The 288,358-nt window shown below is 34.7% G+C and overlaps 7 long non-coding RNA genes across 14 annotated transcripts; 2 read left to right on the top strand and 5 right to left on the bottom strand.

Moving 5' to 3' along the window:
* The first annotated feature begins 14,870 nt into the window (after positions 1-14,870).
* LOC149788843 (uncharacterized) lies at positions 14,871-47,667 on the top strand. Of its 2 annotated transcripts, XR_016424447.1 has the most exons (5): positions 14,871-15,058; positions 15,437-15,555; positions 22,189-22,279; positions 31,745-31,857; positions 47,197-47,667. It is a non-coding gene; the product is annotated as an uncharacterized LOC149788843 (long non-coding RNA). The 2 variants fall into 2 exon arrangements; XR_016424446.1 differs by lacking the exons at positions 22,189-22,279; positions 31,745-31,857 and having other exon boundaries at positions 14,915-15,058.
* LOC149788844 (uncharacterized) lies at positions 38,230-43,026 on the bottom strand. The gene is made up of 2 exons (XR_016424445.1): positions 42,325-43,026; positions 38,230-38,507 (listed from the first exon to the last, which is right to left on the bottom strand). It is a non-coding gene; the product is annotated as an uncharacterized LOC149788844 (long non-coding RNA).
* Positions 47,668-79,356: 31,689 nt separating the features above from the next.
* LOC149788845 (uncharacterized) lies at positions 79,357-227,355 on the top strand. Of its 7 annotated transcripts, none has more exons than XR_016424262.1 (7): positions 79,357-79,551; positions 79,930-80,048; positions 86,681-86,771; positions 96,271-96,383; positions 130,558-130,676; positions 137,595-137,685; positions 226,885-227,355. It is a non-coding gene; the product is annotated as an uncharacterized LOC149788845 (long non-coding RNA). The 7 variants fall into 7 exon arrangements; XR_016424261.1 differs by lacking the exon at positions 226,885-227,355 and adding an exon at positions 178,003-178,473; XR_016424259.1 differs by lacking the exon at positions 226,885-227,355 and adding an exon at positions 146,954-149,515.
* On the bottom strand, positions 102,727-106,945 carry LOC149788846 (uncharacterized). The gene is made up of 2 exons (XR_016424448.1): positions 106,820-106,945; positions 102,727-103,004 (listed from the first exon to the last, which is right to left on the bottom strand). It is a non-coding gene; the product is annotated as an uncharacterized LOC149788846 (long non-coding RNA).
* LOC149788847 (uncharacterized) lies at positions 169,032-173,241 on the bottom strand. Its single transcript, XR_016424449.1, has 2 exons — positions 173,112-173,241; positions 169,032-169,309 (listed from the first exon to the last, which is right to left on the bottom strand). It is a non-coding gene; the product is annotated as an uncharacterized LOC149788847 (long non-coding RNA).
* Positions 217,909-222,129, bottom strand: LOC149788848 (uncharacterized). Its single transcript, XR_016424450.1, has 2 exons — positions 222,000-222,129; positions 217,909-218,186 (listed from the first exon to the last, which is right to left on the bottom strand). It is a non-coding gene; the product is annotated as an uncharacterized LOC149788848 (long non-coding RNA).
* Positions 227,356-276,808: 49,453 nt separating the features above from the next.
* LOC149788849 (uncharacterized) lies at positions 276,809-281,020 on the bottom strand. Its single transcript, XR_016424451.1, has 2 exons — positions 280,895-281,020; positions 276,809-277,082 (listed from the first exon to the last, which is right to left on the bottom strand). It is a non-coding gene; the product is annotated as an uncharacterized LOC149788849 (long non-coding RNA).
* Positions 281,021-288,358: the final 7,338 nt, after the last annotated feature.

The following is a 288,358-nucleotide window of genomic DNA, read 5'->3' on the forward strand; positions in this document are numbered from 1 at the left end:
ATATCTCTAAAACGTCTCCTACACAACAAATATTTGACATAAATCCACTGAAAATATATTTTGAATATATGTACTGATATTATTGTAGTAAGTGGTCTAAATGAATAAAACCCCGATGTTATACCCTTAAAATCTGCAATATCAAAAATGATACTTGATTTGTTTCTCATAGCCTTTATATTCTTGTATTTTCACTTGGACATAGTGCATCCTTACAGTTCACGTTTCAATGCAAGTTTCCCATCATGTCACGCGACGCTTTATCTTATTGGTCTACATAATTGATGCTTTCAGCAAGAAAGTGTGTATATCTCTCACAATATTCCCCTGTAGCAAAGTGTCACAGTTCTGAAGAATATCGTGGAGAAGGAGCAGCAAAATAAAAGGGGCGCATTAGGCGGTACAGGTCATGAAAAACACGTAAATGTTAATAAACAAAATAAACAGTTTGTGCTCATGGAACCCTTACTTAGAGGTTTTGAATTCAACGCTTCTTATACATTTCTAACAACAGAAACACTTGATTGATAAATTATTTTATTTAAACTATTTAACTTATCAAACGCATCGTCTGTTATGCAATCTACATATTTAACAAGGGAATTTTTTTCCAAAAAAAATTTATAAAATATATATCAGGTATATATAGTTCATTTATTTTGTTCCAGCCAAAACCAGTCTGATCTTTAATCTACTAAATCTGATAAATATCAGTCTAAAAATGTATTTAATACATGTTAAAGATGTGATATGTATTTTATGTAGTTAATGTTTATTATTGAGTGAAATACAGTCATCAGTAGCAGCAGGGGGGGGCGAATCCGACATTTTGTCCAATCGTTATTTTGCTTAATTAGTACTTTCTGCACTCAGCGGATCTGGTGTCGTCAGCGCCTGGTAAAAAAAAAAACGACGTCGTCGTCGAGGGGATCGTCCGGACGTCATTTGGTTTAATTAATGCCTTCTGCGCGCCGATCCCAGCGTCGTCAGCGTCCGGTAAGCACATCGACGACCGCGTCGATGTCATCGCCCCCCCTGCTGCTATGATCTTACAAACAGAGTGATCACTAACTCCTCCTCTTGTAGGTCAATTAGGTTATTTGACTGATCGGTAAGTCTGAAATTAATTCTCGTTAAAAACCGATTATGGCATCGCATATAGACCGGATTAATCGGACTCTCAATGATCAAAAATCCCGGAGGGGCTGTTGGTGAAAATGAATAAAGGATATATCCCTGTTGAGCTTGATTTGATTGCTTGGTATCCACCTGGTAACTCCCTTCGATAACATCACACACTAGATTGATCGCTATCACTGATGCGATATTTACGTTGTACGGGGCAATATGCCTACCACCATCTCCGTTATCGTGTTTGAGGATATAAGTTGATGGACCGAGAAAATCATTAAGAGACTTTCTTAGTTCTGGCGCGTTGTATCCTGGAAACTTGAAATCGGGTAAATCGGCTTCTGTGATATTATACTCGGTTAGGAATTTTTGTTTACTACCATCGCTGTTATCGGATATCATTTTAACGACTCGTTCATTGATATATTCCATGTCTGATATAAGTTGATTTAACACCTCAACGTGTTTTCGTTCTTTTGTTTCCCGTAGATGTTCTAGTTGTAATTGGTAATAATAATCAATCTCGGCAAATATATCAGTGATATCACTTAAAATAAATGTTAATATGGCGACCGATTCAGTAGTTTCCTTATACTGAAAATACCACTGCATGATATTCCTGTCTTGAAATAAAAACCAACTGGGTGATAACGTGCTTTTTATAGTAGATAATTTATCTAGATACCGGGGGGTAATTTCATGATACGATTTCGCATTCGTGTGCAAGTCCTCGGGTGGATTCTTAGGCCATCCTAGTATGGTTCTTATTGAACTGTTATAAATATCAACCATATACCCCGGTGTGCTTATTTCAATCGTCGACGATAACGTCGGTTCATGAACCGTAATAGCGATTTTTGATTCTTTTCCTGTGATCGATTTTATCCTGCGCTGAAATTCTCCATTGATTTGTTCCATTTGGTATGACCCAGTTGGTATTGTAACCTCATTCCAGTCTGGGGTCCCATCGGGCTTATTTGTCCACGCAAAAACCAGCGAGTTATTAGGTTGTTGTCCGTTAAATGCGTCCGCTCGAATATTAGGCCAACTGTGATATACTCGCAATTTTGCCAGCGCTATTTCCTTCACTGGAACCGGCGACGGGAAGTTCACACTGAATTCTGGCTTCGTTGACGTTATCGATATCATACTTGTTTGTACCGGAGTGGTGTTCTCCGCGATCCGCTGAAGTAATTGAGACCCTTCGGGGTTCAGCGACATTATTATTATTCGTTGTTTTTAGTGTCTAATTTCAACAACCAGGTGGTTCCGGCTTCCAGTTGAAAATCCTCGATTTTTGACATCGCGGAGCTATACAACTGGACCATCGTGGAGAATTCAACATCGGATACGAACAAATTATCAATTGACAACGAGATCAACCCGGATAATTTCGAGTACGCGTCGGATACTATTTGATGTTTTACTGTATACTCGTCGAGTTTTTTCTGAAAACACGATGATATCTTTTTAGTGATTGCGTTGGCGACTCCAGCAATTGTTGTCATCGCGGAGATAGCGATTGGAACAGCGATCGGGGCTATCGTGGTTACCGTGGATAAAACGACGCCGGTACCGGCCACTATACCCGACACCGAGTACACGACCGCGTCGATGGTGGTTATTTTTCTGCGGTATATTTATTATTTTTACGCGGTATTGTTCGGAAAGCGTTTTCAAATTCGCGGAGAATTCTTTTGCGGTATCGAATCGATATTGATGTGACGTCGGTGATACCTCTGATTCAATTACCCTGGTGGTCATTTTTATTTTAAAAGAGCTAGTGTTTTTAATTACTTAGATCCGCTACAAATTCCACATACCATGTGATGTTTGTCCTAAATAGACTGCTATCAACGGCCTTAATTACAAACCGTTCAAATGTATCCTTGTCAATGATTGTTGACACTGTATTGTTAAACCCGGATGAACTCGACGATGATATACTACACTGCATCGCCGAAATCAATGTCAATCGATAAATGCCCTTAACAGTTGCGGTGATATCTATTGTATTCTGTGTAGGAGTCCAATCGAATGATCCATGCCGAATTGTGCATACTATGTTGATGATGTTCTCATGATGGATTTTTATTTTTTCGAATCGCTCTGCTACTCTCGGTAGTCCGTCTTTAATCGCTTCAACATCAGTTCTGATTGTTCCTATTTCCTGTGTATGCCCGTCTATACTTTTTTTGTTCGCTGCAACATTAGTTTTGATCGTTTCTATTTCCTGTGTATGCTCGTCGATATTTTTTTTGTTCACTTCAGTATTAACAGCGAGTGTATTTATTTTCCTTACCCACCTGTCTATATTCCCTCTGTTCGCTTCAACCTCGATTTTGAGCGTTATTATTTCCTGTGCATGCTCGTCTATATTCCCTCTGTTCGCTTCAACCTCGGTTCTGAGCGTTGCTATTTCCCCTTCATGCACGTTTATACTCCCTGTGCTCATTTCAACATCAGTTTTGATTGTTTTTATTTCCCGTCCATACGCAGTGATATCATTTATAGTTGTTGTAATCTCATCCAGCTTGACATTTTTTTTACCAAAGAATTTATCAAAGTTGTTATCGATCCTGTTAAAATTTTTTCGTAACGTGTAAAATTGACCCGACAGCGTTGTAAAACCGTCTCGGATTAATGTTACCGCCGATATATGTTCACCCGGTTTGAGTCGTCCGTCGCTGATATACAACGCGATAGTGTCTTCGGCGGCGTCACGCTGTCGTGTTAAAACGTCATCCAGCGACACATTACTGGATTTCAATTTACCCTGGCGGTCTTCAAATACAACTATTTCACCTGGGTCAACACTGGTTAAATTCAACGTATCAGCGATTTCATCCTCGATTAGTTTTTTTATGTCATCGGTGGCGGGCGTTTTCAGCGCCGAAACCGGTCGTCCCCAAATATCAATCATCGTTATTGTAAAAATAAACGGCGTTTCTAATTAACCCGCCGAGCCTCTACGACCCCACTAGTGTATTCGTTTAAAACCACATGAGGTGGTTTCCGCGATGATGAAATCGCCGCGAGTACGTTCAATACTTCACGGCCGCATATCGGCGGGTCGCTTAACTCCTGTGTTGGCAACGTGGAATAAAAAACCCGGGCTGAACACGCCCGGGCTGAACACGCCCGGATATACCGCATAAACTCTTTTGGCGGAGCTAACCCGTATGAATCAAAATAGACGATTGCACGCGGATCAATCGCGTACGCAACCCAATGAGTTCCCGCTCCGGAGGACCCATCGAGGTTAATTATGCCGGTTTCAATATTTCTTGGTGCCGCCGGTAATTGATCCCTCATAAAAACACCTCTGAAGTTTTTTATCGCTAACGCGTTTGCGGCGTCTATTAAATCAAAATTAGACATAGGAGTCATTGACCCAGGAGTCATTGACTCCCGAGTCAATAAACGGTTCCCGGTAGTCTTAGACCCTTTCCCGAGTTGTATATCCTCAGATGGTTCCTGCTGGCCGTTTATTCTCAGCGAGACGTCAGTAACGCCTAATCGATCAAATATCATATGGCTGGATAATTGATCATCAACTCTCGTCATATCCTGCAACGCAACAAATATATGACGCGGAGCCGAAATACCTTGTTGTGATGCCAGGTTCCATGTGAATATACCATTGATATTTGATTGCTTAGTATCTGTTGTTGTTGTTAGCCAACTTAGTAATGATTTTCCTCCCTGCTCCATGAAGGATAGCAATCGTGCCTCTGTGGTAATGGATGGAGTCAACACCGGCATCCACAATGACATTTTAGTTAAAACGACTTTACCAGGGTCATTATTTGGATTTGCAGTATCCGCTGGAATTCTCCAAATTGCATTTCTATCATCACCTTTTCGCACAAGTACCACGGTATGCTTTGCTCCGTAGATAACTTTTCGCACGTTCCTACAAAATCCAAATATATGATGCAGTGGAATCGCGCATGAGAAAGATCTAGGCGGCCCTGTTAACATTGATATGCGTGTTGCAGCTCCGATGTTAAAATTAGGATCGCTGTTTATAATCATATTCTCAACATCAGCATCAGCGTCACCAGCATTTTTTTTTTGGTCGTCTTACCACAAATTGCAAGTTTCCGGCAGTGTTTCTAGTATCCTTTGCAAACATCATAGATGGACCCGCTGATCTTGTGTAATCGTCGGAATATCTTGCTGGCCCGATTATTGTTGTAGCAACATCAACATCGCGTTCTATAGACTCGATCTCTCGCCCGTCAATGAGATATTTTGCGCTCTCAAACAGCGCCATTACGCCGTTATTGACTAAGCCAACTTTGGTACCATCTGGATACGGTGCTGGTACAGCAGGAGTATCGGCCTCTGTTACAAGTTCTCCTTCGATTTCAATAAACGCTTCACACGGTAAAAAGTATTTACTGGTATCATGGACTTGAAGTTCAATTCGCGATCGTATGTCGGGTTGTACTGCATAATAGGAATAAAATTGATATTTACGGACAGAATCATCCTTGTGCACTGGTGCGTCCATATCAAACGCCGGGTCAGCTGTTCGTTTAAACATTTTATTTAATAATACGCTGATGCATCTAAATCATCGTCGTCGTTTTAAACCACTCCCCGCTATTATGTTTGCGGCGTCATCTTGATTACTGTTTACCAACGACTCTAGTTTTTCTTCCACGGCGTTATTTATTACTTTACTGACATTTGCAGGCATCACTGTCGTTGATGGCATCACCGGTGGTTTTTGCTTTTTTCTCCTCACCAACGACATTAGTTTGTCCTTTGCAGCAGAAAGCGCCTTTCCGGCAACATCTCCAATAGCACTAATACCCTTATCACGAATAACATCAATAGCCTTCATTCCTAATTGTTTGGCTAACGGCGCTACTTTTGGAGCCATTCTTGTAAATAACCCCGCAATGGTGCTACCGAGACCATCTCCATAGTACGCGCGGTAAACAGGCAATCGCGAGTTTACCACGTAGACGAGTACTGGTTTATCGTGGTTGTAGTGTATGATCATCTTATTATAAAAACACCGGTTTTTCAATTAGTGATTGTGATCATCACCCTCCCCACCGCCGTGTGGAAAACCGGAATAAATTTTATCAAAATTTCCTGGGGTTTTTGCCCTCGATAAAAATCCGGTTTTTTTCCGGTTTTTTCCTGATTTCTAGTCATTTTTGGTCGTTTTTTGTTGCCTATAGTCGTTTTTTTTCGATTTTTCAGCAAAAACATCGATTTTCTCTAAATGATTTCCTGGGGTTTTTGCCCTCAAAAAACGGTCAAAAAATGGCAAAAAACGACCAAAAACGGTCAAAAAACGACCAAAAACGGTCAAAAAACGACCAAAAACGGTCAAAAAACGACCAAAAACGACCAAAAACGGCCAGAATTAACAAAAACGATAATTTTTTTAATCATCCACGAGTTCGTCTATGAGCGTTCGATACGCACTAACGTCCATGATACCGCCCGTAAATAACCGCTTGCAAATATCAGCGGCCTCATTGATTATTTCCGGAGAGTTATTTCCGGCTCGTTTTCCTCCGATTAGTACCTCTAGCCGTGATATATCACTGAGAACACTGTTAGGACAGGTAACGCCGTAGCATTCTTTGCCAACAGAGTATCCTTTTCCTTTTTTTAGTTTTACCCTTTCTTCAACTTCCTTGTGGAATGCGTCGTAATCGGGACCATGACCACGTAGTAATGCGTCTTTATGTTCACTCGCTAAATACACCATTCTTGTCCAATCCTTTAACGACTTTATATTTTTCTCGTAACCGCTATTGATATGCTCCTTATCTCGTATGCTCTTAGCAAAATTGGAGATAGTAAAATCAATTAATTCCTCCCTCCTGTCCCTGATGTCTCTAATTTGATCCCTTGTGCTCTTCTTGAGTATATTACTGGGTATATTCCTCCCTTTCTCTTTTTCTTCCGGTGTTTCTTCCGGTGTTTCTTCCGGTATTTCTTCTTCTGGTTCTCTTGCGGTAGCACCTAGTTCTTCTTCGTCGGCCATTGTAACATAAGGTTCTTGTGGTTCGGTTATAGCAAGTGGCGGTGGCCTCCGTGTTGTAGCAGCCGCTAGTGTTTCTAAAGACCTTTTTGTTTGTTCGGTCTGAGCCGCTATCTTTTCAAGCGCATCGAGGACGGGTACAGTTGCCGCCGTAACGTCTTTGGTCGCTTTAGTTACCGGGGCAAAGAGTTGTTCGCTTCCAACAGTAAAATCGGTTTGTAGTTGCTGCCGCATTTGAAGTTGCTCTCGGACCCTGTCTCGTAACGGTATGAACTTTTTAAGCGCTGCTAGCCGCTCTCTGGCTAGCCGAGTAGTAAGTGATTCGCCTACCATTATTGCAATTGCGAAGCAATTTCTAATTTCCCGCCGGAGTTTTCGTCTATAATCCTTCTAATGTTTTTGATCTTACTAGAAATCTCCCGGCGTCGTTCATAAACACGTCCGAGTTTTTTTCGTATTATCTCAACGGCAGTGAATAGTCCAATGAATGCATTTGCGTCATTGTGGTACAAGTTTTCATTGATCGTATGTTGTAATCGTTTTATGAAAAAGTACTCGCGGGCCAGGGTAAAACGCCCCCGTTTCGATTGTTCGTTAATAATCTCATAATCGGATAATATTTTTTCACTGTCGAGACCATCAGATAATTCAATTCCTTGATTTTTTAATTTTGAAATCTCGGCTAATATATTATTGATGTCTTCGATATTCATTATTCCTATAAAACATCTTGTTTTTAAATAAAAAAAAAATGAAACCCCGTGTATCGATCCCGAGGTGTTCAACAATACTGAATACTTTGTTTTCTTCCGGAATGGACAATTTATTGTCATGGCGACTTCGTCAGCGCCATGGGCGCCGGTGACTTCGTATCTATATATGAAAATCGAATTCTATGCCCGGTCTTTTTTGAGATTGCTGTTTGATATACTCGTTCTGCTACTTTTCGTATTGAGGCGATACAAATGCCAAAGTATCTACTGGCTTCATTCATCGACTGAAATATTTTTTCCTCGTGAGTTGTTGTATCAAATGACTTTACGGGTTTTGCTTTCTTTGGGTATTTACCGGTTTGGCCTTTTTTGGTATTTTGACTCTGCGAGACAGCTTGCAAGTTTATAAGAGAATTATCAGTCTTATTATTATTAATATGATCAATCACAAGTCCATTTTCGATTAATCCGTTGAATACCTCAAATACCGCCCTATGAACATGGTACTTCTTCTTTCCGGCACCAAACATCAGATACCCCTGATTACTTACGGTACCAACCGGCTTCTTCAGTTTGCGGTTTCTAACAATGCCGTCGCGAGATGCCTCGTAATTGACGAGCACAGGATGCGGCTGAAATTCTTGGTCCATTTGTATAATAATACTATTTGTCTAATTTATTATTTGGTTTAATTATAAATCTTTCAACGTAGTCTTGGGAGGTTTTGATGACGAAGTCGGCGGTGGGGTCAATGACGGCGTTTTTAATTCGCTTGTCATAATAGCGTTTTAGTTCCCTGTATCGTTTTTCGCCACAATTGATACACAACTGCGATTTTCCTCTTACACCGACGTGGCAAACCAAGCACGGGAGGGGGCCAAGAGAACCATTACGAACGCTTTGTAAATGATACCCGCATAATTCACCTCTACATGATTTATTGCACGGGGTTATCGACCCAATCATCAACCATTTGCATTTATTCATTATACTGTATTCTTTTATTTAAATACTTGTTTTAATTATATGGATGAGTTCGAGAGATTAGCAGTAATTAAGCCCTGGAAAAATATTAAATTCAATCTTGATAGAGTCCTCAAGAACGCACCAAAAGCGTTAATAAACGATAGAACCCTGTTGAGTAAAATACGCGATTGTATCGATGAATTCAAGCGTGATGGTGCGTCTCATAGTTGGTCAACATTTCGAATCGATGGCGTTGTTGATGCTACCATGAACGACAACCGCGCCGCAACGATAATATCACAACTTGACGGTAAAAAGTATTTCTTCAGAGTAAAATTCATTGTCCGGGTGGAATCAGGTGATTGGATCATACGTGATAAATCTGAACCAGTTCTCAGCGACAAGAAAACAGTCATTGTTAGCCGCGACTCCAAGCCGGGGTTGTTAACCGGAATTGACAGACCATACTATGAACGAGCGTATCCTGAAACAGCAGTTGTTTATGGAATATACCCGTTAAATAAGAAACCTGATATCGGAAAACTAGCGCCGATGAAACAGTCAACGGGGATAAATTGTGTAGCAGAACGAATAATAGAGCATTTTACAAATGCATGTCGAGGAAACAAATTGACTGATTTACGACGTAGCAAAATCAACCGGTGGGAGGAGACAGTGCGCGAGCGTGGAGCAACCATCAGCGACATAGCGAGATTAGAAACGTCGTTGAGATTTCCAATAACCGTTACAACGATAACCGGTGAAGTATTATACGAATCGAAGTACAAATCAAATGGATCCCCAATCAAAATTATTGATCATAACGAACACGCGTGGACGCCCGCGATCACAGTGTTTCCACGGGATAGAACGGTAAAGTATATCCCGGGGGAATTCCTGGAAGAGAACGGGTTTCTCGCGGAGAGGAAACTATTTGATGCTATCGCTTATTTGTGTAAAAACGACCCTGTATCAGTGTGGTTACTTCGCAGCGCTGATACCTTTGATCAGTTTGTAAGACCAAACGGCGAATTATATCGCACTGAAGCGTTTCACAACAAGATGAAAAAAACCGCCATAGAATTTGAAGAGCATGATGAACAACTGCTAACAAATTGTTTTACGATTCCATCGGTTGCGACTCATGTTGCAGCGAGGAAAAATGCGTGGAGTCCAACACGCAAGGAATTTCTACCGGATGTACAATCCAGTTGTTTGGAATACTATCACGGTGGACTATGGAACACTGAATACAACCGCGACGCTATGATTTCCGTTGATATGGTTGCCTGTTATCCAGCGAGTTTTCTCGGGTATGGATCCGCCGCTGAGTATTTCAAACGATTTGGACACCCCAGACATGAAATGACTCGTGTTGCTATTAATGGACCACTGCCTGATTTTGATTTAACCGGATTCGCTCGCATAGTATCATTTGAGTTCGCGGCAGGACTTCATCGCTGTTGCTATATTTGGATCGGTAGACACATGGCTGAAAAGAAGTGGTTGCCAATAGCGCTGCTACGGTACATGATTGATTGTAGCATGCTTGTATCGTTGATTGTCAGTGACGCGATTATATCATACCGAGCGCAGACTGAAGTCTGGTTACCAGAACCGGAGCGTCTAGATAGCATAATTGACGAGTCCAAAAAACACATCGATGCCGACGAGGAATATATCATCGAATGGTCCAGGAGGATATTCAACCAACGAAACCGCGAGGCAAAAGATCTCGGTAGAAGAATAATTGGTACGTTCACACAAGGTGGAAAAAACTGCGATTACAAACGATATTGCTCACGGCTGATTATAGATGACGCAGAATATGATTTCGTAATCAAGGACGCAGTGGCGAAAAATAGATACGTGAACTGCGAAACAGCTTTCTTGTCCAATGGAACAAGGTTGGGTACAGTTGTTACCTACAGCGACGGAGACAGCCCGGCATACCCGCATTTGAGGGCGTCTATGCTGGGTTACGCCGCTATCAATTTATTCTCGATGATAAATAGATTCCCCGATACCGCGGTTAGAGTAGCCGTTGATTCGTTTTATGTTGACGTAGCGTATAAGGAAAACGTAGCCGGGTTTACTAGTCCGGACGAGAGTTGGGGTACATGGAGAATTAAAAATGAAATACGACGCGATTATTCCCCGTCAGCAGATGTCACCGTTGAAAACAACTACTTACGAGGTGATAAATTGTCAGAATGGTCTAATGCACCATCGTGTTCTGATCCAATTTGTAGACACAAGACGGTTTATTTAAGCGGCTGTGGCGGGTCAGGAAAGACGACTCGGGCAATTGAATTATTTCGAACGCGGGCAAGTATAATCGTGCTTACACCGACCCATAGACTAGCGCGAGAGATAAAACAACGAAATGTTGACGCCGTTACTTATCACAGCTTTTTTCGATACAGCGGTGGCGAGTGGACTCCTGATCGAATGGGTGAAAAATTTATTCCTGAAGTTATCATCTGGGATGAGATATGTACTGTTTCGTTAGATGTTTTACAAATGTTTCTTGAGTGGTTGCTGCGCGCGAATACAGCGGTGATCATGTGTGGCGACCATGGCCAACCACCACCATTTGTCGGCGAGGGTCCACATGATTGGTTAAGGGGTTTTGTGGACTATTATGAAGAAACCGATACTGATTACCGAGCACTTGATGAACAACTGCGCGGGGTTAAAAAATTAATCAGATTACAGCCGGATAGAATTCAATGTGAAATAATTCGCGAGGTGATTCCGGAAACGCCGTTAAATGAATTCTGGGAAACATGGAGACCAAACGATTTGATTGTAGCGAGTAGAAAGATAGTCAGAGACACACTTCAGCGGAAGTTGTTTGCGTTGCATAAAGAAAAGTTTCCAACGCGTCCAGTGCCGTTATGTTATAGACCCGCGGACACACGGCGGCAGAACATTGAAGTTGAAATCCCGGCCCCGACAGCGTCAGGGACAAAAAAACAAATTCTTGTGCTGAATGATATTGTGCTCGTTGATATCAGCGTCGTCGAGGACGCGCTACGTGCTAATAAATCCCCGTGGACGCTAGGATACGCAACAACAATACATTCCTCGCAGGGACTAACCATCACGGACACAATTGTTTGGATGGTTGATAATCGCATCGAATGGTCAAATCTAGTCTATCTTGCAGTGTCCAGAGTACGGAGGATAAATCAGCTTCGAAGAATTGTTATTGACGAAGCCACCGACGAAGCCGGCGACAAAGTCACCATCGATGCAAGCGTCATTGATAGAAAACTCTCTGGTTACCGCCAACAGGATAAAAAAAAAACAGCGGCGTTTTGATATTGATGCCGAATTAATAATTGCGTTACGACAACAACAGAATAATCACTGCGCGAGTTGCAATTGTGTAATGCGCTGGCGTTATTCGGATAAAGACGCTCGCCAATTTACCGTGGATAGGATCGATAACAGTCTCGGTCATGTCAAAACCAATGTGAGGTTGACATGTCTTGAGTGCAACAGACGCAACGGCGCTAGTTAAGACCACGCGGGGGTAATTGAGTATCGTCAGGTATCACTTGTAGTTGCTCGCGTGTAAATCCGCGCTGAGGAGCAGTTGAATCCAGTCTATAGATCGGTGGTCTACCAGTTGATCGTGTTATCGTTGATATGTTCTGTGTGGTAACACTCCAGATAGGATCAGTAGCTTTTTTTTTACCGCCTTCAAGCTCTCCTGGTTCATACAGATATCTCACGGTGACATCGCCGAGAATCGGCTTGGAAACGCTATCTATTTTTGATCTTCCGGGTATATACTTTTCTTTAATCGCGTCGCTGGGCTTCATGTTGATTGCTCGGGTAATCTCGTTATTTAACGCGGCAATTACGCCTGGCAACCTTTTGACCCATTCACGAGATCGTTTTTCTTGGATGAATTCCTTCGCGTATTGATATCCAGATAACCGTTCAGCAACAGTCCGATTGAATCGTTCAACAATTGCCTGATCACGATGTAGCGCAGTATGACCTCGTCGTATCGCGACGCTATGATGTTTCAGCGTTGATAGAACAGCGCCGCGAAATTCACTACCGGGATCAACTTGTAATAGATTTGGCCAGCGCAGAGGACCTCTTCGATAAATTCTTTCAAACGCATCGGCTACTTCAGTTGCTGACTTTGTTTTTAACGGCTCCGCTTGTTTGTATCGACTCGCAACATCAACTACGGTTAGCGCGTATTTGTAACCGTTGTCATGCGGCAGAAATAATATGTCAGCCTGATGAACTTCATTAGGTACGCTGACATCAAAGCGCGAAAAGTTGATTTGTTTAGGCGGTGGTAGATAAATTTGCCATATAGCCTGTTTGGATAACCAATTAGCCGCAGTGGCCCTCGTTACTTTTGCAGCGCTTGCAAGCTTACCAATTGCGGCCTTCCCCTTCCAGTATCCTCTCGGAGAATAATAGATGGATTTCATGTTGTTATTAATTACCAGCGCCCATCATTAATTTACCTTTCATAGCCGATTTTACCAACCATGAGGCCAATTTTTCTTTGACGGATTTATCAGGAATAGCATTTAATGCGTGAATTAATTTTACATCCGCGATATGACGCTGTTGCAGATCGCTACTTTTGTAAGCAACATCATGAGCATGACACGCCTTATCGATAGCGTTTATTGGATACTCACCGGGTTTGGGCTGATTTTGATCATCGAGTCTGATATCTAATCGTGTTCCGGGGCCACAGTAGCTATGTCCTGGAAGGTGCTTTTCTCCTGGATACTTTGCCCACGGTGTTCCGGGGAGTTTTGATAACTTGGCTGCAATATCACCTCCTCGCTTTTTTTTAAAACATCCCCGGGTTTAATAGAAATAAATCTAAATTTCTTTATACCGCATTGTACACACTTACCAGTAAGCGCCGATCTGTTATTTCTTGTTGTAACGGTTGTCATATCATTTGCGCCAGTACGCACTCTACACTTCACACAATATAGATCCATAATTTATGTATAGAGACATGAATATAATTGACTTTTCAGCGACTAAAACAAGAGAACCAGTTAAGCATGTTGCAGCGTTACCAAACTCGATCCGGATGATTATCATCGGACCATCTGGATCCGGCAAGACGCAATTGTTACTCAATTTAATAATGAGATGGATGAAGTGGGATAAGTTGTATTTGGTTGCACCTAGCGTAGATGATCAACGATGCTACGAGGTGTTGAAAGATTTCAACGAGAATGCATCAGCGATCGCTAAAAAAAATGTTATTGAGTTTATTACAGATATCAGTGATGCACCAGGTATTGATGATATTGATGGCGACGTTAACAATCTAGTCGTGTACGATGATGTTATGTTAGACAATCAAAAAAACCCAGCTAGGATATTTTCCAGAGGCAGGCATAAAAACACTGACGTGATATATGTCACTCAACGATACACTCAGATTCCAAAAGTAATCAGAGACAACTGTAATATTCTTGCTGTATTCAACGGCGTTGATACACACACGCTACGAAATATTTGGCAGACATGGTGCGGCGGTGACATGGACTTTAATGGTTTTCGAAACTTTTTTAGTCATGCTCAGTCGACCCCACATGGATTTGTAACGATAAATTTACATGATCCTCGGACACGATATCGTATCGGACTTGACCAAATATTCGGTTAAATTGTAACTAATTTTCATTGTAAATAACCACTTAGCAGCAGGGGGGGCGATGACATCGACGCGGTCGTCGATGTGCTTACCGGACGCTGACGACGCTGGGATCGGCGCGCAGAAGGTATTAATTAAACCAAATGACGTCCGGACGATCCCCTCGACGACGACGTCGTTTTTTTTTTACCAGGCGCTGACGACACCGGATCCGCTGAGTGCAGAAAGTAATAATTAAGCCAAATGACGTTTGGACAAAATGTCGGATTCGCCACCCCTGCTGCTTCAGTTGCAATTAGTGTGTTGTTCTCAGTTAACATATATTTAGCCATTTAGGTAACCTTGAACCAGGATTACCTGTTAAGAGTTTTGTTCACTGAGCAATGCAACTACCCTGATTGCTGGTCATGCTAGGTTGTTCTATTGTATGACAAGTGGTAAACAACTTTTTGATTGGTTAGTTTGCTACTTGTCTGGATAAACAACATAGTATGAACAGCATATTAGTGGTCAGTCCATTTCTTGTGCTTGCAAGGATGTAAATTGGCCTTTGTCCCATATGATAAGGTAAATATTTTTATAATATGATTAATGTAATAGTTTATTTTATATGTACTCTGCATATTTCTCGGGAACGCATGTTGCTGTATTTTATTACATTTTAATAGGTTATCAATCTGCATTTTATTATTATTTTATCGTTCTGTCCATACCTTGTTTGTCTGTCTGTCTGTCTGTTCCTACTTTTGCTCTAAACACTGACTGTTGTTTAGGTTTAGTTGATCCACTTTCTCTCTAGTTGGATAATTAATAAATATATGGAGTTGTAAGTTATTCGTATTGAATGTACTGTAAAGAGAATCAAAGTAAACATACAGAACAATAATGCACTGATGACGATAATATTTATTATTATAATAAATGTAGTTTTTATTGTATTTGTAGGGTTTATGTTACAAAGCAAGGAGAAATGTCTCAATCTCCACCTATGAACCCAATAAGGCATAATAAATCCAATACTGAACAAAACACTGGACTTGTATTTTCTCACCAATGAGTAGAAGGCAAGTGCGGTAACATATATATATATATATTTCATCTATCTATCTATCTATATAATTATATATATTTATTAATTAATTTATTTATTTATTTTTCTATATGTTTATGTATTTATTTGTTTATCTATTACTAACTGTTGCGTGAGATATTTACGTTCTGCATAATATGCAGTTGGAACAATAGTTATGTTTTGTTGGGGATGTTATGTATTAGCACAATGGTGAACATTCTTTAGATTTACTTATAGTTTACATATTATCTTGCTGATTGTGAGGTTGTTTAATGTGAAAATTAGGAAACATGCAATTGGAGACTAAACTTTACTCTTATTGTAATGTATTTTATTAGACAAAATAAAAGTTACTGACTGGAACCTAATAGGAATGCTTTTAATATGAAAATTTACTGTTAAAAAGTTTCATTTTAAAACCAATTTGGAACTTTTTCTGTTACATATGATGCACTAAACTAGGTCGAATCATAAATGTTATTTTGTGATTTGGCTGAAAGCCTATCGGATTATCCACAGAAGACGTGGAGCATCATTGTTTTGAACTGTTCTACCTTTCCGTCATTAGTACATTAATCTATGCAACCTTTCAATCATTGTTACATGTGCTTTGCAACATTTCATTAATTATTACATGGAACTTTGTCTTGTTTCAATAAGTATTACATCGAACTGTGTTACCTTTCATTGTTCCAGGCAGCCAAGTGACTATTCAGTAATTATTCCATGGAACTGTGCAACATTTTAGTCATTTAGCTACGAAACTGTGCTACAGTTGAGTCATCATTCTATGGAACCGTGATACTTTTCAGGTTTTATTCCATTTAACTGTTATTTTGTAGCCATCATTCTATGGCAAAGTGCTAATTTTCAGCTCAGAAGAACACTTTTAAATACAGATTAAATTACAAGAGAAATATGAGAAATAATAAAAACTGACAACATTGCCACACTGTTTAATCCATAACTTTTATAATATTTGGCAATTCCCTGTAACTTCCTTATCAATGTTTCACACGTTTGGCTTGTTACATTCCTATGGAAATTTTCAAATTTCAGAGGTTTTATTTATACAGTGTCTCCACTTAGAATTTACAGTATTTCTTCTCATTCTTGTGTTTGTCTACCATTATTAATTGGATGACTCATTCTAAGACAAAGTGGAACTATGTAAATTTTAACTGTTCCCCATTCCTACGAACAAAAAAGAAATATCTCATGCTTATTGAAATTGCTCCAATGTTTTATAAAACAATATGAACAGTAAATGCACATTGTAACAGTTTCCCAATTCTGTTACAGGTTTAGTAATAGCGCATTCGGATTGGAACGTTTCCCCTAGTTTTATTACAATAAAAAGAATATGAACTAATGTGTCATGGTCTGCATATATTAGTCATAGTGAATCTCTATTATCAAGTCGGCACACGTGCCTAAACTGTTTACCATCAATAAATTCTACATGACATATGCATAAGTGGTGTTTTTTTTATTTCTTCCAAAGATTAATAAAAATTGTGTTTTTCTAAGCATGGTCATGTCAGGTGCTGTGCAATAAAATATTTTTTTTGCATGATATAATGTGTTATGGCAGGTATAAAAATGTTATTTGGACATCTGCATATCTAGCAGGTTTGCACTTAAGTTACCTAAATCTGTCCAATCTATCAGATTAAAAATAATTCGGTAGCCTCTTTTCAGGTCTGACTGATATTTTGAACAAGGCAGAAGAGTTTGCTTAGCTTGGATGCTTTCCAAAACTTAATTGGTGATACAGTATCCTCATATTTCATATCAAATTTACCAGGATGTGTTCCTTCTACCAGATTAATGTATATTACCTCATAAACGTATCTGAAATCTTCCATGAAATAGATCAACAACACTGGTTAGTATTGCAAAGTCTCCATGAAGCTTTATTTTCCTATTTACCTTTTATTGTTATTGACATTGAAATACTATTTCTTAAAATCATTTATCATGGTCCAGGTCAATCCTATTAGAAATTGATATTATTATATATACTAACAATTGGTTGAGGAATGGATAAGCATTTGTCGTTGTTACTTTAGTGCTTCCACCTGTATACATTCAAATCTGTATCATACTAATTTGTCTTTTTTATTATGTGTACAACTGTATACGTTTAAATCTGGAACATTGCTCTTGTCTTTGTTTTTTTTATAGTGTGTACACCTGTATGCATTGAAATCTGTAACATAAGGACTTGTTTTTTATGTGCAAAATCTGGAACATAGGTCTTGTCATTGATTTTTATAGCGTATAACCTGTATGCATTGAAATCTGGAAAATAGCAAGTCATTATTTTTGTAGTGTATCCACACGATTACATTCAAATCTGTAAGATAGCACGTGTCATATTTTTTGTAGTCTGTAGACCCGTACGCATTTAAACAAGAATAATACAAGTTGTCTCAAAAATCACTGTGATCTATCACGCTTCACTACCCCTGGACAAATTATTATAGGCTGCATTGACCAAAACCACCACTCCCAAATATCAATTATAAGTCAACTTTATTTTAAAATTTATCAGCTTCTTGCCGTTTGGAAATATAAAAAATGCACCTTACTGGACATAAACATAACACATTATTATTGTTGTTAAACCTTTTTACAGTTGTCGCACATTATTACAGTTGTAACTTTATTAGAGCCATCACACGTCCTTGCATTTGTAACACTATCTTACATTTGTTACACTTTTAAGTGTTCACTTTCTTACAGTTTTCACACTTTCTTACAGTTTTCACACTTGAAATACATTTCTAACTTTCTTAGCGTTTTCACACTTAATTACAGTTGTCACACTATCATATAGTTTTCACACTTGCTTACTGTTGTCACAATTTCTTACTGTTGCTGCATGTCACAAAAGTCAATAAGATTTCAGTAGAGTTGAAATATGTGTGACATGCTAATATAATTGTTTTACTAATATAGGCTATTAATAAGTTGGCCTGATAAGACCTGGTTGCAATTAACATTTAATTGTTAGTTCCCATGTGTGAAGTCTAAGTTTATTGTTAGAATATTTTTCCTCTTTTATTTAATAATAATCCTTCACTTCAATCGAGTTAATTTTAGTATATATACAAGAAATTGTTTGTTCTTTAGAGCATGATCACTGTGGTTTGTTTGCATGTAGGTATTTTGGCAACAACACACGGTAATCTCGCGTTGAAGAATATTCCGAAGTAAAATGAAGTCCATATTATTTTACTTTCAGTTTAATCTATAAAGCAAAATGTATGTTAATCTGTGATAAGAACTTAATTCACTTACATGAACATATGATCTATTAGGATTTCAACAAAGTGAACAGTTTACAACTGACAAACTAATGTACCCACTATATAGGGAAATATAATTTGCCCTAGTTCAACTGGTCATTGTATATATCACCTGTAAATCCTTGGATCAGTTCTGAGTTAGGATAATTTTGTTTTAAAAGTAGTGTTAACATTTGAATATAAATCAATATATTATTTTCATGACGTGTTATATGTTTGCATGAATGTGTCAGTATACAGCTGAAATACAAGATATTGTTGAAATTGGAAATTACTCGGTAGTCTAAAATCAAATCAGAGGTGTTGAAATGCAGATATGGTCTCTAAGCTTATTTTAGGTTTTGTAAAGAACATGTAATTCAATTAAGTTGAATGGTTATTAGAGAAAGCAATTGTTAAATATACACATCTTATACTTTCTGTCTCATGGTTTGCATAACTCATCACTTTATCAGGTGATCCGACATCAGGGCTCTTTTCTCGTTATAAAACTTTGTTGATAGCTTAAGGGTTACATAAAAGGGGCAGTGGCACCTGAACAATACCCTTGTTCCGATTAGGGACCCAGGAGTTGCTTGTCGAAAACTTGACCAATTCAAACTTGTTGACTTAGTAGCATGTAGGGTATTTGGCAAAATCAAACATTTCTCATTTTCATTTTTCTTATTTCTAACGTTCACCTTATTTTTGAATACCAAGGTAGCTAATATTTATAGAAGGAAAAGTTATATATGGATTTATATTCGAACTGTATTGCTTCTAAGGCTTATAAGATATAGCATTACAGACAGCATAAGATTAAGGGTATATCACCAAATTTAGCTGGGAGTTTTGGCACTTGTGTAATGTTTCTTCCGTGTTGTAACAAGAGATCAACATAAATAAATAAATACAGCCAGAGCAGGTCAGGAGAACACATTGGTCTAATAAATTCATTTGAAATGCTGGTTCATGTTATTTCGTCAAGATCTAACCTTTTATGATCATTATCCTCCCCGATGTTTCAATCTTTCGAACCTTTTATAATTTGTTTCCCAAACCAAAATTACAAACACATTTTATCACTTTTAATTCATTTAATATGCCCTAGTCTTACACCCAGTCGTGCGAGTAATGATACAAGGAAGATATCTGCAATAAGCTGTGTACAACATCCATTGTCCTGTAGCTCTGTATTTCCCAGTCATTAGGGGTTGGTATCAATATTGATATATCCTATACATTACCCAATAATACTTTAATTCCGCATTTAACATTTTAATTAATCATATTATATTTTAATTGATCATATCTTTGTAATATGCATCAATTTTCAAAACTCCAAAATGAAAACTAATCATTAATGTTTGGAAATTAGGTTTTATAAGTAGTTAGGACATCTATCTTATCTTTGTAGACCATTATCAAGATGACACTTATGTTAGGTTACTAACTGAAATTTCATAATTGTGTCATTTAATCACGAAAGCAGAATAATTGGAAAATGTATGTGAGGTTCAAAATAGGGTAGGTCATCATAACAAATGCAAGCAGATGACTGTTTCAGAAGATATAAAACGAAGAGAAGAATGAAGGGAATGAAGATCAAATATATACATTGTATCACTTATATACATATATATATTTCAAACGTTGTAAACTAATACAGGTGAACACGAGACAACCATAATTAAAAACTGATAAAAACATTTTTGGTTTCGGTATTTGGAAGGACGAAACCTACTGGTTCCTTTTATGATCACAAATCACTGTATACTTGATATGTCTCCCTCATTATGCTTTCTTTATATTTTTTTGTTAATTATTCTTCAGACTTAAATTCCATACACATATCATGCTTCTCATGTTTAAAGTGCTCTGAGCAGTCCTTCATATATGATTAGTTTCGGGATTTGGAAGGACAAAACCTACTGGCGCCTTTTATGCTCATAAATCATTGAAGTATTTTATCTCCCAGTGATAATGTTTTGCTGACAGTACAAAGGTCAGATAAGATTGCGCAATTCATTCCATGGATGTCTGTGTTTGCATTTAAACCTCCAGGTTACTGTTGGTTTGAACCAGATCGTGCAAACATGGAATAGCGAGGACCTACTGAATGTATAACACATGTTAGGCAGATTTTGGACTGTTTGTTAGGAATTTGGCATCCTCAGATTTCTTAATCCAAGCTTCAACTTATTCGTTAAAGTCCAGAATAGCCCATATTTATGTAATCAAAAGTAACATATTGGCCTAAATCCAAAATGTATTGCTTTAAAGAGGATAATATACCATAATTATGTTTTTATAAAACGATAGGTTTAGCATATTGCAAATCACCATCTCATGTTCAGCCTTGGGTCTCTTAGCCACTCATGTTTTCTTTCTTCCTAGTCATATCAAAAGACGGGTTCAGTTGGATGAAACAATTGTGGATGTTTACCCCTGCCCTATACAAGGAAATGTTGATCCAAATATAAAAAATGTGAATACCCATAATTATGAAAAGAGTAATTTATGATAAATTATAAAGTTCACAAATCATCTATCAAAATATTAACTTACTTTAAATTATGTTATTGGAATTTGAACCTGTCATAAAGTATTTGGTGGTAAGTAATTGTGAGTATGGTTAATCACATGCCTGGCCATCCCATATCGACATATCTTGACACCGTCTTTTTGCATACATTTTTATCTATAATACGTCGAATTTAAAAAATGCCATGATATTCAAATCTGTCTGTGCTCATGCATTATCAATAGAACACATTACGAAATGCAATAAAACCTGGTTTGTGGTTTTTAAATGTTAAAAATAAAAGAATTAATGAATAAATAAATAGCGATAGAGCTGGTCCTTAGAATAATAAAATCAGAGCAGGTCACAAGATTATATGATTACAAGACATTTCAAGTGCCAGAATTCACTTTCTGAATTTATATTTGTTTTACCATTTATAATTTGCCAAGTGATTAGAGCGACCGCCTCGTATGCGGGATGTCGCGGGTTCAAAACCTGGTCAAGTCATACCAAAATGGTACTAGCAACTTCTTCGATTGGCTCTTGGCATTAAAAGGTGAGTGTTAGAACTTGCCGTCAGGGTGACAGGATAATGTGACTGGGTGGGACATGATGCTATTTATATGTGGCGACATGATGCCCCAGTGCTAGACATAACTATAGACTGTTCCACCGCTGATATCAAACCAATACGACTAAAAAAGTGCTAAAGCTACATTAAAAATCAAACACACACACCCCATTCATAATTTATCTCTCTCCCCCATCTTGCTATCTTAACAACTTTTCATTATTTATTCTTCAGACTTAAATTCCAGACACATCATATCAAGCTTCGCATGTTTAAAGTGTCCTGATCTGTCCCTCATTATCATGAGTACACTGCATCACACAAGGTATGACATGTATCATCATTAACTGGGTATAAATGAGTGTTGTCAGTATTAATATATCATATGCATTAACAAGTAACACTTTAGTTTTGTTTTTCACAATTTAATGGATCATATATTTAAAAAAATGTTGGTTATATATGTCGATAATTTTCAAAATATTGAAATACATTATTGCCCTCATAAAACACGTTTTAATCACACTGGTTAGGTAAAAGAAGATAATTTATTCCCAGGTTGTCAGATTTTAAATAGCCTAGTTTATGTCGAAGATCAGCCACTTGCAATATTTATCTTACTCACTATTCAGCCATATTGCAGTTTGAACCGAACAAAAACACCTCAAGTTTGTAAAGAATTAGAATTATTTTATAACAAGATAAATTAATTAGATAAACTGGTTAGTCATGTCTGACCGATTTCCATCTCATACGGACAAATTGTAATCCCAATGTCTTGCAGACGTTTTGACCTGTAATGAAACGTGCAATTATTACTAAAACAAACCTAATATATTTTAACTAACTACAAGTCCATCCAATCGTTTTATAAAGATTGTATATGAAAATAGCTAAGGTATTCAAGTTTTTCTGTGTTGTCACATGTCAGTATAATACATTATGGTATGTTATAAAACTTTGTTTGGAAATAAACTAAAACATATTTAAACGTAATAACCGATGAATAAATATAGAAAAGATCCAAGAACACATGGATCCAATAAATTCATCAAATACACCAGTTAACTTTCATTTTAAGACTCTTTTATACCTTTATCTTTCATCTTGCACCCGCATTCCTTGTTTTTTATTCATTTGAAATGTTTGTCTTATTCATTAGAATTTAATCACAGACACGTTTTCTTACATCTGACATATTTAAAAATGTCCTAACTTGACCCTCTTCTTGTGAGTCACGAAACCAATGACGATAAAGTTAACTGCTGAAATCTGTGTGAAAAATGCATCGTCATATAGGTTAACCTTTCCAGGGGCTTAAGGGGTAATATCAATATTAATATATCCAATATATTACAACTAACACTTTAATTCTATATTTCACCTTTTAATTGATTGTATTTTTGAAACCAGACTTTTTGTAACATGTACCACTTTTCATGTCTCCAAAATCAAGATCAATCAATAATTTTGGAAATAAGGTTTAATTAGTAAACCCCAATCTTGCTGATCTCTGTAGACCACTGCTAATACCACACTTAAATTTCATTACAAAAGTTTTCTCGCGTTGTAATTTATTCTGTAAATAGAATGCTTAGAAAACTTAGAGAGGCTAAAATAGGTTAGGTCATTAAAGTACACACCTGCACATGACGGTTTCTCAAGGTAGAAACTTTAGGAAAGAAAATAGTGAAAGAAAACTAAAAATATATATTCACTCAACTGGTTTTCTACATTCCTCAACTGTTACCAACTGTTATAGGTTAACATAAGATACTTTTAATTTAACATTGATATGCATTATAATTGTTTCTTATGTTGCATGATAAAATATTCCAGTGCCTTTTATACGCTTTAAACACTGAAGTACTGCATCTCCCTCAGAGAACGCTTTGTTGACATTAGTATAGTAAGGTAAGAGGGTTCAATTGATCAAACAGATGCCTATGTCATTTCTAACTAGCCAGTTTATTCTCAATTTAATCTTTAGGCACAGTCATTCATGTATTTGTTTTTCTATTTCATAACAAAACTCATGCTGATTTGGACGAGATACTATTGTATTTTACCCCTTTTTAAAACAATGTTTTGACCCAAATATTAAAATATATCAGCCCAACGTTATAACAAGAATAAGGTATGATGGAAATGAAAATCAAAACTCAGCTATTTGCAATATTTTTCGTACTATAAAGTATGCTATGTTGCAATTTAAACATAGCGTTAGCAAAGGATTCCAAGTATGTTATATCATGAAAGATCATTAGATCGATAGACAGAATGATTAATAATCTTCTGACCTTATAAAATCATTTCCATAGCATACCCACATACTCGTCTCCAGTTTCTACCATATGTTACAGACTTTTATGGAAAGAATAGTTAGTGCTGAAAATACTAAGTCTTTAACCATCTTCTCTATTGTAGATTGGATTTTAAATTTTAATACATTAATGAGCGAGTAAATAAATGAAACTAGTATAGTACAAGATAACTCAATGAGTAATAATTTCATTCAAAATGCTAGCTCATTTTCACCATTTTTATCTCTCTTTATCTTCAATTTCAAAACCCCAGCAATTATTTCCATCCATCTTGCACTTGTTCTTCAGAATTTAAATCCTTCACATATTGTAACATCTCTCTCAACTGTTAAGGTGATCTGAACTTACCTTCATGAGCATGGGACATGATACTTACTAATATATTTGCATTATATTAGGCACAACATGCAAATAATGGGTAAACAAGGTATACTAATCACAATCATGCACCTTGATGATTAAGCTCGTCATTGTCATCTAGATTGATTAGTGAACTAGGTTTTGTAATCAGTCATGTCGTTTGATATTAGACTTGGCATAACATTCATATTAATCAAGATTAATGGACAAACTAGGCGTAGTAATCATAGGCATGTAGCTGGATGCTTAGACTTGGCAAAGCATGCATAGTCATCTAGTTTGATGGGTAAACTAGTCGTAGTAATCGTAGTAATGTGGCTTGATAGTTAGACTGTGCACATCAGTCATACTGTTCTAGCTTGATGGGTAAACTAGGCGTAGTAATAGTGTTGTAGTTTGATGCGTATACATGTATAAGCATTCATACTTATCTAGCTTGATGGGTAAACTAGGCGTGGTAAATCGTAGTCGTCCGGATTGATGGTTAGACTTGCAACAGCATTAATAGTTCTCTAACTTGATGGGTAAACTAGGCGTAGCAATCATAGTCATGTAGCGTGATGTTTAGACTTTGGACAGCATTAGGAGTCATCTAGTTTGATGGGTAATCTGGGTGTAGTACTCATAGTCCTATAGCGTGATAGTTAGATGTGCACAGCATTCGTCCTCTTCACGCTTGATGGGTAATCTAGGCGTTGTAATCGTAGTCATATAGCATGACGCTTAGACTTGGAACAATATGCATAGTCATCTAGCTTGATGTATAAACTAGGTACATTACTCGTAGTCATGTAGCGTGATTGTTAAATGCAGTCATGTAGCTTGACTTTTAGACTTGGCACAGCTAGCATAGTAATGTACCTGGACTGTTGGACTTGGCACAGCATGTATTGTCATATAGCTTGATTACATATAAATATTATGTAATGGCCCTTTTCTGTGTTTCTTATTTTCTTTGGTCTTTATTTTATTGAAATCCTGCATCAAAACGAGACATTTAAAATATGATTTGTTTGTGATTGTATTCCCAACAATTCTCTATGAGACTACAATTTCAAATATACATTATTTACTTTAATGCAGTGGCAAATATATGTAATGTCAGTCGACTTCCAAGTCACTTAATACATGAGATGTCATGTCATGAGGCTTCAAGGCTTTGACACATGATATGCAATGTCATTTGCCTCCCAGGCACTTGAAACATACTCTGCCATGTTGTCATACTTCCAAGGCACTTGACAATTATATTTCATGTTATCAGGATTCAAGGTATTTGACACTTACATGTCATGTCACTGAATTTCCAGGCATATGGCATGTCATGTTATTGAATTTCCAGGCACATGATACACATCATTTCAGGTCATTGGGTTTCCAGGCAGTTGACACATAGCATGTCAAGTCACTGGGTTTCCAGGCACTTGATACATATCATTTCAGGTACTTGGGTTTCCAGGCACTTCATACATATCATGCCATGTCACCAGGCTTCCTAGGAATTGACTCACGATATATCATGTAATGGGCCTTTCTGTCACCTGGCACATACCATATCATGTCAAAGTTCTTTAGACACATGGCTATTCAGTATATATCTAACCTTAACAATATCTTTACCATTTTGGAAAGAATAATCAAAACAGACTTCGGGATAATTTTGATACTGGTAGGTTTATTGTGTAGGTTTATTTCAAACAAACATTTCTAAAAATCTATCAAATTTTCAGAAAATATTTTATTTTATATCGATAGTTTTTTATGGTGCTTTTAATATTCTTGTTTGGAATAAGAATAAAGAAACTAATATTGACAAAATCACACCACCTACTTTCCACTTCGAAATCCTACTTTCATATGATAACCTGACAGGAAAATTACTCTAGAAAATAGGTACCCTTTGGTTCATTGGTGATATTTTGATCTCAGGTGTTGAAACATTGACTGGAGGCCTTGTTTGCATGTTTATAAGGAATCACACATAGGGTTTGAAAAAAAGCTTATGTATAAAATATCAGTGTATTTATAAGCCTGAATTTCCTCCAATAAACTATAGATCCAAGTTGTCAAATGTCAGAATAATGGGCCCTGGATATGATTACACCTCTTATATATGGCTTCCTAGGTACATATTTATTAGAAAACATTTACTGGTATGTTAAATCAATCTACTGTTCATTTTTACATCAGTTGAATTGAATTCTTGCCCTGCAAGGTAGCTGGAAAAAAACTATCTGCTGCTCTGGAAGAGCTTTCTCATGCGCACAGACTTCTGTGTGAGTGTTTAAGAGATGCTCTAGATTTGTTGATTTATCTCACTTTTTATTACAGTATGAATCTAGATTATTTGGCTATGGTCAAAATGTGATTCCTGCAAAGAGTGATGATTAGTTTTATAGAATGACATTGATATTCCTACATATATGGATGATGAGTTTTGCTGACTGCTTCTCATATCCAAACCCAATTTTGAAGCCTGCGTCAACTATCGTTAACACTGTCCTGAATTTCATTTTGAGAGAACTGGTTAAAATAAGACCATCTCAGTTTAAACACAATTGCATATTACATGAAGTTATCTTGGGGGCATTGATAACTTCAAGAAGAGAGTTGACGTGCTTGGGCATTAGTATTCGGAGATATTGTGCCAGTCTCAAACAATCAAGACAGTTTTAAATAATCTCAGATATTATTGGCTTATCCAGAGGATTATGAAATGTAAGATACCATCAACATGTTTATAGAAAGATACAGCTTCCTAGGAATGAGTTGTTTTCCTGTTAGTACCCACATTAGCATACGTTTCCTGGGAATACATGGTGCCCAGGATGGTACCCACATTAACATACGTCTCATATTTATTATGAGTTCCCTGCTTCGTACCCACATTAGCATAAGCTACCTGCAAATAATTGGTGTCATATTACCTTAAGCTTCATGGAAATGTTGAGTGCCCTGCTTTGTACACATGCTAAAGTAAGAGTACCCAAGCATTTTACACAAACATGTCTGAACAGGAAGGCATGTCATTACATATGGTTGCAAGCTTTTTGCGATGCTAATATCGTTTTTACACATCATTTTTAGGTGTATCTCTTAGTTCCCATGAAGCTTTGAAAACCACTTAAGGGTAAATTTAGACGACTCAAAACTTTTGAAGCAATGTTAGTAAATACTGCCTTTATCATAATAATGCTATGTTGTGTGTAACATAATGTGTTTCTGATGCCTCATGAATAACACTTTAATATGTTGTGTGTAACATAATGTGTTTCTGATGCCTCATGAATAACACTTTAGTTCTTAATATTTTGTGTTAGAGAATAAATGGTAGAAGTTAAAAATGTCCCTTATTTAGTTGTCATTTTTTAATTATGGCCGTGGCCCAGAAGGACAGAAATCTAGATTTTTTTAATTTAATACTTATTGATCATATTAATAAGAAATGTAGGGAGCAAATTTATTAAAAATCATATTATTTTCAAAACTCTAAAGATCAACGCATAATACAGTTTTATCTGTCATTGGATTTTGACAAATGTTTGATGCAACTAATATAAAGAGAAATAGGGAGGAGAGGTCACTGCGACTCATCAAGGAAGTATTCAGTATTCTGTAAGTTGCTTCCGTGGAATGAGATGGGGGTTCATACACTCTTTCTGACGAGTATATTGTATTTGACTTTTACCACCTAATAAAGATTTTCCAACTAAAATGATGTCTTCAATACTGTCTTCCTTTCTGGAAATCAGAGCAAAATAATTTTGTTTCAAGCTTTTTTCTGCTGGAATATTAAAAAAGATTCATAGAACAAATAACATATTGTATTAAATGTCTGGACCATAATGCAATACTGAAATAGTTAGTCAGTGCTGCGCATGCCATGAATTAATATTAATGAAATAGAACATCGTGAAATTAGGCATCATCCAAGTAAGTGGATAGTGAGCCTCTTAGACATGATGTCTCCATACAGTTAATTCGTCTTCATTTAGCAGTATCGTTTATGTAGTTTATCACCTTTTAATGTTTTTCCAACTAAAATTATGTCTTCAATAATGTTTTTTCTGCAAATCTGAGCAAGATTATTTTGTTGCAAACTTGTTTTGTGCTTTAATATTAAAAAAGAATCCTGGAACAAGCATACTCCTTTGTATTAAATTTTTGAACATTGATGTAATACTGCACTATTTAATATTAATCAAATAGATCCTTGCAGGATTATGCATCATTCAAGTAAGTGGATGGTGGGTCTCTGAAACACGATGTCTCCATACAATTAATGCATCTTCATTTATGAATCAAGCTCTTTATGATTTAATTCTAACGTTAGTCCAAAATTGCCTGGGACTAGGAAATGTTACTAAACGTTTTAAAGGTAGCTCTCTAAAAATATAATGCAATAGTCAGGGGTGAGGACTGAATAGGCAAAGATAAAAAGGTTTGAAAAGACATCACTGACTATAATACAGTTTAATTTGCTATGAAAAGGCCACCCATTCTCTCAGCAAAGATATGGTCTCTCAGACCAGGTAATCTAACTGTAGAAGGTCATTATCAACATGACCGATTAATATGTGTATATAAAATATGGTATTTGATGGTAGTACTGTCAAGGGAGGTTTTACAGCATTGTGAGAACCAGAATATTTAATCTGTTTTGTGTGAGACAAGGATGATATACTCAATATAAACATTTTTTAAAAAAAAAAAAAACATTTCTGGATTGTATTTTGAATGATAAAATCAATCAAAACAAAAATATAAAAGTAACCTGCACATAAAAGAAAGGTCTTGCAAAAATGTAAAGTAGGTTATTATGCATTGCAGTTTTCTTCTGCTGATCTATAAGTGCTGACTGAAAATAGTAAACTTTTTATATTCTCCCTATCTTATTACATAATCGTACATACTGCAGATCAAACCATTTAAAAACACAAATATTCAGGTAATGCCAAACCTAGCATGAATAGTATATACTCTCTTCATCCTATCATAGATGCAAATAATACCATTAATATTCAGGCAATAAAACCCCAGTATGAATAGTATCTACCAGTAAATAACATTTAGTATAAAGGACAGTCACTGCACACAAAGCATGCAATCAAATATCCACAATCCAAAAAGACACATTTTCCAAATGTCCCATCTTTATAAAAATTCACGTTTCTGAAAAAACCCACTAATTTATAATAATAAATTAAGAATATGAAATTGTCTTGAAATTTAAATACATTAATGAGCAAGTAAATATAATACAATAGAAAAGATGGTTAAAGACTTTTAGTGTTATTAATTTTGAACTCAGATATACTTGACCAGATGGTTAAAAGTACTTTTGAAATGCATCCTGGGGAAGAATTTATTAGTTTTCAATACAATGAAAGAAATTTAATTTGGCAATTTTCAAACTTTTCAAATGTCAAAAAAACAAATGAAATGTTTCTTAAGCTATTACAAAACACATCAACATATTAGAAAGATATAGCTTGCAGAAAAGGCAAATAAGCATTCATTGTTTCTTACTTAGACTTGTATTTTGTTTTGTACATAACATATTTTACAAGACTAATGATGACTAAAATTTCTCCCTATGGATCCTCTATCTTTTATGTGCTTCGGATGCCTCTCTAGTATTTTGCTTTTCAGTGTTATTTATTATGAAGTCCTATGAGATCTTGAAGCATTTTCTAAAAAAAAAGATTTGGACATTTCACTGTAGTTGTTGTTTTCCTGAGTTCCTTCATGTTCAACAAACCTTGAACTTGTTAAAGACCTATCTGTGATTTTTTGACATTAGACATGGATCATTTTTAAAAATGTTATCAAGCTCTCCTTTATGTTTGTATGGAATTATATTTACACAGGCTATTTTGTTCTTTTTCATTTCTGCAGCATTAATTAGCACATTCCATATCCCAGAAACTTGATCAGTATTATAACTGTACGCATTGACCTTCATGGTGAATGTAATCTTTTCGGAATTATTGTTTGCTTCAAGATGCCCAATTTAAAAGTCTGCTTTACACTTGTTTGAGGACCGATTCTTCCTTATTCCAATAACCTGGCTCTGAAATATATTACTGTTTTCATATCTGTCACACTAGACTTTTTAAATAAAAAAAATATAATACACTGAGCATACCCTTTTAGAAAGTTAGTATTACAAACATATTGAATATGTGGTTTGGTTTATGATTGATTGCTGTGCTCTGCCTTAGAGATTTTAGAGGGTATTTTACTTTCAAAGGTGTATGTGATTTCTTGAACATTGTGTAGCTGTGGTATTTGTTCTAGGTAAGCTGTATATAAAGTCATGTCTTTGAGATTCACTTAATATGCATTACATTTAGTTTGCCTTGACTAAATGAGATAAAAAAGTCATGTGAACAAATATTCATAACAAATGCCGAAGAGAAAGAAATTCAAAAGCTAACTTTGTCGAAATTATGTTGTGATATATATATATATATATATATATATATATATTTATATATATATATATATATATATATATATATATATATATATATATATATATATATATATATATATATATATATATATATAGTGCAGCGTGAAAAAATATCCTTTAGATTAAATTATCTTTCTTTATTTCTTTTGTCCTCATTTGCACTCATCTTGACTAAGAAGAACAGTCTAGTATGTCCTAAGTGAAAATGTTGCTGATCAGACATCCGATATGGCAGGCATGGCATCCATCTTGAAAGTATTATTATCTATACCCCCATGAAATGGATGTTCATGTTAACGTGTTGTTTTCGCTTGAAGCCTTTACATATATATCTGCTGTCCTAAATACGAATTGTCAATGCTAATCACAGATTATAAGATCATATCCCTAGGAAAGAGTGCGCCGAAAAAAAGCAAGAAACCGAGAGAAAGAGAGAGGGAGAGAGACAGAGACAGAGCCAGAGCGATAGAGGGATGGGGGAGACGAGGAATTTATTCACTGGAAACGAAATATGGTTCTTCACTGCAAAAAGTAAGATTTATTGCATGTTTGTACCTGATGTTAAGGACAGATCAATGTACAAAAAGCTAAGCATCCTGATGCAATGGCAGAACGTTTCTTTTCCCAGAGACACACCGCTTTCGATGAAGGAAGAATTCGAACCTGCGACGCATAAACAGCACGTGCGGCCGACAAGTCAGAGACTCTTGTAACAAATGTGATTTAACAAGAAAGAACATGGTAAATGAAGGGTACAAATATCGATTAAATTAGCAATAATCAAAACATAATTATGTACTGTTTAAAATAAAATCTAGTTTGCTACTACCATTTCGATATTCCAATGTCTGAATGACTTCCATATATTGAACCCTAACCCCATCCATAATCACATCGCTTTGTAAGTAGTATCAGCTTACGGTCAGATATTTTTTAAAGTTGTTTCATCTGTCGTCAACGTTGTAGCACGACACTACTTTTGCAGCCAAGTTTACAGACATGGTTTTAATGATAAAGTTAATTTATGTGTTTAACTAACATGTACAGCAGTCGATAAAATAGGTTTTGCTAGAAATGTGTTTGAATATATTTATCGATTAAAACATGTTATTCTATGGAGCTCCTCAGTTAACTGATTGAGCACTAACGTAGATAAACAGTGCAAAGAAACATAACTTTTAACGATGAAATATGAAAAAAGAGTCATGGATTGCCAAAAATCTAGTCAATAAAAAAGCCCATCACATTAATGGCTGAATAATTTGATTATTTTCACACCAGTTACGTTTAAAGGTTACTAATATTCCCTGATTTTCCATACTGATTATACAGGATATTTATAAAAAGGCCTGATACATGTTAAGCATTGTCAAAAATACTCTTACATTCCCTTTAGTTTGTGTCTGATTGATGGATATAAGTTGAATGACAGTTGAATTATAGCAGAGTATACATTTTAGTCTTACTGGCGATGTGCAACTATAGACAAGAAAAAACCTGCTAGATCCGCCTGATAATTTTAACTCTATGGATTTGAAAAGTAAGCTCAGCAGCAGAGGGGGTGAATAGACCAAAAATTTAGAATATAATAAAGCTTCCTACGAAGAGAGAGCGAACAGACCAAGTTTTTATACCAAAATGTTTACTCCCTGGATTTGAATAATAAATTATTTTAATACTAGTCCGTACATTGTTTCAACTCTACATGTATGCACTTTGAGATGATGATACTACTGTTGCAAAGGATGAAGCCCATCAAGGTTGCTTCACCAACTATTCGTGTCTTTACATTCGGGATATTTATACAATCACCCCTAAGACATGTTTTTTAAAAAAGAGATTTAAACATTTTGAAAGCTAAGGTTCTTACATTATTACTGTGACGAGGAATGCAGCTAGGTGCTATGATGACATTAATTTGAATGGGTGATATCTACAGTTCGTCTATGCTGATCTGAGGTCACGCACCCACAATACATGGCTAAATGTTCAAAGTATGGAGATACAATTTAGAACAAAATGCTAATGAACAGTCAATTACAAGTAGTCAGGTTCCATGCATTTTGCTGAAAAACATAAGAAAGCAATGAAAATAAACTCTCCTTGATCTTGAATGTCGAATGTAAACTTGCACGCCATCAATTGATAAAACTAACACATGACTGGTCCGCCTGTTTCTTTATATGTATTCCTGCTTTATATGTATTCCTGTAATTGTGAAGTAGAATTGAATATTATCGTTTCAACTAAAAAAGAACAATGCACTTACGTTTCAATGCATCACTAAACATAATGACTCAGCTATTTCTTACTATGATCTCTTTATGGCCGCATGTAAACAAAACGATTAAAATTATCTGATTATTTTTTTTTTTGGCGAGTAGCTACTATTAAAAAAATTGCAAATGATCTGTACTTCAAAGTAACATGAAAGTTTAAACAAATATAAAGTATTCAATTCGAATGGTTATATTTTCGTTAATGCAATATAACTTATGTTGACCTTTTTCATTATATGTGTCCTGGCTACTGCCAAGTATAGTCTTCGTGAATTTTAAAACTTAGCAAATACAATGGAGTTTATGCAAATGCAAAACAATAAAACTGTTACGTAACGTGGTGTACATATATACCAATGTAAATTTAATTCCGCAAAAATGTCAGTAATTAAGTCATCATCAATCATTACATGGCCTGTTCTATGGATATATATTGAATTGGTTTAGTTACTGCAATAAATGAGTTAACCACCCTACCCCTCCCCCCCTCAACTAGTGAGAGAAGTTTATTTTATCACAAAGAAAAGAGAACCTTTCACAATTGCTCTTTTCGGGCCTTAGTATTTTTTCGGACCTGACACGGGTTGTCATTTCTAACCCCAGGCTAGCACCCATATCTGACAATTCTCGAGTGCTCATTTCAGACAGCATTTGATGATACACTTGGTCTATAGTTTCCAAGCAGTGTGGAGTTTACGCTACGCCTAATAACGTTTATCGTAGCATAGCGTCCAAGCTCCACTCATTGAACAATTAGATGTGGTTATAGTCATATTCAAATATCATTTACAGATTTGCTTAAATAATGAAATTGGCATCATTCTTTATGATCGTTCTGTCCAAATCTAAGATGTAGACTTACGTTTCGTTTCACACTATTGCTGTCACAGTTTTCAACAATGTCGATAATATCATATTTGGTAATTGCTCATTAAAGGAAGTGCCGCCTTTCGTCGTGATTGAACATTTTAGTTAATTGTATTATATGCAGTTGTTGTATTTTTGTAATACAAATATGTATTATATCAATAAAGATTATCCTCTCTGTGTCGGAATTGTAAAATCCCTCTCACACAATAATTCATTTCTTCCTATATTCGAACTCGGCAAATTTACATTCAGTAGCATTATAATATAAGGTGTGTCCAGCAAGCAAATCCAGTTCTTCTGACGCTTTTGACTTAAAGTTCATTTGTTTCATGGAAAAAGCTGTTGCAGCAAATTTTCATGTAATGACGTATACAATCCCAGAGAACAGATAATGTGAATCTTTGCGTTCTGGTGGAAGCTAAAGTGCACAAACAGCAGCCATGAAATGAACCAACTTCAAAACAAATGTCCGAATTGGGTCTCGGGGTTTAATGGAAAGGTAAAGCTGCTATGAACAAACTTGCGGATAAAGCGTTTGTCAGACATAACGTTGCCGCAGATTGGTTGGACCTTACAATCATTTTAAACGTACTTGCTGCGAATAAAACAAAATATCAATATGCTAATGAAATAATGAATCAATGCAAGATCATTTTTATTTGTAAAGATGAAAAAAAAGAAGTTGAACGACCACTTATTCCGTCCCTTTTTCTGAACTAATTTGCAAACTTTACAATATTCTCGTCATGCCGTTGATGTGTATAGAAATAACTGAACCAATTTCAAACTGCTGACGTCTATAGACATATTTTTTTTTCTTTCTATGAATACAGACATAACTGAAACTCATTCATGATGTTGGGTAATAAAGACGTAATTGAATCACATTCACACTGTACTAGAAACTTGCACCGCATTTGAAACTTAAACATTGTTTACATTTTTATTCGAAACGGATTTGACGACCAATCATTGATTAATGTGGCTTAACTATTTCTAAAAGTAAAATTGGTTAAAATGAAAAGGAAATTGGACAAACGCTTGTACTGCTCAGACTGCTCATAATGGTAATACATTCATCTGAGACATGCTCATGTCTGTAAATAATTGGACACATGGATATTGCTGTAAATATATTTTTCAGAATTGTCTCCCTATACATTCACTTCATACTGTCCAAATCTAAGATGGAGTCGTCAGTTTTGCGTCACACTATTGCTGTCACTATTTGCAACTATATCGATAGTATCATATTTGGTAATAGATCGTCAACGGTAGTGCCACCTTTTGTCATGATTGAATGTTTTAGTTAATTGTACTAAAAGCAATTGTTTTATTCTTGTAATACATATATGTATTATCTCAAAATAGAATATTGTCCTTTTCGTGTAGGTATTGTAAAATGCCTCTCATACAATAACTCATTTCTTCCTATATTCTAACTCGTCAAATTTACATTCAGCAGCATAATAATATAAGGTGTGTCCAACAAGCAAATGCAATGGTTCTGACGTTATTAACTTAAAGGTCATGTATTTCATGAAAAAGAGGTTGCAGCAAATTTTCATGTAATGACGTATAAAATTCCAGAGAACCGATTCTTGAAAGTTTATGAATCTTTACGTTCTGGTGGAAGTATAAGAGCACAAACATAAGTCTTGAAATGAACAAGCTTCAAAACACATGTCAGAATTGGGTATCGAGGGTTAATGGAGAAGTAAAGCCGCTATCAACAAACGTTCGGATAAATCGTTTGTCAGACCTTACGTTGCCGCTGACTGGTTGGACATTACAATGTTTTCAATCATACTTGCTGGGAATAAAACACCAAGATATCAATCTGTTACAGAAAAGGATGCAAGATAATTTTAGAGTTATTGTGAAGAGGCACCAAAAATGTTGAACGATCACGTGTTCCGTCCCTTTTTCTGAACTAACTTGCAAACAATATTCTCATCATACCGTTGATGCATAGAAATAACTAAACATTTTCAGACTGCTGAGATTTATAGACATAATTTAAAACTATAAATGCTATGAATAAAGACATAACTGAAACACTTCCATGCTGTTGGAGAATAAAGACGTAACTGATCCAATTTCGTACTGTACTTGACATGTGCACCGCACCTGAAAATTAAAAAGTTTGTCATTTTTATCCCGTTCTTTTCTAAGACACGGATCTGTGGAATAATCATTTTTTAATGTGGCATAGCTCTTTCTAAAAGTGACATACTCCAAGGAAAATGGTTAAAGTGAAGAAGACCTTAGCGAAAAGCGTGTCTAGCTCAGACTGCAATTAATAGTAATAAATTCATTTGACACATTTGCATGTCTGTAAATATCATTGACAGAAGGATATTGCTGTAAATACCATTAACATAATGGTCATCCTATACATTCATTCGACTGATCGGCCTATCTGTAAATATATTTGACAGATGAGGGTATCTATGTAAATACATTCGTCAGGTGGATATCTCTGTAAAATTATCGTGAAAGTAGTTTATCTTCAGAAATAAAATTGCCAGATGCATGTGTCTATAAAAACACTTGATATGTGTGTTATCTGTATTTAATTTGAGTTTTTTTTTTGTGAAGTAGTTCGTTTATTTCATTATATGCTGCTGGTAATGGAAAATTGAACATAACTAATGACCTTGTCCAAGATCAGTGACAGTTTTGTAAACAAAACTGGATAACAATAAGGATTAACAAGTTATGGTGAGTCAAGGACATTATAATATCTTCACGCAGCCAGACCTTGTGTACATGCTCTATTGTAACAAACCAACTATATTTTCTAGATTAATGCTCTTTTGACCCTTATCTTGACTTCTCTTTCAAATATAATAAAAAACGTTTCTAGTATATTATAAATATTGTTGACTTGTAAATTAGTCATCTGAGGAGAATCGATTGGGCAGTATATTTGATTTGGGTGAAGTTAATGTAATCAGATAGTTCATAAGTGTACAGAAAAGGTCTCAGAAATAAAGCTCTTAACCATAGTGATTTTGAAATATAGTGAATATAACCTGGGGAATCTTGGATTATTTAATTTCAATTCAACTAAAGACTGGTGGCACAATTTAAGCCATTGATATATTATTAGATTTAAGACTACTGGCCACTACAGGTACATTTCAATCTTCAGCTCGGAGATTATTTTGAATAGCACTTTCGATTATGCAGAACTTTGCTCACTACAAATTGTGTTTGCAATAGGAAGACTATTTGGTATTTAATTCGCAATGCCGTAGGTTATTCTGACATTATCACATGTCACCTATGCGTATACATTATTTGTTGAATTTAACAAAGCATGCTGCTTATAACTCTTTTCTGACACATAGATTTAGAACATAGGGTCTTTAAAAATGATCTTTATACAAAAACGTTTGTCGGATGCATCGTTCTGTAAATACATTTCTCAGACATTCCGCTATGTTAATATATTTGACAGACACGTCTTTTCTCTCAATACATTTGACAATTGGATCTCCCTGTCGAATTTGTAAATAATTCATATCTGAAAATGGAAAGGATTTGATTTAAACCCTGAAACCTTTTGACATGGAAAATGTTGTAGAGATAATAATCTAGTCAGAAAATATAATCCTATATATGCCACCATTCTTCGTAAATCATAACGTATGTTTAATTTAGTCTTAAGGAAGTAATTTTAAATTTATGAAATGGTATACCGATGATTTACCCCCATGATGTTCTCATCACACAACATAATATATATATATATATATATATATATATATATATATATATATATATATATATATATATATATATATATATATATATATATATATATATATATATATATATTATTTATCAGCGTATTTTAAAAGTCATCTTGACCGTTTGCAGATTGATTTGTTTTTCAGATTGTCTCTGTTTGGAGAGAGAGAGAGAGAGAGTGACGCTGAGGTTGACATACACGAAAGAGACTTGCATCAACGTTTATTAAGAAATACATTAATCATTTGAAGTACATGTCCAATATGACAGTTCTGACTTGATCATAATGTAGTATATTTTAATTAGTAACAAATGTTCGTAAGAAACATGTTTTATCTCTTCATTTTCACTTTCCATAGAGGATCGGTAAGATACGCCCCTGTCTGGTACAATGACGTTTGTCCCCGCTCAATGTATAACCCATCATGCAGGCATCACACGAGTACCATGCAGTGCAGCTTGTACATTTAATCACTCCACACGCTGTAATAATAATAATGATAATAATAACAATAATAATAATAATAATAAAGTGCTAATAATGACAATAATAAAAATAGGGCCGAAGAAGTCGTAGAAAAAGACGAAGAAGAGGAAACAAACAGCTTCATACCAGGAACATATCAACGATAAAATGTACACAAGATGTAACAATATCATTTTAATAAAGCTGCCGAGCACGAAGTACTACTACTGTAACTACTACTACTACTAATAATAATACAGATTACTTGCAACAAAACTTTTCGCCGATGCGGAAGTTTAGGATAATGCACACAGACATAAACTCAAATATACGGTCTACACACCTGAACACATGTTGGTCAGCCCTCAAAAATTGAACTCCCCCGACGGACAGATGGGAGGACCCATAATTTATATATTTGTTACATTATAAATATATAAATACTAATGACACACTACCAGCCTAGCGAGGTTAAAATGTAAAAGTATCTATTTTGTTATTTTCAATATTAACTAAGTACACGTTGATTATTGTCCCCAGAAATTCCATTTAGGGCATACGCCATTTTAGAACACTAACATCTAACTGCCGTTCGCGGTGGTGCTAGTCTTAAATTCTGCCTTCAATTGTATGCGAGAGCAGTTGCAGCTTCTCGTGGGTCAGTGATTCTTCTCGGAGTTTTCCTAGGTTCTTTCTCCACCAGATTTACTGGCCAACTTGAATAGAATATCATGAGCTGACAAATGGCATAACTCATTTAACAACAGCAACAGCATACGAATTACAAGGAACATAATAGAAGTGTTTGGATCATTCATTCCTTATTTTACTAGCATTGGACTCTATAGGTCGAATCGAATCAAATTAGCAACAGCATTTGCAAAATGTCGATAGTGACAGTATTAGTTCTAAATATCGTTGCTACAGTAGTAGCAGTCGAAGCAGCAGCATTAGTAGTAGTAGTAGTAGAAAATCGGCTATAACAGTAGGAGTAGTGGTACTTAGGGGTAATTCTACTGAAACGGTAGTCACAAAAGTGGTAATAATAGTAGGAGTAGCAGTAACAGTAGCAAAATAATTCCTAATGAGAGTAGACGTGGCAAGAAAAGTAGCAAAATGCGTCCTAATAACACTTCAGTTAGCAGTAACAGTAGTAAAACGAGTCATAATAACAGTACAAGTATAATAATATCCTCAAAGGATCTATCCCATTCGCATCTGCGCGAGACCATCACTCCAAGAGGTATACAGTTGGACATGTTTTCATACCATCCAACATGTTTATCGATGGTACGACACAATAAAATGGGGCCCCGAGTTGCCGAGTGGCCTAGAGGACTGCACGTTACGGATCACTGCCATATCACCTCTGTCTGCTTGAGACAGAGTATCTCGTTCAGCTAATGTGATTATGCGAGTTAGCTTGTCGGTATCTTCTCTTCGATCCGTGATTCTTTCCTGGGTTTTCCAGGGTTCTTCCTCCACCATTTATACTGTCCTCCATGTATTGCCTATCTTGTACTGAAAAATGGCGTTAAACCCTACAAGAACAACAGCAACACAATAATCTTGGAAATATTGGCAGATAATATGACATGCGATTGTATAAAACTATAATGGTGGATATGTTTCATTAAAAATGGCAAGACGTCGCAAGATAATATAATGTTGGACATGTTGTCATTCAATAAGTCAAGCGATGGGACGTTAGTATAATGTATATTTCGTTGACATTCCAAATGACAAGCAATGGTACGACACTAACTAGAATTGAAAGTTTTTTTGTCAGAAATAAAATAATGACTCAAATACCAAAATCTTTTCAAGAAGAAAATGCGGAGAGATAGAGTGCAGTTATCGTTAGACAGCTAATGTGTCCAGTCTGATTATCACACAATGTATTTGGTCCCTATGTCGTAATAGGCCGTTTCATTATGACGCCATTTCTTTCGGCTGTATGGCTTTATATACATAATTTCGTTATTACACCATGTATTTTGCAATATGGCTATATATACCGAGTTTATTTTTATACTCCGTATATGGGTCGAATGGTTTATTAGCACAGGAAAAACCTATGCAATTTAGCTAAAATGGGCCGCATGTCTTTACCTACAGAATTTCTTTACTAACCATGACAATGAACCGTATGTTTTTATAACCGATTTTCAATATTACACCATGTGTGTTTGCCGTTCGGCTTTATATGCCGAGTTTATTTTTATACTATGTATATGGGCCGTATGGCTTGATATACTGAATTTTTTATACTAAGTATATGGGTCTTATGGCTTAATATGAGCACAGGAAAACCTATGATATTTAGCACCTACTACCAAACACGAATTTCTAGATTATTTTTGGCCATAGCTATTACGTCAAAACAAACAATCTGGCAATAGGAAAACGAATTTAGCTTTTTAAAATCTCTAAATTTTTCAAAGATAACACTGTCCAAAATATTTAAAAGTTTTTTTTAAACAAGACTTGCAAAATGTATATGGGAGCAAATGCAGATGTATCTCAACAGCATAATGGCATGCATTCGAAATATATTCTGATGTTGTGGGGGTAGATTAAATTTTGTAACTATCTCTATTCAAATTACACTCTGACATTTTGGATGAGTGATCAGAACATTATTGCTTCGATGTATTCAAAACTAATATTTCTGTTGTGGGGAAGTGACCTCAGCATTGTAACTACGAACTGCCTCTTAAATAGACTGATTCCTAACTAAATGTAACTCGTTCGGACATGATCAACGTTATGTAGTATTTAAGAACTAAACAAACTTGAAAGCATCTTTTCTAGTGATGATTTATTAAATATGTTGTACGTCACTGCAAGTACCATTATTTAATGCACATTAGACAGTGGAAAACATTCAATTAGAGTAAGAATTAGGTCAAATAATAAGGAGCTTAATTTAAATGATTTTTTTGTACTGTACAATAAAGAATAAAATGATAATGTATTTAAGCATGCACATATAGTTGAAATGATACATACAGTTTTTATTTTTTCTGATTATAAATGTATGCGTCTTCGCACTCCCTTGGATTTATAATTTATATTTTAATAATCCATGAAGACAAACATTTACTCTAGCTACATTTTACATGCAATGTAACAAAGGACATGCCTAATGGCTGGTCAATGCACACTTAAGTATTCCATCCAATCTCTAGCCAGTATATACATTGTTTCCGAAGTTAATACAGTGAAGTTAATTTACGCGAATAGAACATATTGTACTTTACATGATGCGTTCAATTTATTGGTAATGCAAATATCTAGTATATAAATCTCTTACACACCTTTTACATCTCCAACAAATTAATATGCAAAGACAAGACTATGCAGAAGATAGAAAATTGGATACACATAGATGATAAGTCCTAAGATATCAGACGCATAAGCTAATACATTTTTATCCATAATGGAGGAATTTCTACCCAATACCACGTGTAATGGATGAAAGCCAACCGTTAGGGCAACAAACTGCTACAAAGATAAAGGCAAGATTAGAAGTTAATAGGTCAAATATGAAGCTCATTATGGTAACAGCATCAGCGTTTCAGAAAGTTACATGCCCAGACTTTGCAAAATAACCTCTCACGTTTTTAAGAGTGATTTAAAATGTTAAAATATGAGGTTGATAGTACATTAGTTGGAGAGAAATCGATCTAGGAGTGATGTTGATATTAATTTGAATGTATTGGGTATATACAGTTTTACTCTGCTGACGTGAATTCACACAGCGAAAAAACAAGTTAGAATGATCAATGTATGAATAAAACATTTAAATAAAATTAAATAAAATATACTTACGAACAGTGAATTGGCCGTATGCAGGTTTCATGCATGTTGCTGCGAAACATAATAAAAAGAAAGAAAGAAAAATTTCTTTCATCGTGAATGTCGAATATCAACTCGCTTGCCTTCCGCTGATAGAATGAACGTACGACTGGGCCGACTACTCATTTATATACTCACCTGTAATTGTGCAGCGTAACTGGGAACGATAGTTGCACATAAAACTGCGTATCACTTAATTTAAATTTAGTGCTAGGCGTAATGAATCATATTTCTTACAATGTTTTCTTCAAGGTCGAACGTAAACAAAATTATTACATTTATCAGATTATTTTTCTGGCGAATAGCTACCCTTTGAAAATTTCAACTTGTAAGCAGTGGAAAGCAACAATAAAGTCTAACGAAAATACACAGCATTCATTCGAATAGATATATTTATATAGTCTGCAATATAACTCATTTGGAACTTTCTCTTAAGCTGTGTGCAGGTTAATGCGTATTACAGTCTTGATGACATTTAATGCAATGGATTTCATGCAAATGCTAAACAATACAAAATATTTTACTAACTGAGTGATTTTGTACCGTATTGTAAATATTTAAGTTACAAGCAATGACTTCATGTCCTGTTCTGTAGATATAGATTCGATTTTTTTAGTTATATTTAACTACAAAGAAAATAGAAAGTGCTTCTTTTGGGCCTGAGATCGGTGCTCATATCGAACTTTTCACAAATGATTATTTCGGTACGTTCTCGAGTGTTCATTCCAGACCGCCTTTGAGAAACACTTATTTATATTTCTTTAAAGCCGAGTAGAGGTTGAGTAATGATTGTAAACGTTAATCGTAGTATAGTTTGAAAAATCCACTAATTCAAACAATTACGCGTGGCTATGTTAATCAAATATAATTGAGTGATTTGCTTGAATAATGAAAATGGCATCATTCCTGGTGACTATCCTTTCAAATCTAAAACCTTACTCATAATTTTGTCTTGACACTATTACGGATGCACTTTTCAACAATCTCGATGGTATAATATTTGACAATTCTTCATTAAAGGATATGCCTCCTTGTGCCATGATTGCAAAACAAATATGTATTATTTCAATACAATTGTGTTTTAATGTGGGAGTTGTAAAATCCATCGCATTCAAAAGCGCATTTCTTCTAATATTCCAAGTCAGCGAATTTAGACTCAGTAACATTAATAATCACATGAAAAAGCCAAGAGAACATACAGTCGAAATTTTGTGAATACTTGAGTTCTGGCGGAAGTTAAGGAGCAGTAGAGAGAGTGCAGGGACACGTTTGTCACTGATAATCCAAGTACCGTCTACTTCACCCTGAACAAATATCTTTTTTTCTCTTCTGATAATTAATAATCGTCGTATCATCGACACCATCGGTGTTGCGTACCATCTCCATCTATGCGAAATTAATTTTTAACATTACAAATACTTTTAATAAGATATGACATCAAACAGAGCTGGTCTTGGTGGGTCAAGTGTCCTTCTAACAAGATCAAACCTATATTCAGGCATACACTTAATCTTTGATAATAACTCTTGTATATTATAATTAAGAGAAATATATATATATATATATATATATATATATATATATATATATATATATATATATAGATAGATAGATAGATAGATAGATAGATAGATATCATTGTTCAAACAAATAATAAATGCAAATTTTTTATGATAGGCTCTACAACTCATTGTTACGAAGCTTGCGTAAACTGTTAGGATTTTACTTACAATGTGTACGGAGAGGGAGTTTAGGACCTAAACCGTGTTTGAAATGTGGTGTTGTGGTTAGAGGAAAAACACAGCTGTGTGTGCAGTGTTTTGGTAAAAATCACAGAGAGCTGAACAGATATTATGATGCAAAATGTAATACTGATAATAATGACAAGGTCATACGAAATGCAGAAGATAATATCGCTAGATTTTCAAAATAATTATATAGACAAATGATCATTGAGACAAATAATATTATATATAAATGGGGAATTTGTGAAACATTTCATCATCAACATGTCAATAATACTGGTTATCTTATATTCATTACCGTGGGAAATAAAATGTATCTTTGCCATACATTTATTTACGACTGTGTTCGGGGGGTAATCGAAGACGGTCTTGTGTCCGATCATATTAATGGGCTCAAACTCAATAGTTCATTACAAAATTTACGAGGACTTAAACTGATTGAGAATTGTAAATTTGGTAAGACTGTAATGATAATTAAGCCAAAGTAGTTGTAACTACAAATGTAGTGACAGGCGAAAAAATAGATATTCAATCGACATATGCAGCTGGCAAATATTTAGATATTTGCTGGTATTCAGTATACATTGTCGCAAATAATATAACCAAATCAGCATATTCGAAGAAGTATAGACAGAAAATAATACTTCATTATATCCCATTCTGTTTGCGGCAAACTCTCCAGATGAAGAGAGATACCTCTGTCGAGAAAAGCTCTCTCTGGTGATATTGCAATTTCTGCCGAAGTTATATGATCAATACGTGTTGGATTAAAATAGTCAATTTCTGATACAACTTGATTTTTTAAAATGTTATATAGTTTCAATGATTTTTATTTTTGATCATCATTAATATACTCCAGATTAAAATTTTTAAATAGATTTACTAATGGTGCAGATATGTTATAATTTTGTTTTTCATTTGTGAGGAACTTAAGTTTGGTTCTGCTGGTTTTTATGTTCTGAAGAAACCTCAGGCCAACCTTAAACAGATCGGATCGAAGATTTATAAGTATCTGCAACATAATCTCATAAAGTTGGTTATCAATTTAATTATGTGCTGGAATTCATCATTGACTTGTTCGATTTGATATGTACCTGTGGCAATTCCAAAAATTTGCTAATCGGGAGTTTCATCATTTTTATAATTATTTGCAAATACAAGCGAATTAGTTGCTGGCAATCCACCGAATAATTTTAATAACATATTTGACCAGCTCGTAATTATTCTAGCGATCTTTCTTGCGCTGGAATTGCAGTTGCTAAGTTAACGTTAAGTTCAGTGTTTTTGGAGCTTGCTGATATCATAATTGTTTTTGACGGGGCTGTATTAATTACAATTTGCTTGAGTAATTCGTTCGGCGTTGACATTATTATTATTATTATTATTATTATTAGTATTATTAAAACCAGATGTAGATTCTATCAAAGTCATTGCTTCCTTGTAGATTTTAACCATCTCTGTGAACTCAAAATCTGATATTTATTTTATCACAAAGGATAATATCGAATAATTTGGAGCAAGCTAGTATCGCTGTACGTAATTGTATTATATAAGCATGCAATTTATTGCTTGGAAATGTGCATATTATGTGCGATGATATTAAGAAGGCCAGCAATTGTTCATGCATCTGAAACACAAGTTGTTACAACTGCTGATGCCATCACTAGTGATAGTGTAATTGTTGATAATAATTCACCAGTTCCAGCAATAACAGCAGACACTAAATAAACAAATGTCAGCAACAATTACACGTTTGCTATATTGTTTTTACTTTTACTGTATTATGTTCAAAGATATTTTTTTAGTTTTGTTTACCATTCTCATGCTTGATTATATAATCAATTTTGAGCTGCACGTTGAACGTTGATGGGAATGTTCCTTATATTTTAATTATTTGGCGACTAATTCAGGACACCAATAATAAATTAAGCCGAATCTCTTTTTTTCGGGCTCCACAGTAAATATTTTGTCGTTTTACTCCAACATCAGTAACAAATATCCAGGAGGTACAACTGACGCAGTCAGTGGAAAACGAAGTTTGAAATTTTTAATGGAATTATTGACTGGTGATCGTAATGCTTGTCCAGATGCAACTTTATATACTACACTGTGGGTAATTCTTTTATTTTAGAGTGTTATTTATCGACGTCTTGAGGTGTTTCCCTAAAACAATCAACAATGCCATTTATTCTTTTTCGAAAACCGGAAACAGTTTTTACATGATTAGTATAATTTGTTCTTAATGAAAGCATTTCATTATTAACTAAAACTAAAGTGTTATTGGTAGGGTGCATGTTTTCGTTACAGCGTCATTATCTGATTCTGGTTCTCCAAGACCAGCAATTTTATTTTTAGACATATTGAGAGAACTAGTGATTTCATCACCGGATACTTGCACTCCATCACGAATGCTCACTAATATCGTTGACATAATAACACCGGGTTTAATTTTTACATTACCATCAAACATATCTATGTTATTTTCAGTTGCTTTGCCATTAATTTTAACGATATCTTTGAATGCAAGATTGCTTGTTTTTAGTTTTCCTTGCTAATCGTGAAATACAACCACTTCGTTTGGATGTACAATTGCAAGCTTGAATAATTCAGATATTTCATCACTAATCTGTTTTCTTATATATTCATACGTTATTCCATCGGATTTTTTGTTGTTGTTGTTTAGATGAACATAGTCCGTAAATATGAACCATTGGTAATGTTGAAAACCAGACTGGAGTTTTTATTTTGTTTACGTAATTTAAAAACTCTTTTGGTGGCGCCAGTCCATACCAATCAAAATAAATAATTTTACGTGGACCAATCGTGTTTGACACCAAATGAGTACCGGAACGTGTATCGATATTAATGACTCCAGTTTCAATATTGTTTTATTTCTTGAAATTAGTCACGAATGAAAATACCTCTGAAAGGTTTGTTATGTTTAAATTTTTAGCAGCATGAAGTATATCAAAATTTGACATTGTAAATATCAACGAAGTGTTCCCGGAAGTCTCAGTCCTCTGCCGTATCGATGAGGAGTTTCTCCTATCCTTAGACACCCTCCCCTGTTTTAAATCCTTGTCATGTTGCTTTCTTTAAGGCAATCCCGTGAGGAGTTCAAACAGCACCGAGTGCAGCTGCTTCTGCAACAGCTGGGACCGCAACGGCTATTGACACTGGTAGAGCTGTAAGAAGTGGAAATATAATGCCTCTTTTAATTGAGTCTGTTACTGCATCAGCAAAAATATTGAGTGTAACGCCTGTGTTTGATTGTTTCCTGATTTGGCGTTCAGGTAGTGATAATATATTTTGACCACCTGTGCTCTGATCTTCTTTTGTGATATTTGTATTAAACAGTCTTTTGTAGAATTTGATTAAAGTCTTTTCAATATGACCAGAGATCAGACTGACACTAACATGATGATATGAAATAAATATCGTGAGGAATTTAATTACATGTTTTCTATCGGTATATCAACAGCACGCATTCGCCCGAAAGTGCCTTCAATTATCATTGATTTATCGCTGTGTAAAACTTCATTTGCTTTATGATTAGGAATATCTACATCAACTTGTGTTTCTTGACTTTCATTCAGGTTTTGTTTAAGAGCATCACGAACAGGAAGATATCTTCTAAATGCTTCTAATCTTTCTTGAGCTAGTCTACTAGTGTAAGACTCCATTTATTGATATAATAACGATTTAATTACAGCAGCAGAGAGGGTGCGACCTCAAATAAGTGTCGCGACAGGTAAATAAACTTTGAAAAACACAAACGATAGAGAAAAAGTAACCTATTTAGAGGAAATCTCATTAAGTTTTAGGCTTGAGTTTGACGTTATTGACCTTATTTATTTGTTTTTTTTTTCGTATGAGGTTTTATGTTTATAAATGGACTTTTTAACAAGTGGTATGTTTACCCTCTCAGCTGCTTAGAGTGCACTATCAGCAATTATAAGATGGAAAAGCATCAAAACACATGTTCTTATTTGGTCTCGATAATATATCCCAAATCGCTTATAAGCGATACTCGGCTTTGTGCAAATCAGTTCGTTCATAAGAACTAAAGCCACGCCTTACTTGCAGTAGATTTCATACCTCACGTTCATCCTTCCCCAACGATGTATGTCCACAGCGATAAGAATGTCACCTCATCTTAGGGACAATACACACTCACACTTTCTCTAACCATGCATGAAAAACAAAACGTACTCCAACAAATATTATTCTACATCTCTTGGATTTGATTTGGCTTGGTTTCTTCAACGGATATCCGATCACGTTTGATGCATTTGTTGACTCGAGTCTGGCGAGTGGAACGTGGAAGGAGTACGGAGTGGAAACACAGAATCGTGGGTAAAATGCGGAATCGAACATGTGTCACAAATATCTTTTTTAGAATACCTTTTGAATAAAAACAAGTCATGATAACACGTGATTAATAGTGTTTTATCTGCATATATCCGAACCAAACTTGCACCAGTTTTTCTTACCCTTTATGGAAGTGTATTGATACCAAATTTTCACAACGTACCCAACCATAAACCTTACAAATCGTTGTTGTTTTTGATGATGGTGATGATGAGGGTTCCAACGGTTACAGGAGAAGGTTTTATTCATCTCGGAAGATTATTTTTATCACCTGATCACCGTTATCAGCTGCTTACAATGTCGACATCACTTACTCGTGGTTGCTTCCTTTCTGAAGTTTTAATGGTAGGTTACTGCGTGGTAAGAATGCGTCTATTGATTTCTGTCTGGATACACATTGCCATACGTGCAGTAAATATAAGGTAACTCGAATTTTGAGGTGCAAATTATCTGAGCGACTATTCGTATGAACTATTGGTATAATTTAGTATTATCTAATTGTTTTGTCAGTGCACATTGTTCATTAGTATTATCTAATTGTTTTGACAGTACACATTGTTCATTCGAATAAATAACATTTTTATAAAAGTTTGAGAACATACAATTTGTACTCTACGTAGATTCTCATATCGCATTGCCTGAAACATGTCAGCACCATCTCCTATGCTATCTAGAAGACGCAGGCATGAACAAAAGGATATTACAGATTCGGTGGTATCACCGACAGCACGTTGCAGACACATCTGCCTGTTGGCTTAGTAATTAGTTCTCATATGTACACTGTTTATAAATATATTTAATAATTGACTCTAATATATTCCAAATCTGAAATGAGCAGAAGGCTTAATACTCGATGTCATGTCCATCAACTCACCTTAATGCATTACATTTTATACTCACATTTACCAACTTAAATTTGCCACCGACTGTAGCTAGATCAAGTTCACTAGAATTAAATGTACATGATCCCAAATAATCCAATCCATATTTTAAAAACTGTATCCGAATTCTGATAACGCCATAAAAATAGAAATCACTGCTTAACATACAACTTTGGCAGATACAGCCACACTGGATAGTCTTATTAGCAACCTATGTTTGGAACTTCATGCCGTTTGACATACACAATTATAACTGAGTTTCTGAATTTTCACTTGCATGAAACACCTGCTGTCGGTACGTAAGATACCTCTACCCTACAACTGCGTTCAAATTGAAACACGGTAAAGTTGCATACAAGAACACTGAGCAGAAGTCACGTGATTCGCTTGAGCAGGTTTAAACCGGACCGTTCTATCAGCAACAACAACAGCAACATCAACAACAATAATAATACTAATCCTAATAATAAAAATAATAAAAAACTAATAACAATACTAATAATAATACTTCATACTGTCATTTGAAAAACAAAATTATAATAGAGTTAGCGAAATTTTAAGTCCATTGTCGAATGACAAAAGCTGCTGTCGGAACGTAATTTACCTCTAGAAGATGACAGTGCTCAAATAGAAACACGGTATAGCTGCATATAAGAACTCTGCGAATACGATACGTTTTGACTAGGTTTAAACCGTACCGTCGTATGATAAACAACACCAACAATGCGTTGCTACTACTACTACTGCTACTACTACTATTATTACTAATACTAATAATAATACTAATACTACTGATAATGATAATGTGGATTTCGTACAGGGTCTAAACTTTAGAAGCTCCAACAGTTTTACAATATTAGATAACATATCAGAAACATATACAACATCGAGATTGCTAAACCAAACACCACGAAATTACCAAACAGAAACATGTTGACAATACTGAAGTAAATTAACATTAATAAGACTTTAGGTCACCTTTTGTTGCATCAAGATTGGAGTTTTATGAGCACTCTTGAATCATAACACGATTTGATTGTATATAAAATAGGTGAGCAATTCGCTCCACGTAGATTGGCCCTGGTAAGCAAAAATATTATTTTCCTTATGCCTTAGTTTTGCCATTTGGAATAATGTGATTGCAAGTTTATAGATGGAGTTTACACATAGGTGAGGTAAGATATTTATATCGAAAATGGACCCAGCTAATGAAATCTAGCATAGTGAACTGATGTTGTGCTTGATTCTGGATCGATTGGGTAGCCACAAATGGTTACAGAGGAGGGGTAGATGTGCTCAGCGTTTTTGTACTCTAATGATCAACCGAGCAGTCGTGTTTTGTATTTTCTAAAGTATCAGTAATATATACTGAGACAAACCAGACCAAGGATAACCATCTTTGTCCAGTCTCGCAAAAACTAAGGTGACACAAGTGTTTTAGTGGCATCAACGTAAAGAAAATTGTTAGTGGGGATGATGTGTCACAGTTCCAGATATATAACATTGTTAATGTTCATTACATGTTGGTGTAATGTGACCGTACTGTCTACAGTGATATATAGATATCGTAGTGAGTAAATGTTATGTCGATTTTGCTGATACGTATCGTTTGTGTTAAAGGACGTGAATGAGAAAGTCTGTGCGTGGTCATCAGGATGCCTCAGTTTCATCATCATTCATCAACTGCATGTTTTATGTCATCCGTTTACTTCATATCGGAAATGGATATATCGATGTCTTGATGGTTATCTCAACTTCTGTTGAGCGGCCAGATGTGTATATTTGTCATCCACGTACATTGGTGAGAACTTAATGTCTATCTATCATGCTTGAGAACGACTGATATTTTATAAGGAAGGAAAGGTGGCCATGAACATAACCTTGTCGAACACCAAAACATAGATCAGCTTGGTTGGATTGTTGTCCATTTAAATACACTTTTTGTGTCATGTTGACCATGTTGATCTTTAACCATAGCCAGGTTGCATCTTGAATACCAAATACATCATGGAGAGAGTAAATTGGTATATAAAGGTATATTTTGCCAAATACCGCACAGAAAGAAGTTGAGAGCTATACTATTTTGACTATCCAAAGGTAATGGAAGGTCTCTATCTACTCTGTGAAGCGCTGTTTCAGTACATTGGCGAGGGTGATATGCAAATAATAGATTGCTGAAAAGGTTTTTTTTGTAGTCAGATGAGAAAGAAATTGGGATAGAAAATGTTTTTCCAAGAATTTCTAAATAAATTGAGGTTACAAACGAGGTAGAAGTTCTTTAGAAAGGTTGGATCATGGATTGGTTTCTTTAACAGAGGCTTTACAATGGCAGGTTTGAAAAATGACTGGAATTCCCGAGATGAGCCAGAAGTTATAATGACATCGGTAATGAAGACAACATTCAATCTAAACACTCGGGCAGAAGAACAACATTTGTATCATTCTTTCAACAGCTTCATAAATCTACTTTTGAATAGTGAGGCTGGTGGAAAGCCACAAAGAATGCAGCCTTACAGCGGTCTCGTTCAGCAGTTAGAAGCTTGACCCATACACTCTTATATAAAGGAGAACATATTTGAATTGATATTCTACACAAGTTTGCTGGGACATATCTTTCAAACAATAAACTCAACCACTTGTCAAGATGAAAAGATGCATAAGAACGCTCATCTATATCGATAAAAGCAAGGGACTTCTATTAGTGTAGCCTTGTCAGCGATGGAGTAGGTACAGTTGAAATTGTAGTAGCAGTTGTTCGCAATGTGGTGATGTTAATCACATATCATGAGATCCTAACCCTAGGAAAGAGTGGGTCTATAAGAAGCAAGAACATCTAGAGACAGCAAGAGACAGGACAGAGAGAGACAGAGAGGGACAGAGAGAAAGACAGATACAGGGAGACAGAGAATGGGGGCGGGGAATTTATTCATATGAAAAACGTTATGGTCCTTCATTGCAAGAAGTAAAATTCGTCTGTTTTTGTGCCTGATGCTCAGTACATATCAATATACAAAAAGCTAAGCATGCAGATGAAATGGCAGAACGTTTCTTTGCCCAGAGATACACCGCAGTCGACGAAGGAATAATTTGATAATGCGACCCATAGACAGCAAGTGCGGCCCACAAGTAAGATACTCTTGCAACAAAGTGATTTAACGAGAGATAACATGGTAGATGGAGGGCACAAAAGATGAATGAAATTAGCAATAAGCAAGAAATAATAATGTAATTTTATTTTACAAAACCTAGTTTAATACTACCATTTTGACATTCCAATGTCTTAATGACTTACATATATTAAACCCTAACCCCATCCACCAGCAAATATTTCGTAAGTAGTCTCTGCTTACGGTCAGATTTTTCAACGAAGATCTTTCATCTGTCGTCAACCTTTTATCACGACTCTAATTTTAGCTGCAAAGTGTAAACACATGTTTTTAATGGTAGAGTTAATTTATGTGTCTAGCTGACATGCACAGCAGTATTAACAACATGACAGTTCTTGCTAGAAATGTGTTTGAGTATGTCTATCGATTAACAAATGCTATACTATCGAGCTCCTCAATGTAATGCTCAATCACTAAGGTAGATAAACAGTGCAAAAAACATAAGTTTTAACAATGAAACTATGAGATATGGACTGCAGACAACTACAGTCGATGACTTACAAGGACAATCATGGCTCAACAGTTTTGTTCTTTTCAAATGATTTAAGTTTAAAGTTTTTTTAAGTCCCATATTTTCCTGACTGATTATCCTCGATATTTTAAAAAGGCCTGCTACCTGTTAAGTATTGTCAAAAGTACTCTTATTTTATTTTGTGTCTGATTGATGGATATAAGTTGAATGTCAGTTTAATTATAGCAGAGTATACATTTTAGTTTTACTGGCAATGTGCACCTATAAAAAAATGCAGTAAGTTCTTATAACACTAGGCCTTAACTTCTTTCAACTCTACATGTATGCACTTTGAGATGATGATACTACTGTGGCAAAACATAAAGCCCATTAAGGTTGTTTCACCAAATATTCTTGTCTTTACATAGGGAATATTTACACAATAACCTCTCAGACGAGGTTTTTAGAAGTGATTTAAACATTTTTAAATCTTAGGGTCTTACTTTATTACAGTGAATAAGAATGCATCATGGTGCTATGATGACATTAATTTTAATGTTTGATATCTACAGTTAGATTGTGCTGGTCTGAAGTCACACAGCCAAAATACTATGTTAAATGATCAACGTATGGAGATAACATTTACAACAAAATACTAATGAACAGTCAATTGGCAATAGGCAGGTTTCATGCATGCTGCTGATAAACATAATAAAGCACTGAAAATAAACTTTACTTGATCTTGAATGTTTAATGTAAACATGCACGCCATCAATTGTTAAAACTAACACATGACTGATCCGCCTTTTTCTTTACATATATTCCCGAAATTGCGCAATAGAATTGAATATGATCGTTTCAACTACAAAAGCCGAATGTACTTACGTTTAAATGCTTCACTAAACGTATTGACTCATCTTTATCTTACTAGATTTTCTTCTAGGTTGCACGTAATCAAAATTATTAAATTTATCTGATTTATTATTTTTTTTTGGCGAGCAGCTACAAATTCGATAATTGCAAATGATATGTACTTCAAAGCTCCATGAAAGTCTAAAAAATATATACAGCATTCAATTCAAATGGGTATATTCTAGTCAATGCAATACAACTTACGTTGATCTTTTTTCCTAAGTTGTGTCCTGGCTAGTGCAAAGTACAGTCTTCGTGTGAATTGTAATACTTAGCTAATGTAATGGAATTTATGAAAATGCTAAACAATAAAAACAATTACGTAACTTGGTGTACATTTACCCTAATGTCAATTTAATTCGTAAAATGTCAGTATTCAACTCACCATCAATCGCTTCATGGCCTGTTTTATCGATATGTATTATATTGGTTTAGTTACTAGAATAAATGAGTTGACCCCAACTACCCCCTCTGTCTCAAGTAATGGCAGAAGTTTTTTTTTGCCGCAAAGAAAAAAGAACCTTTCACGAGAGTTTTTCTCTGGCCTTACTGCAGTGCCCCTTTTGGACCTTACACGGATTGTCATTTCGAACCCTAAGCTAGTGCTCATTTCTGACAATTCTCAAGTGCTCATTTTAGACAGCGCTTGAAGAAACACTTGTCCTATAGTGACCAAGCCGTGCTGAGTTGACGCTATGACTGATAACATTAATAGTCTCATAGTATACAAGCTCCACTCATTGAACAATTAAGACTGGTTATAGTTATATTCAAAAATGTCATTTAAAGATTTGCTTAAATAATGAAATTGGCATCATTCCTTATGATCGTTCTGTCCAAATCTAAGATGTAGACTTACGTTTCGTTTCACACTATTGCTGTCACAGTTTTCAACAATGTCGATAATATCATATTTGGCAATTGCTCATTAAAAGAAGTGCCGCCTTTCGTCGTGATTGAACATTTTAGTTAATTGTATTATATGCAGTTGTTGTATTTTTGTAATACAAATATGTTTTATATCGATAAAGATTATCCCCTCTGTGTCGGAATTCTAAAATCCCTCTCACACAATAATTCATTTCTTCCTATATTCGAACTCGGCAAATTTACATTCAGTAGCATTATACTATAAGGTGTGTCCAGCAAGCAAATCCAATTCTTCTGACGCTTTTGACTTAAAGTTCATTTGTTTCATGGAAAAAGCTGTTGCAGCAAATTTTCATGTAATGACGTATACAATCCCAGAGAACAGATAATGTGAATCTTTGCGTTCTGGTGGAAGCTAAAGTGCACAAACAACAGTCATGAAATGAACCAGCTTCAAAACAAATGTCCGAATTGGGTCTCGGGGTTTAATGGAAAGATAAAGCTGTTATGAACAAACTTGCGGATAAAGCGTTTGTCAGACATAACGTTGCCGCAGATTGGTTGGACCTTACAATCATTTTAAACGTACTTGCTGCGAATAAAACAAGATATCAATATGCTAATGAAAACAATGCAAGATAATTTTTATTTGTAAAATGAAAAAAAAAGAAGTTCAACGACCACTTATTCCGTCCCTTTTTCTGAACTAATTTGCAAACTTTACAATATTCTCGTCATGCCGTTAATGTGTATAGAAATAACTGAACCAATTTCAAACTGCTGACGTCTATAGACATATTTTTTTTCTATGAATACAGACATAACTGAAACACATTCAAGATGTTAGGTAATAAAGACGTAATTGAGTCACATTCACACTGTACTAGAAATTTGCACCGCACTTGAAACTTAAACATTGTTTACATTTTTATTCGAAACGGATTTGACGACCAATCATTGATTAATGTGGCTTAACTATTTCTAAAAGTAAAATTGGTTAAAATGAAAAGGACCTTAGACAAACGCTTGTACTGCTCAGACTGTTCATAATAGTAATACATTCATTTGAGACATTCTCATGTCTGTAAATAATTGGACACATGGATATTGCTGTAAATATATTTTTCAGAATTGTCTCCCTATACATTCACTTCATTGATCGGTCTCTCGGTAAATACATTAGACAGATGGGGGTATCCATGTAAATACAACTGGCAGGTGGTTGTCTTTGTAAAATACCTTGACAGAAGTTATCTACAGAAATAAAATTTTCAGATGCTATACAGACATGTGATAGCTGTTGTAGATGTGTTATTACTATTTAATGTGAGTTATTTCTTAAGTAGTTTGTTTATTTCATTATATGCTGCAAGTAATTTAAATTTGAACATAACTGATGATCTTGTCCAAGATTACTAAACGTTTTGTAAACAACACTGGATAACAATAAGGATTAACTATGACTTTTGAAATTATTCACACAGCCTGATATTGTGTACATGCCCTACTCTGTGTGTGTGTGTGTGTGTGTGTGTGTGTGTGTGTGTGTGAATTAGATTTTTAACGTAGCTTAAACAATTTTTCAATGATATCGCTACCATGTCTGCAGTGTGACAGTTTATAGTGATGTCTAGCGCTGTGGCATCATGCCGCAGACATGCAGCATCATGTCCCACCCAGTCACATTATCCAGACACCAGGCCAACCAGTCCTAACACTAGCCCCTGAATCCCCTATTGTAACAAACCACCTACATTTTCAAGAACCCTTATCATGACTTCCCATTGGAATATAATAGAAAACATTTCTAATATACTATAAATCTTGTTGATTGGTAAGTTAGTCATTTGCAAGCAGCATCGGAGCAGAATTAGTTGGGCAGTATATTTGATTTGCGTGAAATTAATTTAATTACAAAACTCGTAACTGTATTAAAAGGGTCTCAAAAATTAAATTCTTGGTCATAGTGATTTGAAAATATGGTGAATAAAATGAGAGAAATAGTTGATTACATAATTGCGATTGAACTAAAGGCTGTCGGAACAAATTACGCCATTGGTATATTATTACATTAAAGACTACTGTCCACTACAAATACATCAAAATCTTCATCTTGGAGATTATTAGGAATAGCACTTTAGATTATTCAGAACTTTATTCATTAAGACTTGTGACAGCAATTCTAAGAATAGTTGATATATAATGCTCATTGCCGGAAGCTATTTTGACATTATCACTTTGTCATCTATGGATATAAATTATTTGTTCAGTTTTACAAAGCATGCTGCTTATCACTCTTTTCTGACACTTAGATTTAGACCATAGGGTTAGACATTGATCTCTCAAAAAATACATTTGTCTGATGGATCCCTCTGTAATTGCATTTCTCAGACGATCCGCTATCTTAATATATTTGACAGACACGTGTTTTCCCTCAATATGTTTGACGATTGGATCTCTCTGTCGAATCCTTAAAATAATTCATATCTGAAAATGGAAAGGATATGTATTTAAACCCTGAACACTTTTGACGTGGAATACGATGAAGAGATAAGAAACTAGTCAGAAAAAATAATCCTATATCTGCCACCATTTTTCGTAAATCATAACATTTGTTTAATTTATTCGAAATGATGTAATTTTTAATTCATAAAACGATATATTGATGTTTTAACCCATCACACAACATAATATATATATATATATTATTTAGGAGCATATTTTTAAAGGTCAACATGACTTTAGGCAGACTGATTTGTGTTTTCGCTTGTTGCGAGAGAGAGAGAAAGAGAGAGAGAGAAAGATAGAGAGAGAGACACATTGAGGTTGACATACACGAAAGAAAGAGACTCGAATCAACGTTTGTTAAGAAAGGCATGAATACTTTTAAGTACATGTCCAATATGACATGCGTTGATCATAATGTAGCATACTTAAATTTGTAGCTTTAATTTATAACAAACATTTTTTTTTCTCTCCATTTTCACTTTTCATAGAAGACCGATAAGATACGCGCCTATCTGGTATAATGTCGTTTGTCTCTGCTCAATGCATAACCCATCATGCAGGCATCACACGAATTCCTTTCCAATCAGCTACTGCATTTACTCACTCCACACCCTTTAATAATAATAAAAATGATAATAATAATAATAATAATAATAATAATAATAATCATAGAATCGATGAAGTCGAATAAGAAGAATACGAAGAAGAGGAAACGAACACATACCAACGACAAAATTTACACAAGATATAACACTGTCAGTTTAATAAAGCTGTCTGGAACGAAGTAATACTGCTACTGATACTACTACTAAATCTACTACTACTACTAATACTAATATTAATTACTTGCGAAACAAATTTTCACAGATGAAGAAGTTTAGGATAATGCAGACAGACATAAACTCAAATATACGGTCTACGAACTCTAATATATATTGGTCAGCCCTCAAAAAAGAACTCCCCGACGGACGGATGGTTAGACACATTATTCCTACATTTGTTACATTGCAAATATATAAATAATAATGACGCATTGGCGCACTACCAGACGACAGAATACTAGTGATGTTAAATTTAAACGTATGGTATATTTTGTTATTTTCAATATTAACAAAGTACACGTTGATTACTCACCCCGGGTGCCCATTTAAGGCATTCGCCAGTTCAAAACGCTGAAATCTAACTTCTCGTGGGTTACAGCCTTAGGCTCTGGCATCGAGGAACGTGCGAGCGGTGGGTCAGTGATTATTCTTGGAGATTTCCTGGGTTCTTAATCCACCAGATTTACTGGCCGACTTGAATATAATAGTAAGCGCTGAGAAATGGCATTACTTCCTTAACAAATGCAATAAAATATGTATTCTCTCGATGCTTGATGGTTAGCCCAACTTCTGTGGAGCGGCCAGCTGTTAATATTTGAGTGTCATCAACGTACATTGGTGAGAGATCTGATGTCTATATATGATGCTTGAGAACGACTGATTCCTTATAATGAAGAAAATCGGTCTTCAACATAACCTTATTGAACACGAACACATATATAAATTTTCTTGAATTGTTGTCCATTTACATGCACATTTTGTGTCATGTTGACCAAGTCGGACTTGAACCAAGCCACATTGCATCTTCAATATCAAATACATCATCGAGGCAGTAGATTAATACATTAAGTTATATTGTGTACAATGCCGCACACTAGGAGGGTGAGTACTGTACTATTTCCACTATTCAAATCTGATGGAAGGTTTATATCTGCACTGAGAAGGGCAGTTTCAATACAATGGCGATTGCGATATCAAGACCGAACATTGCTGAAAAGAGTTATTTGCAGTCAGATGAGATACAGATTGGGATATAAAATCTTCTACTAAGAATATATAAATAAATGTGAGGTTACAAACGAAGTAGTAGTTTCTTTTAAGTAGGTTGAATGAAGGGTTGGTTTCTTGAACAGAGACTTTACAATGGCAGTTTGAAAATTGACGGTAATTCCTGAGATAAGCCAGTAGTTATAATAACCTCGTTAATGAAGGCAATATTGAATCTAAACACTCGGGCAGAAGAACAATATTTGTTCGATTCTTTTAGCAGCTTCTGAACTATGCTTTTCAATAGTGAGGCTGGTGTAAAGCCACCGTGCATTCAGCCTTACATCGTTCTCTTTCATTAGCGAGAAGCTGGTTGCTAACACTCTTATACCATGGATAACACATTAGAATTGATACTCTTCACTAGGTTGCTGGGGCATATTTGTCTTCCAATAAACGCTACCATTTGTAAAAATGAAAAGAAGCATCAGAACTCTCATCTATATGGATAAAAGCACTGACTTCCATTACTACTGCTTTGTGAGCGATGGCGTAGGTACAGTTAAAATTGTAGTTTAGGTTGTTTTCTACTTCGTGATATTAATCACAGAGCATGAGATCCTAACCCTAGGGAAGAAGAGTGGGTCGATACGAAGTAAGACATGGGAGAGAGATAGTGAGAGATTGAGAGAGAGACACATAACGAGACAGAGGCGAGGCGAGGAACTTACTCATATGAAAAGCGTTAAGAACCTTCGATGCAAGATGTAAAATACGTGCATTTCTGCATCTGATTTTGATGACAGATCAATGTACAAAAGGTTAAACATGCCGACGCAATGGCAGACATTTTCTTTGCCCAGAGACACACCGTTGTCAAGCAAGGAAGAATTTGAACCTGCGACCCATAGACAGTAAGTGCTGCTCACAAGTCAGAGACTCTTGTAACGAGCGAGAACATGGTAGATGGAGGGCACAAATGATGGGTGGTATTAGCAATAAGCAAGAAATAAAGCTGAAATGTTTAATAAAAGCTAATTTAGTACTACCATGTTGTCATTTCTATGTCTAAATGACTTCCATGTATTTAACACTAACCCCATCCACCAGACAATTGCTTCTTAAGTAGTCCCTATTTACGGTTTGTTCTGTTTGAATGAAGATGTTTCATCTGTCGTCAACGTTTTAGCGCGATTCTAGTTTAAGCAGCCAAGTGTAAACACATTGTTCTGATATTAGAGTTAATTCATTTTTTTAACTAACATGTATAGCAGTCAATAAAAGGGAAAATTTCTTGCTAGAAATGTGTCTGTGTATGTCTATTGATTAATACATGTTATACTATCGATCTCCTCAATTTACTGCTCGAGCACTATAGTAGATATATAGTGCAAATAAACAGAACTTTCAACAATGAAACGTGGAAACCATGAGTCAGGGATTGCAAAAAACTACAGTCGATAAACAATCCCGGTACAATCATGGCTCTACATTTTTGTTCCTTTCGTAGGATTTAAGTTTAAAGGTTGATAAACTTCCCAGACTTTCTTGACTGATTATCCTTGATATTAAATAAAGAATTTCTACACTTAATTACTTAGGAGAGAAATGATCTATAATGATATTAAGTTGAATGGATGAGAACTACAGTTCTACTGTGATGATCTGAAGTCACACAGCCAAGATACATGGTAGATTGTTCAAGGTATGGTGGTACAATTTAGACCAAAACACTGATGAAGAGTCAAGTGGCCGTAGGCAGGTTCCATGCATGTTGCTGAACAACATAACACAAACAATGAAAATACAATTTCCTTAATCTTGAATGTCGAATGTAAACTTGCACGAAAAGAATTGATAAACCTAACACATGACTGGTCTGCCTGTCTCTTTGTATGTATTACAGAAACTGTGCAGTAACATTAGACATGATCGTTTAAACTTAAAACACTCAGTGCACTTACGTTCAATGCATCACTAACCATAAATACTCAACTTTATTTTATCAAGTTCTCTCAAGGTCCCAATTATTAATTTTATCTGATTTATTATTTTATGTCAAGTAGTTATTACTCGAAAATTGCAAATACTATGTACTTCAAAGCAACATGAAAGACTAAGAACTATTAGAGCATTCCTTTCGAAATGTGTATCTTTCTAGTCTATGCAGTATCACTTATTTGATTGTCATAATTTGTGTCCTGTTTAGTGCCAAGTACAGTTTTTGTGAATTGTAACACTTAGCTAATGCACTGGATTTTATGCAAATTCTAACAATAAATAAAATAACTAACTTGGTGTACATGTACCGTAAAACGGATGTCAGTTTAAATCCGTGAACGGTCAGTATTCAAGTCACCTCCAATCAATCCATGGCCTCTCCTCTCGTTATATGCTCAATTGGTTTAGTTACTAGTAGGGTTGTTTGACACCCTCTCTATCATCTAGTGACAGAAGTTTTTTTGTTCCACAAAGAAAAGATAACCATTCATGAATGCACTTTTCGGGCCTTACATTGGTAATCCTTTCGGACCTTACATTGTTATAATTTCAAATCCTAAGCTAGTGCCCAAACAATTATAGAGTGCTCATTTCAGACTGTTATTGAAGAGACACATGTTATATAGTTTCCAAGCCATGTCAGGTTGACGCTATGATTGATAAAATTAATCGTTGCATAGCGTAAAAACTCGACTGATTAGAACCATTATGTGTGATTATATTTATGCTCAAATATCATTTAATGATTTGCTTAAATAATGTGAATGACATCATTCCTCAGGATCATTCTGTCCGAATCTAAGACCTACTCTTACGTTTCGTTTCACACTATTGATCTCACAATTTTCAATAATGTCGACAAGAACAAACTTAAAGACCTAATAATATTTGGTAATTGCTCCTTAAAGAATGTGCCGCCTTTCGTCATGATTGAATGTTTTAGTAAATGGTATAAAAAGCAATTGTTTTATTCTTGTACTACAAATATGTATTAATTGAATAAAGATGGTCCTTTTTTGAAGGAATTGTAAAATCCCTGGCATACTATAACGCATTTCTTCTTATATTCTAAATCGGCAAATTTACCTTCACTAGCATATTAAAATAAGGTGTGTCCAGCAAGCAATTACCATTTTGCTGACGCTTTTGACTTTAAGTACATGAGTTTCATGGAAAAAGCTGTAGCAGCAGATTTTCTTCTAATGACGTATTCAATCATATAGAACAGACACTTGAAAGCGTGTGAATCTTTACGTTCTGTTTGAAGCTAAAGTGCGTAGACAGCAGTCATGAAATAAACCAGCATCAAATCACATGTCCGTATCTGGTCTCCAGGGTTAATGAAAAAGTACAGCCGCTATCAACAAACTTGATGAAGAGTGTTTCAAACATGATGTTATCGCCGATTGGTTTAACCTTACGATTTTGTAATACTTAGCTGCTGAGAATAAAACACCAATATATCAATATGTTAAATAAAACAGTGCAAGATCATTTTAGAGTTATTTGTGAAGAGGAACAAAAGAAGTATTTCGTCTCTTTTTTCTGGACTAATTTGCAAATTTTACTGTCTTCTCATCCTCACAATAGAGCCAATTTCGTATTGTTTAGAAATAAAGACATAACTAGTCACGTTCATATTGTTGAGTAATACAGCCAGAACTTGAGCACTTTCTTAATGCTTAAAAGTAGGGACATATCTGAAACATTTTCATAATGCTGCGGTGTATAAGCATAATTGAGAAAATATAAATTGTATTAATACAGACATAACTGAAATAATTTCATGCTGTTGAGGAATATGAACATAACTGAGACAGTACTTGAAATTTGCAATTGATTTTCGTTTCATCCGTTCTCTTTTAAGTCACGGATAAGACTAGAAATCATATAGTAATGCAGAATACTTCTTTCTTGCTTGTCCCACACAGGTTGCTCATATTCATGTCAATATGTTTGACACAATCGCCTATTTGTATACACATTTACAGGAAGGGTGTTTTTGTAAATACTTTTTGACAGATTGGTGTAATAATAAATACAGAACGCATTCTCCATAATTCCATTTTACAGATGGGTTGTCTATATAAATACATTTGTTGGGTGTATATCTCTGTAAATGTATTTGATAAACATCTCTCTCTGTGAATCCATTTGACAAATGGAAGTCTCTGTAAATACTTTTGACGCATGGGTATCTAAGTAAATACATGTGTCAGGTGGATATTTCTGTAATACATTTTGATAGATGGTATCTCCTTCAATACAGTTACCAGCTATGTCTTTCTATAAATATCTTTGGGAGATTTCTATAAATATCTTTGGGAGATGTGTTATCTATATTTAATTAGCGCTGTTAATTTTTTTTTCTTCTCAATATTTGATGTGGATAATGTAAAACTGTATATAACAGCTAACGTTTTCCACGATAAGTGACAGTTTTGTAAACAATAGCAAATAACTATTAGGATTAACATTTAGTCTCAGTCAAGGACACTGAATTTCTTCACATAGCAGGATATGTTATGCATTCCTTATTTTAACAGTACTCATAACTTTTCTCGATCAATGAACATTTGTCACTTATTCGAGATCTCTCTTCACGTCTTAATATTCAGCAGAAACAATTTCGGCCGTAGAAACGATTTTATATAAAATTATTTAAATCAAATATTTTTCTGTGAAAATACCAAGTGGTCAGAAATAATATCCTTCCACATAATGATTTGGAAAATTAGTGAATAAAAAAAATTTATTATAGCGTCACAAAAATAGACTGTTGGCACATCAGTACATTTCAGGTCATTGCCATGTTAATACATACGAGACTACCGGCAACTACAGGTTCATCGACAACATTATCATGGAAATTATTTCGAATACCACTTTAAATTATTCATAACTTTATTGATTAGGACTTGTGTTAGTAATTCTACACTTATTTGGGGTTTAGTTTGCAAAACCGTAAGTTAATTTTAAATATAATTCCACCTTGTTTTCTACGGAAATTTACAAAGATCGAAGCTTATCACTCTCTTCTGATACTTAGTTTAAGATGAAAGAGTTGTAATAAATATCTCTCTTTACAAATATAATTTGTCAGATGGTTAGCTCTGAAAGTACATTTCACGGATGGTTCGCTCTTTTAATATATTTGACAGATGAGTCTTTTCTCTCTATACATTTGTCAGATGGATCTCTCTTTCGAGTCCACAAATAAAATTCCTTACTGAAAAAGAAAAGTATATTTTTTTAAACACTTAACTCTAGCATTGTCAGTAACAATTATTACGGATCCCCTTGGATTATGCAAAACTTCCATATATATGAGTCAAAGAAGATACAGCTATGCCATCATTCTACTCATTGCGCAATTCGCAAATACAGATAGCATTACCTGACACCGGTCACTCCATCAGCAGTATGTGATATCTCTAAAACGTCTCCTACACAACAAATATTTGACATAAATCCACTGAAAATATATTTTGAATATATGTACTGATATTATTGTAGTAAGTGGTCTAAATGAATAAAACCCCGATGTTATACCCTTAAAATCTGCAATATCAAAAATGATACTTGATTTGTTTCTCATAGCCTTTATATTCTTGTATTTTCACTTGGACATAGTGCATCCTTACAGTTCACGTTTCAATGCAAGTTTCCCATCATGTCACGCGACGCTTTATCTTATTGGTCTACATAATTGATGCTTTCAGCAAGAAAGTGTGTATATCTCTCACAATATTCCCCTGTAGCAAAGTGTCACAGTTCTGAAGAATATCGTGGAGAAGGAGCAGCAAAATAAAAGGGGCGCATTAGGCGGTACAGGTCATGAAAAACACGTAAATGTTAATAAACAAAATAAACAGTTTGTGCTCATGGAACCCTTACTTAGAGGTTTTGAATTCAACGCTTCTTATACATTTCTAACAACAGAAACACTTGATTGATAAATTATTTTATTTAAACTATTTAACTTATCAAACGCATCGTCTGTTATGCAATCTACATATTTAACAAGGGAATTTTTTTCCAAAAAAAATTTATAAAATATATATCAGGTATATATAGTTCATTTATTTTGTTCCAGCCAAAACCAGTCTGATCTTTAATCTACTAAATCTGATAAATATCAGTCTAAAAATGTATTTAATACATGTTAAAGATGTGATATGTATTTTATGTAGTTAATGTTTATTATTGAGTGAAATACAGTCATCAGTAGCAGCAGGGGGGGGCGAATCCGACATTTTGTCCAATCGTTATTTTGCTTAATTAGTACTTTCTGCACTCAGCGGATCTGGTGTCGTCAGCGCCTGGTAAAAAAAAAAACGACGTCGTCGTCGAGGGGATCGTCCGGACGTCATTTGGTTTAATTAATGCCTTCTGCGCGCCGATCCCAGCGTCGTCAGCGTCCGGTAAGCACATCGACGACCGCGTCGATGTCATCGCCCCCCCTGCTGCTATGATCTTACAAACAGAGTGATCACTAACTCCTCCTCTTGTAGGTCAATTAGGTTATTTGACTGATCGGTAAGTCTGAAATTAATTCTCGTTAAAAACCGATTATGGCATCGCATATAGACCGGATTAATCGGACTCTCAATGATCAAAAATCCCGGAGGGGCTGTTGGTGAAAATGAATAAAGGATATATCCCTGTTGAGCTTGATTTGATTGCTTGGTATCCACCTGGTAACTCCCTTCGATAACATCACACACTAGATTGATCGCTATCACTGATGCGATATTTACGTTGTACGGGGCAATATGCCTACCACCATCTCCGTTATCGTGTTTGAGGATATAAGTTGATGGACCGAGAAAATCATTAAGAGACTTTCTTAGTTCTGGCGCGTTGTATCCTGGAAACTTGAAATCGGGTAAATCGGCTTCTGTGATATTATACTCGGTTAGGAATTTTTGTTTACTACCATCGCTGTTATCGGATATCATTTTAACGACTCGTTCATTGATATATTCCATGTCTGATATAAGTTGATTTAACACCTCAACGTGTTTTCGTTCTTTTGTTTCCCGTAGATGTTCTAGTTGTAATTGGTAATAATAATCAATCTCGGCAAATATATCAGTGATATCACTTAAAATAAATGTTAATATGGCGACCGATTCAGTAGTTTCCTTATACTGAAAATACCACTGCATGATATTCCTGTCTTGAAATAAAAACCAACTGGGTGATAACGTGCTTTTTATAGTAGATAATTTATCTAGATACCGGGGGGTAATTTCATGATACGATTTCGCATTCGTGTGCAAGTCCTCGGGTGGATTCTTAGGCCATCCTAGTATGGTTCTTATTGAACTGTTATAAATATCAACCATATACCCCGGTGTGCTTATTTCAATCGTCGACGATAACGTCGGTTCATGAACCGTAATAGCGATTTTTGATTCTTTTCCTGTGATCGATTTTATCCTGCGCTGAAATTCTCCATTGATTTGTTCCATTTGGTATGACCCAGTTGGTATTGTAACCTCATTCCAGTCTGGGGTCCCATCGGGCTTATTTGTCCACGCAAAAACCAGCGAGTTATTAGGTTGTTGTCCGTTAAATGCGTCCGCTCGAATATTAGGCCAACTGTGATATACTCGCAATTTTGCCAGCGCTATTTCCTTCACTGGAACCGGCGACGGGAAGTTCACACTGAATTCTGGCTTCGTTGACGTTATCGATATCATACTTGTTTGTACCGGAGTGGTGTTCTCCGCGATCCGCTGAAGTAATTGAGACCCTTCGGGGTTCAGCGACATTATTATTATTCGTTGTTTTTAGTGTCTAATTTCAACAACCAGGTGGTTCCGGCTTCCAGTTGAAAATCCTCGATTTTTGACATCGCGGAGCTATACAACTGGACCATCGTGGAGAATTCAACATCGGATACGAACAAATTATCAATTGACAACGAGATCAACCCGGATAATTTCGAGTACGCGTCGGATACTATTTGATGTTTTACTGTATACTCGTCGAGTTTTTTCTGAAAACACGATGATATCTTTTTAGTGATTGCGTTGGCGACTCCAGCAATTGTTGTCATCGCGGAGATAGCGATTGGAACAGCGATCGGGGCTATCGTGGTTACCGTGGATAAAACGACGCCGGTACCGGCCACTATACCCGACACCGAGTACACGACCGCGTCGATGGTGGTTATTTTTCTGCGGTATATTTATTATTTTTACGCGGTATTGTTCGGAAAGCGTTTTCAAATTCGCGGAGAATTCTTTTGCGGTATCGAATCGATATTGATGTGACGTCGGTGATACCTCTGATTCAATTACCCTGGTGGTCATTTTTATTTTAAAAGAGCTAGTGTTTTTAATTACTTAGATCCGCTACAAATTCCACATACCATGTGATGTTTGTCCTAAATAGACTGCTATCAACGGCCTTAATTACAAACCGTTCAAATGTATCCTTGTCAATGATTGTTGACACTGTATTGTTAAACCCGGATGAACTCGACGATGATATACTACACTGCATCGCCGAAATCAATGTCAATCGATAAATGCCCTTAACAGTTGCGGTGATATCTATTGTATTCTGTGTAGGAGTCCAATCGAATGATCCATGCCGAATTGTGCATACTATGTTGATGATGTTCTCATGATGGATTTTTATTTTTTCGAATCGCTCTGCTACTCTCGGTAGTCCGTCTTTAATCGCTTCAACATCAGTTCTGATTGTTCCTATTTCCTGTGTATGCCCGTCTATACTTTTTTTGTTCGCTGCAACATTAGTTTTGATCGTTTCTATTTCCTGTGTATGCTCGTCGATATTTTTTTTGTTCACTTCAGTATTAACAGCGAGTGTATTTATTTTCCTTACCCACCTGTCTATATTCCCTCTGTTCGCTTCAACCTCGATTTTGAGCGTTATTATTTCCTGTGCATGCTCGTCTATATTCCCTCTGTTCGCTTCAACCTCGGTTCTGAGCGTTGCTATTTCCCCTTCATGCACGTTTATACTCCCTGTGCTCATTTCAACATCAGTTTTGATTGTTTTTATTTCCCGTCCATACGCAGTGATATCATTTATAGTTGTTGTAATCTCATCCAGCTTGACATTTTTTTTACCAAAGAATTTATCAAAGTTGTTATCGATCCTGTTAAAATTTTTTCGTAACGTGTAAAATTGACCCGACAGCGTTGTAAAACCGTCTCGGATTAATGTTACCGCCGATATATGTTCACCCGGTTTGAGTCGTCCGTCGCTGATATACAACGCGATAGTGTCTTCGGCGGCGTCACGCTGTCGTGTTAAAACGTCATCCAGCGACACATTACTGGATTTCAATTTACCCTGGCGGTCTTCAAATACAACTATTTCACCTGGGTCAACACTGGTTAAATTCAACGTATCAGCGATTTCATCCTCGATTAGTTTTTTTATGTCATCGGTGGCGGGCGTTTTCAGCGCCGAAACCGGTCGTCCCCAAATATCAATCATCGTTATTGTAAAAATAAACGGCGTTTCTAATTAACCCGCCGAGCCTCTACGACCCCACTAGTGTATTCGTTTAAAACCACATGAGGTGGTTTCCGCGATGATGAAATCGCCGCGAGTACGTTCAATACTTCACGGCCGCATATCGGCGGGTCGCTTAACTCCTGTGTTGGCAACGTGGAATAAAAAACCCGGGCTGAACACGCCCGGGCTGAACACGCCCGGATATACCGCATAAACTCTTTTGGCGGAGCTAACCCGTATGAATCAAAATAGACGATTGCACGCGGATCAATCGCGTACGCAACCCAATGAGTTCCCGCTCCGGAGGACCCATCGAGGTTAATTATGCCGGTTTCAATATTTCTTGGTGCCGCCGGTAATTGATCCCTCATAAAAACACCTCTGAAGTTTTTTATCGCTAACGCGTTTGCGGCGTCTATTAAATCAAAATTAGACATAGGAGTCATTGACCCAGGAGTCATTGACTCCCGAGTCAATAAACGGTTCCCGGTAGTCTTAGACCCTTTCCCGAGTTGTATATCCTCAGATGGTTCCTGCTGGCCGTTTATTCTCAGCGAGACGTCAGTAACGCCTAATCGATCAAATATCATATGGCTGGATAATTGATCATCAACTCTCGTCATATCCTGCAACGCAACAAATATATGACGCGGAGCCGAAATACCTTGTTGTGATGCCAGGTTCCATGTGAATATACCATTGATATTTGATTGCTTAGTATCTGTTGTTGTTGTTAGCCAACTTAGTAATGATTTTCCTCCCTGCTCCATGAAGGATAGCAATCGTGCCTCTGTGGTAATGGATGGAGTCAACACCGGCATCCACAATGACATTTTAGTTAAAACGACTTTACCAGGGTCATTATTTGGATTTGCAGTATCCGCTGGAATTCTCCAAATTGCATTTCTATCATCACCTTTTCGCACAAGTACCACGGTATGCTTTGCTCCGTAGATAACTTTTCGCACGTTCCTACAAAATCCAAATATATGATGCAGTGGAATCGCGCATGAGAAAGATCTAGGCGGCCCTGTTAACATTGATATGCGTGTTGCAGCTCCGATGTTAAAATTAGGATCGCTGTTTATAATCATATTCTCAACATCAGCATCAGCGTCACCAGCATTTTTTTTTTGGTCGTCTTACCACAAATTGCAAGTTTCCGGCAGTGTTTCTAGTATCCTTTGCAAACATCATAGATGGACCCGCTGATCTTGTGTAATCGTCGGAATATCTTGCTGGCCCGATTATTGTTGTAGCAACATCAACATCGCGTTCTATAGACTCGATCTCTCGCCCGTCAATGAGATATTTTGCGCTCTCAAACAGCGCCATTACGCCGTTATTGACTAAGCCAACTTTGGTACCATCTGGATACGGTGCTGGTACAGCAGGAGTATCGGCCTCTGTTACAAGTTCTCCTTCGATTTCAATAAACGCTTCACACGGTAAAAAGTATTTACTGGTATCATGGACTTGAAGTTCAATTCGCGATCGTATGTCGGGTTGTACTGCATAATAGGAATAAAATTGATATTTACGGACAGAATCATCCTTGTGCACTGGTGCGTCCATATCAAACGCCGGGTCAGCTGTTCGTTTAAACATTTTATTTAATAATACGCTGATGCATCTAAATCATCGTCGTCGTTTTAAACCACTCCCCGCTATTATGTTTGCGGCGTCATCTTGATTACTGTTTACCAACGACTCTAGTTTTTCTTCCACGGCGTTATTTATTACTTTACTGACATTTGCAGGCATCACTGTCGTTGATGGCATCACCGGTGGTTTTTGCTTTTTTCTCCTCACCAACGACATTAGTTTGTCCTTTGCAGCAGAAAGCGCCTTTCCGGCAACATCTCCAATAGCACTAATACCCTTATCACGAATAACATCAATAGCCTTCATTCCTAATTGTTTGGCTAACGGCGCTACTTTTGGAGCCATTCTTGTAAATAACCCCGCAATGGTGCTACCGAGACCATCTCCATAGTACGCGCGGTAAACAGGCAATCGCGAGTTTACCACGTAGACGAGTACTGGTTTATCGTGGTTGTAGTGTATGATCATCTTATTATAAAAACACCGGTTTTTCAATTAGTGATTGTGATCATCACCCTCCCCACCGCCGTGTGGAAAACCGGAATAAATTTTATCAAAATTTCCTGGGGTTTTTGCCCTCGATAAAAATCCGGTTTTTTTCCGGTTTTTTCCTGATTTCTAGTCATTTTTGGTCGTTTTTTGTTGCCTATAGTCGTTTTTTTTCGATTTTTCAGCAAAAACATCGATTTTCTCTAAATGATTTCCTGGGGTTTTTGCCCTCAAAAAACGGTCAAAAAATGGCAAAAAACGACCAAAAACGGTCAAAAAACGACCAAAAACGGTCAAAAAACGACCAAAAACGGTCAAAAAACGACCAAAAACGACCAAAAACGGCCAGAATTAACAAAAACGATAATTTTTTTAATCATCCACGAGTTCGTCTATGAGCGTTCGATACGCACTAACGTCCATGATACCGCCCGTAAATAACCGCTTGCAAATATCAGCGGCCTCATTGATTATTTCCGGAGAGTTATTTCCGGCTCGTTTTCCTCCGATTAGTACCTCTAGCCGTGATATATCACTGAGAACACTGTTAGGACAGGTAACGCCGTAGCATTCTTTGCCAACAGAGTATCCTTTTCCTTTTTTTAGTTTTACCCTTTCTTCAACTTCCTTGTGGAATGCGTCGTAATCGGGACCATGACCACGTAGTAATGCGTCTTTATGTTCACTCGCTAAATACACCATTCTTGTCCAATCCTTTAACGACTTTATATTTTTCTCGTAACCGCTATTGATATGCTCCTTATCTCGTATGCTCTTAGCAAAATTGGAGATAGTAAAATCAATTAATTCCTCCCTCCTGTCCCTGATGTCTCTAATTTGATCCCTTGTGCTCTTCTTGAGTATATTACTGGGTATATTCCTCCCTTTCTCTTTTTCTTCCGGTGTTTCTTCCGGTGTTTCTTCCGGTATTTCTTCTTCTGGTTCTCTTGCGGTAGCACCTAGTTCTTCTTCGTCGGCCATTGTAACATAAGGTTCTTGTGGTTCGGTTATAGCAAGTGGCGGTGGCCTCCGTGTTGTAGCAGCCGCTAGTGTTTCTAAAGACCTTTTTGTTTGTTCGGTCTGAGCCGCTATCTTTTCAAGCGCATCGAGGACGGGTACAGTTGCCGCCGTAACGTCTTTGGTCGCTTTAGTTACCGGGGCAAAGAGTTGTTCGCTTCCAACAGTAAAATCGGTTTGTAGTTGCTGCCGCATTTGAAGTTGCTCTCGGACCCTGTCTCGTAACGGTATGAACTTTTTAAGCGCTGCTAGCCGCTCTCTGGCTAGCCGAGTAGTAAGTGATTCGCCTACCATTATTGCAATTGCGAAGCAATTTCTAATTTCCCGCCGGAGTTTTCGTCTATAATCCTTCTAATGTTTTTGATCTTACTAGAAATCTCCCGGCGTCGTTCATAAACACGTCCGAGTTTTTTTCGTATTATCTCAACGGCAGTGAATAGTCCAATGAATGCATTTGCGTCATTGTGGTACAAGTTTTCATTGATCGTATGTTGTAATCGTTTTATGAAAAAGTACTCGCGGGCCAGGGTAAAACGCCCCCGTTTCGATTGTTCGTTAATAATCTCATAATCGGATAATATTTTTTCACTGTCGAGACCATCAGATAATTCAATTCCTTGATTTTTTAATTTTGAAATCTCGGCTAATATATTATTGATGTCTTCGATATTCATTATTCCTATAAAACATCTTGTTTTTAAATAAAAAAAAAATGAAACCCCGTGTATCGATCCCGAGGTGTTCAACAATACTGAATACTTTGTTTTCTTCCGGAATGGACAATTTATTGTCATGGCGACTTCGTCAGCGCCATGGGCGCCGGTGACTTCGTATCTATATATGAAAATCGAATTCTATGCCCGGTCTTTTTTGAGATTGCTGTTTGATATACTCGTTCTGCTACTTTTCGTATTGAGGCGATACAAATGCCAAAGTATCTACTGGCTTCATTCATCGACTGAAATATTTTTTCCTCGTGAGTTGTTGTATCAAATGACTTTACGGGTTTTGCTTTCTTTGGGTATTTACCGGTTTGGCCTTTTTTGGTATTTTGACTCTGCGAGACAGCTTGCAAGTTTATAAGAGAATTATCAGTCTTATTATTATTAATATGATCAATCACAAGTCCATTTTCGATTAATCCGTTGAATACCTCAAATACCGCCCTATGAACATGGTACTTCTTCTTTCCGGCACCAAACATCAGATACCCCTGATTACTTACGGTACCAACCGGCTTCTTCAGTTTGCGGTTTCTAACAATGCCGTCGCGAGATGCCTCGTAATTGACGAGCACAGGATGCGGCTGAAATTCTTGGTCCATTTGTATAATAATACTATTTGTCTAATTTATTATTTGGTTTAATTATAAATCTTTCAACGTAGTCTTGGGAGGTTTTGATGACGAAGTCGGCGGTGGGGTCAATGACGGCGTTTTTAATTCGCTTGTCATAATAGCGTTTTAGTTCCCTGTATCGTTTTTCGCCACAATTGATACACAACTGCGATTTTCCTCTTACACCGACGTGGCAAACCAAGCACGGGAGGGGGCCAAGAGAACCATTACGAACGCTTTGTAAATGATACCCGCATAATTCACCTCTACATGATTTATTGCACGGGGTTATCGACCCAATCATCAACCATTTGCATTTATTCATTATACTGTATTCTTTTATTTAAATACTTGTTTTAATTATATGGATGAGTTCGAGAGATTAGCAGTAATTAAGCCCTGGAAAAATATTAAATTCAATCTTGATAGAGTCCTCAAGAACGCACCAAAAGCGTTAATAAACGATAGAACCCTGTTGAGTAAAATACGCGATTGTATCGATGAATTCAAGCGTGATGGTGCGTCTCATAGTTGGTCAACATTTCGAATCGATGGCGTTGTTGATGCTACCATGAACGACAACCGCGCCGCAACGATAATATCACAACTTGACGGTAAAAAGTATTTCTTCAGAGTAAAATTCATTGTCCGGGTGGAATCAGGTGATTGGATCATACGTGATAAATCTGAACCAGTTCTCAGCGACAAGAAAACAGTCATTGTTAGCCGCGACTCCAAGCCGGGGTTGTTAACCGGAATTGACAGACCATACTATGAACGAGCGTATCCTGAAACAGCAGTTGTTTATGGAATATACCCGTTAAATAAGAAACCTGATATCGGAAAACTAGCGCCGATGAAACAGTCAACGGGGATAAATTGTGTAGCAGAACGAATAATAGAGCATTTTACAAATGCATGTCGAGGAAACAAATTGACTGATTTACGACGTAGCAAAATCAACCGGTGGGAGGAGACAGTGCGCGAGCGTGGAGCAACCATCAGCGACATAGCGAGATTAGAAACGTCGTTGAGATTTCCAATAACCGTTACAACGATAACCGGTGAAGTATTATACGAATCGAAGTACAAATCAAATGGATCCCCAATCAAAATTATTGATCATAACGAACACGCGTGGACGCCCGCGATCACAGTGTTTCCACGGGATAGAACGGTAAAGTATATCCCGGGGGAATTCCTGGAAGAGAACGGGTTTCTCGCGGAGAGGAAACTATTTGATGCTATCGCTTATTTGTGTAAAAACGACCCTGTATCAGTGTGGTTACTTCGCAGCGCTGATACCTTTGATCAGTTTGTAAGACCAAACGGCGAATTATATCGCACTGAAGCGTTTCACAACAAGATGAAAAAAACCGCCATAGAATTTGAAGAGCATGATGAACAACTGCTAACAAATTGTTTTACGATTCCATCGGTTGCGACTCATGTTGCAGCGAGGAAAAATGCGTGGAGTCCAACACGCAAGGAATTTCTACCGGATGTACAATCCAGTTGTTTGGAATACTATCACGGTGGACTATGGAACACTGAATACAACCGCGACGCTATGATTTCCGTTGATATGGTTGCCTGTTATCCAGCGAGTTTTCTCGGGTATGGATCCGCCGCTGAGTATTTCAAACGATTTGGACACCCCAGACATGAAATGACTCGTGTTGCTATTAATGGACCACTGCCTGATTTTGATTTAACCGGATTCGCTCGCATAGTATCATTTGAGTTCGCGGCAGGACTTCATCGCTGTTGCTATATTTGGATCGGTAGACACATGGCTGAAAAGAAGTGGTTGCCAATAGCGCTGCTACGGTACATGATTGATTGTAGCATGCTTGTATCGTTGATTGTCAGTGACGCGATTATATCATACCGAGCGCAGACTGAAGTCTGGTTACCAGAACCGGAGCGTCTAGATAGCATAATTGACGAGTCCAAAAAACACATCGATGCCGACGAGGAATATATCATCGAATGGTCCAGGAGGATATTCAACCAACGAAACCGCGAGGCAAAAGATCTCGGTAGAAGAATAATTGGTACGTTCACACAAGGTGGAAAAAACTGCGATTACAAACGATATTGCTCACGGCTGATTATAGATGACGCAGAATATGATTTCGTAATCAAGGACGCAGTGGCGAAAAATAGATACGTGAACTGCGAAACAGCTTTCTTGTCCAATGGAACAAGGTTGGGTACAGTTGTTACCTACAGCGACGGAGACAGCCCGGCATACCCGCATTTGAGGGCGTCTATGCTGGGTTACGCCGCTATCAATTTATTCTCGATGATAAATAGATTCCCCGATACCGCGGTTAGAGTAGCCGTTGATTCGTTTTATGTTGACGTAGCGTATAAGGAAAACGTAGCCGGGTTTACTAGTCCGGACGAGAGTTGGGGTACATGGAGAATTAAAAATGAAATACGACGCGATTATTCCCCGTCAGCAGATGTCACCGTTGAAAACAACTACTTACGAGGTGATAAATTGTCAGAATGGTCTAATGCACCATCGTGTTCTGATCCAATTTGTAGACACAAGACGGTTTATTTAAGCGGCTGTGGCGGGTCAGGAAAGACGACTCGGGCAATTGAATTATTTCGAACGCGGGCAAGTATAATCGTGCTTACACCGACCCATAGACTAGCGCGAGAGATAAAACAACGAAATGTTGACGCCGTTACTTATCACAGCTTTTTTCGATACAGCGGTGGCGAGTGGACTCCTGATCGAATGGGTGAAAAATTTATTCCTGAAGTTATCATCTGGGATGAGATATGTACTGTTTCGTTAGATGTTTTACAAATGTTTCTTGAGTGGTTGCTGCGCGCGAATACAGCGGTGATCATGTGTGGCGACCATGGCCAACCACCACCATTTGTCGGCGAGGGTCCACATGATTGGTTAAGGGGTTTTGTGGACTATTATGAAGAAACCGATACTGATTACCGAGCACTTGATGAACAACTGCGCGGGGTTAAAAAATTAATCAGATTACAGCCGGATAGAATTCAATGTGAAATAATTCGCGAGGTGATTCCGGAAACGCCGTTAAATGAATTCTGGGAAACATGGAGACCAAACGATTTGATTGTAGCGAGTAGAAAGATAGTCAGAGACACACTTCAGCGGAAGTTGTTTGCGTTGCATAAAGAAAAGTTTCCAACGCGTCCAGTGCCGTTATGTTATAGACCCGCGGACACACGGCGGCAGAACATTGAAGTTGAAATCCCGGCCCCGACAGCGTCAGGGACAAAAAAACAAATTCTTGTGCTGAATGATATTGTGCTCGTTGATATCAGCGTCGTCGAGGACGCGCTACGTGCTAATAAATCCCCGTGGACGCTAGGATACGCAACAACAATACATTCCTCGCAGGGACTAACCATCACGGACACAATTGTTTGGATGGTTGATAATCGCATCGAATGGTCAAATCTAGTCTATCTTGCAGTGTCCAGAGTACGGAGGATAAATCAGCTTCGAAGAATTGTTATTGACGAAGCCACCGACGAAGCCGGCGACAAAGTCACCATCGATGCAAGCGTCATTGATAGAAAACTCTCTGGTTACCGCCAACAGGATAAAAAAAAAACAGCGGCGTTTTGATATTGATGCCGAATTAATAATTGCGTTACGACAACAACAGAATAATCACTGCGCGAGTTGCAATTGTGTAATGCGCTGGCGTTATTCGGATAAAGACGCTCGCCAATTTACCGTGGATAGGATCGATAACAGTCTCGGTCATGTCAAAACCAATGTGAGGTTGACATGTCTTGAGTGCAACAGACGCAACGGCGCTAGTTAAGACCACGCGGGGGTAATTGAGTATCGTCAGGTATCACTTGTAGTTGCTCGCGTGTAAATCCGCGCTGAGGAGCAGTTGAATCCAGTCTATAGATCGGTGGTCTACCAGTTGATCGTGTTATCGTTGATATGTTCTGTGTGGTAACACTCCAGATAGGATCAGTAGCTTTTTTTTTACCGCCTTCAAGCTCTCCTGGTTCATACAGATATCTCACGGTGACATCGCCGAGAATCGGCTTGGAAACGCTATCTATTTTTGATCTTCCGGGTATATACTTTTCTTTAATCGCGTCGCTGGGCTTCATGTTGATTGCTCGGGTAATCTCGTTATTTAACGCGGCAATTACGCCTGGCAACCTTTTGACCCATTCACGAGATCGTTTTTCTTGGATGAATTCCTTCGCGTATTGATATCCAAATAACCGTTCAGCAACAGTCCGATTGAATCGTTCAACAATTGCCTGATCACGATGTAGCGCAGTATGACCTCGTCGTATCGCGACGCTATGATGTTTCAGCGTTGATAGAACAGCGCCGCGAAATTCACTACCGGGATCAACTTGTAATAGATTTGGCCAGCGCAGAGGACCTCTTCGATAAATTCTTTCAAACGCATCGGCTACTTCAGTTGCTGACTTTGTTTTTAACGGCTCCGCTTGTTTGTATCGACTCGCAACATCAACTACGGTTAGCGCGTATTTGTAACCGTTGTCATGCGGCAGAAATAATATGTCAGCCTGATGAACTTCATTAGGTACGCTGACATCAAAGCGCGAAAAGTTGATTTGTTTAGGCGGTGGTAGATAAATTTGCCATATAGCCTGTTTGGATAACCAATTAGCCGCAGTGGCCCTCGTTACTTTTGCAGCGCTTGCAAGCTTACCAATTGCGGCCTTCCCCTTCCAGTATCCTCTCGGAGAATAATAGATGGATTTCATGTTGTTATTAATTACCAGCGCCCATCATTAATTTACCTTTCATAGCCGATTTTACCAACCATGAGGCCAATTTTTCTTTGACGGATTTATCAGGAATAGCATTTAATGCGTGAATTAATTTTACATCCGCGATATGACGCTGTTGCAGATCGCTACTTTTGTAAGCAACATCATGAGCATGACACGCCTTATCGATAGCGTTTATTGGATACTCACCGGGTTTGGGCTGATTTTGATCATCGAGTCTGATATCTAATCGTGTTCCGGGGCCACAGTAGCTATGTCCTGGAAGGTGCTTTTCTCCTGGATACTTTGCCCACGGTGTTCCGGGGAGTTTTGATAACTTGGCTGCAATATCACCTCCTCGCTTTTTTTTAAAACATCCCCGGGTTTAATAGAAATAAATCTAAATTTCTTTATACCGCATTGTACACACTTACCAGTAAGCGCCGATCTGTTATTTCTTGTTGTAACGGTTGTCATATCATTTGCGCCAGTACGCACTCTACACTTCACACAATATAGATCCATAATTTATGTATAGAGACATGAATATAATTGACTTTTCAGCGACTAAAACAAGAGAACCAGTTAAGCATGTTGCAGCGTTACCAAACTCGATCCGGATGATTATCATCGGACCATCTGGATCCGGCAAGACGCAATTGTTACTCAATTTAATAATGAGATGGATGAAGTGGGATAAGTTGTATTTGGTTGCACCTAGCGTAGATGATCAACGATGCTACGAGGTGTTGAAAGATTTCAACGAGAATGCATCAGCGATCGCTAAAAAAAATGTTATTGAGTTTATTACAGATATCAGTGATGCACCAGGTATTGATGATATTGATGGCGACGTTAACAATCTAGTCGTGTACGATGATGTTATGTTAGACAATCAAAAAAACCCAGCTAGGATATTTTCCAGAGGCAGGCATAAAAACACTGACGTGATATATGTCACTCAACGATACACTCAGATTCCAAAAGTAATCAGAGACAACTGTAATATTCTTGCTGTATTCAACGGCGTTGATACACACACGCTACGAAATATTTGGCAGACATGGTGCGGCGGTGACATGGACTTTAATGGTTTTCGAAACTTTTTTAGTCATGCTCAGTCGACCCCACATGGATTTGTAACGATAAATTTACATGATCCTCGGACACGATATCGTATCGGACTTGACCAAATATTCGGTTAAATTGTAACTAATTTTCATTGTAAATAACCACTTAGCAGCAGGGGGGGCGATGACATCGACGCGGTCGTCGATGTGCTTACCGGACGCTGACGACGCTGGGATCGGCGCGCAGAAGGTATTAATTAAACCAAATGACGTCCGGACGATCCCCTCGACGACGACGTCGTTTTTTTTTTACCAGGCGCTGACGACACCGGATCCGCTGAGTGCAGAAAGTAATAATTAAGCCAAATGACGTTTGGACAAAATGTCGGATTCGCCACCCCTGCTGCTTCAGTTGCAATTAGTGTGTTGTTCTCAGTTAACATATATTTAGCCATTTAGGTAACCTTGAACCAGGATTACCTGTTAAGAGTTTTGTTCACTGAGCAATGCAACTACCCTGATTGCTGGTCATGCTAGGTTGTTCTATTGTATGACAAGTGGTAAACAACTTTTTGATTGGTTAGTTTGCTACTTGTCTGGATAAACAACATAGTATGAACAGCATATTAGTGGTCAGTCCATTTCTTGTGCTTGCAAGGATGTAAATTGGCCTTTGTCCCATATGATAAGGTAAATATTTTTATAATATGATTAATGTAATAGTTTATTTTATATGTACTCTGCATATTTCTCGGGAACGCATGTTGCTGTATTTTATTACATTTTAATAGGTTATCAATCTGCATTTTATTATTATTTTATCGTTCTGTCCATACCTTGTTTGTCTGTCTGTCTGTCTGTTCCTACTTTTGCTCTAAACACTGACTGTTGTTTAGGTTTAGTTGATCCACTTTCTCTCTAGTTGGATAATTAATAAATATATGGAGTTGTAAGTTATTCGTATTGAATGTACTGTAAAGAGAATCAAAGTAAACATACAGAACAATAATGCACTGATGACGATAATATTTATTATTATAATAAATGTAGTTTTTATTGTATTTGTAGGGTTTATGTTACAAAGCAAGGAGAAATGTCTCAATCTCCACCTATGAACCCAATAAGGCATAATAAATCCAATACTGAACAAAACACTGGACTTGTATTTTCTCACCAATGAGTAGAAGGCAAGTGCGGTAACATATATATATATATATTTCATCTATCTATCTATCTATATAATTATATATATTTATTAATTAATTTATTTATTTATTTTTCTATATGTTTATGTATTTATTTGTTTATCTATTACTAACTGTTGCGTGAGATATTTACGTTCTGCATAATATGCAGTTGGAACAATAGTTATGTTTTGTTGGGGATGTTATGTATTAGCACAATGGTGAACATTCTTTAGATTTACTTATAGTTTACATATTATCTTGCTGATTGTGAGGTTGTTTAATGTGAAAATTAGGAAACATGCAATTGGAGACTAAACTTTACTCTTATTGTAATGTATTTTATTAGACAAAATAAAAGTTACTGACTGGAACCTAATAGGAATGCTTTTAATATGAAAATTTACTGTTAAAAAGTTTCATTTTAAAACCAATTTGGAACTTTTTCTGTTACATATGATGCACTAAACTAGGTCGAATCATAAATGTTATTTTGTGATTTGGCTGAAAGCCTATCGGATTATCCACAGAAGACGTGGAGCATCATTGTTTTGAACTGTTCTACCTTTCCGTCATTAGTACATTAATCTATGCAACCTTTCAATCATTGTTACATGTGCTTTGCAACATTTCATTAATTATTACATGGAACTTTGTCTTGTTTCAATAAGTATTACATCGAACTGTGTTACCTTTCATTGTTCCAGGCAGCCAAGTGACTATTCAGTAATTATTCCATGGAACTGTGCAACATTTTAGTCATTTAGCTACGAAACTGTGCTACAGTTGAGTCATCATTCTATGGAACCGTGATACTTTTCAGGTTTTATTCCATTTAACTGTTATTTTGTAGCCATCATTCTATGGCAAAGTGCTAATTTTCAGCTCAGAAGAACACTTTTAAATACAGATTAAATTACAAGAGAAATATGAGAAATAATAAAAACTGACAACATTGCCACACTGTTTAATCCATAACTTTTATAATATTTGGCAATTCCCTGTAACTTCCTTATCAATGTTTCACACGTTTGGCTTGTTACATTCCTATGGAAATTTTCAAATTTCAGAGGTTTTATTTATACAGTGTCTCCACTTAGAATTTACAGTATTTCTTCTCATTCTTGTGTTTGTCTACCATTATTAATTGGATGACTCATTCTAAGACAAAGTGGAACTATGTAAATTTTAACTGTTCCCCATTCCTACGAACAAAAAAGAAATATCTCATGCTTATTGAAATTGCTCCAATGTTTTATAAAACAATATGAACAGTAAATGCACATTGTAACAGTTTCCCAATTCTGTTACAGGTTTAGTAATAGCGCATTCGGATTGGAACGTTTCCCCTAGTTTTATTACAATAAAAAGAATATGAACTAATGTGTCATGGTCTGCATATATTAGTCATAGTGAATCTCTATTATCAAGTCGGCACACGTGCCTAAACTGTTTACCATCAATAAATTCTACATGACATATGCATAAGTGGTGTTTTTTTTATTTCTTCCAAAGATTAATAAAAATTGTGTTTTTCTAAGCATGGTCATGTCAGGTGCTGTGCAATAAAATATTTTTTTTGCATGATATAATGTGTTATGGCAGGTATAAAAATGTTATTTGGACATCTGCATATCTAGCAGGTTTGCACTTAAGTTACCTAAATCTGTCCAATCTATCAGATTAAAAATAATTCGGTAGCCTCTTTTCAGGTCTGACTGATATTTTGAACAAGGCAGAAGAGTTTGCTTAGCTTGGATGCTTTCCAAAACTTAATTGGTGATACAGTATCCTCATATTTCATATCAAATTTACCAGGATGTGTTCCTTCTACCAGATTAATGTATATTACCTCATAAACGTATCTGAAATCTTCCATGAAATAGATCAACAACACTGGTTAGTATTGCAAAGTCTCCATGAAGCTTTATTTTCCTATTTACCTTTTATTGTTATTGACATTGAAATACTATTTCTTAAAATCATTTATCATGGTCCAGGTCAATCCTATTAGAAATTGATATTATTATATATACTAACAATTGGTTGAGGAATGGATAAGCATTTGTCGTTGTTACTTTAGTGCTTCCACCTGTATACATTCAAATCTGTATCATACTAATTTGTCTTTTTTATTATGTGTACAACTGTATACGTTTAAATCTGGAACATTGCTCTTGTCTTTGTTTTTTTTATAGTGTGTACACCTGTATGCATTGAAATCTGTAACATAAGGACTTGTTTTTTATGTGCAAAATCTGGAACATAGGTCTTGTCATTGATTTTTATAGCGTATAACCTGTATGCATTGAAATCTGGAAAATAGCAAGTCATTATTTTTGTAGTGTATCCACACGATTACATTCAAATCTGTAAGATAGCACGTGTCATATTTTTTGTAGTCTGTAGACCCGTACGCATTTAAACAAGAATAATACAAGTTGTCTCAAAAATCACTGTGATCTATCACGCTTCACTACCCCTGGACAAATTATTATAGGCTGCATTGACCAAAACCACCACTCCCAAATATCAATTATAAGTCAACTTTATTTTAAAATTTATCAGCTTCTTGCCGTTTGGAAATATAAAAAATGCACCTTACTGGACATAAACATAACACATTATTATTGTTGTTAAACCTTTTTACAGTTGTCGCACATTATTACAGTTGTAACTTTATTAGAGCCATCACACGTCCTTGCATTTGTAACACTATCTTACATTTGTTACACTTTTAAGTGTTCACTTTCTTACAGTTTTCACACTTTCTTACAGTTTTCACACTTGAAATACATTTCTAACTTTCTTAGCGTTTTCACACTTAATTACAGTTGTCACACTATCATATAGTTTTCACACTTGCTTACTGTTGTCACAATTTCTTACTGTTGCTGCATGTCACAAAAGTCAATAAGATTTCAGTAGAGTTGAAATATGTGTGACATGCTAATATAATTGTTTTACTAATATAGGCTATTAATAAGTTGGCCTGATAAGACCTGGTTGCAATTAACATTTAATTGTTAGTTCCCATGTGTGAAGTCTAAGTTTATTGTTAGAATATTTTTCCTCTTTTATTTAATAATAATCCTTCACTTCAATCGAGTTAATTTTAGTATATATACAAGAAATTGTTTGTTCTTTAGAGCATGATCACTGTGGTTTGTTTGCATGTAGGTATTTTGGCAACAACACACGGTAATCTCGCGTTGAAGAATATTCCGAAGTAAAATGAAGTCCATATTATTTTACTTTCAGTTTAATCTATAAAGCAAAATGTATGTTAATCTGTGATAAGAACTTAATTCACTTACATGAACATATGATCTATTAGGATTTCAACAAAGTGAACAGTTTACAACTGACAAACTAATGTACCCACTATATAGGGAAATATAATTTGCCCTAGTTCAACTGGTCATTGTATATATCACCTGTAAATCCTTGGATCAGTTCTGAGTTAGGATAATTTTGTTTTAAAAGTAGTGTTAACATTTGAATATAAATCAATATATTATTTTCATGACGTGTTATATGTTTGCATGAATGTGTCAGTATACAGCTGAAATACAAGATATTGTTGAAATTGGAAATTACTCGGTAGTCTAAAATCAAATCAGAGGTGTTGAAATGCAGATATGGTCTCTAAGCTTATTTTAGGTTTTGTAAAGAACATGTAATTCAATTAAGTTGAATGGTTATTAGAGAAAGCAATTGTTAAATATACACATCTTATACTTTCTGTCTCATGGTTTGCATAACTCATCACTTTATCAGGTGATCCGACATCAGGGCTCTTTTCTCGTTATAAAACTTTGTTGATAGCTTAAGGGTTACATAAAAGGGGCAGTGGCACCTGAACAATACCCTTGTTCCGATTAGGGACCCAGGAGTTGCTTGTCGAAAACTTGACCAATTCAAACTTGTTGACTTAGTAGCATGTAGGGTATTTGGCAAAATCAAACATTTCTCATTTTCATTTTTCTTATTTCTAACGTTCACCTTATTTTTGAATACCAAGGTAGCTAATATTTATAGAAGGAAAAGTTATATATGGATTTATATTCGAACTGTATTGCTTCTAAGGCTTATAAGATATAGCATTACAGACAGCATAAGATTAAGGGTATATCACCAAATTTAGCTGGGAGTTTTGGCACTTGTGTAATGTTTCTTCCGTGTTGTAACAAGAGATCAACATAAATAAATAAATACAGCCAGAGCAGGTCAGGAGAACACATTGGTCTAATAAATTCATTTGAAATGCTGGTTCATGTTATTTCGTCAAGATCTAACCTTTTATGATCATTATCCTCCCCGATGTTTCAATCTTTCGAACCTTTTATAATTTGTTTCCCAAACCAAAATTACAAACACATTTTATCACTTTTAATTCATTTAATATGCCCTAGTCTTACACCCAGTCGTGCGAGTAATGATACAAGGAAGATATCTGCAATAAGCTGTGTACAACATCCATTGTCCTGTAGCTCTGTATTTCCCAGTCATTAGGGGTTGGTATCAATATTGATATATCCTATACATACCCAATAATACTTTAATTCCGCATTTAACATTTTAATTAATCATATTATATTTTAATTGATCATATCTTTGTAATATGCATCAATTTTCAAAACTCCAAAATGAAAACTAATCATTAATGTTTGGAAATTAGGTTTTATAAGTAGTTAGGACATCTATCTTATCTTTGTAGACCATTATCAAGATGACACTTATGTTAGGTTACTAACTGAAATTTCATAATTGTGTCATTTAATCACGAAAGCAGAATAATTGGAAAATGTATGTGAGGTTCAAAATAGGGTAGGTCATCATAACAAATGCAAGCAGATGACTGTTTCAGAAGATATAAAACGAAGAGAAGAATGAAGGGAATGAAGATCAAATATATACATTGTATCACTTATATACATATATATATTTCAAACGTTGTAAACTAATACAGGTGAACACGAGACAACCATAATTAAAAACTGATAAAAACATTTTTGGTTTCGGTATTTGGAAGGACGAAACCTACTGGTTCCTTTTATGATCACAAATCACTGTATACTTGATATGTCTCCCTCATTATGCTTTCTTTATATTTTTTTGTTAATTATTCTTCAGACTTAAATTCCATACACATATCATGCTTCTCATGTTTAAAGTGCTCTGAGCAGTCCTTCATATATGATTAGTTTCGGGATTTGGAAGGACAAAACCTACTGGCGCCTTTTATGCTCATAAATCATTGAAGTATTTTATCTCCCAGTGATAATGTTTTGCTGACAGTACAAAGGTCAGATAAGATTGCGCAATTCATTCCATGGATGTCTGTGTTTGCATTTAAACCTCCAGGTTACTGTTGGTTTGAACCAGATCGTGCAAACATGGAATAGCGAGGACCTACTGAATGTATAACACATGTTAGGCAGATTTTGGACTGTTTGTTAGGAATTTGGCATCCTCAGATTTCTTAATCCAAGCTTCAACTTATTCGTTAAAGTCCAGAATAGCCCATATTTATGTAATCAAAAGTAACATATTGGCCTAAATCCAAAATGTATTGCTTTAAAGAGGATAATATACCATAATTATGTTTTTATAAAACGATAGGTTTAGCATATTGCAAATCACCATCTCATGTTCAGCCTTGGGTCTCTTAGCCACTCATGTTTTCTTTCTTCCTAGTCATATCAAAAGACGGGTTCAGTTGGATGAAACAATTGTGGATGTTTACCCCTGCCCTATACAAGGAAATGTTGATCCAAATATAAAAAATGTGAATACCCATAATTATGAAAAGAGTAATTTATGATAAATTATAAAGTTCACAAATCATCTATCAAAATATTAACTTACTTTAAATTATGTTATTGGAATTTGAACCTGTCATAAAGTATTTGGTGGTAAGTAATTGTGAGTATGGTTAATCACATGCCTGGCCATCCCATATCGACATATCTTGACACCGTCTTTTTGCATACATTTTTATCTATAATACGTCGAATTTAAAAAATGCCATGATATTCAAATCTGTCTGTGCTCATGCATTATCAATAGAACACATTACGAAATGCAATAAAACCTGGTTTGTGGTTTTTAAATGTTAAAAATAAAAGAATTAATGAATAAATAAATAGCGATAGAGCTGGTCCTTAGAATAATAAAATCAGAGCAGGTCACAAGATTATATGATTACAAGACATTTCAAGTGCCAGAATTCACTTTCTGAATTTATATTTGTTTTACCATTTATAATTTGCCAAGTGATTAGAGCGACCGCCTCGTATGCGGGATGTCGCGGGTTCAAAACCTGGTCAAGTCATACCAAAATGGTACTAGCAACTTCTTCGATTGGCTCTTGGCATTAAAAGGTGAGTGTTAGAACTTGCCGTCAGGGTGACAGGATAATGTGACTGGGTGGGACATGATGCTATTTATATGTGGCGACATGATGCCCCAGTGCTAGACATAACTATAGACTGTTCCACCGCTGATATCAAACCAATACGACTAAAAAAGTGCTAAAGCTACATTAAAAATCAAACACACACACCCCATTCATAATTTATCTCTCTCCCCCATCTTGCTATCTTAACAACTTTTCATTATTTATTCTTCAGACTTAAATTCCAGACACATCATATCAAGCTTCGCATGTTTAAAGTGTCCTGATCTGTCCCTCATTATCATGAGTACACTGCATCACACAAGGTATGACATGTATCATCATTAACTGGGTATAAATGAGTGTTGTCAGTATTAATATATCATATGCATTAACAAGTAACACTTTAGTTTTGTTTTTCACAATTTAATGGATCATATATTTAAAAAAATGTTGGTTATATATGTCGATAATTTTCAAAATATTGAAATACATTATTGCCCTCATAAAACACGTTTTAATCACACTGGTTAGGTAAAAGAAGATAATTTATTCCCAGGTTGTCAGATTTTAAATAGCCTAGTTTATGTCGAAGATCAGCCACTTGCAATATTTATCTTACTCACTATTCAGCCATATTGCAGTTTGAACCGAACAAAAACACCTCAAGTTTGTAAAGAATTAGAATTATTTTATAACAAGATAAATTAATTAGATAAACTGGTTAGTCATGTCTGACCGATTTCCATCTCATACGGACAAATTGTAATCCCAATGTCTTGCAGACGTTTTGACCTGTAATGAAACGTGCAATTATTACTAAAACAAACCTAATATATTTTAACTAACTACAAGTCCATCCAATCGTTTTATAAAGATTGTATATGAAAATAGCTAAGGTATTCAAGTTTTTCTGTGTTGTCACATGTCAGTATAATACATTATGGTATGTTATAAAACTTTGTTTGGAAATAAACTAAAACATATTTAAACGTAATAACCGATGAATAAATATAGAAAAGATCCAAGAACACATGGATCCAATAAATTCATCAAATACACCAGTTAACTTTCATTTTAAGACTCTTTTATACCTTTATCTTTCATCTTGCACCCGCATTCCTTGTTTTTTATTCATTTGAAATGTTTGTCTTATTCATTAGAATTTAATCACAGACACGTTTTCTTACATCTGACATATTTAAAAATGTCCTAACTTGACCCTCTTCTTGTGAGTCACGAAACCAATGACGATAAAGTTAACTGCTGAAATCTGTGTGAAAAATGCATCGTCATATAGGTTAACCTTTCCAGGGGCTTAAGGGGTAATATCAATATTAATATATCCAATATATTACAACTAACACTTTAATTCTATATTTCACCTTTTAATTGATTGTATTTTTGAAACCAGACTTTTTGTAACATGTACCACTTTTCATGTCTCCAAAATCAAGATCAATCAATAATTTTGGAAATAAGGTTTAATTAGTAAACCCCAATCTTGCTGATCTCTGTAGACCACTGCTAATACCACACTTAAATTTCATTACAAAAGTTTTCTCGCGTTGTAATTTATTCTGTAAATAGAATGCTTAGAAAACTTAGAGAGGCTAAAATAGGTTAGGTCATTAAAGTACACACCTGCACATGACGGTTTCTCAAGGTACAAACTTTAGGAAAGAAAATAGTGAAAGAAAACTAAAAATATATATTCACTCAACTGGTTTTCTACATTCCTCAACTGTTACCAACTGTTATAGGTTAACATAAGATACTTTTAATTTAACATTGATATGCATTATAATTGTTTCTTATGTTGCATGATAAAATATTCCAGTGCCTTTTATACGCTTTAAACACTGAAGTACTGCATCTCCCTCAGAGAACGCTTTGTTGACATTAGTATAGTAAGGTAAGAGGGTTCAATTGATCAAACAGATGCCTATGTCATTTCTAACTAGCCAGTTTATTCTCAATTTAATCTTTAGGCACAGTCATTCATGTATTTGTTTTTCTATTTCATAACAAAACTCATGCTGATTTGGACGAGATACTATTGTATTTTACCCCTTTTTAAAACAATGTTTTGACCCAAATATTAAAATATATCAGCCCAACGTTATAACAAGAATAAGGTATGATGGAAATGAAAATCAAAACTCAGCTATTTGCAATATTTTTCGTACTATAAAGTATGCTATGTTGCAATTTAAACATAGCGTTAGCAAAGGATTCCAAGTATGTTATATCATGAAAGATCATTAGATCGATAGACAGAATGATTAATAATCTTCTGACCTTATAAAATCATTTCCATAGCATACCCACATACTCGTCTCCAGTTTCTACCATATGTTACAGACTTTTATGGAAAGAATAGTTAGTGCTGAAAATACTAAGTCTTTAACCATCTTCTCTATTGTAGATTGGATTTTAAATTTTAATACATTAATGAGCGAGTAAATAAATGAAACTAGTATAGTACAAGATAACTCAATGAGTAATAATTTCATTCAAAATGCTAGCTCATTTTCACCATTTTTATCTCTCTTTATCTTCAATTTCAAAACCCCAGCAATTATTTCCATCCATCTTGCACTTGTTCTTCAGAATTTAAATCCTTCACATATTGTAACATCTCTCTCAACTGTTAAGGTGATCTGAACTTACCTTCATGAGCATGGGACATGATACTTACTAATATATTTGCATTATATTAGGCACAACATGCAAATAATGGGTAAACAAGGTATACTAATCACAATCATGCACCTTGATGATTAAGCTCGTCATTGTCATCTAGATTGATTAGTGAACTAGGTTTTGTAATCAGTCATGTCGTTTGATATTAGACTTGGCATAACATTCATATTAATCAAGATTAATGGACAAACTAGGCGTAGTAATCATAGGCATGTAGCTGGATGCTTAGACTTGGCAAAGCATGCATAGTCATCTAGTTTGATGGGTAAACTAGTCGTAGTAATCGTAGTAATGTGGCTTGATAGTTAGACTGTGCACATCAGTCATACTGTTCTAGCTTGATGGGTAAACTAGGCGTAGTAATAGTGTTGTAGTTTGATGCGTATACATGTATAAGCATTCATACTTATCTAGCTTGATGGGTAAACTAGGCGTGGTAAATCGTAGTCGTCCGGATTGATGGTTAGACTTGCAACAGCATTAATAGTTCTCTAACTTGATGGGTAAACTAGGCGTAGCAATCATAGTCATGTAGCGTGATGTTTAGACTTTGGACAGCATTAGGAGTCATCTAGTTTGATGGGTAATCTGGGTGTAGTACTCATAGTCCTATAGCGTGATAGTTAGATGTGCACAGCATTCGTCCTCTTCACGCTTGATGGGTAATCTAGGCGTTGTAATCGTAGTCATATAGCATGACGCTTAGACTTGGAACAATATGCATAGTCATCTAGCTTGATGTATAAACTAGGTACATTACTCGTAGTCATGTAGCGTGATTGTTAAATGCAGTCATGTAGCTTGACTTTTAGACTTGGCACAGCTAGCATAGTAATGTACCTGGACTGTTGGACTTGGCACAGCATGTATTGTCATATAGCTTGATTACATATAAATATTATGTAATGGCCCTTTTCTGTGTTTCTTATTTTCTTTGGTCTTTATTTTATTGAAATCCTGCATCAAAACGAGACATTTAAAATATGATTTGTTTGTGATTGTATTCCCAACAATTCTCTATGAGACTACAATTTCAAATATACATTATTTACTTTAATGCAGTGGCAAATATATGTAATGTCAGTCGACTTCCAAGTCACTTAATACATGAGATGTCATGTCATGAGGCTTCAAGGCTTTGACACATGATATGCAATGTCATTTGCCTCCCAGGCACTTGAAACATACTCTGCCATGTTGTCATACTTCCAAGGCACTTGACAATTATATTTCATGTTATCAGGATTCAAGGTATTTGACACTTACATGTCATGTCACTGAATTTCCAGGCATATGGCATGTCATGTTATTGAATTTCCAGGCACATGATACACATCATTTCAGGTCATTGGGTTTCCAGGCAGTTGACACATAGCATGTCAAGTCACTGGGTTTCCAGGCACTTGATACATATCATTTCAGGTACTTGGGTTTCCAGGCACTTCATACATATCATGCCATGTCACCAGGCTTCCTAGGAATTGACTCACGATATATCATGTAATGGGCCTTTCTGTCACCTGGCACATACCATATCATGTCAAAGTTCTTTAGACACATGGCTATTCAGTATATATCTAACCTTAACAATATCTTTACCATTTTGGAAAGAATAATCAAAACAGACTTCGGGATAATTTTGATACTGGTAGGTTTATTGTGTAGGTTTATTTCAAACAAACATTTCTAAAAATCTATCAAATTTTCAGAAAATATTTTATTTTATATCGATAGTTTTTTATGGTGCTTTTAATATTCTTGTTTGGAATAAGAATAAAGAAACTAATATTGACAAAATCACACCACCTACTTTCCACTTCGAAATCCTACTTTCATATGATAACCTGACAGGAAAATTACTCTAGAAAATAGGTACCCTTTGGTTCATTGGTGATATTTTGATCTCAGGTGTTGAAACATTGACTGGAGGCCTTGTTTGCATGTTTATAAGGAATCACACATAGGGTTTGAAAAAAAGCTTATGTATAAAATATCAGTGTATTTATAAGCCTGAATTTCCTCCAATAAACTATAGATCCAAGTTGTCAAATGTCAGAATAATGGGCCCTGGATATGATTACACCTCTTATATATGGCTTCCTAGGTACATATTTATTAGAAAACATTTACTGGTATGTTAAATCAATCTACTGTTCATTTTTACATCAGTTGAATTGAATTCTTGCCCTGCAAGGTAGCTGGAAAAAAACTATCTGCTGCTCTGGAAGAGCTTTCTCATGCGCACAGACTTCTGTGTGAGTGTTTAAGAGATGCTCTAGATTTGTTGATTTATCTCACTTTTTATTACAGTATGAATCTAGATTATTTGGCTATGGTCAAAATGTGATTCCTGCAAAGAGTGATGATTAGTTTTATAGAATGACATTGATATTCCTACATATATGGATGATGAGTTTTGCTGACTGCTTCTCATATCCAAACCCAATTTTGAAGCCTGCGTCAACTATCGTTAACACTGTCCTGAATTTCATTTTGAGAGAACTGGTTAAAATAAGACCATCTCAGTTTAAACACAATTGCATATTACATGAAGTTATCTTGGGGGCATTGATAACTTCAAGAAGAGAGTTGACGTGCTTGGGCATTAGTATTCGGAGATATTGTGCCAGTCTCAAACAATCAAGACAGTTTTAAATAATCTCAGATATTATTGGCTTATCCAGAGGATTATGAAATGTAAGATACCATCAACATGTTTATAGAAAGATACAGCTTCCTAGGAATGAGTTGTTTTCCTGTTAGTACCCACATTAGCATACGTTTCCTGGGAATACATGGTGCCCAGGATGGTACCCACATTAACATACGTCTCATATTTATTATGAGTTCCCTGCTTCGTACCCACATTAGCATAAGCTACCTGCAAATAATTGGTGTCATATTACCTTAAGCTTCATGGAAATGTTGAGTGCCCTGCTTTGTACACATGCTAAAGTAAGAGTACCCAAGCATTTTACACAAACATGTCTGAACAGGAAGGCATGTCATTACATATGGTTGCAAGCTTTTTGCGATGCTAATATCGTTTTTACACATCATTTTTAGGTGTATCTCTTAGTTCCCATGAAGCTTTGAAAACCACTTAAGGGTAAATTTAGACGACTCAAAACTTTTGAAGCAATGTTAGTAAATACTGCCTTTATCATAATAATGCTATGTTGTGTGTAACATAATGTGTTTCTGATGCCTCATGAATAACACTTTAATATGTTGTGTGTAACATAATGTGTTTCTGATGCCTCATGAATAACACTTTAGTTCTTAATATTTTGTGTTAGAGAATAAATGGTAGAAGTTAAAAATGTCCCTTATTTAGTTGTCATTTTTTAATTATGGCCGTGGCCCAGAAGGACAGAAATCTAGATTTTTTTAATTTAATACTTATTGATCATATTAATAAGAAATGTAGGGAGCAAATTTATTAAAAATCATATTATTTTCAAAACTCTAAAGATCAACGCATAATACAGTTTTATCTGTCATTGGATTTTGACAAATGTTTGATGCAACTAATATAAAGAGAAATAGGGAGGAGAGGTCACTGCGACTCATCAAGGAAGTATTCAGTATTCTGTAAGTTGCTTCCGTGGAATGGGATGGGGGTTCATACACTCTTTCTGACGAGTATATTGTATTTGACTTTTACCACCTAATAAAGATTTTCCAACTAAAATGATGTCTTCAATACTGTCTTCCTTTCTGGAAATCAGAGCAAAATAATTTTGTTTCAAGCTTTTTTCTGCTGGAATATTAAAAAAGATTCATAGAACAAATAACATATTGTATTAAATGTCTGGACCATAATGCAATACTGAAATAGTTAGTCAGTGCTGCGCATGCCATGAATTAATATTAATGAAATAGAACATCGTGAAATTAGGCATCATCCAAGTAAGTGGATAGTGAGCCTCTTAGACATGATGTCTCCATACAGTTAATTCGTCTTCATTTAGCAGTATCGTTTATGTAGTTTATCACCTTTTAATGTTTTTCCAACTAAAATTATGTCTTCAATAATGTTTTTTCTGCAAATCTGAGCAAGATTATTTTGTTGCAAACTTGTTTTGTGCTTTAATATTAAAAAAGAATCCTGGAACAAGCATACTCCTTTGTATTAAATTTTTGAACATTGATGTAATACTGCACTATTTAATATTAATCAAATAGATCCTTGCAGGATTATGCATCATTCAAGTAAGTGGATGGTGGGTCTCTGAAACACGATGTCTCCATACAATTAATGCATCTTCATTTATGAATCAAGCTCTTTATGATTTAATTCTAACGTTAGTCCAAAATTGCCTGGGACTAGGAAATGTTACTAAACGTTTTAAAGGTAGCTCTCTAAAAATATAATGCAATAGTCAGGGGTGAGGACTGAATAGGCAAAGATAAAAAGGTTTGAAAAGACATCACTGACTATAATACAGTTTAATTTGCTATGAAAAGGCCACCCATTCTCTCAGCAAAGATATGGTCTCTCAGACCAGGTAATCTAACTGTAGAAGGTCATTATCAACATGACCGATTAATATGTGTATATAAAATATGGTATTTGATGGTAGTACTGTCAAGGGAGGTTTTACAGCATTGTGAGAACCAGAATATTTAATCTGTTTTGTGTGAGACAAGGATGATATACTCAATATAAACATTTTTTAAAAAAAAAAAAAACATTTCTGGATTGTATTTTGAATGATAAAATCAATCAAAACAAAAATATAAAAGTAACCTGCACATAAAAGAAAGGTCTTGCAAAAATGTAAAGTAGGTTATTATGCATTGCAGTTTTCTTCTGCTGATCTATAAGTGCTGACTGAAAATAGTAAACTTTTTATATTCTCCCTATCTTATTACATAATCGTACATACTGCAGATCAAACCATTTAAAAACACAAATATTCAGGTAATGCCAAACCTAGCATGAATAGTATATACTCTCTTCATCCTATCATAGATGCAAATAATACCATTAATATTCAGGCAATAAAACCCCAGTATGAATAGTATCTACCAGTAAATAACATTTAGTATAAAGGACAGTCACTGCACACAAAGCATGCAATCAAATATCCACAATCCAAAAAGACACATTTTCCAAATGTCCCATCTTTATAAAAATTCACGTTTCTGAAAAAACCCACTAATTTATAATAATAAATTAAGAATATGAAATTGTCTTGAAATTTAAATACATTAATGAGCAAGTAAATATAATACAATAGAAAAGATGGTTAAAGACTTTTAGTGTTATTAATTTTGAACTCAGATATACTTGACCAGATGGTTAAAAGTACTTTTGAAATGCATCCTGGGGAAGAATTTATTAGTTTTCAATACAATGAAAGAAATTTAATTTGGCAATTTTCAAACTTTTCAAATGTCAAAAAAACAAATGAAATGTTTCTTAAGCTATTACAAAACACATCAACATATTAGAAAGATATAGCTTGCAGAAAAGGCAAATAAGCATTCATTGTTTCTTACTTAGACTTGTATTTTGTTTTGTACATAACATATTTTACAAGACTAATGATGACTAAAATTTCTCCCTATGGATCCTCTATCTTTTATGTGCTTCGGATGCCTCTCTAGTATTTTGCTTTTCAGTGTTATTTATTATGAAGTCCTATGAGATCTTGAAGCATTTTCTAAAAAAAAAGATTTGGACATTTCACTGTAGTTGTTGTTTTCCTGAGTTCCTTCATGTTCAACAAACCTTGAACTTGTTAAAGACCTATCTGTGATTTTTTGACATTAGACATGGATCATTTTTAAAAATGTTATCAAGCTCTCCTTTATGTTTGTATGGAATTATATTTACACAGGCTATTTTGTTCTTTTTCATTTCTGCAGCATTAATTAGCACATTCCATATCCCAGAAACTTGATCAGTATTATAACTGTACGCATTGACCTTCATGGTGAATGTAATCTTTTCGGAATTATTGTTTGCTTCAAGATGCCCAATTTAAAAGTCTGCTTTACACTTGTTTGAGGACCGATTCTTCCTTATTCCAATAACCTGGCTCTGAAATATATTACTGTTTTCATATCTGTCACACTAGACTTTTTAAATAAAAAAAATATAATACACTGAGCATACCCTTTTAGAAAGTTAGTATTACAAACATATTGAATATGTGGTTTGGTTTATGATTGATTGCTGTGCTCTGCCTTAGAGATTTTAGAGGGTATTTTACTTTCAAAGGTGTATGTGATTTCTTGAACATTGTGTAGCTGTGGTATTTGTTCTAGGTAAGCTGTATATAAAGTCATGTCTTTGAGATTCACTTAATATGCATTACATTTAGTTTGCCTTGACTAAATGAGATAAAAAAGTCATGTGAACAAATATTCATAACAAATGCCGAAGAGAAAGAAATTCAAAAGCTAACTTTGTCGAAATTATGTTGTGATATATATATATATATATATATATATATATATTTATATATATATATATATATATATATATATATATATATATATATATATATATATATATATATATATATATATATATATATATATATATATATATATATATATATATATATATATAGTGCAGCGTGAAAAAATATCCTTTAGATTAAATTATCTTTCTTTATTTCTTTTGTCCTCATTTGCACTCATCTTGACTAAGAAGAACAGTCTAGTATGTCCTAAGTGAAAATGTTGCTGATCAGACATCCGATATGGCAGGCATGGCATCCATCTTGAAAGTATTATTATCTATACCCCCATGAAATGGATGTTCATGTTAACGTGTTGTTTTCGCTTGAAGCCTTTACATATATATCTGCTGTCCTAAATACGAATTGTCAATGCTAATCACAGATTATAAGATCATATCCCTAGGAAAGAGTGCGCCGAAAAAAAGCAAGAAACCGAGAGAAAGAGAGAGGGAGAGAGACAGAGACAGAGCCAGAGCGATAGAGGGATGGGGGAGACGAGGAATTTATTCACTGGAAACGAAATATGGTTCTTCACTGCAAAAAGTAAGATTTATTGCATGTTTGTACCTGATGTTAAGGACAGATCAATGTACAAAAAGCTAAGCATCCTGATGCAATGGCAGAACGTTTCTTTTCCCAGAGACACACCGCTTTCGATGAAGGAAGAATTCGAACCTGCGACGCATAAACAGCACGTGCGGCCGACAAGTCAGAGACTCTTGTAACAAATGTGATTTAACAAGAAAGAACATGGTAAATGAAGGGTACAAATATCGATTAAATTAGCAATAATCAAAACATAATTATGTACTGTTTAAAATAAAATCTAGTTTGCTACTACCATTTCGATATTCCAATGTCTGAATGACTTCCATATATTGAACCCTAACCCCATCCATAATCACATCGCTTTGTAAGTAGTATCAGCTTACGGTCAGATATTTTTTAAAGTTGTTTCATCTGTCGTCAACGTTGTAGCACGACACTACTTTTGCAGCCAAGTTTACAGACATGGTTTTAATGATAAAGTTAATTTATGTGTTTAACTAACATGTACAGCAGTCGATAAAATAGGTTTTGCTAGAAATGTGTTTGAATATATTTATCGATTAAAACATGTTATTCTATGGAGCTCCTCAGTTAACTGATTGAGCACTAACGTAGATAAACAGTGCAAAGAAACATAACTTTTAACGATGAAATATGAAAAAAGAGTCATGGATTGCCAAAAATCTAGTCAATAAAAAAGCCCATCACATTAATGGCTGAATAATTTGATTATTTTCACACCAGTTACGTTTAAAGGTTACTAATATTCCCTGATTTTCCATACTGATTATACAGGATATTTATAAAAAGGCCTGATACATGTTAAGCATTGTCAAAAATACTCTTACATTCCCTTTAGTTTGTGTCTGATTGATGGATATAAGTTGAATGACAGTTGAATTATAGCAGAGTATACATTTTAGTCTTACTGGCGATGTGCAACTATAGACAAGAAAAAACCTGCTAGATCCGCCTGATAATTTTAACTCTATGGATTTGAAAAGTAAGCTCAGCAGCAGAGGGGGTGAATAGACCAAAAATTTAGAATATAATAAAGCTTCCTACGAAGAGAGAGCGAACAGACCAAGTTTTTATACCAAAATGTTTACTCCCTGGATTTGAATAATAAATTATTTTAATACTAGTCCGTACATTGTTTCAACTCTACATGTATGCACTTTGAGATGATGATACTACTGTTGCAAAGGATGAAGCCCATCAAGGTTGCTTCACCAACTATTCGTGTCTTTACATTCGGGATATTTATACAATCACCCCTAAGACATGTTTTTTAAAAAAGAGATTTAAACATTTTGAAAGCTAAGGTTCTTACATTATTACTGTGACGAGGAATGCAGCTAGGTGCTATGATGACATTAATTTGAATGGGTGATATCTACAGTTCGTCTATGCTGATCTGAGGTCACGCACCCACAATACATGGCTAAATGTTCAAAGTATGGAGATACAATTTAGAACAAAATGCTAATGAACAGTCAATTACAAGTAGTCAGGTTCCATGCATTTTGCTGAAAAACATAAGAAAGCAATGAAAATAAACTCTCCTTGATCTTGAATGTCGAATGTAAACTTGCACGCCATCAATTGATAAAACTAACACATGACTGGTCCGCCTGTTTCTTTATATGTATTCCTGCTTTATATGTATTCCTGTAATTGTGAAGTAGAATTGAATATTATCGTTTCAACTAAAAAAGAACAATGCACTTACGTTTCAATGCATCACTAAACATAATGACTCAGCTATTTCTTACTATGATCTCTTTATGGCCGCATGTAAACAAAACGATTAAAATTATCTGATTATTTTTTTTTTTGGCGAGTAGCTACTATTAAAAAAATTGCAAATGATCTGTACTTCAAAGTAACATGAAAGTTTAAACAAATATAAAGTATTCAATTCGAATGGTTATATTTTCGTTAATGCAATATAACTTATGTTGACCTTTTTCATTATATGTGTCCTGGCTACTGCCAAGTATAGTCTTCGTGAATTTTAAAACTTAGCAAATACAATGGAGTTTATGCAAATGCAAAACAATAAAACTGTTACGTAACGTGGTGTACATATATACCAATGTAAATTTAATTCCGCAAAAATGTCAGTAATTAAGTCATCATCAATCATTACATGGCCTGTTCTATGGATATATATTGAATTGGTTTAGTTACTGCAATAAATGAGTTAACCACCCTACCCCTCCCCCCCTCAACTAGTGAGAGAAGTTTATTTTATCACAAAGAAAAGAGAACCTTTCACAATTGCTCTTTTCGGGCCTTAGTATTTTTTCGGACCTGACACGGGTTGTCATTTCTAACCCCAGGCTAGCACCCATATCTGACAATTCTCGAGTGCTCATTTCAGACAGCATTTGATGATACACTTGGTCTATAGTTTCCAAGCAGTGTGGAGTTTACGCTACGCCTAATAACGTTTATCGTAGCATAGCGTCCAAGCTCCACTCATTGAACAATTAGATGTGGTTATAGTCATATTCAAATATCATTTACAGATTTGCTTAAATAATGAAATTGGCATCATTCTTTATGATCGTTCTGTCCAAATCTAAGATGTAGACTTACGTTTCGTTTCACACTATTGCTGTCACAGTTTTCAACAATGTCGATAATATCATATTTGGTAATTGCTCATTAAAGGAAGTGCCGCCTTTCGTCGTGATTGAACATTTTAGTTAATTGTATTATATGCAGTTGTTGTATTTTTGTAATACAAATATGTATTATATCAATAAAGATTATCCTCTCTGTGTCGGAATTGTAAAATCCCTCTCACACAATAATTCATTTCTTCCTATATTCGAACTCGGCAAATTTACATTCAGTAGCATTATAATATAAGGTGTGTCCAGCAAGCAAATCCAGTTCTTCTGACGCTTTTGACTTAAAGTTCATTTGTTTCATGGAAAAAGCTGTTGCAGCAAATTTTCATGTAATGACGTATACAATCCCAGAGAACAGATAATGTGAATCTTTGCGTTCTGGTGGAAGCTAAAGTGCACAAACAGCAGCCATGAAATGAACCAACTTCAAAACAAATGTCCGAATTGGGTCTCGGGGTTTAATGGAAAGGTAAAGCTGCTATGAACAAACTTGCGGATAAAGCGTTTGTCAGACATAACGTTGCCGCAGATTGGTTGGACCTTACAATCATTTTAAACGTACTTGCTGCGAATAAAACAAAATATCAATATGCTAATGAAATAATGAATCAATGCAAGATCATTTTTATTTGTAAAGATGAAAAAAAAGAAGTTGAACGACCACTTATTCCGTCCCTTTTTCTGAACTAATTTGCAAACTTTACAATATTCTCGTCATGCCGTTGATGTGTATAGAAATAACTGAACCAATTTCAAACTGCTGACGTCTATAGACATATTTTTTTTTCTTTCTATGAATACAGACATAACTGAAACTCATTCATGATGTTGGGTAATAAAGACGTAATTGAATCACATTCACACTGTACTAGAAACTTGCACCGCATTTGAAACTTAAACATTGTTTACATTTTTATTCGAAACGGATTTGACGACCAATCATTGATTAATGTGGCTTAACTATTTCTAAAAGTAAAATTGGTTAAAATGAAAAGGAAATTGGACAAACGCTTGTACTGCTCAGACTGCTCATAATGGTAATACATTCATCTGAGACATGCTCATGTCTGTAAATAATTGGACACATGGATATTGCTGTAAATATATTTTTCAGAATTGTCTCCCTATACATTCACTTCATACTGTCCAAATCTAAGATGGAGTCGTCAGTTTTGCGTCACACTATTGCTGTCACTATTTGCAACTATATCGATAGTATCATATTTGGTAATAGATCGTCAACGGTAGTGCCACCTTTTGTCATGATTGAATGTTTTAGTTAATTGTACTAAAAGCAATTGTTTTATTCTTGTAATACATATATGTATTATCTCAAAATAGAATATTGTCCTTTTCGTGTAGGTATTGTAAAATGCCTCTCATACAATAACTCATTTCTTCCTATATTCTAACTCGTCAAATTTACATTCAGCAGCATAATAATATAAGGTGTGTCCAACAAGCAAATGCAATGGTTCTGACGTTATTAACTTAAAGGTCATGTATTTCATGAAAAAGAGGTTGCAGCAAATTTTCATGTAATGACGTATAAAATTCCAGAGAACCGATTCTTGAAAGTTTATGAATCTTTACGTTCTGGTGGAAGTATAAGAGCACAAACATAAGTCTTGAAATGAACAAGCTTCAAAACACATGTCAGAATTGGGTATCGAGGGTTAATGGAGAAGTAAAGCCGCTATCAACAAACGTTCGGATAAATCGTTTGTCAGACCTTACGTTGCCGCTGACTGGTTGGACATTACAATGTTTTCAATCATACTTGCTGGGAATAAAACACCAAGATATCAATCTGTTACAGAAAAGGATGCAAGATAATTTTAGAGTTATTGTGAAGAGGCACCAAAAATGTTGAACGATCACGTGTTCCGTCCCTTTTTCTGAACTAACTTGCAAACAATATTCTCATCATACCGTTGATGCATAGAAATAACTAAACATTTTCAGACTGCTGAGATTTATAGACATAATTTAAAACTATAAATGCTATGAATAAAGACATAACTGAAACACTTCCATGCTGTTGGAGAATAAAGACGTAACTGATCCAATTTCGTACTGTACTTGACATGTGCACCGCACCTGAAAATTAAAAAGTTTGTCATTTTTATCCCGTTCTTTTCTAAGACACGGATCTGTGGAATAATCATTTTTTAATGTGGCATAGCTCTTTCTAAAAGTGACATACTCCAAGGAAAATGGTTAAAGTGAAGAAGACCTTAGCGAAAAGCGTGTCTAGCTCAGACTGCAATTAATAGTAATAAATTCATTTGACACATTTGCATGTCTGTAAATATCATTGACAGAAGGATATTGCTGTAAATACCATTAACATAATGGTCATCCTATACATTCATTCGACTGATCGGCCTATCTGTAAATATATTTGACAGATGAGGGTATCTATGTAAATACATTCGTCAGGTGGATATCTCTGTAAAATTATCGTGAAAGTAGTTTATCTTCAGAAATAAAATTGCCAGATGCATGTGTCTATAAAAACACTTGATATGTGTGTTATCTGTATTTAATTTGAGTTTTTTTTTGTGAAGTAGTTCGTTTATTTCATTATATGCTGCTGGTAATGGAAAATTGAACATAACTAATGACCTTGTCCAAGATCAGTGACAGTTTTGTAAACAAAACTGGATAACAATAAGGATTAACAAGTTATGGTGAGTCAAGGACATTATAATATCTTCACGCAGCCAGACCTTGTGTACATGCTCTATTGTAACAAACCAACTATATTTTCTAGATTAATGCTCTTTTGACCCTTATCTTGACTTCTCTTTCAAATATAATAAAAAACGTTTCTAGTATATTATAAATATTGTTGACTTGTAAATTAGTCATCTGAGGAGAATCGATTGGGCAGTATATTTGATTTGGGTGAAGTTAATGTAATCAGATAGTTCATAAGTGTACAGAAAAGGTCTCAGAAATAAAGCTCTTAACCATAGTGATTTTGAAATATAGTGAATATAACCTGGGGAATCTTGGATTATTTAATTTCAATTCAACTAAAGACTGGTGGCACAATTTAAGCCATTGATATATTATTAGATTTAAGACTACTGGCCACTACAGGTACATTTCAATCTTCAGCTCGGAGATTATTTTGAATAGCACTTTCGATTATGCAGAACTTTGCTCACTACAAATTGTGTTTGCAATAGGAAGACTATTTGGTATTTAATTCGCAATGCCGTAGGTTATTCTGACATTATCACATGTCACCTATGCGTATACATTATTTGTTGAATTTAACAAAGCATGCTGCTTATAACTCTTTTCTGACACATAGATTTAGAACATAGGGTCTTTAAAAATGATCTTTATACAAAAACGTTTGTCGGATGCATCGTTCTGTAAATACATTTCTCAGACATTCCGCTATGTTAATATATTTGACAGACACGTCTTTTCTCTCAATACATTTGACAATTGGATCTCCCTGTCGAATTTGTAAATAATTCATATCTGAAAATGGAAAGGATTTGATTTAAACCCTGAAACCTTTTGACATGGAAAATGTTGTAGAGATAATAATCTAGTCAGAAAATATAATCCTATATATGCCACCATTCTTCGTAAATCATAACGTATGTTTAATTTAGTCTTAAGGAAGTAATTTTAAATTTATGAAATGGTATACCGATGATTTACCCCCATGATGTTCTCATCACACAACATAATATATATATATATATATATATATATATATATATATATATATATATATATATATATATATATATATATATATATATTATTTATCAGCGTATTTTAAAAGTCATCTTGACCGTTTGCAGATTGATTTGTTTTTTAGATTGGTTCTGTTTGGAGAGAGAGAGAGAGTGACGCTGAGGTTGACATACACGAAAGAGACTTGCATCAACGTTTATTAAGAAATACATTAATCATTTGAAGTACATGTCCAATATGACAGTTCTGACTTGATCATAATGTAGTATATTTTAATTTGTAACAAATGTTCATAAGAAACATGTTTTATCTCTTCATTTTCACTTTCCATAGAGGCTCGATCCGATACGCCCCTGTCTGGTACAATGACGTTTGTCCCCGCTCAATGTATAACCCATCATGCAGGCATCACACGAGTACCATGCAGTGCAGCTAGTACATTTAATCACTCCACACGCTGTAATAATAATAATGATAATAATAACAATAATAATAATAATAATAATAGTGCTAATAATGACAATAATAAAAATAGGGCCGAAGAAGTCGTGGAAGAAGACGAAGAGGAAAGAAACAGCTTCATACCAGGAACATATCAACGATAAAATGTACACAAGATGTAACAATATCATTTTAATAAAGCTGCCGAGCACGAAGTACTACTACTGTAACTACTACTACTACTACTAATAATACAGATTACTTGCAACAAAACTTTTCGCCGATGCGGAAGTTTAGGATAATGCACACAGACATAAACTCAAATATACGGTCTACACACCTGAACACATGTTGGTCAGCCCTCAAAAATTGAACTCCCCCGACGGACAGATGGGAGGACCCATAATTTATATATTTGTTACATTATAAATATATAAATACTAATGACACACTACCAGCCTAGCGAGGTTAAAATGTAAAAGTATCTATTTTGTTATTTTCAATATTAACTAAGTACACGTTGATTATTGTCCCAAGAAATTCCATTTAGGGCATACGCCATTTTAGAACACTAACATCTAACTGCCGTTCGCGGTGGTGCTAGTCTTAAATTCTGCCTTCAATTGTATGCCAGAGCAGTTGCAGCTTCTCGTGGGTCAGTGATTCTTCTCGGAGTTTTCCTAGGTTCTTTCTCCACCAGATTTACTGGCCAACTTGAATAGAATATCATGAGCTGACAAATGGCATAACTCATTTAACAACAGCAACAGTATACGAATTACAAGGAACATAATAGAAGTGTTTGGATCATTCATTCCTTATTTTACTAGCATTGGACTCTATAGGTCGAATCGAATCAAATTAGCAACAGCATTTGCAAAATGTCGATAGTGACAGTATTAGTTCTAAATATCGTTGCTACAGTAGTAGCAGTCGAAGCAGCAGCATTAGTAGTAGTAGTAGTAGAAAATCGGCTATAACAGTAGGAGTAGTGGTACTTAGGGGTAATTCTACTGAAACGGTAGTCACAAAAGTGGTAATAATAGTAGGAGTAGCAGTAACAGTAGCAAAATGATTCCTAATGAGAGTAGACGTGGCAAGAAAAGTAGCAAAATGCGTCCTAATAACACTTCAGTTAGCAGTAACAGTAGTAAAACGAGTCATAATAACAGTACAAGTATAATAATATCCTCAAAGGATCTATCCCATTCGCATCTGCGCGAGACCATCACTCCAAGAGGTATACAGTTGGACATGTTTTCATACCATCCAACATGTTTATCGATCTTACGACACAATAAAATGGGGCCCCGAGTTGCCGAGTGGCCTAGAGGACTGCACGTTACGGATCACTGCCATATCACCTCTGTCTGCTTGAGACAGAGTATCTCGTTCAGCTAATGTGATTATGCGAGTTAGCTTGTCGGTATCTTCTCTTCGATCCGTGATTCTTTCCTGGGTTTTCCAGGGTTCTTCCTCCACCATTTATACTGTCCTCCATGTATTGCCTATCTTGTACTGAAAAATGGCGTTAAACCCTACAAGAACAACAGCAACACAATAATCTTGGAAATATTGGCAGATAATATGACATGCGATTGTATAAAACTATAATGGTGGATATGTTTCATTAAAAATGGCAAGACGTCGCAAGATAATACAATGTTGGACATGTTGTCATTCAATAAGTCAAGCGATGGGACGTTAGTATAATGTATATTTCGTTGACATTCCAAATGACAAGCAATGGTACGACACTAACTAGAATTGAAAGTTTTTTTGTCAGAAATAAAATAATGACTCAAATACCAAAATCTTTTCAAGAAGAAAATGCGGAGAGATAGAGTGCAGTTATCGTTAGACAGCTAATGTGTCCAGTCTGATTATCACACAATGTATTTGGTCCCTATGTCGTAATAGGCCGTTTCATTATGACGCCATTTCTTTCGGCTGTATGGCTTTATATACATAATTTCGTTATTACACCATGTATTTTGCAATATGGCTATATATACCGAGTTTATTTTTATACTCCGTATATGGGTCGAATGGTTTATTAGCACAGGAAAAACCTATGCAATTTAGCTAAAATGGGCCGCATGTCTTTACCTACAGATTTTCTTTACTAACCATGACAATGAACCGTATGTTTTTATAACCGATTTTCAATATTACACCATGTGTGTTTGCCGTTCGGCTTTATATGCCGAGTTTATTTTTATACTATGTATATGGGCCGTATGGCTTGATATACTGAATTTTTTATACTAAGTATATGGGTCTTATGGCTTAATATGAGCACAGGAAAACCTATGATATTTAGCACCTACTACCAAACACGAATTTTTAGATTATTTTTGGCCATAGCTATTACGTCAAAACAAACAATCTGGCAATAGGAAAACGAATTTAGCTTTTTAAAATCTCTAAATTTTTCAAAGATAACACTGTCCAAAATATTTAAAAGTTTTTTTTAAACAAGACTTGCAAAATGTATATGGGAGCAAATGCAGATGTATCTCAACAGCATAATGGCATGCATTCGAAACATATTCTGATGTTGTGGGGGTAGATTAAATTTTGTAACTATCTCTATTCAAATTACACTCTGACATTTTGGATGAGTGATCAGAACATTATTGCTTCGATGTATTCAAAACTAATTTTTCTGTTGTGGGGAAGTGACCTCAGCATTGTAACTACGAACTGCCTCTTAAATAGACTGATTCCTAACTAAATGTAACTCGTTCGGACATGATCAACGTTATGTAGTATTTAAGAACTAAACAAACTTGAAAGCATCTTTTCTAGTGATGATTTATTAAATATGTTGTACGTCACTGCAAGTACCATTATTTAATGCACATTAGACAGTGGAAAACATTCAATTAGAGTTAGAATTAGGTCAAATAATAAGGAGCTTAATTTAAATGATTTTTTGTACTGTACAATAAAGAATAAAATGATAATGTATTTAAGCATGCACATATAGTTGAAATGATACATACAGTTGTTATTTTTTCTGATTATAAATGTATGCGTCTTCGCACTCCCCTGGATTTATAATTTATATTTTAATAATCCATGAAGACAAACCTTTACTCTAGCTACATTTTAAATGCAATGTAACAAAGGACATGCCTAATGGCTGGTCAATGCACACTTAAGTATTCCATCCAATCTCTAGCCAGTATATACATTGTTTCCGAAGTTAATACAGTGAAGTTAATTTACGCGAATAGAACTTATTGTACATTTACATGATGCGTTCAATTTATTGGTAATGCAAATATCTAGTATATAAATCCCTTACACACCTTTTACATCTCCAACAAATTAATATGCAAAGACAAGACTATGCAGAAGATAGAAAACTGCATACACATAGATGATAAGTCCTAAGATATCAGACGCATAAGCTAATACATTTTTATCCATAATGGAGGAATTTCTACCCAATACCAAGTGTAATGGATGAAAGCCAACCGTTAGGGCAACAAACTGCTACAAAGATAAAGGCAATATTAGAAGTTAATAGGTCAAACATGAAGCTCATTAAGGTAACAGCATCAGCGTTTCAGAAAGTTACATGCCCAGACTTTGCAAAATAACCTCTCACGTTTTTAAGAGTGATTTAAAATGTTACAATATGAGGTTGATAGTACATTAGTTGGAGAGAAATCGATCTAGGAGTGATGTTGATATTAATTTGAATGTATTGGGTATATACAGTTTTACTCTGCTGACGTGAATTCACACAGCGAAAAAACAAGTTAGAATGATCAATGTATGAATAAAACATTTAAATAAAATTAAATAAAATATACTTACGAACAGTGAATTGGCCGTATGCAGGTTTCATGCATGTTGCTGCGAAACATAATAAAAAGAAAGAAAGAAAAATTTCTTTCATCGTGAATGTCGAATATCAACTCGCTTGCCTTCCGCTGATAGAATGAACGTACGACTGGGCCGACTACTCATTTATATACTCACCTGTTATTGTGCAGCGTAATTGGGAACGATAGTTGCACATAAAACTACGTATCACTTAATTTAAATTTAGTGCTACGTGTAATAAATCATACTTCTTACAATGTTTTCTTCAAGGTCGAACGTAAACAAAATTATTACATTTATCAGATTATTTTTCTGGCGAATAGCTACCCTTTGAAAATTTCAACTTGTAAGCAGTGGAAAGCAACAATAAAGTATAACGAAAATACACAGCATTCCATTCGAATAGATATATTTATAGAGTCTGCAATATAACTCATTTGGAACTTTCTCTTAAGCTGTGTGCAGGTTAATGCGTATTACAGTCTTGATGACATTTAATGCAATGGATTTCATGCAAATGCTAAACAATACAAAATATTTTACTAACTGAGTGATTTTGTACCGTATTGTAAATATTTAAGTTACAAGCAATGACTTCATGTCCTGTTCTGTAGATATAGATTCGATTTTTTTAGTTATATTTAACTACAAAGAAAATAGAAAGTGCTTCTTTTGGGCCTGAGATCGGTGCTCATATCGAACTTTTCACAAATGATTATTTCGGTACGTTCTCGAGTGTTCATTCCAGACAGCCTTTGAGAAACACTTATTTATATTTCTTTAAAGCCGAGTAGAGGTTCAGTAATGATTGTAAACGTTAATCGTAGTATAGTTTGAAAAATCCACTAATTCAAACAATTACGCGTGGCTATGTTAATCAAATATAATTGAATGATTTGCTTGAATAATGAAAATGGCATCATTCCTGGTGATTATCCTTTCAAATCTAAAACCTTACTCATAATTTTGTCTTGACACTATTACGGATGCACTTTTCAACAATCTCGATGGTATAATATTTGACAATTCTTCATTAAAGGATATGCCTCCTTGTGCCATGATTGCAAAACAAATATGTATTATTTCAATACAATTGTGTTTTAATGTGGGAGTTGTAAAATCCATCGCATTCAAAAGCGCATTTCTTCTAATATTCCAAGTCAGCGAATTTAGACTCAGTAACATTAATAATGACATGAAAAAGCCAAGAGAACATACAGTCGAAATTTTGTGAACACTTGAGTTCTGGCGGAAGTTAAGGAGCAGTAGAGAGAGTGCAGGGACACGTTTGTCACTGATAATCCAAGTACCGTCTACTTCACCCTGAACAAATATCTTTTTTTCTCTTCTGATAATTAATAATCGTCGTATCATCGACACCATCGGTGTTGCGTACCATCTCCATCTATGCGAAATTAATTTTTAACATTACAAATACTTTTAATAAGATATGACATCAAACAGAGCTGGTCTTGGTGGGTCAAGTGTCCTTCTAACAAGATCAAACCTATATTCAGGCATACACTTAATCTTTGATAATAACTCTTGTATATTATAATTAAGAGAAATATATATATATATATATATATATATATATATATATATATATATATATATATATATATATATATATATATATATATATATATATATATATATATATATATATACATATATAGATAGATAGATAGATAGATAGATAGATAGATATCATTGTTCAAACAAATAATAAATGCAAATTTCTTATGATAGGCTCTACAACTCATTGTTACGAAGCTTGCGTAAACTGTTAGGATTTTACTTACAATGTGTAAGGAGAGGGAGTTTAGGACCTAAACCGTGTTTGAAATGTGGTGTTGTGGTTAGAGGAAAAACACAGCTGTGTGTGCAGTGTTTTGGTAAAAATCACAGAGAGCTGAAAAGATATTATGATGCAAAATGTAATACTGATAATAATGACAAGGTCATACGAAATGCAGAAGATAATATCGCTAGATTTTCAAAATAATTATATAGACAAATGATCATTGAGACAAATAATATTGTATATAAATGGGGAATTTGTGAAACATTTAATCATCAACATGTCAATAATACTGGTTATCTTATATTCAATACCGTGGGAAATAAAATGTATCTTTGCCATACATTTATTTACGACTGTGTTCGGGGGGTAATCGAAGACGGTCTTGTGTCCGATCATATTAATGGGCTCAAACTCGATAGTTCATTACAAAATTTACGAGGACTTAAACTGATTGAGAATTGTAAATTTGGTAAGACTGTAATGATAATTAAGCCAAAGTAGTTGTAACTACAAATGTAGTGACAGGCGAAAAAATAGATATTCAATCGACATATGCAGCTGGCAAATATTTAGATATTTGCTGGTATTCAGTATACATTGTCGCAAATAATATAACCAAATCAGCATATTCGAAGAAGTATAGACAGAAAATAATACTTCATTATATCCCATTCTGTTTGCGGCAAACTCTCCAGATGAAGAGAGATACCTCTGTCGAGAAAAGCTCTCTCTGGTGATATTGCAATTTCTGCCTAAGTTATATGATCAATACGTGTTGGATTAAAATAGTCAATTTCTGATACAACTTGATTTTTTAAAATGTTATATAGTTTCAATGATTTTTATTTTTGATCATCATTAATATACTCCAGATTAAAATTTTTAAATAGATTTACTAATGGTGCAGATATGTTATAATTTTGTTTTTCATTTGTGAGGAACTTAAGTTTGGTTCTGCTGGTTTTTATGTTCTGAAGAAACCTCAGGCCAACCTTAAACAGATCGGATCGAAGATTTATAAGTATCTGCAACATAATCTCATAAAGTTGGTTATCAATTTAATTATGTGCTGGAATTCATCATTGACTTGTTCGATTTGATAGGTACCTGTGGCAATTCCAAAAATTTGCTAATCGGGAGTTTCATCATTTTTATAATTATTTGCAAATACAACCGAATTATTTGCTGGCAATCCACCGAATAATTTTAATAACATATTTGACCAGCTCGTAATTATTCTAGCGATCTTTCTTGCGCTGGAATTGCAGTTGCTAAGTTAACGTTAAGTTCAGTGTTTTTGGAGCTTGCTGATATCATAATTGTTTTTGACGGGGCTGTATTAATTACAATTTGCTTGAGTAATTCGTTCGGCGTTGACATTATTATTATTATTATTATTATTATTATTATTATTATTATTATTATTATTATTTTTAAAACCAGATGTAGATTCTATCAAAGTCATTGCTTCCTTGTAGATTTTAACCATCTCTGTGAACTCAAAATCTGATATTTATTTTATCACAAAGGATAATATCGAATAATTTGGAGCAAGCTAGTATCGCTGTACGTAATTGTATTATATAAGCATGCAATTTATTGCTTGGAAATGTGCATATTATTTGCGATGATATTAAGAAGGCCAGCAATTGTTCATGCATCTGAAACACAAGTTGTTACAACTGCTGATGCCATCACTAGTGATAGTGTAATTGTTGATAATAATTCACCGGTTCCAGCAATAACAGCAGACATTGAATAAACAAATGTCAGCAACAATTACACGTTTGCTATATTGTTTTTACTTTTACTGTATTATGTTCAAAGATATTTTTTAGTTTTGTTTACCATTCTCATGCTTGATTATATAATCAATTTTGAGCTGCACGTTGAACGTTGATAGGAATGTTCCTTATATTTTAATTATTTGGCGACTAATTCAGGACACCAATAGTAAATTAAGCCGAATCTCTTTTTTTCGGGTTCCACAGTAAATATTTTGTCGTTTTACTCCAACATCAGTAACAAATATCCAGGAGGTACAACTGATGCAGTCAGTGGAAAACGAAGTTTGAGATTTTTATGGAATTATTGACTGGTGATCGTAATGCTTGTCCAGATGCTACTTTATATACTACAATGTGGGTAATTGTTTTATTTTAGAGTGTTATTTATCGACGTCTTGAGGTGTTTCCCTAAAACAATCAACAATGCCATTTATTCTTTTTCGAAAACCGGAAACAGTTTTTACATGATTAGTATAATTTGTTCTTAATGAAGGCATTTCATTATTAACTAAAACTAAAGTGTTATTGGTAGGGTGTATGTTTTCGTTACATTATCTGATTCTGGTTCTCCAAGACCAGTAATTTTATTTTTAGACATATTGAGAGAACTAGTGATTTCATCACCGGATACTTGCACTCCATCACGAATGCTCACTAATATCGTTGACATAATAACACCGGGTTTAATTTTTACATTACCATCAAACATATCTATGCTATTTTCAGTTGCTTTGCCATTAATTTTAACGATATCTTTAAATGCAAGATTGCTTGTTTTTAGTTTTCCTTGCTAATCGTGAAATACAACCACTTCGTTTGGATGTACAATTGCAAGCTTGAATAATTCAGATATTTCATCACTAATCTGTTTTCTTATATATTCATGCGTTATTCCGTCGGATTTTTTGTTGTTGTTGTTTAGATGAACATAGTCCGTAAATATGAACCATTGGTAATGTTGAAAACCAGACTGGAGTTTTTATTTTGTTTACGTAATTTAAAAACTCTTTTGGTGGCGCCAGTCCATACCAATCAAAATAAATAATTTTACGTGGATCAATTGTGTTTGACACCAAATGAGTACCGGAACGTGTATCGATATTAATGACTCCAGTTTCAATATTGTTTTATTTTTTGAAATTAGTCACGAATGAAAATACCTCTGAAAGGTTTGTTATGTTTAAATTTTTAGCAGCATGAAGTATATCAAAATTTGACATTGTAAATATCAACGAAGTGTTCCCGGAAGTCTCAGTCCTCGGCCGTATCGATGAGGAGTTCCTCCTATCCTTAGACACCTTCCCCTGTTTTAAATCCTTGTCATGTTGCTTTCTTTAAGGCAATCCCGTGAGGAGTTCAAACAGCACCGAGTGCAGCTGCTTCTGCAACAGCTGGGACCGCAACGGCTATTGACGCTGGTAGATCTGTAAGAAGTGGAAATATAATGCCTCTTTTAATTGAGTCTGTAACTGCACCAGCAAAAATATTGAGTGTAACGCCTGTGTTTGATTGTTTCCTGATTTGGCGTTCAGGTAGTGATAATATATTTTGACCACCTGTGCTCTGATCTTCTTTTGTGATATTTGTATTAAACAGTCTTTTGCAGAATTTGATTAAAGTCTTTTCAATGTGACCAGAGATCAGACTGACACTAACATGATGATATGAAATAAATATCGTGAGGAATTTAATTACATGTTTTCTATCGGTATATCAACAGCACGCATTCGCCCGAAAGTGCCTTCAATTATCATTGATTTATCGCTGTGTAAAACTTCATTTGCTTTATGATTAGGAATATCTAAATCAACTTGTGTTTCTTGACTTTCATTCAGGTTTTGTTTAAGAGCATCACGAACAGGAAGATATCTTCTAAATGCTTCTAATCTTTCTTGAGCTAGTCTACTAGTGTAAGACTCCATTTATTGATATAATAACGATTTAATTACAGCAGCAGAGAGGGTGCGACCTCAAATAAGTGTCGCGACAGGTAAATAAACTTTGAAAAACACAAACGATAGAGAAAAAGTAACCTATTTAGAGGAAAGCTCATTAAGTTTTAGGCTTGAGTTTGACGTTATTGACCTTATTTATTTGTTTTGTTTTCGTATGAGGTTTTATGTTTATAACTGGACTTTTTAACAAGTGGTATGTTTACCCTCTCAGCTGCTTAGAGTGCACTATCAGCAATTATAAGATGGAAAAGCATCAAAACACATGTTCTTATTTGGTCTCGATAATATATCCCAAATCGCTTATAAGCGATACGCGGCTTTGTGCAAATCAGTTCGTTCATAAGAACTAAAGCCACGCCTTACTTGCAGTAGATTTCATACCTCACGTTCATCCTTCCCCAACGATGTATGTCCACAGCGATAAGAATGTCACCTCATCTTAGGGACAATACACACTCACACTTTCTCTAACCATGCATGAAAAACAAAACGTACTCCAACAAATATTATTCTACATCTCTTGGGTTTGATTTGGCTTCGTTTCTTCAACGGATATCAGATAACGTTTGATGCATTTGTTGACTCGAGTCTGGCTAGTGGAATGTGGAAGGAGTGCGGAGTGGAAATACAGAATCGTGGGTAAAATGCGGAATCGAACATGTGTCACAAATATCTTTTTTAGAATACCTTTTGAATAAAAACAAGTCATGATAACACGTGATTAATAGTGTTTTATCTGCATATATCCGAACCAAACTTGCACCAGTTTTTCTTACCCTTTATGGAAGTGTATTGATATCAAATTTTCACAACGTACCCAACCATAAACCTTACAAATCGTTGTTGTTTTTGATGATGGTGATGATGAGGGTTCCAACGGTTACAGGAGAAGGTTTAATTCATCTCGGAAGATTGTTTTTATCACCTGATCACCGTTATCAGTTGCTTACAATGTCGACATCACTTACTCGTGGTTGCTTCCTTTCTGAAGTTTTTAATGGTACGTTACTGCGTGGTAAGAATGCGTCTATTGATTTCTGTCTGGATACACATTGCCATACGTGCAGTAAATATAAGGTAACTCGAATTTTGAGGTGCAAATTATCTGAGCGACTATTCGTATGAACTATTGGTATAATTTAGTAGTATCTAATTATTTTGTCAGTGCACATTGTTCATTAGTATTATCTAATTGTTTTGACAGTACACATTGTTCATTCGAATAAATAACATTTTTGTAAAAGTTTGAGAACATACAATTTGTACTCTACGTAGATTCTCATATCGCATTGTCTGAAAAATGTAAGCACCATCTCCTATGCTATCTAGAAGACGCAGGCATTAACAAAAGGATATTACAGATTCGGTGGTATCACCGACAGCACGTTGCAGACACATCTGCCTGTTGGCTTAGTAATTAGTTCTCATATGTACACTGTTTATAAATATATTTAATAATTGACTCTAATATATACCAAATCTGAAATGAGCAGAAGGCTTAATACTCGATTTCAGGTCCATCAACTCACCTTAATGCATTACATTTTATACTCACATTTACCAACTTAAATTTGCCACCGACTGTAGCTAGATCAAGTTCACTAGAATTAAATGTACATGATCCCGAATAATCCAATCCATATTTTAAAAACTATATCCGAATTCTGATAACGCCATAAAAATAGAAATCACTGCTTAACATACAACTTTGGCAGATACAGCCACACTGGATAGTGTTATTAGCAACCTATATTTGGGACTTCATGCCATTTGACATACACAATTATAACTGAGTTTCTGAATTTTCACTTGCATGAAACACCTGCTGTCGGAACGTAAGATACCTCTACCCTACAACTGCGTTCAAATTGAAACACGGTAATGTTGCATACAATAACGCTGAGAAGACGTCACGTGATTCGCTTGAGCAGGTTTAAACCGGACTGTTCTATCAGCAACAACAACAGCAACATCAACAACAATAATAATACTAATCCTAATAATAAAAATAATAAAAAAACTAAGAACAATACTAATAACAATACTTCATACTGTCATTTGAAAAACAAAATTATAATAGAGTTAGTGAAATTTTAAGTCCATTGTCGAATGACAAAAGCTGCTGTCGGAACGTAATTTACCTCTAGAAGGTGACAGTGCTCAAATAGAAACACGGTATAGCTGCATATAAGAACTCTGCGAATACGATTCGTTTTGACTAGGTTTAAACCGTACCGTCGTATGATAAACAACACCAACCATGCGATGCTACTACTACTACTACTACTACTATTACTAATACTACTAATAATAATAATAATACTAATAATGATAATGTGGATTTCGTACAGGGTCTAAACTTTAGAAGCTCCAACAGTTTTACAATATTAGATAACATATCAGAAACATATACAACATCGAGATTGCTAAACCAAACACCACGAAATTACCAAACAGAAACATGTTGACAATACTGAAGTAAATTAACATTAATAAGACTTTAGGTCACCTTTTGTAGCATCAATATTGGAGTTTTATGAGCACTCTTGAATCATAACACAATTTCATTGTATATAAAATAGGTGAGCAATTCGCTCCACGTAGATTGGCCCTGGTAAGCAAAAATATTATTTTCCTTATGCCTTAGTTTTACCATTTGGAATAATGTGATTGCAAGTTTATAGATGGAGTTTACACATAGGTGAGGTAAAATATTTATATTGAAAATGGATCCAGCTAATGAAATCTAGCATAGTGAACTGATGTTGTGCTTGATTCTGGATCGATTGGGTAGCCACAAATGGTTACAGAGGAGGGGTAGATGTGCTCAGCGTTTTTGTACTCTAATGATCAACCGAGCAGTAGTGTTTTGTAGTTTCTAAAGTTTCAGTAATATATACTGAGACGAACCAGACCAAGGATAACCATCTTTGTCCAGTCTCGCAAAAACTAAGGTGACACAAGTGTTTTAGTGGCATCAACGTAAAGAAAATTGTTAGTGGGGATGATGTGTCACAGTTCCAGATATATAACATTGTTAATGTTCATTACATGTTGGTGTAATGTGACCGTACTGTTTACAGTGATATATAGATATCGTAGTGAGTAAATGTTATGTCGAATTTGCTGATACGTATCGTTTGTGTTAAAGGATGTGAATGAGAAAGTCTGTGCATGGTCATCAGGATGCCTCAGTTTCATAATCATTCATCAATTGCATGTTTATGCTATCCGTTTACTTCATATTCGAAATGGATATATCGATGCTTTGATGGTTATGTCAACTTCTGTTGAGCGGCCAGATGTATATATTTGTCATCAAAGTACATTGGTGAGAACTTAATGTCTATATATCATGCTTGAGAACGATTGATATTTTATAAGAAAGGAAAGGTGGCCACGAACATAACCTTGTCGAACAGCAAAACATAGATCAGCTTGGTTGGATTGTTGTCCATTTAAATACACTTTTTGTGTCATGTTGACCAAGTTGATCTTTAACCATAGCCAGGTTTCATCTTGAATACTAAATACATCATGGAGAGAGTAAATTGGTATATAAAGGTGTATTTTGTCAAATACCGCACAGAAAGAAGTTGAGGGCTATACTATTTTGACTATCCAAAGGTAATGGAAGGCCTCTATCTACTCTGTGAAGCGCTGTTTCAGTACATTGGCGAGGACGATATGCAGATAACAGATTGCTGAAAATATATTTTTTTAGTCAGATGAGATAGAAATTGGGATAGAAAATCTGTATCCAAGAATTTCTAAATAAATTGAGGTTACAAACGAGGTAGAAGTTCTTTAGAAAGGTTGGATCATGGGTTGGTTTCTTTAACAGAGGCTTTACAATGGCAGGTTTGAAAAATGACTGGAATTCCCGAGATGAGCCAGTAGTTATAATGACACCGCTAATGAAGACAATATTCAATCTAAACACTCGGGCAGAAGAACAACATTTGTATCATTCTTTCAACAGCTTCATAAATCTACTTTTGAATAGTGAGGCTGCTGGAAAGCCACAATGAATTCAGCCTTACAGCGTTCTCGTTCAGCAGTTAGAAGCTTGACCCATACACTCCTATATAAAGGAGAACATATTTGAATTGATATTCTACACAAGTTTGCTGGGACATATCTTTCAAACAATACACTCAACCACTTGTCAAGATGTCAAAATGAAAAGATGCACAAGAACGCTCATCTATATCGATAAAAGCAAGGGACTTCTATTAGTGTAGCATTGTAGCGATGGAGTAGGTACAGTTGAAATTGTAGTAACAGTTGTTCGCAATGTGGTAATGTTAATCACATATCATGAGATCCTAACCCTAGGAAAGAGTGGGTCTATAAGAAGCAAGAACATCTAGAGACAGCTAGAGACAGAGAGAGACAGAGAGAAAGACAGATACAGGGAGACAGAGAATGGGGGCGGGGAATTTATTTTTATGAAAAACGTTATGGTCCTTCATTGCAAGAAGTAAAATTCGGATGTTTCTGTGCCTGATGCTCAGGACATATCAATATACAAAAGACTAAGCATGCCGATGAAATGGCAGAACGTTTCTTTGCCCAGTGACACACCGCAGTCGACGAAGGAATAATTTGATCATGCGACCCATAAACAGCAAGTGCGGCCCACAAGTCAGATACTCTGCAACAAAGTGATTTAACGAGAGATAACACGGTATATGGAGGGCACAAAAGATGAATGAAATTAGCAATAAGCAAGAAATAATAATGTAATTTTATTTTACAAAACCTAGTTTAATACTACCATTTTGACATTCCAATGTCTTAATGACTTACATATATTAAACACTAACCCCATCCACCAGCAAATCATTTCGTAAGTAGTCTCTGCTTACATTCAGATTTTTTTCAACGAAGATCTTTTATCTGTCGTCAACCTTTTATCACGACTCTAATTTTAGCTGCAAAGTGTCAACACATGTTTTTAATGGTAGAGTTAATTTATGTGTCTAGCTGACATGCACAGCAGTATTAACAATATGACAGTTCTTGCCAGAAATGTGTTTGAGTATGTCTATCGATTAACAAATGTTATACTATCGAGCTCCTCAATGTAATGCTCAGTCACTAAGGTAGATAAACAGTGCAAAAAAACATAAGTTTTAACAATGAAACTATGAGATATGGACTGCAGACAACTACAGTCGATAAACAAGCCAAGGACAATCATGGCTCAACAGTTTTGTTCTTTTCAAATGATTTAAGTTTAAAGTTTTTTTAAGTCCCATATTTTCCTGACTGATTATCCTCGATATTAAAAAAGGACCTGCTACCTGTTAAGTATTGGCAAAAGTACTCTTATTTTATTTTGTGTCTGATTGATGGATATAAGTTGAATGACAGTTTAATTATAGCAGAGCATACATTTTAGTTTTACTGGCAATGTGCACCTATAAAAAATGCAGTAAGTTCTTATAACACTAGGCCTTAACTTCTTTCAACTCTACATGTATGCACTTTGAGATGATGATACTACTGTGGCAAAACATGAAGCCCATTAAGGTTGTTTCACCAAATATTCTTGTCTTTACATAGGGAATATTTACACAATAACCTCTCAGACGAGGTTTTTAGAAGTGATTTAAACATTTTTCAATCTTAGGGTCTTACTTTATTACAGTGAATAAGAATGCATCATGGTGCTATGATGACATTAATTTTAATGTTTGATATCTACAGTTCGATTGTGCTGGTCTGAAGTCACACAGCCAAAATACTATGTTAAATGATCAACGTATGGAGATAAGATTTATAACAAAATACTAATGAACAGTCAATTGGCAATAGGCAGGTTTCATGCATGCTGCTGATAAACATAATAAAGCACTGAAAATAAACTTTACTTGATCTTGAATGTTTAATGTAAACATGCACGCCATCAATTGTTAAAACTAACACATGACTGATCCGCCTTTTTCTTTACATATATTCCCGAAATTGCGCAATAGAATTGAATATGATCGTTTCAACTACAAAAGCCGAATGTATTTACGTTTAAATGCTTCACTAAACGTATTGACTCATCTTTATCTTACTAGGTTTTCTTCTAGGTTGCACGTAATCAAAATTATTAAATTTATCTGATTTATTATTTTTTTTTGGCGAGCAGCTACAAATTCGATAATTGCAAATGATATGTACTTCAAAGCTCCATGAAAGTCTAAAAAATATATACAGCATTCAATTCAAATGGGTATATTCTAGTCAATGCAATACAACTTACGTTGATCTTTTTTCCTAAGTTGTGTCCTGGCTAGTGCAAAGTACAGTCTTCGTGTGAATTGTAATACTTAGCTAATGTAATGGAATTTATGAAAATGCTAACCAATAAAAACAATTACGTAACTTGGTGTACATTTACCCTAATGTCAATTTAATTCGTAAAATGTCAGTATTCAACTCACCATCAATCGCTTCATGGCCTGTTTTATCGATATGTATTATATTGGTTTAGTTACTAGAATAAATGAGTTGACCCCAACTACCCCCTCTGTCTCAAGTAATGGCAGAAGTTTTTTTTTGCCGCAAAGAAAAAAGAACCTTTCACGAGAGTTTTTCTCTGGCCTTACTGTAGTGCCCCTTTTGGACCTTACACGGATTGTCATTTCGAACCCTAAGCTAGTGCTCATTTCTGACAATTCTCAAGTGCTCATTTTAGACAGCGCTTGAAGAAACACTTGTCCTATAGTGACCAAGCCGTGTCGAGTTGACGCTATGACTGATAACATTAATAGTCTCATAGTATACAAGCTCCACTCATTGAACAATTAAGACTGGTTATAGTTATATTCAAAAATGTCATTTAAAGATTTGCTTAAATAATGAAATTGGCATCATTCCTTATGATCGTTCTGTCCAAATCTAAGATGTAGACTTACGTTTCGTTTCACACTATTGCTGTCACAGTTTTCAACAATGTCGATAATATCATATTTGGTAATTGCTCATTAAAAGAAGTGCCGCCTTTCGTCGTGATTGAACATTTTAGTTAATTGTATTATATGCAGTTGTTGTATTTTTGTAATACAAATATGTATTATATCGATAAAGATTATCCTCTCTGTGTCGGAATTCTAAAATCCCTCTCACACAATAATTCATTTCTTCCTATATTCTAACTCGGCAAATTTACATTCAGTAGCATTATACTATAAGGTGTGTCCAGCAAGCAAATCCAATTCTTCTGACGCTTTTGACTTAAAGTTCATTTGTTTCTTGGAAAAAGCTGTTGCAGCAAATTTTCATGTAATGACGTATACAATCCCAGAGAACAGATAATGTGAATCTTTGCGTTCTGGTGGAAGCTAAAGTGCACAAACAACAGTCATGAAATGAACCAGCTTCAAAACAAATGTCCGAATTGGGTCTCGGGGTTTAATGGAAAGATAAAGCTGTTATGAACAAACTTGCGGATAAAGCGTTTGTCAGACATAACGTTACCGCAGATTGGTTGGACCTTACAATCATTTTAAACGTACTTGCTGCGAATAAAACAAGATATCAATATGCTAATGAAAACAATGCAAGATAATTTTTATTTGTAAAATAAAAAAAAAAGAAGTTGAACGACCACTTATTCCGTCCCTTTTTCTGAACTAATTTGCAAACTTTACAATATTCTCGTCATGCCGTTAATGTGTATAGAAATAACTGAACCAATTTCAAACTGCTGACGTCTATAGACATATTTTTTTTCTATGAATACAGACATAACTGAAACACATTCAAGATGTTAGGTAATAAAGACGTAATTGAGTCACATTCACACTGTACTAGAAATTTGCACCGCACTTGAAACTTAAACATTGTTTACATTTTTATTCGAAACGGATTTGACGACCAATCATTGATTAATGTGGCTTAACTATTTCTAAAAGTAAAATTGGTTAAAATGAAAAGGACCTTAGACAAACGCTTGTACTGCTCAGACTGTTCATAATAGTAATACATTCATTTGAGACATTCTCATGTCTGTAAATAATTGGACACATGGATATTGCTGTAAATATATTTTTCAGAATTGTCTCCCTATACATTCACTTCATTGATCGGTCTCTCGGTAAATACATTAGACAGATGGGGGTATCCATGTAAATACAACTGTCAGGTGGTTGTCTTTGTAAAATACCTTGACAGAAGTTATCTACAGAAATAAAATTTTCAGATGCTATACAGACATGTGATAGCTGTTGTAGATGTGTTATTACTATTTAATGTGAGTTATTTCTTAAGTAGTTTGTTTATTTCATTATATGCTGCAAGTAATTTAAATTTGAACATAACTGATGATCTTGTCCAAGATTACTAAAAGTTTTGTAAACAACACTGGATAACAATAAGGATTAACTATGACTTTTGAAATTATTCACACAGCCTGATATTGTGTACATGCCCTACTCTGTGTGTGTGTGTGTGTGTGTGTGTGTGTGTGTGTGTGTGTGTGTGTGAATTAGATTTTTAACGTAGCTTAAACAATTTTTCAATGATATCGCTACCATGTCTGCAGTGTGACAGTTTATAGTGATGTCTAGCGCTGTGGCATCATGCCGCAGACATGCAGCATCATGTCCCACCCAGTCACATTATCCAGACACCAGGCCAACCAGTCCTAACACTGGCCCCTGAATCCCCTATTGTAACAAACCACCTACATTTTCAAGAACCCTTATCATGACTTCCCATTGGAATATAATAGAAAACACTTCTAATATACTATAAATCTTGTTGATTGGTAAGTTAGTCATTTGCAAGCAGCATCGGAGCAGAATTAGTTGGGCAGTATATTTGATTTGCGTGAAATTAATTTAATTACAAAACTCGTAACTGTATTAAAAGGGTCTCAAAAATTAAATTCTTGGTCATAGTGATTTGAAAATATGGTGAATAAAATGAGAGAAGTAGTTGATTACATAATTGCGATTGAACTAAAGGCTGTCGGAACAAATTACGCCATTGGTATATTATTACATTAAAGACTACTGTCCACTACAAATACATCAAAATCTTCATCTTGGAGATTATTAGGAATAGCACTTTAGATTATTCAGAACTTTATTCATTAAGACTTGTGACAGCAATTCTAAGAATAGTTGGTATATAATGCTCATTGCCGGAAGCTATTTTGACATTATCACTTTGTCATCTATGGATATAAATTATTTGTTCAGTTTTACAAAGCATGCTGCTTATCACTCTTTTCTGACACTTAGATTTAGACCATAGGGTTAGACATTGATCTCTCAAAAAATACATTTGTCTGATGGATCCCTCTGTAATTGCATTTCTCAGACGATCCGCTATGTTAATATATTTGACAGACACGTGTTTTCCCTCAATATGTTTGACGATTGGATCTCTCTGTCGAATCCTTAAAATAATTCATATCTGAAAATGGAAAGGATATGTATTTAAACCCTGAACACTTTTGACGTGGAATACGATGAAGAGATAAGAAACTAGTCAGAAAAAATAATCCTATATCTGCCACCATTTTTCGTAAATCATAACATTTGTTTAATTTATTCGAAATGATGTAATTTTTAATTCATAAAACGATATATTGATGTTTTAACCCATCACACAACATAATATATATATATATATATATATATATATATATATATATATATATATATATATATATATATATATATATATATATATATATATATATATATTATTTAGGAGCATATTTTTAAAGGTCAACATGACTTTAGGCAGACTGATTTGTGTTTTCGCTTGTTGCGAGAGAGAGGGAAAGAGAGAGAGAGAAAGATAGAGAGAGAGACACATTGAGGTTGACATACACGAAAGAAAGAGACTCAAATCAACGTTTGTTAAGAAAGGCATGAATACTTTTAAGTACATGTCCAATATGACATGCGTTGATCATAATGTAGCATACTTAAATTTGTAGCTTTAATTTATAACAAACATTTTTTTTCTCTCCATTTTCACTTTTCATAGAAGACCGATAAGATACGCGCCTATCTGGTATAATGTCGTTTGTCTCTGCTCAATGCATAACCCATCATGCAGGCATCACACGAATTCCTTTCCAATCAGCTACTGCATTTACTCACTCCACACCCTTTAATAATAATAATAATAATAATAATAATAATAATAATAATAATAATAATCATAGAATCGATGAAGTCGAATAAGAAGAATACGAAGAAGAGGAAACGAACACATACCAACGACAAAATTTACACAAGATATAACACTGTCAGTTTAATAAAGCTGTCTGGAACGAAGTAATACTGCTACTGATACTACTACTAAATCTACTACTACTACTAATACTAATATTAATTACTTGCGAAACAAATTTTCACAGATGAAGAAGTTTAGAATAATGCAGACAGACATAAACTCAAATATACGGTCTACGAACTCTAATATATATTGGTCAGCCCTCAAAAAAGAACTCCCCGACGGACGGATGGTTAGACACATTATTCCTACATTTGTTACATTGCAAATATATAAATAATAATGACGCATTGGCGCACTACCAGACGACAGAATACTAGTGATGTTAAATTTAAACGTATGGTATATTTTGTTATTTTCAATATTAACAAAGTACACGTTGATTACTCACCCCGGATGCCCATTTAAGGCATTCGCCAGTTCAAAACGCTGAAATCTAACTTCTCGTGGGTTACAGCCTTAGGCTCTGGCATCGAGGAACGTGCGAGCGGTGGGTCAGTGATTATTCTTGGAGGTTTCCTGGGTTCTTAATCCACCAGATTTACTGGCCGACTTGAATATAATAGTAAGCGCTGAGAAATGGCATTACTTCCTTAACAAATGGAATAAAATATGTATTCTCTCGATGCATTGATGGTTAGCCCAACTTCTGTGGAGCGGCCAGCTGTTAATATTTGAGTGTCATCAACGTACATTCGTGAGAGATCTGATGTCTATATATGACGCTTGAGAACGACTGATTCCTTATAATGAAGAAAATCGGTCTTCAACATAACCTTATTGAACACGAACACATATATAAATTTTCTTGAATTGTTGTCCATTTACATACACATTTTGTGTCATGTTGACCAAGTCGGACTTGAACCAAGCCAGGTTGCATCTTCAATATCAAATACATCATCGAGGCAGTAGATTAATACATTAAGTTATATTGTGTACAATGCCGCACACTAGGAGGGTGAGGACTGTACTATTTCCACTATTCAAATCTGAGGGAGGGTTTATATCTACTCTGAGAAGGGCAGTTTCAATACAATGGCGATTGCGATATCAAGACTGTACATGGCTGAAAAGAGTTATTCGCAGTCGGATGAGATACAAATTGGGATATAAAATCTTTTACTAAGAATATATAAATAAATGTGAGGTTACAAACGAGGTAGTAGTTTCTTTTAAGTAGGTTGAATGAAGGGTTGGTTTCTTGAACAGAGACTTTACAATGGCAGGTTTGAAAATTGACGGTAATTCCTGAGATGAGTCAGTAGTTATAATAACCTCGTTAATGAAGGCAATATTGAATCTAAACACTCGGCCAGAAGAACAATATTTGTTCGATTCTTTTAGCAGCTTCTGAACTATACTATTCAATAGTGAGGCTGGTGTAAAGCCACAGTACATTCAGCCTTACATCGTTCTCTTTCATTAGCGAGAAGCTGGTTGCTAACACTCTTATCCCATGGATAACACATTAGAATTGATACTCTTCACTAGGTTGCTGGGGCATATTTGTCTTCCAATAAACGCTACCATTTGTCAAAATGAAAAGAAGTAACAGAACGCTCATCTATATGGATAAAAGCACTGACTTCCATTACTACTGCTTTGTGAGCGATGGCGTAGGTACAGTTAAAATTGTAGTGTAGGTTGTTTTCTACTTCGTGATATTAATCACAGAGCAAGAGATCCTACCCCTAGGGAAGAGTGGGTCGATACGAAGTAAGACATGGGAGAGAGATAGTGAGAGATTGAGAGAGAGACACATAACGAGACAGAGACGAGGCGAGGAACTTACTCATATGAAAAGCTTTAAGAACCTTCGATGCAAGATGTAAAATACGTGCATTTCTGCATCTGATGTTGATGACAGATCAATGTACAAAAGGTTAAACATGCCGACGCAATGGCAGACATTTTCGTTGCCCAGAGATACACCGTTGTCGAGCAAGGAAGAATTCGAACCTGCGACCCATAGACAGTAAGTGCGGCTCACAAGTCAGAGACTCTTGTAACGAGCGAGAACATGGTAGATGGAGGCACAAATGATGGGTGGTATTAGCAATAAGCAAGAAATAAAGCTGAAATGTTTAAAAAAAGCTAATTTAGTACTACCATGTTGTCATTTCTATGTCTAAATGACTTCCATGTATTTAACACTAACCCCATCCACCAGACAATTGCTTCCTACGTAGTCCTTATTTACGGTTTGATCTGTTCGAATGAAGATGTTTCATCTGTCGTCAACGTTTTAGCGCGATTATAGTTTAAACAGGGAAGTGTAAACACATTTTTCTAATATTAGAGTTAATTCATTTTTTTAACTAACATGTATAGCAGTCGATAAAAGGGAAACGTTCTTGCTAGAAATGTGTCTGTGTATGTCTATTGATTAATACATGTTATACTATCGATCTCCTCAATTTACTGCTCGAGCACTATAGAAGATATATAGTGCAAAAAAAACCAGAACTTTCAACAATGAACCGTGGAAACCATGAGTCAGGGATTGCAAAAAAAACTACAGTCGATAAACAATCCCGGGACAATCATGGCTCTACATTTTTGTTCCTTTCGTAGGATTTAAGTTTAAAGGTCGATAAACTTCCCAGACTTTCTTGACTGATTATCCTTGATATTAAATAAAGACCTTCTACACTTAATTACTTGGGAGAGAAATGATCTATAATGATATTAAGTTGAATGGATGAGAACTACTGTGACGATCTGAAGTCACACAGCCAAAATACATGGTAGATTGTTCAAGGTATGGTGGTACAATTTAGACCAAAACACTGATGAAGAGTCAAGTGGCCGTAGGCAGGTTCCATGCATGTTGCTGAACAACATAACACAAGCAATGAAAATACAATTTCCTTAATCGTGAATGTCGAATGTAAACTTGCACGAACAGAATTGATAAACCTAACACATGACTGGTCTGCCTGTCTCTTTGTATATATTACAGAAACTGTGCAGTAAAATTAGACATGATCGTTTCAACTTAAAACACTCAGTGCACTTACGTTCAATGCATCACTAACCATAAATACTCAACTTTATTTTATCAAGTTCTCTCAAGGTCCCAATTATTAATTTTATCTGATTTATTATTGTATGTCAAGTAGTTATTATTCGAAAATTGCAAATACTATGTACTTCAAAGCAACATGAAAGACTAAGAACTATTACAGCATTCCTTTCGAAATGTGTATCTTTCTAGTCTATGCAGTATCACTTATTTGATTGTCATAATTTGTGTCCTGTTTAGTGCGAAGTACAGTTTTTGTGAATAGTAACACTTAGCTAATGCACTGGATTTTATGCACATTCTTACAATGAATAAAATAACTAACTTGGTGTACATGTATCGTAAAACGGATGTCAGTTTAAATCCGTGAACGGTCAGTATTCAAGTCACCTCCAATCACTCCATGGCCTCTCCTCTCGTTATATGCTCAATTGGTTTAGTTACTAGCAGGGTTGTTTGACACCCTCTCTATCATCTAGTGACTGAAGTTTTTTTTTGTTCCACAAAGAAAAGATAACCATTCATGAATGCACTTTTCGGGGCTTACATTGGTAATCCTTTCGGACCTTACATGGGTTATAATTTCAAATCCTAAGCTAGTGCCCAAACAATTATAGAGTGCTCATTTCAGACTGTTATTGAAGAAACACATGTTATATAGTTTCCAAGCCATGTCAGGTTGACACTATGATTGATAAAATTAATCGTTGCATAGCGTAAAACTCGACTGATTAGAACCATTATGTGTGATTATATTTATGCTCAAATATCATTTAATGATTTGCTTAAATAATGTGAATGACGTCATTCCTCAGGATCATTCTGTCCGAATCTAAGACCTACTCTTACGTTTCGTTTCACACTATCGATCTCACAATTTTCAATAATGTCGACAATATAATATTTGGTGATTGCTCCTTAAAGAATGTGCCGCCTTTCGTCATGATTGAATGTTTTAGTAAATTGTATAAAAAGCAATTGTTTTATTCTTGTACTACAAATATGTATTAACTGAATAAAGATGGTCCTTTTTGTGAAGGAATTGTAAAATCCCTGGCATACTATAACGCATTTCTTCTTATATTCTAAATCGGCAAATTAACCTTCACTAGCATATTAAAATAAGGTGTGTCCAGCAAGCAATTACCATTTTGCTGACGCTTTTGACTGTAAGTACATGAGTCTCATGGAAAAAGCTATAGCAGCAGATTTTCTTCTAATGACGTATACAATCATATAGAACAGACACTTGAAAGCGTGTGAATCTTTACGTTCTGGTTGAAGCTAAAGTGCGTAGACAGCAGTCATAAAATAAACCAGCATCAAATCATATGTCCGTATCTGGTCTCCAGGGTTAATGAAAAAGTACAGCCGCTATCAACAAACTTGATGAAGAGTGTTTCAAACGTGATGTTATCGCCGATTGGTTTAACCTTACGATTTTTTAATACTTAGCTGCTGAGAATAAAACACCAATATATCAATATGTTAAATAAAACAGTGCAAGATCATTTTAGAGTTATTTGTGAAGAGGAACAAAAGAAGTATTTCGTCTCTTTTTTCTGGACTAATTTGCAAATTTTACTGTCTTCTCATCCTCACAATAGAGCCAATTTCGTATTGTTTAGAAATAAAGACATAACTAGTCACGTTCATATTGTTGAGTAATACAGCCAGAACTTGGGCACTTTCTTAATGCTTAAGAGTAGGGACATAACTGAAACATTTTCATAATGCTGCGGTGTATAAGCATAATTGAAAAAATATAAATTGTATTAATACAGACATAACTGAAATAATTTCATGCTGTTGAGGAATATGAACGTAACTGAGACAGTACTTGAAATTTGCAATTGGTTTTCGTTTCATCCATTCTCTTTTAAGTCACGAATAAGACCAGAAATCATATAGTAATGCAGAATACTTCTTTCTTGCTTGTCCCACACAGGTTGCTCATATTCATGTCAATATGTTTGACACAATCGCCTATTTGTATACACATTTACAGGAAGGGTGTTTTTGTAAATACTTTTTGACAGATTGGTGTAATAATAAATACAGAACGCATTCTCCATAATTCCATTTTACAGATGGGTTGTCTATATAAATACATCTGTTGGGTGTATATCTCTGTAAATGTATTTGATAAACATCTCTCTCTGTGAATCCATTTGACAAATGGAAGTCTCTGTAAATACTTTTGACGCATGGGTATCTAAGTAAATACATGTGTCAGGTGGATATTTCTGTAATACATTTTGATAGATGGTATCTATTTCAATACAGTTACCAGCTATGTCTTTCTATAAATATCTTTGGGAGATTTCTATAACTATCTTTGGGAGATGTGTTATCTATATTTAATTAGCACTGTTAATTTTTTTTCTTCTCAATATTTGATGTGGATAATGTAAAACTGTATATAACAGCTAACGTTTTCCACGATAAGTGACAGTTTTGTAAACAATAGCAAATAACTATTAGGATTAACATCTTAGACTCAGTCAAGGACACTGAATTTCTTCACATAGCACGATATGTTATGCATTCCTTATTTTAACAGTACTCATAACTTTTCTCGATTAATGAATATTTGTCATTTATTCGGGATCTCTCTTCACGTCTTAATATTCAGCAGAAACTATTTCGGCCGTAGAAACGATTTTATATAAAATTATTTAAATCAAATATTTTTCTGTGAAAATACCAAGTGGTCAGAAATAATATCCTTCCACATAATGATTTGGAAAATTAGTGAATAAAAAAATTTATTATAGCGTCACAAAAATAGACTGTTGGCACATCAGTACATTTCAGGTCATTGCCATGTTAATACATACGAGACTACCGGCAACTACAGGTTCATCGACAACATTATCATGGAAATTATTTCGAATACCACTTTAAATTATTCATAACTTTATTGATTAGGACTTGTGTTAGTAATTCTACACTTATTTGGGGTTTAGTTTGCAAAACCGTAAGTTAATTTTAAATATAATTCCACCTTGTTTTCTACGGAAATTTACAAAGATCGATGCTTATCACTCTCTTCTGATACTTAGTTTAAGATGAAAGAGTTGTAATAAATATCTCTCTTTACAAATATAATTTGTCAGATGGTTAGCTCTGAAAGTACATTTCACGGATGGTTCGCTCTTTTAATATATTTGACAGATGAGTCTTTTCTCTCTATACATTTGTCAAATGGATCTCTCTTTCGAGTCCACAAATAAAATTCCTTACTCACAAAGAAAAGTATATTTTTTTAAACACTTAACTCTAGCATTGTCAGTAACAATTATTACGGATCCCCTTGGGTTATGCAAAACTTCCATATATATGAGTCAAAGAAGATACAGCTATGCCATCATTCTACTCATTGCGCAATTCGCAAATACAGATAGCAATACCTGACACCGGTCACTCCATCAGCAGTATGTGATATCTCTAAAACGTCTCCTACACAACAAATATTTGACATAAATCCACTGAAAATATATTTTGAATATATGTACTGATATTATTGTAGTAAGTGGTCTAAATGAATAAAACCCCGATGTTATACCCTTAAAATCTGCAATAGCAAAAAATGATACTTGATTTGTTTCTCATAGTCTTTACATTCTTGTATTTTCACTTGGACATAGTGCATCCTTACAGTTCACGTTTCAATGCAAGTTTCCCATCATGTCACGCGATGCTTTATCTTATTGGTCTACATAATTGATGCTTTCAGCAAGAAAGTGTTTATATCTCTCACAATATTCCTCTGTAGCAAAGTGTCACAGTTCTGAAGAATATCGTGCAGAAGGAGCAGCAAAAAAAGGGGCGCATTAAGCTGTACAGGTCATGAAAAACACGTAAATGTTAATAAACAAAATAAACAGTTTGTGTTCATGGAACCCTTACTTAGAGGTTTTGAATTCAACGCTTCTTATACATTTCTAACAACAGAAACACTTGATTGATAAATTATTTTATTTAAACTATTTAACTTATCAAACGCATCGTCTGTTATGCAATCTACATATTTAACAAGGGAATTTTTTTCCAAAAAATATTTATAAAATATATATCAGGTATATATAGTTCATTTATTTTGTTCCAGCCAAAACCAGTCTGATCTTTAATCTACTAAATCTGATAAATATCAGTCTAAAAATGTATTTAATACATGTTATAGATGTGATATGTATTTTATGTAGTTAATGTTTATTATTGAGTGAAATACAGTCATCAGTTGCAATTAGTGTGTTGTTCTCAGTTTACATATATTTAGCCATTTAGGTAACCTTGAACCAGGATTACCTGTTAAGAGTTTTATTCACTGAGCAATGCAACTACCCTGATTGTTGGTCATGCTAGGTTGTTCTATTGTATGACAAGTGGTAAACAACTTTTTGATTGGTTAGTTTGCTACTTGTCTGGATAAACAACATAGTATGAACAGCATATTAGTGGTCAGTCCATTTCTTGTGCTTGCAAGGATGTAAATTGGCCTTTGTCCCATATGATAAGGTAAATATTTTTATAATATGATTAATGTAATAGTTTATTTTATATGTACTCTGCATATTTCTCGGGAACGCATGTTGCTGTATTTTATTACATTTTAATAGGTTATCAATCTGCATTTTATTATTATTTTATCGTTCTGTCCATACCTTGTTTGTCTGTCTGTCTGTCTGTTCCTACTTTTGCTCTAAACACTGGCTGTTGTTTAGGTTTAGTTGATCCACTTCTCTCTAGTTGGATAATTAATAAATATATGGAGTTGTAAGTTATTCGTATTGAATGTACTGTAAAGAGAATCAAAGTAAACATACAGAACAATAATGCACTGATGACGATAATATTTATTATTATAATAAATGTAGTTTTTATTGTATTTGTAGGGTTTATGTTACAAAGCAAGGAGAAATGTCTCAGTCTCCACCTATGAACCCAATAAGGCATAATAAATCCAATACTGAACAAAACACTGGACTTGTATTTTCTCACCAATGAGTAGAAGGCAAGTGCGGTAACATATATATATATATATATTTCATCTATCTATCTATCTATCTATCTATCTATCTATATATAATTATATATATTTATTAATTAATTTATTTATTTATTTTTCTATATATTTATGTATTTATTTGTTTATCTATTACTAACTGTTGCGTGAGATATTTACGTTCTGCATAATATGCAGTTCGAACAATAGTTATGTTTTGTTGGGGATGTTATGTATTAGCACAATGGTGAACATTCTTTAGATTTACTTATAGTTTACATATTATCTTGCTGATTGTGAGGTTGTTTAATGTGAAAATTAGGAAACATAGTGGATTTGATTTTGGATATGCAATTGGAGACTAAACTTTACTCTTATTGTAATGTATTTTATTAGACAAAATAAAAGTTACTGACTGGAACCTAATAGGAATGCTTTTAATATGAAAATTTACTGTTAAAAAGTTTCATTTTAAAACCAATTTGGAACTTTTTCTGTTACATATGATGCACTAAACTAGGTCGAATCATAAATGTTATTTTGTGATTTGGCTGAAAGCCTATCGGATTATCCACAGAAGACGTGAAGCATCATTGTTTTGAACTGTTCTACCTTTCCGTCATTAGTACATTAATCTATGCAACCTTTCAATCATTGTTACATGTGCTTTGCAACATTTCATTAATTATTACATGGAACTTTGTCTTGTTTCAATAAGTATTACATCGAACTGTGTTACCTTTCATTGTTCCAGGCAGCCAAGTGACTATTCAGTAATTATTCCATGGAACTGTGCAACATTTTAGTCATTTAGCTACGAAACTGTGCTACAGTTGAGTCATCATTCTATGGAACCGTGATACTTTTCAGGTTTTATTCCATTTAACTGTTATTTTGTAGCCATCATTCTATGGCAAAGTGCTAATTTTCAGCTCAGAAGAACACTTTTAAATACAGATTAAATTACAAGAGAAATATAAGAAATAATAAAAACTGACAACATTGCCACACTGTTTAATCCATAACTTTTATAATATTTGGCAATTCCCTGTAACTTCCTTATCAATGTTTCACAAGTTTGGCTTGTTACATGCCTATGGAAATTTTCAAATTTCAGAGGTTTTATTTATACAGTGTCTCCACTTAGAATTTACAGTATTTCTTCTCATTCTTGTGTTTGTCTACCATTATTAATTGGATGACTCATTCTAAGACAAAGTGGAACTATGTAAATTTTAACTGTTCCCCATTCCTACGAACAAAAAAGAAATATCTCATGCTTATTGAAATTGCTCCAATGTTTTATAAAACAACATGAACAGTAAATGCACATTGTAACATTTTCCCAATTCTGTTACAGGTTTAGTAATAGCGCATTCGGATTGGAACGTTTCCCCTAGTTTTATTACAATAAAAAGAATATGAACTAATGTGTCATGGTCTGCATATATTAGTCATAGTGAATCTCTATTATCAAGTCGGCACACGTGCCTAAACTGTTTACCATCAATAAATTCTACATGACATATGCATAAGTGGTGTTTTTTTTTATTTCTTCCAAAGATTAATAAAAATTGTGTTTTTCTAAGCATGGTCATGTCAGGTGCTGTGCAATAAAATATTTTTTTTGCATGATATAATGTGTTATGGCAGGTATAAAAATGTTATTTGGACATCTGCATATCTAGCAGGTTTGCACTTAAGTTACCTAAATCTGTCCAATCTATCAGATTAAAAATAGTTCGGTAGCCTCTTTTCAGGTCTGACTGATATTTTGAACAAGGCAGAAGAGTTTGCTTAGCTTGGATGCTTTCCAAAACTTAGTTGGTGATACAGTATCCTCATATTTCATATCAAATTTACCAGGATGTGTTCCTTCTACCAGATTAATGTATATTACCTCATAAACGTATCTGAAATCTTCCATGAAATAGATCAACAACACTGGTTAGTATTGCAAAGTCTCCATGAAGCTTTATTTTCCTATTTACCTTTTATTGTTATTGACATTGAAATGCTATTTCTTAAAATCATTTATCATGGTCCAGGTCAATCCTATTAGAAATTGATATTATTATATATACTAACAATTGGTTGAGGAATGGATAAGCATTTGTCGTTGTTACGTTAGTGCTTTCACCTGTATACGTTCAAATCTGTATCATACTAATTTGTCTTTTTTATTATGTGTACAACTGTATACGTTTAAATCTGGAACATTGCTCTTGTCTTTGTTTTTTTTGTAGTGTGTACACCTGTATGCATTGAAATCTGTAACATAAGGACTTGTTTTTTATGTGCAAAATCTGGAACATAGGTCTTGTCATTGATTTTTATAGCGTATAACCTGTATGCATTGAAATCTGGAAAATAGCAAGTCATTATTTTTGTAGTGTATCCACACGATTACATTCAAATCTGTAAGATAGCACGTGTCATATTTTTTGTAGTCTGTAGACCCGTACGCATTTAAACAAGAATAATACAAGTTGTCTCAAAAATCACTGTGATCTATCACGCTTCACTACCCCTGGACAAATTATTATAGGCTGCATTGACCAAAACCACCACTCCCAAATATCAATTATAAGTCAACTTTATTTTAAAATTTATCAGCTTCTTGCCGTTTGGAAATATAAAAAATGCACCTTACTGGACATAAACATAACACATTATTATTGTTGTTAAACCTTTTTACAGTTGTCGCACATTATTACAGTTGTAACTTTATTAGAGCCATCACACGTCCTTGCATTTGTAACACTATCTTACATTTGTTACACTTTTAAGTGTTCACTTTCTTACAGTTTTCACACTTTCTTACAGTTTTCACACTTGAAATACATTTCTAACTTTCTTAGCGTTTTCACACTTAATTACAGTTGTCACACTATCATATAGTTTTCACACTTGCTTACTGTTGTCACAATTTCTTACTGTTGCTGCATGTCACAAAAGTCAATAAGATTTCAGTAGAGTTGAAATATGTGTGACATGCTAATATAATTGTTTTACTAATATAGGCTATTAATAAGTTGGCCTGATAAGACCTGGTTGCAATTAATATTTAATTGTTAGTTCCCATATGTGAAGTCTAAGTTTATTGTTAGAATATTTTTCCTCTTTTATTTAATAATAATCCTTCACTTCAATCGAGTTAATTTTAGTATATATACAAGAAATTGTTTGTTCTTTAGAGCATGATCACTGTGGTTTGTTTGCATGTAGGTATTTTGGCAACAACACACGGTAATCTCGCGTTGAAGAATATTCCGAAGTAAAATGAAGTCCATATTATTTTACTTTCAGTTTAATCTATAAAGCAAAATGTATGTTAATCTGTGATAAGAACTTAATTCACTTACATGAACATATGATCTATTAGGATTTCAACAAAGTGAACAGTTTACAACTGACAAACTAATGTACCCACTATATAGGGAAATATAATTTGCCCTAGTTCAACTGGTCATTGTATATATCACCTGTAAATCCTTGGATCAGTTCTGAGTTAGGATAGTTTTGTTTTAAAAGTAGTGTTAACATTTGAATATAAATCAATATATTATTTTCATGACGTGTTATATGTTTGCATGAATGTGTCAGTATTCAGCTGAAATACAAGATATTGTTGAAATTGGAAATTACTCGGTAGTCTAAAATCAAATCAGAGGTGTTGAAATGCAGATATGGTCTCTAAGCTTATTTTAGGTTTTGTAAAGAACATGTAATTCAATTAAGTTGAATGGTTATTAGAGAAAGCAATTGTTAAATATACACATCTTATACTTTCTGTCTCATGGTTTGCATAACTCATCACTTTACCAGGTGATCCGACATCAGGGCTCTTTTCTCGTTATAAAACTTTGTTGATAGCTTAAGGGTTACATAAAAGGGGCAGTGGCACCTGAACAATACCCTTGTTCCGATTAGGGACCCAGGAGTTGCTTGTCGAAAACTTGACCAATTCAAACTTGTTGACTTAGTAGCATGTAGGGTATTTGGCAAAATCAAACATTTCTCATTTTCATTTTTCTTATTTCTAACGTTCACCTTATTTTTGAATACCAAGGTAGCTAATATTTATAGAAGGAAAAGTTATATATGGATTTATATTCGAACTGTATTGCTTCTAAGGCTTATAAGATATAGCATTACAGACAGCATAAGATTAAGGGTATATCACCAAATTTAGCTGGGAGTTTTGGCACTTGTGTAATGTTTCTTCCGTGTTGTAACAAGAGATCAACATAAATAAATAAATACAGCCAGAGCAGGTCAGGAGAACACATTGGTCTAATAAATTCATTTGAAATGCTGGTTCATGTTATTTCGTCAAGATCTAACCTTTTATGATCAATATCCTCCCCGATGTTTCAATCTTTCGAACCTTTTATAATTTGTTTCCCAAACCAAAATTACAAACACATTTTATCACTTTTATTTCATTTAATATGCCCTAGTCTTACACCCAGTCGTGCGAGTAATGATACAAAGAAGATATCTGCAATAAGCTGTGTACAACATCCATTGTCCTGTAGCTCTGTATTTCCCAGTCATTAGGGGTTGGTATCAATATTGATATATCCTATACATTACCCAATAATACTTTAATTCTGCATTTAACATTTTAATTGATCATATCTTTGTAATATACATCAATTTTCAAAACTCCAAAATGAAAACTAATCATTAATGTTTGGAAATTAGGTTTTATAAGCAGTTAGGACATCTATCTTATCTTTGTAGACCATTATCAAGATGACACTTATGTTAGGTTACTAACTGAAATTTCATAATTGTGTCATTTAATCACGAAAGCAGAATAATTGGAAAATGTATGTGAGGTTCAAAATAGGGTAGGTCATCATAACAAATGCAAGCAGATGACTGTTTCAGAAGATATAAAACGAAGAGAAGAATGAAGGGAATGAAGATCAAATATATACATTGTATCACTTATATACATATATATATTTCAAACGTTGTAAACTAATACAGGTGAACACGAGAAAACCATAATTAAAAACTGATAAAAACATTTTTGGTTTCGGTATTTGGAAGGACGAAACCTACTGGTGCCTTTTATGATCACAAATCACTGTATACTTGATATGTCTCCCTCATTATGCTTTCTTTATATTTTTTTGTTAATTATTCTTCAGACTTAAATTCCATACACATATCATGCTTCTCATGTTTAAAGTGCTCTGACCTGTCCTTCATATATGATTAGTTTCGGTATTTGGAAGGACAAAACCTACTGGCGCCTTTTATGCTCATAAATCATTGAAGTATTTTATCTCCCAGTGATAATGTTTTGCTGATAGTACAAAGGTCAGATAAGATTGCGCAATTCATTCCATGGATGTCTGTGTTTGCATTTAAACCTCCAGGTTACTGTTGGTTTGAACCAGATCGTGCAAACATGGAATAGCGAGGACCTACTGAATGTATAACACATGTTAGGCAGATTTTGGACTGTTTGTTAGGAATTTGGCATCCTCAGATTTCTTAATCCAAGTTTCAACTTATTCGTTAAAGTCCAGAATAGCCCATATTTATGTAATCAAAAGTAACATATTGGCCTAAATCCAAAATGTATTGCTTTAAAGGGGGGCCCCGAGTGGCCGAGTGGTCTAAAGCGCTCTTCGTTACGGATCACTGCCATCTCACCTCTGTCTGCGGCGGTTCGAGTCTAAGATTCAGCCAATGTGGGCATGTGAGAAAGCTTGCCAGTAGCTTCTCGTGGGTCGGTGGTTCTTTCCGGGGTTTCCGGGTTCTTCCTCCACCATTAATACTGGCCGCCATGTATAGCCTATCGTGCTGAAAAATGGCGTTAAACCCCACAACAACAACAACAACAATTGCTTTAAAGAGGATAATATACCATAATTATGTTTTTATAAAACGATAGGTTTAGCATATTGCAAATCACCATCTCATGTTCAGCCTTGGGTCTCTTAGCCACTCTTGTTTTCTTTCTTCCTAGTCATATCAAAAGACGGGTTCAGTTGGATGAAACAATTGTGGATGTTTACCCCTGCCCTATACAAGGAAATGTTGATCCAAATATAAAAAATGTGAATACCCATAATTATGAAAAGAGTAATTTATGATAAATTATAAAGTTCACAAATCATCTATCAAAATATCAACTTACTTTAAATTATGTTATTGGAATTTGAACCTGTCATAAAGTATTTGGTGGTAAGTAATTGTGAGTATGGTTAATCACATGCCTGGCCATCCCATATCGACATATCTTGACACCGTCTTTTTGCATACATTTTTATCTATAATACGTCGAATTTAAAAAATGCCATGATATTCAAATCTGTCTGTGCTCATGCATTATCAATAGAACACATTACGAAATGCAATAAAACCTGGTACGTGGTTTTTAAATGCTAAAAATAAAAGAATTAATGAATAAATAAATAGCGATAGAGCTGGTCCTTAGAATAATAAAATCAGAGCAGGTCACAAGATTATATGATTACAAGACATTTCAAGTGCCAGAATTCACTTTCTGAATTTATATTTGTTTTACCATTTATAATTTGCCAAGTGATTAGAGCGACCGCCTCGTATGCGGGATGTCGCGGGTTCAAAACCTGGTCAAGTCATACCAAAATGGTACTAGCAACTTCTTCGATTGGCTCTTGGCATTAAAAGGTGAGTGTTAGAACTTGCCGTCAGGGTGACAGGATAATGTGACTGGGTGGGACATGATGCTATTTATATGTGGCGACATGATGCCCCAGTGCTAGACATAACTATAGACTGTTCCACCGCTGATATCAAACCAATACGACTAAAAAAGTGCTAAAGCTACATTAAAAATCAAACACACACACCCCATTCATAATTGATCTCTCTCCCCCATCTTGCTATCTTAACAACTTTTCATTATTTATTCTTCAGACTTAAATTCCAGACACATCATATCAAGCTTCGCATGTTTAAAGTGTCCTGATCTGTCCCTCATTATCATGAGTACACTGCATCACACAAGGTATGACATGTATCATCATTAACTGGGTATAAATGAGTGTTGTCAGTATTAATATATCATATGCATTAACAAGTAACACTTTAGTTTTGTTTTTCACAATTTAATGGATCATATATTTAAAAAAATGTTGGTTATATATGTCGATAATTTTCAAAATATTGAAATACATTATTGCCCTCATAAAACACGTTTTAATCACACTGGTTAGGTAAAAGAAGATAATTTATTCCCAGGTTGTCAGATTTTAAATAGCCTAGTTTATGTCGAAGATCAGCCACTTGCAATATTTATCTTACTCACTATTCAGCCATATTGCAGTTTGAACCGAACAAAAACACCTCAAGTTTGTAAAGAATTAGAATTATTTTATAACAAGATAAACTAATTAGATAAACTGGTTAGTCATGTCTGACCCATTTCCATCTCATACGGACAAATTGTAATCCCAATGTCTTGCAGACGTTTTGACCTGTAATGAAACGTACAATTATTACTAAAACAAACCTAATATATTTTAACTAACTACAAGTCCATCCAATCGTTTTGTAAAGATTGTATATGAAAATAGCTAAGGTATTCAAGTTTTTCTGTGTTGTCACATGTCAGTATAATACATTATGGTATGTTATAAAACTTTGTTTGGAAATAAACTAAAACATATTTAAACGTAATAACCGATGAATAAATATAGAAAAGATCCAAGAACACATGGATCCAATAAATTCATCAAATACACCAGTTAACTTTCATTTTAAGACTCTTTTATACCTTTATCTTTCATCTTGCACCCGCATTCCTTGTTTTTTATTCATTTGAAATGTTTGTCTTATTCATTAGAATTTAATCACAGACACGTTTTCTTACATCTGACATATTTAAAAATGTCCTAACTTGACCCTCTTCTTGTGAGTCACGAAACCAATGACGATAAAGTTAACTGCTGAAATCTGTGTGAAAAATGCATCGTCATATAGGTTAACCTTTCCAGGGGCTTAAGGGGTAATATCAATATTAATATATCCAATATATTACAACTAACACTTTAATTCTATATTTCACCTTTTAATTGATTGTATTTTTGAAACCAGACTTTTTGTAACATGTACCACTTTTCATGTCTCCAAAATCAAGATCAATCAATAATTTTGGAAATAAGGTTTTATTAGTAAACCCCAATCTTGCTGATCTCTGTAGACCACTGCTAATACCACACTTAAATTTCATTACAAAAGTTTTCTAGCGTTGTAATTTATTTTGTAAATAGAATGCTTAGAAAACTTAGAGAGGCTAAAATAGGTTAGGTCATTAAAGTACACACCTGCACATGACGGTTTATCAAGGTACAAACTTTAGGAAAGAAAATAGTGAAAGAAAACTAAAAATATATATTCACTCAACTGGTTTTCTACATTCCTCAACTGTTACCAACTGTTATAGGTTAACATAAGATACTTTTAATTTAACATTGATATGCATTATAATTGTTTCTTATGTTGCATGATAAAATATTCCAGTGCCTTTTATACGCTTTAAACACTGAAGTACTGCATCTCCCTCAGAGAACACTTTGTTGACATTAGTATAGTAAGGTAAGAGGGTTCAATTGATCAAACAGATGCCTGTGTCATTTCTAACTAGCCAGTTAATTCTCAATTTAATCTTTAGGCACAGTCATTCATGTATTTGTTTTTCTATTTCATAACAAAACTCATGCTGATTTGGACGAGATACTATTGTATTTTACCCCTTTTTAAAACAATGTTTTGACCCAAATATTAAAATATATCAGCCCAACGTTATAACAAGAATAAGTTATGATGGAAATGAAAATCAAAACTCAGCTATTTGATATATTTTTCTTACTACAAAGTATGCTATGTTGCAATTTAAACATAGCGTTAGCAAAGGATTCCAAGTATGTTATATCATGAAAGATCATTAGATCGATAGACAGAATGATTAATAATCTTCTGACCTTATAAAATCATTTCCATAGCATACCCACATACTCGTCTCCAGTTTCTACCATATGTTACAGACTTTTATGGAAAGAATAGTTAGTGCTGAAAATACTAAGTCTTTAACCATCTTCTCTATTGTAGATTGGATTTTAAATTTTAATACATTAATGAGCGAGTAAATAAATGAAACTAGTATAGTACAAGATAACTCAATGAGTAATAATTTCATTCAAAATGCTAGCTCATTTTCACCATTTTTATCTCTCTTTATCTTCAATTTCAAAACCCCAGCAATTATTTCCATCCATCTTGCACTTGTTCTTCAGAATTTAAATCCTTCACATATTGTAACATCTCTCTCAACTGTTAAGGTGATCTGAACTTACCTTCATGAGCATGGGACATGATACTTACTAATATATTTGCATTATATTAGGCACAACATGCAAATAATGGGTAAACAAGGTATACTAATCACAATCATGCACCTTGATGATTAAGCTCGTCATTGTCATCTAGATTGATTAGTGAACTAGGTTTTGTAATCAGTCATGTCGTTTGATATTAGACTTGGCATAACATTCATATTAATCAAGATTAATGGACAAACTAGGCGTAGTAATCATAGGCATGTAGCTGGATGCTTAGACTTGGCAAAGCATGCATAGTCATCTAGTTTGATGGGTAAACTAGTCGTAGTAATCGTAGTAATGTGGCTTGATAGTTAGACTGTGCACATCAGTCATACTGTTCTAGCTTGATGGGTAAACTAGGCGTAGTAATAGTGTTGTAGTTTGATGCGTATACATGTATAAGCATTCATACTTATCTAGCTTGATGGGTAAACTAGGCGTGGTAAATCGTAGTTGTCCGGATTGATGGTTAGACTTGCAACAGCATTAATAGTTCTCTAACTTGATGGGTAAACTAGGCGTAGCAATCATAGTCATGTAGCGTGATGTTTAGACTTTGGACAGCATTAGGAGTCATCTAGTTTGATGGGTAATCTGGGTGTAGTACTCATAGTCCTATAGCGTGATAGTTAGATGTGCACAGCATTCGTCCTCTTCACGCTTGATGGGTAATCTAGGCGTTGTAATCGTAGTCATATAGCATGACGCTTAGACTTGGAACAATATGCATAGTCATCTAGCTTGATGTATAAACTAGGTACATTACTCGTAGTCATGTAGCGTGATTGTTAAATGCAGTCATGTAGCTTGACTTTTAGACTTGGCACAGCTAGCATAGTAATGTACCTGGACTGTTGGACTTGGCACAGCATGTATTGTCATATAGCTTGATTACATATAAATATTATGTAATGGCCCTTTTCTGTGTTTCTTATTTTCTTTGGTCTTTATTTTATTGAAATCCTGCATCAAAACGAGACATTTAAAATATGATTTGTTTGTGATTGTATTCCCAACAATTCTCTATGAGACTACAATTTCAAATATACATTATTTACTTTAATGCAGTGGCAAATATATGTAATGTCAGTCGACTTCCAAGTCACTTAATACATGAGATGTCATGTCATGAGGCTTCAAGGCTTTGACACATGATATGCAATGTCATTTGCCTCCCAGGCACTTGAAACATACTCTGCCATGTTGTCATACTTCCAAGGCACTTGACAATTATATTTCATGTTATCAGGATTCAAGGTATTTGACACTTACATGTCATGTCACTGAATTTCCAGGCATATGGCATGTCATGTTATTGAATTTCCAGGCACATGATACACATCATTTCAGGTCATTGGGTTTCCAGGCAGTTGACACATAGCATGTCAAGTCACTGGGTTTCCAGGCACTTGATACATATCATTTCAGGTACTTGGGTTTCCAGGCACTTCATACATATCATGCCATGTCACCAGGCTTCCTAGGAATTGACTCACGATATATCATGTAATGGGCCTTTCTGTCACCTGGCACATACCATATCATGTCAAAGTTCTTTAGACACATGGCTATTCAGTATATATCTAACCTTAACAATATCTTTACCATTTTGGAAAAAATAATCAAAACAGACTTCAGGATAATTTTGATACTGGTAGGTTTATTGTGTAGGTTTATTTCAAACAAACATTTCTAAAAATCTATCAAATTTTCAGAAAATATTTTATTTTATATCGATAGTTTTTTATGGTGCTTTTAATATTCTTGTTTGGAATAAGAATAAAGAAACTAATATTGACAAAATCACACCACCTACTTTCCACTTCGAAATCCTACTTTCATATGATAACCTGACAGGAAAATTACTCTAGAAAATAGGTACCCTTTGGTTCATTGGTGATATTTTGATCTCAGGTGTTGAAACATTGACTGGAGGCCTTGTTTGCATGTTTATAAGGAATCACACATAGGGTTTGAAAAAAAGCTTATGTATAAAATATCAGTGTATTTATAAGCCTGAATTTCCTCCAATAAACTATAGATCCAAGTTGTCAAATGTCAGAATAATGGGCCCTGGATATGATTACACCTCTTATATATGGCTTCCTAGGTACATATTTATTAGAAAACATTTACTGGTATGTTAAATCAATCTACTGTTCATTTTTACATCAGTTGAATTGAATTCTTGCCCTGCAAGGTAGCTGGAAAAAAACTATCTGCTGCTCTGGAAGAGCTTTCTCATGCGCACAGACTTCTGTGTGAGTGTTTAAGAGATGCTCTAGATTTGTTGATTTATCTCACTTTTTATTACAGTATGAATCTAGATTATTTGGCTATGGTCAAAATGTGATTCCTGCAAAGAGTGATGATTAGTTTTATAGAATGACATTGATATTCCTACATATATGGATGATGAGTTTTGCTGACTGCTTCTCATATCCAAACCCAATTTTGAAGCCTGCGTCAACTATCGTTAACACTGTCCTGAATTTCATTTTGAGAGAACTGGTTAAAAGAAGACCATCTCAGTTTAAACACAATTGCATATTACATGAAGTTATCTTGGGGGCATTGATAACTTCAAGAAGAGAGTTGACGTGCTTGGGCATTAGTATTCGGAGATATTGTGCCAGTCTCAAACAATCAAGACAGTTTTAAATAATCTCAGATATTATTGGCTTATCCAGAGGATTATGAAATGTAAGATACCATCAACATGTTTATAGAAAGATACAGCTTCCTAGGAATGAGTTGTTTTCCTGTTAGTACCCACATTAGCATACGTTTCCTGGGAATACATGGTGCCCAGGATGGTACCCACATTAACATACGTCTCATATTTATTATGAGTTCCCTGCTTCGTACCCACATTAGCATAAGCTACCTGCAAATAATTGGTGTCATATTACCTTAAGCTTCATGGAAATGTTGAGTGCCCTGCTTTGTACACATGCTAAAGTAAGAGTACCCAAGCATTTTACACAAACATGTCTGAACAGGAAGGCATGTCATTACATATGGTTGCAAGCTTTTTGCGATGCTAATATCGTTTTTACACATCATTTTTAGGTGTATCTCTTAGTTCCCATGAAGCTTTGAAAGCCACTTAAGGGTAAATTTAGACGACTCAAAACTTTTGAAGCAATGTTAGTAAATACTGCCTTTATCATAATAATGCTATGTTGTGTGTAACATAATGTGTTTCTGATGCCTCATGAATAACACTTTAATATGTTGTGTGTAACATAATGTGTTTCTGATGCCTCATGAATAACACTTTAGTTCTTAATATTTTGTGTTAGAGAATAAATGGTAGAAGTTAAAAATGTCCCTTATTTAGTTGTCATTTTTTAATTATGGCCGTGGCCCAGAAGATCAGAAATCTAGATTTTTTTAATTTAATACTTATTGATCATATTAATAAGAAATGTAGGGAGCAAATTTATTAAAAATCATATTATTTTCAAAACTCTAAAGATCAACGTATAATACAGTTTTATCTGTCATTGGATTTTGACAAATGTTTGATGCAACTAATATAAAGAGAAATAGGGAGGAGAGGTCACTGCGACTCATCAAGGAAGTATTCAGTATTCTGTAAGTTGCTTCCGTGGAATGGGATGGGGGTTCATACACTCTTTCTGACGAGTATATTGTATTTGACTTTTACCACCTAATAAAGATTTTCCAACTAAAATGATGTCTTCAATACTGTCTTCCTTTCTGGAAATCAGAGCAAAATAATTTTGTTTCAAGCTTTTTTCTGCTGGAATATTAAAAAAGATTCATAGAACAAATAACATATTGTATTAAATGTCTGGACCATAATGCAATACTGAAATAGTTAGTCAGTGCTGCGCATGCCATGAATTAATATTAATGAAATAGAACATCGTGAAATTAGGCATCATCCAAGTAAGTGGATAGTGAGCCTCTTAGACATGATGTCTCCATACAGTTAATTCGTCTTCATTTAGCAGTATCGTTTATGTAGTTTATCACCTTTTAATGTTTTTCCAACTAAAATTATGTCTTCAATAATGTTTTTTCTGCAAATCTGAGCAAGATTATTTTGTTGCAAACTTGTTTTGTGCTTTAATATTAAAAAAGAATCCTGGAACAAGCATACTCCTTTGTATTAAATTTTTGAACATTGATGTAATACTGCACTATTTAATATTAATCAAATAGATCCTTGTAGGATTATGCATCATTCAAGTAAGTGGATGGTGGGTCTCTGAAACACGATGTCTCCATACAATTAATGCATCTTCATTTATGAATCAAGCTCTTTATGATTTAATTCTAACGTTAGTCCAAAATTGCCTGGGACTAGGAAATGTTACTAAACGTTTTAAAGGTAGCTCTCTAAAAATATAATGCAATAGTCAGGGGTGAGGACTGAATAGGCAAAGATAAAAAGGTTTGAAAAGACATCACTGACTATAATACAGTTTAATTTGCTATGAAAAGGCCACCCATTCTCTCAGCAAAGATATGGTCTCTCAGACCAGGTAATCTAACTGTAGAAGGTCATTATCAACATGACCGATTAATATGTGTATATAAAATATGGTATTTGATGGTAGTACTGTCAAGGGAGGTTTTACAGCATTGTGAGAACCAGAATATTTAATCTGTTTTGTGTGAGACAAGGATGATATACTCAATATAAACATTTTAAAAAAAAAAAAAAACATTTCTGGATTGTATTTTGAATGATAAAATCAATCAAAACAAAAATATAAAAGTAACCTGCACATAAAAGAAAGGTCTTGCAAAAATGTAAAGTAGGTTATTATGCATTGCAGTTTTCTTCTGCTGATCTATAAGTGCTGACTGAAAATAGTAAACTTTTTATATTCTCCCTATCTTATTACATAATCGTACATACTGCAGATCAAACCATTTAAAAACACAAATATTCAGGTAATGCAAAACCTAGCATGAATAGTATATACTCTCTTCATCCTATCATAGATGCAAATAATACCATTAATATTCAGGCAATAAAACCCCAGTATGAATAGTATCTACCAGTAAATAACATTTAGTATAAAGGACAGTCACTGCACACAAAACATGCAATCAAATATCCACAATCCAAAAAGACACATTTTCCAAATGTCCCATCTTTATAAAAATTCACGTTTCTGAAAAAACCCACTAATTTATAATAATAAATTAAGAATATGAAATTGTCTTGAAATTTAAATACATTAATGAGCAAGTAAATATAATACAATAGAAAAGATGGTTAAAGACTTTTAGTGTTATTAATTTTGAACTCAGATATACTTGACCAGATGGTTAAAAGTACTTTTGAAATGCATCCTGGGGAAGAATTTATTAGTTTTCAATACAATGAAAGAAATTTAATTTGGCAATTTTCAAACTTTTCAAATGTCAAAAAAACAAATGAAATGTTTCTTAAGCTATTACAAAACACATCAACATATTAGAAAGATATAGCTTGCAGAAAAGGCAAATAAGCATTCATTGTTTCTTTCTTAGACTTGTATTTTGTTTTGTACATAACATATTTTACAAGACTAATGATGACTAAAATTTCTCCCTATGGATCCTCTATCTTTTATGTGCTTCGGATGCCTCTCTAGTATTTTGCTTTTCAGTGTTATTTATTATGAAGTCCTATGAGATCTTGAAGCATTTTCTAAAAAAAAGATTTGGACATTTCACTGTAGTTGTTGTTTTCCTGAGTTCCTTCATGCTCAACAAACCTTGAACTTGTTAAAGACCTATCTGTGATTTTTTGACATTAGACATGGATCATTTTTAAAAATGTTATCAAGCTCTCCTTTATGTTTGTATGGAATTATATTTACACAGGCTATTTTGTTCTTTTTCATTTCTGCAGCATTAATTAGCACATTCCATATCCCAGAAACTTGATCAGTATTATAACTGTACGCATTGACCTTCATGGTGAATGTAATCTTTTCGGAATTATTGTTTGCTTCAAGATGCCCAATTTAAAAGTCTGCTTTACACTTGTTTGAGGACCGATTCTTCCTTATTCCAATAACCTGGCTCTGAAATATATTACTGTTTTCATATCTGTCTCACTAGACTTTTTAAATAAAAAAAATATAATACAATGAGCATACCATTTTAGAAAGTTAGTATTACAAACATATTGAATATGTGGTTTGGTTTATGATTGATTGTTGTGCTCTGCCTTAGAGATTTTAGAGGATATTTTACTTTCAAAGGTGTATGTGATTTCTTGAGCATTGTGTAGCTGTGGTATTTGTTCTAGGTGAGCTGTATATAAAGGCATGTCATTGAGATTCACTTAATATGCATTACAATTAGTTTGCCTTGACTAAATGAGATAAAAAAGTCATGTGAACAAATATTCATAACAAATGCCGAAGAGAAAGAAATTCAAAAGCTAACTTTGTCGAAATGACGTTGATATATATATATATATATATATATATATATATATATATATAGTGTAGCGTGAAAAAATATCCTTTAGATTATATATATATATATATATATATATATATATATATAGTGTAGCGTGAAAAAATATCCTTTAGATTATATATATATATATATATATATAGTATAGCGTGAAAAAATATCCTTTAGATTAAATTATCTTTCTTTATTTCTTTTGTCCTCATTTGCACTCATCTTGACTAAGAAGAACAGTCTAGTATGTCCTAAGTGAAAATGTTGCTGATCAGACATCCGATATGGCAGGAATGGCATCCATCTTGAAAGTATTATTATCTATACCCCCATGAAATGGATGTTCATGTCAACGTGTTGTTTTCGCTTGAAGCCTTTACATATATATCTGCTGTCCTAAATACGAATTGTCAATGCTAATCACAGATTATAAGATCATATCCCTAGGAAAGAGTGCGCCGAAAAGAAGCAAGAAACAGAGAGAAAGAGAGAGGGAGAGAGACAGAGACAGAGCCAGAGCGATAGAGGGATGGGGGAGACGAGGAATTTATTCACTGGAAACGAAATATGGTTCTTCACTGCAAAAAGTAAGATTTATTGCATGTTTGTACCTGATGTTAAGGACAGATCAATGTACAAAAAGCTAAGCATCCTGATGCAATGGCAGAACGTTTCTTTTCCCAGAGACACACCGCTTTCGATGAAGGAAGAATTCGAACCTGCGACGCATAAACAGCACGTACGGCCGACAAGTCAGAGACTCTTGTAACAAATGTGATTTAACAAGAAAGAACATGGTAAATGAAGGGTACAAATATCGATTAAATTAGCAATAATCAAAACATAATTATGTACTGTTTAAAAAAAATCTAGTTTACTACTACCATTTCGATATTCCAATGTCTGACTGACTTCCATATATTGAACCCTAACCCCATCCATAATCACATCGCTTTGTAAGTAGTATCAGCTTACGGTCAGATATTTTTTAAAGTTGTTTCATCTGTCGTCAACGTTTTAGCACGACACTACTTTTGCAGCCAAGTTTACAGACATGGTTTTAATGATAAAGTTAATTTATGTGTTTAAATAACATGTACAGCAGTCGTTAAAATAAGTTTTGCTAGAAATGTGTTTGAATATATTTATCGATTAAAACATGTTATTCTATGGAGCTCCTCAATTAACTGATTGAGCACTAACGTAGATAAACAGTGCAAAGAAACATAACTTTTAACGATGAAATATGAAAAACGAGAGTCATGGATTGCCAAAAATCTAGTCAATAAAAAAGCCCATCACATTAATGGCTGAATAATTTGATTATTTTCACACCAGTTACGTTTAAAGGTTACTAATATTCCCTGATTTTCCATACTGATTATACAGGATATTTATAAAAAGGCCTGATACATGTTAAGCATTGTCAAAAATACTCTTACATTCCCTTTAGTTTGTGTCTAATTGATGGATATAAGTTGAATGACAGTTGAATTATAGCAGAGTATACATTTTAGTCTTACTGGCGATGTGCAACTATAGACAAGAAAAAACCTGCTAGATCCGCCTGATAATTTTAACTCTATGGATTTGAAAAGTAAGCTCATCAGCAGAGGGGGTGAATAGACCAAAAATTTAGAATATAATAAAGCTTCCTACGAAGAGAGAGCGAACAGACCAAGTTTTTATACCAAAATGTTTACTCCCTGGATTTGAATAATAAATTCTTTTAACACTAGTCCGTACATTGTTTCAACTCTACATGTATGCACTTTGAGATGATGATACTACTGTTGCAAAGGATGAAGCCCATCAAGGTTGCTTCACCAACTATTCGTGTCTTTACATTCGGGATATTTATACAATCACCCCTAAGACATGTTTTTTAAAAAAGAGATTTAAACATTTTGAAAGCTAAGGTTCTTACATTATTACTGTGAAGAGGAATGCAGCTAGGTGCTATGATGACATTAATTTGAATGGGTGATATCTACAGTTCGTCTATGCTGATCTGAGGTCACGCACCCACAATACATGGCTAAATGTTCAAAGTATGGAGATACAATTTAGAACAAAATGCTAATGAACAGTCAATTACAAGTAGTCAGGTTCCATGCATTTTGCTGAAAAACATAAGAAAGCAATGAAAATAAACTCTCCTTGATCTTGAATGTCGAATGTAAACTTGCACGCCATCAATTGATAAAACTAACACATGACTGGTCCGCCTGTTTCTTTATATGTATTCCTGAAATTGTGAAGTAGAATTGAATATTATCGTTTCAACTAAAAAAGAACAATGCACTTACGTTTCAATACATCACTAAACATAATGACTCAGCTATTTCTTACTATGATCTCTTTATGGCCGCATGTAAACAAAACGATTAAAATTATCTGATTATTTTTTTTTTGGCGAGTAGCTACTATTAAAAAAATTGCAAATGATCTGTACTTCAAAGTAACATGAAAGTTTAAACAAATATAAAGTATTCAATTCGAATGGTTATATTTTCGTTAATGCAATATAACTTATGTTGACCTTTTTTCATTATATGTGTCCTGGCTAGTGCCAAGTATAGTCTTCGTGAATTGTAAAACTTAGCAAATACAATGGAGTTTATGCAAATGCAAAACAATAAAACTGTTACGTAACGTGGTGTACATATATACCAATGTAAATTTAATTCCGCAAAAATGTCAGTAATTAAGTCATCATCAATCATTACATGGCCTGTTCTATGGATATATATTGAATTGGTTTAGTTACTGCAATAAATGTGTTAACCACCCTACCCCTCCCCCCCCCCCTCAACTAGTGAGAGAAGTTTATTTTATCACAAAGAAAAGAGAACCTTTCACAATTGCTCTTTTCGGGCCTTAGTATTTTTTCGGACCTGACACGGGTTGTCATTTCTAACCCCAGGCTAGCACCCATATCTGACAATTCTCGAGTGCTCATTTCAGACAGCATTTGATGATACACTTGGTCTATAGTTTCCAAGCAGTGTGGAGTTTACGCTACGCCTAGCAGCAGGGGGGGGGGGCGAATCGGACATTTTGTCCAATCGTTATTTTGCTTAATTATTACTTCTGCACTCAGCGGATCCGGTGTAGTCGTCGCCTGGTAAAAAAAAAACGACGTCGGTCCATCCTACACGACGGTGACGTCATTTGGTTTAATGCGCGCCGATCTCAGCGTTGTCAGCGTCCGGTAAACACAGCGACGACCGCGTCGATGTCATTTCCCCCCCTGCTGCTAAGTGGTTATTTACAATGATCTTACAAAGAGAGTGATCACTAACTCCTCCTCTTGTAGATCAATTAGGTTATTTGACTGATCGGTAAGTCTAAAATTAATTCTCGTTAAAAACCGATTATGGCATCGCATATAGACCGGATTAATTGTGCTCTCAACGATTAAAAATCCGGGAGGGGCTGTTGGTGAAAATGAATAAAGGATATACCCCTGTTGAGCTTGATTTGATTGCTTGGTATCTACCTGGTAACTCCCTTCGATAACATCACACACTAGATTGATTGCTATCACCGATGCGATATTTACGTTGTATGGAGCAATATGCCTACCACCATCTCCGTTATCGTGTCTGAGGATAATTGATGGATCGAGAAAATCATTAAGAGACTTTCTTAGTTCTGGCGCGTTGTATCCTGGAAACTTGAAATCGGGTAAATCGGCTTCTGTGATATTATACTCGGTTAGGAATTTTTGTTTATTATCATCGTTGTTAGCGGATATTGTTTTAACGATTCGTTCATTGATATATTCCATGTCTGATATAAGTTGATTTAACACCTCAACGTGTTTTCGTGCTTTTGTTTTCCGTAGCTGTTCTAGTTGCAATTGGTAATTATGATTAATCTCGGCAAACGCACCAGTGATATCATTTAAACGAACTGTGACCTTGGCGGACGATTCAGGAGTTTGCTTATACGGAAAAAACCATTGCATGGTATTCCTGTCTTGAAATATAAACTCGCTGGGTAATAACGTGCTTTTCATAATAGACAAATCATCTTGATAACTGGTAATAATTTCATGATACGATTGCACATTTGTGTGCAAATACGCGGGGATTCCATTAGGTGGATTCTCGGGCCAACCTAGTATGGTTCTTATTGAACTGTTATAAATATCAACCATATACCCCGGTGTGCTTATTTCAATCGTCGACGATAACGTCGGTTCATGAACCGTAATATCGATTTTTGATTCTTTTCCTGTGATCGATTTTATCCTGCGTTGAAATTCTTTATTGATTTGTTCTACTTGGTATGACCCAGTTGGTATTGTAACCTCATTCCAGTCTGGGGTCCCATCGGGTTTATTTGTCCATGCAAAAACCAGCGAGTTATTAGGTTGTTGTCCGTTAAAAGCTTCCGCTCGGATATTAGGCCAACTGTGATATATTCGCAATTTTGCCAGCGCTATTTCATTCACTGGAATCGGAGAGGGGAAGTTTACACTGAATTCTGGCTTCGTTGATGTTATCGATATCATGTTTGTTTGTATCGGAGTTGTGTTCTCCGCGATCCGTTGAAGCAGTTCGAGTGACATTATTGTTATTACTAAAGTTATTTTCAATTTCTAATTTCAACATCGCGGAGTTATACAACTGGACCATCGTGGAGAATTCATCATCGGATATAAACGAATTATCTATCGCCAACGAGATCAACCCGGATAATTTCGAGTACGCGTCGGATATTATTTGGTGGCGAACTGTATACTCGCTGAGTTTTTTCTGAGCACACGATGATATCTTTCTAGTGATTGCGTTGGCGACTCCAGCAATTGTTGTCGCCGCGGAGAAAGCGATTGGAACAGCGATCGGGGCTATCATGGTTACCGTGGATAAAATAACACCGGTACCGGCTACTATACCCGACACCGAGTACACGACCGCGCCGATGGTGGTTATTTTTCGACGGTATTTTTTTATTTTTATACGGTATTGTTCGGAAAGCGTTTTTAAGCTCGCGGAGAATTCTTTTACGGTATTAAATCGATATTGATGTGACGTCGGTGATACCTCTGATTCAATTACCTTGGTGGTCATTTTTATTTTAAAAGAGCTAGTGTTTTTAATTACTTAGATCCGCTACAAATTCCACATACCATGTAATGTTTGCCCTAAATAGACTGCTATCAACGGCTTTAATTATAAACCGTTCGGTTGCATTCTTGTCAATGATTGTTGATATTGTATTGTTAAACCCAGATGAACTCGACGATGATATATTAAACTGCATCGCTGAAATCAATGTCAATCGATAAATGCCCTTAACAATTGCGGTGATATTTACTGTATCATTCGTAGGAGTCCAATCGAATGATTCATGCTGAATCGTGTATACTGTGTTGATGGTGTTTTCATGAGGGATTTTTATTTTTGTCATTTCCGGTAGTCTGTTTTTAATCGCTGCAACATCAGTTTTGATTATTCCTATTTCATATAAATTCATGTTTATACTCCTTTTGTTCGCTGCAACATCAGTTTTGATTGTTCCTATTTCCTGTGTATGCGCGTCTACATTCTTTTTGTTCGTTGCAACATTAGAGCTGATTTTTTCTATTTCATATAAACTGATGTTTATACTCCTTTTGTTCGTTGCAACATCAGTTTTGATTGTTTCTATTTCCTGTGTATGCGCGTCTACATTCTTTTTGTTCGTTGCAACATTAGAGCTGATTTTTTCTATTTCATATAAACTGATGTTTATACTCCTTTTGTTCGTTGCAACATCAGTTTTGATTGTTCCTATTTCCTGTGTATACGCATCTACATTCTTTTTGTTCGCTGCAACATCAGTTTTGATTGTTTCTATTTCCTGTGTATGCGCGTCTACATTCTTTTTGTTCGTTGCAACATTAGAGCTGATTTTTTCTATTTCATATAAACTGATGTTTATACTCCTTTTGTTCGTTGCAACATCAGTTTTGATTGTTCCTATTTCCTGTGTATACGCGTCTACATTCTTTTTGTTCGCTGCAACATCAGTTTTGATTGTTTCTATTATCCGTTTATGCGCGTCTATATTACTTATGTTCGTTGCAACATTAGAGCTGATTTTTTCTATTTCATATAAATTCATGTTTATACTCCTTTTGTTCGTTGCAACATCAGTTTTGATTGTTCCTATTTCCTGTGTATACGCGTCTACATTCTTTTTGTTCGCTGCAACATCAGTTTTGATTGTTTCTATTATCCGTTTATGCGCGTCTATATTACTTATGTTCGTTGCAACATTAGAGCTGATTTTTTCTATTATCAGTTTATGCGCGTCTACATTATTTATGATCGTTGCAACATCAGTTTTGATTGTTCCTATTTCCTGTCCATACGTAGTGATATCATTTATAGTTATTGTAATTTCTTCCGGTCTGGTATTTTTTTTACCAAAGAATTTATCAATGGTGTTATCAGCCCTGTTAAAATTTTTTCGTAACGTGTAAAATTGGCCCGACAGCGTTGTAAACTCCGAAATAGTATTTTTTATCTCTACAAGATTCGGTTCGGTTACCGTCGGGGTTCCAAAAAAACTAGCAGTAGTGAGTTGTATACCGGTGACAGACTTTTGTATCCCCTCGAACTGATTTGCTTGCGCGTTAAATTTATCATACAAATTTTTTAACGAATCCGACACGGATATATAATTGTTGCCAAGTGTACTTATTTTTCCATTTATCGTCAAGATGGATTCACCTGATTTAAGTCGTCCGTCGCTGGAATACAACGCTATGGCGTTTCAGCGGCATCATTATTTCGTATTAAAACGTCATTCAGCGACACATTACTGGATTTCAGTTTACCCTGGCGGTCTTGAAATACAATTATTTCGCCCGGGTCAACACTGGTTAAATTTAACGTATCAGCGATTTCATCCTCAATTAGTTTTTTTATGTCATCGGTGGCGAGCGTTTCCGTGGGTTTTTTCAGCGCCGAAACCGGTCGTCCCCAAATATTAATCATTATTATTGTAAAAAAAAGGGTGTTTTTAATTAACCCGCCGAACCTCTACGACCCCACTAGTGTATTCGTTTACAACCACATGAGGTGGTTTCCGCGATGATGAAATCGCCGCGAGTACGTTCAATACCTCACGGCCGCATATCGGTGGGTCACTTAATTGTTGTGTTGGCAGCGTGGAATAAAAAACCGGGGCTGAACACGCCCGGATATACCGCATGAACTCGTTTGGCGGGGCTAACCCGTATGAATCAAAATAGACGATCGCACGCGGATCAATTGCGTATGCAACCCAATGAGTTCCCGCTCCGGAGGATTTATCGAGGTTAATTATACCGGTTTCAATATTCCTTGGTTTTGTCGGTAATTGATCCCTCATGAAAACACCTCTGAAGTTTTTTATCGCTAACGCGTTTGCGGCATCTATTAAATCAAAATTAGACATTGGAGTCATTGACTCTTGAGTTAATAAACGGTTCCCGGTAGTCTTAGACCCTTCCCCGAGTACCATGAATACGGGGTTCCCGGTAGTCTTAGACCCTTTCCTGCTACGGGTCGTTTTTTTTTATAGCCTTTCCCGGTTGCCTTCTTCAATGCCATTCCCGCTGCGGTACCAACGGCCCCCAACGCCGCCGCCTTCGCCACTGCTGGGGCCGCCGCGGCAATCAACGCTGGAATCGCAGCTAACAGCGGAAATATCCCACCGGTCTTTTCCATGTTTTTAATCGCTGCGGCTGAAAAATCTATTTGAACACCCTTTTTATTCTTCATCGCATCATTGAAATGTTTTATTTGACGCGCCGTCAACGATATCTTATGATTACCACCTGCCATCTGTGACGGCTTTAACGTTATTGTGGTTCCGCATTGTTTAGCCGACTTTGATCGTAATTTCTTGACTTGACCATCGGTCAACTCTACACCGACATTATACGACATTTTTATTGTAAACGCGTTTATGTTTTCAATTACATGTTTTCCACTGGTGCATCAACGATTCTCATTCGTCCACCAACACCTTCCAACAGCATTGATTTATCGCTGAGAATGACAGCAACCGGTCTATAATCGGCAATAACGCCGCGAGTTACATTAGCTCGGAAGTGTATATCAACGACGGATTGTCTTGTTAAATCAAGATGTTCCAGCGAAAAGTAATAAATCGGATATAGTTCTTTGAAATCATGTTGTGATATTTGCAAACCAGTGTCGACGTTTTGATCACGACTCATATACGACAGCAACCGATGGTACACGCGTGCAATATGGTTTTGACCGTAATTAAGTTGTATATCCTCAGATGGTTCCTGCTGTCCGTTTATTCTCAGCGAGACGTCAGTAACGCCTAATCGATCAAATATCATATGGCTGGATAGTTGATTATCAACTCTCGTCATATCCTGCAACGCAACAAATATATGACGCGGAGCCGAAATGCCTTGTTGTGATGCCAGGTTCCATGTGAATACACCATTGATATTTGATTGCTTAGTATCTGTTGTTGTTGTTAGCCAACTTAGTAATGATTTTCCTCCCTGCTCCATAAAGGATAGCAATCGTGCCTCTGTGGTAATGGATGGAGTCATTACTGGCATCCACAATAATATTTTAGTTAAAACGACTTTACCAGAGTCATTATTTGGATTCGCAAGATCCGCTGGGATTCTCCAAATTGCATTTCTATCATCACCTTTTCGCACAAGCACCACGGTATGCTTTGCTCCGTAGATAACTTTTCGCACGTTCCTACAAAATCCAAATATATGATGCAGCGGAATCGCGCATGAGAAAGATCTACGCGGCCCTGTTAACATTGATATGCGTGTTGCAGCTCCGATGTTAAAATTAGGATCGCTGTTTATAATCATATTCTCAACATCAGCATCAGCGTTATTAGCATTATTTCTTGGTCGTCTTACCACAAATTGCGAGTTTCCAGCAGTGTTTCTAGTATCCTTTGCAAACATCATAGATGGACCCGCTGATCTTGTATAATCGTCGGAATATCTTGCTAGCCCGATTATTGTTGTAACAACATCAACATCACGTTCTATTGATTCAATTTCTCGCCCGTCAATGAGATATTTTGCGCTCTCAAATAGCGCCATTACGCCGTTATTGACTAAGCCAACTTTGGTACCATCTGGATACGGTGCTGGTACAGCAGGAGTATCGGCCTCTGTTACAAGTTCTCCTTCGATTTCAATAAACGCTTCACACGGTAAAAAATATTTACTGGTATCATGGACTTGAAGTTCAATTCGCGATCGTATGTTGGGTTGTACTGCATGATAGGAATAAAATTGATAATTACGGACAGAATCATCCTTGTGCACTGGTGCGTCCATATCAAACGCCGGGTCGGCTGTTCGTTTAAACATTTTATTTAATAATACGCTGATGCATCTAAATCATCGTCGTGGTTTTAAACCACTTCCCGCTATTATGTTTGCGATGTCATCTTGATTATTGTTTACCAACGACGCTAGTTTTTCTTCCACGGCGTTATTTATTACTTTACTGACATTCGCAGGCATCACTGTCGTTGATGGCATCACCGGTGGTTTCTGTTTTCTTTTTCGTGAAAATCCTTTGGATTTTACCAACGACATTAGTTTGTCCTTTGCTGCAGAAACCACCCTTCCGGCAACATCTCCAATAGCACTAATACCCTTATCACGAATAACATCAATAGCCTTCATTCCTAATTGTTTGGCTAACGGCGCTACTTTTGGAGCCATTCTTGTAAATAACCCCGCAATGGTGCTACCGAGACCGTCTCCGTACCACGCGTGGTATACGGGCAATCGTGAGTTTACCACGTAGACGCTGACTGGTTTATCATGGTTGTAGTGTATAATCATCTTTATTATAAAAAACACCAGTGTTTTCCAATTAGTGGTTGATCACCCCCTTCCCACCACCGAATCATAAATTTTGTCAAAAACATCGATTTTCTCTAAATGATTTCCTGGGGTTTTCATCGGCGGTAAAAATCCGCGTTTTTTGTCAATTTTTGTCAATTTTTGTCAATTTTTGTCGAATTTGGTCGGTTTTTGCCGGTTTTTGGTAAAAAACATCGATTTTCTCTAAATGATTTCCTGGGGTTTTCTCCCGTAAAAACCGATAATTTTATAATTTTTTTAATCATCCACTAACTCGTCAATGAGCGTTCGATATGCATTAATGTCCATGATACCACCGGCAAATAACCGCCTGCAAATATCAGAGGCCTCATTGATTATTTCCGGAGAGTTATTTCCGGCTCGTTTTCCTCCGATTAGTATTTCTAGCCGTGATATATCACTGAGAACACTACCAGGACAAGCAACGTCTTTACCAACAGAGTATCCTTTTCCGTGTTTTGGTCTTTCACTTTTTACTTTATTGTGGAATATTATATAATTATTATCATGCGGTGGTAATTCATTTTTATGTTTATTTGCCAAATACACTATTCTTGTCCAATCCTTTAACGACCTTATATTTTTCTCGTAGCCGCTATTGATATGCTCATCTCGTGTGTCCTTATCAAAATTTACGGCAGTAAAATCAATCAATTCTTCATCGCTGAAGGCTCTGATTTGATCTATTGTGCTCTTTTTAAGAACATTACGGGGTATATTCCCCTCTTTCCGTATTTTTTCCGGTATTTCTTCCGGTATTTCCTCCGGTATTTCTTCTTCTGGTTCTCTTGCGGTGGCGCCTGGTTCTTCCTCGTCGGCCATTGTAACATATGGTTCTTGTGGGTCCGTTATAGCGAGTGGTGGCGGCCTCCGTGTTGTAGCGAATGCTATTTTCGCAGGGAGTGTTTCCAGAGACTTTTTTGTTTGCTCGGTCTGAGCCGCTATCTTTTCAAGCGCACCGAGGACGGGCACAGTTGCCGCCGTAACATCTTTGGTCGCTTTAGTTACCGGAGCAAAGAGTTGTTCGCTTCCAACAGCAAAATCAGTTTGTAGTTGTTGCCGCGTTTGAAGTTGTTTTCGAACCCTGTCTCGTAACGGTATGAACTTTTTAAGCGCTACTAGCCGCTCTCTGGCTAGCCGAGTAGTAAGTGATTCGCCTACCATTATTGCAATTGCTCCGTAATTTCTAATTTCCCGCCGAGTGTGGCGGGGATATATCCCAGGGGTTCCAGGGAGTTTTCGTCTATAATCCTTCTAATGTTTTTAATTTTATTAGAGATTTCTCGACGTCGTTCAAAAGCCTGTCCGAGTTTTTTTCGTACTGTCTCAACGGCAGTAAATAATCCAATAAATGCATTTACGTCATTGCCATACAAGTTTTCATTGATCGTATATTGTAATCGCTTTATAAAAGAATACTCGCGTGGCAGGGTATATCGACCTTTCTTTGATTGCTCGTTAATAATTTCATAATCGGACAATATTTTTTGGTTATCAAGCTTATCAGATAATTCAATTCCTTGATTTTTTAATTTTAAAATCTCGGTTAATATATTATTGATGTCTTCGATATTCATATTCTTATAAAACATCTTATTTCTAATATCAAAAAAAAAAAATATTTTACAAAATGAACCCCGCGTATCAATCCCGAGGTGTGTTAACATTCGATGAAACCGTAGGATAATTCGTTTTCTTCCGGAAGAGACAATTTATTGTAGCGTTCGCACTGTCATGGTGACTTCGTCACGGTGACCTTGTCACTCGCTGATTTCTGTTATATATGAAAATCGAATTCTATGACCCGTCTTTTTTGAGATCGCTGTTTGATATACTCGTTCTGCAACAAATTGTATTGAGGCTCTACAAATATCGAAATATTTTCCTGCCTCATTCATCGACTGAAATATTTTTTCCTCGTGAGTTGTTGTATCAAATGACTTTACGCTTTTTGCTTTTTTTGAGCATTTACCAGTTTGGCCTTTTTTACTATTTTCACTCTGAGAGATAGCTTGCAGGTTTATAAGAGAATTATTTTGAGGACATCCATCAATATGATCAATAACGAGACCGTCCTCGATTAATCCGTTGAATGCTTCAAATACCACCCTATTAACATAATACTTCTTCTTTCCGGCACCAAACATCAAGTATCCGTGATTATTTTTCCATCCAACCGGCTTCTTCAGTCTACAATTTCTAACAACGCCGTCGCGAGATGCCTCGTAATTAACAAGCACGGGATGCGGCTGAAATTCTTGGTTCATTTGTATAATAATACTACTTGTCTAATTCATTATTTGGTTTAATTATAAACCTTGCAATGTAGTCCTGAGGAGTTTTGATGACTGAGTCAGCGGTGGGGTCAATGACGGCATTTTTTATTCGCTTGTCATAATAGCGTTTTAACTCCCTGTATCGCTTTCCGCCACAATTGATACACAACTGCGATTTTCCTCTTACACCAACGTGACAAACCAAGCACGGTAGGGGGCCAAGAGAACCATTACGAACGCTTTGTAAATGATACCCGCAGAATTCACCTCTACATGATTTATTGCACGGGGTTGTCGACCCAATCATCAACCATTTGCAGTGATTCATTATACTATATTCTTTCATTTAAATACTTGTTTTAATTATATGGAAGAGTTTGAGAGATTAGCAGCAATTAAGCCCTGGAAAAATATTAAGTTCAATCTCGATAGAGTCCTCAAGGACGCACCAAAAGCGTTAATAAACGATAGAACCCTGTTGAATAAAATACGCGACTGTATCAATGAATTCAAGCGTGATGGTGCATCTCATAGTTGGTCAACATTTCGAATTGATGGTATTGTTGATGCTACCATGAACGACAAACTTGCAGCAACGATAATATCACAACTTGACGGTAAAAGGTATTTCTTCAGAGTAAAATTCATTGTCCGGGTGGAATCAGGTAATTGGATCATACGTGATAAATTTGAACCGGTTCTCAGCGATAAGAAAACAGTCATTGTTAGCCGCGACTCCAAGCCAGGGCTGTTAACCGGAATTGACAGACCATACTATGAACGAGCGTATCCTGAAACAGCAGTTGTCTATGGAATATACCCGTTAAATAAGAAACCTGATATCGGAAAACTAGCGCCGATGAAACAGTCAACGGGGATAAATTGTGTAGCAGAACGAGTAATAGAGCATTTTACAAATGCGTGTCGAGGAAATAAACTGACCGATTTACGACGTAGCAAAATAAACCAATGGGAGGAGACAGTGCGCGAGCGAGGAGCAACCATTAGCGACATAGCGAAATTAGAAACGTCGTTGAGATTTCCAATAACCGTTACAACGATAACCGGTGAAGTATTATATGAATCAAAGTATAAATCAAAGGGAACCCCAATCAAAATTATTGATCATAACGAACACGCGTGGACGCCCGCGGTCACAATATTTCCACGGGATAGAACAGTAAAGTATATCCCGGGGAAATTCCTGGGAGAGGATAGTTTTCTCGCGGAGAGGAAACTATTTGATGCTATTGCCTGCTTGTGTAAAAACGACCCTGTATCAGTGTGGTTACTTCGCAGCGCTGAAAACGACATGGATACCTTTGATCAGTTTGTAAGACCAAACGGTGAATTATATCGCACTGAAGCATTTCACAACAAGATGAAAAAAACCGCCATGGAATTTGAAGAGCATGATGAACAACTGCTAACAAATTGTTTTACAATTCCATCGGTTGCGGCTCATGTTGCAGCAAGGAAAAATGCGTGGAGACCAACGCGCAAGGAATTTCTACCGGATGTACAATCCAGTTGTTTGGAATACTATCACGGTGGACTATGGAACACTGAATACAACCGCGACGCTATGATTTCCGTTGATATGGTTGCCTGTTATCCAGCGAGTTTTCTCGGGTATGGATCCGCCGCTGAGTATTTCAAACGATTTGGACACCCCAGACATGAAATGACTCGTGTTGCTATTAATGGACCACTGCCTGATTTTGATTTAACCGGATTCGCTCGCATAGTATCATTTGAATTCGCGGCAGGACTTCATCGCTGTTGTTATATTTGGATCGGTAGACACATGGCTGAAAAGAAGTGGCTGCCAATAGCGCTGCTACGGTATATGATTGATTGTAGCATGCTTGTATCGTTGATTGTCAGTGACGCGATTATATCATATCGGGCGCAGACTGAAGTCTGGTTACCAGAACCAGAGCGTCTAGATAGCATAATTGACGAATCCAGAAAACACATTGATGCCGACGAGGAATATATCATCGAATGGTCCAAAAAGATATTCAACGAACGAAACCGCGAGGCAAAAGATCTCGGTAGAAGAATAATCGGTAAGTTCACACAAGGTGGAAAAAACTGCGACTACAAACGATATTGCTCACGGCTGATTATAGATGACGCAGAATATGATTTTGTAATCAAGGATGCAGTGGCAAAAAATAGATACGTGAACTGCAAAACAGCTTTCTTGTCCAATGGAACAAAGTTGGGTACAGTTGTTACCTACAGCGATGGAGACAGCCCCGCGTATCCGCATTTGAGGGCGTCTATGCTGGGTTACGCCGCTATCAATTTATTCTCGATGATAAATAGATTTCCCGACACTGCGGTTAGAGTAGCCGTTGATTCATTTTATATAGACGTGAAGTACAAGGGAAACTTAGCCGAGTTTACTAGTCCGGACGAGAGTTGGGGTATATGGAGAATTAAAAATGAAATACGACGCGATTATTCCCCGTCAGCAGATGTCACCGTTGAAAATAATTACTTACGCGGTGATAATCTATCAGAATGGTCTAATGCACCACCGTGTTCTGATCCAATTTGTAGATATAAAACAGTTTATTTAAGCGGCTGTGGCGGGTCAGGAAAGACGACTCGGGCAATTGAATTATTTCGAACGCGGGCAAGTATAATCGTGCTTGCACCGACCCATAGACTAGAGCGAGAGATAAAACAACGAAATGTTGACGCCGTTACTTATCACAGCTTTTTCCGATACAGCGGCGGTGAGTGGACTCCTGATCGAATGGGGGAAAAATTTATTCCTGAGGTTATCATCTGGGATGAGATATATACTGTTTCGTTAGATACTTTACAAATGTTTCTTGAGTGGTTGCTGCGCGCGAATACAGCGGTAATCATGTGCGGAGATCATGGCCAACCACCACCATTTGTCGGCGAGGGTCCACATGATTGGTTAAAGGGTTTTGTGGACTATTATGAAGAAACCGATACTGATTACCGAGCACTTGATGAACAACTGCGCGAGGTTAAAAAATTAATCAGATTACAGCCGGATAGAGTTCAATGTGAAATAATCCGCAAGGTGATTCCGGAAACGCCGTTAAATGAATTCTGGGAAACATGGAGACCAAATGATTTGATTGTAGCGAGTAGAAAGATAGTCAGAGACACACTTCAGCGGAAGTTGTTTGCGTTGCATAAGGAAAAGTTTCCAACGCGCCCAGTGCCGTTGTGTTATAGACCCGCGGACACACGGCGGCAGAATAGTGAAGTTGAAATCCCGGGCCCGACAGCGTCAGGGACAAAAAAACAAATTCTTGTGCTGAATGATATTGTGCTCATTGATATCAGCGTCGTCGAGGACGCGCTACGTGCTGATAAATCCCCGTGGACGCTAGGATATGCAACGACAATACATTCCTCGCAGGGATTAACTATCACGGATACAATTGTTTGGATAGTTGATAATCGCATCGAATGGTCAAATCTAGTCTATCTCGCAGTGTCCAGAGTACGGAGAATGAATCAGCTTCGAAGAATTGTTATTGACGAAGCCAGTGACAACGATGACATTATTGATGCTAGCGTCATTGATAGAAAACTCTCGGGTTTCCGCCAACAGGATAAAAAAAAACAGCGGCGTTTTGATATTGATGCCGAATTAATAATTGCGCTACGACAACAACAAAATAATCACTGTGCGAGTTGCAATTGTATAATGCGTTGGCGTTATTCGGATAAAGACGCTCGCCAATTTACCGTGGATAGGATCGATAACAGTCTCGGTCATATCCGTGGTAATGTGAGGTTAACTTGTCTTGAGTGCAATAGACGCAACGGCGCTAGTTAAGGCCACGTGGGGGTAATTGAGTGTCATCAGGTATCACTTGTAGTTGCTCGCGAGTAAATCTGCGCTGAGGAGCAGTTGAATCCAGTCTATAGATCGGTGGTCTACCAGTTGATCGTGTTATCGTTGATATGTTATGTGTGGTAACACTCCAAATAGGATCAGTAGCTCTTTTTTTACCGCCTTCAAACTCTCCTGGTTCATACAGATATCTAACAGTGACATCGCCGAGAATCGGCTTGGAAACGCTATCTATTTTTGATCTTCCGGGTATGTACTCGTATTTAATCGCGTCGCTGGGCTTCATGTTGATTGCTCGGGTAATCTCGTTATTTAACGCTGCAATTACGCCTGGCAACCTTTTGACCCATTCACGAGATCGTTTTTCTTGGATGAATTCCTTCGCGTATTGATATCCAAATAACCGTTCAGCGAGAGTCCGATTGAATCGTTCAACAATTGCCTGATCACGATGTAGCACAGTATGACCTCGTCGTATCGCGACGCTATGATGTTTCAGCGTTGATAAAACAGCGCCGCGAAATTCACTACCAGGATCAACTTGTAATAGATTTGGCCAGCGCAGAGGACCCCTTCGGTAAATCCGCTCAAACGCATCGGCTACTTCAGTTGCTGACTTTGTTTTTAACGGCTCCGCTTGTTTGTATCGACTCGCAACATCAACTACGGTTAGCGCGTATTTGTAACCGTTGTCATGCGGCAGAAATAGTATATCAGCCTGATGAACTTCATTAGGTACGCTGACATCAAAGCGCGAAAAGTTGATTTGTTTAGGTGGCGGTAGATAGATTTGCCATATAGCCTGTTTGGATAACCAGTTAGCCGCAGTGGCCTTTGTTACCTTTGCAGCGCTTGCGAGTTTACCAATTGCGGCCTTTTTTTCCAGTATCCTCTTGGAGAATAATAGATGGATTCCATGTTGTTATTATAAACGCTAGCGTTTTCAATTACCAGCGCGAGAAGCTCCGCTTCCAATCATTAATTTACCTTTCATAGCCGATTTTACCAACCATGAAGCCAACTTTTCTTTGAGGGATTTATCAGGAATGGCATTTAACGCGTGAATTAATTTTACATCCGCGATATGACGCTGTTGCAGATCACCGCTACGATAGGCTATATCATGTATCCGACATGCTTCGTCGATAGCCTTTATTGGATACTCACCGGGTCGCGGCTGATTTTGATCATCGAGTCTGATATCTAATCGTGTTCCGGGGCCACAGTAGCTATATCCTGGGAGGTGCTTTTCTCCTGGATACTTTGCCCACGGGGTTCCGGGGAGTTTTGATAACTTGGCTGCAATATCACCTCCTCGCTTTTTTTTAAAACGTCTCCGGGTCTAGCAGAAATAAATCTAAATTTCTTTGTACCGCATTGTACACACTTACAAGTAAGCGCCGATCTGTTATTTCTTGTTGTAACGGTTGTCATATCATTTGTGCCAGTACGCACTCTACACTTCACATAATATAGATCCATAATTTATGTATAGAGATATGAATATAATTGATTTTTCGGCGACTAAAACGAGAGAACCAGTTAAGCATGTTGCAGCGTTACCAAACTCGATCCGGATGATTATCATCGGACCATCTGGATCCGGCAAGACGCAATTGTTACTCAATTTAATAATGAGATGGATGAAGTGGGATAAGTTGTATTTAATAGCCCCTAGCGTAGATGATCAACGATGCTACGAGGTGTTGAAAGATTTTAACGAGAATGCATCAGCGATCGCTGAAAAAAATGTTATTGAGTTTATTACAGATATCAATGATGCACCAGGTATTGATGATATTGATGGCGACGTTAACAATCTAGTCGTGTACGATGATGTTATGTTAGACAATCAAAAAAACCCAGCTAGGATATTTTCCAGAGGCAGGCATAAAAACACTGACGTGATATATGTCACTCAACGATACACTCAGATTCCAAAAGTAATCAGAGACAGCTGTAATATTCTTGCTGTATTCAACGGCGTTGATACACACACGCTACGAAATATTTGGCAGACATGGTGCGGCGGTGACATGGACTTTAATGGTTTTCGAAACTTTTTTAGTCATGCTCAGTCGACCCCACATGGATTTGTAACGATAAATTTACATGATCCTCGGACACGATATCGTATCGGACTTGACCAAATATTCGGTTAGTTGTAAATAATTTTCATTGTAAATAACTTTTTAGCAGCAGGGGGGGAAATGACATCGACGCGGTCGTCGCTGTGTTTACCGGACGCTGACAACGCTGGGATCGGCGCGCATTAAACCAAATGACGTCACCGTCGTGTAGGATGGACCGACGTCGTTTTTTTTTTTACCAGGCGACGACTACACCGGATCCGCTGAGTGCAGAAGTAATAATTAAGCAAAATAACGATTGGACAAAATGTCCGATTGGCCCCCCCTGCTGCTCGCCTAATAACGTTTATCGTAGCATAGCGTCCAAGCTCCACTCATTGAACAATTATATGTGGTTATAGTCATATTCAAATATCATTTACAGATTTGCTTAAATAATGAAAATGTCATCATTCTTTATGATCGTTCTGTCCAAATCTAAGATGTAGACTTACGTTTCGTTTCACACTATTGCTGTCACAGTTTTCAACAATGTCGATAATATCATATTTGGTAATTGCTCATTAAAGGAAGTGCCGCCTTTCGTCGTGATTGAACATTTTAGTTAATTGTATTATATGCAGTTGTTGTATTTTTGTAATACAAATATGTATTATATCAATAAAGATTATCCTCTCTGTGTCGGAATTGTAAAATCCCTCTCACACAATAATTCATTTCTTCCTATATTCGAACTCGGCAAATTTACATTCAGTAGCATTATAATATAAGGTGTGTCCAGCAAGCAAATCCAATTCTTCTGACGCTTTTGACTTAAAGTTCATTTGTTTCATGGAAAAAGCTGTTGCAGCAAATTTTCATGTAATGACGTATACAATCCCAGAGAACAGATAATGTGAATCTTTGCGTTCTGGTGGAAGCTAAAGTGCACAAACAGCAGCCATGAAATGAACCAGCTTCAAAACAAATGTCCGAATTGGGTCTCGGGGTTTAATGGAAAGGTAAAGCTGCTATGAACAAACTTGCGGATAAAGCGTTTGTCAGACATAACGTTGCCGCAGATTGGTTGGACCTTACAATAATTTTAAACGTACTTGCTGCGAATAAAACAAAATATCAATATGCTAATGAAATAATGAATCAATGCAAGATCATTTTTATTTGTAAAGATGAAAAAAAAAAGAAGTTGAACGACCACTTATTCCGTCCCTTTTTCTGAACTAATTTGCAAACTTTACAATATTCTCGTCATGCCGTTGATGTGTATAGAAATAACTGAACCAATTTCAAACTGCTGACGTCTATAGACATATTTTTTTTTCTTTCTATGAATACAGACATAACTGAAACTCATTCATGATGTTGGGTAATAAAGACGTAATTGAATCACATTCACACTGTACTAGAAATTTGCACCGCATTTGAAACTTAAACATTGTTTACATTTTTATTCGAAACGGATTTGACGACCAATCATTGATTAATGTGGCTTAACTATTTCTAAAAGTAAAATTGGTTAAAATGAAAAGGAAATTGGACAAACGCTTGTACTGCTCAGACTGCTCATAATAGTAATACATTCATCTGAGACATTCTCATGTCTGTAAATAATTGGACACATGGATATTGCTGTAAATATATTTTTCAGAATTGTCTCCCTATACATTCACTTCATACTGTCCAAATCTAAGATGGAGTCGTCAGTTTTGCGTCACACTGTTGCTGTCACTATTTGCAACTATATCGATAGTATCATATTTGGTAATAGATCGTCAAAGGTAGTGCCACCTTTTGTCATGATTGAATGTTTTAGTTAATTGTACTAAAAGCAATTGTTTTATTCTTGTAATAAATAGATGCATTATCTCAAAATAGAATATTGTCCTTTTCGTGTAGGTATTGTAAAATGCCTCTCATACAATAACTCATTTCTTCCTATATTCTAACTCGTCAAATTTACATTCAGCAGCATAATAATATAAGGTGTGTCCAACAAGCAAATGCAATGGTTCTGACGTTATTAACTTAAAGGTCATGTATTTCATGAAAAAGAGGTTGCAGCAAATTTTCATGTAATGACGTATAAAATTCCAGAGAACCGATTCTTGAAAGTTTATGAATCTTTACGTTCTGGTGGAAGTATAAGAGCACAAACATAAGTCTTGAAATGAACAAGCTTCAAAACACATGTCAGAATTGGGTATCGAGGGTTAATGGAGAAGTAAAGCCGCTATCAACAAACGTTCGGATAAATCGTTTGTCAGACCTTACGTTGCCGCTGACTGGTTGGACATTACAATGTTTTCAATCATACTTGCTGGGAATAAAACACCAAGATATCAATCTGTTACAGAAAAGGATGCAAGATAATTTTAGAGTTATTGTGAAGAGGCACCAAAAATGTTGAACGATCACGTGTTCCGTCCCTTTTTCTGAACTAACTTGCAAACAATATTCTCATCATACCGTTGATGCATAGAAATAACTAAACATTTTCAAACTGCTGAGATTTATAGACATAATTTAAAACTATAAATGCTATGAATAAAGACATAACTGAAACACTTCCATGCTGTTGGAGAATAAAGACGTAATTGATCCAATTTCGTACTGTACTTGACATGTGCACCGCACTTGAAAATTAAAAAGTTTGTCATTTTTATCCCGTTCTTTTCTAAGACACGGATCTGTGGAATAATCATTTTTTAATGTGGCATAGCTCTTTCTAAAAGTGACATGCTCCAAGAAAAATGGTTAAAGTGAAGAAGACCTTAGCGAAAAGCGTGTCTAGCTCAGATTGCAATTAATAGTAATACATTCATTTGACACATTTGCATGTCTGTAAATATCATTGACAGAAGGATATTGCTGTAAATACCATTGACATAATGGTCATCCTATACATTCACTCGACTGATCGGCCTATCTGTAAATATATTTGACAGATGAGGGTATCTATGTAAATACATTCGTCAGGTGGATATCTCTGTAAAATTATCGTGAAAGTAGTTTATCTTCAGAAATAAAATTGCCAGATGCATGTGTCTATAAAAACACTTGATATGTGTGTTATCTGTATTTAATTTGAGTTTTTTTGTGAAGTAGTTCGTTTATTTCATTATATGCTGCTGGTAATGGAAAATTGAACATAACTAATGACCTTGTCCAAGATCAGTGACAGTTTTGTAAACAAAACTGGATAACAATAAGGATTAACAAGTTATGGTGAGTCAAGGACATTATAATATCTTCACGCAGCCAGACCTTGTGTACATGCTCTATTGTAACAAACCAACTATATTTTCTAGATTAATGCTCTTTTGACCCTTATCTTGACTTCTCTTTCAAATATAATAAAAAACGTTTCTAGTATATTATAAATATTGTTGACTTGTAAATTAGTCATCTGAGGAGAATCGATTGGGCAGTATATTTGATTTGGGTGAAGTTAATGTAATCAGATAGTTCTTAAGTGTACAGAAAAGGTCTCAGAAATAAAGCTCTTAGCCATAGTGATTTTGAAATATAGTGAATATAACCTGGGGAATCTTGGATTATTTAATTTCAATTCAACTAAAGACTGGTGGCACAATTTAAGCCATTGATATATTATTAGATTTAAGACTACTGGCCACTACAGGTACATTTCAATCTTCAGCTCGGAGATTATTTTGAATAGCACTTTCGATTATGCAGAACTTTGCTCACTACAAATTGTGTTAGCAATAGGAAGACTATTTGGTATTTAATTCGCAATGCCGTAGGTTATTCTGACATTATCACATGTCACCTATGCGTATACATTATTTGTTGAATTTAACAAAGCATGCTGCTTATAACTCTTTTCTGACACATAGATTTAGAACATAGGGTCTTTAAAAATGATCTTTATACAAAAACGTTTGTCGGATGCATCGTTCTGTAAATACATTTCTCAGACATTCCGCTATGTTAATATATTTGACAGACACGTCTTTTTTCTCAATACATTTGACAATTTGATCTCCCTGTCGAATTTTTAAATAATTCATATCTGAAAATGGAAAGGATTTGATTTAAACCCTGAAACCTTTTGACATGGAAAATGTTGTAGAGATAAGAATCTAGTCAGAAAATATAATCCTATATATGTCACCATTCTTCGTAAATCATAACGTATGTTTAATTTAGTCTTAAGGAAGTAATTTTAAATTTATGAAATGGTATACCGATGATTTACCCCCATGATGTTCTCATCACACAACATAATATATATATATATATATATATATATATATATATATATATATATATATATATATATATATATATATATATATATATATATTATTTATCAGCGTATTTTAAAAGATTGGTTCTGTTTGGAGAGAGAGAGAGAGTGACGCTGAGGTTGACATACACGAAAGAGACTTGCATCAACGTTTATTAAGAAATACATTAATCATTTGAAGTACATGTCCAATATGACAGTTCTGACTTGATCATAATGTAGTATATTTTAATTTGTAACAAATGTTCATAAGAAACATGTTTTATCTCTTCATTTTCACTTTCCAAAGAGGCTCGATAAGATACGCCCCTGTCTGGTACAATGACGTTTGTCCCCGCTCAATGTATAACCCATCATGCAGGCATCACACGAGTACCATGCAGTGCAGCTAGTACATTTAATCACTCCACACGCTGTAATAATAATAATGATAATAATAACAATAATAATAATAATAATAATAATAGTGCTAATAATGACAATAATAAAAATAGGGCCGAAGAAGTCGTAGAAGAAGACGAAGAGGAAACAAACAGCTTCATACCAGGAACATATCAACGATAAAATGTACACAAGATGTAACAATATCATTTTAATAAAGCTGCCGAGCACGAAGTACTACTACTGTAACTACTACTACTACTAATAATAATACAGATTACTTGCAACAAAACTTTTCGCCGATGCGGAAGTTTAGGATAATGCACACAGACATAAACTCAAATATACGGTCTACACACCTGAACACATGTTGGTCAGCCCTCAAAAATTGAACTCCCCCGACGGACAGATGGGAGGACCCATAATTTATATATTTGTTACATTATAAATATATAAATACTAATGACACACTACCAGCCTAGCGAGGTTAAAATGTAAAAGTATCTATTTTGTTATTTTCAATATTAACTAAGTACACGTTGATTATTGTCCCCAGAAATTCCATTTAGGGCATACGCCATTTTAGAACACTAACATCTAACTGCCGTTCGCGGTGGTGCTAGTCTTAAATTCTGCCTTCAATTGTATGCGAGAGCAGTTGCAGCTTCTCGTGGGTCAGTGATTCTTCTCGGAGTTTTCCTAGGTTCTTTCTCCACCAGATTTACTGGCCAACTTGAATAGAATATCATGAGCTGACAAATGGCATAACTCATTTAACAACAGCAACAGCATACGAATTACAAGGAACATAATAGAAGTGTTTGGATCATTCATTCCTTATTTTACTAGCATTGGACTCTATAGGTCGAATCGAATCAAATTAGCAACAGCATTTGCAAAATGTCGATAGTGACAGTATTAGTTCTAAATATCGTTGCTACAGTAGTAGCAGTCGAAGCAGCAGCATTAGTAGTAGTAGTAGTAGAAAATCGGCTATAACAGTAGGAGTAGTGGTACTTAGGGGTAATTCTACTGAAACGGTAGTCACAAAAGTGGTAATAATAGTAGGAGTAGCAGTAACAGTAGCAAAATGATTCCTAATGAGAGTAGACGTGGCAAGAAAAGTAGCATAATGCGTCCTAATAACACTTCAGTTAGCAGTAACAGTAGTAAAGCGAGTCATAATAACAGTACAAGTATAATAATATCCTCAAAGGATCTATCCCATTCGCATCTGCGCGAGACCATCACTCCAAGAGGTATACAGTTGGACATGTTTTCATACCATCCAACATGTTTATCGATGGTACGACACAATAAAATGGGGCCCCGAGTTGCCGAGTGGCCTAGAGGACTGCCATATCACCTCTGTCTGCTTCAAACAGAGTATCTCGTTCAGCTAATGTGATTATGCGAGTTAGCTTGTCGGTATCTTCTCTTCGATCCGTGATTCTTTCCTGGGTTTTCCAGGGTTCTTCCTCCACCATTTATACTGTCCTCCATGTATTGCCTATCTTGTACTGAAAAATGGCGTTAAACCCTACAAGAACAACAGCAACACAATAATCTTGGAAATATTGGCAGATAATATGACATGCGATTGTATAAAACTATAATGGTGGATATGTTTCATTAAAAATGGCAAGACGTCGCAAGATAATATAATGTTGGACATGTTGTCATTCAATAAGTCAAGCGATGGGACGTTAGTATAATGTATATTTCGTTGACATTCCAAATGACAAGCAATGGTACGACACTAACTAGAATTGAAAGTTTTTTTGTCAGAAATAAAATAATGACTCAAATACCAAAATCTTTTCAAGAAGAAAATGCGGAGAGATAGAGTGCAGTTATCGTTAGACAGCTAATGTGTCCAGTCTGATTATCACACAATGTATTTGGTCCCTATGTCGTAATAGGCCGTTTCATTATGACGCCATTTCTTTCGGCTGTATGGCTTTATATACATAATTTCGTTATTACACCATGTATTTTGCAATATGGCTATATATACCGAGTTTATTTTTATACTCCGTATATGGGTCGAATGGTTTATTAGCACAGGAAAAACCTATGCAATTTAGCTAAAATGGGCCGCATGTCTTTACCTAGAGATTTTCTTTACTAACCATGACAATGAACCGTATGTTTTTATAACCGATTTTCAATATTACACCATGTGTGTTTGCCGTTCGGCTTTATATGCCGAGTTTATTTTTATACTATGTATATGGGCCGTATGGCTTGATATACTGAATTTTTTATACTAAGTATATGGGTCTTATGGCTTAATATGTGCACAGGAAAACCTATGATATTTAGCACCTACTACCAAACACGAATTTTTAGATTATTTTTGGCCATAGCTATTACGTCAAAACAAACAATCTGGCAATAGGAAAACGAATTTAGCTTTTTAAAATCTCTAAATTTTTCAAAGATAACACTGTCCAAAATATTTAAAAGTTTTTTTTAAACAAGACTTGCAAAATGTATATGGGAGCAAATGCAGATGTATCTCAACAGCATAATGGCATGCATTCGAAACATATTCTGATGTTGTGGGGGTAGATTAAATTTTGTAACTATCTCTATTCAAATTACACTCTGACATTTTGGATGAGTGATCAGAACATTATTGCTTCGATGTATTCAAAACTAATTTTTCTGTTGTGGGGAAGTGACCTCAGCATTGTAACTACGAACTGCCTCTTAAATAGACTGATTCCTAACTAAATGTAACTCGTTCGGACATGATCAACGTTATGTAGTATTTAAGAACTAAACAAACTTGAAAGCATCTTTTCTAGTGATGATTTATTAAATATGTTGTACGTCACTGCAAGTACCATTATTTAATGCACATTAGACAGTGGAAAACATTCAATTAGAGTAAGATTTAGGTCAAATAATAAGGAGCTTAATTTAAATGATTTTTTTGTACTGTACAATAAAGAATAAAATGATAATGTATTTAAGCATGCACATATAGTTGAAATGATACATACAGTTTTTATTTTTTCTGATTATAAATGTATGCGTCTTCGCACTCCCCTGGATTTATAATTTATATTTTAATAATCCATGAAGACAAACATTTACTCTAGCTACATTTTACATACAATGTAACAAAGGACATGCCTAATGGCTGGTCAATGCACACTTAAGTATTCCATCCAATCTCTAGCCAGTATATACATTGTTTCCGAAGTTAATACAGTGAAGTTAATTTACGCGAATAGAACATATTGTACATTTACATGATGCGTTCAATTTATTGGTAATGCAAATATCTAGTATATAAATCCCTTACACACCTTTTACATCTCCAACAAATTAATATGCAAAGACAAGACTATGCAGAAGATAGAAAATTGCATACACATAGATGATAAGTCCTAAGATATCAGACGCATAAGCTAATACATTTTTATCCATAATGGAGGAATTTCTACCCAATACCACGTGTAATGGATGAAAGCCATCCGTTAGGGCAACAAACAGCTACAAAGATAAAGGCAAGATTAGAAGTTAATAGGTCAAATATGAAGCTCATTAAGGTGACAGCATCAGCGTTTCAGAAAGGTACATGCCCAGACTTTGCAAAATAACCTCTCACGTTTTTAAGAGTGATTTAAAATGTTAAAATATGAGGTTGATAGTACATTAGTTGGAGAGAAATCGATCTAGGAGTGATGTTGATATTAATTTGAATGTATTGGGTATATACAGTTTTACTCTGCTGACGTGAATTCACACAGCGAAAAAACAAGTTAGAATGATCAATGTATGAATAAAACATTTAAATAAAATTAAATAAAATATACTTACGAACAGTGAATTGGCCGTATGCAGGTTTCATGCATGTTGCTGCGAAACATAATAAAAAGAAAGAAAGAAAAATTTCTTTCATCGTGAATGTCGAATATCAACTCGCTTGCCTTCCGTTGATAGAATGAACGTACGACTGGGCCGACTACTCATTTATATACTCACCTGTAATTGTGCAGCGTAATTGGGAACAATAATTGCACATAAAACTGCGTATCACTTAATTTAAATTTAGTGCTAGGCGTAATGAATCATATTTCTTACAATGTTTTCTTCAAGGTCGAACGTAAACAAAATTATTACATTTATCAGATTATTTTTCTGGCGAATAGCTACCCTTTGAAAATTTCAACTTGTAAGCAGTGGAAAGCAACAATAAAGTCTAACGAAAATACACAGCATTCATTCGAATAGATATATTTATATAGTCTGCAATATAACTCATTTGGAACTTTCTCTTAAGCTGTGTGCAGGTTAATGCGTATTACAGTCTTGATGACATTTAATGCAATGGATTTCATGCAAATGCTAAACAATACAAAATATTTTACTAACTGAGTGATTTTGTACCGTATTGTAAATATTTAAGTTACAAGCAATGACTTCATGTCCTGTTCTGTAGATATAGATTCGATTTTTTTAGTTATATTTAACTACAAAGAAAATAGAAAGTGCTTCTTTTGGGCCTGAGATCGGTGCTCATATCGAACTTTTCACAAATGATTATTTCGGTACGTTCTCGAGTGTTCATTCCAGACCGCCTTTGAGAAACACTTATTTATATTTCTGTAAAGCCGAGTAGAGGTTGAGTAATGATTGTAAACGTTAATCGTAGTATAGTTTGAAAAATCCACTAATTCAAACAATTACGCGTGGTTATGTTAATCAAATATAATTGAGTGATTTGCTTGAATAATGAAAATGGCATCATTCCTGGTGATTATCCTTTCAAATCTAAAACCTTACTCATAATTTTGTCTTGACACTATTACGGATGCACTTTTCAACAATCTCGATGGTATAATATTTGACAATTCTTCATTAAAGGATATGCCTCCTTGTGCCATGATTGCAAAACAAATATGTATTATTTCAATACAATTGTGTTTTAATGTGGGAGTTGTAAAATCCATCGCATTCAAAAGCGCATTTCTTCTAATATTCCAAGTCAGCGAATTTAGACTCAGTAACATTAATAATGACATGAAAAAGCCAAGAGAACATACAGTCGAAATTTTGTGAATACTTGAGTTCTGGCGGAAGTTAAGGAGCAGTAGAGAGAGTGCAGGGACACGTTTGTCACTGATAATCCAAGTACCGTCTACTTCACCCTGAACAAATATCTTTTTTTCTCTTCTGATAATTAATAATCGTCGTATCATCGACACCATCGGTGTTGCGTACCATCTCCATCTATGCGAAATTAATTTTTAACATTACAAATACTTTTAATAATATATGACATCAAACAGAGCTGGTCTTGGTGGGTCAAGTGTCCTTCTAACAAGATCAAACCTATATTCAGGCATACACTTAATCTTTGATAATAACTCTTGTATATTATAATTAAAAGAAATATATATATATATATATATATATATATATATATATATATATATATATATTTATATATATAGATATATATATATATAGAAAGATAGATAGATAGATATCATTGTTCAAACAAATAATAAATGCAAATTTTTTATGATAGGCTCTACAACTCATTGTTACGAAGCTTGCGTAAACTGTTAGGATTTTACTTACAATGTGTACGGAGAGGGAGTTTAGGACCTAAACCGTGTTTGAAATGTGGTGTTGTGGTTAGAGGAAAAACACAGCTGTGTGTGCAGTGTTTTGGTAAAAATCACAGAGAGCTGAACAGATATTATGATGCAAAATGTAATACTGATAATAATGACAAGGTCATACGAAATGCAGAAGATAATATCGCTAGATTTTCAAAATAATTATATAGACAAATGATCATTGAGACAAATAATATTATATATAAATGGGGAATTTGTGAAACATTTCATCATCAACATGTCAATAATACTGGTTATCTTATATTCATTACCGTGGGAAATAAAATGTATCTTTGCCATACATTTATTTACGACTGTGTTCGGGGGGTAATCGAAGACGGTCTTGTGTCCGATCATATTAATGGGCTCAAACTCGATAGTTCATTACAAAATTTACGAGGACTTAAACTGATTGAGAATTGTAAATTTGGTAAGACTGTAATGATAATTAAGCCAAAGTAGTTGTAACTACAAATGTAGTGACAGGCGAAAAAATAGATATTCAATCGACATATGCAGCTGGCAAATATTTAGATATTTGCTGGTATTCAGTATACATTGTCGCAAATAATATAACCAAATCAGCATATTCGAAGAAGTATAGACAGAAAATAATACTTCATTATATCCCATTCTGTTTGCTGCAAACTCTCCAGATGAAGAGAGATACCTCTGTCGAGAAAAGCTCTCTCTGGTGATATTGCAATTTCTGCTTAAGTTATATGATCAATACGTGTTGGATTAAAATAGTCAATTTCTGATACAACTTGATTTTTTAAAATGTTATATAGTTTCAATGATTTTTATTTTTGATCATCATTAATATACTCCAGATTAAAATTTTTAAATAGATTTACTAATGGTGCAGATATGTTATAATTTTGTTTTTCATTTGTGAGGAACTTAAGTTTGGTTCTGCTGGTTTTTATGTTCTGAAGAAACCTCAGGCCAACCTTAAACTGATCGGATCGAAGATTTATAAGTATCTGCAACATAATCTCATAAAGTTGGTTATCAATTTAATTATGTGCTGGAATTCATCATTGACTTGTTCGATTTGATATGTACCTGTGGCAATTCCAAAAATTTGCTAATCGGGAGTTTCATCATTTTTATAATTATTTGCAAATACAAGCGAATTAGTTGCTGGCAATCCACCGAATAATTTTAATAACATATTTGACCAGCTCGTAATTATTCTAGCGATCTTTCTTGCGCTGGAATTGCAGTTGCTAAGTTAACGTTAAGTTCAGTGTTTTTGGAGCTTGCTGATATCATAATTGTTTTTGACGGGGCTGTATTAATTACAATTTGCTTGAGTAATTCGTTCGGCGTTGACATTATTATTATTATTATTATTATTATTATTATTATTAGTATTATTAAAACCAGATGTAGATTCTATCAAAGTCATTGCTTCCTTGTAGATTTTAACCATCTCTGTGAACTCAAAATCTGATATTTATTTTATCACAAAGGATAATATCGAATAATTTGGAGCAAGCTAGTATCGCTGTACGTAATTGTATTATATAAGCATGCAATTTATTGCTTGGAAATGTGCATATTATGTGCGATGATATTAAGAAGGCCAGCAATTGTTCATGCATCTGAAACACAAGTTGTTACAACTGCTGATGCCATCACTAGTGATAGTGTAATTGTTGATAATAATTCACCAGTTCCAGCAATAACAGCAGACACTAAATAAACAAATGTCAGCAACAATTACACGTTTGCTATATTGTTTTTACTTTTACTGTATTATGTTCAAGGATATTTTTTTAGTTTTGTTTACCATTCTCATGCTTGATTATATAATCAATTTTGAGCTGCACGTTGAACGTTGATGGGAATGTTCCTTATATTTTAATTATTTGGCGACTAATTCAGGACACCAATAGTAAATTAAGCCGAATCTCTTTTTTTCGGGCTCCACAGTAAATATTTTGTCGTTTTACTCCAACATCAGTAACAAATATCCAGGAGGTACAACTGACGCAGTCAGTGGAAAACGAAGTTTGAAATTTTTAATGGAATTATTGACTGGTGATCGTAATGCTTGTCCAGATGCTACTTTATATACTACACTGTGGGTAATTGTTTTATTTTAGAGTGTTATTTATCGACGTCTTGAGGTGTTTCCCTAAAACAATCAACAATGCCATTTATTCTTTTTCGAAAACCGGAAACAGTTTTTACATGATTAGTATAATTTGTTCTTAATGAAAGCATTTCATTATTAACTAAAACGAAAGTGTTATTGGTAGGGTGCATGTTTTCGTTACAGCGTCATTATCTGATTCTGGTTCTCCAAGACCAGCAATTTTATTTTTAGACATATTGAGAGAACTAGTGATTTCATCACCGGATACTTGCACTCCATCACGAATGCTCACTAATATCGTTGACATAATAACACCGGGTTTAATTTTTACATTACCATCAAACATATCTATGTTATTTTCAGTTGCTTTGCCATTAATTTTAACGATATCTTTGAATGCAAGATTGCTTGTTTTTAGTTTTCCTTGCTAATCGTGAAATACAACCACTTCGTTTGGATGTACAATTGCAAGCTTGAATAATTCAGATATTTCATCACTAATCTGTTTTCTTATATATTCATACGTTATTCCATCGGATTTTTTGTTGTTGTTGTTTAGATGAACATAGTCCGTAAATATGAACCATTGGTAATGTTGAAAACCAGACTGGAGTTTTTATTTTGTTTACGTAATTTAAAAACTCTTTTGGTGGCGCCAGTCCATACCAATCAAAATAAATAATTTTACGTGGACCAATCGTGTTTGACACCAAATGAGTACCGGAACGTGTATCGATATTAATGACTCCAGTTTCAATATTGTTTTATTTCTTGAAATTAGTCACGAATGAAAATACCTCTGAAAGGTTTGTTATGTTTAAATTTTTAGCAGCATGAAGTATATCAAAATTTGACATTGTAAATATCAACGAAGTGTTCCCGGAAGTCTCAGTCCTCGGCCGTATCGATGAGGAGTTTCTCCTATCCTTAGACACCCTCCCCTGTTTTAAATCCTTGTCATGTTGCTTTCTTTAAGGCAATCCCGTGAGGAGTTAAAACAGCACCGAGTGCAGCTGCTTCTGCAACAGCTGGGACCGCAACGGCTATTGACACTGGTAGAGCTGTAAGAAGTGGAAATATAATGCCTCTTTTAATTGAGTCTGTTACTGCATCAGCAAAAATATTGAGTGTAACGCCTGTGTTTGATTGTTTCCTGATTTGGCGTTCAGGTAGTGATAATATATTTTGACCACCTGTGCTCTGATCTTCTTTTGTGATATTTGTATTAAACAGTCTTTTGCAGAATTTGATTAAAGTCTTTTCAATATGACCAGAGATCAGACTGACACTAACATGATGATATGAAATAAATATCGTGAGGAATTTAATTACATGTTTTCTATCGGTATATCAACAGCACGCATTCGCCCGAAAGTGCCTTCAATTATCATTGATTTATCGCTGTGTAAAACTTCATTTGCTTTATGATTAGGAATATCTACATCAACTTGTGTTTCTTGACTTTCATTCAGGTTTTGTTTAAGAGCATCACGAACAGGAAGATATCTTTTAAATGCTTCTAATCTTTCTTGAGCTAGTCTACTAGTGTAAGACTCCATTTATTGATATAATAACGATTTAATTACAGCAGCAGAGAGGGTGCGACCTCAAATAAGTGTCGCGACAGGTAAATAAACTTTGAAAAACACAAACGATAGAGAAAAAGTAACCTATTTAGAGGAAATCTCATTAAGTTTTAGGCTTGAGTTTGACGTTATTGACCTTATTTATTTGTTTTTTTTTCGTATGAGGTTTTATGTTTATAAATGGACTTTTTAACAAGTGGTATGTTTACCCTCTCAGCTGCTTAGAGTGCACTATCAGCAATTATAAGATGGAAAAGCATCAAAACACATGTTCTTATTTGGTCTCGATAATATATCCCAAATCGCTTATAAGCGATACTCGGCATTTGTGCAAATCAGTTCGTTCATAAGAACTAAAGCCACGCCTTACTTGCAGTAGATTTCATACCTCACGTTCATCCTTCCCCAACGATGTATGTCCACAGCGATAAGAATGTCACCTCATCTTAGGGACAATACACACTCACACTTTCTCTAACCATGCATGAAAAACAAAACGTACTCCAACAAATATTATTCTACATCTCTTGGATTTGATTTGGCTTGGTTTCTTCAACGGATATCCGATCACGTTTGATGCATTTGTTGACTCGAGTCTGGCGAGTGGAACGTGGAAGGAGTACGGAGTGGAAACACAGAATCGTGGGTAAAATGCGGAATCGAACATGTGTCACAAATATCTTTTTTAGAATACCTTTTGAATAAAAACAAGTCATGATAACACGTGATTAATAGTGTTTTATCTGCATATATCCGAACCAAACTTGCACCAGTTTTTCTTACCCTTTATGGAAGTGTATTGATACCAAATTTTTACAACGTACCCAACCATAAACCTTACAAATCGTTGTTGTTTTTGATGATGGTGATGATGAGGGTTCCAACGGTTACTGGAGAAGGTTTTATTCATCTCGGAAGATTATTTTTATCACCTGATCACCGTTATCAGCTGCTTACAATGTCGACATCACTTACTCGTGGTTGCTTCCTTTCTGAAGTTTTAATGGTAGGTTACTGCGTGGTAAGAATGCGTCTATTGATTTCTGTCTGGATACACATTGCCATACGTGCAGTAAATATAAGGTAACTCGAATTTTGAGGTGCAAATTATCTGAGCGACTATTCGTATGAACTATTGGTATAATTTAGTATTATCTAATTGTTTTGTCAGTGCACATTGTTCATTAGTATTATCTAATTGTTTTGACAGTACACATTGTTCATTCGAATAAATAACATTTTTATAAAAGTTTGAGAACATACAATTTGTACTCTACGTAGATTCTCATATCGCATTGCCTGAAACATGTAAGCACCATCTCCTATGCTATCTAGAAGACGCAGGCATGAACAAAAGGATATTACAGATTCGGTGGTATCACCGACAGCACGTTGCAGACACATCTGCCTGTTGGCTTAGTAATTAGTTCTCATATGTACACTGTTTATAAATATATTTAATAATTGACTCTAATATATTCCAAATCTGAAATGAGCAGAAGGCTTAATACTCGATGTCATGTCCATCAACTCACCTTAATGCATTACATTTTATACTCACATTTACCAACTTAAATTTGCCACCGACTGTAGCTAGATCAAGTTCACTAGAATTAAATGTACATGATCCCAAATAATCCAATCCATATTTTAAAAACTGTATCCGAATTCTGATAACGCCATAAAAATAGAAATCACTGCTTAACATACAACTTTGGCAGATACAGCCACACTGGATAGTCTTATTAGCAACCTATGTTTGGAACTTCATGCCGTTTGACATACACAATTATAACTGAGTTTCTGAATTTTCACTTGCATGAAACACCTGCTGTCGGTACGTAAGATACCTCTACCCTACAACTGCGTTCAAATTGAAACACGGTAAAGTTGCATACAAGAACACTGAGCAGAAGTCACGTGATTCGCTTGAGCAGGTTTAAACCGGACCGTTCTATCAGCAACAACAACAGCAACATCAACAACAATAATAATACTAATCCTAATAATAAAAATAATAAAAAACTAATAACAATACTAATAATAATACTTCATACTGTCATTTGAAAAACAAAATTATAATAGAGTTAGTGAAATTTTAAGTCCATTGTCGAATGACAAAAGCTGCTGTCGGAACGTAATTTACCTCTAGAAGATGACAGTGCTCAAATAGAAACACGGTATAGCTGCATATAAGAACTCTGCGAATACGATACGTTTTGACTAGGTTTAAACCGTACCGTCGTATGATAAACAACACCAACAATGCGTTGCTACTACTACTGCTACTACTACTATTATTACTAATACTAATAATAATACTAATACTACTGATAATGATAATGTGGATTTCGTACAGGGTCTAAACTTTAGAAGCTCCAACAGTTTTACAATATTAGATAACATATCAGAAACATATACAACATCGAGATTGCTAAACCAAACACCACGAAATTACCAAACAGAAACATGTTGACAATACTGAAGTAAATTAACATTAATAAGACTTTAGGTCACCTTTTGTTGCATCAAGATTGGAGTTTTATGAGCACTCTTGAATCATAACACGATTTGATTGTATATAAAATAGGTGAGCAATTCGCTCCACGTAGATTGGCCCTGGTAAGCAAAAATATTATTTTCCTTATGCCTTAGTTTTGCCATTTGGAATAATGTGATTGCAAGTTTATAGATGGAGTTTACACATAGGTGAGGTAAGATATTTATATTGAAAATGGACCCAGCTAATGAAATCTAGCATAGTGAACTGATGTTGTGCTTGATTCTGGATCGATTGGGTAGCCACAAATGGTTACAGAGGAGGGGTAGATGTGCTCAGCGTTTTTGTACTCTAATGATCAACCGAGCAGTCGTGTTTTGTATTTTCTAAAGTATCAGTAATATATACTGAGACAAACCAGACCAAGGATAACCATCTTTGTCCAGTCTCGCAAAAACTAAGGTGACACAAGTGTTTTAGTGGCATCAACGTAAAGAAAATTGTTAGTGGGGATGATGTGTCACAGTTCCAGATATATAACATTGTTAATGTTCATTACATGTTGGTGTAATGTGACCGTACTGTCTACAGTGATATATAGATATCGTAGTGAGTAAATGTTATGTCGATTTTGCTGATACGTATCGTTTGTGTTAAAGGACGTGAATGAGAAAGTCTGTGCGTGGTCATCAGGATGCCTCAGTTTCATCATCATTCATCAACTGCATGTTTTATGTCATCCGTTTACTTCATATCGGAAATGGATATATCGATGTCTTGATGGTTATCTCAACTTCTGTTGAGCGGCCAGATGTGTATATTTGTCATCCACGTACATTGGTGAGAACTTAATGTCTATCTATCATGCTTGAGAACGACTGATATTTTATAAGGAAGGAAAGGTGGCCATGAACATAACCTTGTCGAACACCAAAACATAGATCAGCTTGGTTGGATTGTTGTCCATTTAAATACACTTTTTGTGTCATGTTGACCATGTTGATCTTTAACCATAGCCAGGTTGCATCTTGAATACCAAATACATCATGGAGAGAGTAAATTGGTATATAAAGGTATATTTTGCCAAATACCGCACAGAAAGAAGTTGAGAGCTATACTATTTTGACTATCCAAAGGTAATGGAAGGTCTCTATCTACTCTGTGAAGCGCTGTTTCAGTACATTGGCGAGGGTGATATGCAAATAATAGATTGCTGAAAAGGTTTTTTTTGTAGTCAGATGAGAAAGAAATTGGGATAGAAAATCTTTTTCCAAGAATTTCTAAATAAATTGAGGTTACAAACGAGGTAGAAGTTCTTTAGAAAGGTTGGATCATGGATTGGTTTCTTTAACAGAGGCTTTACAATGGCAGGTTTGAAAAATGACTGGAATTCCCGAGATGAGCCAGAAGTTATAATGACATCGGTAATGAAGACAACATTCAATCTAAACACTCGGGCAGAAGAACAACATTTGTATCATTCTTTCAACAGCTTCATAAATCTACTTTTGAATAGTGAGGCTGGTGGAAAGCCACAAAGAATGCAGCCTTACAGCGGTCTCGTTCAGCAGTTAGAAGCTTGACCCATACACTCTTATATAAAGGAGAACATATTTGAATTGATATTCTACACAAGTTTGCTGGGACATATCTTTCAAACAATAAACTCAACCACTTGTCAAGATGAAAAGATGCATAAGAACGCTCATCTATATCGATAAAAGCAAGGGACTTCTATTAGTGTAGCCTTGTCAGCGATGGAGTAGGTACAGTTGAAATTGTAGTAGCAGTTGTTCGCAATGTGGTGATGTTAATCACATATCATGAGATCCTAACCCTAGGAAAGAGTGGGTCTATAAGAAGCAAGAACATCTAGAGACAGCAAGAGACAGGACAGAGAGAGACAGAGAGGGACAGAGAGAAAGACAGATACAGGGAGACAGAGAATGGGGGCGGGGAATTTATTCATATGAAAAACGTTATGGTCCTTCATTGCAAGAAGTAAAATTCGTCTGTTTTTGTGCCTGATGCTCAGTACATATCAATATACAAAAAGCTAAGCATGCAGATGAAATGTCAGAACGTTTCTTTGCCCAGAGATACACCGCAGTCGACGAAGGAATAATTTGATAATGCGACCCATAGACAGCAAGTGCGGCCCACAAGTAAGATACTCTTGCAACAAAGTGATTTAACGAGAGATAACATGGTAGATGGAGGGCACAAAAGATGAATGAAATTAGCAATAAGCAAGAAATAATAATGTAATTTTATTTTACAAAACCTAGTTTAATACTACCATTTTGACATTCCAATGTCTTAATGACTTACATATATTAAACCCTAACCCCATCCACCAGCAAATATTTCGTAAGTAGTCTCTGCTTACGGTCAGATTTTTCAACGAAGATCTTTCATCTGTCGTCAACCTTTTATCACGACTCTAATTTTAGCTGCAAAGTGTAAACACATGTTTTTAATGGTAGAGTTAATTTATGTGTCTAGCTGACATGCACAGCAGTATTAACAACATGACAGTTCTTGCTAGAAATGTGTTTGAGTATGTCTATCGATTAACAAATGCTATACTATCGAGCTCCTCAATGTAATGCTCAATCACTAAGGTAGATAAACAGTGCAAAAAACATAAGTTTTAACAATGAAACTATGAGATATGGACTGCAGACAACTACAGTCGATGACTTACAAGGACAATCATGGCTCAACAGTTTTGTTCTTTTCAAATGATTTAAGTTTAAAGTTTTTTTAAGTCCCATATTTTCCTGACTGATTATCCTCGATATTTTAAAAAGGCCTGCTACCTGTTAAGTATTGTCAAAAGTACTCTTATTTTATTTTGTGTCTGATTGATGGATATAAGTTGAATGTCAGTTTAATTATAGCAGAGTATACATTTTAGTTTTACTGGCAATGTGCACCTATAAAAAAATGCAGTAAGTTCTTATAACACTAGGCCTTAACTTCTTTCAACTCTACATGTATGCACTTTGAGATGATGATACTACTGTGGCAAAACATGAAGCCCATTAAGGTTGTTTCACCAAATATTCTTGTCTTTACATAGGGAATATTTACACAATAACCTCTCAGACGAGGTTTTTAGAAGTGATTTAAACATTTTTAAATCTTAGGGTCTTACTTTATTACAGTGAATAAGAATGCATCATGGTGCTATGATGACATTAATTTTAATGTTTGATATCTACAGTTAGATTGTGCTGGTCTGAAGTCACACAGCCAAAATACTATGTTAAATGATCAACGTATGGAGATAACATTTATAACAAAATACTAATGAACAGTCAATTGGCAATAGGCAGGTTTCATGCATGCTGCTGATAAACATAATAAAGCACTGAAAATAAACTTTACTTGATCTTGAATGTTTAATGTAAACATGCACGCCATCAATTGTTAAAACTAACACATGACTGATCCGCCTTTTTCTTTACATATATTCCCGAAATTGCGCAATAGAATTGAATATGATCGTTTCAACTACAAAAGCCGAATGTACTTACGTTTAAATGCTTCACTAAACGTATTGACTCATCTTTATCTTACTAGATTTTCTTCTAGGTTGCACGTAATCAAAATTATTAAATTTATCTGATTTATTATTTTTTTTTTGGCGAGCAGCTACAAATTCGATAATTGCAAATGATATGTACTTCAAAGCTCCATGAAAGTCTAAAAAATATATACAGCATTCAATTCAAATGGGTATATTCTAGTCAATGCAATACAACTTACGTTGATCTTTTTTCCTAAGTTGTGTCCTGGCTAGTGCAAAGTACAGTCTTCGTGTGAATTGTAATACTTAGCTAATGTAATGGAATTTATGAAAATGCTAAACAATAAAAACAATTACGTAACTTGGTGTACATTTACCCTAATGTCAATTTAATTCGTAAAATGTCAGTATTCAACTCACCATCAATCGCTTCATGGCCTGTTTTATCGATATGTATTATATTGGTTTAGTTACTAGAATAAATGAGTTGACCCCAACTACCCCCTCTGTCTCAAGTAATGGCAGAAGTTTTTTTTTGCCGCAAAGAAAAAAGAACCTTTCACGAGAGTTTTTCTCTGGCCTTACTGCAGTGCCCCTTTTGGACCTTACACGGATTGTCATTTCGAACCCTAAGCTAGTGCTCATTTCTGACAATTCTCAAGTGCTCATTTTAGACAGCGCTTGAAGAAACACTTGTCCTATAGTGACCAAGCCGTGCTGAGTTGACGCTATGACTGATAACATTAATAGTCTCATAGTATACAAGCTCCACTCATTGAACAATTAAGACTGGTTATAGTTATATTCAAAAATGTCATTTAAAGATTTGCTTAAATAATGAAATTGGCATCATTCCTTATGATCGTTCTGTCCAAATCTAAGATGTAGACTTACGTTTCGTTTCACACTATTGCTGTCACAGTTTTCAACAATGTCGATAATATCATATTTGGTAATTGCTCATTAAAAGAAGTGCCGCCTTTCGTCGTGATTGAACATTTTAGTTAATTGTATTATATGCAGTTGTTGTATTTTTGTAATACAAATATGTTTTATATCGATAAAGATTATCCCCTCTGTGTCGGAATTCTAAAATCCCTCTCACACAATAATTCATTTCTTCCTATATTCGAACTCGGCAAATTTACATTCAGTAGCATTATACTATAAGGTGTGTCCAGCAAGCAAATCCAATTCTTCTGACGCTTTTGACTTAAAGTTCATTTGTTTCATGGAAAAAGCTGTTGCAGCAAATTTTCATGTAATGACGTATACAATCCCAGAGAACAGATAATGTGAATCTTTGCGTTCTGGTGGAAGCTAAAGTGCACAAACAACAGTCATGAAATGAACCAGCTTCAAAACAAATGTCCGAATTGGGTCTCGGGGTTTAATGGAAAGATAAAGCTGTTATGAACAAACTTGCGGATAAAGCGTTTGTCAGACATAACGTTGCCGCAGATTGGTTGGACCTTACAATCATTTTAAACGTACTTGCTGCGAATAAAACAAGATATCAATATGCTAATGAAAACAATGCAAGATAATTTTTATTTGTAAAATGAAAAAAAAAAGAAGTTCAACGACCACTTATTCCGTCCCTTTTTCTGAACTAATTTGCAAACTTTACAATATTCTCGTCATGCCGTTGATGTGTATAGAAATAACTGAACCAATTTCAAACTGCTGACGTCTATAGACATATTTTTTTTCTATGAATACAGACATAACTGAAACACATTCAAGATGTTAGGTAATAAAGACGTAATTGAGTCACATTCACACTGTACTAGAAATTTGCACCGCACTTGAAACTTAAACATTGTTTACATTTTTATTCGAAACGGATTTGACGACCAATCATTGATTAATGTGGCTTAACTATTTCTAAAAGTAAAATTGGTTAAAATGAAAAGGACCTTAGACAAACGCTTGTACTGCTCAGACTGTTCATAATAGTAATACATTCATTTGAGACATTCTCATGTCTGTAAATAATTGGACACATGGATATTGCTGTAAATATATTTTTCAGAATTGTCTCCCTATACATTCACTTCATTGATCGGTCTCTCGGTAAATACATTAGACAGATGGGGGTATCCATGTAAATACAACTGTCAGGTGGTTGTCTTTGTAAAATACCTTGACAGAAGTTATCTACAGAAATAAAATTGTCAGATGCTATACAGACATGTGATAGCTGTTGTAGATGTGTTATTACTATTTAATGTGAGTTATTTCTTAAGTAGTTTGTTTATTTCATTATATGCTGCAAGTAATTTAAATTTGAACATAACTGATGATCTTGTCCAAGATTACTAAACGTTTTGTAAACAACACTGGATAACAATAAGGATTAACTATGACTTTTGAAATTATTCACACAGCCTGATATTGTGTACATGCCCTACTCTGTGTGTGTGTGTGTGTGTGTGTGTGTGTGTGTGAATTAGATTTTTAACGTAGCTTAAACAATTTTTCAATGATATCGCTACCATGTCTGCAGTGTGACAGTTTATAGTGATGTCTAGCGCTGTGGCATCATGCCGCAGACATGTAGCATCATGTCCCACCCAGTCACATTATCCAGACACCAGGCCAACCAGTCCTAACACTAGCCCCTGAATCCCCTATTGTAACAAACCACCTACATTTTCAAGAACCCTTATCATGACTTCCCATTGGAATATAATAGAAAACATTTCTAATATACTATAAATCTTGTTGATTGGTAAGTTAGTCATTTGCAAGCAGCATCGGAGCAGAATTAGTTGGGCAGTATATTTGATTTGCGTGAAATTAATTTAATTACAAAACTCGTAACTGTATTAAAAGGGTCTCAAAAATTAAATTCTTGGTCATAGTGATTTGAAAATATGGTGAATAAAATGAGAGAAATAGTTGATTACATAATTGCGATTGAACTAAAGGCTGTCGGAACAAATTACGCCATTGGTATATTATTACATTAAAGACTACTGTCCACTACAAATACATCAAAATCTTCATCTTGGAGATTATTAGGAATAGCACTTTAGATTATTCAGAACTTTATTCATTAAGACTTGTGACAGCAATTCTAAGAATAGTTGATATATAATGCTCATTGCCGGAAGCTATTTTGACATTATCACTTTGTCATCTATGGATATAAATTATTTGTTCAGTTTTACAAAGCATGCTGCTTATCACTCTTTTCTGACACTTAGATTTAGACCATAGGGTTAGACATTGATCTCTCAAAAAATACATTTGTCTGATGGATCCCTCTGTAATTGCATTTCTCAGACGATCCGCTATGTTAATATATTTGACAGACACGTGTTTTCCCTCAATATGTTTGACAATTGGATCTCTCTGTCGAATCCTTAAAATAATTCATATCTGAAAATGGAAAGGATATGTATTTAAACCCTGAACACTTTTGACGTGGAATACGATGAAGAGATAAGAAACTAGTCAGAAAAAATAATCCTATATCTGCCACCATTTTTCGTAAATCATAACATTTGTTTAATTTATTCGAAATGATGTAATTTTTAATTCATGAAACGATATATTGATGTTTTAACCCATCACACAACATAATATATATATATATATTATTTAGGAGCATATTTTTAAAGGTCAACATGACTTTAGGCAGACTGATTTGTGTTTTCGCTTGTTGCGAGAGAGAGAGAAAGAGAGAGAGAGAAAGATAGAGAGAGAGACACATTGAGGTTGACATACACGAAAGAAAGAGACTCGAATCAACGTTTGTTAAGAAAGGCATGAATACTTTTAAGTACATGTCCAATATGACATGCGTTGATCATAATGTAGCATACTTAAATTTGTAGCTTTAATTTATAACAAACATTTTTTTTTCTCTCCATTTTCACTTTTCATAGAAGACCGATAAGATACGCGCCTATCTGGTATAATGTCGTTTGTCTCTGCTCAATGCATAACCCATCATGCAGGCATCACACGAATTCCTTTCCAATCAGCTACTGCATTTACTCACTCCACACCCTTTAATAATAATAATAATAATAATAATAATATTAATAATAATCATAGAATCGATGAAGTCGAATAAGAAGAATACGAAGAAGAGGAAACGAACACATACCAACGACAAAATTTACACAAGATATAACACTGTCAGTTTAATAAAGCTGTCTGGAACGAAGTAATACTGCTACTGATACTACTACTAAATCTACTACTACTACTACTAATACTAATATTAATTACTTGCGAAACAAATTTTCACAGATGAAGAAGTTTAGGATAATGCAGACAGACATAAACTCAAATATACGGTCTACGAACTCTAATATATATTGGTCAGCCCTCAAAAAAGAACTCCCCGACGGACGGATGGTTAGACACATTATTCCTACATTTGTTACATTGCAAATATATAAATAATAATGACGCATTGGCGCACTACCAGACGACAGAATACTAGTGATGTTAAATTTAAACGTATGGTATATTTTGTTATTTTCAATATTAACAAAGTACACGTTGATTACTCACCCCGGGTGCCCATTTAAGGCATTCGCCAGTTCAAAACGCTGAAATCTAACTTCTCGTGGGTTACAGCCTTAGGCTCTGGCATCGAGGAACGTGCGAGCGGTGGGTCAGTGATTATTCTTGGAGGTTTCCTGGGTTCTTAATCCACCAGATTTACTGGCCGACTTGAATATAATAGTAAGCGCTGAGAAATGGCATTACTTCCTTAACAAATGCAATAAAATATGTATTCTCTCGATGCTTGATGGTTAGCCCAACTTCTGTGGAGCGGCCAGCTGTTAATATTTGAGTGTCATCAACGTACATTCGTGAGAGATCTGATGTCTATATATGATGCTTGAGAACGACTGATTCCTTATAATGAAGAAAATCGGTCTTCAACATAACCTTATTGAACACGAACACATATATAAATTTTCTTGAATTGTTGTCCATTTACATGCACATTTTGCGTCATGTTGACCAAGTCGGACTTGAACCAAGCCACATTGCATCTTCAATATCAAATACATCATCGAGGCAGTAGATTAATACATTAAGTTATATTGTGTACAATGCCGCACACTAGGAGGGTGAGTACTGTACTATTTCCACTATTCAAATCTGATGGAAGGTTTATATCTGCACTGAGAAGGGCAGTTTCAATACAATGGCGATTGCGATATCAAGACCGAACATTGCTGAAAAGAGTCATTTGCAGTCAGATGAGATACAGATTGGGATATAAAATCTTCTACTAAGAATATATAAATAAATGTGAGGTTACAAACGAAGTAGTAGTTTCTTTTAAGTAGGTTGAATGAAGGGTTGGTTTCTTGAACAGAGACTTTACAATGGCAGTTTGAAAATTGACGGTAATTCCTGAGATAAGCCAGTAGTTATAATAACCTCGTTAATGAAGGCAATATTGAATCTAAACACTCGGGCAGAAGAACAATATTTGTTCGATTCTTTTAGCAGCTTCTGAACTATGCTTTTCAATAGTGAGGCTGGTGTAAAGCCACCGTGCATTCAGCCTTACATCGTTCTCTTTCATTAGCGAGAAGCTGGTTGCTAACACTCTTATACCATGGATAACACATTAGAATTGATACTCTTCACTAGGTTGCTGGGGCATATTTGTCTTCCAATAAACGCTACCATTTGTAAAAATGAAAAGAAGCATCAGAACTCTCATCTATATGGATAAAAGCACTGACTTCCATTACTACTGCTTTGTGAGCGATGGCGTAGGTACAGTTAAAATTGTAGTTTAGGTTGTTTTCTACTTCGTGATATTAATCACAGAGCATGAGATCCTAACCCTAGGGAAGAAGAGTGGGTCGATACGAAGTAAGACATGGGAGAGAGATAGTGAGAGATTGAGAGAGAGACACATAACGAGACAGAGGCGAGGCGAGGAACTTACTCATATGAAAAGCGTTAAGAACCATCGATGCAAGATGTAAAATACGTGCATTTCTGCATCTGATTTTGATGACAGATCAATGTACAAAAGGTTAAACATGCCGACGCAATGGCAGACATTTTCTTTGCCCAGAGACACACCGTTGTCAAGCAAGGAAGAATTTGAACCTGCGACCCATAGACAGTAAGTGCTGCTCACAAGTCAGAGACTCTTGTAACGAGCGAGAACATGGTAGATGGAGGGCACAAATGATGGGTGGTATTAGCAATAAGCAAGAAATAAAGCTGAAATGTTTAATAAAAGCTAATTTAGTACTACCATGTTGTCATTTCTATGTCTAAATGACTTCCATGTATTTAACACTAACCCCATCCACCAGACAATTGCTTCTTAAGTAGTCCCTATTTACGGTTTGTTCTGTTTGAATGAAGATGTTTCATCTGTCGTCAACGTTTTAGCGCGATTCTAGTTTAAGCAGCCAAGTGTAAACACATTGTTCTGATATTAGAGTTAATTCATTTTTTTAACTAACATGTATAGCAGTCAATAAAAGGGAAAATTTCTTGCTAGAAATGTGTCTGTGTATGTCTATTGATTAATACATGTTATACTATCGATCTCCTCAATTTACTGCTCGAGCACTATAGTAGATATATAGTGCAAATAAACAGAACTTTCAACAATGAAACGTGGAAACCATGAGTCAGGGATTGCAAAAAACTACAGTCGATAAACAATCCCGGTACAATCATGGCTCTACATTTTTGTTCCTTTCGTAGGATTTAAGTTTAAAGGTTGATAAACTTCCCAGACTTTCTTGACTGATTATCCTTGATATTAAATAAAGAATTTCTACACTTAATTACTTAGGAGAGAAATGATCTATAATGATATTAAGTTGAATGGATGAGAACTACAGTTCTACTGTGATGATCTGAAGTCACACAGCCAAGATACATGGTAGATTGTTCAAGGTATGGTGGTACAATTTAGACCAAAACACTGATGAAGAGTCAAGTGGCCGTAGGCAGGTTCCATGCATGTTGCTGAACAACATAACACAAACAATGAAAATACAATTTCCTTAATCTTGAATGTCGAATGTAAACTTGCACGAAAAGAATTGATAAACCTAACACATGACTGGTCTGCCTGTCTCTTTGTATATATTACAGAAACTGTGCAGTAAAATTAGACATGATCGTTTCAACTTAAAACACTCAGTGCACTTACGTTCAATGCATCACTGACCATAAATACTCAACTTTATTTTATCAAGTTCTCTCAAGGTCCCAATTATTAATTTTATCTGATTTATTATTTTATGTCAAGTAGTTATTACTCGAAAATTGCAAATACTATGTACTTCAAAGCAACATGAAAGACTAAGAACTATTAGAGCATTCCTTTCGAAATGTGTATCTTTCTAGTCTATGCAGTATCACTTATTTGATTGTCATAATTTGTGTCCTGTTTAGTGCCAAGTACAGTTTTTGTGAATTGTAACACTTAGCTAATGCACTGGATTTTATGCAAATTCTAACAATAAATAAAATAACTAACTTGGTGTACATGTACCGTAAAACGGATGTCAGTTTAAATCCGTGAACGGTCAGTATTCAAGTCACCTCCAATCAATCCATGGCCTCTCCTCTCGTTATATGCTCAATTGGTTTAGTTACTAGTAGGGTTGTTTGACACCCTCTCTATCATCTAGTGACAGAAGTTTTTTTGTTCCACAAAGAAAAGATAACCATTCATGAATGCACTTTTCGGGCCTTACATTGGTAATCCTTTCGGACCTTACATGGGTTATAATTTCAAATCCTAAGCTAGTGCCCAAACAATTATAGAGTGCTCATTTCAGACTGTTATTGAAGAGACACATGTTATATAGTTTCCAAGCCATGTCAGGTTGACGCTATGATTGATAAAATTAATCGTTGCATAGCGTAAAAACTCGACTGATTAGAACCATTATGTGTGATTATATTTATGCTCAAATATCATTTAATGATTTGCTTAAATAATGTGAATGACATCATTCCTCAGGATCATTCTGTCCGAATCTAAGACCTACTCTTACGTTTCGTTTCACACTATTGATCTCACAATTTTCAATAATGTCGACAAGAACAAACTTAAAGACCTAATAATATTTGGTAATTGCTCCTTAAAGAATGTGCCGCCTTTCGTCATGATTGAATGTTTTAGTAAATGGTATAAAAAGCAATTGTTTTATTCTTGTACTACAAATATGTATTAATTGAATAAAGATGGTCCTTTTTTGAAGGAATTGTAAAATCCCTGGCATACTATAACGCATTTCTTCTTATATTCTAAATCGGCAAATTTACCTTCACTAGCATATTAAAATAAGGTGTGTCCAGCAAGCAATTACCATTTTGCTGACGCTTTTGACTTTAAGTACATGAGTTTCATGGAAAAAGCTGTAGCAGCAGATTTTCTTCTAATGACGTATTCAATCATATAGAACAGACACTTGAAAGCGTGTGAATCTTTACGTTCTGTTTGAAGCTAAAGTGCGTAGACAGCAGTCATGAAATAAACCAGCATCAAATCACATGTCCGTATCTGGTCTCCAGGGTTAATGAAAAAGTACAGCCGCTATCAACAAACTTGATGAAGAGTGTTTCAAACATGATGTTATCGCCGATTGGTTTAACCTTACGATTTTGTAATACTTAGCTGCTGAGAATAAAACACCAATATATCAATATGTTAAATAAAACAGTGCAAGATCATTTTAGAGTTATTTGTGAAGAGGAACAAAAGAAGTATTTCGTCTCTTTTTTCTGGACTAATTTGCAAATTTTACTGTCTTCTCATCCTCACAATAGAGCCAATTTCGTATTGTTTAGAAATAAAGACATAACTAGTCACGTTCATATTGTTGAGTAACACAGCCAGAACTTGAGCACTTTCTTAATGCTTAAAAGTAGGGACATATCTGAAACATTTTCATAATGCTGCGGTGTATAAGCATAATTGAGAAAATATAAATTGTATTAATACAGACATAACTGAAATAATTTCATGCTGTTGAGGAATATGAACATAACTGAGACAGTACTTGAAATTTGCAATTGATTTTCGTTTCATCCGTTCTCTTTTAAGTCACGGATAAGACTAGAAATCATATAGTAATGCAGAATACTTCTTTCTTGCTTGTCCCACACAGGTTGCTCATATTCATGTCAATATGTTTGACACAATCGCCTATTTGTATACACATTTACAGGAAGGGTGTTTTTGTAAATACTTTTTGACAGATTGGTGTAATAATAAATACAGAACGCATTCTCCATAATTCCATTTTACAGATGGGTTGTCTATATAAATACATTTGTTGGGTGTATATCTCTGTAAATGTATTTGATAAACATCTCTCTCTGTGAATCCATTTGACAAATGGAAGTCTCTGTAAATACTTTTGACGCATAGGTATCTAAGTAAATACATGTGTCAGGTGGATATTTCTGTAATACATTTTGATAGATGGTATCTCCTTCAATACAGTTACAAGCTATGTCTTTCTATAAATGTCTTTGGGAGATGTGTTATCTATATTTAATTAGCGCTGTTAATTTTTTTCTTCTCAATATTTGATGTGGATAATGTAAAACTGTATATAACAGCTAGTGTTTTCCACGATAAGTGACAGTTTTGTAAGCAATAGCAAATAACTATTAGGATTAACATCTTAGACTCAGTCAAGGACACTGAATTTCTTCACATAGCACGATATGTTATGCATTCCTTATTTTAACAGTACTCATAACTTTTCTCGATCAATGAACATTTGTCACTTATTCGGGATCTCTCTTCACGTCTTAATATTCAGCAGAAACAATTTCGGCCGTAGAAACGATTTTATATAAAATTATTTAAATCAAATATTTTTCTGTGAAAATACCAAGTGGTCAGAAATAATATCCTTCCACATAATGATTTGGAAAATTAGTGAATAAAAAAATTTATTATAGCTTCACAAAAATAGACTGTTGGCACATCAGTACATTTCAGGTCATTGCCATGTTAATACAAACGAGACTACCGGCAACTACAGGTTCATCGACAACATTATCATGGAATTATTTCGAATACCACTATAAATTATTCACAACTTTATTGATTAGGACTTGTGTTAGTAATTCTACACTTATTTGGGGTTTAGTTTGCAAAACCGTAAGTTAATTTTAAATATAATTCCACCTTGTTTTCTACGGAAATTTACAAAGATCGATGATTATCACTCTCTTCTGATACTTAGTTTAAGATGAAAGAGTTGTAATAAATATCTCTCTTTACAAATATAATTTGTCAGATGGTTAGCTCTGAAAATACGTTTCACGGATGGTTCGCTCTTTTAATATATTTGACAGATGAGTCTTTTCTCTCAATACATTTGTCAGGTGGATCTCCCTTTCGAGTCCACAAATAAAATTCCTTACTGAAATAGAAAAGCATATTTTTTTAAACATTTAACTCTAGCATTGTCAGTAACAATTATTACGGATCCCCTTGGATTATGCAAAACTTCCATATATATGAGTCAAAGAAGATACAGCTATGCCATCATTCTACTCATTGCGCAATTCGCAAATACAGATAGCATTACTTGACACCGGTCACTCCATCAGAAGTATGTGATATCTCTAAAACGTCTCCTACACAACAAATGTTTGACATAAATCCACTGAAAATATATTTTGAATATATGTACTGATATCGTTGTAGTAAGTGGTCTAAATGAATAAAACCCCGATGTTATACCCTTAAAATCTGCAATATCAAAAATGATGCTTGATTTGTTTCCCATAGTCTTTACATTCTTGTATTTTCACTTGGACATAGTGCATCCTTACAGTTCACGTTTCAATGCAATTCTCCCATCATGTCACGCGATGCTTTATCTTATGTGTCTACATAATTGATGCTTTCAGCAAGAAAGTGTTTATATCTCTCACAATATTCCCCTGTAGCAAAGTGTCACAGTTCTGAAGAATTTCGTGGAGAATGAGCAGCAAAAAAAGGGGCGCATTAGGCGGTACAGGTCATGAAAAACACGTAAATGTTAATAAACAAAATAAACAGTTTGTGCTCATGGAACCCTTACTTAGAGGTTTTGAATTCAACGCTTCTTATACATTTCTAACAAAAGAAACACTTGATTGATAAATTATTTTTTTCAAACTATTTAACTTATCAAACGCATCGTCTGCTATGCAATCTACATATTTAACAAGGGAATTTTTTTCCAAAACAAATTTATAAATTATATATCAGGTATTTATTGTTCATTTATTTTGTTCCAGCTAAAACCAGTCTGATCTTTAATCTAATAAATCTGATAAATATCAGTCTAAAAATGTATTTAATACATGTTAAAGATGTGATATATATATATATATATATATATATATATATATATATATATATATATATGTATGTATGTACATATGTATGTATGTATGTATGTATGCATGTATGTACTTAAGTACGTACGTATGTATGTTTGTATGTATGTATGGATGTGTATATATATATATATATATATATATATATATATATATATATATATATATATATATATATATATATATATATATATATATATGTAGCAGGAGCATATGTTTTATAATTTTATAGTCATGTTTTAATTAGGCAGAAATAGGCATTTTATTATTTTATGTAGTGAATGTTTATTATTGAGTGAAATACAGTCATCAGTTGCAATTAGTGTGTTGTTCTCAGTTTACATATATTTAGCTCTTTAGATAACTTTGAACCAGGATTACCTGTTAAGAGTCTTGTTCACTGAGCAATGCAACTACCCTGATTGCTGGTCATGCTAGGTTGTTCTATTGTATGACAAGTGGTAAACAACTTTCTGACATATGCATAAGTGGTGTTTTTTTTATTTCTTCCAAAGATTAATAAAAATTGTGTTTTTCTAAGCATGGTCATGTCAGGTGCTGTGCAATAAAACATTTTTTGCATGATGTAATGTGTTATGGCAGGTATAAAAATAACATTTGACATCTGCATATCTAGCAACCTTGCACTTAAGTGACCTAAATCTGTCCAATCTATGAGATTAAAAATAGTTATATTGCCTTTTTCAAGTCTGACTGATATTTTGAACAAGGCAGAAGAGTTTGCTTAGCTTGGATGCTTTCCAAAACTTAGTTGGTGATACAGTATCCTCATATTTCATATCAAATTTACCAGGATGTGTTCCTTCTACCAGATTAATGTATATTACCTCATAAACGTCTCTGAAATCTTCCATGAAATAGATCAACAACACTGGTTAGTATTGCAAAGTCTCCATGAAGCTTTATTTTCCTTTTATTGTTATTGACATTGAAATACTATTTCTTAAAATCATTTATCATGGTCCAGGTCAATCCTATTAGAAATTGATATTATTATATATACTAACAATTGGTTGTGGAATGGATAAGCATTTGTCGTTGTTACGTTAGTGCTTTCACCTGTATACGTTCAAATCTGTATCATACTAATTTGTCTTTTTTATAATGTGTACAACTGTATACGTTTAAATCTGGAACATAGCTCTTGTCTTTGTTTTTTTTTATAGTGTGTACACCTGTATGCATTGAAATCTGTAACATAAGGACTTGTTTTTTATGTGCAAATCTGGAACATAGGTCTTGTCATTGGTTTTTATAGCGTATAACCTGTATGCATTGAAATCTGGAAAATAGCAAGTCATTATTTTTGTAGTGTATCCACACGATTACATTCAAATCTGTAACATAGCACATGTCATATTTTTTGTAGTCTGTAGACCCGTATGCATCTAAACAAGAATAATACAAGTTGTCTCAAAAATCACTGTAATCTATCACGCTTCACTACCCCTGGACAAAATATTATAGGTTGCATTGACCAAAACCACCACTCCCAAATATCAATCATAAGTCAACTTTGTTTTAAAATTTATCAGCTTCTTGCCGTTTGGAAATATAAAAAATGCACCTTACTGGACATAAACATAACACATTATTATTGTTGTTAAACCTTTTTACAGTTGTCGCACATTATATTACAGTTGTAACTTTCTTAGAGCCATCACACGTCCTTGCATTTGTAACACTATCTTACATTTGTCACTTTTAACAGTGTTCACACTTTCTTACAGTTTTCACACTTTCTTACAGTTTTTACACTTGAAATACATTTCTAACTTTCTTAGCGTTTTCACACTTAATTACAGTTGTCACACTATCATATAGTTTTCACACTTGCTTACTGTTGTCACAATTTCTAACTGTTGCTGCATTCCTCGTTTGCCATAAAAGTCAATAAGATTTCAGTAGAGTTGAAATATGTGTGACATGCTAATATAATTGTTTGACTAATATAGGCTATTAATAACTTGGCCTAATAAGACCTGGTTGCAATTAACATTTAATTGTTAGTTCCCATGTGTGAAGTCTAAGTTTATTGTTAGAATATTTTTCCTCTTTTATTTAATAATAATCCTTCACTTCAATCGAGTTACTTTTAGTATATATGCAAGAAATTGTTTGTTCTTTAGAGCATGATCACTGTGGTTTGTTTGCATGTAGGTATTTTGGCAACAACACACGGTAATCTCGCGTTGAAGAATATTCCGAAGTAAAATGAAGTCCATATTATTTTACTTTCAGTTTAATCTATAAAGCAAAATGTATGTTAATCTGTGATAAGAACTTAATTCACTTACATGAACATATGATCTATTAGGATTTCAGTAAAGTGAACAGTTTACTACTGACAAACTAATGTACCGACTATATAGGGAAATATAATTTACCCTAGTTCAACTGGTCATTGTATATATCACCTGTAAATCCTTGGATCAGTTCTGAGTTAGGATAGTTTTGTTTTAAAAGTAGTGTTAACATTTGAATATAAATCAATATATTATTTTCATGACGTGTTATATGTTTGCATGAATATGTGTCAGTATTCAGCTGAAATACAAAATATTGTTGAAATTGGAAATTACTCGGTAGTCTAAAATCAAATCAGAGGTGTTGAAATGCAGATATGGTCTCTAAGCTTATTTTAGGTTTTGTAAAGAACATGAAATTCAATTAAGTTGAATGGTTATTAGAGAAAGCAATTGTTAAATATACACATCTTATACTTTCTGTCTCATGGTTTGCATAACTCATCACTTTATCAGGTGATCCGACATCAGGGCTCTTTTCTCGTTATAAAACTTTGTTGATAGCTTAAGGGTTACATAAAAGGGGCAGTGGCACCTGAACAATACCCTTGTTCTGATTAGGGACCCAGGAGTTGCTTGTCGAAAACTTGACCAATTCAAACTTGTTGACTTAGTAGCATGTAGGGTATTTGGCAAAATCAAACATTTCTCATTTTCATTTTTCTTATTTCTAACGTTCACCTTATTTTTGAATACCAAGGTAGCTAATATTTATAGAAGGAAAAGTTATATATGGATTTATATTCGAACTGTATTGCTTCTAAGGCTTATAAGATATAGCATTACAGACAGCATAAGATTAAGGGTATATCACCAAATTTAGCTGGAACTTTTGGCACTTGTGTAATATTTATTCCGTGTTGTAACAAGAGATCTGTTTTCAACTGTTAGAGATATTCTTATATTTACTCTAGCCCTTTAGAAATGTTTCCACCCACATTTTGAAAATGTATCACCTCAAATTTGTAAACTACTTTTTCTGTAATCCTGTATGCTCTTAGTAGAATACATTTTAAAATGTTATAAAATTTCTGTTAGAAATTATAGCAAAATGAATCTAAAAATAAATAAATAAAAATAAATAAATAAATACATAAATAAATACAGCCAGAGCAGGTCAGGAGAACACATTGGTCTAATAAATTCATTTGAAATGCTGGTTCATGTTATTTCGTCAAGATCTAACCTTTTATGATCAATATCCTCCCGGATGTTTCAATCTTTCGAACCTTTTATAATTTGTTTCCCAAACCAAAATTACAAACACATTTTATCACTTATTTCATTTAATATGCCCTAGTCTTACACCCAGTCGTGCGAGTAATGATACAAGGAAGATATCTGCAATAAGCTGTGTACAACATCCATTGTCCTGTAGCTCTGTATTTCCCAGTCATTAGGGGTTGGTATCAATATTGATATATCCTATACATTACCAAATAATACTTTAATTCTGCATTTAACATTTTAATTGATCATATTATATTTTAATTGATCATATCTTTGTAATATACATCAATTTTCAAAACTCCAAAATGAAAACTGATCATTAATGTTTGGAAATTAGGTTTTATAAGTAGTCAGGACATCTATCTTATCTTTGTAGACCATTATCAAGAAGACACTTATGTTAGGTTACTAACTGCAATTTCATAATTGTGTCATTTAATCACGAAAGCAGAATAATTGGAAAATGTATGTGAGGTTCAAAATAGGGTATGTCATCATAATAAATGCAAGCTGATGACTGTTTCAGAAGATATAAAACGAAGAGAAGAATGAAGGGAATGAAGATCAAATATATACATTGTATCACTTATATACATATATATATTTCAAACGTTGTAAACTAATACAGGTGAACACGAGACAACCATTATTAAAAACTGATACATACATTTTTGGTTTCGGTATTTGGAAGGACGAAACATACTGGTGCCTTTTATGATCACAAATCACTGTATACTTGATATGTCTCCCTCATTATGCTTTCTTTATATTTTTTTGTTAATTATTTTTCAGACTTAAATTCCATACACATATCATGCTTCTCATGTTTAAAGTGCCCTGACCTGTCCTTCATATATGATTAGTTTCGGTATTTGGAAGGACAAAACCTACTGGCGCCTTTTATGCTCCTAAATCATTGAAGTATTTTATCTCCCAGTGATAATGTTTTGCTGTCAGCACAAAGGTCAGATAAGATTGCGCAATTCATTCCATGGATATCTGTGTTTGCATTTAAACCTCCAGGTTACATTTGGTTTCAACCAGATCGTGCACACATGGAATAGCGAGGACCTACTGAATGTATAACACATGTTAGGCAGATTTTGGACTGTTTGTTAGGAATTTGGCATCCTCAGATTTCTTAATCCAAGCTTCAACTTATTCGTTAAGGTCCAGAAAGCCCATATTTATGTAATCAAAAGTAACATATTGGCCTAAATCCAAAATGTATTGCTTTAAAGAGGATAATATAGCATAATTATGTTTTTATAAAACGATAGGTTCAGCATATTGCAAATCACCATCTCATGTTCAGCCCTGGGTCTCATAGCCACTCATGTATTCTTTCTTCCTAGTCATATCAAAAGACGGGTTCAGTTGCATGAAACAATTGTGGATGTTTACCCCTGCCCTATACAAGGAAATCTTGATCCAAATATAAACAATGTGAATACCCATAATTATGAAAAGAGTAATTTATGATAAATTATAAAGTTCACAAATCATCTATCAAAATATCAACTTACTTTAAATTATGTTATTGGAATTTGAACCTGTCGTAAAGTATTTGGTGGTAAGTAATTGCGAGTATGGTTAATCACATGCCTGGCCATCCCATATCGACATATCTTGACACCGTCTTTTTGCATACATTTTTATCTATAATACGTCGAATTTAAAAAAATGCCATGATATTCAAATCTGTCTGTGCTCATGCATTATCAATATAACACATTACGAAGTGCAATAAAACCTGGTTTGTGGTTTTTAAATGTTAAAAATAAACGAATTAATGAATAAATAAATAGCGATAGAGCTGGCCCTTAGAATAATAAAATCAGAGCAGGTCACAAGATTATATGATTACAAGACATTTCAAGTGCCAGAATTCACTTTCTGAATTTATATTTGTTTGACCATTCATAGTTTCCCAAGTGATTAGAGTGACCGCCTCGTATGCGGGATGTCGCGGGTTCAAAACCTGGTCAAGTCATACCAAAATGGTACTAGCAACTTCTTCGATTGGCTCTTGGCATTAAAAGGTGAGTGTTAGAACTTTTCGTCAGGGTGTCAGGATAATGTGACTGGGTGGGACATGATGCTATATATATGTTGCGACATGATGCCCCAGTGCTAGACATAACTATACTGTCCCACCGCTGATATCAAAGCAATACGACTAAAAAAGTGCTAAAGCTACATTAAAAATCAAACACACACACACACACCATTCATAATTGATTTCTCTCCCCCATCTTGCTATCTTAATAACTTTACATTATTTATTCTTCAGACTTAAATTCCAGACACATCATATCAAGCTTCGCATGTTTAAAGTGCCCTGATCTGTCCCTCATTATAATGAGTACACTGCATCACACAAGGTATGACATGTATCATCATTAACTGGGTATAAATGAGTGTTGTCAGTATTAATATATCATATGCATTAACAAGTAACACCTTAGTTTTGTTTTTCACAATTTAATGGATCATATATTTAAACAAATAATGTTGGTTATATATGTCGATAATTTTCAAAATATTGAAATACATTATTGCCCTCATAAAACACGTTTTAATCACATTGGTTAGGAAAAAGAAGATAATTTATTCCCAGGTTGTCAGATTTTAAATAGCCTAGTTTATGTCGAAGATCAGCCACTTGCAATATTTATCTTACTCACTATTCAGCCATATTGCAGTTTGAACCGAACAAAAACACCTCAAGTTTGTAAAGAATTAGAATTATTTTATAACAAGATAAACTAATTAGATAAACTGGTAAGTCATGTCTGACCCATTTCCATCTCATACGGACAAATTGTAATCCCAATGTCTTGCAGACGTTTTGACCTGTAATGAAACGTACAATTATTACTAAAACAAACCTGATATATTTTAACTAACTACAAGTCCATCCAATCGTTTTATAAAGATTGTATATGAAAATAGCTAAGGTATTCAAGTTTTTCTGTGTTGTCACATGTCAGTATAATACATTATGGTATGTTATAAAACTTTGTTTGGAAATAAACTAAAACATATTTAAACGTAATAACCGATGAATAAATATAAAAAAGATTGAAGAACACATGGATCCAATAAATTCATCAGAGACACCAGTTAACTTTCATTTTAAGACTCTTTTATACCTTTATCTTTCATCTTGCACCCGCATTCCTTGTTTTTTATTCATTTGAAATGTTTGTCTTATTCATTAGAATTTAATCACAGACACGTTTACTTACATCTGACATCTTTAAAAATGCCCTAACTTGACCCTGTTCGTGTGAGTCACGAAACCAATGACGATAAAGTTAACTGCTGAAATCTGTGTGAAAAATGCATCGTCATATAGGTTAACTTTTCCAGGGGCTTAAGGGGTAATATCAATATTAATATATCCAATATATTACAACTAACACTTTAATTCTATATTTCACCTTTTAATTGATTGTATTTTTGAAACCAGACTTTTTGTAACATGTACCACTTTTCATGTTTCCAAAATCAAGATCAATCAATAATTATGGAAATAAGGTTTTATTAGTAAACCCCAATCTTGCTGATCGCTGTAGACCACAGCTAATACGACACTTAAATTTCATTACAAAAGTTTTCTAGCGTTGAAATTTTTTCTGTAAATAGAATACTTAAAAAACTCAAAGAGGCTAAAATAGGTTAGGTCATTAAAGTACACACCTGCACATGACGGTTTCTCAAGGTACAAACTTTAGGAAAGAAAATAGTGAAAGAAAACTAAAAATATATATTCACTCAATTGGTTTTCTACATTCCTCAACTGTTACCAACTGTTATAGGTTAACATAAGATACTTTTAATTTAACATTGATATGCATTATAATTGTTTCTTATGTTGCATGATAAAATATTCCAGTGCCTTTTATACGCTTTAAACACTGAAGTACTGTATCTCCCTCAGAGAACACTTTGTTGACATTAGTATAGTAAGGTAAGAGGGTTCAATTGATCAAACAGATGCCTGTGTCATTTATAACTAGCCAGTTAATTCTCAATTTAATCTTTAGGCACATAGTCATTCATGTATTTGTTTTTCTATTTCATAACAAAACTCATGCTGATTTGGACGAGGTACTATTGTATTTTACCCCTTCTTTTTAAAACAATGTTTTGACCCAAATATTAAAATATATCAGCCCAACGTTATAACAAGAATAAGTTATGATGGAAATGAAAATCAAAACTCAGTTATTTGCAATATTTTTCGTACTACAAAGTATGCTATGTTGCAATTTAAACATAGCGTTAGCAAAGGATTCCAAGTATGTTATATCATGAAAGATCATTAGATCGATAGACAGAATGGTTAATAATCTTCTGACCTTATAAAATCATTTCCATAGCATACCCACATACTCGTCTCCCGTTTCTACCATATGTTACAGACTTTTATGGAAAGAATAGTTAGTGCTGAAAATACTAAGTCTTTAACCATCTTCTCTATTGTAGATTGGATTTTAAATTTTAATACATTAATGTGCGAGTAAATAAATGAAACTAGTATAGTACAAGATAACTCAATGAGTAATAATTTCATTCAAAATGCTAGCTCATTTTCACCATTTTTATCTCTCTTTATCTTAAATTTCAAAATCCCAGCAATTATTTCCATCCATCTTGCACTTGTTCTTCAGAATTTAAATCCTTCACATATTGTAACATCTCTCTCAACTGTTAAGGTGATCTGAACTTACCTTCATGAGCATGGGACATGATACTTACTAATATATTTGCATTATATTAGGCACAACATGCAAATAATGGGTAAACACGGTATACTAATCACAATCATGCACCTTGATGATTAAACTCGTCATTGTCATCTAGATTGATTAGTGAACTAGGTTTAGTAAGCACAGTCATGTCGCTTGATGCCTAGACTTGTCATAACATTCATATTAATCAAGATTAATGGACAAACTAGGCGTAGTAATCATAGGCATGTAGCTGGATGCTTAGACTTGGCAAAGCATGCATAGTCATCTAGCTTGATGGGTAAACTAGTCGTAGTAATCGTAGTAATGTGGCTTGATAGTTAGACTGTGCACATCAGTCATACTGTTCTAGCTTGATGGGTAAACTAGGCGTAGTAATAGTGTTGTAGTTTGATGCGTATACATGTATAAGCATTCATGCTTATCTAGCTTGATGGGTAAACTAGGCGTGGTAAATCTTAGTCGTCCGGATTGATGGTTAGACTTGCAACAGCATTAACAGTTCTCTAACTTGATGGGTAAACTAGGCGTAGCAATCATAGTCATGTAGCGTGATGTTTAGACTTTGGACAGCATTAGGAGTCATCTAGTTTGATGGGTAATCTGGGTGTAGTACTCATAGTCCTATAGCGTGATAGTTAGATGTGCACAGCATTCGTCCTCTTCACGCTTGATGGGTAATCTAGGCGTCGTAATCGTAGTCATATAGAATGACGCTTAGACTTGGAACAATATGCATAGTCATCTAGCTTGATGTATAAACTAGGTACATTACTCGTAATCATGTAGCGTGATTGTTAAATGCAGTCATGTAGCTTGACTTTTAGACTTGGCACAGCTAGCATAGTAATGTACCTGGACTGTTGGACTTGGCACAGCATGTATTGTCATATAGCTTGATTACATATAAATATTATGTAATGGCCCTTTTCTGTGTTTCTTATTTTCTTTGGTCTTTATTTTATTGAAATCCTGCATCAAAACGAGACATTTAAAATATGATTTGTTTGTGATTGTATTCCCAACAATTCTCTATGAGACTACAATTTCAAATATACATTATTTACTTTAATGCAGTGGCAAATATATGTAATGTCAGTCGACTTCCAAGTCACTTAATACATGAGATGTCATGTCATGAGGCTTCAAGGCTTTGACACATGATATGCAATGTCATTTGCCTCCCAGGCACTTGAAACATACTCTGCCATGTTGTCATACTTCCAAGGCACTTGACAATTATATTTCATGTTATCAGGATTCAAGGTATTTGACACTTACATGTCATGTCACTGAACTTCCAGGCATATGGCATGTCATGTTATTGAATTTCCAGGCACATGATACACATCATTTCAGGTCATTGGGTTTCCAGGCACTTGACACATAGCATGTCAAGTCACTGGGTTTCCAGGCACTTTATACATATCATTTCAGGTACTTGGGTTTCCAGGCACTTCATACATATCATGCCATGTCACCAGGCTTCCTAGGAATTGACTCATGATATATCATGTAATGGGCCTTTCTGTCACCTGGCACATACCATATCATGTCAAAGTTCATTAGACACATGGCTATTCAGTATATATCTAACCTTAACAATATCTTTACCATTTTGGAAAGAATAATCAAAACAGACTTCGGGATAATTTTGATACTGGTAGGTTTATTGTGTAGGTTTATTCAAACAAACATTTCTAAAAATCTATCAAATTTTCAGAAAATATTTTATTTTATATTGATAGTTTTTTATCGTGCTTTTAATATTCTTGTTTGGAATAAGAATAAAGAAACTAATATTGACAAAATCACACCACCTACTTTCCACTTCGAAATCCTACTTTCATATGATAACCTGACAGGAAAATTACTCTAGAAAATAGGTACCCTTTGGTTCATTGGTGATATTTTGATCTCAGGTGTTGAAATATTGACTGGAGGCCTTGTTCGCATGTTTATAAGGAATCACACATAGGGTTTGAAAAAAAGCTTATGTATAAAATCTCAGTGTATTTATAAGCCTGAATTTCCTCCAATAAACTATAGATCCAAGTTGTCAAATGTCAGAATAATGGGCCCTGGATATGATCACACCTCTTATATATGGCTTCCTAGGTACATATTTATTAGAAAACATTTACTGGTATGTTAAATCAATCTACTGTTCATTTTTACATCAGTTGAATTGAATTCTTGCCCTGCAAGCCAGCTGGAATAAAACTATCTGCTGCTCTGGAAGAGCTTTCTCATGCGCACAGACCTCTGTGTGAGTGTTTAAGAGATGCTCTAGATTTGTTGATTTATCTCACTTTTTATTACAGTATGAATCTAGATTATTTGGCTATGGTCAAAATGTGATTCCTGCAAAGAGTGATGATTAGTTTTATAGAATGACATTGATATTCCTACATATATGGATGATGAGTTTTGCTGACTGCTTCTCATATCCAAACCCAATTTTGAAGCCTGCGTCAACTATCGTTAACACTGTCCTGAATTTCATTTTGAGAGAATTGGTTAAAAGAAGACCATCTCAGTTTAAACACAATTGAATATTACATGAAGTTATCTCGGGGGCCTTGATAACTTCAAGAAGAGAGTTGACGTGCTTGGGCATTAGTATTCCGAGATATTGTGCCAGTCTCAAACAATCAAGACAGTTTTAAATAATCTCAGATATTATTTGCTTATCCAGAGGATTAGGAAATGTAAGATACCATCAACATGTTTATGGAAAGATACAGCTTCCTAGGAATGAGTTGTTTTCCTGTTAGTACCCACATTAGCATACGTTTCCTGGGAATACATGGTGCCCAGGATGGTACCCACATTAACATACGTCTCATATTTATTATGAGTTCCCTGCTTCGTACCCACATTAGCATAAGCTACCTGAAAATAATTGGTGTCATATTACCATAAGCTTCATGGGAATGTTGAGTGCCCTGCTTTGTACACATGCTAAAGTAAGAGTACCCAAGCATTTTACACAAACATGTCTGAACAGGACGCATGTCATTACATATGGTTGCAAGCTTTTTGCGATGCTAATATCGTTTTTACACATCATTTTTAGGTGTATCTCTTAGTTCCCATGAAGCTTTGAAAGCCACTTAAGGGTAAATTTAGACGACTCAAACCTTTTGAAACAATGTTAGTAAATACTGCCTTTATCATAATAATGCTATGTTGTGTGCAACATAATGTGTTTCTGATGCCTTATGAATAACACTTTAGTTCTTAATATTTTGTGTTAGAGAATAAATGATAGAAGTTAAAACAGTTAAAAATGTTAAACATTTGTCCCTTATTTAGTTGTCATTTTTTAATTATGGCCGTGGCCCAGAAGGACAAAAATCTAGATTTTTTTAATTTAATACTTATTGATCATATTAATAAGAAATGTAGGGAGCAAATTTATTAAAAATCATATTATTTTCAAAACTTTAAAGATCAACGCATAATACAGTTTTATCTGTCATTGGATTTTGACAAATGTTTGATGCAACTAATATAAAGAGAAATAGGGAGGAGAGGTCACTGCGACTCATCAAGGAAGTATTCAGTATTCTGTAAGTTGCTTCCGTGGAATGGGATGGGGGTTCATACACTCTTTCTGACGAGTATATTGTATTTGACTTTTACCACCTAATAATGTTTTTCCAACTAAAATGATGTATTCAATACTCTCTTCCTTTCTGCAAATCAGAGCAAAATAATTTTGTTTCAAGCTTTTTTCTGCTGGAATATTAAAAAAGATTCATAGAACAAATAACATATTGTATTAAATGTTTGGACCATAATGCAATACTGAAATAGTTAGTCAGTGCTGCGCATGCCATGAATTAATATTAATGAAATAGAACATCGTGAAATTAGGCATCATCCAAGTAAGTGGATAGTGAGCCTCTTAGACATGATGTCTCCATACAATGAATTCGTCTTCATTTAGCAGTATCGTTTATGTAGTTTATCACCTTTTAATGTTTTTCCAACTAAAATTATGTCTTCAATAATGTTTTTTTCTGCAAATCTGAGCAAGATTATTTTGTTACAAACTTGTTTTGTGCTTTAATATTAAAAAAGAATCCTGGAACAACCATACTCCTTTGTATTAAATTTTTGAACATTGATGTAATACTGCACTATTTAATATTAATCAAATAGATCCTTGTAGGATTATGCATCATTCAAGTAAGTGGATGGTGGGTCTCTGAAACACGATGTCTCCATACAATTAATGCATCTTAATTTATGAATCAAGCTCTTTATGATTTTATTCTAACGTTAGTCCAAAATTGCCTGGGACTAGGAAATGTTACTAAACGTTTTAAAGGTAGCTCTCTAAAAATATAATGCAATAGTCAGGGGTGAGGACTGAATAGGCAAAGATAAAAAGGTTTGAAAAGACATCACTGACTATAATACAGTTTAATTTGCTATGAAAAGGCCACCCATTTTCTCAGCAATGATATGGTCTCTCAGACCAGGTAATCTAACTGTAGAAGGTCATTATCAACATGACCGATTACTATGTGTATATAAAATATGGTATTTGATGGTAGTGCTGTCAAGGGAGGTTTTACAGCATTGTGAGAACCAGAATATTTAATCTGTTTTGTGTGAGACAAGGATGATATACTCAATATAAACATTTTTTTAAAAAACCATTTCTGGATTGTATTGTGAATGATAAAATCAAACAAAACAAAAATATAAAAGTAACCTGCACATAAAAGAAAGGTCTTGCAAAAATGTAAAGTAGGTTATTATGCATTGCAGTTTTCTTCTGCTGATCTATAAGTGCTGACTGAAAATAGTAAACTTTTTATATTCTCCCTATCTTATTACATAATCGTACATACTGCAGATCAAACCATTTAAAAACACAAATATTCAGGTAATGCAAAACCTAGCATGAATAGTATATACTCTCTTCATCCTATCATAGATGCAAATAATACCATTAATATTCAGGCAATAAAACCCCAGTATGAATAGTATCTACGAGTAAATAACATTTAGTATAAAGGACAGTCACTGTACACAAAGCATGCAATCAAATATCCACAATCCAAAAAGACACATTTTCCAAATGTCCCATCTTTATAAAAATTCACGTTTCTGAAAAAACCCACTAATTTATAATAATAAATTAAGAATATGAAATTGTCTTGAAATTTAAATACATTAATGAACAAGTAAATATATTACAATAGAAAAGATGGTTAAAGACTTTTAGTGTTATTAATTTTGAACTCAGATATACTTGACCAGATGGTTAAAAGTACTTTTGAAATGCATCCTGGGGAAGAATTTATTAGTTTTCAATACAATGAAAGAAATTTAATTTGGCAAATTTCAAACTTTTCAAATGTCAAAAAAACAAATGAAATGTTTCTTAAGCTATTACAAAACCCATCAACATATTAGAAAGATATAGCTTGCAGAAAAGGCAAATAAGCATTCATTGTTTCTTTCTTAGACTTGTATTTTGTTTTGTACATAACATATTTTACAAGACTAATGATGACTAAAATTTCTCCCTATGGATCCTCTATCTTTTATGTGCTTCGGATGCCTCTCTAGTATTTTGCTTTTCAGTGTTATTTATTATGAAGTCCTATGAGATCTTGAAGCATTTTCTAAAAAAAAGATTTGGACATTTCACTGTAGTTGTTGTTTTCCTGAGTTCCTTCATGCTCAACAAACCTTGAACTTGTTAAAGACCTATCTGTGATTTTTTGACATTAGACATGGATCATTTTTAAAAATGTTATCAAGCTCTCCTTTATGTTTGTATGGAATTATATTTACACAGGCTATTTTGTTCATTTTCATTTCTGCAGCATTAATTAGCACATTCCATATTCCAGAAACTTTATCAGTATTATAACTGTACGCATTGACCTTCATGGTGAATGTAATCTTTTCGGAATTATTGTTTGCTTCAAGATGCCCAATTTAAAAGTCTGCTTTACACTTGTTTGAGGACCAATTCTTCCTTATTCCAATAACCTGGCTCTGAAATATATTACTGTTTTCATATCTGTCTCACTAGACTTTTTAAATAAAAAAAATATAATACAATGAGCATACCATTTTAGAAAGTTAGTATTACAAACATATTGAATATGTGGTTTGGTTTATGATTGATTGCTGTGCTCTGCCTTAGAGATTTTAGAGGATATTTTACTTTCAAAGGTGTATGTGATTTCTTGAACATTGTGTAGCTGTGGTATTTGTTCTAGGTAAGCTGTATATAAAGTCATGTCATTGAGATTCACTTAATATGCATTACATTTAGTTTGCCTTGACTAAATGAGAGTAATAAAGATAAAAAAGTCATGTGAACAAATATTCATAACAAATGCCGAAGAGAAAGAAATTCAAAAGCTAACTTTGTCGAAATGATGTTGGGATATATATATATATATATATATATATATATATATATATATATATATATATATATATATATATATAGTGTAGCGTGAAAAAATATCCTTTAGATTATATATATATATATATATATATATCTATATATATATATATATATATATATATATATAGTGTAGCGTGAAAAAATATCATTTAGATTAAATTATCTTTCTTTATTTCTTTTGTCCTCATTTGCACTCATCTTGACTAAGAAGAACAGTCTAGTATGTCCTAAGTGAAAATGTTGCTGATCAGACATCCGATATGGCAGGTATGGCATCCATCTTGAAAGTATTATTATCTATACCCCCATGAAATGGATGTTCATGTCAACGTGTTGTTTTCGCTTGAAGCCTTTACATATATATCTGCTGTCCTAAATACGAATTGTCAATGCTAATCACAGATTATAAGATCATATCCCTAGGAAAGAGTGCGCCGAAAAGAAGCAAGAAACAGAGAGAAAGAGAGAGGGAGAGAGACAGAGACAGAGCCAGAGCGATAGAGGGATGGGGGAGACGAGGAATTTATTCACTGGAAACGAAATATGGTTCTTCACTGCAAAAAGTAAGATTTATTGCATGTTTGTACCTGATGTTAAGGACAGATCAATGTACAAAAAGCTAAGCATCCTGATGCAATGGCAGAACGTTTCCTTTCCCAGAGACACACCGCTTTCGATGAAGGAAGAATTCGAACCTGCGACGCATAAACAGCACGTGCGGCCGACAAGTCAGAGACTCTTGTAACAAATGTGATTTAACAAGAAAGAACATGGTAAATGAAGGGTACAAATATCGATTAAATTAGCAATAATCAAAACATAATTATGTACTGTTTAAAATAAAATCTAGTTTACTACTACCATTTCGATATTCCAATGTCTGACTGACTTCCATATATTGAACCCTAACCCCATCCATAATCACATCGCTTTGTAAGTAGTATCAGCTTACGGTCAGATATTTTTTAAAATTGTTTCATCTGTCGTCAACGTTTTAGCACGACACTACTTTTGCAGCCAAGTTTACAGACATGGTTTTAATGATAAAGTTAATTTATGTGTTTAACTAACATGTACAGCAGTCGATAAAATAAGTTTTGCTAGAAATGTGTTTGAATATATTTATCGATTAAAACATGTTATTCTATGGAGCTCCTCAATTAACTGATTGAGCACTAACGTAGATAAACAGTGCAAAGAAACATAACTTTTAACGATGAAATATGAAAAACGAGAGTCATGGATTGCCAAAAATCTAGTCAATAAAAAAGCCCATCACATTAATGGCTGAATAATTTGGTTATTTTCACACCAGTTACGTTTAAAGGTTACTAATATTCCCTGATTTTCCATACTGATTATACAGGATATTTATAAAAAGGTCTGATACATGTTAAGTATTGTCAAAAATACTCTTACATTCCCTTTAGTTTGTGTCTAATTGATGGATATAAGTTGAATGACAGTTGAATTATAGCAGAGTATACATTTTAGTCTTACTGGCGATGTGCAACTATAGACAAGAAAAAACCTGCTAGATCCGCCTGATAATTTTAACTCTATGGATTTGAAAAGTAAGCTCAGCAGCAGAGGGGGTGAATAGACCAAAAATTTAGAATATAATAAAGCTTCCTACGAAGAGAGAGCGAACAGACCAAGTTTTTATACCAAAATGTTTACTCCCTGGATTTGAATAATAAATTCTTTTAACACTAGTCCGTACATTGTTTCAACTCTACATGTATGCACTTTGAGATGATGATACTACTGTTGCAAAGGATGAAGCCCATCAAGGTTGCTTCACCAACTATTCGTGTCTTTACATTCGGGATATTTATACAATCACCCCTAAGACATGTTTTTTAAAAAAGAGATTTAAACATTTTGAAAGCTAAGGTTCTTACATTATTACTGTGAAGAGGAATGCAGCTAGGTGCTATGATGACATTAATTTGAATGGGTGATATCCACAGTTCGTCTATGCTGATCTGAGGTCACGCACCCACAATACATGGCTAAATGTTCAAAGTATGGAGATACAATTTAGAACAAAATGCCAATGAACAGTCAATTACAAGTAGTCAGGTTCCATGCATTTTGCTGAAAAACATAAGAAAGCAATGAAAATAAACTCTCCTTGATCTTGAATGTCGAATGTAAACTTGCACGCCATCAATTGATAAAACTAACATATGACTGGTCCGCCTGTTTCTTTATATGTATTCCTGAAATTGTGAAGTAGAATTGAATATTATCGTTTCAACTAAAAAAGAACAATGCACTTACGTTTCAATGCATCACTAATTATAATGACTCAGCTATTTCTTACAATGATCTCTTTATGGCCGCATGTAAACAAAACGATTAAAATTATCTGATTATTTTTTTTGGCGAGTAGCTACTATTAAAAAAATTGCAAATGATCTGTACTTCAAAGCAACATGAAAGTTTAAACAAATATAAAGTATTCAATTCGAATGGTTATATTTTCGTTAATGCAATATAACTTATGTTGACCTTTTTTCATTATATGTGTCCTGGCTAGTGCCAAGTATAGTCTTCGTGAATTTTAAAACTTAGCAAATACAATGGAGTTTATGCAAATGCAAAACAATAAAACTGTTACGTAACGTGGTGTACATATATACCAATGTAAATTTAATTCCGCAAAAATGTCAGTAATTAAGTCATCACCAATCATTGCATGGCCTGTTCTATGGATATATATTGAATTGGTTTAGTTACTGCAATAAATGAATTAACCACCCTACCCCTCCCCCCCCCCTCAACTAGTGAGATAAGTTTATTTTATCACAAAGAAAAGAGAACCTTTCACAATTGCTCTTTTCGGGCCTTAGTATTTTTTCGGACCTGACACGGGTTGTCATTTCTAACCCCAGGCTAGCACCCATATCTGACAATTCTCGAGTGCTCATTTCAGACAGCATTTGATGATACACTTGGTCTATAGTTTCCAGGCAGTGTGGAGTTTACGCTACGCCTAATAACGTTTATCGTAGCATAGCGTCCAAGCTCCACTCATTGAACAATTATGTGTGGTTATAGTCATATTCAAATATCATTTACAGATTTGCTTAAATAATGAAAATGTCATCATTCTTTATGATCGTTCTGTCCAAATCTAAGATGTAGACTTACGTTTCGTTTCACACTATTGCTGTCACAGTTTTCAACAATGCCGATAATATCATATTTGGTAATTGCTCATTAAAGGAAGTGCCGCCTTTCGTCGTGATTGAACATTTTAGTTAATTGCATTATATCCAGTTGTTGTATTTTTGTAATACAAACATGTCTTATATCAATAAAGATTATCCTCTCTGTGTCGGAATTGTAAAATCCCTCTCACACAATAATTCATTTCTTCCTATATTCGAACTCGGCAAATTTACATTCAGTAGCATTATAATATAAGATGTGTCCAGCAAGCAAATCCAATTCTTCTGACGCTTTTGACTTAAAGTTCATTTGTTTCATGGAAAAAGCTGTTGCAGCAAATTTTCATGTAATGACGTATACAATCCCAGAGAACAGATAATGTGAATCTTTGCGTTCTTGTGGAAGCTAAAGTGCACAAACAGCAGTCATGAAATGAACCAGCTTCAAAACAAATGTCCGAATTGGGTCTCGGGGTTTAATGGAAAGGTAAAGCTGCTATGAACAAACTTGCGGATAAAGCGTTTGTCAGACATAACGTTGCCGCAGATTGGTTGGACCTTACAATCATTTTAAACGTACTTGCTGCGAATAAAACAAAATATCAATATGCTAATGAAATAATGAATCAATGCAAGATAATTTTTATTTGTAAAGATGAAAAAAAAGAAGTTGAACGACCACTTATTCCATCCCTTTTTCTGAACTAATTTGCAAACTTTACAATATTCTCGTCATGCCGTTGATGTGTATAGAAATAACTGAAACAACGTCAAACTGCTGACGTATATGGACATATTTTTTTTTCTTTCTATGAATACAGACATAACTGAAACTCATTCATGATGTTGGGTAATAAAGACGTAATTGAATCACATTCACACTGTGCTAGACATTTACACCGCACTTGAAACTTAAACATTGTTTACATTTTTATTCGAAACGGATTTGACGACCAATCATTGATTAATGTGGCTTAACTATTTCTAAAAGTAAAATTGGTTAAAATGAAAAGGACCTTGGACAAACGCTTGTACTGCTCAGACTGCTCATAATAGTAATACATTCATCTGAGACATTCTCATGTCTGTAAATAATTGGACACATGGATATTGCTGTAAATATATTTTTCAGCATTGTTTCCCTATACATTCACTTCATACTGTCCAAATCTAAGATGGAGTCGTCAGTTTTGCGTCACACTATTGCTGTCACTATTTGCAACTATATCGATAGTATCATATTTGGTAATAGATCGTCAACGGTAGTGCCACCTTTTCTCATGATTGAATGTTTTAGTTAATTGTACTAAAAGCAATTGTTTTATTCTTGTAATACATATATGTATTATCTCAAAATAGAATATTGTCCTTTTCGTGTAGGTATTGTAAAATGCCTCTCATACAATAACTCATTTCTTCCTATATTCTAACTCGTCAAATTTACATTCAGCAGCATAATAATATAAGGTGTGTCCAACAAGCAAATGCAATGGTTCTGACGTTACTAACTTAAAGGTCATGTATTTCATGAAAAAGAGGTTGCAGCAAATTTTCATGTAATGACGTATAAAATTCCAGAGAACCGATTCTTGAAAGTTTATGAATCTTTACGTTCTGGTGGAAGTATAAGAGCACAAACATAAGTCTTGAAATGAACAAGCTTCAAAACACATGTCAGAATTGGGTATCGAGGGTTAATGGAGAAGTAAAGCCGCTATCAACAATCTTTCGGATAAATCGTTTGTCAGACCTTACGTTGCCGCTGACTGGTTGGACATTACAATGTTTTCAGTCATACTTGTTGGGAATAAAACACCAAGATATCAATCTGTTACAGAAAAGGATGCAAGATAATTTTAGAGTTATTGTGAAGAGGCACCAAAAATGTTAAACGATCACGTGTTCCGTCCCTTTTTCTGAACTAACTTGCAAACAATATTCTCATCATACCGTTGATGCATAGAAATAACTAAATATTTTCAAACTGCTGAGATTTATAGACATAATTTAAAACTATAAATGCTATGAATAAAGACATAACTGAAACACTTCTATGCTGTTGGGGAATAAAGACGTAACTGATCCAATTTAGTATTGTACTTGACATTTGCACCGCACTTGAAAATTAAACAGTTTGTCATTTTTAACCCGTTCTTTTCTAAGACACGGATCTGTGGAATAATCATTTTTTAATGTGGCATAGCTCATTCTAAAAGTGACATACTCCAAGAAAAATGGTTAAAGTGAAGAAGACCTTAGCGAAAAGCGTGTCTAGCTCAGACTGCAATTAATAGTAATAAATTCATTTGACACATTTGCATGTCTGTAAATATCATTGACAGAAGGATATTGCTGTAAATACCATTGACATAATGGTCATCCTATACATTCACTCGACTGATCGGCCTATCTGTAAATATATTTGACAGATGAGGGTATCTATGTAAATACATTCGTCAGGTGGATATCTCTGTAAAATTATCGTGATAGTAGTTTATCTTCAGAAATAAAATTGCCAGATGCATGTGTCTATAAAAACACTTGATATATGTGCTATCTGTATTTAATTTGTGTTTGTTTTGTGAAGTAGTTCGTTTATTTCATTATATGCTGCTGGTAATGGAAAATTGAACATAACTAATGACCTTGTCCAAGATCAGTGACAGTTTTGTAAACAAAACTGGATAACAATAAGGATTAACAAGTTATGGTGAGTCAAGGAGATTATAATATCTTCACGCAGCCAGACCTTGTGTACATACTCTATTGTAACAAACCAACTATATTTTCTAGATTAATGCTCTTTTGACCCTTATCTTGACTTCTCTTTTAAATATAATAAAAAACGTTTCTAGTATATTATAAATCTTGTTGACTTGTAAATTAGTCATCTGAGCAGAATCGATTGGGCAGTATATTTGATTTGGGTGAAGTTAATGTAATCAGATAGTTCTTAAGTGTACAGAAAAGGTCTCAGAAATAAAGCTCTTAGCCATAGTGATTTTGAAATATAGTGAATATAACCTGGGGAATCTTGGATTATTTAATTTCAATTCAACTAAAGACTGGTGGCACAATTTAAGCCATTGATATATTATTAGATTTAAGACTACTGGCCACTACAGGTACATTTCAATCTTCAGCTCGGAGATTATTTTGAATAGCACTTTCGATTATGCAGAACTTTGCTCACTACGAATTGTGTTAGCAATAGGAAGACTATTTGGTATTTAATTCGCAATGCCGTAGGTTATTCTGACATTATCACATGTCACCTATGCGTATACATTATTTGTTGAATTTAACAAAGCATGCTGCTTATAACTCTTTTCTGACACATAGATTTAGAACATAGGGTCTTTAAAAATGATCTTTATACAAAAACGTTTGTCGGATGCATCGTTCTGTAAATACATTTCTCAGACATTCCGCTATGTTAATATATTTGACAGACACGTCTTTTCTCTCAATACATTTGACAATTGGATCTCCCTGTCGAATTTTTAAATAATTCATATCTGAAAATGGAAAGGATTTGATTTAAACCCTGAAACCTTTTGACATGGAAAATGTTGTAGAGATAAGAATCTAGTCAGAAAATATAATCCTATATATGTCACCATTCTTCGTAAATCATAACGTATGTTTAATTTAGTCTTAAGGAAGTAATTTTAAATTTATGAAATGGTATACCGATGATTTACCCCCATGATGTTCTCATCACACAACATAATATATATATATATATATATATATATATATATATATATATATATATATATATATATATATATATATATATATATATATATATATATATATATTATTTATCAGCGTATTTTAAAAGTCATCTTGACCGTTTGCAGATTGATTTGTTTTTTAGATTGGTTCTGTTTGGAGAGAGAGAGAGAGTGACGCTGAGGTTGACATACACGAAAGAGACTTGCATCAACGTTTATTAAGAAATACATTAATCATTTGAAGTACATGTCCAATATGACAGTTCTGACTTGATCATAATGTAGTATATTTTAATTTGTAACAAATGTTCATAAGAAACATGTTTTATCTCTTCATTTTCACTTTCCATAGAGGCTCGATCCGATACGCCCCTGTCTGGTACAATGACGTTTGTCCCCGCTCAATGTATAACCCATCATGCAGGCATCACACGAGTACCATGCAGTGCAGCTAGTACATTTAATCACTCCACACGCTGTAATAATAATAATGATAATAATAACAATAATAATAATAATAATAATAGTGCTAATAATGACAATAATAAAAATAGGGCCGAAGAAGTCGTGGAAGAAGACGAAGAGGAAAGAAACAGCTTCATACCAGGAACATATCAACGATAAAATGTACACAAGATGTAACAATATCATTTTAATAAAGCTGCCGAGCACGAAGTACTACTACTGTAACTACTACTACTACTACTAATAATACAGATTACTTGCAACAAAACTTTTCGCCGATGCGGAAGTTTAGGATAATGCACACAGACATAAACTCAAATATACGGTCTACACACCTGAACACATGTTGGTCAGCCCTCAAAAATTGAACTCCCCCGACGGACAGATGGGAGGACCCATAATTTATATATTTGTTACATTATAAATATATAAATACTAATGACACACTACCAGCCTAGCGAGGTTAAAATGTAAAAGTATCTATTTTGTTATTTTCAATATTAACTAAGTACACGTTGATTATTGTCCCAAGAAATTCCATTTAGGGCATACGCCATTTTAGAACACTAACATCTAACTGCCGTTCGCGGTGGTGCTAGTCTTAAATTCTGCCTTCAATTGTATGCCAGAGCAGTTGCAGCTTCTCGTGGGTCAGTGATTCTTCTCGGAGTTTTCCTAGGTTCTTTCTCCACCAGATTTACTGGCCAACTTGAATAGAATATCATGAGCTGACAAATGGCATAACTCATTTAACAACAGCAACAGTATACGAATTACAAGGAACATAATAGAAGTGTTTGGATCATTCATTCCTTATTTTACTAGCATTGGACTCTATAGGTCGAATCGAATCAAATTAGCAACAGCATTTGCAAAATGTCGATAGTGACAGTATTAGTTCTAAATATCGTTGCTACAGTAGTAGCAGTCGAAGCAGCAGCATTAGTAGTAGTAGTAGTAGAAAATCGGCTATAACAGTAGGAGTAGTGGTACTTAGGGGTAATTCTACTGAAACGGTAGTCACAAAAGTGGTAATAATAGTAGGAGTAGCAGTAACAGTAGCAAAATGATTCCTAATGAGAGTAGACGTGGCAAGAAAAGTAGCAAAATGCGTCCTAATAACACTTCAGTTAGCAGTAACAGTAGTAAAACGAGTCATAATAACAGTACAAGTATAATAATATCCTCAAAGGATCTATCCCATTCGCATCTGCGCGAGACCATCACTCCAAGAGGTATACAGTTGGACATGTTTTCATACCATCCAACATGTTTATCGATCTTACGACACAATAAAATGGGGCCCCGAGTTGCCGAGTGGCCTAGAGGACTGCACGTTACGGATCACTGCCATATCACCTCTGTCTGCTTGAGACAGAGTATCTCGTTCAGCTAATGTGATTATGCGAGTTAGCTTGTCGGTATCTTCTCTTCGATCCGTGATTCTTTCCTGGGTTTTCCAGGGTTCTTCCTCCACCATTTATACTGTCCTCCATGTATTGCCTATCTTGTACTGAAAAATGGCGTTAAACCCTACAAGAACAACAGCAACACAATAATCTTGGAAATATTGGCAGATAATATGACATGCGATTGTATAAAACTATAATGGTGGATATGTTTCATTAAAAATGGCAAGACGTCGCAAGATAATACAATGTTGGACATGTTGTCATTCAATAAGTCAAGCGATGGGACGTTAGTATAATGTATATTTCGTTGACATTCCAAATGACAAGCAATGGTACGACACTAACTAGAATTGAAAGTTTTTCTGTCAGAAATAAAATAATGACTCAAATACCAAAATCTTTTCAAGAAGAAAATGCGGAGAGATAGAGTGCAGTTATCGTTAGACAGCTAATGTGTCCAGTCTGATTATCACACAAAGTATTTGGTCCCTATGTCGTAATAGGCCGTTTCATTATGACGCCATTTCTTTCGGCTGTATGGCTTTATATACATAATTTCGTTATTACACCATGTATTTTGCAATATGGCTATATATACCGAGTTTATTTTTATACTCCGTATATGGGTCGAATGGTTTATTAGCACAGGAAAAACCTATGCAATTTAGCTAAAATGGGCCGCATGTCTTTACCTACAGATTTTCTTTACTAACCATGACAATGAACCGTATGTTTTTATAACCGATTTTCAATATTACACCATGTGTGTTTGCCGTTCGGCTTTATATGCCGAGTTTATTTTTATACTATGTATATGGGCCGTATGGCTTGATATACTGAATTTTTTATACTAAGTATATGGGTCTTATGGCTTAATATGAGCACAGGAAAACCTATGATATTTAGCACCTACTACCAAACACGAATTTTTAGATTATTTTTGGCCATAGCTATTACGTCAAAACAAACAATCTGGCAATAGGAAAACGAATTTAGCTTTTTAAAATCTCTAAATTTTTCAAAGATAACACTGTCCAAAATATTTAAAAGTTTTTTTTAAACAAGACTTGCAAAATGTATATGGGAGCAAATGCAGATGTATCTCAACAGCATAATGGCATGCATTCGAAACATATTCTGATGTTGTGGGGGTAGATTAAATTTTGTAACTATCTCTATTCAAATTACACTCTGACATTTTGGATGAGTGATCAGAACATTATTGCTTCGATGTATTCAAAACTAATTTTTCTGTTGTGGGGAAGTGACCTCAGCATTGTAACTACGAACTGCCTCTTAAATAGACTGATTCCTAACTAAATGTAACTCGTTCGGACATGATCAACGTTATGTAGTATTTAAGAACTAAACAAACTTGAAAGCATCTTTTCTAGTGATGATTTATTAAATATGTTGTACGTCACTGCAAGTACCATTATTTAATGCACATTAGACAGTGGAAAACATTCAATTAGAGTAAGATTTAGGTCAAATAATGAGCTTAATTTAAATGATTTTTTTGTACTGTACAATAAAGAATAAAATGATAATGTATTTAAGCATGCACATATAGTTGAAATGATACATACAGTTTTTATTTTTTCTGATTATAAATGTATGCGTCTTCGCACTCCCCTGGATTTATAATTTATATTTTAATAATCCATGAAGACAAACATTTACTCTAGCTACATTTTACATGCAATGTAACAAAGGACATGCCTAATGGCTGGTCAATGCACACTTAAGTATTCCATCCAATCTCTAGCCAGTATATACATTGTTTCCGAAGTTAATACAGTGAAGTTAATTTACGCGAATAGAACATATTGTACATTTACATGATGCGTTCAATTTATTGGTAATGCAAATATCTAGTATATAAATCCCTTACACACCTTTTACATCTCCAACAAATTGATATGCAAAGACAAGACTATGCAGAAGATAGAAAATTGCATACACATAGATGATAAGTCCTAAGATATCAGACGCATAAGCTAATACATTTTTATCCATAATGGAGGAATTTCTACCCAATACCACGTGTAATGGATGAAAGCCATCCGTTAGGGCAACAAACTGCTACAAAGATAAAGGCAAGATTAGAAGTTAATAGGTCAAATATGAAGCTCATTAAGGTGACAGCATCAGCGTTTCAGAAAGGTACATGCCCAGACTTTGCAAAATAACCTCTCACGTTTTTAAGAGTGATTTAAAATGTTAAAATATGAGGTTGATAGTACATTAGTTGGAGAGAAATCGATCTAGGAGTGATGTTGATATTAATTTGAATGTATTGGGTATATACAGTTTTACTCTGCTGACGTGAATTCACACAGCGAAAAAACAAGTTAGAATGATCAATGTATGAATAAAACATTTAAATAAAATTAAACAAAATATACTTACGAACAGTGAATTGGCCGTATGCAGGTTTCATGCATGTTGCTGCGAAACATAATAAAAAGAAAGAAAGAAAAATTTCTTTCATCGTGAATGTCGAATATCAACACGCTTGCCTTCCGCTGATAGAATGAACGTACGACTGGGCCGACTACTCATTTATATACTCACCTGTAATTGTGCAGCGTAATTGGGAACGATAGTTGCACATAAAACTGCGTATCACTTAATTTAAATTTAGTGCTACGTGTAATGAATCATACTTCTTACAATGTTTTCTTCAAGGTCGAACGTAAACAAAATTATTACATTTATCAGATTATTTTTCTGGCGAATAGCTACCCTTTGAAAATTTCAACTTGTAAGCAGTGGAAAGCAACAATAAAGTCTAACGAAAATACACAGCATTCAATTCGAATAGATATATTTATAGAGTCTGCAATATAACTCATTTAGAACTTTCTCTTAAGCTGTGTGCAGGTTAATGCGTATTACAGTCTTGATGACATTTAATGCAATGGATTTCATGCAAATGCTAAACAATACAAAATATTTTACTAACTGAGTGATTTTGTACCGTATTGTAAATATTTAAGTTACAAGCAATGACTTCATGTCCTGTTCTGTAGATATAGATTCGATTTTTTTAGTTATATTTAACTACAAAGAAAATAGAAAGTGCTTCTTCTGGGCCTGAGATCGGTGCTCATATCGAACCTTTCACAAATGATTATTTCGGTACGTTCTCGAGTGTTCATTCCAGACAGCTTTTGAGAAACACTTATTTATATTTCTTTAAAGCCGAGTAGAGGTTCAGTAATGATTGTAAACGTTAATCGTAGTATAGTTTGAAAAATCCACTAATTCAAACAATTTCGCGTGGCTATGTTAATCAAATATAATTGAATGATTTGCTTGAATAATGAAAATGGCATCATTCCTGGTGATTATCCTTTCAAATCTAAAACCTTACTCATAATTTTGTCTTGACACTATTACGGATGCACTTTTCAACAATCTCGATGGTATAATATTTGACAATTCTTCATTAAAGGATATGCCTCCTTGTGCCATGATTGCAAAACAAATATGTATTATTTCAATACAATTGTGTTTTAATGTGGGAGTTGTAAAATCCATCGCATTCAAAAGCGCATTTCTTCTAATATTCCAAGTCAGCGAATTTAGACTCAGTAATATTAATAATCACATGAAAAATCCAAGAGAACATACAGTCGAAATTTTGTGAATACTTGAGTTCTGACGGAAGTTAAGGAGCAGTAGAGAGAGTGCAGGGACACGTTTGTCACTGATAATCCAAGTACCGTCTACTTCACCCTGAACAAATATCTTTTTTTCTCTTCTGATAATTAATAATCGTCGTATCATCGACACCATCGGTGTTGCGTACCATCTCCATCTATGCGAAATTAATTTTTAACATTACAAATACTTTTAATAAGATATGACATCAAACAGAGCTGGTCTTGGTGGGTCAAGTGTCCTTCTAACAAGATCAAACCTATATTCAGGCATACACTTAATCTTTGATAATAACTCTTGTATATTATAATTAAAAGAAATATATATATATATATATATATATATATATATATATATATATATATATATATATAGATAGATAGATAGATAGATAGATAGATAGATATCATTGTTCAAACAAATAATAAATGCAAATTTTTTATGATAGGCTCTACAACTCATTGTTACGAAGCTTGCGTAAACTGTTAGGATTTTACTTACAATGTGTACGGAGAGGGAGTTTAGGACCTAAACCGTGTTTGAAATGTGGTGTTGTGGTTAGAGGAAAAACACAGCTGTGTGTGCAGTGTTTTGGTAAAAATCACAGAGAGCTGAACAGATATTATGATGCAAAATGTAATACTGATAATAATGACAAGGTCATACGAAATGCAGAAGATAATATCGCTAGATTTTCAAAATAATTATATAGACAAATGATCATTGAGACAAATAATATTATATATAAATGGGGAATTTGTGAAACATTTCATCATCAACATGTCAATAATACTGGTTATCTTATATTCATTACCGTGGGAAATAAAATGTATCTTTGCCATACATTTATTTACGACAGTGTTCGGGGGGTAATCGAAGACGGTCTTGTGTCCGATCATATTAATGGGCTCAAACTCGATAGTTCATTACAAAATTTACGAGGACTTAAACTGATTGAGAATTGTAAATTTGGTAAGACTGTAATGATAATTAAGCCAAAGCAATTGTAACTACAAATGTAGTGACAGGCGAAAAAATAGATATTCAATCGACATATGCAGCTGGCAAATATTTAGATATTTGCTGGTATTCAGTATACATTGTCGCAAATAATATAACCAAATCAGCATATTCGAAGAAGTATAGACAGAAAATAATACTTCATTATATCCCATTCTGTTTGCTGCAAACTCTCCAGATGAAGAAAGATACCTCTGTCGAGAAAAGCTCTCTCTGGTGATATTGCAATTTCTGCCGAAGTTATATGATCAATACGTGTTGGATTAAAATAGTCAATTTCTGATACAACTTGATTTTTTAAAATGTTATATAGTTTCAATGATTTTTATTTTTGATCATCATTAATATACTCCAGATTAAAATTTTTAAATAGATTTACTAATGGTGCAGATATGTTATAATTTTGTTTTTCATTTGTGAGGAACTTAAGTTTGGTTCTGCTGGTTTTTATGTTCTGAAGAAACCTCAGGCCAACCTTAAACAGATCGGATCGAAGATTTATAAGTATCTGCAACATAATCTCATAAAGTTGGTTATCAATTTAATTATGTGCTGGAATTCATCATTGACTTGTTCGATTTGATATGTACCTGTGGCAATTCCAAAAATTTGCTAATCGGGAGTTTCATCATTTTTATAATTATTTGCAAATACAAGCGAATTAGTTGCTGGCAATCCACCGAATAATTTTAATAACATATTTGACCAGCTCGTAATTATTCTAGCGATCTTTCTTGCGCTGGAATTGCAGTTGCTAAGTTAACGTTAAGTTCAGTGTTTTTGGAGCTTGCTGATATCATAATTGTTTTTGACGGGGCTGTATTAATTACAATTTGCTTGAGTAATTCGTTCGGCGTTGACATTATTATTATTATTATTATTATTATTATTATTATTATTATTATTATTAAAACCAGATGTAGATTCTATCAAAGTCATTGCTTCCTTGTAGATTTTAACCATCTCTGTGAACTCAAAATCTGATATTTATTTTATCACAAAGGATAATATCGAATAATTTGGAGCAAGCTAGTATCGCTGTACGTAATTGTATTATATAAGCATGCAATTTATTGCTTGGAAATCTGCATATTATTTGCGATGATATTAAGAAGGCCAGCAATTGTTCATGCATCTGAAACACAAGTTGTTACAACTGCTGATGCCATCACTAGTGATAGTGTAATTGTTGATAATAATTCACCAGTTCCAGCAATAACAGCAGACACTGAATAAACAAATGTCAGCAACAATTACACGTTTGCTATATTGTTTTTACTTTTACTGTATTATGTTCAAAGATATTTTTTTAGTTTTGTTTACCATTCTCATGCTTGATTATATAATCAATTTTGAGCTGCACGTTGAACGTTGATGGGAATGTTCCTTATATTTTAATTATTTGGCGACTAATTCAGGACACCAATAGTAAATTAAGCCGAATCTCTTTTTTTCGGGTTCCACAGTAAATATTTTGTCGTTTTACTCCAACATCAGTAACAAATATCCAGGAGGTACAACTGACGCAGTCAGTGGAAAACGAAGTTTGAAATTTTTAATGGAATTATTGACTGGTGATCGTAATGCTTGTCCAGATGCTACTTTATATACTACACTGTGGGTAATTGTTTTATTTTAGAGTGTTATTTATCGACGTCTTGAGGTGTTTCCCTAAAACAATCAACAATGCCATTTATTCTTTTTCGAAAACCGGAAACAGTTTTTACATGATTAGTATAATTTGTTCTTAATGAAGGCATTTCATTATTAACTAAAACTAAAGTGTTATTGGTAGGGTGTATGTTTTCGTTACAGCGTCATTATCTGATTCTGGTTCTCCAAGACCAGCAATTTTATTTTTAGACATATTGAGAGAACTAGTGATTTCATCACCGGATACTTGCACTCCATCACAAATGCTCACTAATATCGTTGACATAATAACACCGGGTTTAATTTTTACATTACCATCAAACATATCTATGTTATTTTCAGTTGCTTTGCCATTAATTTTAACGATATCTTTGAATGCAAGATTGCTTGTTTTTAGTTTTCCTTGCTAATCGTGAAATACAACCACTCCGTTTGGATGTACAATTGCAAGCTTGAATAATTCAGATATTTCATCACTAATCTGTTTTCTTATATATTCATACGTTATTCCATCGGATTTTTTGTTGTTGTTGTTTAGATGAACATAGTCCGTAAATATGAACCATTGGTAATGTTGAAAACCAGACTGGAGTTTTTATTTTGTTTACGTAATTTAAAAACTCTTTTGGTGGCGCCAGTCCATACCAATCAAAATAAATAATTTTACGTGGACCAATCGTGTTTGACACCAAATGAGTACTGGAACGTGTATCGATATTAATGACTCCAGTTTCAATATTGTTTTATTTTTTGAAATTAGTCACGAATGAAAATACCTCTGAAAGGTTTGTTATGTTTAAATTTTTAGCAGCATGAAGTATATCAAAATTTGACATTGTAAATATCAACGAAGTGTTCCCGGAAGTCTCAGTCCTCGGCCGTATCGATGAGGAGTTTCTCCTATCCTTAGACACCTTCCCCTGTTTTAAATCCTTGTCATGTTGCTTTCTTTAAGGCAATCCCGTGAGGAGTTCAAACAGCACCGAGTGCAGCTGCTTCTGCAACAGCTGGGACCGCAACGGCTATTGACACTGGTAGAGCTGTAAGAAGTGGAAATATAATGCCTCTTTTAATTGAGTATGTTACTGAACCAGCAAAAATATTGAGTGTAACGCCTGTGTTTGATTGTTTCCTGATTTGGCGTTCAGGTATTGATAATATATTTTGACCACCTGTGCTCTGATCTTCTTTTGTGATATTTGTATTAAACAGTCTTTTGCAGAATTTGGTTAAAGTCTTTTCAATATGACCAGAGATCAGACTGACACTAACATGATGATATGAAATAAATATCGTGAGGAATTTAATTACATGTTTTCTATCGGTATATCAACAGCACGCATTCGCCCGAAAGTGCCTTCAATTATCATTGATTTATCGCTGTGTAAAACTTCATTTGCTTTATGATTAGGAATATCTACATCAACTTGTGTTTCTTGACTTTCATTCAGGTTTTGTTTAAGAGCATCACGAACAGGAAGATATCTTCTAAATGCTTCTAATCTTTCTTGAGCTAGTCTACTAGTGTAAGACTCCATTATTGATATAATAACGATTTAATTACAGCAGCAGAGAGGGTGCGACCTCAAATAAGTGTCACGACAGGTAAATAAACTTTGAAAAACACAAACGATAGAGAAAAAGTAACCTATTTAGAGGAAATCTCATTAAGTTTTAGGCTTGAGTTTGACGTTATTGACCTTATTTATTTGTGTTTTTTTCGTATGAGGTTTTATGTTTATAAATGGACTTTTTAACAAGTGGTATGTTTACCCTCTCAGCTGCTTAGAGTGCACTATCAGCAATTATAAGATGGAAAAGCATCAAAACACATGTTCTTATTTGGTCTCGATAATATATCCCAAATCGCTTATAAGCGATACGCGGCTTTGTGCAAATCAGTTCGTTCATAAGAACTAAAGCCACGCTTTACTTGCAGTAGATTTCATACCTCACGTTCATCCTTCCCCAACGATGTATGTCCACAGCGATAAGAATGTCACCTCATCTTAGGGACAATACACACTCACACTTTCTCTAACCATGCATGAAAAACAAAACGTACTCCAACAAATATTATTCTACATCTCTTGGATTTGATTTGGCTTGGTTTCTTCAACGGATATCCGATAACGTTTGATGCATTTGTTGACTCGAGTCTGGCGAGTGGAACGTGGAAGGAGTACGGAGTGGAAACACAGAATCGTGGGTAAAATGCGGAATCGAACATGTGTCACAAATATCTTTTTTAGAATACCTTTTGAATAAAAACAAGTCATGATAACACGTGATTAATAGTGTTTTATCTGCATATATCCGAACCAAACTTGCACCAGTTTTTCTTACCCTTTATGGAAGTGTATTGATACCAAATTTTCACAACGTACCCAACCGTAAACCTTACAAATCGTTGTTGTTTTTGATGATGGTGATGATGAGGGTTCCAACGGTTACAGGAGAAGGTTTTATTCATCTCGGAAGATTATTTTTATCACCTGATCACCGTTATCAGCTGCTTACAATGTGGACATCACTTACTCGTGGTTGCTTCCTTTCTGAAGTTTTAATGGTAGGTTATTGCGTGGTAAGAATGCGTCTATTGATTTCTGTCTGGATACACATTGCCATACGTGCAGTAAATATAAGGTAACTCGAATTTTGAGGTGCAAATTATCTGAGCGACTATTCGTATGAACTATTGGTATAATTTAGTATTATCTAATTGTTTTGTCAGTGCACATTGTTCATTAGTATTATCTAATTGTTTTGACAGTACACATTGTTCATTCGAATAAATAACATTTTTATAAAAGTTTGAGAACATACAATTTGTACTCTACGTAGATTCTCATATCGCATTGCCTGAAACATGTAAGCACCATCTCCTATGCTATCTAGAAGACGCAGGCATGAACAAAAGGATATTACAGATTCGGTGGTATCACCGACAGCACGTTGCAGACACATCTGCCTGTTGGCTTAGTAATTAGTTCTCATATGTACACTGTTTATAAATATATTTAATAATTGACTCTAATATATTCCAAATCTGAAATGAGCAGAAGGCTTAATACTCGATGTCATGTCCATCAACTCACCTTAATGCATTACATTTTATACTCACATTTACCAACTTAAATTTGCCACCGACTGTAGCTAGATCAAGTTCACTAGAATTAAATGTACATGATCCCAAATAATCCAATCCATATTTTAAAAACTGTATCCGAATTCTGATAACGCCATAAAAAATAGAAATCACTGCTTAACATACAACTTTGGCAGATACAGCCACACTGGATAGTCTTATTAGCAACCTATGTTTGGAACTTCATGCCGTTTGACATACACAATTATAACTGAGTTTCTGAATTTTCACTTGCATGAAACACCTGCTGTCGGTACGTAAGATACCTCTACCCTACAACTGCGTTCAAATTGAAACACGGTAAAGTTGCATACAAGAACACTGAGCAGAAGTCACGTGATTCGCTTGAGCAGGTTTAAACCGGACCGTTCTATCAGCAACAACAACAGCAACATCAACAACAATAATAATACTAATCCTAATAATAAAAATAATAAAAAACTAATAACAATACTAATAATAATACTTCATACTGTCATTTGAAAAACAAAATTATAATAGAGTTAGTGAAATTTTAAGTCCATTGTCGAATGACAAAAGCTGCTGTCGGAACGTAATTTACCTCTAGAAGATGACAGTGCTCAAATAGAAACACGGTATAGCTGCATATAAGAACTCTGCGAATACGATTCGTTTTGACTAGGTTTAAACCGTACCGTCGTATGATAAACAACACCAACAATGCGTTGCTACTACTACTGCTACTACTACTACTACTATTACTAATACTAATAATAATACTAATACTACTGATAATGATAATGTGGATTTCGTACAGGGTCTAAACTTTAGAAGCTCCAACAGTTTTACAATATTAGATAACATATCAGAAACATATACAACATCGAGATTGCTAAACCAAACACCACGAAATTACCAAACAGAAACATGTTGACAATACATTAATAAGACTTTAGGTCACCTTTTGTTGCATCAAGATTGGAGTTTTATGAGCACTCTTGAATCATAACACGATTTCATTGTATATAAAATAGGTGAGCAATTCGCTCCACGTAGATTGGCCCTGGTAAGCAAAAATATTATTTTCCTTATGCCTTAGTTTTACCATTTGGAATAATGTGATTGCAAGTTTATAGATGGAGTTTACACATAGGTGAGGTAAGATATTTATATCGAAAATGGACCCAGCTAATGAAATCTAGCATAGTGAACTGATGTTGTGCTTGATTCTGGATCGATTGGGTAGCCACAAATGGTTACAGAGGAGGGGTAGATGTGCTCAGCGTTTTTGTACTCTAATGATCAACCGAGCAGTCGTGTTTTGTATTTTCTAAAGTTTCAGTAATATATACTGAGACAAACCAGACCAAGGATAACCATCTTTGTCCAGTCTCGCAAAAACTAAGGTGACACAAGTGTTTTAGTGGCATCAACGTAAAGAAAATTGTTAGTGGGGATGATGTGTCACAGTTCCAGATATATAACATTGTTAATGTTCATTACATGTTGGTGTAATGTGACCGTACTGTCTACAGTGATATATAGATATCGTAGTGAGTAAATGTTATGTCGATTTTGCTGATACGTATCGTTTGTGTTAAAGGATGTGAATGAGAAAGTCTGTGCGTGGTCATCAGGATGCCTCAGTTTCATCATCATTCATCAACTGCATGTTTTATGTCATCCGTTTACTTCATATCGGAAATGGATATATCGATGTCTTGATGGTTATCTCAACTTCTGTTGAGCGGCCAGATGTGTATATTTGTCATCCACGTACATTGGTGAGAACTTAATGTCTATCTATCATGCTTGAGAACGACTGATATTTTATAAGGAAGGAAAGGTGGCCATGAACATAACCTTGTGGAACACCAAAACATAGATCAGCTTGGTTGGATTGTTGTCCATTTAAATACACTTTTTGTGTCATGTTGACCATGTTGATCTTTAACCATAGCCAGGTTGCATCTTGAATACCAAATACATCATGGAGAGAGTAAATTGGTATATAAAGGTATATTTTGCCAAATACCGCACAGAAAGAAGTTGAGAGCTATACTATTTTGACTATCCAAAGGTAATGGAAGGTCTCTATCTACTCTGTGAAGCGCTGTTTCAGTACATTGGCGAGGGTGATATGCAAATAATAGATTGCTGAAAAGGTTTTTTTGTAGTCAAATGAGAAAGAAATTGGGATAGAAAATCTTTTTCCAAGAATTTCTAAATAAATTGAGGTTACAAACGAGGTAGAAGTTCTTTAGAAAGGTTGGATCATGGATTGGTTTCTTTAACAGAGGCTTTACAATGGCAGGTTTGAAAAATGACTGGAATTCCCGAGATGAGCCAGTAGTTATAATGACATCGGTAATGAAGACAACATTCAATCTAAACACTCGGGCAGAAGAACAACATTTGTATCATTCTTTCAACAGCTTCATAAATCTACTTTTGAATAGTGAGGCTGGTGGAAAGCCACAATGAATTCAGCCTTACAGCGTTCTCGTTCAGCAGTTAGAAGCTTGACCCATACACTCTTATATAAAGGAGAACATATTTGAATTGATATTCTACACAAGTTTGCTGGGACATATCTTTCAAACAATAAACTCAACCACTTGTCAAGATGAAAAGATGCATAAGAACGCTCATCTATATCGATAAAAGCAAGGGACTTCTATTAGTGTAGCCTTGTCAGCGATGGAGTAGGTACAGTTGAAATTGTAGTAGCAGTTGTTTGCAATGTGGTGATGTTAATCACATATCATGAGATCCTAACCCTAGGAAAGAGTGGGTCTATAAGAAGCAAGAACATCTAGAGACAGCAAGAGACAGGACAGAGAGAGACAGAGAGGGACAGAGAGAAAGACAGATACAGGGAGACAGAGAATGGGGGCGGGGAATTTATTCATATGAAAAACGTTATGGTCCTTCATTGCAAGAAGTAAAATTCGTCTGTTTTTGTGCCTGATGCTCAGTACATATCAATATACAAAAAGCTAAGCATGCAGATGAAATGGCAGAACGTTTCTTTGCCCAGAGATACACCGCAGTCGACGAAGGAATAATTTGATAATGCGACCCATAGACAGCAAGTGCGGCCCACAAGTAAGATACTCTTGCAACAAAGTGATTTAACGAGAGATAACATGGTAGATGGAGGGCACAAAAGATGAATGAAATTAGCAATAAGCAAGAAATAATAATGTAATTTTATTTTACAAAACCTAGTTTAATACTACCATTTTGACATTCCAATGTCTTAATGACTTACATATATTAAACCCTAACCCCATCCACCAGCAAATATTTCGTAAGTAGTCTCTGCTTACGGTCAGATTTTTCAACGAAGATCTTTCATCTGTCGTCAACCTTTTATCACGACTCTAATTTTAGCTGCAAAGTGTAAACACATGTTTTTAATGGTAGAGTTAATTTATGTGTCTAGCTGACATGCACAGCAGTATTAACAACATGACAGTTCTTGCTAGAAATGTGTTTGAGTATGTCTATCGATTAACAAATGCTATACTATCGAGCTCCTCAATGTAATGCTCAATCACTAAGGTAGATAAACAGTGCAAAAAACATAAGTTTTAACAATGAAACTATGAGATATGGACTGCAGACAACTACAGTCGATAAACCAGCCAAGGACAATCATGGCTCAACAGTTTTGTTCTTTTCAAATGATTTAAGTTTAAAGTTTTTTTAAGTCCCATATTTTCCTGACTGATTATCCTCGATATTTTAAAAAGGCCTGCTACCTGTTAAGTATTGTCAAAATTACTCTTACTTTAGTTTGTGTCTGATTGATGGATATAAGCTGAATGTCAGTTTAATTATAGCAGAGTATACATTTTAGTTTTACTGGCAATGTGCACCTATAAAAAAAATGCTAGATCCTCTTTATAATTTTAACAGTAAGTTCTTATAACACCAGGCCTTAACTTCTTTCAGCTCTGCATGTATGCACTTTGAGATGATGATACTACTGTGGCAAAACATGAAGCCCATTAAGGTTGTTTCACCAAATATTCTTTTGTTTACATAGGGAATATTTACACAATAACCTCTCAGACGTGGTTTTTAGAAGTGATTATAACAATTTTAAATCTTAGGGTCTTACTTTATTACAGTGAATAAGAATGCATCATGGTGTTATGATGACATTAATTTTAATGGTTGATATCTACAGTTAGATTGTGCTGATCTGAAGTCACAGAGCCAAAATACAATGTTAAATGATCTAAGTACGGAGATAACATTTATAACAAAATACTAATGAACAGTCAATTGGCAATAGACAGGTTCCATGCATTTTGCTGATAAACATAATAAAGCACTGAAAATAAACTTTACTTGATCTTGAATGTTTAATGTAAACATGCACGCCATCAATTGTTAAAACTAACACATGACTGATCCGCCTTTTTCTTTACATATATTCCCGAAATTGCGCAATAGAATTGAATATGATCGTTTCAACTACAAAAGCCCAATGCACTTACGTTTAAATGCTTCACTAAACGTATTGACTCATCTTTATCTTACTAGGTTTTCTTCAAGGTTGCATGTAATCAAAATTATTAAATTTATCTGATTTATTATTTTTCTGGCGAGCAGATACAATTCGATAATTGCAAATGGTATGTACTTCAAAGCTCCATGAAAGTCTAAAAAATATATACAGCATTCAATTCAAATGGGTATATTCTAGTCAATGCAATACAACTTAGGTTGATCTTTTTTCCTAAGTTGTGTCCTGGCTAGTGCAAAGTACAGTCTTCGTGTGAATTGTAATACTTAGCTAATGTAATGGAGTTTATGAAAATGCTAAACAATAAAAACAATTACGTAACTTGTTGTACATTTACCTTAATGTCAATTTAATTCCGTAAAATGTCAGTATTCAACTCACCATCAATCACTCCATGGCCTGTTTTATCGATATGCATTATATTGGTTTAGTTACTAGAATAAATGAGTTGACCCCAACTACCCCCTCTGTCTCAACTAGTGGCAGAAGTTTTTTTTACCGCAAAGAAAAAAGAACCGTTCACGAGTGTTTTTCTCTGGCCTTACTGTAGTGCCCCTTTTTGACCTTACACGGATTGTCATTTCGAACCCTAAGCTAGTGCTCATTTCTGACAATTCTCAAGTGCTCATTTTAGACAGCGCTTGAAGAAACACTTGTCCTATAGTGACCAAGCCGTGTCGAGTTGACGCTATGACTGATAACATTAATAGTCTCATAGTATACAAGCTCCACTCACTGAACAATTAAGAGTGGTTATAGTTATATTCAAATGTCATTTAAAGATTTGCTTAAATAATGAAATTGGCATCATTCCTTATGATCGTTCTGTCCAAATCTAAGATGCAGACTTACGTTTCGTTTCACACTATTGCTGTCACAGTTTTCAACAATGTCGATAATATCATATTTGGTAATTGCTCATTAAAGGAAGTGCCGTCTTTCGTCGTGATTGAACATTTTAGTTAATTGTATTATATGCAGTTGTTGTATTTTTGTAATACAAATATGTATTATATCAATAAAGATTATCCTCTCTGTGTCGGAATTGTAAAATCCCTCTCACACAATAATTCATTTCTTCCTATATTCGAACTCGGCAAATTTACATTCAGTAGCATTATAATATAAGGTGTGTCCAGCAAGCAAATCCAGTTCTTCTGACGCTTTTGACTTAAAGTTCATTTGTTTCATGGAAAAAGCTGTTGCAGCAAATTTTCATGTAATGACGTATACAATCCCAGAAAACAGATAATGTGAATCTTTGCGTTCTGGTGGAAGCTAAAGTGCACAAACAGCAGTCATGAAATGAACCAACTTCAAAACAAATGTCCGAATTGGGTCTCGGGGTTTAATGGAAAGGTAAAGCTGCTATGAACAAACTTGCGGATAAAGCGTTTGTCAGACATAACGTTGCCGCAGATTGGTTGGACCTTACAATCATTTTAAACGTACTTGCTGCGAATAAAACAAGATATCAATATCTAATGAAATAATGAAACAATGCAAGATAATTTTTATCTGTAAAGATGAAGAAAAAAAAAAAAGAAGTTGAACGACCACTTATTCTGTCCCTTTTTCTGAACTAATTTGTAAACTTTACAATATTCTCGTCATGCCGTTGATGTGTATAGAAATAACTGAAACAATTTCAAACTGCTGACGTCTTTTGACATATTTTTTTTTTCTTTCTATGAATACAGACATAACTGAAACACATTCATGATGTTGGATAATAAAGACGTAATTGAGTCACATTCACACTGTACTAGAAATTTGCACCGCACTTGAAACTTAAACATTGTTTACATTTTTATTCGAAACGGATTTGACGACCAATCATTGATTAATGTGGCTTAACTATTTCTAAAAGTATTATTGGTTAAAATGAAAAGGACCTTGGACAAACGCTTGTAGCAGCAGAATAGAATCATAGACCGAGGTTTCATCCAAAAATAAACACTTCTACAGAAATAATTTTATAGAAAGCCTTTATTTTCACTTTTAAGGGGTGCTACGAGTGTCATTTCTCGTCATTAACAGACCATCATGCATATGGCATATACATAAAATACATCAGCGCGGAGACAAGTTGTTTTTGAAACAAAGCAGAAGAGAATCATAGACCGAGGTTTCAACCCAAAATAAACAGTTCTACAGAAATAATTTCGTAGAAAACCTTTATTTTCACTTTTAAGGGCTGCTACGAGGGTCATTTTTCGTCGTTAACAGACCCATGTGACTATGGCATATACATAAAAAACATCAGCGCGGAGACAAGTTGTTTTTGAAACAAATTTTAAAATATTTTTGATCAAAATTAAAATATTGTCATAAATTAAAATCACTTACATGTAAATAATAATGAGTGTCGGAGAGCCACATTCTGCTAGATTAGCACGAGAAAAATTAGCTGCGATAAAAGCATATCTTCCTGTGAGAGAATCTCTCAAGAGAAAAATAAGAGCGTACGAAGACGTGAAACTCGGATTTAGTGAATTGTCCACGGAATTATTCAAGCCTATCACTAAAAAAACTGAGGAAGTTTTACTTGGAGATACTAAAGATCCTGAGCTGAGAAAACGCGGAATTCTTCCTGTGTTAAAACAAATTGAGGAGCAAACTCGACCCGTACCTAAACCAGTGACAGGGGAAGTAGCTCTGCAAACGGAAGAAGAAGAAGAAGAAGAAGAAGAAGAAGAAGAAGAAGAACCCGCTCCTAAACGTCGAGTTAAAGCCGCTAAAAAAGTTACACATAAAGTGAGTAAAATTGCGGTTCTTAAAACAAATTTTACCGATACTGCCTTAGATATAATACAGAATTTTCCTTTTAAGGATCAAGATAGCGTGAGAGAATTTGGTGTATTTATTGAAGACCCTTTTTCTCAAAGGCACGTATTTTTGAGGGCAGAAAGTTCAGGAAAGGTTAAATCGCGTGAAAGTTATTATAATTGGCTATATAGAGTGAAAACAGGTCGATCAACAATACCGGGAGGTGACCCAATTTATAATTTGGCATTGGAGGGAGCCGCGATGGAACGCGAACATCTTGCCTCCACAAAACAAAAAGGAAAAAAGATGGCAGAGCCTTCGCCGGAAGAAGAAGAAGAAATTTCCCAACCGATGCCAACATTAGAGGAAGAAGAAGGAATTCCTCAACCGATGTCAACATTAGAAGAACAAAAACGTCTTGATGCTGCAGCGAAGAAGCGGAGAATAAAAAGAAGATTTAGTAAGAAGAAAGTGGAAAGTGATGCAAAGCCAGAAAGTACTTCTACGATGCGAATAAAAGATGAAGACGAACAATATAAACTTCCTGCGCCGCTACAATCAACGCAAACGTTAGGGGAGGAATGAAAAATTAATTCTTCAACCAACGCAAGAAGATGAAGGAAAAACTCCCCCACAAGAATCACTTTCAGTTAAAGAATTACTTGAAAGACCCTCTGATGCGTTTTCTACTGCTGTACTTGAATTGATTAAAGATCCAGAGAATAGATTTGAAATTGCTGTGGAATATAAAACGGCTGATACTGCCATACAAGATAAATTTCGCCATCTAGTTACTTCATCATTATGGATTCCATTGGTATACTTTGCTTCTAAGAGAGAAAAAATAAATATATATGATCATGAATTGATGAAATTTCAAAGAGAGGTTTACGAAGAAAGAAAAAGATTGGAATATCAGAAACGTCACCCAAACAAACCGGCCGAGGTTATAATACAATCTGTCCCGACAGCGTTATCAACGATGTATCTCGACTAGAAGTACTTATCGGAGGGAAACGAGCCGGAAATAACTCGCTTGAAATAATCAACGAGGCTTCGGACATTTGTCAACGATTATTTCGTGGTGGCATCATAGATGTACATGTATACAGAAATCTCATCGACGAACTCATCGACGATCACAGCGATTAGATTATAGTAAATAAATAATGATTGTTCACAAATATCAACGCAGACCAACTCAGGTTCGCGTAGTGAATTCTCGATTGCCCGAATACAAATACGTTCATGGCAACGGATTGGGCGATACCGTCGCAAGTTTTGCTACAAGAATCGCCCCTAAAGTTGGACCCTCCGCTAAGCAATTAGGAATGAAAGCCATAGGAGTGATTGGCGAGAAAGTTCTCTCTAAAGTCGATGATTTAGCTAGTAAAGGTTATGAGGCTGTCAAAAGCAGAATATTAAATTTAATGGGTCGAGGAAAGAAAAAACCGCCACCTGCGCCAGTCAAATTACCCAGCACCGAAGTTATGCCTAGCGATATTAGTAAAATAATAAATGGCGCGGCAAATCAGCAATTAGCGGAATTAGTAAATCAGGAAGTTAGTAAAGAAGTTAGTAAAGAAATAGCGCGTCAAGGACAACAAATTCCAACAAATACGAGTTTCATATCAGGCAGCGGTCTTCGTTTTAGAAGATAATCTTTATAATAATGTTTGCACGGACATCTAACGAGACATTCGACATGGACGAACCGTAAGTAAGGACACGTCGGTGCGTGATTATCAATTTTATTCGTATTACGCAGTGGATCCGAATGCTGACAATCGCGTTGAAGTTAGGTTCATGACACAACAAGATATTTTCTTCCATCTGAGGCGTTTATTGAAGTTACTGGGGAAATTTTAAGAGTTACGCCAGCTGCCGGTCCTATTCACACATTTAACAATGATTTCAAAATCGGATTTGTCAATAACGGCATTATGCCGATATTTAAGAGCGCCACATACATGATTGATGGAAGAGAAATCGAGTCAGTTACCAGTGATGTTGATATCGCTACGACAATTATAGGCCTAGCTAGGTACTCAGACGATTTTACCAGATCGGCCGGTCCAAGTATGATGTTTGCCAAGGATAATTTTGATGCGGCTGATCATGTGCAATATACTAAAGTAGTAATGACAGCAACTTCTGGTACTGTTGTTGCACAGCCTGTTGATGGTGAGCACGAAGCTAGACCAGGTGATAATACTGAATTTAATGTTATAAAACGCGTTAATCCCAATTACAACCTCGGATTTGCCACGCGAAAAAATATGTTGCAAAATCCTCGCAGAAGATTCTCCTGCGCGATTCCATTATCACATGTATTTGGATTTTGCAGACATTTCAGGAAAGTTATTTTCGGGGCGAAGCACACAATTACTTTCATTCGAAATGGTAGTAATCGTGCCATCTGGCGAGAAGCTGGTACTGGTGTTGGTGATGACGCTAAAGTAATATTAGATAAATTTGTCCTCTGGATGCCAGCGATAACTCCATCGATGTTCGAAGATCAGAAATTATTATCGTTCATGGAACATGGTGGTAAATCAATTATGTCGTGGTTAACAACAGCTTCCGACTCTATCGATGTAAATATCAACGGTAATTTTACTTGGCGTATTGCAGCTCAGCAAGGTGTCTCTGCACCAAGACATATCTTTATTGCTCTTCAATCCGCTGATAGATACGATCAGCAACATAGTCATATGGTATTTAATAATTTTGCTGCAACAGAGGTATCGTTGAGAATAAACGGACAACAAGAACCATCCGAGGAAATATCGATTAATTTTGCAACTAATTCAACGGTTCGTGCATATCATCGCCTGTTAAGTTATATGGGTCGAGATCAAAATATTCATACAGGATTGCAAATATCACAGTTAGATTTTAATGGTCATTACCCGATCTATTATTTTTCATTGGAACATCTTGATTTGATAAAACAATCTGTCGTTGATATACATTTCAGAGCTAGAATTAACTCAGGTGGACCCGCTAGAGCAACCGCGGTGATACTTAGCGACAGAACCATGCTTTTGGAAGGAGTTAGCGGCCGAATGAGAGTCATTGACACACCAGTGGAGAAAATGTGATCTAAATTTAGATCAAACGAATTAATATAAATGCCATACGATCATGTTAGTGTGACTCTGACTCCGGGTCAGGTAAAAAACTCCAATCGTCGATGACGAAAAAATGTGGGGTAAAATTAACGTTAAAAAACGCTAAAATTCAGGGTGGGCCAAATAAATTATCATTAACTAAGATGCAACACGGACACTTCATCAAGGCTAAATCGGCAAATTCAGGCGTTCACGTTAACCTTAGTCCAAATGCCATCAAACATATGATCAAAGTTGGTGGAATTTTCCCGTTTCTCGCCGCAATTCCGGGAATACTAGCCGCAGCTGTTCCGGCTATAGCAGCAAAGGCGGCCTTGGCAGCTCCGATAATAGCAAAAGGCGCACTAGCAGGCGCGGCCGGATTCGGAGCTAGTAAATTACTAGAAAAAATAACTGGAGGACGATATGTTAAAAAAAAAGCGGCAATCTGGATCTAAGAACATTAGCAATGCTGACTCAAGGAGATTTAATCAAAAAGGCAATATTAAGTCGGGCGCAGCCGAGATACGGCAGCGGTGCTTATCTACGACGCCCGAAATACGGCAGCGGCGCTTATCTAGGACGGCCGAAATACGGACGCGGCCTAAAAATAGGATAACTCCGATGTCAAATTTAGATTTATCTAACGAGGCAGCGCGTAAAAGAATAAAATTCTTCAGAGGCGTATTTATGCGAGATCAACTTCCTGATAAACCAAATATTAACGAGACCGGAATAATAAATCTCGCTTCAAGTATTGGTCCGGGAACACATTGGGTCGCTTACGCGATAAATCCGCGCGAAGCCATTTATTTTGACTCATACGGGTTGGCGCCACCGAAGGAATTTATCAAATACACATCAAAGTTAAATATTCCGGTTTATTATTCGACATTACCAACGCAAACGTTGACAGATCCACCAATATGTGGTCCTGAGTCAATTAATGTTCTTGACGCAATTTCGCGTGCAATTGATCCGTATCATAAAACATTACTTAAATACACATCTAATAAATATGGTTGACATTTATGGAAGGTCCGTATTTAAGGTAAAAAAAACTCCCGATATTGATTTATCTAAATACGCAACCAAGGACGATCTTAATAATCTCCTATCGATAGCGGGAATAGATCCTGACGATGTCGCTATTTTTCAAGATAAACACGGAAAATTACGAACCAGTGTATACGACAAGTGCGGTCATCGCTAGCGTTGAAATAATATTGTCCGCGGTAACAATGATGGCTCCGGTCGCTGTAACGATAGTTGTTTCTGTATCAACGACGATAGCTGGTGTTCTCAGCATTGTTGGAAAAAAAATATCGTCATGCACGAGTACGAAGTTAGCCTCGTACGTAAATAAATTAAATATGGCGACTAACGCATATTCGAAATGATCATCGCTACTTTCTCAAAGTCTCAATGATAGAGTTATATCCGATTACGAATTCTCGCTAATGTTAAAGGTTGTCGATATTAATAATGTCGGAGTTAGCTCAGATTGCGACAAACACAACACCGCCAACAACAACAATGATATCGGCAAGCTCGACTAAGCCGGAATTTAACATTAATTTTCCAACGGCGATTCCCGTCAATGAAATTGCACTATCACAGTTACGTGTTTATTATAGTTGGCCTAATATCAGATCAGAATCATTTGGTGGATTATTATCAAATAACATGCTCGTTTTCGCCAATAAAAATAAACCTGACGGTACTCCTGACTGGATCACAGTTGGATTACCAACAGGTAGTTATGAGATCGAACAAATAAATACCGAATTTATTTACAAAATAACGAATATAACTGGCGATAAGGAACCGGGCATAAAAATATCTTTACACGAACCAACACTAACTTCAACGATTGAGTTAAAATCACCGTACATCGTCGATGTGTATAAATCTTCGATCAGATCAATATTAGGTTGGCCTGAAAATGCACCACCAGCGCCGCCAGCTCCGCCAGAACCTAAAAAATCTGATTATATCACTGATAAAGGAAATTATCATGAAATTATTCCAACGTACAAAACAAATTAAATAAAATTAAAACTATGAGGCTATTACATTGCCAGGTGATGGATTTCGGTTTGTATTTTATGGTAATGGAGAATGGGATATAGAATAAGATGAAAGTAGTATTTATGAGCGTTTTACATTCGTATGGGTTGGAGAAGAATTAAAATTATATATGTCAGATGTTATCAAATTTTTTGAGGATATTAATCAAGAACATAAAAAACAACTACAATTGTTACGACAATATTTTCAAGAGTGCGTTTTTAACGTATCAAGATCTTGTGATAAAATTATTTCGCGCTTAGAAATATTAAATCAGCTTGCATCTGACATGGAATATATTAATCAGCGACTAATTCAGGTTGTAACTAAAAATATACAAAAAAGAGATAAACCAAAGGTACGACCCCCGTGATAGGTAAACAAAAAATAGACGAGGTAAAACAAAAACGAAATTTAGATGAGGAAAGACGAAGAGAGATACAAAGTCATGATTTTAGTGATATGTTTATGACCAAATATAAAATAACCGAAGCAACATTACCAAATTATAAATTTCCCGGTTAAAACGCACCTGAGATGAAAAAAGCCGTCACTGATACCATTGATGAGTTGTTTTCGCAATTACACGACGCATGGACAAACAATTACCGCCAGCGTCGATACTTAAACATAATAATGATCCATCAGGGCAAGGGCGTCATATCTCGCCGGATATCGTAAATATAAATAATGTTGTCGCGGTTAATCTTGACGCGGATATCATCGATGGAAGTTATAGCGTAGAGGCAGATGTGTCAGAACGAGCACAGCAAGGATTCGTTTTATATTCGTTTTCGCCAGATGTTTCTCCCGGATACCTGATTATAAAAGAGCCGGTCAATCTGTTCTACTTGCGATGTCATAATCGATTATTATCGAGAATTAATTTCAAGTTAACAGATCAGCAGGGACGTTTACTTGACATCCGCGGAGAAACATTAAGTATCAATCTCCTAGTGAGATCGTAGCCTGTCCACCTTGAAAAAATGACACAAAAATAGATAAAACACGGCAAAAAAATCAAATTTATTTATTTTTTTAATTCTCACCGGAAAATTTGTGAAATTCTTGTTTTTGACGGGGTAGTTGGTAGTCAAAATCAATAAATTTGTGCAATTTCTTAATTTGATGGGGTAGATGGTACTCAAAATCAATAAATTTATGCAATTTCAGTAATTTGATGGGTAGTTGGTAGTCAAAATCGATAAATTTATGCAATTTCAGTAAATAAAAATAAATTAATTCAGTAAATAAATAAAAATATATAAATATTTTCAGTAAATAAATAATTTGTAAAATAAATTAAAATTAAGAAATTTCTTAATTTGATGGGTATTTGGTAGTCAAAATCAATAAATTTATGCAATTTCAGTAAATAAATAAATAAATAATTTGTAAAATTAAGAAATTTCTTGTTTCTTTCGGGGTAGTTGGTAGTCAAAATTAAGAAATTTATGCAATTTCAGTAATTTGATGGGGTAGTTGGTAGTCAAAATCAATAAATTTGTTGAATTTCGTAATTTGATGGGGTAGTTGGTACTCAAAATCAATAAATTTGTGCAATTTCAGTAAAAAATAAATAATTTCAGTAAATAAATAAATAATTTCGGTAAATAAATAAATAATTTCAGTAAATAAATAAATAATTTCAGTAAATGAAGAATTTCTTAATTTGATGGGGTAGTTGGTACTTAGAATCGAAGAGTCTTAATTAAGAAATTTGCACAATTTCGTAATTTTATGGGGTAAATGGTACTTAGAATCGAAGATTCTTAATCAAGAAATTTGTGTAATTTCGTAAATCATGTAATAATTAATTTTCACTTACTAATTTGTTTAGTTGCCTGGCTCTAGTGTTAATAATTTTTCTCGATTCATATTCTTCAGATAACTCTGATCTAATTTTTTCTACGGATGTAGATAGCGGGATAAAATCTTTAATTTGTGCCTCATTGACAGATGCCAACGACTGATACATCGCTGATTGAATTTTCTTCATAAATTTATATTCGGACGGCAGAACGTATCTATGATCGAGTTTATTTTGAGTTAATATCTCGAACTCAGAAATAATTTTATCTGTGTCCAAATCTACATGTAAATTTATATTCTTATTTTTCAAATCTTCGATAGCGTCAATAATATTATTGATATTTTCCTCGTTCATATTATAAATATTGTATCTTTAAGTAAAAATAATATTTTGTAAGTAAATAGATTCTTAATCAAGTATTAGCGGAACATAACAAAACTCGATCCAGCTTTTAGCTTCATATGAAAATGTCAAATTAATTATTTTTTCTACGGCATGTCTCACCGACGCTGCATTGATACCAAAATATTTACCAGCGGAGTTCATTGACTGAAATATTATTACTTCGTTAGTTTCTAAATTTGTTGATTTAACAGCTTTGGCGTGTTTTGGATATTTACCAGTATTGCCACGTAAGTTATTTTCGCCAGAAGTAACTGCCTGGAGATTAGATAATTTATTGTTAAGTTTATTTCCGTCAATACGATCAATCACGAGTTTGCCTTTGATAAGTCCGTGAAAACATTCGTATATAAATCTATGATTAAAATAACTTCTTTTTTCTTTGTTGGTACCAAAAGTAAATTTAAGATAGCCAAACTTATCGATGGCAGCAACGGAATTTTTTGTTTTGATATATCTGACAATACTATCGCAAGATGCTTCGTAGTTATTGATTGTTGGATGAGTATTGAATATTTGATTCATATATGATATTCTCATTGTTTAATTCATAATTTGCTTGAAATTTACTAGGATAATCTTCTTCGCAAGTTATTACGTCATTGACGGATTTTTTATTATAATGTCGCTTTAACTCTCGATAGCGTTTTTCGCCGCATTTTAGACATAATCTAGTCTTTCCTCGTGTACCAACCTGACATTTCATACATCGCTGCGGTCCCAAACTTCCATCTCGAACAGCCTGCATATGAGTACCACAATATTCTTTTTTACACGATTTATCACAGTAATTTATTGAACCAACCGGAAGCCATTTGCAATGATTCATTATTATTTAGATATTTGTTTAAAATATAATAATGAAATTATTTGATCTTGATGAGGCTGAATATGAGATTTACGAAGCTAATCAAGCCAAAGATGAATTTTTCAAGGACGGAGCGGTTCACTCTTGGTCAACTTGGAAAACAAACTCGATCGACAATACGATGACCGATGAACCAGCCAAGAAAATAATCGATTATATTAAGAAAAATCACCCTAATGAGAAATTTATATTTGGAATAAAGTTTATTGTGCAAATGCCAAATGGCGTATGGATTATTCGTGATAAGCGAGATCCTATAATCGGAGGTAAAAAAAAATGTTATTCTCGGCGCGAACAGCCGGCCTGGTTTATTATTAGGCATAGATAAACCTTATTATGTTAAGGCTTATCCGGTCAGCGCAGTTGTTTATGGAATTTATCGGCTAAATAATAATCCGGATGTGAAAAAATTACCCTTGATGAAGAAATCTTCAGTAATAAATTGTACAGCTGAGCGCGTAATAGAACATATGAAAAATTCAAAACGCGGATCGGGATTGACTGAATTAAGGCTAGCAAAGATAAATATTTGGGCAGGAACGGTTGTTGATGGTGCGGTCAAAACATTATCGGGCGAAATTTTGTATGATTCTCCGTATAAATCTCGGGGATCGCCAATAGTATTGTTGATCATAATTCTCATGCATGGTCGAGCGCGGTAACGATATTTCCACGAGAACGCGTAGTTAAATTCTTCGCGGAAGATATATTTAAATTTATTAGTGAATTAAGTAAATCAGATCCAATATCAGTTTGGTTATTCTCGAGCGATGATAAATACGATCAATTTGTATTGCCGCGTGGTGATATTTACAGAAATAAATCTCTACATGACTCAATGAGCGAATTAGCGTATAAATATTCAGCAAATCCAGAACAATTATTAACAAATTGTTTCACTATTCCGTCGGTTGCTGCTCACGCCGCTAGAAAAAAAATTCATGGAAGCCAACACGATGTGAATTTCTCAAAGATATTCAGATGAGTTGTGTTGAATATGGTCATGGAGGATTATGGAATACTAAATACGATTTCACAAATATGATATCCATCGATATGTCCGCGTGTTATCCAGGAAGTTTTCTAGGATACGGCGACGCTGCTGAATATTTCGCTAAATACGGGCATCCTTGCAGTGAAATGACGCGAGTTGCGATAAATGGACCATTACCTAATTTTCCCTTAACTGGATTCGCACGCGTTACATCGCTCAAATTTGCAGATAATTTACATAAAATCTGTTATATTTGGTTCGGTAGACATTTCTCACAACGACGTTGGGTCCACATAGCGCTGTTGCAGTATATGCTAGATTCATCAATGTTAACGCGATTGACGGTCAGCGAGGCAATTATTTCGTATAAAAAACGGACCGAAGTATGGTTACCAACGGATTGTGATAACGCCAAAGATATAGGAAGAAAAATAATAGGTAAATTTACTCAAGGTGGCTCCGTTGATCATAAACGACGTCATGCTAGGTTATTCATGGATGATGCACAATTAGATTTTATTCTCAATGATACAACATCGCGAGGTGTATTTTGTGGCAGAGAAAATATTTTCGTCGATGGTTTGAAGTTAGGTACCGTAGTTAGTTATCTTGACGGAGAATCTCCTCAATATACACATTTAAGATCGTCAATGCTCGCATATGTAAGTATTAATTTACTTTCAATGATAAATAAATTTTCCGATATTGCAGTACGAGTGGCGACTGATTCGTTCTACATCGATAGTAAATATTTATCTCTGGTAGAAAAATATCTTACCGAAGATGGTCCATGGGGCACTTGGAGAAAGAAAGATGAAGATATTCTTGATTATTGTGAAGACTCAGATGTTGAGGATCGTGATGAATTTCACCACGGAGATATCGAAGAAGTATGTACGGAAGTATCTGTGCACGATCCAATTTCAAGACATAAATTTGTGTACCTGAACTGACCCGGCGGCAGTAGTAAAACTTCAAGAGTGATAAAATTATTTTCGAATTCAGATATGATTGTACTGACGCCAACGCATAGATTAGCACGAGAAATGAAACAACGCGGCGTTAAATCTTGCACTTATTACAATTATTTCAAACACAGCGGTGGTGCATGGGATCCTGTGCGGATGGGCGATAAATACATAAATAAAATCATAGTTATCGACGAAGTTTGTACGATAAATTTGTCTACGTTGAGATTATTTCTAACGTGGTTATCACAAACAAATACCGCCGTAATAATGTGCGGAGATCATGGTCAACCAAATCCGATCGAAGGTGAATCACCGCATGACTGCCTTAAGAATTTTTTTGATTATTATGAAGAAATCGATGCCGATTACAGATCAACAGATAAATTATTGACGGAATTTAAGAAATTAATCCAATTACAACCGGATAAAATTTAATGCATGGTTATGAGAAAAGCAATTAGCGAAACACCGATGAGTGATTTTCTTAATTTATGGCGTCCTGATCACCTAATTGTCGCTAGCAGAAAAATAGTTCGCGATGATCTTCAGGTAAAATTATTTAAGTTACATCGTGAAAAATTTCCAACATTGCCAGTACCGTTATGTTATAGGCCGGCAGATACTCGAGAACAAAATATTGATGTAATTGTTTGTGGAGAAAAAAAGAATCTGGTGATAAATGATATTGTTAATGTTAATATTGATTTTGTTAATGATATGCTAAACGTAGAAAAATCTCCGTGGAAATTAGGTTATGCAACAACGATACATTCATCTCAAGGATTAACCATAGAAAGTCAGGTTTGGATTGTCGATGATAGAATTATGTGGTCAAATTAGTTTATTTAGCTATATCCAGGGTTAGAAAATTATCTCAATTGGGACGAATTTTACTTGAGTGATTTTGGTGGAAATTGAGTATCGGCAGGAATTACTTGTAATTCTTCTTTGGTGAATCCGCGTTGAGGAGCGAGTGAATCTAATATGTACATGGCGAGCCTTCCAGATGACCTTGTTACGGCGGATATTTTATGCGAAGTTACGCTCCAGATCGGATCTGTTGCTCTTTTTCGGCCACCTTCAGCTTCACCTTGCTTATATAAATATCTAACTATGATACTACCTAATACAGGCTGTATTGAAAAATCTCGTCTTGTTGGCATAGTTGCTTTTGTAATAGCGACGATTGGTTTCATCGCTATTGTTCATGTTATCTCATTATTTATCGCGCTAATAACATCGGGCAATCTCGATACCCACTCCTGAGATCTCTCATCGCTGATAAATTCTCTCGCGTACTGATATCCGAATAATCGCTCAGCGAGTGTTTTGTTAAATCGATCAACGATCGCCTGATCTCGATGAATTCCAGCGTGACCGCGTCGAATATTAACGTTATTTATTTTCATAAGTGACGATACCGCACCGAGAAATTCCCTACCTGGGTCAACCTGAAGAAGATTTGGCCATGTTAATGGAGATCGCGAATAAATATTGTTAAATGCGTTAGCGACTTCGTTGGCCGATTTAGTTGCTAATGGAGCCGCTTCCTTGTATCTGCTAGCGATATCAACGATAGTTAGTACGTATTTATATGTGACTCCGTCAACGATATCATGCGGCAGAAACATAATATCAGCCTGATGAACTTCATTAGGAACACTAACTTCGAAATGTGCGTAAGGAATTTTCTTAGGCGGCGGAAGATAAATTTGCCAGACGGCTTGTTTCGACAACCAAGAAACAGCTACGGGTATTTTTACTTTAGCGGCCTTCGCGAGTTTGGCAATTGCAGATTTTCCTCGCCAAAATCCTCGCGGAGAATAATATATTTCCTCCATTATTTATAACCCGCACCGAATACTAATTTACCCTTCATTGCACCTTTGATCAACCACGTTGCTAATTTTTCCCTGAAAGATTTATTAGGAATAGCGTTTATTGCATAAATTAATTTTACAACAGCGAGATGTCTTTGTTGCAGATCTCCGCTACGATAGGAGAGATCGTGAATGTAACATGCGTTATCGATAGAGTTTATTGGATCCTCACTCGGCTTTGGTTGATCACTTTCATCAAGTCTGATATCTAATCGAGTTCCCGGTCCGCAATAATTATATCCGGGGACATGTTTTTCTCCTGGATATTTTGCCCAGGGCAATCCTGGTAAATTACCTAAACTTGCGGCGATGTCACCTCCGTATCTTTTTTTGTAACAAATCTAAATTTACGTGTTCCACATTTCACGCATGTGCCCGCGATCGCATTTTTATTATTACGCGTCTTGACCTCAGTTAGGTTCTCCGTGCCAGTACGCGTGCGACATTTCACACAATATAAATCCATAATATATTATATCATGGATGTAATTGATTTTTCAGCGACGAAGAAACGCGAGCAAGTAAAACATCACGCGGCATTGCCGAATTCGATCAAAATGATAATAATTGGTCCATCCGGATAGGGCAAAACACAATTGTTGTTAAATTTGATAATGAGATGGCTAAAATGGGACAAGTTGACGATCAGCGTTGTTATCAAGTTTTAAAAGACTTTAGCGACAATGCATCAGAAATATCCGAAAACATCATCGAATTTATTACAGATATCGATGAAGCGCCATCCGTGGAAGATCTTAACGGAGAAAGAAATAATTTAGTCGTGTACGATGACGTAATGTTGGATAAGCAAGCGAATCCAGCCAGAATATTTTCTCGCGGCCGACACAAAAATACCGACGTTATTTACGTTACTCAGCGCTATACGCAGATTCCAAAAGTTATCAGAGATAATTGCAATATTTTGGCGGTATTTAACGGCGTAGATACGCATAAATTACGAAATATTCATCAAACTTGGTGCAACGGTGACATGGATATAAATATGTTCAAGAATTTGTTTAGCCGCGCTCAGTCAACTCCACACGGCTTCATCACGATAAATTTGCATGATCCACGATGCAGATATCGAATTGGTCTTGATCAAATATTTTAAAATTTGTTTAAAAAACAATTTGCCCCCGCGCTGATGTTTTTTGCATAGTGACGATAGTCACGTGGGTCTGTTAATGACGAAAGATGACCCTCGTAGCAGCCCTTAAAAGTGAAAATAAAGGCTTTCTATAAAATTATTTCTGTAGAACTGTTTATTTTGGGTTGAAACCTCGGTCTATGATTCTCTTCTGCTTTGTTTCAAAAACAACTTGTCTCCGCGCTGATGTTTTTTATGTATATGCCATATGCATGATGGTCTGTTAATGACGAAAAATGACCCTCGTAGCAGCCCTTAAAAGTGAAAATAAAGGCTTTCTATAAAATTATTTCTGTAGAAGTGTTTATTTTTGGATGAAACCTCGGTCTATGATTCTATTCTGCTGCGCTTGTACTGCTCAGACTGCTCATAATAGTAATACATTCATCTGAGACATTCTCATACCTTGACAGAAGTTTATCTACAGAAATAAAATTGTCAGATGCCTTTGACTATACAGACATGTGATAGCTGTTGTAGATGTGTTATTACTATTTAATGTGAGTTATTTCTTAAGTAGTTTGTTTATTTCATTATATGCTGCGGGTTATTTAAAATTGAACATCACTGATGACCTTGTCCAAGATTATTAAAAGTTTTGTAAACAACACTGGATAACAATAAGGATTAACTATGACTTTTGAAATTATTCACACAGCCTGATATTGTATGGTATATTTTGTTATTTTCAATATTAACAAAGTACACGTTGATTACTCACCCCGGATGCCCATTTTAGGCATTCGCCAGTTCAAAACACTGAAATCTAACTTCTCGTGGGTTACAGCCTTAGGCTCTGCCATCGAGGGAACGTGCGAGCGGTGGGTCAGTGATTATTCTTGGAGGTTTCCCTGGTTCTTACTCCACCAGATTTACTGACTGACTTGAATATAATAGTAAGCGCTGAGAAATGGCATTACTTCCTTAACAAATGCAATAAAATATGTATTCTCTCGATGCTTGATGGTTAGCCCAACTTCTGTGGAGTGGCCAGATGTTAATATCTGAGTGTCATCAACGTACATTGGTGAGAGATCTGATGTCTATATATGACGCTTGAGAACGACCGATTCCTTATAATGAAGAAAATCGGCCATCAACATAACCTTATCGAACACGAACACATATATAAATTTTCTTGAATTGTTGTCCATTTACACACTTTTTGTGTCATGTTGACCAAGTCGGACTTGAACCAAGCCAGGCTGCATCTTCAATATCAAATACATCATCGAGGCAGTAGATTAATACATCAAGTTATATTCTGTACAATGCCGCACACTAGGAGGGTGAGGACTGTACTATTTCCACTATTCAAATCAGAGGGAGGGTTTATATCTACTCTGAGAAGGGCAGATTCAATACAATGGCGATTGCGATATCAAGACTGTATATTGCTGAAAAGAGCTATTCGCAGTCGGATGAGATACAAATTGGGATATAAAATCTTTTACTAAGGATATATAAATAAATGTGAGGTTACAAACGAGGTAGTAGTTTTTTTAAGTAGGTTGAATGAACGGTTGGTTTCTTAAACAGAGACTTTACAATGGCAGGTTTGAAAAATGACGAGAATTCCTGAGATGAGCCAGTAGTTATAATAACCTCGATAATGAAGGCAATATTGAATCTAAACACTCGGGCAGAAGAACAATATTTGTTCCATTCTTTTAGCAGCTTCTGAACTATGCTTTTCAATAGTGAGGCTGGTGTAAAGCCACAGTGCATTCAGCCTTACATCATTCTCTTTCATTAGCAAGAAGCTGGTTGCTTACACTCTCATACAATGGAGAACACATTAGAATTGATACTCTGCACTAGGTTGCTGGGGCATATTTGTTCAAAATGAAAAGAAGTATATGAACGCTCATCTATATGGATAAACGCACTGACTTCCATTATTACTGCTTTGCGAGCAATGGCGTAAATACAGTTCAAATTGTAGTGTAGGTTGTTGTCTACTTCGTGATGTTAATCACAGAGCATGAGATCCTACCCCTAGGAAAGAGTGGGTCGATACGAAGCAAGACACGGGGAGAGAGATAGTGAGAGATTGAGAGAGAGACAATGAGACACATAACGAGACAGAGACGAGAAGTGGAACTTACTCATATGAAAAGCGTTAAGAACATTCGATGCCAGATGTAAAATACGTGCATTTCTGCATCTGATGTTGATGACATATGACATATCAATGTACAAAAGGTTAAACATGCCGACGCAATGGCAGACATTTTCGTTGCCCAGAGACACACCGTTGTCGAGCAAGGAAGAATTCGAACCTGCGACCCATAGACAGTAAGTGCTGCCCACCAGTCAGAGACTCTTGTAACGAGAGAGAACATGGTAGATGGAGGGCACAAATGATGGATGGTATTAGAAATAAGCAAGAAATAAAGCTGAAATGTTTAAAAAAAGCTAATTTAGTACTACCATGTTGACATTTCTATGTCTAAATGACTTCCATGTATTTAACACTAACCCCATCCACCAGACAATTGCTTCTTAAGTAGTCCCTATTTACGGTTTGATCTGTTTGAATGAAGATGTTTCATCTGTCGTCAACGTTTTAGCACGATTCTAGTTTAAGCAGCCAAGTGTAAACACATTGTTCTAATATTAGAGTTAATTCATTTTTTAACTAACATGTATAGCATTCGATAAAAGGGAAAATTTCTTGCTAGAAATGTGTCTGTGTATGTCTATTGATTAATACATGTTATACTATCGATCTCCTCAATATATCATGGCTCACCAACCCAATATAAGGCTGACATGACCGGACATAACGCTTAAAGGAGCATTTGTATTGTCATTTGACCCCAAATTATATCTGGTGAACCCTACATTAAAATAAGTTCATATAATATCATGGCTTACCAATCATATATAAGGCTGAGTTGACCTGATATAACACTTAAAGAAGGCTTTGTAGTATAATTTGACCCCAAATCTTATATGGCGACCCTACATTAAACGAAGTTAAAACAACAAAAAAGCTATGGTGTTCCATTGAGGTGAGATGATACTGATCTATAAAATATAGCGCTGTAGACCACGCGGCCATCCGGGCCCCCTTGCATTATGCAAAACTTCCGTAGATACATGTCAAAGAGGACACAGGTATGCCATCATTCTACCCATTGTGCAATTCACAAATACAGGTAGCGATACTTGACACCTGTCACTCCATCAGAAGTATGTGATATCTCTAAAACGTCACCTACACAACAAATATTTGACATGAATCCACTGAAAACACATCTTAAATACGTGTACTGATATTATTTGGTCTATATGAATAAAACCCCATTGCTATACCCTTCAAATCTGCAATATCAAAAATGAAAGTTGATTTGTTTTTCATAGTCTTTACATTCTTGTATTTTCACTTGCACATAGTGCATCCTTACAGTTCACGTTTCAATACAATTTTCCTTTCATGTCACACGACGCTTTATCTTATAAGTCTATATAATTATTGTTTTCAGCAAGAAAGTGTTTATATCTCTCACAATATTCCCCTGTATCAAAGTGTCACAGTCCTGAGGAATTTCGTGGAGACGGAGCAACAAAATAAGGGGCGCATTAGGGGTTACAGGTCACGAAAAACACGTAAATGTTAATAAACAAAATAAACAGTTTTTACTCATGGAACCCTAACTTAGAGGTTTTTGAATTCAACGTTTCTTATACATTTTCGAAATAAAGCTCATTTCTAAGATCAGAAACACTGGATTGATAAATTATTTTATTTTAAACTATTTAACTTTTCAAACGCACCGTCTGCTATGCAATATATATATATATATATATATATATATATATATATATATATATATATATATATATATATATATATATATATATATATATATATATATATATATATATATATATATATATATATATATATATATATATTTAACAAGGGAATTATTTTCCAAAGAAACATTTATAAAATATATATCAGGTAGATATAGTTCATTTTTTTTGTTCCAGCTAAAACCAGTCTGATCTTTAATCTAATAAATTTGATTAATATCAGTCTAAATTGTATGTATGTATGTATGTATGTATGTATGTATGTATGTATGTATGTATGCATGCATGCATGCATCGATGCATGCATGCATGCATGTATATATGTATGTATGTATGTATGTATGTATCTATATATATATATATATATATATATATATATATTATATATATATATATATATATATATATATATATATATATATATATATATATATATATATATATATATATAGAATCATTTTTCTATCTATCTTTCTATATATAATTATATATTTATTTATATATTTATTTATCTATATATTTATTTTTGTATTTATTTATTTGTTTATCTATTACTAAGTGTTGTGTGGGATATTTACGTTCTGCATAATGTGCAGTTAGAACAATAGTTGTCATGTTTTTTATGTGTGTTATGTATTAGCACAATGGTGAAACTTCTTTAGATTTACTTATAGTTTACATTTTCTCTTTCTGATTGTGAGGTTGTTTAATGTGAAAATTAGGACGATGGTGGATTTGATTTTGGATATGCAATTTGAGACTAAAATGTACTCTTATTGTAATTTATTGCTCAGAAAAAATAAAAGGTACTGACTGGAACCTAATAGGAATGCTTTTAATATCAAAATTTACTGTTAAAAAGTTTCATTTTAAAACCAATTTGGAACTTTTTCTGTTACATATGATGCACTAAACTAGGTCGAATCATAAATGTTGTTTTGTGATTTGGCTGAAAGGCTATCGGATTATCCACAGAAGACGTGGAGCATCATTCTTTTGAACTATTCTACCTTTCCGGCATTAGTACACTAATCTATGCAACCTTTCAATCATTGTTACATGTGCTGTGCAACTTTTCATTAATTATTACATGGAACTTTGTCTTGTTTCAATAAGTATTACATCGAACTGTGCTACCTTTCATTGTTCCAGGGAGGCAAGTGATTATTCAGTAATTATTCCATGGAACTGTGCAACATTTTAGTCATTTAGCTACGAAACTGTCCTACAGTTGAGTCATCATTCTATGGAATCGTGATACTTTTCAGGTTTTATTCCATTTAACTGTTATTTTTTAGCCATCATTATATGGCAAAGTGCTAATTTTCAGCTCAGAAGAACACTTTTAAATACAGATTAAATTACAAGAGAAATATAAGAAATAATAAAAGCTGACAACATTGCCACACTGCTCAATCCATAACTTTGATAATATTTGGCAATTCCCTGTAACTTTCTTATCAATGTTTCACAAGTTTGGCTTGTTACATTCCTATGGAAATTTTCAAATTTCAGAGGTTTTATTTATACAGTCTCTCCACTTAGAATTTACAGTATTTCTTCTCATTCTTGTGTTTGTCTATCATTATTAATTGGATGACTCATTGTAAGACAAAGTGGAACTATGTAAATTTTAACTGTTCCCCATTCATACGAACAAAAAAGAAATATCTCATTCTTATTGAAATTGCTCCAATGTTTTATAAAACAATATAAACAGTAAATGCACATTGTAACAGTTTCCCAATTCTGTTACAGGTTTAGTAATAGCGCAATCGGATTGGAACGTTTCCCCTAGTTTTATTACAATAAAAAGAATATGAACTAATGTGTCATGGTCTGCATATATTAGTCATAGTGAATCTCTATTATCAAGTAGGCACACGTGCCTAAACTGTTTACCATCAATAAATTCTACATGACATATGCATAAGTGGTGTTTTTTTTTATTTCTTCCAAAGATTAATAAAAATTGTGTTTTTCTAAGCATGGTCATGTCAGGTGCTGTGCAATAAAACATTTTTTGCATGATGTAATGTGTTATGGCAAGTATAAAAATAACATTTGACATCTGCATATCTAGCAACCTTGCACTTAAGTGACCTAAATCTGTCCAATCTATGAGATTAAAAATAGTTATATTGCCTTTTTCAAGTCTGACTGATATTTTGAACAAGGCAGAAGAGTTTGCTTAGCTTGGATGCTTTTCAAAACTTAGTTGGTGATACAGTATCCTCATATTTCATATCAAATTTACCAGGATGTGTTCCTTCTACCAGATTAATGTATATTACCTCATAAACGTATCTGAAATCTTCCATGAAATAGATCAACAACACTGGTTAGTATTGCAAAGTCTCCATGAAGCTTTATTTTCCTATTTACCTTTTATTGTTATTGACATTGAAATACTATTTCTTAAAATCATTTATCATGGTCCAGGTCAATCCTATTAGAAATTGATATTATTATATATACTAACAATTGGTTGAGGAATGGATGAGCATTTGTCGTTGTTACGTTAGTGCTTTCACCTGTATACGTTCAAATCTGTATCATACTAATTTGTCTTTTTTATTATGTGTACAACTGTATACGTTTAAATCTGGAACATTGCTCTTGTCTTTGTTTTTTTTATAGTGTGTACACCTGTATGCATTGAAATCTGTAACATAAGGACTTGTTTTTTATGTGCAAAATCTGGAACATAGGTCTTGTCATTGATTTTTATAGCGTATAACCTGTATGCATTGAAATCTGGAAAATAGCAAGTCATTATTTTTGTAGTGTATCCACACGATTACATTCAAATCTGTAAGATAGCACGTGTCATATTTTTTGTAGTCTGTAGACCCGTACGCATTTAAACAAGAATAATACAAGTTGTCTCAAAAATCACTGTGATCTATCACGCTTCACTACCCCTGGACAAAATATTATAGGTTGCATTGACCAAAACCACCACTCCCAAATATCAATTATAAGTAAACTTTATTTTAAAATTTATCAGCTTCTTGCCGTTTGGAAATATAAAAAATGCACCTTACTGGACATAAACATAACACATTATTATTGTTGTTAAACCTTTTTACAGTTGTCGCACATTATTACAGTTGTAACTTTCTTAGAGCCATCACACGTCCTTGCATTTGTAACACTATCTTACATTTGTTACACTTTTAAGTGTTCACACTTTCTTACAGTTTTCACACTTTCTTACAGTTTTCACACTTGAAATACATTTCTAACTTTCTTAGCGTTTTCACACTTAATTACAGTTGTCACACTATCATATAGTTTTCACACTTGCTTACTGTTGTCACAATTTCTTACTGTTGCTGCATTCCTTGTTTGTCACAAAAGTCAATAAGATTTCAGTAGAGTTGAAATATGTGTGACATGCTAATATAATTGTTTTACTAATATAGGCTATTAATAAGTTGGCCTGATAAGACCTGGTTGCAATAAATAGTTAATTGTTAGTTCCCATGTGTGAAGTTTATTGTTAGAATATTTTTCCTCTTTTATTTAATAATAATCCTTCACTTCAATCGAGTTAATTTTAGTATATATACAAGAAATTGTTTGTTCTTTAGAGCATGATCACTGTGGTTTGTTTGCATGTAGGTATTTTGGCAACAACACACGGTAATCTCGCGTTGAAGAATATTCCGAAGTAAAATGAAGTCCATATTATTTTACTTTCAGTTTAATCTATAAAGCAAAATGTATGCTAATCTGTGATAAGAACTTAATTCACTTACATGAACATATGATCTATTAGGATTTCAACAAAGTGAACAGTTTACAACTGACAAACTAATGTACCGACTATATAGGGAAATATAATGTACCCTAGTTCAACTGGTCATTGTATATATCACCTGTAAATCCTTGGATCAGTTCTGAGTTAGGATAGTTTTGTTTTAAAAGTAGTGTTAACATTTGAATATAAATCAATATATTATTTTCATGACGTGTTATATGTTTGCATGAATGTGTCAGTATTCAGCTGAAATACAAAATATTGTTGAAATTGGAAATTACTCGGTAGTCTAAAATCAAATCAGAGGTGTTGAAATGCAGATATGGTCTCTAAGCTTATTTTAGGTTTTGTAAAGAACATGTAATTCAATTAAGTTGAATGGTTATTAGAGAAAGCAATTGTTAAATATACACATCTTATACTTTCTGTCTCATGGTTTGCATAACTCATCACTTTATCAGGTGATCCGACATCAGGGCTCTTTTCTCGTTATAAAACTTTGTTGATAGCTTAAGGGTTACATAAAAGGGGCAGTGGCACCTGAACAATACCCTTGTTCCGATTAGGGACCCAGGAGTTGCTTGTCGAAAACTTGACCAATTCAAACTTGTTGACTTAGTAGCATGTAGGGTATTTGGCAAAATCAAACATTTCTCATTTTCATTTTTCTTATTTCTAACGTTCACCTTATTTTTGAATACCAAGGTAGCTAATATTTATAGAAGGAAAAGTTATATATGGATTTATATTCGAACTGTATTGCTTCTAAGGCTTATAAGATATAGCATTACAGACAGCATAAGATTAAGGGTATATCACCAAATTTAGCTGGGAGTTTTGGCACTTGTGTAATGTTTCTTCCGTGTTGTAACAAGAGATCTGTTTTCAACTGTTAGAGATATTCTTGTATTTACTCTAGCCCTTTAGAAATGTTTCCACCCACATTTTGAAAATGTATCAGCTCAAATTTATAAACTACGTTTTCTGTAATCCAATATGCTCTTAGTAGAATACATTTTAAAATGTTATAAAATTTCTATTAGAAATTATAGCAAAATGAACCTAAAAAAAAATAAATAAAAATAAATAAATAAATACATAAATAAATAAATACAGCCAGAGCAGGTCAGGAGAACACATTGGTCTAATAAATGCATTTGAAATGCTGGTTCATGTTATTTCGTCAAGATCTAACCTTTTATGATCAATATCCTCCCCGATGTTTCAATCTTTCGAACCTTTTATAATTTGTTTCCCAAACCAAAATTACAAACACATTTTATCACTTTTATTTCATTTAATATGCCCTAGTCTTACACCCAGTCGTGCGAGTAATGATACAAGGAAGATATCTGCAATAAGCTGTGTACAACATCCATTGTCCTGTAGCTCTGTATTTCCCAGTCATTATGGGTTGGTATCAATATTGATATATCCTATACATTACCCAATAATACTTTAATTCTGCATTTAACATTTTAATTGATCATATTATATTTTAATTGATCATATCTTTGTAATATACATCAATTTTCAAAACTCCAAAATGAAAACTAATCATTAATGTTTGGAAATTAGGTTTTATAAGTAGTTAGGACATCTATCTTATCTTTGTAGACCATTATCAAGATGACACTTATGTTAGGTTACTAACTGAAATTTCATAATTGTGTCATTTAATCACGAAAGCAGAATAATTGGAAAATGTATGTGAGGTTCAAAATAGGGTAGGTCATCATAACAAATGCAAGCAGATGACTGTTTCAGAAGATATAAAACGAAGAGAAGAATGAAGGGAATGAAGATCAAATATATACATTGTATCACTTATATACATATATATATTTCAAACGTTGTAAACTAATACAGGTGAACACGAGACAACCATAATTAAAAACTGATAAAAACATTTTTGGTTTCGGTATTTGGAAGGACGAAACCTACTGGTGCCTTTTATGATCACAAATCACTGTATACTTGATTTGTCTCCCTCATTATGCTTTCTTTATATTTTTTTGTTAATTATTCTTCAGACTTAAATTCCATACACATATCATGCTTCTCATGTTTAAAGTGCCCTGACCTGTCCTTCATATATGATTAGTTTCGGTATTTGGAAGGACAAAACCTACTGGCGCCTTTTATGCTCATAAATCATTGAAGTATTTTATCTCCCAGAGATAATGTTTTGCTGACAGTACAAAGGTCAGATAAGATTGCGCAATTCATTCCATGGATGTCTGTGTTTGCATTTAAACCTCCAGGTTACTGTTGGTTTGAACCAGATCGTGCAAACATGGAATAGCGAGGACCTACTGAATGTATAACACATGTTAGGCAGATTTTGGACTGTTTGTTAGGAATTTGGCATCCTCAGATTTCTTAATCCAAGCTTCAACTTATTCGTTAAAGTCCAGAATAGCCCATATTTATGTAATCAAAAGTAACATATTGGCCTAAATCCAAAATGTATTGCTTTAAAGAGGATAATATACCATAATTATGTTTTTATAAAACGATAGGTTCAGCATATTGCAAATCACCATCTCATGTTCAGCCTTGGGTCTCTTAGCCACTCATGTATTCTTTCTTCCTAGTCATATCAAAAGACGGGTTCAGTTGGATGAAACAATTGTGGATGTTTACCCCTGCCCTATACAAGGAAATGTTGATCCAAATATAAAAAATGTGAATACCCATAATTATGAAAAGAGTAATTTATGATAAATTATAAAGTTCACAAATCATCTATCAAAATATCAACTTACTTTAAATTATGTTATTGGAATTTGAACCTGTCATAAAGTATTTGGTGGTAAGTAATTGTGAGCATGGTTAATCACATGCCTGGCCATCCCATATCGACATATCTTGACACCGTCTTTTTGCATACATTTTTATCTATAATACGTCGAATTTAAAAAATGCCATGATATTCAAATCTGTCTGTGCTCATGCATTATCAATATAACACATTACGAAATGCAATAAAACCTGGTTTGTGGTTTTTAAATGTTAAAAATAAACGAATTAATGAATAAATAAATAGCGATAGAGCTGGTCCTTAGAATAATAAAATCAGAGCAGGTCACAAGATTATATGATTACAAGACATTTCAAGTGCCAGAATTCACTTTCTGAATTTATATTTGTTTTACCATTTATAATTTGCCAAGTGATTAGAGCGACCGCCTCGTATGCGGGATGTCGCGGGTTCAAAACCTGGTCAAGTCATACCAAAATGGTACTAGCAACCTCTTCGATTGGCTCTTGGCATTAAAAGGTGAGTGTTAGAACTTGTCGTCAGGGTGTCAGGATAATGTGACTGGGTGGGACATGATGCTATTTATATGTGGCGACATGATGCCCCAGTGCTAGACATAACTATAGACTGTCCCACCGCTGATATCAAAGCAATACGACTAAAAAAGTGCTAAAGCTACATTAAAAATCAAACACACACACACACCATTCATAACTGATCTCTCTCCCCCATCTTGCTATCTTAACAACTTTTAATTATTTATTCTTCAGACTTAAATTCCAGACACATCATATCAAGCTTCGCATGTTTAAAGTGTCCTGATCTGTCCCTCATTATCATGAGTACACTGCATCACACAAGGTATGACATGTATCATCATTAACTGGGTATAAATGAGTGTTGTCAGTATTAATATATCATATGCATTAACAAGTAACACTTTAGTTTTGTTTTCCACAATTTAATGGATCATATATTTAAAAAAATGTTGGTTATATATGTCAATTATTTTCAAAATATTGAAATACATTATTGCCCTCATAAAACACGTTTTAATCACATTGGTTAGGTAAAAGAAGATAATTTATTCCCAGGTTGTCAGATTTTAAATAGCCTAGTTTATGTCGAAGATCAGCCACTTGCAATATTTATCTTACTCACTATTCAGCCATATTGCAGTTTGAACCGAACAAAAACACCTCAAGTTTGTAAAGAATTAGAATTATTTTATAACAAGATAAACTAATTAGATAAACTGGTTAGTCATGTCTGACCCATTTCCATCTCATACGGACAAATTGTAATCCCAATGTCTTGCAGACGTTTTGACCTGTAGGGAAACGTACAATTATTACTAAAACAAACCTAATATATTTTAACTAGCTACAAGTCCATCCAATCGTTTTATAAAGATTGTATATGAAAATAGCTAAGGTATTCAAGTTTTTCTGTGTTGTCACATGTCAGTACAATACATTATGGTATGTTATAAAACTTTGCTTGGAAATAAACTAAAACATATTTAAACGTAATAACCGATGAATAAATATAAAAAAGATCCAAGAACACATGGATCCAATAAATTCATCAAATACACCAGTTAACTTTCATTTTAAGACTCTTTTATACCTTTATCTTTCATCTTGCACCCGCATTCCTTGTTTTTTATTCATTTGAAATGTTTGTCTTATTCATTAGAATTTAATCACAGGCACGTTTTCTTACATCTGACATATTTAAAAATGCCCTAACTTGACCCTCTTCTTGTGAGTCACGAAACCAATGACGATAAAGTTAACTGCTGAAATCTGTGTGAAAAATGCATCGTCATATAGGTTAACTTTTCCAGGGGCTTAAGGGGTAATATCAATATTAATATATCCAATATATTACAACTAACACTTTAATTCTATATTTCACCTTTTAATTGATTGTATTTTTGAAACCAGACTTTTTGTAACATGTACCACTTTTCATGTCTCCAAAATCAAGATCAATCAATAATTTTGGAAATAAGGTTTTATTAGTAAACCCCAATCTTGCTGATCTCTGTAGACCACTGCTAATACCACACTTAAATTTCATTACAAAAGTTTTCTAGCGTTGTAATTTATTCTGTAAATAGAATGCTTAGAAAACTTAGAGAGGCTAAAATAGGTTAGGTCATTAAAGTACACACCTGCACATGACGGTTTCTCAAGGTACAAACTTTAGGAAAGAAAATAGTGAAAGAAAACTAAAAATATATATTCACTCAACTGGTTTTCTACATTCCTCAACTGTTACCAGCTGTTATAGGTTAACATAAGATACTTTTAATTTAACATTGATATGCATTATAATTTTTTCTTATGTTGCATGATAAAATATTCCAGTGCCTTTTATACGCTTTAAACACTGAAGTACTGCATCTCCCTCAGAGAACACTTTGTTGACATTAGTATAGTAAGGTAAGAGGGTTCAATTGATCAAACAGATGCCTGTGTCATTTCTAACTAGCCAGTTAATTCTCAATTTAATCTTTAGGCACAGTCATTCATGTATTTGTTTTTCTATTTCATAACAAAACTCATGCTGATTTGGACGAGATACTATTGTATTTTACCCCTTCTTTTTAAAACAATGTTTTGACCCAAATATTAAAATATATCAGCCCAACGTTATAACAAGAATAAGTTATGATGGAAATGAAAATCAAAACTCAGCTATTTGCAATATTTTTCGTACTACAAAGTATGCTATGTTGCAATTTAAACATAGCGTTAGCAAAGGATTCCAAGTTTGTTATATCATGACAGAGCATTAGATCGATAGACAGAATGGTTAATAATCTTCTGACCTTATAAAATCATTTCCATAGCATACCCACATACTCGTCTCCAATTTCTACCATATGTTACAGACTTTTATGGAAAGAATAGTTAGTGCTGAAAATACTAAGTCTTTAACCATCTTCTCTATTGTAGATTGGATTTTAAATTTTAATACATTAATGAGCGAGTAAATAAATGAAACTAGTATAGTACAAGATAACTCAATGTGTAATAATTTCATTCAAAATGATAGCTCATTTTCACCATTTTTATCTCTCTTTGTCTTCAATTTCGAAACCCCAGCAATTATTTCCATCCATCTTGCACTTGTTCTTCAGAATTTAAATCCTTCACATATTGTAACATCTCTCTCAACTGTTAAGGTGATCTGAACTTACCTTCATGAGCATGGGACATGATACTTACTAATATATTTGCATTATATTAGGCACAACATGCAAATAATGGGTAAACACGGTATACTAATCATAATCATGCACCTTGATGATTAAACTCGTCATTGTCATCTAGATTGATTAGTGAACTAGGTTTAGTAAGCACAGTCATGTCGCTTGATGCCTAGACTTGTCATAACATTCATATTAATCAAGATTAATGGACAAACTAGGCGTAGTAATCATAGGCATGTAGCTGGATGCTTAGACTTGGCAAAGCATGCATAGTCATCTAGCTTGATGGGTAAACTAGTCGTAGTAATCGTAGTAATGTGGCTTGATAGTTAGACTGTGCACATCAGTCATACTGTTCTAGCTTGATGGGTAAACTAGGCGTAGTAATAGTGTTGTAGTTTGATGCGTATACATGTATAAGCATTCATGCTTATCTAGCTTGATGGGTAAACTAGGCGTGGTAAATCTTAGTCGTCCGGATTGATGGTTAGACTTGCAACAGCATTAACAGTTCTCTAACTTGATGGGTAAACTAGGCGTAGCAATCATAGTCATGTAGCGTGATGTTTAGACTTTGGACAGCATTAGGAGTCATCTAGTTTGATGGGTAATCTGGGTGTAGTACTCATAGTCCTATAGCGTGATAGTTAGATGTGCACAGCATTCGTCCTCTTCACGCTTGATGGGTAATCTAGGCGTTGTAATCGTAGTCATATAGCATGACGCTTAGACTTGGAACAATATGCATAGTCATCTAGCTTGATGTATAAACTAGGTACATTACTCGTAGTCATGTAGCGTGATTGTTAAATGCAGTCATGTAGCTTGACTTTTAGACTTGGCACAGCTAGCATAGTAATGTACCTGGACTGTTGGACTTGGCACAGCATGTATTGTCATATAGCTTGATTACATATAAATATTATGTCATGGCCCTTTTCTGTGTTTCTTATTTTCTTTGGTCTTTATTTTATTGAAATCCTGCATCAAAACGAGACATTTAAAATATGATTTGTTTGTGATTGTATTCCCAACAATTCTCTATGAGACTACAATTTCAAATATACATTATTTACTTTAATGCAGTGGCAAATATATGTAATGTCAGTCGACTTCCAAGTCACTTAATACATGAGATGTCATGTCATGAGGCTTCAAGGCTTTGACACATGATATGCAATGTCATTTGCCTCCCAGGCACTTGAAACATACTCTGCCATGTTGTCATACTTCCAAGGCACTTGACAATTATATTTCATGTTATCAGGATTCAAGGTATTTGACACTTACATGTCATGTCACTGAACTTCCAGGCATATGGCATGTCGTGTTATTGAATTTCCAGGCACATGATACACATCATTTCAGGTCATTGGGTTTCCAGGCACTTGTCACATAGCATGTCAAGTCACTGGGTTTCCAGGCACTTGATACATATCATTTCAGGTACTTGGGTTTCCAGGCACTTCATACATATCATGCCATGTCACCAGGCTTCCTAGGAATTGACTCACGATATATCATGTAATGGGCCTTTCTGTCACCTGGCACATGCCATATCATGTCAAAGTTCTTTAGACACATGGCTATTCAGTATATATCTAACCTTAACAATATCTTTACCATTTTGGAAAGAATAATCAAAACAGACTTCGGGATAATTTTGATACTGGTAGGTTTATTGTGTAGGTTTATTTCAAACAAACATTTCTAAAAATCTATCAAATTTTCAGAAAATATTTTATTTTATATTGATAGTTTTTTATGGTGCTTTTAATATTCTTGTTTGGAATAAGAATAAAGAAACTAATATTGACAAAATCACACCACCTACTTTCCACTTCGAAATCCTACTTTCATATGACAACCTGACAGGAAAATTACTCTAGAAAATAGGTACCCTTTGGTTCATTGGTGATATTTTGATCTCAGGTGTTGAAACATTGACTGGAGGCCTTGTTCGCATGTTTATAAGGAATCACACATAGGGTTTGAAAAAAAGCTTATGTATAAAATCTCAGTGTATTTATAAGCCTGAATTTCCTCCAATAAACTATAGATCCAAGTTGTCAAATGTCAGAATAATGGGCCCTGGATATGATCACACCTCTTATATATGGCTTCCTAGGTACATATTTATTAGAAAACATTTACTGGTATGTTAAATCAATCTACTGTTCATTTTTACATCAGTTGAATTGAATTCTTGCCCTGTAAGGCAGCTGGAAAAAACTATCTGCTGCTCTGGAAGAGCTTTCTCATGCGCACAGACTTCTGTGTGAGTGTTTAAGAGATGCTCTAGATTTGTTGATTTATCTCACTTTTTATTACAGTATGAATCTAGATTATTTGGCTATGGTCAAAATGTGATTCCTGCAAAGAGTGATGATTAGTGTTATAGAATGACATTGATATTCCTACATATATGGATGATGAGTTTTGCTGACTGCTTCTCATATCAAAACCCAATTTTGAAGCCTGCGTCAACTATCGTTAACACTGTCCTGAATTTCATTTTGAGAGAACTGGTTAAAAGAAGACCATCTCAGTTTAAACACAATTGCATATTACATGAAGTTATCTTGGGGGCCTTGATAACTTCAAGAAGAGAGTTGACGTGCTTGGGCATTAGTATTCCGAGATATTGTGCCAGTCTCAAACAATCAAGACAGTTTTAAATAATCTCAGATATTATTTGCTTATCCAGAGGATTATGAAATGTAAGATACCATCAACATGTTTATGGAAAGATACAGCTTCCTAGGAATGAGTTGTTTTCCTGTTAGTACCCACATTAGCATACGTTTCCTGGGAATACATGGTGCCCAGGATGGTACCCGCATTAACATACGTCTCATATTTATTATGAGTTCCCTGCTTCGTACCCACATTAGCATAAGCTACCTGCAAATAATTGGTGTCCTGCTACGTACTCATATTACCTTAAGCTTCATGGGAATGTTGAGTGCCCTGCTTTGTACACATGCTAAAGTAAGAGTACCCAAGCATTTTACACAAACATGTCTGAACAGGAAGGCATGTCATTACATATGGTTGCAAGCTTTTTGCGATGCTAATATCGTTTTTACACATCATTTTTAGGTGTATCTCTTAGTTCCCATGAAGCTTTGAAAGCCACTTAAGGGTAAATTTAGACGACTCAAACCTTTTGAAGCAATGTTAGTAAATACTGCCTTTATCATAATAGTGCTATGTTGTGTGTAACATAATGTGTTTCTGATGCCTCATGAATAACACTTTAGTTCTTAATATTTTGTGTTAGAGAATAAATGGTAGAAGTTAAAAATGTTAAACATTTGTCCCTTATTTAGTTATCATTTTTTAATTATGGCCGTGGCCCAGAAGCACAAAAATCTAGATTTTTTTAATTTAATACTTATTGATCATATTAATAAGAAATGTAGGGAGCAAATTTATTAAAAATCATATTATTTTCAAAACTCTAAAGATCAACGCATAATACAGTTTTATCTGTCATTGGATTTTGACAAATGTTTGATGCAACTAATATAAAGAGAAATAGGGAGGAGAGGTCACTGCGACTCAAGGAAGTATTCAGTATTCTGTAAGTTGCTTCCGTGGAATGGGATGGGGGTTCATACACTCTTTCTGACGAGTATATTGTATTTGACTTTTACCACCTAATAATGTTTTTCCAACTAAAATGATGTCTTCAATACTGTCTTCCTTTCTGCAAATCAGAGCAAAATAATTTTGTTTCAAGCTTTTTTCTGCTGTAATATTAAAAAAGATTCATAGAACAAATAACATATTGTATTAAATGTTTGGACCATAATGCAATACTGAAATAGTTAATCAGTGCTGCTCATGCCATGAATTAATATTAATGAAATAGAACATCGTGAAATTAGGCATCATCCAAGTAAGTGGATAGTGAACCTCTTAGACATGATGTCTCCATACAATTAATTCGTCTTCATTTAGCAGTATCGTTTATGTAGTTTATCACCTTTTAATGTTTTTCCAACTAAAATTATGTCTTCAATAATGTTTTTTTTCTGCAAATCTGAGCAAGATTATTTTGTTACAAACTTGTTTTGTGCTTTAATATTAAAAAAGAATCCTGGAACAAGCATACTCCTTTGTATTAAATTTTTGAACATTGATGTAATACTGCACTATTTAATATTAATCAAATAGATCCTTGTAGGATTATGCATCATTCAAGTAATTGGATGGTGGGTCTCTGAAACACGATGTCTCCATACAATTAATGCATCTTCATTTATGAATCAAGGTCTTTATGATTTTACTCTAACGTTAGTCCAAAATTGCCTGGGACTAGGAAATGTTACTAAACGTTTTAAAGGTAGCTCTCTAAAAATATAATGCAATAGTGAGGGGTGAGGACTGAATAGGCAAAGATAAAAAGGCTTGAAAAGACATCACTGACTATAATACAGTTTAATTTGCTATGAAAAGGCCACCCATTCTCTCAGCAAAGATATGGTCTCTCAGACCAGGTAATCTAATTGTAGAAGGTCATTATCAACATGACCGATTAATATGAGTATATAAAATATGGTATTTGATGGTAGTGCTGTCAAGGGAGGTTTTACAGTATTGTGAGAACCAGAATATTTAATCTGTTTTATGTGTGAGACAAGGATGATATACTCAATATAAACATTTTTTTAAAAAGCATTTCTGGATTGTATTGTGAATGATAAAATGAAACAAAACAAAAATATTAAAGTAACCTGCACATAAAATAAAGGTCTTGCAAAAATGTAAAGTAGGTTATTATGCATTGCAGTTTTCTTCTGCTGATCTATAAGTGCTGACTGAAAATAGTAAACTTTTTATATTCTCCCTATCATATTACATAATCGTACATGCTGCAGATCAAACCATTTAAAAACACAAATATTCAGGTAATGCAAAACCTAGCATGAATAGTATATACTCTCTTCATCCTATCATAGATGCAAATAATACCATTAATATTCAGGCAATAAAACCCCAGTATGAATAGTATCTACGAGTAAATAACATTTAGTATAAAGGACAGTCACTGTACACAAAGCATGCAATCAAATATCCACAATCCAAAAAGACACATTTTCCAAATGTCCCATCTTTATAAAAATTCACGTTTCTGAAAAAACCCACTAATTTATAATAATAAATTAAGAATATGAAATTGTCTTGAAATTTAAATACATTAATGAACAAGTAAATATATTACAATAGAAAAGATGGTTAAAGACTTTTAGTGTTATTAATTTTGAACTCAGATATACTTGACCAGATGGTTAAAAGTACTTTTGAAATGCATCCTGGGGAAGAATTTATTAGTTTTCAATACAATGAAAGAAATTTAATTTGGCAATTTTCAAACTTTTCAAATGTCAAAAAAACAAATGAAATGTTTCTTAAGCTATTACAAAACCCATCAACATATTAGAAAGATATAGCTTGCAGAAAAGGCAAATAAGCATTCATTGTTTCTTACTTAGACTTGTATTTTGTTTTGTACATAACATATTTTACAAGACTAATGATGACTAAAATTTCTCCCTATGGATCCTCTATCTTTTATGTGCTTCGGATGCCTCTCTAGTATTTTGCTTTTCAGTGTTATTTATTATGAAGTCCTATGAGATCTTGAAGCATTTTCTAAAAAAAAAAAGATTTGGACATTTCACTGTAGTTGTTGTTTTCCTGAGTTCCTTCATGCTCAACAAACCTTGAACGTGTTAAAGACCTATCTGTGATTTTTTGACATTAGACATGGATCATTTTTAAAAATGTTATCAAGCTCTCCTTTATGTTTGTATGGAATTATATTTACACAGACTATTTTGTTCATTTTCATTTCTGCAGCATTAATTAGCACATTCCATATCCCAGAAACTTGATCAGTATTATAACTGTACGCATTGACCTTCATGGTGAATGTAATCTTTTCGGAATTATTGTTTGCTTCAAGGTGCCCAATTTAAAAGTCTCCTTTACACTTGTTTGAGGACCGATTCTTCCTTATTCCAATAACCTGGCTCTGAAATATATTACTGTTTTCATATCTGTCACACTAGACTTTTTAAATAAAAAAATATAATACACTGAGCATACCCTTTTAGAAAGTTAGTATTACAAACATATTGAATATGTGGTTTGGTTTATGATTGATTGCTGTGCTCTGCCTTAGAGATTTTAGAGGATATTTTACTTTCAAAGGTGTATGTGATTTCTTGAGCATTGTGTAGCTGTGGTATTTGTTCTAGGTGAGCTGTATATAAAGGCATGTCATTGAGATTCACTTAATATGCATTACAATTAGTTTGCCTTGACTAAATGAGATAAAAAAGTCATGTGAACAAATATTCATAACAAATGCCGAAGAGAAAGAAATTCAAAAGCTAACTTTGTCGAAATGACGTTGATATATATATATATATATATATATATATATATATATATATATATATATATATAGTGTAGCGTGAAAAAATATCCTTTAGATTATATATATATATATATATATATATATATATATATATAGTGTAGCGTGAAAAAATATCCTTTAGATTATATATATATATATATATATATATATATATATATATATATATATATATATAGTATAGCGTGAAAAAATATCCTTTAGATTAAATTATCTTTCTTTATTTCTTTTGTCCTCATTTGCACTCATCTTGACTAAGAAGAACAGTCTAGTATGTCCTAAGTGAAAATGTTGCTGATCAGACATCCGATATGGCAGGAATGGCATCCATCTTGAAAGTATTATTATCTATACCCCCATGAAATGGATGTTCATGTCAACGTGTTGTTTTCGCTTGAAGCCTTTACATATATATCTGCTGTCCTAAATACGAATTGTCAATGCTAATCACAGATTATAAGATCATATCCCTAGGAAAGAGTGCGCCGAAAAGAAGCAAGAAACAGAGAGAAAGAGAGAGGGAGAGAGACAGAGACAGAGCCAGAGCGATAGAGGGATGGGGGAGACGAGGAATTTATTCACTGGAAACGAAATATGGTTCTTCACTGCAAAAAGTAAGATTTATTGCATGTTTGTACCTGATGTTAAGGACAGATCAATGTACAAAAAGCTAAGCATCCTGATGCAATGGCAGAACGTTTCTTTTCCCAGAGACACACCGCTTTCGATGAAGGAAGAATTCGAACCTGCGACGCATAAACAGCACGTGCGGCCGACAAGTCAGAGACTCTTGTAACAAATGTGATTTAACAAGAAAGAACATGGTAAATGAAGGGTACAAATATCGATTAAATTAGCAATAATCAAAACATAATTATGTACTGTTTAAAAAAAAATCTAGTTTACTACTACCATTTCGATATTCCAATGTCTGACTGACTTCCATATATTGAACCCTAACCCCATCCATAATCACATCGCTTTGTAAGTAGTATCAGCTTACGGTCAGATATTTTTTAAAGTTGTTTCATCTGTCGTCAACGTTTTAGCACGACACTACTTTTGCAGCCAAGTTTACAGACATGGTTTTAATGATAAAGTTAATTTATGTGTTTAAATAACATGTACAGCAGTCGTTAAAATAAGTTTTGCTAGAAATGTGTTTGAATATATTTATCGATTAAAACATGTTATTCTATGGAGCTCCTCAATTAACTGATTGAGCACTAACGTAGATAAACAGTGCAAAGAAACATAACTTTTAACGATGAAATATGAAAAACGAGAGTCATGGATTGCCAAAAATCTAGTCAATAAAAAAGCCCATCACATTAATGGCTGAATAATTTGATTATTTTCACACCAGTTACGTTTAAAGGTTACTAATATTCCCTGATTTTCCATACTGATTATACAGGATATTTATAAAAAGGCCTGATACATGTTAAGCATTGTCAAAAATACTCTTACATTCCCTTTAGTTTGTGTCTAATTGATGGATATAAGTTGAATGACAGTTGAATTATAGCAGAGTATACATTTTAGTCTTACTGGCGATGTGCAACTATAGACAAGAAAAAACCTGCTAGATCCGCCTGATAATTTTAACTCTATGGATTTGAAAAGTAAGCTCATCAGCAGAGGGGGTGAATAGACCAAAAATTTAGAATATAATAAAGCTTCCTACGAAGAGAGAGCGAACAGACCAAGTTTTTATACCAAAATGTTTACTCCCTGGATTTGAATAATAAATTCTTTTAACACTAGTCCGTACATTGTTTCAACTCTACATGTATGCACTTTGAGATGATGATACTACTGTTGCAAAGGATGAAGCCCATCAAGGTTGCTTCACCAACTATTCGTGTCTTTACATTCGGGATATTTATACAATCACCCCTAAGACATGTTTTTTAAAAAAGAGATTTAAACATTTTGAAAGCTAAGGGTCTTACATTATTACTGTGAAGAGGAATGCAGCTAGGTGCTATGATGACATTAATTTGAATGGGTGATATCTACAGTTCATCTATGCTGATCTGAGGTCACGCACCCACAATACATGGCTAAATGTTCAAAGTATGGAGATACAATTTAGAACAAAATGCTAATGAACAGTCAATTACAAGTAGTCCGGTTCCATGCATTTTGCTGAAAAACATAAGAAAGCAATGAAAATAAACTCTCCTTGATCTTGAATGTCGAATGTAAACTTGCACGCCATCAATTGATAAAACTAACACATGACTGGTCCGCCTGTTTCTTTATATGTATTCCTGAAATTGTGAAGTAGAATTGAATATTATCGTTTCAACTAAAAAAGAACAATGCACTTACGTTTCAATGCATCACTAAACATAATGACTCAGCTATTTCTTACTATGATCTCTTTATGGCCGCATGTAAACAAAACGATTAAAATTATCTGATTATTTTTTTTTGGCGAGTAGCTACTATTAAAAAAATTGCAAATGATCTGTACTTCAAAGTAACATGAAAGTTTAAACAAATATAAAGTATTCAATTCGAATGGTTATATTTTCGTTAATGCAATATAACTTATGTTGACCTTTTTTCATTATATGTGTCCTGGCTAATGCCAAGTATAGTCTTCGTGAATTTTAAAACTTAGCAAATACAATGGAGTTTATGCAAATGCAAAACAATAAAACTGTTACGTAACGTGGTGTACATATATACCAATGTAAATTTAATTCCGCAAAAATGTCAGTAATTAAGTCATCATCAATCATTACATGGCCTGTTCTATGGATATATATTGAATTGGTTTAGTTACTGCAATAAATGAGTTAACCACCCTACCCCTCCCCCCCCGCAACTAGTGAGAGAAGTTTATTTTATCACAAAGAAAAGAGAACCTTTCATAATTGCTCTTTTCGGGCCTTAGTATTTTTTCGGACCTGACACGGGTTGTCATTTCTAACCCCAGGCTAGCACCCATATCTGACAATTCTCGAGTGCTCATTTCAGACAGCATTTGATGATACACTTGGTCTAATAGTTTCCAAGCAGTGTGGAGTTTACGCTACGCCTAATAACGTTTATCGTAGCATAGCGTCCAAGCTCCACTCATTGAACAATTATATGTGGTTATAGTCATATTCAAATATCATTTACAGATTTGCTTAAATAATGAAAATGTCATCATTCTTTATGATCGTTCTGTCCAAATCTAAGATGTAGACTTACGTTTCGTTTCACACTATTGCTGTCACAGTTTTCAACAATGTCGATAATATCATATTTGGTAATTGCTCATTAAAGGAAGTGCCGCCTTTCGTCGTGATTGAACATTTTAGTTAATTGTATTATATGCAGTTGTTGTATTTTTGTAATACAAATATGTATTATATCAATAAAGATTATCCTCTCTGTGTCGGAATTGTAAAATCCCTCTCACACAATAATTCATTTCTTCCTATATTCGAACTCGGCAAATTTACATTCAGTAGCATTATAATATAAGGTGTGTCCAGCAAGCAAATCCAGTTCTTCTGACGCTTTTGACTTAAAGTTCATTTGTTTCATGGAAAAAGCTGTTGCAGCAAATTTTCATGTAATGACGTATACAATCCCAGAGAACAGATAATGTGAATCTTTGCGTTCTGGTGGAAGCTAAAGTGCACAAACAGCAGCCATGAAATGAACCAGCTTCAAAACAAATGTCCGAATTGGGTCTCGGGGTTTAATGGAAAGGTAAAGCTGCTATGAACAAACTTGCGGATAAAGCGTTTGTCAGACATAACGTTGCCGCAGATTGGTTGGACCTTACAATCATTTTAAACGTACTTGCTGCGAATAAAACAAAATATCAATATGCTAATGAAATAATGAATCAATGCAAGATCATTTTTATTTGTAAAGATGAAAAAAAAGAAGTTGAACGACCACTTATTCCGTCCCTTTTTCTGAACTAATTTGCAAACTTTACAATATTCTCGTCATGCCGTTGATGTGTGTAGAAATAACTGAACCAATTTCAAATTGCTGACGTCTATAGACATATTTTTTTTTCTTTCTATGAATACAGACATAACTGAAACTCATTCATGATGTTGGGTAATAAAGACGTAATTGAATCACATTCACACTGTACTAGAAATTTGCACCGCATTTGAAACTTAAACATTGTTTACATTTTTATTCGAAACGGATTTGACGACCAATCATTGATTAATGTGGCTTAACTATTTCTAAAAGTAAAATTGGTTAAAATGAAAAGGAAATTGGACAAACGCTTGTACTGCTCAGACTGCTCATAATAGTAATACATTCATCTGAGACAAACTCATGTCTGTAAATAATTGGACACATGGATATTGCTGTAAATATATTTTTCAGAATTGTCTCCCTATACATTCACTTCATACTGTCCAAATCTAAGATGGAGTCGTCAGTTTTGCGTCACACTATTGCTGTCACTATTTGCAACTATATCGATAGTATCATATTTGGTAATAGATCGTCAAAGGTAGTGCCACCTTTTGTCATGATTGAATGTTTTATTTAATTGTACTAAAAGCAATTGTTTTATTCTTGTAATAAATAGATGTATTATCTCAAAATAGAATATTGTCCTTTTCGTGTAGGTATTGTAAAATGCCTCTCATACAATAACTAATTTCTTCCTATATTCTAACTCGTCAAATTTACATTCAGCAGCATAATAATATAAGGTGTGTCCAACAAGCAAATGCAATGGTTCTGACGTTATTAACTTAAAGGTCATGTATTTCATGAAAAAGAGGTTGCAGCAAATTTTCATGTAATGACGTATAAAATTCCAGAGAACCGATTCTTGAAAGTTTATGAATCTTTACGTTCTGGTGGAAGTATAAGAGCACAAACATAAGTCTTGAAATGAACAAGCTTCAAAACACATGTCAGAATTGGGTATCGAGGGTTAATGGAGAAGTAAAGCCGCTATCAACAAACGTTCGGATAAATCGTTTGTCAGACCTTACGTTGCCGCTGACTGGTTGGACATTACAATGTTTTCAATCATACTTGCTGGGAATAAAACACAAAGATATCAATCTGTTACAGAAAAGGATGCAAGATAATTTTAGAGTTATTGTGAAGAGGCACCAAAAATGTTGAACGATCACGTGTTCCGTCCCTTTTTCTGAACTAACTTGCAAACAATATTCTCATCATACCGTTGATGCATAGAAATAACTAAACATTTTCAAACTGCTGAGATTTATAGACATAATTTAAAACTATAAATGCTATGAATAAAGACATAACTGAAACACTTCCATGCTGTTGGAGAATAAAGACGTAACTGATCCAATTTCGTACTGTACTTGACATGTGCACCGCACTTGAAAATTAAAAAGTTTGTCATTTTTATCCCGTTCTTTTCTAAGACACGGATCTGTGGAATAATCATTTTTTAATGTGGCATAGCTCTTTCTAAAAGTGACATACTCCAAGAAAAATGGTTAAAGTGAAGAAGACCTTAGCAAAAAGCGTGTCTAGCTCAGACTGCAATTAATAGTAATAAATTCATTTGACACATTTGCATGTCTGTAAATATCATTGACAGAAGGATATTGCTGTAAATACCATTGACATAATGGTCATCCTATACATTCACTCGACTGATCGGCCTATCTGTAAATATATTTGACAGATGAGGGTATCTATGTAAATACATTCGTCAGGTGGATATCTCTGTAAAATTATCGTGAAAGTAGTTTATCTTCAGAAATAAAATTGCCAGATGCATGTGTCTATAAAAACACTTGATATGTGTGTTATCTGTATTTAATTTGAGTTTTTTTTTTGTGAAGTAGTTCGTTTATTTCATTATATGCTGCTGGTAATGGAAAATTGAACATAACTAATGACCTTGTCCAAGATCAGTGACAGTTTTGTAAACAAAACTGGATAACAATAAGGATTAACAAGTTATGGTGAGTCAAGGACATTATAATATCTTCACGCAGCCAGACCTTGTGTACATGCTCTATTGTAACAAACCAACTATATTTTCTAGATTAATGCTCTTTTGACCCTTATCTTGACTTCTCTTTCAAATATAATAAAAAACGTTTCTAGTATATTATAACTATTGTTGACTTGTAAATTAGTCATCTGAGGAGAATCGATTGGGCAGTATATTTGATTTGGGTGAAGTTAATGTAATCAGATAGTTCTTAAGTGTACAGAAAAGGTCTCAGAAATAAAGCTCTTAGCCATAGTGATTTTGAAATATAGTGAATATAACCTGGGGAATCTTGGATTATTTAATTTCAATTCAACTAAAGACTGGTGGCACAATTTAAGGCATTGATATATTATTAGATTTAAGACTACTGGCCACTACAGGTACATTTCAATCTTCAGCTCGGAGATTATTTTGAATAGCACTTTCGATTATGCAGAACTTTGCTCACTACAAATTGTGTTAGCAATAGGAAGACTATTTGGTATTTAATTCGCAATGCCGTGGGTTATTCTGACATTATCACATGTCACCTATGCGTATACATTATTTGTTGAATTTAACAAAGCATGCTGCTTATAACTCTTTTCTGACACATAGATTTAGAACATAGGGTCTTTAAAAATGATCTTTATACAAAAACGTTTGTCGGATGCATCGTTCTGTAAATACATTTCTCAGACATTCCGCTATGTTAATATATTTGACAGACACGTCTTTTTTCTCAATACATTTGACAATTGGATCTCCCTGTCGAATTTTTAAATAATTCATATCTGAAAATGGAAAGGATTTGATTTAAACCCTGAAACCTTTTGACATGGAAAATGTTGTAGAGATAAGAATCTAGTCAGAAAATATAATCCTATATATGCCACCATTCTTCGTAAATCATAACGTATGTTTAATTTAGTCTTAAGGAAGTAATTTTAAATTTATGAAATGGTATACCGATGATTTACCCCCATGATGTTCTCATCACACAACATAACATATATATATATATATATATATATATATATATATATATATATATATATATATATATATATATATATATATATATATATATATATTATTTATCAGCGTATTTTAAAAGTCATCTTGACCGTTTGCAGATTGATTTGTTTTTCAGATTGGTTCTGTTTGGAGAGAGAGAGAGAGAGAGAGTGACGCTGAGGTTGACATACACGAAAGAGACTTGCATCAACGTTTGTTAAGAAATACATTAATCATTTGAAGTACATGTCCAATATGACAGTTCTGACTTGATCATAATGTAGTATATTTTAATTTGTAACAAATGTTCATAAGAAACATGTTTTATCTCTTCATTTTCACTTTCCAAAGAGGCTCGGTAAGAAACGCCCCTGTCTGGTACAATGACGTTTGTCCCCGCTCAATGTATAACCCATCATGCAGGCATCACACGAGTACCATGCAGTGCAGCTAGTACATTTAATCACTCCACACGCTGTAATAATAATAATGATAATAATAATAATAATAATAATAATAGTGCTAATAATGACAATAATAAAAATATGGCCGAAGAAGTCGTAGAAGAAGACGAAGGGGAAACAAACAGCTTCATACCAGGAACATATCAACGATAAAATGTACACAAGATGTAACAATATCATTCTAATAAAGCTGCCGAGCACGAAGTACTACTACTGTAACTACTACTACTAATAATAATAATACAGATTACTTGCAACAAAACTTTTCGCCGATGCGGAAGTTTAGGATAATGCACACAGACATAAACTCAAATATACGGTCTACACACCTGAACACATGTTGGTCAGCCCTCAAAAATTGAACTCCCCCGACGGACAGATGGGAGGACCCATAATTTATATATTTGTTACATTATAAATATATAAATACTAATGACACACTACCAGCCTAGCGAGGTTAAAATGTAAAAGTATATATTTTGTTATTTTCAATATTAACTAAGTACACGTTGATTATTGTCCCCAGAAATTCCATTTAGGGCATACGCCATTTTAGAACACTAACATCTAACTGCCGTTCGCGGTGGTGCTAGTCTTAAATTCTGCCTTCAATTGTATGCGAGAGCAGTTGCAGCTTCTCGTGGGTCAGTGATTCTTCTCGGAGTTTTCCTAGGTTCTTTCTCCACCAGATTTACTGGCCAACTTGAATAGAATATCATGAGCTGACAAATGGCATAACTCATTTAACAACAGCAACAGCATACGAATTACAAGGAACATAATAGAAGTGTTTGGATCATTCATTCCTTATTTTACTAGCATTGGACTCTATAGGTCGAATCGAATCAAATTAGCAACAGCATTTGCAAAATGTCGATAGTGACAGTATTAGTTCTAAATATCGTTGCTACAGTAGTAGCAGTCGAAGCAGCAGCATTAGTAGTAGTAGTAGTAGTAGAAAATCGGCTATAACAGTAGGAGTAGTGGTACTTAGGGGTAATTCTACTGAAATGGTAGTCACAAAAGTGGTAATAATAGTAGGAGTAGCAGTAACAGTAGCAAAATGATTCCTAATGAGAGTAGACGTGGCAAGAAAAGTAGCAAAATGCGTCCTAATAACACTTCAGTTAGCAGTAACAGTAGTAAAACGAGTCATAATAACAGTACAAGTATAATAATATCCTCACAGGATCTATCCCATTCGCATCTGCGCGAGACCATCACTCCAAGAGGTATACAGTTGGACATGTTTTCATACCATCCAACATGTTTATCGATGGTACGACACAATAAAATGGGGCCCCGAGTTGCCGAGTGGCCTAGAGGACTGCACGTTACGGATCACTGCCATATCACCTCTGTCTGCTTGAGACAGAGTATCTCGTTCAGCTAATGTGATTATGCGAGTTAGCTTGTCGGTATCTTCTCTTCGATCCGTGATTCTTTCCTGGGTTTTCCAGGGTTCTTCCTCCACCATTTATACTGTCGTCCGTGTATTGCCTATCTTGTACTGAAAAATGGCGTTAAACCCTACAAGAACAACAGCAACACAATAATCTTGGAAATATTGGCAGATAATATGACATGCGATTGTATAAAACTATAATGGTGGATATGTTTGATTAAAAATGGCAAGACGTCGCAAGATAATATAATGTTGGACATGTTGTCATTCAATAAGTCAAGCGATGGGACGTTAGTATAATGTATATTTCGTTGACATTCCAAATGACAAGCAATGGTACGACACTAACTAGAATTGAAAGTTTTTTTGTCAGAAATAAAATAATGACTCAAATACCAAAATCTTTTCAAGAAGAAAATGCGGAGAGATAGAGTGCAGTTATCGTTAGACAGCTAATGTGTCCAGTCTGATTATCACACAATGTATTTGGTCCCTATGTCGTAATAGGCCGTTTCATTATGACGCCATTTCTTTCGGCTGTATGGCTTTATATACATAATTTCGTTATTACACCATGTATTTTGCAATATGGCTATATATACCGAGTTTATTTTTATACTCCGTATATGGGTCGAATGGTTTATTAGCACAGGAAAAACCTATGCAATTTAGCTAAAATGGGCCGCATGTCTTTACCTACAGAATTTCTTTACTAACCATGACAATGAACCGTATGTTTTTATAACCGATTTTCAATATTACACCATGTGTGTTTGCCGTTCGGCTTTATATGCCGAGTTTATTTTTATACTATGTATATGGGCCGTATGGCTTGATATACTGAATTTTTTATACTAAGTATATGGGTCTTATGGCTTAATATGAGCACAGGAAAACCTATGATATTTAGCACCTACTACCAAACACGAATTTCTAGATTATTTTTGGCCATAGCTATTACGTCAAAACAAACAATCTGGCAATAGGAAAACGAATTTAGCTTTTTAAAATCTCTAAATTTTTCAAAGATAACACTGTCCAAAATATTTAAAAGTTTTTTTTAAACAAGACTTGCAAAATGTATATGGGAGCAAATGCAGATGTATCTCAACAGCATAATGGCATGCATTCGAAACATATTCTGATGTTGTGGGGGTAGATTAAATTTTGTAACTATCTCTATTCAAATTACACTCTGACATTTTGGATGAGTGATCAGAACATTATTGCTTCGATGTATTCAAAACTAATATTTCTGTTGTGGGGAAGTGACCTCAGCATTGTAACTACGAACTGCCTCTTAAATAGACTGATTCCTAACTAAATGTAACTCGTTCGGACATGATCAACGTTATGTAGTATTTAAGAACTAAACAAACTTGAAAGCATCTTTTCTAGTGATGATTTATTAAATATGTTGTACGTCACTGCAAGTACCATTATTTAATGCACATTAGACAGTGGAAAACATTCAATTAGAGTAAGAATTAGGTCAAATAATAAGGAGCTTAATTTAAATGATTTTTTTGTACTGTACAATAAAGAATAAAATGATAATGTATTTAAGCATGCACATATAGTTGAAATGATACATACAGTTTTTATTTTTTCTGATTATAAATGTATGCGTCTTCGCACTCCCTTGGATTTATAATTTATATTTTAATAATCCATGAAGATAAACATTTACTCTAGCTACATTTTACATGCAATGTAACAAAGGACATGCCTAATGGCTGGTCAATGCACACTTAAGTATTCCATCCAATCTCTAGCCAGTATATACATTGTTTCCGAAGTTAATACAGTGAAGTTAATTTACGCGAATAGAACATATTGTACTTTACATGATGCGTTCAATTTATTGGTAATGCAAATATCTAGTATATAAATCCCTTACACACCTTTTACATCTCCAACAAATTAATATGCAAAGACAAGACTATGCAGAAGATAGAAAATTGCATACACATAGATGATAAGTCCTAAGATATCAGACGCATAAGCTAATACATTTTTATCCATAATGGAGGAATTTCTACCCAATACCACGTGTAATGGATGAAAGCCAACCGTTAGGGCAACAAACTGCTACAAAGATAAAGGCAAGATTAGAAGTTAATAGGTCAAATATGAAGCTCATTAAGGTAACAGCATCAGCGTTTCAGAAAGTTACATGCCCAGACTTTGCAAAATAACCTCTCACGTTTTTAAGAGTGATTTAAAATGTTAAAATATGAGGTTGATAGTACATTAGTTGGAGAGAAATCGATCTAGGAGTGATGTTGATATTAATTTGAATGTATTGGGTATATACAGTTTTACTCTGCTGACGTGAATTCACACAGCGAAAAAACAAGTTAGAATGATCAATGTATGAATAAAACATTTAAATAAAATTAAATAAAATATACTTACGAACAGTGAATTGGCCGTATGCAGGTTTCATGCATGTTGCTGCGAAACATAATAAAAAGAAAGAAAGAAAAATTTCTTTCATCGTGAATGTCGAATATCAACTCGCTTGCCTTCCGCTGATAGAATGAACGTACGACTGGGCCGACTACTCATTTATATACTCACCTGTAATTGTGCAGCGTAATTGGGAACGATAGTTGCACATAAAACTACGTATCACTTAATTTAAATTTAGTGCTAGGCGTAATTAATCATATTTCTTACAATGTTTTCTTCAAGGTCGAACGTAAACAAAATTATTACATTTATCAGATTATTTTTCTGGCGAATAGCTACCCTTTGAAAATTTCAACTTGTAAGCAGTGGAAAGCAACAATAAAGTCTAACGAAAATACACAGCATTCATTCGAATAGATATATTTATATAGTCTGCAATATAACTCATTTGGAACTTTCTCTTAAGCTGTGTGCAGGTTAATGCGTATTACAGTCTTGATGACATTTAATGCAATGGATTTCATGCAAATGCTAAACAATACAAAATATTTTACTAACTGAGTGATTTTGTACCGTATTGTAAATATTTAAGTTACAAGCAATGACTTCATGTCCTGTTCTGTAGATATAGATTCGATTTTTTTAGTTATATTTAACTACAAAGAAAATAGAAAGTGCTTCTTTTGGGCCTGAGATCGGTGCTCATATCGAACTTTTCACAAATGATTATTTCGGTACGTTCTCGAGTGTTCATTCCAGACCGCCTTTGAGAAACACTTATTTATATTTCTTTAAAGCCGAGTAGAGGTTGAGTAATGATTGTAAACGTTAATCGTAGTATAGTTTGAAAAATCCACTAATTCAAACAATTACGCGTGGCTATGTTAATCAAATATAATTGAGTGATTTGCTTGAATAATGAAAATGGCATCATTCCTGGTGACTATCCTTTCAAATCTAAAACCTTACTCATAATTTTGTCTTGACACTATTACGGATGCACTTTTCAACAATCTCGATGGTATAATATTTGACAATTCTTCATTAAAGGATATGCCTCCTTGTGCCATGATTGCAAAACAAATATGTATTATTTCAATACAATTGTGTTTTAATGTGGGAGTTGTAAAATCCATCGCATTCAAAAGCGCATTTCTTCTAATATTCCAAGTCAGCGAATTTAGACTCAGTAACATTAATAATCACATGAAAAAGCCAAGAGAACATACAGTCGAAATTTTGTGAATACTTGAGTTCTGGCGGAAGTTAAGGAGCAGTAGAGAGAGTGCAGGGACACGTTTGTCACTGATAATCCAAGTACCGTCTACTTCACCCTGAACAAATATCTTTTTTTCTCTTCTGATAATTAATAATCGTCGTATCATCGACACCATCGGTGTTGCGTACCATCTCCATCTATGCGAAATTAATTTTTAACATTACAAATACTTTTAATAAGATATGACATCAAACAGAGCTGGTCTTGGTGGGTCAAGTGTCCTTCTAACAAGATCAAACCTATATTCAGGCATACACTTAATCTTTGATAATAACTCTTGTATATTATAATTAAGAGAAATATATATATATATATATATATATATATATATATATATATATATATATATATATATATAGATAGATAGATAGATAGATATCATTGTTCAAACAAATAATAAATGCAAATTTTTTATGATAGGCTCTACAACTCATTGTTACGAAGCTTGCGTAAACTGTTAGGATTTTACTTACAATGTGTACGGAGAGGGAGTTTAGGACCTAAACCGTGTTTGAAATGTGGTGTTGTGGTTAGAGGAAAAACACAGCTGTGTGTGCAGTGTTTTGGTAAAAATCACAGAGAGCTGAACAGATATTATGATGCAAAATGTAATACTGATAATAATGACAAGGTCATACGAAATGCAGAAGATAATATCGCTAGATTTTCAAAATAATTATATAGACAAATGATCATTGAGACAAATAATATTATATATAAATGGGGAATTTGTGAAACATTTCATCATCAACATGTCAATAATACTGGTTATCTTATATTCATTACCGTGGGAAATAAAATGTATCTTTGCCATACATTTATTTACGACTGTGTTCGGGGGGTAATCGAAGACGGTCTTGTGTCCGATCATATTAATGGGCTCAAACTCAATAGTTCATTACAAAATTTACGAGGACTTAAACTGATTGAGAATTGTAAATTTGGTAAGACTGTAATGATAATTAAGCCAAAGTAGTTGTAACTACAAATGTAGTGACAGGCGAAAAAATAGATATTCAATCGACATATGCAGCTGGCAAATATTTAGATATTTGCTGGTATTCAGTATACATTGTCGCAAATAATATAACCAAATCAGCATATTCGAAGAAGTATAGACAGAAAATAATACTTCATTATATCCCATTCTGTTTGCTGCAAACTCTCCAGATGAAGAGAGATACCTCTGTCGAGAAAAGCTCTCTCTGGTGATATTGCAATTTCTGCCGAAGTTATATGATCAATACGTGTTGGATTAAAATAGTCAATTTCTGATACAACTTGATTTTTTAAAATGTTATATAGTTTCAATGATTTTTATTTTTGATCATCATTAATATACTCCAGATTAAAATTTTTAAATAGATTTATTAATGGTGCAGATATGTTATAATTTTGTTTTTCATTTGTGAGGAACTTAAGTTTGGTTCTGCTGGTTTTTATGTTCTGAAGAAACCTCAGGCCAACCTTAAACAGATCGGATCGAAGATTTATAAGTATCTGCAACATAATCTCATAAAGTTGGTTATCAATTTAATTATGTGCTGGAATTCATCATTGACTTGTTCGATTTGATATGTACCTGTGGCAATTCCAAAAATTTGCTAATCGGGAGTTTCATCATTTTTATAATTATTTGCAAATACAAGCGAATTAGTTGCTGGCAATCCACCGAATAATTTTAATAACATATTTGACCAGCTCGTAATTATTCTAGCGATCTTTCTTGCGCTGGAATTGCAGTTGCTAAGTTAACGTTAAGTTCAGTGTTTTTGGAGCTTGCTGATATCATAATTGTTTTTGACGGGGCTGTATTAATTACAATTTGCTTGAGTAATTCGTTCGGCGTTGACATTATTATTATTATTATTATTATTATTATTATTATTAGTATTATTAAAACCAGAAGTAGATTCTATCAAAGTCATTGCTTCCTTGTAGATTTTAACCATCTCTGTGAACTCAAAATCTGATATTTATTTTATCACAAAGGATAATATCGAATAATTTGGAGCAAGCTAGTATCGCTGTACGTAATTGTATTATATAAGCATGCAATTTATTGCTTGGAAATGTGCATATTATGTGCGATGATATTAAGAAGGCCAGCAATTGTTCATGCATCTGAAACACAAGTTGTTACAACTGCTGATGCCATCACTAGTGATAGTGTAATTGTTGATAATAATTCACCAGTTCCAGCAATAACAGCAGACACTAAATAAACAAATGTCAGCAACAATTACACGTTTGCTATATTGTTTTTACTTTTACTGTATTATGTTCAAAGATATTTTTTTAGTTTTGTTTACCATTCTCATGCTTGATTATATAATCAATTTTGAGCTGCACGTTGAACGTTGATGGGAATGTTCCTTATATTTTAATTATTTGGCGACTAATTCAGGACACCAATAATAAATTAAGCCGAATCTCTTTTTTTCGGGCTCCACAGTAAATATTTTGTCGTTTTACTCCAACATCAGTAACAAATATCCAGGAGGTACAACTGACGCAGTCAGTGGAAAACGAAGTTTGAAATTTTTAATGGAATTATTGACTGGTGATCGTAATGCTTGTCCAGATGCTACTTTATATACTACACTGTGGGTAATTGTTTTATTTTAGAGTGTTATTTATCGACGTCTTGAGGTGTTTCCCTAAAACAATCAACAATGCCATTTATTCTTTTTCGAAAACCGGAAACAGTTTTTACATGATTAGTATAATTTGTTCTTAATGAAAGCATTTCATTATTAACTAAAACGAAAGTGTTATTGGTAGGGTGCATGTTTTCGTTACAGCGTCATTATCTGATTCTGGTTCTCCAAGACCAGCAATTTTATTTTTAGACATATTGAGAGAACTAGTGATTTCATCACCGGATACTTGCACTCCATCACGAATGCTCACTAATATCGTTGACATAATAACACCGGGTTTAATTTTTACATTACCATCAAACATATCTATGTTATTTTCAGTTGCTTTGCCATTAATTTTAACGATATCTTTGAATGCAAGATTGCTTGTTTTTAGTTTTCCTTGCTAATCGTGAAATACAACCACTCCGTTTGGATGTACAATTGCAAGCTTGAATAATTCAGATATTTCATCACTAATCTGTTTTCTTATATATTCATACGTTATTCCATCGGATTTTTTGTTGTTGTTGTTTAGATGAACATAGTCCGTAAATATGAACCATTGGTAATGTTGAAAACCAGACTGGAGTTTTTATTTTGTTTACGTAATTTAAAAACTCTTTTGGTGGCGCCAGTCCATACCAATCAAAATAAATAATTTTACGTGGACCAATCGTGTTTGACACCAAATGAGTACTGGAACGTGTATCGATATTAATGACTCCAGTTTCAATATTGTTTTATTTCTTGAAATTAGTCACGAATGAAAATACCTCTGAAAGGTTTGTTATGTTTAAATTTTTAGCAGCATGAAGTATATCAAAATTTGACATTGTAAATATCAACGAAGTGTTCCCGGAAGTCTCAGTCCTCGGCCGTATCGATGAGGAGTTTCTCCTATCCTTAGACACCCTCCCCTGTTTTAAATCCTTGTCATGTTGCTTTCTTTAAGGCAATCCCGTGAGGAGTTAAAACAGCACCGAGTGCAGCTGCTTCTGCAACAGCTGGGACCGCAACGGCTATTGACACTGGTAGAGCTGTAAGAAGTGGAAATATAATGCCTCTTTTAATTGAGTCTGTTACTGCATCAGCAAAAATATTGAGTGTAACGCCTGTGTTTGATTGTTTCCTGATTTGGCGTTCAGGTAGTGATAATATATTTTGACCACCTGTGCTCTGATCTTCTTTTGTGATATTTGTATTAAACAGTCTTTTGCAGAATTTGATTAAAGTCTTTTCAATATGACCAGAGATCAGACTGACACTAACATGATGATATGAAATAAATATCGTGAGGAATTTAATTACATGTTTTCTATCGGTATATCAACAGCACGCATTCGCCCGAAAGTGCCTTCAATTATCATTGATTTATCGCTGTGTAAAACTTCATTTGCTTTATGATTAGGAATATCTACATCAACTTGTGTTTCTTGACTTTCATTCAGGTTTTGTTTAAGAGCATCACGAACAGGAAGATATCTTTTAAATGCTTCTAATCTTTCTTGAGCTAGTCTACTAGTGTAAGACTCCATTTATTGATATAATAACGATTTAATTACAGCAGCAGAGAGGGTGCGACCTCAAATAAGTGTCGCGACAGGTAAATAAACTTTGAAAAACACAAACGATAGAGAAAAAGTAACCTATTTAGAGGAAATCTCATTAAGTTTTAGGCTTGAGTTTGACGTTATTGACCTTATTTATTTGTTTTGTTTTCGTATGAGGTTTTATGTTTATAAATGGACTTTTTAACAAGTGGTATGTTTACCCTCTCAGCTGCTTAGAGTGCACTATCAGCAATTATAAGATGGAAAAGCATCAAAACACATGTTCTTATTTGGTCTCGATAATATATCCCAAATCGCTTATAAGCGATACTCGGCATTTGTGCAAATCAGTTCGTTCATAAGAACTAAAGCCACGCCTTACTTGCAGTAGATTTCATACCTCACGTTCATCCTTCCCCAACGATGTATGTCCACAGCGATAAGAATGTCACCTCATCTTAGGGACAATACACACTCACACTTTCTCTAACCATGCATGAAAAACAAAACGTACTCCAACAAATATTATTCTACATCTCTTGGATTTGATTTGGCTTGGTTTCTTCAACGGATATCCGATCACGTTTGATGCATTTGTTGACTCGAGTCTGGCGAGTGGAACGTGGAAGGAGTACGGAGTGGAAACACAGAATCGTGGGTAAAATGCGGAATCGAACATGTGTCACAAATATCTTTTTTAGAATACCTTTTGAATAAAAACAAGTCATGATAACACGTGATTAATAGTGTTTTATCTGCATATATCCGAACCAAACTTGCACCAGTTTTTCTTACCCTTTATGGAAGTGTATTGATACCAAATTTTTACAACGTACCCAACCATAAACCTTACAAATCGTTGTTGTTTTTGATGATGGTGATGATGAGGGTTCCAACGGTTACTGGAGAAGGTTTTATTCATCTCGGAAGATTATTTTTATCACCTGATCACCGTTATCAGCTGCTTACAATGTCGACATCACTTACTCGTGGTTGCTTCCTTTCTGAAGTTTTAATGGTAGGTTACTGCGTGGTAAGAATGCGTCTATTGATTTCTGTCTGGATACACATTGCCATACGTGCAGTAAATATAAGGTAACTCGAATTTTGAGGTGCAAATTATCTGAGCGACTATTCGTATGAACTATTGGTATAATTTAGTATTATCTAATTGTTTTGTCAGTGCACATTGTTCATTAGTATTATCTAATTGTTTTGACAGTACACATTGTTCATTCGAATAAATAACATTTTTATAAAAGTTTGAGAACATACAATTTGTACTCTACGTAGATTCTCATATCGCATTGCCTGAAACATGTAAGCACCATCTCCTATGCTATCTAGAAGACGCAGGCATGAACAAAAGGATATTACAGATTCGGTGGTATCACCGACAGCACGTTGCAGACACATCTGCCTGTTGGCTTAGTAATTAGTTCTCATATGTACACTGTTTATAAATATATTTAATAATTGACTCTAATATATTCCAAATCTGAAATGAGCAGAAGGCTTAATACTCGATGTCATGTCCATCAACTCACCTTAATGCATTACATTTTATACTCACATTTACCAACTTAAATTTGCCACCGACTGTAGCTAGATCAAGTTCACTAGAATTAAATGTACATGATCCCAAATAATCCAATCCATATTTTAAAAACTGTATCCGAATTCTGATAACGCCATAAAAATAGAAATCACTGCTTAACATACAACTTTGGCAGATACAGCCACACTGGATAGTCTTATTAGCAACCTATGTTTGGAACTTCATGCCGTTTGACATACACAATTATAACTGAGTTTCTGAATTTTCACTTGCATGAAACACCTGCTGTCGGTACGTAAGATACCTCTACCCTACAACTGCGTTCAAATTGAAACACGGTAAAGTTGCATACAAGAACACTGAGCAGAAGTCACGTGATTCGCTTGAGCAGGTTTAAACCGGACCGTTCTATCAGCAACAACAACAGCAACATCA

Source organism: Sinohyriopsis cumingii, chromosome 11 (genome assembly GCF_028554795.1).
Source record: "Sinohyriopsis cumingii isolate HCF-2022 chromosome 11, ASM2855479v2, whole genome shotgun sequence".
In the NCBI taxonomy this organism is placed as follows: Eukaryota; Metazoa; Mollusca; class Bivalvia; order Unionida; family Unionidae; genus Sinohyriopsis; species Sinohyriopsis cumingii.